Raw genomic sequence first — 288,358 nt, forward strand, 5'->3', positions numbered from 1 at the left:
TATCTCTAAGAATTTTTAAATTTCCTCCTTGATGTCTTCTATAACCCATTGATCATTCAGTAACCTATTGTTCATTCTCCAAGTGATGCATGATTTTTCCTTACTTCTTTTATCATTGATTTTCAATTTCATTCCATTATGATCAGATAAAATGCATGGTATTATCTCTACTCCTTTATATTGTCTAAGAGTTGCCCTGTGACATAATATATGATCTATTTTTGAGAAGGATCCATGTGCTGCTGAGAAAAACGTGTAACTGCTTGATGTTGGGTGGTATATTCTATATATGTCAATTAAGTCCAGGTTACTGATTATGTTATTGAGTTCTATAGTTTCCTTATTCAACTTTTGTTTGGAAGATCTGTCTAGTGGTGAGAGAGGTGTGTTGAAGTCTCCCATGATTATTGTATGGTGGTCTATTAGACTCTTGAACTTGAGAAGAGTTTGTTTGATGAACATAGCTGCACCATTGTTTGGGGCATATATATTTATGATTGTTATGTCTTGTTGGTGTATGGTTCCCTTGAGCAGTATGTAGTGTCCCTCTTTATCCCTTTTGATTAACTTTGGCTTGAAATCTATTTTATTTGATATGAGTATGGACACTCCTGCTTGTTTCTAAAGTCCATATGAGTGATATGATTTTTCCCAAACTTTCACCTTCAGTCTATGTATGTCTTTTCCTATCAAATGCGTCTCCTGAAGGCAGCATATTGTTGGGTCTTGTTTTGTGATCCATTCTACTAGCCTGTGTCTCTTAATTGGTGAGTTTAAGCCATTAACATTTAGGGTTATTATTGAGATATGGGTTGTTCTTCCAGCCATATTTGTTTATTTATGTTACTAAACATCGTTTAATTTCCTCTTTGATTATTCCCCCCCCCCTTTACTGTACTACCTCCCACTGTTGGTTTTCATTGATATTTTCCATTTCCTCTTCCTGTAATATTTTGCCGAGGATGTTTTGAAGAGATGGTTTTCTAGCTGCAAATTCTTTTAACTTTTGTTTATCATGGAAGGTTTTAATTTCATCTTGCATCCTGAAGCTTAATTTCGCTGGATACACAATTCTTGGTTGGAACCCCTTTTCTTTCAGTGTTTGAAATATGTTATTCCAGGATCTTCTAGCTTTCAGAGTCTGTGTTGAAAGATCAGCTGTTATCCTGATTGGTTTACCCCTAATTGTAATCTGCTTCCTTTCTCTTGTAGCTTTTAAAATTCTCTCCTTATTCTGTATGTTGGGCATCTTCATTATAATGTGTCTAGGTGTGGATCTCTTATGATTTTGCACATTCGGCGTCCTGTAGGCTTCTAGGTTTGGGATTCTGTCTCATTCTTCAAGTCTGGGAAGTTTTCTCGTATTATTTCATTGAATAGATTGCTCATTCCTTTGGTTGGGACCTCTATACCTTCCTGTATCCCAGTGACTCTTAAGTTTGGTCTCTTTATGTTATCCCATATTTCTTGAATTTTCTGCTCATGGTTTCTTAACAGTTTTTCTGAGCTGTCTATGTTCTTCTCCAGTTGAAATACTTTGTCTTCACTGTCTGATGTTCTATCTTCTAAGTGTTCTACTCTGCTGGTAGTATTCTCAATTGAGTTTTTAAGTTGATTTATTGCTTCCTACATTTCTAGGATTTCTGTTTGTTTTTTATAACCTCTATCTCCCTGTATAATTGATCTTTTGCTTCTTGGATTTGTTTATGTAATTCATTGTCGAAGTGGTCGAAGTGGTCTTTCATTGTCTGATTTTGCTGTCTAATGTCTTCCTTGAGACTCCAGATCATCTGAAGCATGTATATCCTGAATTCTTTATCTGACATTCCATCTGCTGCAGATATTACCTCTTCTAAAGTTGAGTTGACCTGCATTGCTTGTGGTCCTTTCTTTCCTTGTCTTTTCATACTGATCGCGTTTCTTTCTGCTTGGTGAAACTGTTGTTATTGATTTTTCCCCCTATATATTTATATTGCTCTTGTATAGTTGTAAAGTCTCCCTCGCAGGCTTTGGCGGTGGTTCTGCCCCTCCTCCAATTGGGGCAATGTGCCTACCGCCCCGGCAGGCCGCTGGGCCTGTACTTTAGGTGGGCCTGTTCTTTCAGTGGTTGCAGGTCCGCCTACCTTGCAGGCGCGGGCGGCGGCTCAGACCCTCTGCAGGCCGCTGGGCCTGTTCTTCCGGTGGGTCGCAGGTCTGCCTACCTTGCAGGCGCGAGCAGCAGCTCTGCCCCTCCGCTGGCCACTAGGCCTGTTCTGTCTGTCGGTTGCAGGTATGTCTACCTAGCAGGCGCTGGTGGCGGCTCTGCCCCTCCCCCAACCGGGGCAATGTGTCTGGCGGGCCACTGGGCCTGTTCTGTCGGTGGTCGCGGTTCTGCCTACCTTGCAGGCGCGTGGAGCAGCTGTGCCCCTCCGTGGGTTGCTGGGCCTGACCTGCCGGTGGGTGGCAGGTACACCTAACTTGCAGGCGCGGGGGTGGCTCTGCCGCTCCGCGGGTTGCTGGGCCTGATCTGCTGGTGAGTCACAGGTCTGCCTACCTTGCAGGCGCTTGGCGGCTCTTATGCACTTATTCTTGCCAGAAAAGTAGGCGATGAGCTGTTCAAAGGTTCCCTTTCTAATATCTAGCCATAGCATACAAAGTCTATGCACAGACTTTTTTTTTTTTTTAAATTTCCTGTTTCCACAGGTTAAAACCTATTCTTCTTAGTGAAACATACAATGTCATTTTAGAGAAGCCAAAGTAAACAAGAATCACTGTAACCAGAGTAAATACTTAGCCCTTCTTTCACTAGCTATTTTTACTAGTCTGGCTGTAAGCTCTGTGAAGGTGGGTTCTGTGTCAGTCTTATTCCCTATTTCTGTGTGCTGAGTATAAAATAGGCACACAATGATGAATGATCTTCAGAAAGGATGACATCTCCACATTTACAAACCACGTGGTCAACTTGATGAGGTGTATTGATAAGGGCTGTTGCTGAGAGCCAGATAAGAATATAAACTCTATGATTTTCCTGGTCATACAAACATGGTACAGCTCCTTATTCTCACTTTTACTAAGCCCATATTTCCTATCTTGAATGTAAATAAGGATGCTACGAGAAACAGTCAAATATTTTGCTGAGATCAAGATGCACAATACTAAAACATTTTCCTGATTGACATAATAGCTCTTATGTCAATAAAAATTATGTTAGTAGAATTAAACCAGAAACTATGCAACTTCTTCTAGAAGACAAGGTAGAGTCAACACTCCAACATACAGGCACAGGCAATGAGTTTTCTCAATAGACCCTCTAAAGCTTAGAAAATAATGCTGAGTTTATAAATGGGATGACATCAAAGTAAAAAGCTTGTGCACAGCAAAGGAAACAGGAATGTAAAGACAGAGATGTACAGAATGGGAGAAAATCTTTTTTAGCCACTTTTCGGACAAAGAATTAATATCTTGAGTATATAAAGAACTCAAAAAACATAACACCTAAACAACAAATAACCCGAGGAGATCCAAGATGGAGGGCCAGAGGGAGGCAGTATTCTGTGTCGCTCAATTACATGGGACTCAAGTAGTGAGAATACTGCTTCTCTGCGAGCCACGGCCACTGTGCCCATGCAGGGCTCCAGGCCTCAGCCTCAGAGTAGGTCTCCAACTACTCACCCACACAGGACTACCAGGTACCTCAGTAGGATCATCAGCAGCTGCAGAGAAGTTTCAGCCACCCACCCAAGCAGAAAATAGATGCCACTCCCATACAGGACACCCAGCAGCTTCCCACACATAGGAACTCTGGCCGCCACTCCTTGTGGACCCCCATCTACCAACCTGGGGCTCCCCTGGTCGCCACCATCTTAGGACTCTGCAGCAGCAGAGATAGGCACCTATGCGCAGTAGCCTGCCTGCACCCGGGAACCTCACACAGGTTCTGAAGTCAGCAACAGCCACACAATACATGCCACAGAACTTGTTTCTGAGCTCAATGTCCAACACCATTGCCCGGCTCCCCCCACCCAACCCGACACCCCACCACTGAAAGCAGGTGCCTCCATCTTGGGTCACCTTCATCACCATCTTCAGCGGGGCAACTCCCAGTTTGGAATTCCGGTTGGCCAGGTACCCAGTTTCTAACTCCCCCCTCTCCCCAGCAGCCACTAACCAAGCACAGTGACACCCTGGTTACCTTCACCATCTTGACGGTGGAGATACCAGCTAACAGTAGACGACCTCACCTATTGGATGAGAAGGGAAGCAGAAAAGATACTGATTTCTAACCAAAACAGTCCCTGTTTCTTCCTTCAAGATTTCTTTTTTTTCTCCTCTCCCTCTCTATTCTCCTGCCCTCACATCCCCAACATATGTGAAACCAAGTACTTTGCATAAATTAGGATTTTGAGGACTGGAACATCAGAATAGTATATTACAGTTGTGTTGTATATTCTCCCCCCCCCCACAATTTCTACTATTTTAACATTTTTTTTTCGTTATACATATGTGTTTGTTTTATGTACACTACTGTGTTCCCACTTGCCTACCCAAAATTACTTCCTCTCCTTCTCTGGCTACTAATCTTCCTCTTTAGATTTCTCTTTCACATTCCCTAAGATATAATAACTCTATAACCTCACCTCCTACTTTCTCAGCATATCATCCTACTTTTCACCCCCAGTTCTTTGTCCACCATCAGAAACTGTAAACCCTTTACAAACCTACTGAGTATACTGTAGATAGTAATTGAATTCACCATTTCTGTACATTGTGACCAAATTGTAAATGCGTTATTAGCAAACATTTGTTTTGGGAGTGTATACTGTTTATATTGGGATCTGATAACACTGTCCTTGACTTCAAAGGAGAGGTATTAGAACCTTACAGGGTCACTCTAAGCCTATAGGGTAAAAACGGTAATCCCTAGGATCCACAGTGTTAGAAGGGAAGACACACAAGCAATATAAAAAGATAAGGGAAGAAAGTGACACCAAACAAATACCACATTATTAGAATCATGGCCAGCACAGCAGAAGAAATGACAGAGAAGGAGTTCAGGATGTACATAATTAAAATGTTCTAAGAATTAAAGGATGATATAAGAAAATATAGGCAGCAAAAGATTATTTTGACAAAGAGTTACATAAACAAATACAGGAAGCAAAAGATGCTTCAACAGGGAGATAGAGGTTCAAAAAAAACCTAAACAGAAATCCTTGAAATGAAAAAAACAATAAATCATATTAAAAGTTCAATTGAAAGCATCACCAACAGATTAGACCACTTGGAAGACAGGACCTCAGACAATGAAGACAAAATATATAATCTTGAAAAGAACGTAGATCACACAGTGAAAATGATAAGAAACCATGAGCAGAACATTCAAGAGGATAGCATAAAAAGACCAAATTTAGGAGTTATTGGGATAGAGGAAGGCACAGAGTTTTAAATCAAAGGAATGAGCAATCTATTCAATGAAATAATATCAGAAAATTTTCCAAACGTGAAGAATGAATTGGAAAATCAAGTTCAAGAGGCTAACAGGATGCCAAATGTACAAAATCACAACAGATCCACACCAACGCACATTATAATGAAAATGCCTAACATACAGAATAAGGAGAAAATATTAAAGGCCATGAGAGAAAGGAATCAGATTACATATAGGGGGAGACCAATTAGATTAAGTACAGATTTTTCAATCCAGACCCTGAAAGCTAGAGGATCCTGGAACAACATGTATCAAGCTCTGAAAGAAAATGGTTGCCAACCAAGAATCTTATATCCAGCAAAATTAAACTTTAGATCTGACGATGAAATAAAAACCTTCCATGATAAAAAAAATTAAAAGAATTTACAACTAGAAAACCTGCACTACAGAATATTCTTGGCAAAATATTCCATGAAGAAGAAATGAAAAATGACAATGAAAATCAGCAAAAGGGAGGTATTACACTAAAGGAAAAACTAATAAAAGGAGAAACCAAGTTAAATACCAAAAATAAACAAAAGTGGCTGGGAATACAAGTCATGTCTCAACTTGCCAATCAAAAGACAGACTGGCAGATTGGATTAAAAAAAAAGAAAAGGCCCAACAATATGCGGTCTCCAAGAGACTTATAGGAAAAGACATCCGCAGACTGAAGATGAAGGATTGGGAAAAATCATACCACTCCCATGGACTGCGGAAGTAATTAGGGGTTTCCATCCTCATATCAAATAAAGTATACTTCAATTCAAAGTTAATCAAAAGGGATAAAGAAGGACACTACATACTGTTCAAGGGAAACTTTCATCAATAAGACATAACAATTAAAAATTTATATGCCCCAGACAATGGAGCATCTACGTGCATCAAACAAACTCAAGTCCAAGAGTCAGACTGCAATACAATAATTCTGGGTGACTTTAACACACCTCTTTCACCATGGGATATATCATTCAAACAAAAGCTGAAACTATAGAACTCAATAATATAATCAATAACTTAGACTTAACTGGCATATATAGAATACTTCATCCTTCAAAGAGAGAATGTACTTTCTTCTCAGCAGCACTTGGATCCTTCTCCAAGCATCATATGATCATTTCAATATACACAGGAAAAGCATTTGACAAAGTACAGCATCCCTTCACGTTCAAACACTAGAAAAATGAGGAATAACAAGAACGTATTTCATATTGTAAAAGCTATGCTAAACCCCAAGCCAACATCATTCTAAATGGAGAAAAATTGAAAGCATTCCCTCGAAAAACTGGAACAGGATAGGGATGTCCTCTTTTACCACTTCTATTTAACATAGTTCTTCAAACACTGTCCAGAGCAATTAGACAGAGAAAAGAAATTAAAGGGATACAGATAGGAAAAGAAGAACTCAAATTAGCACTACTTGGCGACAATATAATTCTTTACTTAGATAAAAGATCCAAAAAATTCCACCAGAAAACTTCTAGAACTAGTAAATTAATTCAGCAAAGTAGCAGGATACAAATCCAACACCCATAAATCAAAGGCATTTCTGTATATCAGTGACAAATCCTCTGAAAGGGAAATGAGGAAATCTATCCTATTTACAGTAGCCTAAAAAAAAAAAAGTAAAATATGTGGGAATCAATGTAACAAAACAGGTAAAAGACCTCTACAACAAAAACTACTGAATGCTAAAGAAAGACTTTAAAAGATGGAAAGATCTCCCTTACTCTTGGATAGGCAGAATTAATATTGTCAAAATGACCATACTACCAAAAGTATTATTTAGATTTAATGCAATTCCAATCAAAATCCCAATGACATTCCTCATAGAAATAGAAAAAGTAGTCATAAAATTCATCTGGAAAAATAAGAGACCCAGAGTAGCTAAAGCAATCCTTAGCAAGAAGAGTGAAGTGGTTGGCATCACTATACCAGTCCTTAAACTATACTACAGAGCAATAATAACAAAAACAGCACGGTATTGGCACCAAAATAGACTGGTAGACCAATGATACAGAACAGAGGACACATAGACTAACCTACATAATTACAGTTATGTAATATAAGTAATTATCTTATATTAGACAAAGTATTATGTAATATAAGTAATTATCTTATATTAGACAAAGGCTCCAAAAATGTACATTGGAGAAAAGATAGCCCCTTCAACAAATGGTGCTGGGAAAACTGGAAATCCATATGCAACAAAATGAAATTAAATCCCTATCTCTCACCATGCACAAAACTCAAGTAGATCCAGGACCTAGGAATTAAACCAGAGACCCTTCACCTATTAGAAGAAAAAAATAGGCCCAAATATCATATTAGGCCCCTACTTTCTTAGTAAGACTCCTATAGCACAAGAATTAAAATCAAGAGTCAATAAATGGGAGGATTCAAACTAAAAAGTTTCTTCTCAGCAAAAGAAACAATCTGTGAGGTGAACAGACAGCTTACATCCTGAGAGCAAATCTTTACCCCTCACACATCAGATAGAGCACTAATCTCTAGGGTATATCAAGAACTCAAAGAGATAAACACCAAAACAAAACAAAACAAAACAAAACAAAACAAAAAACCCAATCAATAAATGGGCCAAGGACCTGAACAGACACTTCTCAGAAGATAATATATAATCAATCAACAAATATATGAAAAAATATATTTTTCTAGCAATTAGAGAAATGCAAATCAAAACTACTCTAAAATTTCATCTCTCTCTAGCCAGAATGACAGCTATTAAAAATACAAGCAACAAAAAGTGTTGGTGAGGATGTGGGGAAAAATTCACACTCATACATTGCTGGTGGGACTGCAAAATGGTGCAGCCAATATGGAAAGTAGTATGGAGATTCCTTGGAAAGCTGGGAATGGAAACACCTTTTGACCCAGCTATCCCACTCCGCGATCTATACCCAAAGAACTTAAAAACAGCATACTAGAGGGACACAGCCACATCAATGTTTATAGCAGCACAATTCACAATAGCTAAACTGTGGAACCAACCTAGATGCCCGTTAGTAGATGAATGGATAAAGAAAATGTGATAATACATAACACAATGGAATATTGCTCAGCAACACAAGAGAATAAAATCATGGCATTTGCAGTTAAATGGGTAGAGTTGGAGAACAAAGTTAGTCAATTCCCCAAAACCAACTGCTGAATGTTTTCTCTGATATAATGAGGCTTATTCATAGTGGGGTTGGGACAGGGAGCATGGGAAGATTAGACAAACTCTAGATGGGCAACAGGGAGGGAGAGGAAGGGTGAGGGCAAGGGGTAAAAAGATGGTGGAATGAGATGGACATCATTGCCCTAAGTACATGTATGAAGACACGAATGGTGTGAATATACTTTGTATACAACTAGAGATATGAAAAATTGTGCTCAATCTGTGTAATAAATTGTAATGCATTTTGCTGTCATATATAACAAATTAGAATAAAAATTAAAAAACAAAACAAAATCCCCCAAATAACCCAATTGATAAGTAAGTAAATGAAGAAATAGAAATGGTTAACAAATACATGAAAAAATGATCACCATCGTTAGCAATTTAGAGAAATGCAAGTCAAAACTACAGAGATTTCATCTCATTTCCAGTCAGAATGGTAGCCATCATGAATACAAACAATAACAAATGCAGGAGTGGAGAAAAAGGAAGATTTTTACACTGTTGGTGACTATAAATTAGTACAACCACTATGAAATCAGTATGGAGGTTCCTCAAAAGACTAGGGATGAAACCACCATATGAACAGCTATACCACTCCTAAGCATTAATCCTTAAGAACTGAAGTCATCATATTACAGTGATACATGCACACAATGGCCAAACTATGGAATCAGCCTAAGTGTCCATCAATGGATGAAAGAATAATGAAAATGTGATATATATACATAATGGAGTTTTAGTCATCCATAAAGAATAATAAAATTATATCATTTGTAGGAATATGGATGGAACACTATGTTAAATGAAATAAGCTAAACTCAGAAGGTTAAGGGCTGCATGTTTCTCTTACATTTGGAAACTAGAGAGGAAAAAGGAAAAGAATGGTGGGAGTGGGATCTCATGAAAATTGAAGAGAGATCAGTAGAGCAGAGGAAAGGGACCAGGGAGAGGGAAAGGGAACTAACAAGGGAATAATATAACCCAATTATTTTGTTATTTTTTTGGGCATGTGCAAATATGAAACAACAAATTACATCATAATGTACAACTATAATCCACCAATAAAAAATATGGAAAAAAAAAGAATTAGTTTGGCATGTAGTCTTAGCAAACTCATACTGTTCTGGGGAACTTTTAATTATACCTATTAACCACTCTTTTAATTTAATTAGTAAACTTGCCTGGAACTGCCAACAAGTTCAATGACTCACCAATTCTTTACTGTTTGTTGAGTACCTATCATATACCAGGCATTTTTCAAGTAGTGGACAGTTTGAAAAGGACAGACATTTTATCTCATGGAGATGGGTCTAGAGGAAAAAAAAAAGGCTTCTTATAAAAACAAAACTGATATGAGTAATTATGATAAACCACGCATGCTAAAAAGGAATTACAGGGAGTTACTTTAGTTTGGATGGTCAGAAAAGGCCAACCTGGAGACATTATTTAGATTGAAACTAAGTGGTAATTTCATTCACGTGTGTTAGTACACATTTGATTCTTCTGGGAACTTGGTCCCTTTGATACTTGATTTGAATCTTTAGGCTCCTTTTTCAAAATCTTATAACTACACCTTTCATATGAGTGGAAGAAAAATAAGAACAGACATTTCTTGAAAATAACTGACTGCTAGTGTTTTCTAAAAGAAAGAATCTCTTCAGCTAACCATTGATCCATAATGAAAAATGTTAGAATCCAATTTTCTTGCTGAAGCCATGAAAATCTTCAGGTCTTGGGAGGTAAATGTGATATATCAAATTTGGAGACCATTTTGTTCTCTCTGTTACACTACTAAAACCCTATGTCACTGTAATATAATTATTAACCTCAAGAAATGAAGACAGAAGACTTGAGATGGGAAATTTTCAAAAATTTAAAAAATCAAAAAATGATTTAAAAATGAGAAACCAGTAAATTCTATAAGATGTGTACTAACAGACATAAATAAAATTACAATGGATAAAATATTTTTTCATAAACCTCAATAAATCATGTAATGGAAAATTTTAAGTTGGCTACTCAGTTTAATCACAGCTTTTGGTAAATTAAAAGTAAAATAGGCTTGCTGGTTATCACTAGGTTTAAAATTCTTGGGGACGCTAAAGTACACACAAGTAGCAATCAAAAGCGGCTTCTACCTTCTACTGTGATTTCAGCTGAATTATACTTGTCCCGGGCACCCGTTCACTTACTGGAATGGGTTACTATATCTAACAAAAATATGAAAGGGGGGTTTATCCATTCTTTAGTTATTCAGAAAACTAAAATTTTTAATTTCACCTTGAACTAACACATTTGTGGTAGTAAAAGACATTAAGGTTTACTATTATATAATTTTCACAAAAGTCCTATGATGAATAAAAAACATTTTCATATTGTTTGGGGATAGGAATCTGTTAGAAATTAACTATATTTATAAAATTCATATAAAATTAAATTAGAAAACAATTTACATTATGAAAGTAATCACTATAAGGCTTCTTTTTAAATACATGATGGAAAGGCTTATGAATAGAGAAAACTAATAATTTAAAAAGCTATCAAAAAATAACCAGAAATAAAGTTAAAGCATCTATAAGTCATCGCCAGTGACAAACTACTAGACTGACATTACTCAGCAATATATAAAAATATTTGTAACATTTTTTGCTTCACTGAAAATGCATATCCTAAAAATATTTAAGATCGAAAATGGCAAGAGTTCAAGAAAAGGTTACTTTTCTAGTAAGAAAGTAATTTGTTAAAATTATAAAAAGATGCTATCAACAAATGACACCCTAAAAAACATTACTGATAAAGAATTTAATACCTATACCACAATATGCCAGTTTGTAGACAACATAAATTTTACTGCATTAAAGTCTCTTATCTATTCACGCAGTAATTTACTTGAAGAGAATATAATGAATTAGTCTTTAACAGGATAAAAGGAATTAAATTAGTAATATAGCCCTTTCAACAAAAGTATACTTTGGACAAAATTTTTCAGATTTGTTCTTTGTTGGAGAAGAGCAAATACTTTACATTTCTCACAGTACTGAATTGGAGGAATTATTTAAGGAATAAACTTAATAAATTAGATTTTTTTTTACTATGTATTTTTTTAGTTGTATATGGACACAATACCTTTTATTTTTATGTGGTGCCGAGGATCAAACTCAGTGCCTCACATGTGCATATTGAGTACTCTACCATTGAGGCACAGCCCCAGCCCCTAAATTAGATTTTTGTATTATGTTAAGTTTACATGAACTTTTGTAGTCTTACAGAGAATAGAATTTTTTACGTTGATTTTTCTTAAATATGTAAACAAAGAACATCATAAGAAGGCAATCAAAAGCTTCCCATAACTGGTCCTGAAGGGGCAGTAAGAATGATAAGATGTGGCCCTCTTCAGATTGTAATTACAGTGCTGATTCAATAGACAAAATGCACATCCTCATGTAGTATGAAAAGTTTACAATCTAATTATTTTGTCAATATGGAGAAATTTACCAGATATATTTATTATTTTTGATTATATTTCTTTATTATTTTAAAATGTACTGAAATAGTGACATAAATAGGTAAAGTGCATAGAACTTTCAAACACATGTATTGAGATGAAAGGCTAACTTTATATGCAGTTGGCTTATAAAAGTTAATATCCAACATTAAAGTTGGAACTTTATTACCTGGCCATGCTGGAGAATTTTAGAAATTAGAACTGCTATTCAAAGCTTTTTAAGGATACGTTCTTTACACAAAGGATAGTTAAGAAAGTGGTAACTGGTACAAAATGTTATATAGCAATAGTTAGCTATTCTAATTTAAAGACCAACAAGGTGGTATCTGGGGGAAGTTATGTCCTTAAAGTTCAAATAATGACCCAAACTGGTAGTCTTGAAAAATGGAGTAATGAGAAAACAATTCAGTAATACTGGTTTCACCACCTTGAAATTTATCAGTCTTTTAAGAAAGAGAAATTTGATGACACCATAACTTGAGAATCCCATTAAAAGTATAAAGTAGAGTACGTAGTAGCTATAGTCCAGTGATAATCTATAATGAATATGGCTTGACTTAAACAACAATTTCATTCAGGTTGGAAGTCAATTTGATGTTTAGTAATCTTTCAAGAGGGATACTTGATGGAAATGAATGTCAAGAACTCCTGTGTATGCAGATATATACGGCTACCATTCAAGTATGTACCTGAAAGAATTCAGCTAAATTATTAACTATGGCACTTTCAAATTTCTGAAAAAAAAAACAACAATCTTTGTATTGTTTTAGAAATATAGAAATAATTTTGAATTAGCTTTTTATTACGTCGAATACTTAAACCCTAAATTTCTGTCTAACAATAAATAGTATCAGTGTTTTATTCCCTGCTTTAGAAGAACATACTTAGAATCAATAATTAGCATCTATCTGTAAAAAATCCATATTTTACCAAAACAACAACAACCACCACCCCCCAAACATGTGAAATCTTAATGATATTAAGATATACGAAAGCGAATTAAGGAAGACTCACTTGAGATATATTGGATGGCTTGACTGCTTTTGCTGAATAGCATTTAGGTACATGAATTCATTAATTAATAAAAATTATCACAACAGAAATGCATTACAGCCAGCTCTCTCCATTCACGTATTTCATAACCATGGATTAAAAATATTCTAGAAAGAAAAAACTGCTTGTATTTCAAATATCTCCAGGCTTTCTTTTCTTGTTAATATTTCTTAAACAATACAGTAAAACAATTATTTGCATAGCACTTATATTGTATTAGATACTGTCAGTAATCTAAAGATAATTTAAAGTACATGGGAAAATATTCTTGGGTCATATACAAATAATATACCACTTTATAAAGATTGAAACATCTGTGGACTCTGGTATCTGCAAAGGATTGGAATCAATTTCAATGGATATGGAGGAACAGTATATCTATTTATTTAGTACATAGATGTATTCTATTATAGTTCAAAGCAAGGGAGAATTTAAATATTTTTCTTTTGAGTCATCCCTGAAATATATTAGTAACTTATATAGATTAAATTTCTAAAATATAAGTACATTTTTATGAATATATGCTCTCTTTTTTTTGACTGGACATAGTTTCCAAATGAAAACAAAACATATAGCCCCAAACAAAACAAGTATGCAAAACATTTTATTTATAATAGATCAACATTTTTGACATGAAAGGTAGCCACTTTCAATTTCTCAGGAATGCCTAGAATCCAACAGTTTTCAGAAGAACTAGTTTGTCAACAATTATTTCACTGTAGGTAAAAGAAATAATTTTAGAATGAAATTTTTAAATGGCTTTGCCTATTGCAACTTATTTTGTAAGTTTGAATGTATGGTAAGCTAGCTTTCCCAGGAAGTGAATATAGTCCAACTATGTTCCAAGAATATTAAACCAGTTTATACAACAAATATGAAAATCACCTATGAGTATAGACCGTGCTCAAATGATGATTTTCTTTTATCAAAATATTCATTTTTCAAAAAAGCCTCACATTAACCCCTCAAACTAATCACCCTTTTTCTGTGTCCAGCATCCTTTTCTACTTCAAGTTCTATTACTGTAGAGACAATAGTCAAATCCCAGTGGAACTATATATTAACTTAAATACATCAAACACAAGAATAGTCACTTTAAGAATAGACTTTAACTTGGTAACTAACCAATAATAATTTAGCCAACGTCACTTTTAGTTTAGAGGGAAAAAAGCACTTCCCAAATGTCCTTAACTTTTCAATACTTCTCTGTAACACACAGAATGAAAAGGTGACCTATGGAATTAAAATCATCAGAAAACATCTTCAAGAAAATGTTTTACATAAATAAGATATTAAATTTCAGATCCGAACCATATATTTTTTTGTATTTTGATTTGGGGAAAAAATTCACAAGTATTAGCTCTTCTCAGTTACATTTTTTTCTGAGCATTAAAGTCTACTACACTCTTTGCAAAGTTTACCTTGGTCATTACTCCCCATGCTTATGTGCTGTCTTTTCTCAGGTGAGTCCATTACATGCATGGAAGTACTGGGGAGGTTTAATAGTTACTTAAGGAATATTCATGAGAGCTCTGAAATGTTGAAAGTTTCGTCATTATCTATTTGCTGTAGGATTTGTAATTCAAATTCATCACAGCAGCCTAAAGAAATACTGTGTGAATGGAATGCACATAATTCCTACAGAACACACAAACTGAAGTCCAAAAGGCACAGAGTAATGCTGGTGGCTCTTTCTAGTCAGTTAGGAAACAATAAAAAGTCTTCATTATTCTTTCATAATTTAAATACTTAAGTAATCTCCACTTTTATTACTTTATAACAATGACTTCAAATTTACATTATTTTAAGTACCATTGTAATAGCTTAGAGTATAATACAGATATTTGCTAATATCCCATCCAAAAATAAAAAACAAAAACAAAACAAAAACCTCTTCACTATATATATACATATATATATATATATATATATATATAAAATTATTCTCAAAGATAATAACATAGAAGAGGAACTTGGTACAGACCAACCAATCAATTTTCTATTACCACAGTTGTAATTCCCAAATCAACAGAAGATATACAGCAATAATCAAAAGCAGTGCAAATATTTTTGGAGGTTAGGATAAAAATATAACGCAAGAACACAAAACTGAGGAAATAAAAAAGGCAAGTACTTCAAGTACAAGGAGCCAGTCTGCTTGAGGTCCATCTTAGTGTTTATTGGGGGTTTCCTTCTTCCTTCTACTTCTTTCTCTGAAACACATTGGCCAGCATGGCACCTGATGTTGTCAACTGACCCATTTTGTTTAAAAACTTCGTCTTTGTATCTTCACTCACTAAGCTTGCAGCAATTGACATTGAGCTAAGAAAGAAATTTAAAAATTCATGTAAAGCAATTAAAAAAACAAATTTATTCACTTTTCATTTCTTTAGTAACATATTATCAATACATTCTAAATTGGTGTCACAAAAGGGAAACTACTATTTAAAAAGGGAGTTTTTGTGTATTGTACTAAGTTGGCACTTTCATGTTCATCATTTATGTTAAAGAATAATAGTTAGGAGCAAGTCTGGGATGAGTCCAAATCTTGGCTATTTACTAGCTGTGTGACTTTGAAAATGTTTTATTTAATCTGTAAAAGGGAGACAATCTAGTACCTTCCCCATAGGGCTATTAGCTTTCTATCACTTCCCTGAACCTAAGCCTTTAACTACCACCTATATATTAATAGTTCTTAAATCTCAATGAAATAACTGCCTGTGGTGTTTCCCTAGCTCTACCTCAAATTTTAATATTACTCTTCAGAACTGTTCTTCATATAGTTCTGTTTTGTTGCACTGTGTATTATCCACTTAAATGTTCAAATCAGAGATCTGGGAATTCTTATATCTGTTCTCCTTCAATCTATATCTGTTGCTAAACTGAGTTCACATTTGAGGTACATCTGTAATCCATCTTCTCAAACTCACTGCCCCAGGCAGTGAGTTAAGATTATGGTCTTAAGAACCTCAATGCTTGGGTTTGAATTCTGGCTCCTCCATTTAGAAGCCTGATGACTTTTGAGGAAGTTACCTACCTCTGTGTCATCTATAAAATGAAAATAGGAATAGTATCCACTTTGTAGGGTTATTAAGACAATTGTTATCAAGGATGTTAAAACCGCTTAGTGTGTTATCTAGTTGAAAAGTGTCACTTCCTATTACCTTTGCATCCACACTCAAACTTGATCTCAACATGGATCCCATGATAGCGTTCCAATCTGTTCCACCTGCTTTTCTTAATCAGAATGCAACTTCTAAAAAGCAGTGTTTCTCAAAGTGTGGTTCCTGGACTTGGAGCATCAACATCACCTGGGAACTTGTCAGCCATGCAAATTCTCAGACTCCACACTAGATCTTTTATATATATATATATATATATATATATATAAAATTTTAGTTGTAGTTGGACACAATACCTTTATTTTATTTATTTATATATGTGGTGCTGAGGATGGAACCCAGTGCCTCGAACGTGCTAGGTGAGTGCTTTACTGTTGAGCCACAACCCCAGCCCTATCCACCCTACATCTTCTGAATCAAAATCTCTGTAGATGGCACCCAGCAATCTCTAGTTAATTCTAACAAACCCTAAAGCTTGAGACCCAGAGTTCCTAAGAGCTGGAAATCCAGGCAGCGGGCCAAATCTAGCCTGCTGCCTACTACTGTAAAGTTTCACTGGAACTGGATCATGCCCATTTATATACATTTTGTCAATAGCTGCTTTCTTGTTATAACAATAGTCTAGTGAGTTGTTGTGACAGAGGCAGTATGGTCTTCAAAGCTTAAAATAGTATTTGCTGTCTATAGAAGCTTGCTAACTCCTGATCTATGAAGTCCCAACCTCTTAGTGTAGCAATACAAAGTTCTGTACCTGCCCATCTTCACCCACTTATACTTTACCTACCATTCCCAGCACATGGTCTTCTATAACTTTTATCATTGTAAACAGTGCTGATTTTTGTTTTTTGGTCTTTTAACATTATTTTAATCTACGCTTTTAACTGCTTCTTTTTTCCACTTCATTTGCGAACACTCTGAGGAAAGGCACTATGGCTTGCTCAATAGCTCAGGGTAAGTGTTCAGTGAATTTTACTAAGTATTTAATGAATACAAGAAGAATATTAAAATAATTATGCACTATATTTCCTTCTTGTAAATCAGAGCTTTTAAACTTTCTGAAAAAGATTCCTAGTAAGAGATACCTACTGTATCTATAAAGAAATACTCATCCTTACTAAGTAAAATAGACATACTCTTTATTTTCTATTTGATTCTATTTCTTGGGGAAAAATGTTTATCACAATCAATTAATTTAATGCTATCCTACTGGGTCACAGCAAATATCAGAGCATATATTAATACCTTTATCTGTGGGAGGTAGTCACTCTGAATGATTCGCATTCTCCTTCCCTGAGCGGAGAGGCTTTGATTGTCACTACATCTCATAGTGACCTGGACATTGCCCGGGTCCTGGAAGTTTGAGGACGCGTCTTCAGATGTAGGTGTGTCGCCCCATGGACTGAGCTACGCTCACCAGTTCCTTTGTGAAATTACTCCTTTGCCATATTTGGGATAGAATGTTCCATGGAAACGCCCTTTGTGTGTCCCCTTCTCTTGCTCTGCATTTGGGTGTGGCCTTCCAAGATGTCAGTCAACCTACTGACAGCAGACATCTCGAAGCTAGACTCAATCCCCTGAAACTTGACCCCTTGCCTCATTTGAATGGCTTCTCCTCAATAAAAGGGTTCAGCACGCTCTCTTTCTTTCTGCGGACCCTTAAAGTCAGAGGAGCTGTCACAGGACCCCAAAGAAAAAGGTATCTCTGTCTCTTGTGTGGTTATTTCGTGCAGCCCAGTTCACCTGGAGTGACCTTGAGTGTTTTAATAGTGAGGAACGCGACATTTATCTGCCCCAATTCTCACTTAGAACTTAGAAGCAGTTCTCTTTACCCTTCAAGGTTTTCCTCTTGTATTTTTGATCTATAATAGACTTCAGAGGAGGAGATAGTGAAGGAAGACTTCCTTGAAGAGGTAACATCTAAGCTTTGGCCTGAAGGATCAATAGGAAGTAGCTAAAACAGAGTAAGAATATTCCTAGCAGATGGACTTCTCTGTGTGAAGATCTGAGGGAGCACAGGTATGGTAGAGCTGAGGCTCCCAAAGCCTTCCACTGAACCTCTCTTGGCTGTCCTTGGTAGTTAAGACCATTTTCTTACTTACATAACCAGTATAATTTCATCATGGATTTATTATATTACAATAGGGACCACAATGCCATTTCCAAATCTTGTCTAGGCTTGCTCTAAAATAAGTTACTGAAGGGCAAAGCTATCTACTTATTTGTATTTATTTATCTCCAATCCTGAGTACACTTCCCAAAATGAAGAAATTTTTGCACATGAAAAACTATCAGATTTCCTCTCATTTCTTCAGTGTATACTTCCTGTATTATTTATTTGGTATTTTTAAGTCTCTGTTCTGCTAAAATTATGTAAATGTCTTGATTAACTATAGGACTGTGAGCTTCCTGATAGAAGGAATCATGCCCAAATTCTATTGTTTCTCTCTTGTATATCTACTGACTGATAATATGGTTAATGTTTTCACACATTTGTTTTTGTTACAAAATGAGTTAAGTTAAAGATTAACATATTTTTCCTACTTCATTTGGTGTTTATAGAAAACTCTCTTACCAAGTACAAAATATTTCAAAACACACTTTTAGAGTACAACAACAACAACTCCATGTCATTAAGCTTTTTTTGGGGGGGGGATACCGGGGATTGAACTCAGGGGTACTCAACCACAAAGCCACACCCCTAGTCCTATTTTGTATTTTATTTAGAGACAGGGTTTCACTGAGTTGCTTAGCACCTTGCTTTTGCCGAAAATGGCTTTGAACTCGAGATCCTCCTGCTTCAACCTCCTGAGTGGCTGGGATTATAGGAATGTACTACCATGCCTGGCAGTTTTGCAAATCTTAATGATGAAAAAAATTTTTTTTTAAATTACTTGGAACAATTTATATACAAAGTTGTAACCGTATTACTCTCTGACTCTTACTCTCAAAGTATGTTTATGATATTGTCATACCAGATTGTGAAGAAGGGCCATGTCAACAGGACTAAACATGCCAACTCGAAAGGGCTCAAATTGGCTAAAGATGGGATAATTTGTGATTCAATTAGAATAATTCAATGCAATGAATAACAACTATATTTAAATACATGAGTTCATAATGATATTTAAAAACAACTATGTGGTGTTCACCAGAGAGTGAATCAGTTTTTTTGAAAATTGGTAAAAAAAAAAAAAAACCCAAACATTTATTTTATCTTTACTATGCAAACAATACACACTAGGTCACGGTAGTACATACGGGGTAAAAATTTTCTTTTCTGAAGTATTCTGGCTCATAAAGGATATAGAAATGATAGAATTAGAGAGTATTGTATTTTGTAACCTGTAATGAATTAGTGGAACTAGGTTTTAGTCACTAACAGCTTGTTAACATCACCAAAAAAGGAAAGAAGCAGACATTATCTGCCTTATGAGGAAAAAACACCACCTCTTATGAAGTAGTCTTGCCCAAAGAAACAAAGACACCCCGAATCTGATTAAGTCTCTATATCTAGACCCAACTACCAAATTTACAGGAAATACAGAAGTACATGTTAAACAATACAAGGGAAATGTAGTCAGCAAAATTCAAACTGTGAAAAACTCTCAAGGACAAATGACCCAGTTTCTTTTACAAGCAAATTTTATGAAGAATAAAAGAGGAGTGGAACCTCTTATCTATGGAGTAAGAGACTTAACATATCAGCCAGATATAATGTACAGAACTTATCTGGATCTTGACTCAAAGAACAAACTATAATAAAAACATTAAATAACAAATCAGATAATATTCATGAAAAAAATTCAAAATTTAAATGGGGATAAAAGAATCAACAACATTAAGGAATTATTGTTATTGCTTATGTTTTTAAAAAATACTTGTTACCTCCTGAGAGGCTGGGATTTTTAAAAATATTTATTTTTTTTAGTTGTAGTTGGACACAATATCTTTATTTATTTATTTTTATGTGGTGTTGGGGATCGAGCCCAGGGCCTCGCCTGTGTTAGGCGAGTGCTCTACCGCTGAGCCACAACCCCCTTACCTTTTCTTAAAAAAAGTATTTTTTAGTTGTCGATGGACCTTTTTCATTTTATTTATTTATATGTGGTGTTGAGAATTGAACCCAGTGCCTCATACATGCTACAAGTGCTCTTCCACTGAGCTACAACCCCAGCCTCCAAAATACTTGTTATCTTTTAAAGATAAATAGCACTGTATATATAGGAAAGGGAAGTAAATGGTATAATAGTGGAATAAAACTGAGTTGAAGCTGGGTGATTAAAACATGGGAATTCATTCTTGTGTTTATTTGAAATTCTCTAAAAATCAGTAACAATACAGATGATCTGAATGACATGAAAAAACATGATTACACAAGTAAAGCTTTTTTTAAAAAAAAATTTTTAAAAGAAGGGTCACATATAGAAAAAGCAATCTTTTGCAAAGATATTTTTCTCTATTTTAATTCCTACATGTAGATCCATGAAATTTCATTTAAAATGAATTTTGTTCCAAAATTTTCACATTTTAAAACAATAATCTGAAGACACCAAATAATCTTGATATTTAACATATAATAAATAAATGTAAGTATTTGTTTTAGTGTTTATTTTGGAGATTTTGTTTAGATCAGAAATCTTTGTTTCATTACATTACTATTGTTTTATTATTTTTGGGTACTGGAGATCAAATCCAGGACTGCTTTAGCACTTAGCTACATTCCTAGTCTTTTAAAATTTATTTTGTAATTTTGAAACAGGGTCTTGCTAAGTTGCTGAGGTTGGCCTCAAACTTGCAACACTCCTGCCTTAGCCTCTTGAGTTGCTAGGACTATAGGCATGTGCCACTGTGCCTAGTTAGCTTTTCTTATTGTTTGAATCCTCCACTGCTGAAATAGCAGGTATGTATGAAGAAGACCTCCTTTTATCCTAGTAAGCTTAATTAAAAAAAAAAAGAAAAAAGAAAAAAAAAAAGGTCCTGTTACATCAAAGACTAACAGACTCTGTGTGTATGAAAGAGTAGCTAGGATGAAACATACTCCTAATAGTTATACTTAAAGAAAACACTCTGAGGTTTTTTTTTTTTTTTTTTTTTTTTTTTTTTAATGTTTGAATCCATTTAAAATTAATCACTGAAGATTACTTCAATAAGAATTAAAGTACACAAAGTCTATTTGTAAATTATTCCTTTTCTGAATGCCTAACATTAATTACTCTTCCTCATCTGTGTTCACTATTTTTTGTTCCCCCAGTACTGGGGATTGAACTTAGGGCCTCATGCATGCTAGGCAAGCATTCTACCACTAAGTTATATTTCCAGCCTTTTAATTTTATTTTTACACAGGGTCTCACTAAGTTGCCTGACTTGGTCTCTAACTGCATTAGTCTCCAGAGTAGTTGGTATTATAGGTAATGGCCTTGCCTGGCTTATCACATTTTAATTTCATTGACTCTCTGAATTCTAATTAGCTTGTTTAGAAGCATTAGTTTGGCTATGACATTCCCAAATTTATAATTGTTTATGCAGCAAACAGCTATATCTTCCAACTTCTGACACAATTCTTTTTTTTTTTTTTTTTTTGATACTGGGGATTGAACTCAGGGGCATTTGACCACTGAACCACAGCCCCAGCCCTATTTTGTATTTTATTAGAGACAGGATCTAAGTTGCTTAGGGCTTCACCATTGCTGAGTTTGGTTTTAACCTCATGATTCTCCTTTCTCAGCTTTCCAAGCAGCTGAGATTACAGGCATGTGCCACCTAGCTCACAAATTTCTGACACAAATTTCTAGATATTGTTTTAATCAGTGAGTTCCTGATCCAGCTCCACAGCAAAATCTCTTTGGAGACTGTTAAATGTAAAGATTCCTAGGGCGAATCACAATATTGAGAAGAGGGTACAACGCATGAGGACAAGATCCGAGTTTTAAATTCCCAGGATACTTCTGATGAGATGGTTTATGGACTAGCATTGAAAGAACAGCTGAACTGAATAATTTTCTTGTCTTCTAAATAAATGACTACAAAATAATACAACATGAAACATTATAAACAATATTTAGATAGAAAAATTAAGGTAAATATGAAGCCTTAAAGAAAAAATGTCTTACCCTTGAGGCTCTTGGACAGTCTTGTTTTCTACTTTTTGTTCACATTCTTTTATCATAGAACTTAAAATAACCTGATTAAGAAAAATTACTTTAGTGAAGAGCACAACATGATGGTTTTATCTAAAGTTTTAACTAAATATTGAGTATCTCACATTGATTAAAATTTTAAAAATATGGCAGTTACTTTGTTAAAGGATTCATATTAGGTCCTTAGACTAAATACAGGAACAATTTTAAAAGATCTCAATCTGGATGCTGGGTATAGTGCAAGGCCCTGAGTCAATTCCCCAGCATTCCTTGCCTATCCCACTCCCAAATCTCAATCATTTAGTATTTATTTTTTTTAGGTTACTTTAGTTCAGGGTAGGCACTGAGGTAAAGTTGAGATTTAAGCAAAAACTTGAAGGAGATAAAGGAATGTTTTGAAGACTGGCAAGAAGCTGAATTAAATGTGATAGACATCATTATCCAAAGTACATGTATGAAGACACAAATTGGGTGTCAACCTACTTTATATACAAACAGTGATATGAAAAATTGTGGTATATATGTGTAATAAGAATTTTAATGCAAAAAAAATATTGCATGTATAAAGACATGAAAAAATAATTTAAAAATTAATATTACTGAAGAACAAGTCTTTTGTTGAGTTTGTTTCTAATTTAAAAAAATTCATAGATGTAAATAAACTCAATGCTTCTTAGTTTTTTGAACAACAACAACAAAAAAGAAGATGAATTAAGGAACTGATTTGCAAGTAGGCATATGTACCAATAGACAGTGTGAAAGTTGAAAAGAAAAGAGTGGGTATAGATATTGAGAAGAAAAAGAGATATGGGAAACAATGAAGGGAAGCTTTTGTTTCACTTAGGAGAAAAAAAGTCAAACATAATAGGAAAAGCTGGCAGAAAAATAGCTTGAGGATACAAATGATAGAGGAAGCAGGAGGCAAAGAGCAAGAAATGAAAGAGTTATGAGGAAATGGAGATAGAAAATAGAAACTTGGCTTTTAAGAAAGTTGATAGAGATAATTAACATTTTATAGTTATAAAACATTTCACCCATGTAAATCTTATTAAATTCTTATTAATTAAAATGAAGGTGAGCATGTTATATCTACTTCACAGAATTAAGCAGAGGCTTCAAGATGTTAAAGCAGTTGCTTGAAATATCACAACTAGTAAATAAATCAAATAATAACACTGAGCTAAATTTAAAAAAAATTAAACACAACATATCACAATCAAGCCTTACATAAAGAGTAATGAAAGCTTGCACAAGAGATATTGAAACATATTGGAGATATTGAAACATATCAAATAATAACAGTGTTATCACAGTGAGAACAGTGATAATCACAGTGGCTTACCTCATGTTCTGGAGAGAGATGTTCCATGTCAGTGCGTAAACACCTGAGGCCAGGTAAAAAATGATTTACCATTAAATCCTCTGAAATGACTTGAGAGAAGGTAGTTAAGAAAAATTTAATAAACCAAATGTTCAACTAAACAGTAGAGGTTATATATAAAGAAGCCCTCTGAAAGGAGGACTATGTTATATTGATGCTCAGAATAAGTAAACAGTCCTGTATGATTCTTTATTTGGAGCAGGTTACTGTGTTTATTCTCACAATCTATTCATGCTAGTGGCATTTATTCTGGTATCCCAAAATTCAATAATATGCTATGTAAATGTGTGAAAAAAGGATGACAACTAAATCATGAAACTTAATCAGATTTAAATGAGTATGAAAAGAAAATCAATGTTTCTATGACAATTAAGTTGAAAGTTTTGGGAAAAAAGGGCAAACTGCTTAAAGCACTGTTATTAAGTGTTGTATAATATTTCACACTGAATCCCACTATTTTATATAAATTCAAATTCACCAACAGTAACAAGCAACCATGTATAAACAATTGGGAAAAATGTAAAAATCTAAGAACATTATATACTCAGTATCAGAAATGTTTCTGGATCCTGTTAAGAGAACCTTAATCTTAAAATTATACACAAATGCACCATGGATGTGGTTTATCTAAGAAAGATATTTAACTATAATGATTCACACAAAAGCGATGCCTCAGTTTTATATCAAGATTGATAAAAATACAAGTATATTTTTAGGTTAAAATAAGTTATCTAAGGTTTATATCATTTTCCTGGTTTCTTATTTTAATCATCCTGTTGAACTGTCCTTCTATTGGTTCTGATAGACTTGGATAACAGAGTTTTTGATGTAATAAGAGATTTTGCTATCAGTTTAGTATTACTTATAGTTCCTGCTCATCTTAATTTCTGTTGATTATCTTGACATTCTAAAGAATCAGGAAAGCAGATATATTTGTCAAGAAAATAATTCATCTTGTTCATTCACATCAATTCTGGCACATTCTTACCTTATTCTAGCTGTTATCTATTTAAAATAGTTCTTTAAAAAGATATACTATATTAAAGTAAAAAATGCCACTAAATAAATTTCCTTAGAAAGATGGCTTAATTATTTTTGAAAAAAAATAAATGAAATTTTTATAAATTATAATAAATTTAAAATAATTTTTAATAAAAAAATTATCAAGAAAAATCAGCATAATATATAAATATTTCCTTGAAAATACAGTTTTAAATAAAAATTGTGCACAAAGCTCCTATAATTAGTGGCTTATAAATTCAATAGTCACTAAAAATCTAGACATACAGAGGGCTGCAACCTAATGATTATGTAGTTTTCTTCTCTAGATATGGGGAAAGTACCACCAAGATAAAGCTGTGAGTGACCTTTGGATTAGCAGCCTGTGATGTCAGAAATATGGGCATGGATTGAGAAGCTTAAGATGGCTTTATTTAGAGAAAAGAGGAAAGATACTTTCCTCCTTTCAGTTCACCTTTTCCCCAAAGAATCATAGTCTTTCAAGCTCTGCAAATATACAGATCATTTACTCATGTTTGAAATAGCCTCTACCTCATTGATGAATGATGGTCAAAGGGTTCTAATTGTTCATAATGATAGCATATTTATAATTTCATAAGCGAGATCACTGCAGTTTTAGATAGACCAATTATAAAGTTTTCCCCATAAACAAAACTGGTCTCTCTGGAACCTCAGCTTGTTTAGTGTTAGCTCTGTACCTTTAGCTACACAGTACCTACCCTTCCTTCTAACCTTTAGGTACTTGCAATTGTCAAAATATCTTTCTATCCTTAAGATATCCCTTCTCCAGGTTAAACATTTCTAAATTCCTTCTAGCTTTTCCTAAACATGACTTCTTAAGCACTATTGTTAGGATGGTTCTTTCTTATACCATATTGCTATAAAAACTTTTTATTGTGTTTATTTTTGGAACAATCTGTGTATTGAAATGCATAATAATATTTTTATATATAGATATCTATGCTCTTCAGAAACCAATGTCTTTCCCACTTGGAAAATTTTGTTTTATAAAGATAAAAATTTTGATTTTTGGATTTTATAAAGATAAAAATTTTGATCTTTTTGATCATTTTCTTTTTGGCACATTCCTTTAGAAACTCTCTACTAATATTATGCATAAGTTCTGCTTAAGTCTAATGAATGAAACAATATTTTCCTTCTTTTGTGATAAAACTCTGACGTGTTATTACTACTTTCTTTCAGGGATCCTGTCACTTCTCCATTGTTAAAAAATTCTTCCTTGCTAATTCAGAATATCAGTTCCTCTTTTTGCTTCCTCTATTTTCTCTAAGTTTAAAGAGACAAAAAGATAAATCAGGAATGATAGTAAGTTCTCCTTTTAGTGGAATTAAATTTACAGATGACACACATAATTGAGGTACAATATTACTAAAACAGGGTACTTATGCCCACTTCATAATCTATATTCCAAAGAACATGGTTTATATCATCCATATGATTTGGTAATTTGTAGTAGATTCCAAAAATAAAATACACTCAATAATGAATCCAATTATCTAAAAGTTTTAATAGTTTCAAAAGGACATGCAGCTCCTTAATAGATAGCTCTATTTTTCTACTTTTTCTGTTTTATTCTGAGTAAAAACAATCTCCCACGATACTTTCTGGTCAAAAATCCAGTGCCAATAGTGTTGTGCATTTATCTTATTTAAAAGTACCTGCTTACTTTGTTATTAAATGCTGTACAATATTTCACAATGAATCTCACTATTTTATATATATTCAAATGCACCAATAGTAACAAGCAACCATGTCTAAACAATTGGGAAAAATGTAAAAATCTAAGAACATTATATACTCAGTATCAGAAATCATAAACCTGAAACTCTTCCTTTTTGCTGTTTTTTCCAGGAACCTCTTATCATTTTTCCGATTCCTCTATATCATAATTCTCTGATTCTGTGTCTAGTGTGCAGATTTATTCTATTTGAATATTCAACATTCCACTCTTTTTTCAATCTCTTATTTCCTTTTTTGAACTCTTCTGCCTTTCAATAAGAGCCAGGAAGTTGGTATTCATTTGCCCATCTTTACTTCCTCTTAGTTTTTATGTTACTAGGCATAGGATAGTAAAGAGAATATTTAATGGGAGTTGGGGGAGAATGACTAAAGTTCTTTGTTCTGGTCACAGTTTTGCTTTTAACTATAAAAACAGAATAAGTCATTATCATCTTTAAGCCTTAGCTTATTTATTTACAATATAGAGTTGATGTGGGCTTATATGATCTAAGTTTTCTCCTAGTTGTCCCTGTACTTTTCCAATGAGTGATACTTCTATAAGAGAAATTCACCGGATACCAACAATTAAATATTCACTGAAAAACTTAACTGCCAGGACAAATATAAGGTAGTCTTTTGATAAATGAAAGTCTCTCGACTATAATTCATTCTGGCTTTATTTTTTGCTCTGTTACACAGCTGATTAACATAATAAAATTCGGTCTAAGAAACTAATTATTTTAAAAAGGTAGAAATAACAGAATTTTAAGTTATTTTTAAAATTATAAAACAACCGTAAAGAAGAAGCGGACAAAGGAAAATAAAAATTTCAATTTTCTTCATAGTTATAAGTTGAAGCTAAGGTTCATTGTAAAATTGGTTACAAAAAGGTAGATATACTTTGATAAAGCAAGGATACAACAACATGAAAGTGCACTGTAGGCTTCAAAAAGATGGGTAGCAATGTCCAGTCTTTTAGAATCCACAATTTGTAAGTTGTTCACCAAGGCTAACTTATGCAAATGTGGTATAACGACTGAAAAAGAAAAAAGAAATTGTTACATTTTTATCCCAAACATGCATATGAAACCCTCATACTTTACAAAAGATTTACCATTTTAATTTCTAAAATTCTATTTACTGCTGGATGCTTTCAAAAGATTATCAACATTCTATGCTTTCTTTTTCTTACTAGGAAGAAAGTATGTTTTTCAAAACAAAAAGTGATCTGGGATTTGAGAGAAAATAGATTATTTACTACTGTAATTATTAACTAGTTATGGGGATGCATATGGGTGATTTTGGCTCACTGTAATTCATTTTCCCAATTTTGAAAAAAGAAACACACACACACACACAAATATGAACAACCTAAATCTTGTGTTATTTGCCCTTACAAACAAGCTTTTTAATAAAAATATTATTATTGTTATAATACACTTATTATTTTCTCAATAACTCACAATTTTTTTTCAATAATGTTATTTTACTCCCTAATAATATTATTACCTTTAGTTTCTAAAATGCTTCATAAAAAATAATGTCAAATGGCACTGGTGCCTGAATTTTTAAGTTCTGAGGGTTCAATACCTTATAGAATAATGTAAAGCTTCATAAATACAGATAGCCTACTACTAAAGTAAAAGCAATGATGGAGAGGGCTGGGGTTGTAGCTCAGCGGTGGAGTGCTTGCCTAGTACGTAAGGCCCTGGGTTCAATCCTCAGCACCACATAAAAATAAATAAAATAAACGTATTATGTCCAACTACAACTAAAAATTAAAAAAAAATGAAGTAAAAGCAATGACTGAAGAAATAATAACGTATGCAGTTGCAATGAGCAATCCCTAGTGCCCAAGACTGTGTTTTCTGAACACCATTTCCCACTGAAACTAGGATTCTTAGGAGAGATGGCTTAGGTTCTCCCAAAGGCTATAGTTCACTTCTAACCCAACCTTCTGAAACTTACCTTTCTTGCTATTTGATCTAATCATGCATAGCCCTTTTATTGTTCCTATGTCTTTGACCTTTCCTCAGTTTTTCTAAAAAATACAATGATCATACTGTATAATATTCCTTAAAAATGCTTGACTAAAAGATAAATCTATAGAAGTTAATTTAAACTTTAAAGTAGAGGTAGTTAAAGGCTTTACATAAGGATCCTCTTAATTCTCAGGAACATAAAAATGTACTATAGAATCCAAGATTTCACTGTACTTGTATTATCCTGGGCTACCTCATCTGTTCTAATTACTTAATTTTAATACATCAGATGGATTTAAATGGTTAAAAGCAGTAGGATACTAAAGACTAAGAAAAGGTTTAGTAGCCTAGGTGAGCATAATTCTAAAATTAATCTTCACAGGGAAAAAGAATAGGAAATACATAACATAAAACAACTGTAAAGTTGTCTTCTTCAGGGCAGATTGGACAAAGATTTAAAAATCACAACTAAAATAAAGATAAATCAACAGGAGAATTTATAAAACTATATTTCAGAAAACTTTCAAAAAATATTCTAGGGTAGATCTGGCAGTAAAAGTAAAGGAAATCTTTTCCTCTTTTTAAATAAATGTGCTCAGATGTGAAATAAGGAACCAAGAAAAAAAACTAATTTGTAATGGAAAATTGACCCTCTAGCAAATTTCCAGGATATCACGGAATATTTTTAGAAAACCTTACAAAGTAAAATAACTAAAAACAAACTAACTCTATAGGGTTTCAGATAAAAAACAACTGGTTCTTAAAAATCAGAACCAAAGTTCCCGAGATAATTAAAAGTTAGAAAGACAAAGGCTAACGAAAGAACTAATGTCCTCTATTAGTTAAGAAGTAGAGGGACAAATAATCTACATAGCTAAAATGCTACTCTCCAAGGAAGACATTACCATTCCCAAATTCTCTATTCTTCCTCTAAACTCCAAAAGGGAGTTGCTTGAGTACAGTTAAATAAGCCACTTCACTGGACAATAAATCCAGTGAAGGTGGGGAGAGATTTTTATCTTAAAAACCATTCTGATTATATCAAAACGTGAAAGGTTGTATAAAAATGTATTTGCAGGTATATGATAAGTTAAAGGAGATGTCAGGGACAATGGTTTACTAGATCTACTAAAGCAGTGGGAATTTCTTTTTTTTTAAAAAAAAATATATATATTTTTAGTTGTAGTTGGACACAATACCTTTATTTTATTTATTTTTATGTGGTGCTGAGGATCGAACCCAGCGCCTTGCTAGATGAGCGCTAGATGAGCCCCAGTCCCAGCCCCAGCCCCAAGCAGTGGGAATTTCTATCCTAAATCTTCTCTTAAGCTCATTTTTTTTTCTTAAGCCCATTTTTAACTGTTAATTTAGGGCTACTACGAGAAGAAAGTTCCTTGTTATGCAAATCCTACAAATATAATAGGTATGTATCTACTCTATAAATAATCTGTCATATGAAGTAGTATGATTATTTTTAAAAGTTCCTCAAAATTTTAGACATTAAGATACAGACACTATGTTTGCTTTGAGAAATAATTGTAGACCTAGAATGACTGAGAAAAAAGACTCCAATGATCTAACAAAAGTATAGGAATCCAGACTGATCCTTCATAGATGATCAACAGTTTTTCTTTTGAATGTACATACAAAGGTTAGATCATGCTCGAGAGGTTTTTAACTCAGTGTCACAGTATAACCTAAAGACCCAATACTATTTATACTATCCCCTTAGTCCAGAAGACAAGAGTTTCTCTTTGCCTAAGAGTAATTACAGCCTCAATGAAGTCAAAGTACCTCAGAGCTCCTACTAAAATCATCTGTCAATTTGATGTTACCACATGTGGGTCTAGCCCTATTGCAAAACTAAAATACTAATGTTTTTTCTGTTGGTTGGTTAACTATGAATACATTTGCACAGTGAAAAGACCATTTCTGAAGTGTGGTGTCCTCCCTCAACACATGTTTTGGACCCTGCAGCCTCAATACTGACTTAATACTTTTTGATTACTCTTATCTTAAAAATGGTAAGAAATAATATCAGGCTAGATTTGCAAAAACTAGTTTACTGGAGAATCCAACTCTGTATTAGAAACCAAGTTGATTATTAAGTGGTTGAACCTGTGGCCCTTTCTAAATCATGACAAATTGCTAAAATTAAGGGCTAAAGTATAACAATGATAACTGATGTGTTTCTGGAGAAATAATTTCTAGATGGACTGAAGCTACCAAAAGAAACTGTTGTCATAAAGGTTGAGGACCACAGTAAAAAAAAGAGAAACTGGAGAAAATGTGTTAGCAGATAATCATGCAGATCATTTATCGGATCAACAAACTGCATTAAAACAAAGTGGTGTGTCATGCTGACAACACGCTAAGTTGGAGAAATGCATAGCTTTCATAAGATCATGTCTAGAGGGGCTAGGGTTGTGGCTCAGTGGTAGAGTGCTCATCAAGCATTGTTGAGGTACTGGGTTTGATCCTCAGCACCACATAAAAATAAAATAAAGATGTTGTATCCACCTAAAACTAAAAATAAAAAATTTATCTAGAAATACAAAATTTCCCTATGAATAATTAAAATCCTCAAAACATAAGCAGCACAGTATTTTGCAATTAGCTATTATTAAGAAATGATTCTATAATAATGAAGTTTAGAGTCACTTTTCACATGTATTAGAGCAACTGATATATAGTATACCAAATACATACTATGTCCTGAATATATGATAATATAACAAACAGTAAGGAATAGGGATGTGGGGGGTTTTGTGGAATAAAGCTTTCATGCAGTTAATAGTTAAACTATTAATTAGAACTCGAATGGTATGCATATACACATGTGTGGATATGTGTATGTCTTTCTGTCTAAATATGTACTGAAATTTTCTATATTCCTCAAACATGGATAAATTAGCACCTTATGATGTCAATTTACTACATTGGATTCATAATAAATAACTTGTTTTGAGTTCAGTTTTCAACACAAAAAAGATAAAACACAGTCAAGGCTTTATTTAACATGTGACAAATCCTCAGAGAAGCTTCTGGCTTTGATCTGACAATTCAGGAAAAAAGGTAGAAAAATGCAACTTACACTCATCTCGGAACCTGGGTTCTGCATTAGGCCCAACTCTACCAAATGTTTTTATGATCTCTGTATGCAAAGAATGTTGGTCTTGATACTGAGGATCTTCCAGGAAAGAAGCCAACTGCATTTTCACTCTTTCTAGTAACTTAAAATTGGATATTATATTGTCATTTTATAGAATATTAAAAATGAATACTGTTGTTAAAATGAAAGATATACATACTAAACATAGCTTACAGCAGTAAGTTCAAACAATTTATAACCCCACGAAATTAGACATTTGGATATACTAAAATACTTATGTAGTCTTTTAGCTCACAAAAGCTTTCACATTTTTTATTCTTATTAATTCTTTTTTTAAAAAAATAAAAATATTCCCTGACAAAATGTAAAACCAAAAGGAAAAAACCCTGTAACTAGAGCAAAGATGGTTAAATTTATGATTTTGTATCAAAATGATAACTCTTAAGTCACAGTATGAGTTACCCAATCATCCACCTTCTGAAAGCAATGAGTCATCAATGACTTATATCTTACTCATATTTCCCTAAGACATTTTTATTTTAGGATTTAAGAATATGTTGAAATTCTGCCAAGACTGCAAGTGTTGCAGAATGATGTTTTTTTTTTCTGTTGCTTCACCAAGAAAAATTAAAGATGTTTCTAACTAAATTACTTAATTTTAATCTTTATGACAAAGAAATTATATTAAATTTTTCTTTTTTTGGTAAAATGTCATTAAATGAAAAGCATTATTTACATTTAAGTGACCAGGGACTATATCCACAAGTAATTTATTTTCTAATCCAGAGGGCTTTTCATTTGTGTAAAGACATGTCCAATATGATAACAAATAATAAACCTCTGATACTAATTTTGAGATGTGTCTTACAGTTAATGTTACAGACAGAATCTAAAAAACTTGAAATGGAATCACAGTTTCAAAATACACCTTTAGGGAGGAAAGCTTTGGTATTCTCTTGAATCACTAGTGACAGATGTAGTATTAAGATGATACCAGATTGGTAGCATCAATGACATAGTTATCAGAATACAGGTGCTTTCTGTTGTTCATTTGTAAAATAGATTTGTGTTCCTACTGTTACCTTGTAAAATAATTTTCAAGTCTGTACAAACTTGCAATCAAGAATTTACACAGTTTGGCTAAAAGTTTACTTAGAAAATATAAGGCTTTGGAGTTAGGCTTGATTTGAAAGCTTACTCAAAACTCCAATATCCAGTTAGACTTAAAACAGAACACCTGAGGTTGGCCTATTAATTAATTAATTAGTTGAGAAGACTGGACATATGGAATATGGACTACTTCCTTAGGATATGGGGATATGCCTATTATTAAGTTAGGCTATCTTGCTTTCAAATATGAGATACTCCTCTGCCCACAACTAAGAAATAACATAAAAGGTATAATCCTTCTGCCCCTATCAATGGGGACACGTGTGGTAATGTGTCACCATCACCTCAATGAGATACACATATATAAATACATTTTGGTGATTTCCTACCTCTCTTTGAATAACTGTTTCCATAATAGTGCCAAAAGCTGGAATTGTGGCAATCCTGACAGAGCTGTTAGAAATTAAAAAAGAAAGAAACTGAAACTTTCTTTGAGATACAAAGTAAGTATTAATAAAATGTGAATCATAGTAGGTAAAAATACTGTATTAGTCTCTAGCAATGACAAATTAAAAATTTTAAAAAGCAGACCAAGAAGAATGCTCAAAAAGACAGGCAGGATAACTTAAGGTCGCAGTCTGTGAAACTCACAATTCAGGATCACTGGACAAGGTAACAAGGGCCGGAGCAACCCGCTTGTCAACTAACGCTTCACTCATGCCTCGAAGAGTCAGCTGTAAACCAGTCAACATGCAATAAAAAATGGTTTGGTAAACTGGAATGAGAACTGGGTTAGCTGTGACTGAGGATGGGCAGGCAGACTCACTGGCCTTTCTTGGTTTAGTCACTCACATAAGACATTAAAATGTTAAGCCTTTGGTTCATGCCACTACACTTACTGGTAACAACCTGTTAGTGAGATTAGCAGAGCATCCTTTCTTGGCTTGGAAGAAATAGTCCATCAGCACATTTTACGTTTGAAAATGTTAACTGAATACTAATACTACTGATATTTTTTTTTGCCAATACACGGCCTCCAAATTAGTCTTACTGTGAGGGTTCGCTTTTAAAAAAACGATGTATGAACAGTAACATGATAAAGCTTAAAAATCAAATAAGCATAATCCAGTAATGTCACTACTATTATTATTTTTGTGGTACTGAGAATTAAATCAAGGGGTGTTCTACCACTAATCTACACCCCTAGCCTTTAAAAACAGTTATTTTTTTGAGACACAATTTCACTAAATTTCAAAGACTGGCCTTGAACTTGCAATTCTCCTTCTTCAGCCTACCTCAGCCTCTGAGTTGTTGGGATTATAGGCCTGAGCCACCAAGCCCAGCCAGTATTATTATTTCAAAAAGCTTCTACAATGAATTCTAAAGCTGATGGCTATTTCCTGACAGGCACATTTTTGGAAGGGATGCTGAACGTAAAAGTCAGGGATGACACTTACATTTCAGGGTCACTGGAGAGTGTAATGAGAGCAGGAACAACCCTCTGAGCTACCAGAGTTTCATTCACCCCCTTCACCAACAGCTGATTGGTCAGCACAGGGGGTATTCACAGGTGATGCACGGAAAGAGCAAATACAGTGTCACGGGAAGAAGAAAGGGACAACCAAGAGAAAGAGAGAAAACATAAAGCAAAACCAAAATTAGAAGCTAAGCAAATATTACTACTAGAGTGCTTTACAAAGGCAGAGAATGCTTAGCAAGAAAATAAAAGCTTAAACAGCCTAGCAGCTATGAAAAGAAATTTCATCATTGATTGAATGGCCGTGTACTTTTGGTCAAATAGTCTATCTAACTTCCATGTTCAATTAAAATATAATGTAAGAGGAAAAGAAAATTGAACTTAGAGGACACACACAAGGTGTTATGGTTAAATTCTCAAAGGAAATCTGGTGTGGTTTAATTATGACCAACACGGTACAAATTGAACTGTTTTTAAACCAAACTGAAATGTCTAACAGCCATGACTAAACTGCTTATGATTGTTCTATAGTAAGTAAATTTAAAAAACACATAGGGAAATTCTCAACCTTTTAAATCACAGAGCTTTCTCTTTAGAGGTATAGAGCATAATGCAACATAATACTTCTAGAGTAATATACTTGAGAATCAGCTCTGGGTTCAGACTCCAGTTCTCTATTTGTTAGCTTGTAGTTGTAGATATATTACATTATCTCTTGAAACTCAGTTTTATTATCTGAAAATGGCAATATTTAACTCAAAGGACCGTTGACTATTGATTTTCACATAATATACTTATATGATAAAGAATTTGCATTTAAGAAACAAACGAGAACTTAATTATTATAACTACTTCAATAATATGATTTGTGATGTATTTGGAAAATGAAATTAATTTTTGGTAGCTAACTTTTAAACAGTTCTTTGTTTTATATTTCTCTAAAACCTTGAATAAATTTTCAAATAAACATAATCAGAATATATTAAAATAATTCATTTATTAGATAACACTAATTTGCAAAACAGAACCATATTGAGCAGTATGCATTTATTGTTTTATAAAGATTACTAAATTTGAGGTTAATACAGAAGGGAAACCCTCTTTTCAACTTCAATTTTTAATCCTAAATGCGAATCAGTCTGTTCATCTAATAATGGAACTAGTCCTCACAGAAGATCAAGATGCCATGGAATTTTTAATAACAGATATCATTATGTGCACATGTGAACATCCCTATGCAACACATGAGAGCATACCTCACTTTATGTGAAGATACTTAATTTTGTAATAATCTATTTCCACTTACCAACTGAATTCATTTTAGAATCTACTTCCAAATTCTGAAGTAATTTTTATATAAAACCACAGATGATTAGGAATAAACAACAAAGGAACTTTCGTTATTACCTTAGTTATAGATGTCAGGTATAAAGGAACAGGAGAAGGAAGTTCAAATACTGTTAAAGAAAACCTTCTTCTCTCTGTATCATCTTATAACTAAGATAGCTCAGATTTTGAATCCATAAAATATATCTTGAAATATCTGCTTTTGTGCCCACTAAAAATATTTAAAAAGGATAATCTAGGGGACAAGCTTAACTTTGTGCTGCTCTGAGATTAAGTTCAACTTCTTAAACTAGAAAATCAAAAAGTAAAGAGTTATCATTATTATGCACTTCACAAGCAATATACCATTTGCTTTTTATATAAGCCAAGTACATTATTATCAGCATATTAGCAGCTGAAGAAATTGAGGCTTGGAGAAGTTATTTATCCAGGTATTTAGAGCCAATAAATAGTGAAGCTAGAAAATGGATTCTGTTTTATCTGACTTAATGTCCATGCCTTCTTCTTGATTTCCTTATGATTGATACAATAAACACTTATATGAAAGAGGTTTTTTACTGCATCATTTAGAAAATCTAATGCATCACAGTAAGACTCACACGGTATGTTCCCCCTTTTTTTAATATTTATTTTTTTTAGTTGTAGTTGGAAACAATACCTTTATTCCATTCATTTATTTTTATATGGTGCTGAGGATCGAACCCAGGGCCCCGCGCATGCTAGGCGAGCGCTCTGCCACTAAGCCACAATCCCAGACGCCACGTTCCCCTTTTAAAAAGGCAAGACATGGACTCTTATTTAACAACGAGAACAATATAACTGATTAGATTTCCCCTTGTGCCTTACCATCTAAAAACTAGGCTAATTTCTTGTTTGACTTCAGGACTTTATACTAGGTTCCAGATATATCCATTTTTCACCTTCTCCTCAAGAGTTTTTGCTCTCACGTATTTTTTAGTTATTTTAAGTCTCCTTTTATGTTGTCATCTTGAAATAATTCATTTTGAGGGGAATCAGCCATAACTCTCATTATAAAGCATTAATATCAAAAGAAGTCTCATGAACTGTATTTAATACAATTTTGTTTAAAATAAGGATCACTAAAGAAAAAGGACCTTTAATTTCTCCTACTGATAGGTGTATTACCATGCCCTGTAAAATCTTTATCATGAATTTATTAAATAATTTTTTTAGTTGTGGATGGACACAATACCTTTATTTATTTATTTTTATGTGGTCCTGAGGATTGAACCCAGTGCCTCACACATATAAGGCAAGTGCTGTAAAACTGAGCTATAGCCCCAGCCCTCATAAATAAATTTTGAAAGTCTCTCAAACTAGACTCAGAAGTTCATAATCAATCTGAGAAGACACTGAAAACTGCTTAAGTTTGGATATAGTTTTCAGACCAGTAGTGACACAGATCAGACAATAGCTACATATAAGAAACAAGGCTGAAAAACAAAACAAAAACAAGGGATGTTTCAGTTTATTTATTTAAATTATTTTTATTTATATATTATATATATATAATATTTTATTTATATTTATATATAAATGTTTCAATAGTGCTTACATACATTTTAGAAAGCAAGGGTTTAAGAAAAACAATTAGCTTTTTTGGTCTTAGAATAAAATCCCATGAGGGGAACATATTAAAGAGACAGCTCTTCATTTAAAAGGTTACTTCTTTTTTCTTTAGAGGGGGAAGATGAGAGTGAAGAGAGACTTTTCTACAATGTCTTTCATTTTTCTACAATGATCTTTCAGCATGCTGAAAGATCAAAATTCTTTTTGTAACCAGAACCAACTTGTACTAGACATAAAACCAAATAGTTATTTTAGCATTCACCTGGACAAAGAGCCCTGGATTACAGATTTTTAATCAAATATGTAAAACAACTGACGGAATAATATAAATAGAGAATTTTCAACTTCCTCATACAATGGGATTTTCTTTAGATGTCATGGATCTAATTTATATATTAAAATTCTTATTCATTTTATTTATTTATTTTAAACAGAATACTTTTATTTTATTTATTTATTTTATGTGGTGCTGCTGAGGCAAGTGCTCACACGTGCTAGGCAAGTGCTCTGCCACTAAGCTACAATCCCGCCCTAAAATTTTTAGAAGGCAATAGTATATCTTAAAAAATTTAGAAGGAAAATATTTTAAGTATATCCGTATTCTATACTTTTGACTGCAATTTGTCTTAGATTGTGGTGAAATTATGAAATTAAAAAATATTTAATTCTTATGGAAATAAATGCTTAAAGAATCCCATGAACATTAGAGATAAGTCTGGATAAGCATATATATATTCCCTGCACTATTATATTATTTTGTGAAGTAATAGCATGAATATAAAAACTATAATGATAGTTAACATTTATTATATGCTCTTATTTTCCAGACACTGTATTAGTGGCTTTCAAGCATTAACTCATTTAATATTAACAACGGTCCTTTGAGATGAACACTTTTATTACTGTCTTCATTGTGTAGATCACGAAATTCAGATATGAAGAAGTTCAAATTTGCCAAAGTAATTTATAAGATCATCAGGTGGCAGAGGTGGAAACTGAACCCAGGAAGCCTGACTATGGTAAGACAAAAGCATCAAGAAAGACTAAACCAACTTGAGTGCTTGACTGAAGTTCTAAAAATGTCTCTCTATAAGAATATACTTGGCTATGTTGTAATTTGCTACCTGATGGGTACAACAGATAGATATTTCAATTTTCAAACTTGAGTAGGTGGCAATTTCATAAAATCAAGATAAATTATGTGAACAATCTCCTCTTTTTTTTTTTTTTTAAGTCTATTGGCAGTTAATGTATAGGGATATTATTCCAGATAAAACATGTGAAGAAGGAACAGTCAAGTTGAAGTAATGAATAAATCAAATATTTCCATAATTGTAATAATTGATTTTTTAATGCTACTAATGAATCCATAACTTGAAAGATACCCAGGTTATTTTAGTTTATTTAACTAGTCATTTACTTCAATAAGTAGAAAAGTAGAATCAGAAAGATTTATATAAGATTGAAATTAAAATAAGATTTAAAAGAATTTGAGAACTAGAACTGAGAATAACATTTAAGGAACCAATAAGGCTAGAAAATATGTCAAAGCTAAAGTTCTGCCCCATCACACAGTACACAACTAGACAGTGTTCAATGCCATAAAATACATATCAACATGGTGTACAAAGCACTTAAAAAAATTTCCCCCTCTCCCTCTACTTGGAATCAACAGAGACACATATTAACATACCTCAAACATTCTAGCAGCAGTACACCTTACAAGTGCTGAAGTATGGACAACACCATACCACAAAACAGTTAACAGCAACTCATGGTAAGCTGGATTCGCACTGGAAAAGAATTACCATTGTTAAAATTAAAAGCCACAGTGCCTTACTGATGTACTGAAATACACTATGTATAAAAAATATTAATGATAAAAATATTGGCAGAACATATGGCATTCTGCTGTATAGCTAAGGTTCTTTAAAAAATAAAGTCATCTAATAAAACCATAAACCACATTCAGAAATCATTCTTTCAGCTTCTCTAAGCATCTGCAATTGCAACAGAAACCTTAACATTTAAAAAAATATATATATTTTTTTTGGTTTTCAATGAACCTTTATTTTTTTTTTATTGATACGTGGTGCTGAGAAACGAACTCAGTGCCTCACACATGCTAGGCAAAGCACTCTGCCACTGAGCCACAACCCCAGCCCAGAAACCTTAACATTTTAATAGAATGAAAACTAAAATTATAAATAAAGAAAGATTTCTCTAGGAGAAAACAGGAAAGAGCATTAATAAGAATCAGATGGGTAAGTTACAGCCTCTATGAGTCTTGGTTTCTACATTTATAAAACTTGGGAAGCAATACATGTCCTGTTTATGTTATATGGTTGTAGCTGTAGGATCAAATAAGATCAACTAAAACCACTTGTATGGAGAACTATGTTGGCTATGAAAATATTCAAATATAATATGGTATAATTAATAAAGGCATAAGCTTGTTTTCAGTAAAGACTGAGACAAAGCTACTTTAGCAGCCAGATAATGAGATCATGAGTACAACTAAGCAAATCAAACATAATGGAAAAAGGAGTCTAGGGGGCTGGCTTTTAGTTGAGGTGCTTTTTCAGTTCTGGGAAACTACATTTTTTTCAAATTTGTTGTTTTATTATTCCAATTGCTTCAAAGAAAACCTATCTGCACCCTTTCCATTTAAAACTACAATGAATTGATTTTAAAAAGTATTAAGAATATCTAAATAAACGAAACAAAACAAAAAAATTAGGTCTCAAAACCAAGAGAATTATTGTGTAATGAGACAAAATTTGCACTCCATAAATCTAATTTGAGAATGTTAACTTGTCTTTTTTTCAAAAGCCTGTTATTACTTGTTTTGCAATAGTTGAAACATATAATAGTCCCTCTCCTCCCCTGTTTCTTCAAACTAGTCCTGTTCTAATTTGGGTAGGCGCTCCTTTGGTCTGCTTTAAAACTATTAGAGTGGGACTTCCCTTAGCCATCATCCTGGGGCTTCCCTTCCTTGCTTGGTTCTCAATTACCTGGATCTTTTATCTCTTTCTTTTATGTACCTTTTAAAAAACTGTAAACTACAATTTATTTTTTACCCCAGTTCCACAAAAGAAGCCTTCAGGCTATCAAGAGGAGCATGAGATAATGAAAGTAGGGTCATTACATCTTCTAAGAATCCAACCAACAGTTTTCGGTCTTCTTCCTACAGAGGAAAAATGTTGATGATGAATTTTCAAGCAATCAAGTAGGACTACATACCATAATTACCCATCTTTTTTTTTTTTTTTTTTTTTTTTTTTAAGAAAGAGAGCGAGAGTGAATTTTTTTTCAATATTTATTTTTTAGTTTTTGGTGGACTCAACATCTTTATTTTATTTTTATGTGGTGCTGAGGATCGAACCCAGTGCCCCACGCATGCCAAGTGAGCGCGCTACTGCTTGAGCCACATCCCCAGCCCCTACCCATCTATTTTTAAACAAAATACACATACTTTTTAAGCATATGTATGATCATAAGGACAAAAGCTATCTTATTTGGTTTAGACCTGTGCTGTCAATATGGCATTCACTAGTCACATGTGATTATTTTTATTTAAATTTGAATGAAAGATTAAATAAAACAAAAGATTCAGTAGCTTACAGTTGCGCTAGCTATAATTAATTCAAAGGCTTAATAGCCACATGTAGTCAGTGCCTATCTTACTGAACAACACATATATACATTGTTTCTGTCACTGCAGAAAGTTCTTTTGAATGGTCGTGATTTAGAACATTAAAAAAATTTATTAAAATTTGTCAAATTTAGTTCCAATGAATTTTGGCTCTACATAGTTAAATATAAACTATTAAAATAGTTATCTTCCTAGTAGTAGAAATTTGATTTCCAAGAAATTATCTTTGTAATATTCTAGTGGAGAAAAACTGCATACTGAAATACAGACTAATGTGTTCTGAAGAGAAACAGCTGCTCTCCCTTGATTAAAAATAAATCTATAATTTTCAAAGCTTTCTTCAATGAGCTATTATTATTTTCATAATCAGGAAATTTTTTATTAAGAAATGTTATATACTACTGAAGTGACTATCCACTATATACAGCCAGAGGAATGAGAAGTTATGTTCCATTTGTTTACAGTATATCAAAATTGTAATGTATAACTAATTAGATTTTTTTTTTTTTTAAAGAGAGAGTGGGAGGGAGGGGGGGGAGAGAGAGAGAGAGAGAGAATTTTTTAATATTTATTTTTTAGTTCTTGGCGGACACAACATCTTTCTTTGTATGTGGTGCTGAGGATCGAACCCGGGTCGCACGCACGCCAGGCCAGCGCGCTACCGCTTGAGCCACATCCCCAGCCCCTAGAAAAATTTTTTAAAAAGGAAATATTAGATAAAGCAAACCTACTAAATTAGGGGAGTTAAAAAAAATTAAAAAAAAACAAAAACTTTGTATGTTATATATTAACCTGACCTGGAAAAAAGAGGAATCTGATATTCTATCAAAAAATAAATATATAATGAAGTTAAGTTGTCAGAAGACATAAGAGGTCAACAATTAATAGCTTCTAAATATCTCAAAAGAACCATAAGAAGGACTGGGCTTGTGGCCTAGTGGTGGAGCATTTGCCTAGCATATGTGAGGCATTCAGCTCGATCCTTAGCACCACATAGAAATAAATAAATAAAATAAAAGGTTTTGTGTCCATCTACAACTAACAATATTTTCTAAAAAAGAAACATGAGAAAGACTATATTACTATTTATCTTTTTTTCCCCTATATAGGTTAGTTTTGAATGAGGTTAAGATAAAGGATTGGCAAAAATCAATGATTAAAATGAAAAAGGAAGGATATAACAATTTAAAAACACAGCAGTGCATTTAGTGAAAAGGTAGAGAGTAACAAATCAGTATGAAAGCAAAGCTGCAACAGAGATTCCACCCCTTTTTAGTTGCCTACTAATATGCCTTCAGCTATATCATGTGCTATTTACTTAAAACAATGCTAAGGATAGTTAGGTAGTCTGTTCAGTTGGTGGCAATCAATGAGCCACATCTCTTAATATACATTCTGGCTTAGTTCCTGTCTTCTAAATCTGGGTTAGGCTTGAGACTTTATTTAACCAACATACTGTAGAAGTGATATACTAATTCTAGGCCTGAGCCTTACCCTAACAAATTCTGCTTTTGCACTCTGGGAAGCCTTCAGTCACTAGGTATTAAATCCTGGCTCTGCTGCTCCAGAGGCCATGAAGTAAAGAGAGGCCCTAAAACTACATGGATTGTGGGGATCAGCCAACCTCCCTGAGACCCTACCAACAGACTACTTTAATGCAGCAATATGAGCAACCAAACCAAGGCAACAGAAGAGAAGCCAGCAGAACAAAGCCCAGATAGAAGAGTAATGAACAAATAAAATGGTTTGTAATAATTATAAGGTATTACGTTTTGGGGCAGATATTATGTAGTTACAAAAAATAATAAAGTATTACTAAAAAGTACTGTGATGAAAACAATGACAAAATATAGTATTCTACAACATTTTGTAATCTGTATCACCTAACACATGTGCTGTCATTTATTTATGAAAATCTTATGATTTTCTTATGAAACACAAAGAAACACTACTAAATAAGTACAATCTAACATTAACAAAATATCAAAAAGCACATAATCTCTAAACTTACTGTTCAACTGATATTTTACTCAGTCATATTATTTAAATATGTTCTCCATTATAAATTCTTTAAAATTTTGTTTTTCTTTTGTGTTCAGATTTATAATTTATGTCTTCACATAGAGAAAACATAATACTAGGTATTTTTCTAAACTGAAGATACTTTGTTTTTATTTGTTGGGAGGTGCTGGGGATTGAACCCAGGGCCTTGTGCATGCTAGGTAAGCACTCTATTCGCAACTCCTTGAAGGTACTTTTGTTGGAGAATAAGAATTATTCCCTTACCTGAATATAACACGTAAGGACTCCTGTTGCATAAATGGGGACTGTAGCTTTAGTGAGGACCCCATTTCCTGCTGAGGAATCTAAAATTATTAAAATATTTTTAAAAGTCCAAGCATGTTTTAGATGTAAACAAAAAAAGTCATAATACTTTATTTTTAGCAAGGTTACACATTTGGAAAATACTGTAGTAAAAGCATATTTCCACTGGTTATTATAAAATACAACATAATGCTTCTTGAAGGACCATTAGTGTAAAAATTTCTGATAGATGGTAAAGAAATTTAATAACCAAAATGAGATGTTATATTCCTATTTCCCAAATCAGAAATTAGAACTACTAAAAAAGTATCTCAATTACCCATATAGCTAGGTCTTTCTTCCAAAACATTAATGCTTTCCATTTGCAGTGCTTGTAAAATGTAGAGTCACTCAGCTAAAAGCAGGATCCTAGATCTATATTATTTAATCTGTTTTCAGATATGAGATTCTCCCTAGTTTCCAGTACTACCGTAACTGGAGAGCACTTATTGCACCCTCAGTAGAGTTTTCAGCACCCTGATCATTTTCATGGAGCAAGGAAGAATCAGGTTAAGTAAAACAGGGAAAGAAGAAAATTTATCCAGCCACTGAGGTGTGCCCAGTGACTTTAATAAAAAAAATTTCTTTTACTGTACTTGTGGACAATTTCAAAGAAAAGTTCCAAAGAAGATAATGAGGTGAGCTATTTACAGTGTTAATAGTTCTCATTTAGTGATCATCAGGTACTGTTTTACGTGATTTACATTTGCTTCAATGCTCATATAATTTTCTTCTTATATTTATATTTTTATATGGCTTTAAATTATTTTCAGAGTCATAAAGAAATTGAGTTGAAAAGACGTATTTATCTACTGTCCTGAAGAAACTTTAGCAAAAAACAGAAAGCTTCATTTTCACATTAATTTAGTATTAAGCTTTGTTTATTCTCGATAAAAATAACTTGTTCTTGAGAAGTGTACTGATATAAGATGACAGAGTAAGTTGAGAGATAAATCTGAGGCTAGGAACATAAGTGTAAATTTTATTCATAGATGTGAACTGTATGCACAGAGGCTAATCACCATCTATCTGAACAACCAAACATTCAGTTAATAATTCCAAAAAATGTCAGTTTCCAAAATATTTTAATTTTTTCTTCACTAATTTATCACCAGAGTTCATAATTAAACATGTAATATTAACAAATATGAATTTCAAACACCAATAATTTAAAAAGCTATTAAAAATAACCTTTGGGGAGCATGTGTCAAAAACAACAAGAAAAAACAAAACAAAGAAGCCCCCAAACCTTAAAAAAAACAAGATAAAATGGGTGTGAGGGGGCATGTTATACTTTCCTTCTACCATTTCCCACAAATTAAAAAGTATCCAGTTTGAGAAGCTCGGCCTTAGTTCAATTTGGTTACAATAAAGGTAGATATTTAAAATCAATCTGAATAAAGATTAATTTCATGACACCACACATTGGAAGAATATATTAGATGTAACCAGTTATAAAACTAAGAACTTCCATAATAAAAATCTGCATTTTCAAATTGTATTTGTTGGTTTATATAATTTAAATATACTGAATATAGCATTTTCTCTGAATAAAGAGATTCAATTGTTTTTAGAGGTAGTAATGAACAAACTTACCAATATTTTCTTCAGACAGTCTTAAGATCTCCTGGAATTGAGGTTTGACCTAAGCAGCCCAAAGAGAAGACCCAAAAAGTCTCAAGTTCAATGGATTAGTTAATGACTAATAAAATGTTTACTACTGCTTCTACTACCACTGCTGCTACTACTATTTATTATTAATTTATTTTGCTTATAGACTATTTAAGTAGTCAGAAATATATTAAATATAAGAATCAAATTACTAAAAATAACACCTTTAAGAATAAAAATCAATTTTGGTTAACAAGTATTTTCTGATGGCCTTTGGTTTTATTCCTTAAATTGAAATTATTCCAAAGATAATTTCATTTATTATTTTTTGTGGTATTGGGATCAAAGAGAGAAAAGGCCTTCTCACATATGTGAGGCAAGTAGTCTACCACCAAGTTCCATGTCCAGGCCCCCAAATGATTTTTTTTTTTTTTTTTTTTTGGTACCAGGGATGGAACTCAGGGGCACTTGACCACTGAACCATATCCCCAGCCCTATTTTGTATTTTATTTAGAGACAGGGTCCCCCTGAGATGCTTAGTGCCTGGCTTTTTGCTGAGGCTGGCTTTGAACTTGAAATCTTCCTCCCTTGCCTCCCAAGCTGCTGGGATTACAGGTGTGTGCCACGGTGCCAAGTCCCAAAATCATTTTAAATGCTCAAAATTACTGCCTCCTAAAAAGTGAACGTAGTGATAAAAAGCTTTACTTAGATTGTTATTATCTGATTAGAATTACTAAAAAATAGCATCTGATTATGTTTAAAAGAAATAAATTTATTTGGGGTACTTTCACAGCTAACATATTTATGGTGTGAAATCCATCTTAATCTTTTATTGCACTCCTTAACATTTAAATATCAAGTAAGGAATTTAACTTAAGTATATTAAGTTAGAGCAAATGCTTGTTTCATTTTTTTATTATTAGAATTACCACAAGATTTCAGACTACTGAAGACAATCAATTAGTGTTAAGTGCTAAAATGACTCCCACTTGGTTTTCTAAAAGAAAAAACAGCTTCTTGTTTGGGACATGTTGAACAATTTTTGCCAATACTGATAACATCGAAATCAAATTATATTTGACAATTAGATGTTAATGAGAAATGTAAAATGATTTTCCTACATTAATATCAAGATCTGGTTTTTGCTTTCTGATTAGAGTACAACAGGCCAACATATCAATTTACATATACTTCAAATTAAACTGAGAGAAATACCATTGTTAAAGATTAATCTACTAAATCATACTTATAGAATTCAAAGACAGTGAAACATCTTCCTTTCACATATGAAAAGACTAAACTCAGATTATTTGACCTTTAATAAAAAAAGGTCACAGACCATTAGTCAGCAGATAATAGAACATAACCTAAATGCTCTGAATTTTGTCTAGTTTATTATACCATACTCTTTTGCTTTAAACGTTGCAACTACAGATTTAATAATAAAGAGCTGCACTAAAATAAATGCAATATTTAAATGTTAACTTTTATTATTTTTTATTTTTTTATTTTTTTAGAGAGAGTATGAGAGAGAGAAGGAGAGAGAGAGAGAATTTTAATATTTATTTTTTAGTTTTTGGCGGACACAACATCTTTGTTTGTATGTGGTGCTGAGGATCGAACCTGGGCCGCACGCATGCCAGGCGAGCACGCTACCGCTTGAGCCACATCCCCAGCCCCTAAATGTTAACTTCTAAATGTCTTGTTTAATGTTTGATTAGAACAAATACACTTTTAATGTTTTTATTAGATTTTCAAACAACTAAACAATATCCTATAAAGAAAAATGGGTTAATAGTATTAAAGAAGAAATTGGGATCTTAGGACATTTTGACTTTAATACCTAAACCTACAGAATAACCCATATAGGCCTTTGTAAAAAATTATACTTTGGGTAATGATTAAAATACATCTCAAATGTCCATGCTATTCCTAAGAGGTAGGATCCTTATAGCACGTTCGAAATAGAAAGTTTTGCAGTTCCACAATCACCTCAGATTTTTTATCCAAGTGTGCTGAACAAACAATTGCTTCCAGATCCTGTGGAAGATGGTAGTAAGTACAAAAGGTATATTCATAGAATTGGGTTGAGTTCCTTAATTGATACTTCCTATGCTGAAAACCTTTGAGATATCTGCAGTGAGTAGATCTTACTAGTGTGGATACAAACTAAACTTAGGTAAGCCATTTTCTGAACATTAATAAAGATAAGACTACTATCAACTAGAATTTCTTTTATTATTATAATATTCTAAGTTATCAGGAAGGGCTCATTTTCTTACTCTATATTCGATTACTGTTACAGCATTAACATATTCTATTTCTTTGTTTTTTGCATAGAAGAAAATATGAAATTCAAGTTTTTACCTTAGTGTTCGTAAAAATTTTGCCGAATGTTCGGCAAAGGCGCCAAAAAAATCTGGAGAATTCATGGACACAGGCAGTTGAAGCAACATTAATTTTGCCAACTATTTCTATAAGTTGTGGCAACCTGAATATGAAAGGAAAGATAAACAGGCAGGGGATACATATAAATTACTACTTCCTTGACAATTTCTGGAACAATGCAATCCAAATTCAAAAACTCTATTTCTTTCTTTCTTTTTTTTTTCTTTTTTTTTGGTACTAAGGATTGAACCCAGGAGCACTTAACCACTGAGTTACATCCCCAACCCCTTAAGTTTTTTTTTTTCTTTAAATTTTGAGACAGGATCTCACTAAATTGCTTAGGGCCTTCCTACAGTGCTGAGGTTGGCTTTGAACTTTTGATCCTCCTGTCTCAGCTTCCTGAATTACTGGGATTATAGGCGTGTGCACCATGCCTGGCTGTTGTTTTGTTTTTTGAAAGCAAAGGAATTCCTTGGAATCTTGTGAAGAAGATTATATTCTACTGAAAAAACTTTTTAAGATAAAACAGCTTGGCATAAAATATATAAAATCTTAATGGTAGAGTTCTGAGTATGGAGATAATGAGATTCAAATCCAAGAAGAGATTGGCTAACACAGCATCCATCTTAAACAAAAAAATTAGAAGTCTGGATATGGTTTAAAATCCATCACCACTAATACACAAATAAGGAAGCAGACTGGTTGCTCTGATATAATATAAAAGCAACTTCTTCACAGATAATTAATTACATATTTGAGGGGTGGGTAAATCTCTTCTAACAAAATTTATCATTGATGATGCCAAGTTAATTATTATTTTTTTATGTTTTAAAAATTATTTTGTCCCTCAGTTTCAAGGATAAATATGAGCTATCTTCCATTGAACTGATTAGGTATAGCAAATAAATATGGAGATAGTAACTTACAATTGATTGACGACCCATAGCAAACTCTCCCAGCCTGTTGTACCCTCATGTTCTAGCTGGTAATCATAAAGTTGTAGGAGCACTGCCAATTGCTCACGACTTCCAATAATAGTAGACACATCTTGAAGAGGTGACATAGGCCGAGGAAACCTAGTCACTAAAAATAACAGAAATATAATGATTACACAAAAAACAATAATTTGGGAATTTAGCTATTCAGTCAAAAGAAAAATAAGGTCCTTCCCCTAATACTTAATTTGCTTATTATAAACTTTAAGTGTAAAACTGGAACATATTCATCAAGTCATTGATGGAAAATAAATGAAAAAAATTCTTGTCACTTGAACAAATCTCAAAAATTGAGTCCCATAACTATATGGGACTATATAGTTAATAAATGAATATTGTAATGAAAGTTTAATAAAAGCATATTTTTAATTAAATTAAAATTGAGCCAAAGATAAGGCTCCTACATAAAATGTGAATTTTAAACTAGTTTAAAAATATAAAAATACTTATAATTCCACTATACTGTTTATGTCCATGAAATAATAAATAATAAAATGTTTCCTTCAGGGAGTAAGAAACCAAGAAGAGTAGGAAAATACCATTTATATAGCAAAGAACAATAACATAAAATATACTAAAGCTTGAACTGAGTGCATTTCTTCAGTATTCATTCCCCAACATTGTATCTTTAAAAAAAAAAATTTTTTTTTCAGCATTTGATAAACAGAAAGTTAGTAACAAATGTTGAAGTCAAGGTCTGGTAAGATAAAGCACAGTGTACTATGGACATTAAAACCAAGGTTCCATATCATGTGCTTTTCACAATTTTGAGGGAAAACTAAAAAACTTTAAAAATTGTGTAAATAAAACATGAATGTACACATGTATACATACATGTTTACACATATGCATATTCATATACATACTAATATATTTTATTTTACTTTTAATTTATTCATTTATTTTTTTTGGGTACTGGGGATTGAACACAAAGGTGCTTTACCACTGAGCTCTATCCCCAGCTCTTCTTATTTTTGAGACAGGGTTTGCTAAGTTGCTGAGGCTGGTCTTGAATTGTGACCCTCCTGTCTCAGCTTCTCAAATGGCTGATATAGGCATGTGCCACCCCATGCCTGGCTATACTATTATATTTTAAAAGTTTAAACATCAATAACATCTATAATCCTACAGACAGTAATCAGATACCAGTTTATTAAGGGAATACTTCCTGGATAACTATTAAGTGAATAATTCATGCCCACAGCTCATTAGCTGTAGGTCAGTAACTTGGACTGGAGGCAACGCCTATACAAAGGCATCACCTTAAAAAGACACACGAGGCAACATTTTCTCAAAACATATTTAATAATAATTATTAGACTTAAGAAAATTTGAAACAATTTAAAAAATGCTCCAAGACAACATTAAAATTTTACTGTATTCCTATGTGGCACCAGATATTTAATAATATATTAAGTATAGACAATGGTTATTCTTTCTATCTGAACTCTTCCATTTGTTATCATTAAACAGGAAGAAAGAAAAGGAGGAAGAAATTTAGATGATATGGTATCCCTCACTACCCCAACCCAGAAATCAAACAGATTGGGATAAGGGATTTTTGTATTTAATATTTGTCAAAACATACCTGATATAATTTTAAACACGTTCTATTATATTTGTCAAACCCTGCTATAGTATGATGAAATCAATTAATTAAAAGTAAAATAGATATGTTGGAATTTATGCTAAAAAAGAGTAGGGTCTAAAGTTTTAAAGATAAGTCTAATGATTGAAAATAAGTAATTTTGTGAATAGTTATAGGCAAGAAATTAGAATGGTGCTGTCATGTACAACTAAGTAAAACAAATAAAAATAATAAAAAAATAAAATTACAATTTTCCCTCTTAAAAAAAATTAGAATGATTCAGAAGACTCAAAATATTGTTCTATTTAACTGTGATTAAAAAAAAAATTGAGTATCTAACATAATGATAATAAAGAAAGATTCCCAGAACATTATTTAAATTAGCTGGCAAAACACTAGCATTTTATTTTTAATGATTCTGCCCAACAGCTGTTATGAATCTTTGATGTATCCCCTGCCATAAGAATATAAACTCTATGATGGCAGAGAATGCTACCTATTATTAAGTTGGTTATTTCAAATGTCCAAAACAGTGCCTGATATACTGATTAAATTGTGAAAGAAATAAAATTATCCCTTAAATGAAGATATAATAAATCGTTACTTATAATGAAGACATTATAACCTTATAAGGATATAATAATATTAATATTTATACCTACTGTTAAAAGTCACAAAGTAAGTCAACAAGAACTGAAAACAAAAGTTTATTTTTGGTATAATAACAATCACAAGAAGTCACATAAACATTAGAAAGACTATGTTCAGAACGGTAAAGAAATTGTTTTGAAATTGTTCTATCTAATCTCTAATAAAAACTTCCCAACAGCTGATACTAAAGGACTATTTGTTAAGTATATGAAGAAATAACAAGCATTACAGGTTGAAATGGGTTCTCTCCACCCCTCCATAGTCTTATGTTTGGAATCAGTACCATTGAAGATACATTAGATGAGGTCATATACCGGATGCAGTAGTAGGCCCCTTACCAATATGACTGATGTTCTTATAAAAAGGGGAAATTTGGACACAGAAAGAAGTATACTGACAGTGAGCCATCTGAAGGTAACAGCAGAAAAATGAGATCATACATCCAAAAGCTAACACACCAAAGACTGTCTACCAACTGCTAGAAGCTAGGGGAGAGGCAAATGATACGTTCTCCCTCATAGTTTTCAGAAAGACCTACTCTGCCAACACTTTGATCTCAGAATTCCAGCCTCCAGAGTTATGGGATAATAAATTTAGTCTATGGTACTTTCTTAATACAGCCGTACCAAACTAATACAGGAAAACAGAAAGAAGGGGAGGGGGAATTGGAAAGACAGGAAAATCTCCAGGTAGAATAAGTGCTTTAATGAGTAAAATGGCAGAATCAGAAGTGGCCAGTTATAATAAAGTCTTATCTTCAAAGTCTTTATCTTATGAAGTTTGATTTTTTATTATCCTCAATAATATCATTAAAAAATATCAAACTAAATCTACTCCATCCACTCTTAATTTTCCAAACAAAACTGGCATCCAAATAGCGCACATTACTTTTAGTCTGTGGCTTCATGTACCTTGGAATATAGTGCTTTTTATCTCCAAAGATTACAGGTAGCCCACGCTTACTTTATAGGAAAGGTATAATTATGAAAACATTAACTCTTGATGTTTCAATGTCATAATTATTTGTTAATCAGAAATCAGAAGCCAGTAACATAGGTAACTGCACAAACCTGAAAAAGTTGCAAAGGTATCTCACACATAGCAATAGCTTGTTTATGGGCATTTATCTTGGGGCTTAGGTGCAGTGGAGTTGTCACTTATCAAAGATCACTTACTGGCTACCTGGAAAGTGAGACAGGAACTATCTGACCTCTGCAGTCAATTTCATGTATTTCTGAAAATAAGACATTTCTTCCAAGGAAAAAAGAAAATTCTGCCACATATTCTTATATTCCTTTCTATTAAGAACTCAGAGTGGGAAAAAGTAATTATATTTACCTTCCCCTATTAAAAAGAACGAAAAAGTGGGGAGGAAAAAATGCATAAAGAAAGTGTAAATGACCAGCTTTAAATACTAAACTAGTAAGTATTAAGTACATTTTTTTCATTGATTCAGATTTATTCACAAGCATTTATTCTAGCCTCCCAATGAAGGCTATAAGTCTTAAGAATGAAAAGTATAAATATCATGAGGCTTATCCATAAAAGATGAAGCCATATAGCTTACTTTAGACATATAGTCTTCAAAGACAAAATCCTACCCATACAATACATTTTAGTAATTATGCCCTTATACAGTGACTTTTAGAATTTTCATCAAAAACAAGTCTCTGGGAAGCTAAACTGCTAATATTCTACATCTTCCTTTCAGAATTTAAGTTCAGTACCTTCTATCTGTGGCACTTCACCATGAAGCTTGGCTTTGCTGGAGAAAGGTGCATTTTGTAGCACTAATGCAAAGAGAGATGGGATCAAAGACTGCAAGGCAGAAAGATACATGTGGAGTTTATGTTCATCCAGCCCGTGTTCTCCTTCCTGAAATATAAGGAGGTGGAAGCTAATTTTAGTTTTCTGAAATTACATTGCTAATTTGATTTATGATGTTTTTCCTTTCTGAGGCAAATAAAACACTTAAGAACCTATATGTTGGATTCAAAACATAACACTTAATGGAGATGTCCATTCAAAATAAGGCATTGCAGAAGTAATAGTGTTTCATATGGAAACATTAAGGGTAAACACAACAGTCATTTCCAAAGTTGGACATTTTGTATAGGCTCTCTTTTTATTTAGGGAGGGTCTTATTTTGTGAAAATTTATAAGTTAGGGTAAAGAAATTAAAGTGAGCCAGAGGAATAATTTTAAATACTCAATGGCCAAATTAGCAACAGTGCTTGCTGATTCCTCTCTGGTCCTTTTATACATTTGGTGATACTTGTATCTGCAAGTATTAAAAGCACTTTAAAATAATCCTACGCATAAATAAAATGTAGGAGAAGATATTCCAAAAGGAAACAGAAGATGACAAAAAAGTTTAAAAGGATCAGAAAACAAAATGAAAAAAGAATCACCAGAGATGAAAGCATTTTTGCTGCTCAAATCCACTTGAGATGACATTACCATATTAATAAATAGCAACTCTTGTCAGAACCAGAAATAAGAATTATCTACTATCAAGTTCTAATTTAGTTAATTTATTCATGGAAGAATTACTATCTATGCTGCATATTGCAAATGTTTTTAGTAGTAATGTGGAATTAGTTGTGGTATAAAATGGAACAAGAAAAACCAGTTATGAATTATTCTCAGAAAGAATGCAAAACATTTGAAAAAACATTCCTAAAGTTTCACAGAACAGTATACTTTAGTCTGGTTATCTACTTAAGGTTTTTAAAAAATACATTCTTAAATTTGTAGATAGAACAGTTCAATATTTAAATTAAATAAATACATGTGAACATGTATGATACATCTATTGAAAAGTTGCAATGATTTATGATTAAGAGCATTGTCTTTTAATATTTTGAAGCAGAAATGGTGAAAATTTGGAGTCATAGACTTATATCAGATCCTGGTTCTATCATGTGACAGTTGTGGGATACTGGCAAGTTACTTAAACAACAAGTCACAGTCTCCACATAAAACAAATAGAATTGAAAGGGTTACGAGAATGAAAAAGGATTTTTATATCTAAAGCATCTATCTTAATGGCATGTAATGGATGTTCAGGAAATGTTAAATTTCTCTTCTAGAATCTAAAAAAACAAAAATTAGTCAAGAAGTTGCTATCATTATTTTTTTTCCTTCCCAACTTCAGTTCTCTTAATATGAGCAGAAAAAAGTGAGGAAATGAATAACTGCAATAATGGAATAATAAGCAGAGGCAAAGCAATATTGACATCATATAAACAAAAGCCATATAGACTCAGATTTTAGTTATCTCTGTATTCTGGAACTGGAAGCTGATGCTTTGTAAAATAATTTAGTTGTCAGAAGGTTAAGTAGAGCTAGCTTTCTGATTAATGTTTCTGAGTTACTTCCATAAAGGTGCTCTTTGAGATGAGAAACAGAGACCATGCTGTTTTTTTCTCTTGTAGCTTTGGCAAAGCAAAACCACCTCAAATCTCTTTTGGGTCCAGTCAAAGAATCTTTAACTGGTAATGTATCAAAATATTCAACTAAGTGGCAATTATTAGTGCCCTAACATGGTTTACAACAGATCTTTTAAATTGTTATAAACTATATAAGCAAAGGAAGAACTTACCCTAAGAAGCTTTTCAATCTTGTTCAGTAGTGTAGGTATAAGATGAGACTGTAAATTTCCAAGTTCTGTAGTCCAGGCAGCATAAGCTGGTAAAAATACTTGATGTGTTGCACTAACTACTCTCTCTGAGGGATCGCCTAAGGCTGACAGCAACAATTCAAAACCCTGCCAAAGAAACAAACAAAAAAAAAAAAAAAAAAGGAGATTTTTTTAAAGAATAACTTTCTTGGAGCTGGAGTTGTGGCTCAGCGGTAGAGCTCTTGCCTAGCACGTGTGACGCCCTGGGTTCGATCCTCAGCACCACATAAAATAAAATAAAGTTGTGTCCATCTACAACTAAAAAATAAATAAATAATAAACTTTCCAAAAAGCTTAATAAAAATAAGAAACAAAGATTTTAAGAAACTTGGAAAATGCTTTAAACAAGACAGAAAGCTATTCATAATATTACCCCCTCCCGATTTTTTTTTTAAATGTTACATATCTATTGATGACCAAATCAAAAAGAAGGTATGGAAAACATGGCATACATGTTGCTGACTTCTTGACAAAGTGCTGACAGAGTACAAATGAATCACAGCAGTCTTTCATCTGAGTTGCAAGATTGATAACAGTTATTCCCAATTGATTAAAGTTGACACACCTACCATCCGTACTATAGACTAAGTATCTGAATCAGAGATTTGCAAAATTGTATTATTTGGAATTTTATAATGGGGTAAAAGAGGTTCATTATAAAAAACACATACTTGTTGATATTTGTCTGGATCATCAATGTATCCCATAATGATTCCAAGGCTTTTGATCACTGCTTCTCTTACTAAATCTGCTTTATCTTCCATTAACATCTGTTGCAACATTGAAAGAACCAAGGAGCTACGAATTTCTTTCTGAAAATAAACAAAATGTTTTTACTATTTATTTCCATTAAAACACAAAAGGAAGACACTTATGTGTTTGAAATCTAGATAAAAAGACATTATCATTTTTCTGTATTTGCTTCAAATTTTTATTTTTCAAAGATAAAACATTATAGATATATCCAAAATATTGTTCTCTCCCTGGTCCTTCTCTCTACCCTTTCTCTTTAGAGGTAAAAACCTATCTTGAATTCAGCATTATCTTTCAGCATGTTTTTATACCTTTATTAAGTGTAAAAATCCTTCAAATCCTTACAGGACATTCTATCAGACATGTTTAACAAATCAATAAAGTCAACACTCTGTTGCAAATGGACCATGATTCTCTTACCACTATTTATTCAATTCAGAGAAGAGTGCTGAGAATTATAATAGGAGACAACTACTCTGGAAATTGGAACATCTGCCTGAGAGAGGATGAAGAAATACAAAATCCTGGCATTCTTATTGTTTTGAAGAAGTAAAGAAAAAATTAAAATATAGAATAGCAATGCACTGCTATTTTAATATTTAATATAAGGTCAAACATAATGTCTTGATGTCAACACAGGTTCTTTTTTTTCTTTTGCAGTGCTGCACAGAGAACCCAGGGCCTCATGCATGCTGGGTAAACACTCTGCCACTGAGCTATACCACCAGCCCCCACACAAATTGTTTTTTTCCAGTTATATTAATAAATCTTTTAGGGTAATTAATGGCTGAGATTAAGATACAGAGTTATCAAAATTCAAATGCATGCCCCTCCCACCCTACTTTGGACTATTATTACAATTTGGTTGATTCATAAAATTCTTTAAACCTAAACTATTGTAGATCAGTTCTGCGTGTAACAGAATAAAACAAGATTAAAGATGGAGGAGGTGACAATTTTCATACATTTATAGCTTGATTAGGTATGCAGACCAGTGCTTGACATTTTTTTAAAGGTTTGGGTTTTGTTTTGAATTTTTAGAAACAAGAGTAAATTTTAGTAAATTTTGAACACTTTTAGAAAATGCCTTTTAGCACAATCTTTGAATTTACCTTTTAGGCTAAAAACTGCCCTAAAAACAATGCAAAGGATCTCAAAGGGATTCTTGGTTGGTGTTAGCACAAGGCAAGAAAGGGAGGTAAGCAAACTTTAGTTTTACATTGATCTGGGCTAAAGTCAATAATGATTATAAGTTTTAGTATGCTATAGGGACCCTCGTCTAGGGGACAGATCAGTAGAATTATTCTATGTAAGGCATGATTGCACCAAGGAACTGCTGTAGTTTTTGCTCCAGTACAAGATCCAGTGAGGAAATATTATGTCTATTAAGACCACTAAGTATTCCAGTATCAAGAGTGGAACAGTTTACTTACCCTTTATAAAAAAAGTGATGCTCATGTGATGTAGAACAATACATAATAGGGTAGTCCAACTCATCTAAGCATTTGTATGTTCCTATTGTTATTATCCCAACAATAAGATACCAGTTTTCTCCCATTAAATGAAGGATAAAAAAAAATCCATCATTCCTGTCTCTGGTGAAGGTATGAGAAATGAAGAACTCCAATGTATTATTAATAGGATTATAAATCCATGCTATTTTGGTTAGGATAAATATGAAACTGTCACAAATAAAAAATGCAAATGATGGAAGAAGCAAGAGGCAGAGATAACTAGCAATATAAGTAATTTTTAAAATGCACAGAGAGCTGGCTGTGAAGGCACACACCTATAATCCCAGTTACTCTGGAGGCTTAGTCAGGAGAACTCCAAGTCTGAGGCCAGCCTCAGCCACTCAGTGAGACCCTACCTCAAAATGAAAAATAAAAGGGGCTCAGTGTTAAAGCACTCCTGGGTCAGATCCTCATAACAAAACAACAACAACAACAACAACAACAACAACAACAAAACCCCACCAAAAAAACCCAAAACAAGCAAAAAAGCAAAACAAAAAGCAAAATCCCCAAAAAACAACCCAGAAATTTCGAGTAAATGCAACTAAATAGCCCATGCACTAGTGTACAATTCTTGTAGCCTTTTAAAAGAACAATCTTACAAAAATGTCCCTATAATGCAGGGGTTGTCAAACTTTTTATAAAAGGCCAGATTGTATATACTTTTGGTTTTTGAGAATATAAAAAGATCTCTGTTGTAACTATTCAACTTTGCAATTGTAGTAAGAAATAAACTTGGATATGACAGCTGCTGGCTGCAACATGTCCTCTCACTGATCACTAGGATTGATTTGGCTAATCTGGTTGACTAGGCAGGAGTCTCCTTTCTCCCTTACTACTGATGTGCACCCTTCCCAAAGCGGGGTGCTCCATCAGAGAAGATGACTTTCCCTGATAGAATAGGACAATTTTTCCCCCCTTAATGGCTGCAAAATGTTTGTTAGAAATTGCATTGCGATAGATCAAAGAGAGAGGAGTAGAACTGGACAGGGAAAAACACCCAGATCTCAATGTTCTCAATTATATCATACCCACAGCATGTATACCATAGCTCAGTGTCCTCTTCACATTTCAAAATGGTTATACAAATGTTGGAGGCAGGGGTGATGGCTGAGGTCCCAAAGGCCAGTAGGGCAGAAGAGGTGGCCCATGGCCCAGGAATGATGATAAATAGTCATATATGGAGTAGAGAGAGCATGTAGGCCCACTCTGGGAAAGGAGCTGTGGGGTAAGAGCTGGGGGTTGTGTCTTCTTGTAGCCATACAGAACTGGAATCTGGAGGGGAACTCAATTTGCTTCTGTAGATTCTCCATTTCTTCACTTTTCTGTTGCAGCTCCCTAATTCCTCAATAGTCAACTCCTGTTTCTGTTCTGCCTCCGACAGCTGCCTCTGGGATTCCATCTGCTCATGTTCCTTAATTTTCAGCTTCCTGCTCCTTCTTCCTATCCAGTGAGGCATTTTTCTCCAGGACTAGCCCTTCCTCATAATTCTCTCTCCCTTCAGAGGTAAGATCTTCATCTAGAGACAATGGGGCCCAGGGGGTTTCAGGCCTAAAAAGTGAAAAGGGAGCCCAACTGGCTTCTCCTTTGAATATGGCAGCTCATGAGACCAGCAGTCCAGGGGTCTGAAAATGTGGGTGTGAATATGCTCAGTGACTAAGCCTGGAAAGTTTGTGTTCCTGGGCACTGAAGTGTGTAGGATTGGCTTCCCTGCCACACCAGAAGAGGACCATTATTTGGTACTATGTAAGTAACTATAGTGCTCCTCTGCTTGAACTTCCAATCAAACTCTCAAGAAAGCAACCAAAGATCGATACATAAAGAAATGGATGTGGCTGTGTTCCAAGAAAACTTTACTTATAAAACAAGCAATGGGCTAGATTTGGTATACAGGCTACAGTGTCTCAAGTATTTAAATTAAAATAATTGTGATGCCACCTTGTTCCCTTTTAAAGGAACAAGGACCTATGGGAAGGCATACGAGTCCAGTAAATCCAATAAAAGCATAACAATCCAGTGGTTCTCAATACTTTTGGTGGCAGAAAGCATTTATTTATTTAAAATTAGTAAGAACCTCTGGTAGCTTTTGTTTGGGTGGGTAATATTCATTTATAGTTACCATGATTTGAAATTAAAACTTAAAGATTTTAATATATCAATTAATTTAAAAAGTAAGAACTCATTAAATGAATAAATAGTAAATAATATTTTCATTAAAATGACAGTTTATAAAACAATACAAAACAAAAATCAGTGAGAAGAATGTTTTATATATTATCCCAAGCCTCTCTCATGTCTGATTAAGGACAGTTCTCTTATTTGCTCTGCACTCTGTTTGTTGTGATACATTGTTTTGGTTGAAGTATTTAAAGAAAAGATGACCTCACAGAAGGTGTCATTAAAAAGGAAGAGAAGTATATTACTAGGCTTTTCAGATAAAAATGTCTCCATGATAACAATCACTTTTTTATGCATTAAATTCCATTGTCAATCTGATTTTTATTGTCTCTACACTTTTCATTGTTTATTTGGGAAAAAACTGAACCATAACATTATGCAGACTTTAAAAATACTGACACATTTAATTATATAACCAAAAAAATTCCACAATATCATCAAAGAGTGTATATATATTTAGAAGTTGTCAAGCTCACAGTGGCAGACACAAGTTTTCTAAAATTCTAGAACTCATCTAAAAGCTCCAATTTCATCATTTGTAACAAATGTTGACTGTTTTCCTTGAAGTGACAGGCTCACTTCACAAACATGAAAATATCTGCTACGTACCTAAGTCTGAATAGCTACAACTTAACTGTCAGTGGTTCCACCAAAAAAAAAAAAAAAAAAAAAAAATTGGTGACCTATGGGAAAAAGGGGTTAATTGAATTCACAGCCCAAACAACTTCACAAGTACTTTTCTGGAAACAGCCATTAGATTTCAGTACACAGTAAATGGGTTTTCTACAAATACCCTGTATTTGTCTTATAGAGTATTAAAGAGGAAAGGTTCAAAATTTAGTAAAAATAATTTTACTGATTGAGCAGCTCCCTTTTAAGTGAAATTGGCTTATTGTGCCAAAGTATGGCCGTGTAGAATACAATCATTATTAGTACACATTTGGGGGAGCGGTGTTTTGATAGTGCTGATGCATGAACATTTTTTGCCCAATACTGCTTTGGTACCAACACTATAAACGTCAACATGTGATAAAAATTTTTAAGAAAAGTTTTATTATGATGAAAATAGTTTTATTTCATGATAAGGATCAGGTATCCAGGTTTCCCAGCCCACTCTGGTAATACAGTTTAATATATTTATACTCATGCAAAACCAGCAGTAATATACCTATCTGTCCACCACACAATATTAATATGAGCCTTTCCATTTTTGTTTCCTTCTCTTTTTAAGACATCATGCCTAAAAGAATTTGGACTAAAATGTATAAGACACTTGAAAGTATATTTCTCTATTATTATAAAAGAAAAGACTTTTTAAAAAAACAGTGACAATTCTTACAGGAAGGTAAGGTGCCAATGCTCCACAGGATTCCGCCACAAGTAGTCGTCTTTCTGGGTATTTGTGATTAATCTAGAGCAAAAAATAAATAAATCAAGCATAAATAACATACCCTCTCTTCTTCCAACAGAGAATTACTTTTCACCACAAATCCTGTTAAGAACGCAATCAAGCTTCTTCCTTTTCCACTTCTGGGAATCCCTGTGTGGCTATACCTGGATCAGGAATAAGGGAATCAAGGAGAGCCTAAACATGAGGTCACAGGGGTCATCTGTTAAAGAAAAAAGGGAAAACCAAAGATGAAAATTTGGCAAGGTGTCTAGAAATTATGTGTTTCCCTAAGACTAGACTTTCCTTAAGATGTCAGGAGAAATCCAGAACCTTTCTCTAGCAACAGCGTCACAGTTTTTTAATTTGCAAAATCCAGCTTCTGGATCATATAGATATGGTCATAATATATGCCAGTCTTTTTAGCTAAAGAGTTAGGACATAAGTTAATCAATGATTTAACCAGATGGACCAGAACCATGATTTTCTTTTTAAAGGAAGAAGACTTTATTTTTTGTTTGCATATGCAAACTGATGGGGTTTTGCTATTGTTATGACTACACTGAACCATAACAAAAAATAACAAAAGAAAGGACACATACTGGGTTTTGTTCCCGTATGTCTTCTTCATAGAATATAAATCTTTCTTTGACTGGAAAAGAAGTGTATCTGTTCTCATATTCCCATATGAAAAGGTGACATAATTCAATAATGTATTGGATGCCTAAAATTAAGAAAAGAAATTATATAGTAATCTACTGGGCAACAAACTTGAGGTAGATGGCTAGACAGATCCCTGATATCCATGTTTATTCATGTTACAGAAGAGGTGGTGGTAGAGATGTTTATAACTGACATCTCTAAATTAAATTTAATCCAGATACAGTTACCTCAAAAACAAGAATGCTTTGAATGTCAGAATATGGTACATATAAAGTTTCATTTTGTTTTTCTTTTGTCTCCAAGTTAAATGAACATACAAAAATCAATTTAATTTACATATTAGAAATGAACAAACTGAAAATAGAATTAAGAAAATAATCCTTTTTATAATAGTAACAAAAATAATAAAATTCTTAGGAATAAATTTAAAAAAGAACTACATTTTGAAAACTACAAGCCATGATTGAAAGAAAATTTAAAAGACCCAAATGAATAAAAAAGTTACCTGAATTCATAGGCTAGAAGACTTACTAGAATGGAAATACTTTCCAGATTAATTTATAGATTCAATGAGTTTCTTATAAAAGTTCCAGCTAGGCTCTTTGTAAAAATCTACAAGTTAATCCTAAAATTCATATGGAATTCTAAGGAAACCATAAAATAGTCCTCACTGAGAACCAAATTCAGGGGTCAATGTTTGTTTTAGAGTAATAAAAGTATTTTAAAATTGACTGTGGTGGTGAATATATAACTGTGAATATACAAAAACCACTAATTTGTATACTTTAAATGGGCTAGCTATATGTTATTAGAATTAACTTTAAAAAACTGTGTTGGGATGGGGATGTGGCTCAAGTGGTAGCGCACTCGCTTGGCTTGTGCGGGGCACTGGGTTCAATCCTCAGCACCACATAAAAATAAAATAAAGATGTTATGTCCATCGAAAACTAAAAAATAAATATTGAAAAATTCTCTCTCAAAAAAAAAAACAATAAAAAACGGTTAAAATGTACACATTTATAACTGTATATATAATTATAAATTCAAAGTTGCATATATTATATATCTAAGTTAATTTTGACTTTGATTAGACCTCAGCCTATATTAGTATTCACTATAATATATAGATGTATGACACTGTTAGAGGTAATTATTGCTATATGTTTTGTTCACTTAACATACTGAACTTGGTGGATCCACCATATTTAATGGGGGGAAAAAATGACCAAAGCAATTAGGACTAGAGCTCTAAATGACTACATACATTAGTGATATTCCAGAGATCATTATTTTTCTTAAGAAACTCACTATATTATTGTAAACATGGCCATAAAATCTGTCTCCATAAATGAGAAATCTATCTTTTTTTAAGGTGGAAAAATAAGGTGCTTAATAATCTAAACATCATCTAAAAAGTCAGTAATTCCAGGTTCTAAAGTGGAATGGAAATGCCAAAATTCAATACAAAATTAAAGTACCGCTAATAAAATAATGAATTAAATTATAAATACAAAAACCTCCCATATATAAGGTCTACTCTTTATACAAATGTATCTATATTATATACAAGTACACAGTATATACAAGATACATTTCTATTTACACACACACACACACACACACATTTTCTTTTTGTTTGTCCTTGAATGCATCAAGCATATTCCCATCTCAGGCCCTTTGTACTTCTTTCATGTTACTTCATTCAGATTCTTGCTTAACCATCACTTTCTCAGCGATCCCTTCTCTTACCGTCCATTCTAGGAAAGCATTTTTCATGTTTATCTAACCCTTCTTCTGCTTTATCATTCTTCATGGTATATTCACTACAAGATAGCATATTATTTGTTAACTCTAATCTCCCACTAGGATGTCTCTTCTGTTCACCACTATATTCCTAGTCACTACACAAATACTTAGCAATGAAATTAGTGTTTCATAAGTATTTGTTGAATGAATGCATAAAGGAAAATATTCCAGAGCATCCTTTAGCAATTGTAAATCACTATGTTGAGATATAGAAATAGCTGCATAATTTACATTCCATAAATTTCCTAATGGCATTTAAAAACAATATAAACTTTTATAAGAAATTAGAATATAACAGCTAAGGCAAAATCTAGTATAGTTAATTTACCTGCTCCCAACATTGTGGTAAAAGTTCAGCCTCTACACGTGTTGGTCCAACATGACGTGCAAACGCCACACAACCTGTCAGTATCATTTGCCTGAAAAATAGTACAAAACAAAAACAATAACAAAACCAACAACCTTGTATTTACATTAGAAAACACAAACAGGACCAAGAATTAAAAAGAGTTACTCCTAAGCACTGTTCATTGCTGTTTTTCAATACGCATCAATTTGAATTAAGTACAAAATGATCCACTAAATCTTTGTTGTATACTGAAACAGCTACTCATTTACCACAATGCCTGCAACCCACCCCTCCACCTCCAGTGGTGGAGACTAAACTCAGGGCCTTCAAACACCAGTGAGCTATACTTGCAGCCTAATCCTTGTTACTTTTATCTACATGCTTCTCCTTAATACTTATAATACCTGATGTGTCTACTTCTCTCTCTCTATATATGCTTTTTTAACTTTTTTATTCCCTTCCACTTTAGGAGGGCAAATAAATTGAAGTGAATAGAAAGAAAATGTGACAAGAAAATTTCAAGCCACTTTAGATGCCTACTCCTTCATGAAAATTTCCTAATATATGACCAATATTTCCCCCACTATATATATGTAATGTATGTTCCAGAAATATTTGATAATTTAATCAATTTTCTTTTTCTTTTCTTTCTTTCTTTCTTTTTGGTACAAAGGATTGAAATCAAGGTGCTTAACCACCAAGCCACATCTCCAGCCTTTTAAAAATGTTTTGAGACAGGGTCTCATTAAAGTGGCTGAGGCTGGCTTTGAACTCACTATCTTCTTGCCTCAGACTCCTGGGCTGCTAGGATTATAGGTGTGCCACCCCACGTGGCTGTAATCAATTTTCTTAGGATTTAAGTATGTTGAATACTTATTAGAGACTTCAAATCATCATATCATAAATACACATAAAAACTGTAATCAATTTTCTTAGGATTTAAGTATGTTGAATACTTATTAGAGACTTCAAATCATCATATCATAAATACACATAAATTTCAATAGGAAAAAAACATTAGGTCCTTGAAAACAAACTTCTTAGCAAAGTTAACTTAAATTCAACATTCTAGAAAATATTTTAGTTTTGAAATATAGTTAAAATAGAAGAGGTCAGATGGCCTACAGATCACTAATAGCACTAGAAGAAAATAGCCCCCTATGACAAAGAAAACCAAGATTGCATGATTAGTAAATAACACAGGTAGAAGAAATATGGCATCAGTTATGGTTGTTAAAAAAGAATTGGCAAGGGGCTGGGGTTGTATCTCAGTGGTAGTGTACTTGCCTAGCATGTGTAAGGCACTGGGTTCGATCCTCAGCACCATGTAAAAATAAGTACATAAAATAAAGGCATAAAAAATAAAATACAATAAAGATAAAAAAACAAGAATTGGCAAAAACATATTTAATATTAAATTTTTTCTTAGGATACTATCAAAGAAGCCTAAGAGTCATTAATGAAAAATAACAACAGATCATGTCAAATATACTATGCTATCTTATATTTTTTGCTTTGTTCATTTGTTATTTGTTTTAGAGAGGTTATTGTTAATTTATTATTCTATTTTAGTAAACAGTCATATATTTCTGAAAGGTGAAATCAGATAAAGAATGGAAATCAGTGCTTAATTCCTGATGCAGCTTAACCTGAAATAAAGCTAGTAGTACTTTTGGCCACCAGGTGGCACCTATAAATTTTACATGCAAAGTCTAAAAATGGACTCTAAAGACTTGGGTTTTTGCCTTGAAAATCTAGAAATAAAAACGTAATATATGTATTTCATTACATATATACATAATTACATATATACATCATTATGTCCTTGCATTAAGACAAACTATTTACTGGGGTTGTAGCTCAGTGGTAGAGCTTTGCCTAGCATGTGTGAGGCATTGGGTTTGATTCTCAGCACCACATAAAGATAAATAAAGGTCCACCAACAACTAATAAAATATTAGAAAAAAAAAAAAGACAAACTATTTGCCCTGTTAAAGTTTTTATAGTTGTCCTGCATATGGGATGCTAGGGCATAATGGGCTCAGTTACCAAGCTAGAGAACAATATTTTTCAAGGAAAAAATAAAATTCTAATTTTCCTATACAGTACCACCAAACTGTTCTTAGAAAAATTTCAGATCACAATGACTGACACTAATATGGTGATTTAATTTATCTTATTCTTACTTGACTAGCATGTGAAGGCTGCTGGTATAAATTACACTTGACCCTCTCCACTTGCTCTCACATATTTTAAGAGCAGGAGAGATATCTACTATAAGAGTTTCAAAGTCAACAAGACTGTTTCTGTACTCGCTGTTGAAGAGTTCCTTGTATTTTAAATTTTGAGCTTGATTTGTCTCATGGTTCACTTATTCATGATTCTCTCAAATTCTCAGAAGACATAAAAATTTTAAGTCCAAAAACCTAGTCCTAAAAGTGCATAAACCTACCAAATGATACAATTTGTTTATTATTATAAGCAAAAAAGCATTTTTTTCTCATTAAGAGGGCTGGGGTTATGGCTCAGCAGTACAGTGCTTGCCTAGCGTGTGCAAGGCCCTGGGTTCGATCCTCAGCACCACATAAAAATAAATAAATAAAACAAAGGTGTTGTGTCCAACCATAATTAAAAAAAAATTTGTGCAAGCCCTCATTTCCATAACTTTCCTTAATATTTAAAGGTTTTTACTCTCTGAAGTAGATATCTATTGTTGCTTGATCAAAACTCATGTCTTTTTATTCTGATGAATCATTGTGATCTGTGCTCTTCCCTCTCACTAGCTTAAGGATAACTCATCACTCAGACCTGTCTTTCCATATGGGCAAATGGTCTCAAGAATAATTAAAACAAAACACTATCCTTCTAGACACAATGTAAATGGTTTATGGATAACCCTATGACATAGAAATTCATATGTTATGTCTTATAAAGCATAACTATTATGATCATGTTCTACCAGGTTCATCTGTGAGATACCTGGGAGAAATCGAGCATGAAAAATGAAGGCAAAGAAATATTCAAATTAGAAGTCCATAGGTAATTAATACAAAAGTGTACAAATTCAAAATGAGAATTAGAATAAGAATGAAAACACTGTAGAACCTTGTGAATGGAACAAGTGTTTCCTCTGTTAATTAAAAAAATACAAGAAATGTTTACTGTTAATTTACATGTACCTTCAAACTTCATTCATAATTAAAGAGGAACTAGGATCTCACGGTTGAGGTAGTGACTGCATACATATTTCAGAGGATTAACAAACTTGCTCATTTTAAAACAGAAAGACTTGGATAAAATATATGGTGGTTAAGTTTGTGAAAATGTCATTATAAGGGAAAATTTTAAATGGCTGTACAGAAGTTTATGAAGGAAAATTTAAGCTTTATGCATGCATTTTTATAAACTTCTATCGGATGAAGCAGTAGTTCATGTCAACATGCTTTCAAGGCTATTAATCTATTGATATAATATGAACTCATGCCTTGTAAAGGCAGTTTTTCAAACATTTTACAGAAAAATAAGGCATAATATCTTAGGAACATATACATTACATTTTGTCCATCATCATGAATAAATAGCAAGTGTTGAAGAGTTCCTGGAAATTACTAAAACCATGGACATTTGGGCAAACAATTCTTCAACCCTTCAAGTGGCCAGTGGATATAGTGGTATACCAATAATTTGAAATTTATGATTTACAACATGGATTCAATTTTCAGTAATGTCCAATCTATTAATTTGTCTTCAATGTAAATTTGAAAATATTGTATATGTTTTCTCCTTGTTATCTTCTCTTATTCTTTAAACAGTCTTTTCCATCTAAGTTTACATAACAACCATGAGCTCTTGCCTCTAGAGTTTTAGGATTCCAAATAATGTTTCTTTTTTGTAATCAATTTTCAGAAAATGCTTTTAATCTGAATTTTTAGAAGAACTGCTATTTTCATTATATAGAATTTTATAGGGCTCATGTCAATTCTGTTTACTAATCTTTAAAAGAAATTGATCCAGCTCCAGTTTATTCTGAAAGGGAGGGAGAGAGTATGACTAACAGCTTTACTCCCAAGATAGCTCAGGTACATGAAACAAGATAATTTAATTTGGTTCTGCAGAATCTAGGTTTGCTTTTCTCTTTTCTCAATATCAGTATTTCTTGACTAGGATGGGAATTTATATTGTAAAAGATGAGACAATCTGGAGCTTTTATTCAACCAAATATAATGTATGAATAATTAACACCTGCTATGTACTTCTAGGGCAATTTCTGGTCTTTACCTGGCTTTTAGGGTTTTGCAAAAGACCATATATTCCAGGATGAAAGGCACCCTCTGCCTTTCATCCTTTCATCCTGGAATATATGGTCTTTTGCAATACTTCATGTTTATTGGAAATATTAATCTGATTAGATAAAGAGGTCTGGACAATAAAGGAAGGTAGAAGTAACAGGCTGCCTTACATAAAAGAACAAATGACTGAGGCCCTTCTACCTTTCACTCAAATAAAAAATACTTTCATCAAAATAAAAACTAAGGATCTTAGATTTGTCTCCTTAATCCAGCCTCACTCAGTGATACTAGAGTAACAGAAAAATTTCTCAGATCCTTTAAATGGTTGTCTGTTAAACTTTTTTCTCACAAATGCTTAGTATTTATATCTTAGTTTTTAAAAATACATTTTCATGTCTTCCTAGCAAATTCCAAACCGGAAACAAAATAAAGAAATGTCAACCTTAAACCCAAAACAAAAGAAAACAAAAGCAAAACTTGCTTTCCGTTGAGAGCATTTCCTTATGGGGTAAATCATAAGAAGTAGCTTAGAATCTATAAAGGTTTTATTGCTTGCTTTTATAGGTCTTAGTACTCATTAAAAACAGTGCCAAGAACATATGTAGGCAGATAAAGTCAGGCTTCTTTGAAAATCTCTTTCCTGGAGGAAGGTTAGTTTTCTATCTGTGGAACATTACAATGCCTGAGAGATCATTGGGTATGTCCAATTTTATGCTATGTCACCTAACTATGGCTTGTTGCATTTGGAGGGGAAAAAAGAACAGTAGTTTTCTTGGCAATATGCAACTTATCTGTACCACTTGTAAAGCCCCTATTAAGACCCTCATGCCTGTTTGCTCCCTTTTCCTTATACTGATGGTTTAGAGAATAGTCTAATCATTAACTACTAGGAAACTCTACTAGAAAACAGCAAAGTGTTTTAGTAGAAGACAGAATTTTCAGATAAAAAAAATAAATATCCTGCTGTGTTCAAGGGAAAATATTTATATTTTTAAAATAAACATTTATATTTTTAAAATAAAATAAAATTTCACTAAAATTTAGGACAATTTCAATGTGAATTAGTCCTCAAAAATACAAGATAATTTAGATAATATCCATCAGAACCTGTACTTGTCTAGTGACTTTCAGAAACTTTAACTTTAAAAAGTTATTTTTGCTTTAGGTTTTATTTATTATACGTAGAATAAATTTCTCAGAGAATTCTGCATTATCTTTTTGTTTGTTGTCATAAATTCCAGATTTCCTTAAAAAAGAAAATGGGAAGGGAAGGTAACTTGATATAGGACATTATGCTTTGAAATGCATTTTTTAGAATTTGAAACTATCAATGAGTGATACCAGGATAGTGAAAGCTCCAATGCCACTAGAACAGATAGAGGGAAGGAAAAAAGGCATTTAGATTACAATGCCCATCTTGTTGACAAATTAGAAAAGTGAATAGATCAATACTGTATTTATTTCCCAAAGAAGTAATTACACCCACCTTTGCTCATCATCTGGTCTCTTGATCAAATTGAAAAGTATGTGGAGAAGCTGATCTCTCTCTTTAGGCTCAGGATGTAGACATGCTGTACACAATATGAGGGGGATCAACTCCTGAAGAAATATGAAGGTGGAAAATTTCAAAATGAAAATACACTGCAAAATGTTCTTAAATGGATGTTTAAACATCAACACAAAAAAGAGTAAATTTTAAGTTTCTAAGTTTGATAATTTGAAACACTGAAAACATTAAAACATACTTATGCTGGTTTTGGAAAGCATAAATAATAATGTAATAAAGTTACATAAGAGTCAACTAACCTTGTTATTTTATCCAGTAATTCCCAAGGTTCCACTAGTTCTTTACACTAAATAACTTTCCATCATTTGACAAGCAGATATAGTAATTTTAATTGTGAAACTGTTTTTAAGTGAAACTTGCAGAAATTCACTATATTTCAAAACTTAAAAAGATAACAGAAAATAAAAACAACCTTCCTTGCATCCACAAATATAATGTATCTTCCTTAGGATTAAATAGAATCTAACAATTTTAAATCCTTCGCATCTAATCCAATGGCTAATTATAAACATCATTTCTGAGTTGGAGAGGTAGCTGGCTCAGGGGCAGAGTGTTTGCCTAGCATGCTAGAGGCCTCTGGTTCCATACCTAGCACAGGAAAAAACAAAAATCAAAACAAAACACCTCCACAGGTTGTTAAATCTTCTCAGCATTTAATAGCACAGAATATCAGTAGAAATAAGTTAAACTATAAATTTTTAAACATATTTTGTATATTGTACCATATGTTCAACATGCAGAGGTAAATTCAACATTTTGTAAGAATGTAATAGCCAAAAGTTTACTTCTCACTTTCACACAAATATTTGAAACTAAGGTTATTTCACATTTTAATCAAATTACGATAAAATTCTGAACACTGAATACATTAAAGTGTATTAATACTTTTAATTTTGGAGTGGATTTTCAAATCTAATGGGAATAAAAGTCCAAAAGTGATAAAATATTTTTGGAAACAAATACTCTAAAAATAATACTTTGAAGCTATTTTAAATTAAACACTATAATGTACTAAGGAGAGAATGATATAAACCCAAGGAAAATATGATAAAAGTTTATACTTTAAGAAGTATTTCCTCATTTTGAAGATGCTTGCTTAGATAGATGATATAATTTTTCAAGTTGATTATTAATCCTAAAGGCATGACTACAAGGCCCTTTCCATTATTTCTGAAGCCTTTATATATTATGTTATAACTATATGGTTTAAATCTTAAATTTATGGTACAAAAGAGGAGATACACGAGTAGTAGAAGAAATTGAAAACTATTGTTCTGTCATTTTCAATCTTCCTATTTGTAAGCCTTTGTAGGTTCCAGATTACAAAGTAACTGAAAAGGGAAAAAAAAATAGGGAAAATAATTTTGGACTGAAATGAGGGATTCTGCAATCTGTATACGGGGTAAAAATGGGAGTTCATAACCCACTTGAATCAAAATGTGAAGTATGATATATCAAGAACTATGTAATGTTTTGAACAACCAACATATATATATATATATATATATATATATATATATATATATATATATATAAAGAAAGCACATCAAGTAATTAAAAAAAAACAAACTAATATTTTTGCTGGGTGTGGGGGTGCGCACCTGCAATCCCAGTGGCTTGGAGGCTGAGGCAGGAGGATCACAAGTCCAAAGCCAGCCTCACCAACTAGTAAGGCCCTAAGCAACTCAGCAAGACCCTGTCTGTAAATAAAATATAAAAAGGGCTAGGATGTGGCTCAGTGGTTAAATGCTCTCTGGGTTCAATTCCCAGTACCAACCAACCAACCAACCAACAAACACCCCACAAACAACAACCACTACCACTTAATATTTTCACTAGACACTTAATGTGATGCTTGCTGGATTAGTCCTGATATTGTAGGGTAAAATAAAACTTTTAAAACATATTAAATATTTTGTCTGATTTGTAAGTTTAACAATATTAGGGTTAAGACCATTAATACCAAGGACTATTCTTAGTTGATTCCATTTAGGCTGCTGAGATCCAATGTCACTAATGAGAGAACCAACACAAAGTATTAAAAGGGTGTGGTTAGAGTATTAACCTTAAGGATGAAAAGGAGTTATTCTGGAAGCACCAACTAAAGGAGAAATTATTCTGATGCCTGAAAACCAAAAGGGATGTAAAAGTTTTACTTATATTTACTCTTCATGTCAGATCTTTCTCTCCTGATAATTTTCTTGTTTCCTCCTAATCTCTCTACTTTCTTATTATCCCTACATGTATACTTAAAATATTTTTTTCATTCTCCCCTAGTTCATTATTCTTTAAAGGTAAAATTATAAATAAAAGATATTTACTATAATTGCACATACACAGTTTAAAACATGTAGTAGTAGTGTGTTAGCTTTATCTAAAAAATAAGCATAACAAAATAATTTTGTTGTTGTTTATTCTGTACGTCTTACATTTTATTTTATCATGAGGCTCAGTAATCCTTAATCAAAAGGAAGGTTTAGTGTCCTGTGTTAATACCGACAATCTTGTAACTGGAATATGGCTACACATGTGCAAAATTGAGATCACTGTCCCAGGAACTAGAAGAACTTCTGTCTTGGTAAACTACTTAGAACCTGAGAATGTAAGGAAATGCAAAAACTTCTTATTTTCCTCAAGCGAAACATGTAGGAATTAAGATTAGTGTAGAAATGTGGTGCTGAGGATCGAACCCAGGGCCTCACATGTGCTAGCCACGCAATCTACTGCTGAGCCACGATATTTATTTATTTATTTATATGTGGTACTGATGATCGAACCCAGTGCCTCACACATGTAAGGCAAGTGTTCTACCACTGAGCTACGGTCCCAGCTCCCTCTATCATCTTTTAAAAACTTTTCTTACAATTCTGATGCAACAATTAAAAAACGGTCCCTGAATTTTCTTCAAAGCAAGTGATAAGTGTTTTAAAAATGCCTCTGTGACATTAAATATAAAAGAAACATTGAAACTAGAGCAATGTAAGAAATATCTGATCCTTTTTAATATCTATTTAAGATATATCTAAATCCTTTTTAATGACAAAAATCCTTAAGCCTATTAGATTTAATGCCCCATGTAATATTAAAACAATTAACAATAATACTCTAATGGTAACATTAGATCCATAGGTAATTTTTTCTCTCACATATGAAAAGTTGTATGTCCACATTTAGAGGTAATAAGAATCTTAAATATTTTAAAATGAGTTTTTCCCATCTGGATAGTAATCAATAGTGTGTACAGAAGTGAAATACAAAACTGATTGCCCTCTGATAATTACAGAAGAAATCAGTGTGATAATCCTATTATATATTTCCTAAGACTTTTAAAATTAATTAATGGGATTATTAGGATTTTGCACTTTATTTAAGTAAATAACATTAGTTGCAATTCATTTGGGTTTTGCAATTTTAATAACAAATCTATTTTTCTCTACTTGAAGGATCTCCTGCCTCTCAAGTCCCAAGTTACCCATTGAATTTTACAGAGTCAGTAGGAAAGCCCTCTAGCAGAGTCAGTAGGAAAGCCCTCTAGCATATTAATATTAATCTTATGAGTGAAACAATTTCTTTTTTTTTTTTTTAAAGAGAGAGTGGGAGGGAGAAAGAGAGAGAGAGAATTTTTTAATATTTATTTTTTAGTTCTCGGCGGACACAACATCTTTGAGGGAGGGAGGGAGGGAGGGAGGGAGGGAGAGAGAGAGAGAGAGAGAGAGAGAGAGAGAAAATTTTTTAATATTTATTTTTTAGTTCTCGGAGGACACAACATCTTTGTTTGTACGTGGTGCTGAGGATCGAACCCGGGCCGCACGCACGCCAGGCGAGCGCTCTACTGCTTGAGCCACACCCCCAGCCCGAGTGAAACAATTTCTAATGAAATGTCTTTAGAGATAGCAAATCGCTTTCGAAATATTTACCTAATTGTATAACTATTTTTATTTAACTTCCTTACTCTTGTAACAAACTTCCAAAATATTTCCTATGTACAGTCTATTTTCCCAAGATATTATTGTTTGAGGGTTTTAAAGTTAGGGAAAAAAAAGTCACCTGCGAATATAAGATTGGTGTGTGTTTCTAACACAAAAGCAGGAGGAAAAAAGCATGTAAAACAAAATGAACGATTAAATGTTAAGGGGCAGGGGAGAAATGAAGTAAATAGATCAAATCAATGATCAACTTTCCCAACAAAGTCAGTCTGATCACATGGCTTCAATGGTGACTTTCAAAAAACATTCGAAGAAGTAGTAACACCAATTCTAACTCAAACTGATAAAACTGGAAGAGGACGGAACAATTCCTCCACATCCTATGAAGACAATCTGAACCTTATAACAAAGCTAGACAAAAATCCAACAAGTAAACTATAAATCAGTATCTCTTACATATACATATCTCTTACATATAATTAAAATGGATCAACAAAATACTAACATCAAATCCAAAAGCATATAAAAAAATTTATAAATCTTGACTACATGGATATCCCAACAAAATTTAATCAAAATATTATTAACTTCTCAACAGATCCTAAAAAAACATGTGGCAAAATTCAATGCCTTTTCCATGACAAAAACAATCAATAAACCAGGAAAAGAAAGGAACTTCCTTAATTCCATAAAGGCATTTATAAAAATTCTAGAACTAACATCATACTGAATGGTTTAAAAAAAAAAAAAAAAAAAAAACCCACACACAAACAAACCACTATAAAAACCTCTAAAGTAGATAAAAAATTCAGCAAATCTTCAAAGTGTGTGAATCTTATAATACACAAATATTTACTATATTTCTTATACACCAACAATGAATAACCTGAAAAGGAGATTATGAAACCAACGTCATATACAGTATCACCCAAAAGAATAAATAACCAGGAATAAATTTAATCAAGTGAAAAATCTGCACTTTTTCCCCCCTTTGCTTTGGAAATGTCCAATGATCCATTTTGAAAAATTGCAAAGTTGTGCTTTAAACTTATACAGAACTGAAGAATCCTCACACAAACAATATTGAAAGAAAGAAAAAATTGGAGAAATTCATACTTCCTAATTTTAAAACTAACTAACAACTACAGCAATCAAGAAAGTATAGGAGTAGCACAAGGATAGATATACAGATCAATGGAACAAACTGAAAGTCCAGAAATAAACAATATATAGCAAACTGATTTTTGAAAAAAGTGGCAAGAACTCAACAGGGAAAAATTTATTTCTGTTGAATACAGAAACAACAACTGGATAGCTAATATTAAAAAGAATAAACCTGTATCCTTACTCTCTATATAAAAATTAACACAAAGTGGACAAACAATTCTAATTAATATAACTAAAACTATATAAGAAAGCACAGAAGTATGTATTCTTGGCCCTAGATTTTGCAATGAATTCTTAGATTTGACACCAAGAGAAAAAAACAATAGAAGAGAACATATATAAATCAGACTTCATAAAAATAAACATTTGCCCATCAAAGAATATTATCAAGAATGTAAAAATAGGAGAAAATATTTGCAAATATTTGCAAATCATATATGTGAAAAGGGTTTCATACCCAGAATAAAGAATTCTTACAACTCAAAAATAAGACAAAAGCCCAGCATGATATGCATGCCTGTAATCCCAGCATCTTGGGAGGATGAGGTAGGAGGATTGCAAGTTCAAAGCCAGCCTGAAAAACTTATCTAGACATGTCTCAAAATAAAAAATAAAATGGGCTGAGGTTGTGGCTCACTGGTTAGTGTCCCTGGATTCAATCCCCAGTAACCCCCACCCCTTGAACAAAGAATCCAATTAATAAAACTATCAAAGGACTTGAAAAAATACACCTTCTAGAAGTCAGTAATATTTTGTTTGGAACAGTTGTGAAAGGACAGGGGAAACAGAAAAGCTTTCATTGAGTCTTTTTACATTTAAAAAGTGTTACATGAAGTGAATATATTACCTAATCAAAACCATATACACTGTTTCTAATGCTTTATGTAATCAGCTAGGATATTATTATGCTCTTTAGTTTGCTGATGAACATTAAAAACAACAACAAAAAACAGGAAACATTTTAACCATACTAACATATCAATAAAAAGGCTTATGCTGACAGGGGGTATATGAAACGTAATAAGAAAAAATCTAAAATATTAATCCTTCAATACAAGACGAGCTTTTTTTTTTTTTTTTAAAGAGAGAGAAAAAGAGAAGAGAGAGAGAGAGAGAGAGAGAGAGAGAGAGAGAGAGAGAGAGAGAGAATTTTTTAATATTTATTTTTTAGTTTTCGGCGGACACAACATCTTTGTTTGTATGTGGTGCTGAGGATCGAACCCGGGCTGCACGCATGCCAGGCAAGCGTGCTACCGCTTGAGCCACATCCCCAGCCCCAAAACGAGCTTTTTAAAAAATGTAGATTTAAGAAGTTGGGGTCAAATATTAAAAAATAATTCAAGGAATGTAATGAAACAAAACTTCCACTCTTTTTTTTTTTGTAGTGCTGGGAATTGAACCCCCCAGGGCTTTGTATATGCTAAACACATAAGGTCTTTTTTTTTTTTTTACTTTTTTCTTTTCTTCTTCTTCTTTTTTTTTTTAGTTGTAGTTGGACACAATATATCTTTATTTTATTTATTTTTATATGGCGCTGAGGATCTAACTCGGTGCCTCACACATGCTAGGCAAGTGCTCTACCGCTGAGCCACAACCCCAGCTCCTGGTTTTGTCTTTTTATGCCCAGGGACAGGTTTTAAACCAGACCAAGATAAACTTCATTGTTTAGCAATTGAATTTTGAGAGAAGATAACTTTGTTTTATTACAAATGGCTAATTTTAAGATAAATAGGACAAGAAACAAATAACTATGTAAATAAAAATTATCTGTTCTTCATGAAATTATAATTTTGTACTTTTTAAACATTAAAAATTTAAAAATCAGCCAGAAAAGTAAACATACCTCAAAGTAGATATATGTATGTGTGTGTGAGTATATATAGATCTCTATATATAATATATAAATTATAATGTGTCTGATTACCAATGATGCAAATTTATAAATATTTCATGCAGTTCAATCAGAATTTAGTGCTAGTCTTTTATGATAATATGGAAAACTAAAATAAAAAAGCTAAAAGTTCATCTCATAATTAGGTTTCTGTGACATTTACAGATATATTAAGAAAACATAGTAAAAGGGATGCAAACATTAATGCATGGTTATGTTACAAGCTGAAAAAGAAAAAGAAGCTCAAACATCATTCTGCCAGGCAGAACTGCAAAACAATCTGAAATTGGACACTGATCCTTCAAGACATAGAAAACTTCCATAATTCTTATTATCTTATTGCTTTTAAATGATTAGATAAAAATAAAATGACCAGCACAAATAGTTTTTTAACCTCTTGGAATTAAAAAATAACTATAAGAATAAAAGCTTTTAATACTCTACATTTAAATTTTCTTAAGGATCAGTACAAATTTCTTCTGCTAAATGGATAACGAAGGATGAGCTTTAAATGGGTTTTGCCAATGCATCATGTACCTATCATACTGTAGGTCCCATGAATTATAAGTAAAATTAGAGGTAAATATTAAGACAAAGAAACTTATGTTCTAAAATAGTCAATCCATTTATAATAAAAAATTTGTGAACTGGAAATTTATCTCTTAAACTGAATAATTTCAAGACACAATTTATTAGCAAATAAATAATCTACTATCATTTAAATAAGATTACACATAATTCTCATTAATCCTTTATTGGCTAAATATGATTTATAAATGTAACTATGAAAATAACTTCCTAGAAAGTTTTTAGACTATACGGAATAAAATATATACCTATAATTGTACCTTATTTATTTAAGGAACTATCAACAAGTTATCCACAAGGTAAAATCTAAAGGTATTTAAGTTATTACAGTCAGTATCTATTCTATCTATCCTATCACTATAATTATTCTATCACTATCATGTGTTACTGGCAAAAACACATAATAAAACTAACATTTATAATAAGTAACTACAAGTACATCTGAGGAAAGAATTACATAATTATTAGCCCCTGTTAATTTTCAATACTTAACAAGTACATTATAATAGCAGAAACAAATTAGTCAACTGGTAATATATATATATATATAAAGCGTTCATGACACATAAATGGACCTACAGTAATAGCTAGTGTTGCAGAAGCTAATAATGCTTTAAGCAAAATTGGAAAAACACGAATACCATGCAGTTTTACTGAACTCACCTGACAGAGGTGTAAAACCATTCTCTAGGAGCAGAGATGCATGCACAAAAGTAAGAATATGATTGCAAGTAACAGACTTTAACAAAATAAAAATATAACACTAAACTTCAAAAATGACAAAAAATGGACAACATGATGGCATTATTAAGGTGAAAATACTTGATGTGTTTTACCTCTCTCTTTGCCAACAGTACATTAGGAACAATGTGTGGCAGGCAGCGTCCCAGCATTAACATAACACTTTTTTCACTGTCTGCAATCCGAGACACCTACAAAACCAAATAATTAAAAAATGTTGACAGTGGAAGAATTCTGTGCAAAGGGCTGCGGTTGTGGTTCAATGGTAAAACGCTTGCCTCACATGTATGCGGCACTGGGTTCAATCCTCACCACTACATAAAAATAAATAAATAAACTAAAGTTATGGTGTCCATCTCCAACTAAAAGTAATAATAATAATAGAAAAAAGAGTAGGTTAAAAATGATTTGGATCCTGCCACCTTTGTTCTGAACACACATTCCAACATTATAACTTAGAGTAGTAAAGACCACAACAACACTGACTCCAAATGGCATTAACATTTTTTGGGCCAGAGATGAATTAAAGGGGGCACATTGGATAGAAGGAATAACTTTATTTATTTTACAGTGCTAGAAGGAAGAGCTTTTTTTTCTTCTTTTTGTTCGTGGTGCTGGGGATTGAACCTAGGGCCTTGTGCATGTAAGGCAAGCACTCTATCAACTGAGCTACATCCCTAGCCCAAGGAAGAGCTTTTAATGTTCTATAGCACGATAGGATCAGTATGGTGGACAAAAATTAACTGAATATTTCAAATAGCTATGATTTTGCATGTTCCAATACAAATAAATATAAATGTCTGAAATGAGAGACATATCAACTACACTAATCTTATCACTACCCGGTATTAATGTACTGAAATGTCACAACATACTCCATAAATATGTGTAATTACTATGTGCCAATTAAAAATAAAAAATGTTTAAAAGATAAAATAAAATAGTAGTAAAAAAATAAGGGTGAAGCCAGGGAGGCATATCAGGCTTTAATTCTGGGAACAAGTAGGGATTGCATAGGTTTGGGGTTGTTTATGTTTTTATCCCTGAAATATACGACTGCAATCACTATCCAGGAAGTTTGTACAATAAAGCTGCATATAAAAGGTGGCCCAAGGAAGCTGATATAATCTTTTTAAAAACATTATTTTTTAGTTGTAGTTGGACAATACCTTTATTTTTTTTATTTATTTTTATGTGGTGCTGAGGATTGAACCCATCGCCTCCTACATGTTAGGTAAGCATTCTACCACTGAGCCACAATCCCAGCCCAAGGAAGCGGACATAATCTTATAATGAAGATTTCCAGAGTGCAACCAAACCATCCTCTAGCTGTTTGATATTCCCAGAGATAATCTAAGATACAGCCCATGAAAGGACAAGTGGAATCAACTAAAAAACAGCTAGAAAAGAAGTGAAAACATAGATGGGGAACAGGGGGGAAAGCTCTCAAAATGAGTCTACAACAATTATAAGAGAAAAACAGTTATGATAGTTAACAAACTCAGCTATCAAAAACAATCATCTTGAATGAAAATAACCGCTATCTAAAAATGCCTGAAACATAAAACAGTATACACCTAAGTTAGTTTTCTGAATTGTGCCCAAAAGATGCTATCATTAGAATACCATTTTAAAAACAGAGACAAGAGATTACTTTAATATTAATAAACATAATCATCTGGGCTGGGGCTGGGGATCAGCAGGAGAGCGCTCGTTTAGCACGTGCAAGGCTCTGGGTTTGATCCTCAGCACCACATAAAAATAAATAAATAAAATAAAGATATTGTGTCAACTACTACTAAAAAATACTTAAAAAAAATCATTCAAAAGCAGAAATAATCAACTAATTTCCTTATAAGTTTAAAATTTAAGGTACTATTTATTAATAACAGACTTTCATTTGAACTACAATGTTATCATATATGCTTTTATATGAGACATGAAGAAGAAAATAGTAGAATACTTTAAGGAAGTTAATAAGAATATCTGGTGTCAATTACCTCTGATCCTAAACGACTATCTGCTGACATTCGACAAAAAGAAAGTAGTGCTTGGTGGAAAGCAGGAGACAATTTCCTAGAAGAAAACAATGGATGAAAAGGAGACAATACCAAAGAATTATCACTGACATTTAAGGCAAAAGTAGTGCATATTACTATTTCTGCATTATTTCTAACTTATAAACGTTAACCAAATTTCTGAACCATCAGTTACTTAGAGAACACTTCACTGAAGAAAAATACAGGGGGAAAAACACAAACCAATGATCCTGAAGTAGCTTGATGTTATGTGAATGAACAAATGGCCCTTAAGTTATTGGATCAAATCTGAAATAGTACAGTGGCAATGACTATAGAAAATATTTGCAAATTCTAAAATGAGGACTTTTCTCACCTCCAATTCTCCATGGTTCCAAAAAGATTAAAGAAGGTAAAGTAGATACAAAGTTTGACAGTATATTGCTAAGAGCAACTGAAGTTGTACTAATATGTATAACAATAACAAACTTTCATGTTAGAGACCCACATGTGGAGCTGTGGGATTGAACAAAGTGGCAAAATTTAAAGATAAACCAATGTTTATAATACATTTTAGAGGAAAAAGTCTTTTAGTAATAGAAAATATTAACCTATTTATATTTAATACAGAAGGTTAGACCCATTTACAGTTCTAACACAACACTGATCTCTATTATAGTGCATTCAAAAAATTATGATTAAGTTATACATTCTGTGCTCAACTTTATAAAGAAAAGGCTAACACCAAAACTTATATAATAATGCTTATTTAATATATGTCAAAGTGGTACCCAGTAATCTCTATGATTGCAGAGTTCAAGTGGTGTGCCAATATTTGAGTCTTTTGTTCTTTTATGTTCCTCCTATATTTTATCAAAGAAAGGAGCCATAATCTATCCACTTGCTTAAGCCAGAAAACACATATCAGCTTCCAATTAACTTCCAATTATCTTGCAAATCTACCAAAAATCTCTCAATCCTCATTCTCAAAGCTCTAACAGGTCTTACTCATTTCTTATTTGGATTCTTCCAATATATACACCTTATATTAGTCTCCTCTCTTTCAGTCTTGCTACCTTCTAATTATCTTTACCCTGCAGGATGCTTTCAATTATTCCTTTCATTTATATTTATTGGCCAAACCTATTTTTCAAAAAGCACACTGCTTTCTTTGTACAAAGTAATCTTTCTTAATGGAACACTCATCTCTTTTCCTGTAACTTAAGTCTTTCAGTCCCAGGTTAGATGACACTTTGATGATACATGAAATCTTTCCTGCTTTGATAACAAGGTTAGGGGACTTGATTGTGTGTTTTTCAAAGCAACAATTATATACCACTTTTGATACTTTAATGTAATTGCTGGATTGTCTCTCTCATACTATAAATTTGTAACTGAAGGAATTCCTATATGTCTTGCTTACTACTGCAATCCTTTTAACACTGAGGGGAACACAGTAAAAACTAAAAGAAATTCAGTTGAACGAATTTAATCTATCTCCTTTGGATTGTTTTGGAATAAAAAAATAAATAAATACAGTAGTTCTTCTAAAAACTAAAGAACTTATAATGCTATTACAATTGAGTATTACAAAAGATTTTTAAAATATCTTTTCCATATTGGAACTTTGAAAAAATACATTTTGAGGACTGTACAACATCTATTTCATCTCATTAACCCCATAATTACCTAAAGAAAAAAAATTAATAGGTATAAAAAAAATCCAATATTTCCCACTAATAAAAAGGACTTTTGAACCTAAAGCAAATTTAGTAATGCCTTGCTATTGCATCCTAGTAGTAGGTACAATATTTCTCTATTTAATAGGAGGAAGAGGTTTGTGGATAAAAATACACCACATTATATTTATAAGGATTAAAAGAGTCAGTATACATAAAGCACTATGAACTAAATTATATGCCCAAAACATATAAATACAGCCTAGTGAATATTCCTATCTTAAAATATTTTTTCAAATTATATCCTAAGAGATTTCAAAATTATATTTTGCCTTCTCAAGTAGATCATGAAAAACAGGGACCATGTTTTTTTCTTTGAGTTCAAGCACTGTAACTCCCCAAAATTAAATAAAGAGATTAAGAGAACATTTATAATACAATATCAGCAATAGAAGTAGATATAGGAAAATGACTGGGAGCAAAGATTATTCCCTTTTTAGTACATGAGCAACTGTGCAGCACTAAAACCTTCAGAATTTGATACTGACTGAACAAAGAAAAGGTAAAACGCACTGGCTAAGTGTATACAGCATAGTAACATACATATTATTTATGCACTTCAAAACCTAGCCCCTTTATTTATTATTTATTTCTCCTTGGTGTCATAAACTTTGCTATATGCCATGTTCCTGTAAAATGTAAAGAAATTCACACATTTGATCTGCAAATAAGAAAAATGAGTACAAATAATAACTGAAGTTCTTCCAGTTCAATAAAATAAAAGGTACATTTCAAAATAAAGGATGCATACTAACCTGTTGGGTTTATCAAAATGAACTGTGGTTTTACTTGCTGGAGAAGAAGATGGCATTCCTTCCCTTTCTATCCTGGGGAAAGAATCTGAAGAATTCTCTTTAAGAATAATGGAATCAGTTTTATCTGTTATTGAAGGATGGATATCCTTATTTTTTCCCTTCTCTAAATTATTTACAACTTGACTTTGTCCACTGTCTTCAGAGTCTTTGTGGGGAGATGGATCTAAGGAAGGTTGAATAGATTCAAAAACTGCTGGGATACCAAAGTGTTCATTTTTGAGGCAGTCCATTTCACTGCAGAACAAAAGAGAAATTACCATAGAACAACTTGAAAACTTTGTCAATAGCATAAACTCCATAATGGGTTCAATGCTTTAAAAATGTAAAATTAACAGCAAATGGTTTGGCAAATAATAATCTTTTGCGATACAATATTCACAAATGTTTCATTTACATAAAGGCACAGCTATAAACTCTTGAACATGAGTCATAAAAATGGCCTTATATACTTAGCTTTTGATTGGCACTTACTTTTCCTTTATTCATGTGCAAAGTGGGAGACATTAGATTATTATAAGATTATTATGGTATAAGAACAAAATAAAATAATGGGAAAAATGTACAACACTAATGTGGAAGAGTTGTCTTATCAATCCTGACACAACACGGGAGATCAAAATACCTTATTTCTTAGTTTAAAGACGTAAGCAATTATAATACCACCACAGTGATTTAAGAACTTTTTTGGGGGAGTAAAGGATTTTTAATTTTACATATATAAATCCAATATAATTCTTTGAGAATTACTAAAACATGAAAAATTATGCTTCACAATTGAAAAGTTGTTTCATATATGTATATAATCTACCACTGTCTTTACAAAGTTCAAAGAGAATTTTCACAAATAATGACTAAGTACTAACCTTTCAAGTCTTCTGATTTGTTCCATCAATGACCATTTCTCACTATTTAATAAACTAATTTTATCTTCTAATTTCTGTATTAGCAAAGAGTTCTAAAATCAAAAAAGGAGAAAAAGTAACTCAATATCTCATCATATGTTTTTACACAGTTTAAGTATTTTTTATGAACTTGAGTTCTTACCTCTACAGGTTGAGGCGTTTCAAGGGATGGAGGAAGACTGCCCAAAACTGGTGTAAGAGCCTCTAATTCATCTTCTTCTACTCCACTGGCAACATCCACAAGATCTTTACCAGTCACTTGATGATTTCCAAAATCTCGGTAAAGCTGTAGTAAGTCTGGAGGTTTTGGAATGTTTAATCCTACATCATCCCATAATTCAAAATCCTAAAAAGTAATAACATAAAAAAATCGTAGAGACAATTTTTATCTGGCATTTTATTATTGTTATTATTTTAGTTGTAGGTGGACACAATACCTTTATTTTATTTTTATGTGGTGCTGAGGATTGAATCTAGTGTCCCACAAATGCCAAGGGAACACTCTATCTCTGAGCCACAACCTCAGCTCCTTATCTGGCATTTTTTTAAAATATTTTTTTAGTTGTAGATGGACATAATATTTTTATTTATTTTTATGTAGTGCTGAGCATTGAACCCAGTGCCTCAGATATGTAAGGCAAGAGTGCTCTACCACTGAGCAACAACCCCAGCCCTATCTTGCATTTTTAAAATTACTGTCGATAACATCTGAAAAACAAAATATAACCATAAGTTTGCTGTAATGTCAAAATATGTTCCAAGTGATAAGAATTTTCATATTATTCATAAGTTTTCTGACATTCTAGGTAAGTAGGTTTAATTGTCTTAAATGTAAACTCTAACAGCTTAAAAAACGTGCTCAAATAACAGCATGAAGTCATTCAACATTTTTAGATTAAGAAAGTCATAGTTCATAAATTGTACCTAATGTTGCACATTACAAATAAACTCAATGATAGCACTGTTTTCTTCTTTCATTATCCAATCTATATATGATTAGTATAAACTCAAGTGGATAAATAGCTAATTTAATCTGCTTGTCTTTTTGCTGCAGCTCTTTTAATCTAACGTATGTTATCAAAAAAAATGCTTCTGGCAATTTTCAAAATCCAAATATCTGCTTTTTGATTTGCTGCATTTTGAAACATTCTTTTATTCAATCTAACACAACTTTATTAAAACTAAAAAAGGCATAGCATTTCAACTTCTATGGGCAAATATTTTTAGAAGAGCTTTAGAAGTTCTTGAGTAATCAACAATCAATATACTTTCTTACAAACCCATCTCTCCCTAATACATTAGAAAAGGCTTATTTGAATAATTAGACTGCTATTATTAAGGATTAATTTGACATGAATATGCATAGTCAGAGTGGGAGCTTTGGAGAAAACCAAACCCACATATGAAATTTCTGTTAGTTACCACACATTGTTGTTATAAATTAATTCGAGGCTTACATGAGTAATCTGTAAAATGGATATATTACTTATTAGCTCTTAGGATAAATGCAATAATTTTAAAAGATTTACTATCGTGCTTGGCCTACAACAAGAATTAAACAAATTTTAACTTGTAAAAAATATTAAATGATTATTACATGTATTATTCAAATGTCCTTTTATTTATTAACCCAAAATTTATTATATATCTAAATTGTGCTTAGAACCAGCAACCGTAAGACTTTCTAACTGTTCTACATCTTTGTCAAGACTTGTACAATCTTAGACAGTCTAAGAAATGTATTGTGGTATCTCAATGTAATTTAATTTGCATATCTCTAATGAATAAAGGGGTAGAGTATCTTTTTGCATGCACTTATTTGCCATGACAATATCTTCTTATATCTTCTTTGGTGACGTACCTGCATAAATCTCTTTTAAAAATTGGGTTAACTTCTTATTATTGAGGTTAGAGCACTGTAATAAATTCGTTTGAGATATACTACTTATAAATATTGTTACACTAAAAATATTTTTACCGGGGCTGGGGTTGTGGTTCAGTGGTAGAGTACTCGCCTAACATGCATAAGGCACTACGTTCAATCGATCCTCAGCATCACATAAAAATAAAATAAAGATAACTGTGTCCACCTAAAGCTAAAAAATGAATATAAACAGATTTTTTTTTTACATACACTGATTTGTCTTTTTGTTTACTTGTGAATGATTTCCAAAGAGCAAAAGCTATTAATTTGTATAACAGCATATCTGATGGAGAACAAACATGTAGTCAGATCTAAGGAATGTTTGCCTACCTTTCAAAATTGCAATGATTTTCTCCCTGTTTTCCTCTAGAAGCCTCACAGCTTTTTAGGATCTACACTAAAGTCTACGACTCATTTTGAGCTGATTTTTTTGTATATGTTATGGAATATGGTTTGGTTTTCATTTTGAAGAACATATGGATATCAAATTGTTTTAGGATCATTTGAAAATGCTATTCTTTTTTAAATTTATTTCATTTTTTTATCTTTATTTCAATTTTTTTTTTTTAAATGTGGTGCTGAGGATGGAATCTAATGCCTCACATGTACTAGGCGAGCACTCTACCACTGAGCCACAACCCCAAGGCCAAAATGCTATTCTTTATGTATGGAATTTAGTTTGCATTTTGTGGGGGATCAAAGAACCTTCCATATGTGAGTCTATCTCTGGACTCCATTCTGTTTCATTTATTAACTTGTCTGTTTAAAAATGATACTGTCTTGTTTTGTAGAATTTTTTAAGACTTGACATCAGGTAGCTTTAGTTTCAGTGCTACAACTCTGTTCTTTATTAAAGTTGTTTTGGCTATACAAGTTCCTTACCTTTTCATAGGAATGAAAAATGCGAGGAACATACAGATTAGAATTGCATTAAAAATACAAATCAAAATTAACAGACAACATTGAGCACAATGTTAACTATCAATGAGAACAATATATCTAATCATTTAAGTATTCTTTAATTTCTCTCAACAAATTTGTTTATAGTGTCTGGGCCTTCATCAGAAGTTTAAACCTATAATCTTGCTACTTGTTATATGTGTCCTAAATATTCTTTGTTTTTCTTTTCCCCTTTCTGCATTTGTTTTAGCCTCTTAGTCTTTCCCACAGTCAAAATTTTTCTTGTTCTTTGGTTAGTCATCATTTATAAACACAATTCACTTAAACTATAACCATAGTAAAGTAAGCATTTATGTTAGCAAAATACCAGTTCAATATCTTTTACATAGTATATGTTCAGTAAAGCTACCATTTAAAAAGTAACTAGATATTTACAGCTTTCATGTAAGATGGTGGTCCCATAAGGATATATCACTTAACAATGTTATAACCATTTTAGTTTGTTTAAGTTTATTCTATAACGTCTGTACAATGATGAAACTGCCTAATGATGTGGTTCTCAGAAAACATCTATTTTCTATTAAGCAATGCATTACTGTAGTATATTTAAGTCTAGCCAAATACTTTGCAATAGCATTTCAATAGCTATCTCCCTTAAAGAGATGCACAAAGATCCATGTAAGATTTTATGAACCAATGAAATAAATTTAATTTAAAATGATGATCTCCTGGGGCTGAAGATATTGCTCAGAGGTATGGTCTTTGCCCAGCATGTACAGGTCCGGGGTTCAATCTCCATGCACAACAAAAAAATAAATAAAATATCATAAAAAAAAAAAAAAAACAACAAGAAATGATGGGCTCCTTATTTCTACCTAATGAACTCTCTGGAATTCAGCTTTTTAAGGTATATAATTCAAACAGATCCATTAATACTAAGTAGCCAAGATTTCCAGAGCTAAAAGACAACACTAAATTTAACCATCATTTCTTTACTTAGAAGATTTTATCAGGAAAATAAGAATGAACTTCTAAAATTGGTCCCCATTCAGAAGTACAGCTACTATTTTCACTTTCATTTGAAACACCATCTTAATTATTGTGTTACCTAACATTTAATTGTCATAATGCTACTGAAATTTTTACAGTTAAACTGAATTTCTTTTTTATTACTTTTTAGTCTAATTTGTTATCTATGATGAATTTATTTTCAATAAAAATATTTTTAGTTGTAGATGAACAGGAAACCTTTAATTAATTAATTAATTAATTAATTTTTATGTGGTACTAAGTCTTGAACTCAGTGACTCACACATGCTAGGCAGGCGCTCTACCACTGAGCTACAATCCCAACCCTAAACTGAATTTCTAAGTGTAAATTAATCTATATTACTGAGTAAACATTTTAAATTAAAAACAAACAGCACACTTTATGAGTACATGCAACTATGGATGGATTATAAATTACTCGGAAGTTGTAAAAAGCTATCTGGAAAGAACAAAAAGTATGTAGAAGCCACAGGAAAACAAAATACTCTGTAAACCAATGGAATACAAAACTAAGAAGGTTAGGGATTGTGGTTTTTGCTAACCAGTAGAATGGTACTAGAATTTACTACAGGTATAGTAACTTAAACAAACAAAAAAACAGATAAAAGAGAAAGTAAACTAAGTCAAAAAAGGAAACAAATTACTTTAAAATAAAGTGACTTTACCTGATCATCATTTTCATCTGAAAAAGTTATTGATGTAAGCTTATAGTTATTCTTCAATAAAAATTCATTGACTAAGAAGTTTAGAGCTCTCTTTTCAAGAGGTTTGATTGGCTCCTGGAAACAAAATAAAAGACAGATGTAAACTGCAAGTTTAGCTCCTCAATACTTGTACTACCATTTTATGTGGAAGATATATTTAGATCTGTCATTCACCCACCTGAATTTCAGGACTCGATTTGTAATTTTTTCGTTCCTGTAAAGGAACTTCATGTTCTGGTGGAAAAAAATATAAATAATGTTTTACTATTTAATATTTTAAAATATCCCAGCTACTTCTACATTGTCAAAGTAGAAAAAGTCTCAAAAAAGTTTTATGTACACCACCTGCAGCCTTTGTCAGGTTGGCTCGGAGGGCCTGAATGGTCTCCTTGGCTTTCCGTAGTTCAAACTCCAGGACTGGACAGGGATTTGGAATAAACACACACAGGCATCCAACCAAGAAAAGGGAAACAAAAATAAAAAAATAAAAAGCAAAGATGGGTATGAAAAAAAATACAATTTGTATTGAAAACAGAAAGCATGCAATCTTTATGAAACTTGTGAACGCATGCAGCAGAGTTGATTTGCAAGCAAACTGGTGAATGTTTTCCATAGTTTTTGTAGAATTCAGGGGGCTATTATCAAATCAAATGTTCTAGCTGTCTGACAAGGAATATCTCTATGAAAAATCTATGGCATACTTTCATTTAGTTAAATAAAAATATCAGCAATCTGGGTACTTCTGTTTCACTCAGTCTAGGAGAGAAAATATAATGACATGTTTTTTGGGTGATGCAATTTTAGGAGAAAAGGTAAAAAATAGATTAGTTCAAGCAAATATCCAAGATAAAAAATAGATAAATTCAAGCAAATATCCATTTAAAAAAATTTTTAAAGTTATTTTTAAACACATTGTCTAGAACAATGTTATAAATCAACATACAGAAACATTACTGAATAGAGATCCCTTTATTAAGATGTTGAAAGAATATAGCTTAAATATTTAACAAACGTTGGAATGCCTATGAATTTTTCTACAAACAAGCATGTTTTCTAAAAACAAGCATAGATATGTTACGCACATATCCTTAAAAAAAGTTCTAAAGGTTTTATTTTAGTTTTCATTTAAAGCCAAAAAATAAATGGTTTTTCTTTTAATATCTATTGAAAATAATTCTAAAACAAATTACTAAGTACACTTCAATCATTTTTAAAATGATTGTATATACTATTACTTAGTATCAAGTAAACAGAATCTTTGAAATTTAATAGTAAACAAATCTGTTCATGTTATGAAAGATTATTGAAACTCAAAGATTTCTCCTATAATAAATATGAATACTAGGGAAGCTTTTTAATAAACTCTTTAAAATGCTTCATCATAAAATTAAATTGTCTTAAATGAAAAATTTTCTTAAAATTGATGAATACTGTGTTGAAAAAGCAACTTAGACTTGAAAAAAGGACATTTCTGTTAAGTAAAGCTCTGAGAAATTTAAGCGATCTTTGATACAAATGTGTGTTAAAACCATAGTGGTTAATAGCCCTGCATATAAATTAGGAAATTTAAGGTTTTATCTTAAAGATTCATTTTTTTCCTGATTGACCATAGAAAAAAGATGTCATATCAGAAAATATAAGAGAAAATAAAGGTATAAAAATATATGGAAAAATTAGGATTCACTCAGTTTGCATATGTTCAATAAAAACTTAAAATGTTGTTCAATCACATCTAGTACATAATGGCCAATTATTTTGATGCACAGAATTTAACTGCAGCAACATGGAAGCAAAACTAAAAATCAGATGACACTGTATGTTACTATATGTTTTTCGGTAGTCAGCAATGCTGATCTGCAAAGATTTCTGTGCAACAAAGTGAAAACATTTTCTCTAAATCCAATTTTGCAAACTCTAAGCACATGTGTTACAGTGAGACTATACACATTACAGAATGGGTTTATGTAGAATATTGGTTTACCTTTTTTTAATTTCAAAATTCTAAGTAATCGATTTTGATTTAAAAATATCTAGCTTGTACCTTAGAAGTATAAACATTATGCTTTCAATATCACTTAAAATTTACTAAGACATAATACAGAACAATTGCAGATCAGAAATGCCCTACACCAGAATGATAGAAATGTGGGGGAAAAAAAGGGGAAGGGAGGGTGGTTGGTTAAAACACAAACTACGAAAAACTCAAAATTGGATTGGTGAAAGTTTAGGTGACCAAGAGCAAAACACTGAATGATAAAGGCACAGAAAGCCAGAAAAACCCATGTCAGACGGCAAGAATTTATATTTTTAGCACCTCTTGATATATATATATATATATCATATATGATTGCCAAATGTCATCAGAAATTACCAATACTTTGAAAAGACAGTGACTATCAATATGAATTCACTCTGCTGCATGTTTCTTAGTATACAATATTGATTTTAAAACACAAATGCATATCTTTGAGGCTATAGCACATCTATAAGGGATATAATCAGGAAATTGCAGTTATATGAGAATTTCTCAAGAAAGGCTCTTTATGGCAATGTTATACTTATATGAGTATGTCTCCTCTTTATTAAATCATTGGATTTCAGCTCAAAATAACTGCAAATATTCAGGTATATATTAATAATTCATACTATAATTTGTCAAAATAATCAATGATTTAGTCTGGAAAGCAACTCTAAATTATAGTTGAAATATTTCTCAGCCTGTGCTGGATATTACAAGGATATTAGAGGTACTTGAGTACTTAAAGGTCGCTCTTTCATGACTTAGGAGATATACAACTATGTGAAAACATCAAAGGTGAAGTGCTAAAGATCAAAACGGAAATAATAATCCTTTGAGGCCCCAATCAATTTATCACTAATATTATCTTGAAATACTCACTAAACTTAATTCTTTTTGGCATGAAACTCAAAATATTATCTTGGAAGACCTTTTCTGTAACACTGGTCTAAGTATTTTTTCATTCTCATTCCAGCTCACCACTGAAGAACAATTCAAATTAATAGATTTGCATTAGGACTTTGCCATCTCATAGTAAATATACAACTGTTTTCTTCCAAGTTGGATTATCTGGATTTCTTTTTCTTAATATAAGGTGATTGAAAATAATACTTCTGAATCTTTAACACTTATTTAAGTACACTAACAATAGTCCCATTAAAAGAAAAATTCTCTCCAATTTTCTTAATATGCTAGAATAAAAATCCGATTCTTTGTGTTTTTTTTTGGCAGTGGAGAATAGGTCCTGGGGTTAAATCCAGGGGCACTTAACCACTGAGCTACATCTCCAGCCCTTTTTCATATTTTATTTAGAGAGAGGGTCTCGATGAGTTGCTTAGGCCTTGCTAACTTGCTGAGGCTGGCTTTGAACTCACGATCCTCCTGCCTCAGCTTCCTAAGCCACTGGAATCACAGGCGTGTGCAAATGTGTGCAGCCTCTATTTTAAAAATAATACAAAAATATTAACACAGTACAATCTCTACCCTCTACTGAGTTTAGAAAATTCTCATGCCCACTGTGGATTTAAGAAACATACCATTAGATATGACTTAGTGAATGATAAGTAAATGAATTAAAGCATGGTGTAATCTCCATAATTTGTAAACATCCCCTTTTCTATAGGTATCTTAGTGGGCAAAAGGCATCCTTTATCCTGTAACCTTTAAAGAAAAAACTTCTCCTGTTGTTTACATTTCTGTTCCTCTTCACTCATTTCAAAGTTGGTGTTTCTCAGTGTGTCATCCTTAGCCCCTTTCTCTTCATATTCTACCTAGTCACTGAGATGATAATTCTGTGGTTTTAACTATCACAATTCCTTTGATGACTCAGAAATCCTTAAATTCTCTTCCTATGATATAATCTTACCTACTTATCTTCTGGACATGGCCGCCTGAGAGTCTTCTAAGTTTTGAATTTGATCCTAATTAAATGAATTTTATCATCTTCTTTTCGAATCTGATTTTCCTCCTGCTGTCTAACTCCCTTAATGGCACCACTATCTACCCAGCTGGCCAAACGGGAAGCCTAGAGGTTACTTATACTTATCCCTCACTCTTACTCTTATCCTATCAATTAAATGTCCATACCATATTGATTTTTAACCCTTTAATCACTCTCTAAATATACATTAATCTGTTCCCATAATTGTTATATAGTTAAGATCTTTATGACTTGTCATATAAATTACTATAATAACCTATAATCATTTTAAAAGTGCTGAAAATTTCTGCAAAAAACTATGAATTTCTAAACATATATATGAAATTCTCTGATTTTATTCTTCTGTTTTTGTTCTTCCTCTATGAAACTTACATCATCATAAAATACATTTTAGGAAATGTTAAAAAAAAGAAATCCAAATCCACAAAAATTTATGACTATATAATTTTTAGTTTAAATATAACCACCTACAACAATGATGTATTTTTTGAGTCTATCTTATTAATTTCATGGTAACATATGAAGATAAGTCCATTTTGAAAATGCTACCTATCTTCTTTTCAGCCTTGTTGAAGCACCTATTCTATTTTAAATGATATAAAATAATGAGATTTATATAATATTTTAAAATAAGAAAATCAAATCATATTACTGATAGGAAGGAAATGATATATGTGCAACAGGGGGCTTTTTCCCTCCTAATCCTGAGAAAGCTGGATATGAATGCTGCCAAGCTACTTCCAAAAGAATGAGACCACTACTGATGCCTCCTCTATGAATTTGATCCTAGCAAGAGAAAGGGGCAGAATATTCTATAGGCAAAAATCTGAATGCCATTTTAGAATGCCTGGTAGAACTTGTAAACATAATGAAGGCCACATATGTTTGTGTTGACAGCAGGTCCTAAGACAGTATAATACCTAGAAAATAAACTTATTCCACAAATATTTGTGAGTGGACATTCCAATGTTTGATGCTATTATGTGATAAATCATATAAATTAGAAAACATAGTTTATTTATTTTTTTGGTGGTATTGGGGATTGAACCTGAGTGTGTCCCACCACTGAACTACTTGCCTACTCCTTTATATTATTTTTATTTTGAGAAGATCTTTTCTAAATGGCCCAGGTTGACTTTAAACTTGCAATTCTCATATTTCAGCCAACCGAGTAGCTGGTATTACAGGTGTGCACCATCATACCTGGCTAGAAAGGATAGTTTTTATTTCTCTAGATCCTAGAAGAGTTGAGGTACAACAAACTAGAGAAGTTATCTAGTAACAGGTAGAGATATGAGAACAAAGTCAGGGACTCTGATGCTAAGTGAAATATATATATTTTTAATTTGTTCTTTTTAGTTATACATAACAGTAGGATATATTCTGACATACATACATGGAGTATAACTTCCCATTCTTGTGGTAGTACATGATGTGAAGTTACACTGGTCGTGCATTCATTTTTGAACATTGTAAAGTTATATGTAATTCATTCTACTGTCTTTCCCATTCCCCTGTCCAATCTAGTGAATCTCCACTCCCCACACCCCATTGTGAATCAGCACCCACATAACAGAGAGAGCATTTGGCCTTTGGTTTATTGGGGATTGGCTTATTTCACTTAGCATGATAGTCTCCAGTTCTGTCCATTTACTGGCAAATGCCTTCATTTCATTCTTCTGTATGGCTGAGTAATATTCCATTGTGTATATGTACCACATTTTCTTCATCCATCCATCTATTGAAGGGTACCTAGGTTGTTTTCATAGCTTAGCTATTGGGAATTGAGCTGCTATGCACATTGAAATGGCAACATCACTATAGTATGCTCATTTTAAGTCCTTAGGATATATATACAGAGGAGTGGGATAGCTGAGTCAAATGGTGGTTTCATTCTAGTTTTCTGAGGAATCTCCATACTGCTTTCCAGAGTGATTGCACCAATATGCAGTCCCACCAAATATGTATAAATGTACATTTTCCCCCACATCCTTGCCAACACTAAATGAAATCTTATGAACTCAAACAGGAATACTGGTGGTTCTAAAAGCAATCAGATCCTTGTTGCTGTTTCCAAAACACTGAATACATTTTTATTACAGACACAGACATATTTCAGAACACATTTCTCTAGGGTAGAAACTTAATCTCTTTTGTACTTCCACACTGAGGGTCTAACATTGTGATGAACATAGCAGATGCTCAAATTACAAAAAAACAATTTAAATAATGGCAATCCTGATACTTAGAACGTGGATCTCTCTTGATACTTCTAAGAAAACTTAAGGCTTTTACTTAAAAATCAATTAAATTAAGCTCATTTTGGTTTGATTTCTTCACTACTTAAATCACTTTTATGTGAAAATGTATACTTCCATATTTGTTATGGTTTTGATATTAGGTGTCCCCCAAGAGCTCATGTGTGAGACAATGCAAGAAGATTTAAAGGAGAAATGATTGGGTTATTAGAATATTAACCCAATTAGTGAATTTAGGGGAATGGTAATAAAAATGATGCTAAAAACAAATGTAGTATCTATTTCATAAATATATTTTTTAAATTTTTATTTTTTAGTTGTAGTTGGACACAATACCTTTATTTCACTTATTTATTTTTATGTTGTGCTGAGAATCGAACCCAGGGTCCTGCACGTGCGAGGCGAGCGCTCTACCATTGAGTCACAACCCCAGACCCTATTTCATAAATACTGACAAGTAATTTAAAGATTGGAAAAGAGCTTATATTTGTCTGGGAGGACCATGGGCTCATTATCTGTATTATCTATAACCTCCATTTACACAAGACTGGTACAGAAATGTAATAAAACTTTCTTTATTCTTAGTGAGGTAAGCCTTTGATCCAATGACAGATGACAAGTATCTTTTCTGAATTATTGTCTTTTCATAATTTTTAAATTACTACCAATGGTTAGCAGATTCAAAATCTTTTGGAAAGTGGTAACTGTGATTAATTGAAATTGTTGTGAAGTCTCACCCACATACAAATACATTTTATTCAATAAGAGGCTATAGTAGAAGACCATTAAAAGATTGAAAGCTATTCTCTTGGGATAATATATGTTCTTTCTCCTTTTTCTACTGAAGATGAAAGCATTTATTTTAAAACAAGCACAATGTAATAATTAAAAGTTACTTTATCTCTCCAAACTTAGAGATATATTTTTTAGATAAAAATGTAAGGTCTATAATGATGATTTAGGATAACTATTTAAATAAATGATAACAGTGCACCAAGAAAAAAAATGTAAGGTCTAAACTATCACATATTTAATAAATTTCACTGTTGGTTATGTAAGTCTCTAGGGAATCCAGATCTACTACTTCTTTGTTCACTGTCTAGCATTTGGATGAGTGGGCATGGGGGAAAGGACAAAGAGAGGGTTGGTGGTTACTAGAGAATGAAACTGATCAAACGGGGTTTTCATCTATGTGGGAATATGCCACAATGATGCCCATCATTCTACAAAACTGAGATGCACAAATTTTAAAAAAGGGAAAAAAAACTGAGTAGCTACCAAACAATCCTCATCTCTATCTTTAATAATACATATCCAAACAGTTATATTTGGCAACATTTATAAATCAGAAAGTGTCATGTATCAGTTTATTTCAAGTACACAAAGACCCTCAAAGGTCAAGGGTGCATTCTTAACATTTAATGTAGTTCTTGCAACCTAGTACAAAATTAGTGTCGTATCATATCAAAATATGTGCAGTTTAACATATATTAGGTTATCACAATAATGAAATATATTTGTTAACCATCAGAACTATATTTACTGGGTTTTATACCAAATTACAATTTGATAAGCGATTACAGGTGTGTGCTACCACACTTGGCTGAATGAGGTTTTTAACCTTCTTACTCAGAGTTCTGATAAAAACTTAGGCAAGGAATGAAAATGTACATACACCGTGAAATTTGGTTAGAGAAACTTTAATTTTCTTTTCTACTTACATTGCTGTGAATAGATTATCCCAAGGAATTTGTGATTATAAATTTAATCTAAACATTTTGCTTTTTCATCTATAATGCTTTTTTTCCTTTAATAAGAGGCATTAAATACCTACATAGTGAGAATAATGATGAGCCCCTTTAATTTCTCTCAATCAAAAAGGTAAGTTTTCAAATCTAAGTTGAGGAAAAGAACATAATTATGTGGCCAACTTCTGGGTAGGAGTTTTTTCCTAATAGTTAACAATATATACAGTAAAACAATTGGGATATATTTAGTCTAAATCAACTAAAATTTCACATATTTAATATATAACCTACAGCTAATACCTAATATGTAATTACATGTAACAATGCTACTTTACAAATGATACAATAGGATAAAATAATCCCAAAATTATTTAAGTAATTTCCAGTCGATTTGCTAATTTTTAGATATTACTGACGTATTCAGTTTGCTGTTTGGTTATGACTACCAATAGGTGATATTTATCACTAAACTGTAATTTGATATAGGGAAGTCACATTAAACTCTTCTAAGGATTTCCCCATTAATTAATAATGCTATTGTTTAGACTATTAAATCTTGTATCAGCTTTTGTTGAAAAACAAATATTTTTTCCCTAACTTATATTAAATAAATAAATATTATTCTCACTTATATTCTGAGTTATTCGAATATCTATTCAATATCTATTCTTGGGCAAGGAATGAAAAATTATATATAGAAATGTTATTTTTAATTAAGTCAAACCTAATCTTTTATGAAAGGAGATAGACTGTAGTATAGTCAATTGTGGACTCGTGTTGTTAGGCTATCTGAATTTGAATCCTAGCTCTCATATAATCCTTTGAGTGCCTCAGTTTTCTGGGGAGGAGACGATGAAGATAATTTTATTATTCAATGAGTTAATCAACATTTAGAGTATCCAAAATGGTGCTTGCGCCTTCTTTAGTACTCATTTTCATTCATAGTGACAATTTCAGGTAATATCATCTTTGGTAGGTTTTACCAAACTTATTCCAGTATATCAAATAAAAATTCAAGAGCTGGGCAAGAGAGGAATCCAAATTATGGTTATTTTCTGACCTTATATTTCCTTCACAGGTTCTATCTATCCATATGGCATCCCTCCTATTTCAGGAGTACCTACATTCCAGTGGAGCTCAAAATACCCAAGTGGTACCTGCCTGCTTTTCTCATGTTTTGCAGTGACAAAGTCTTATACAAACTACAATGCCTGCAACACAATCTAGAATGCCTTCAAGGGCAGGGAGCCTCAGCCTAGAGGCACCAGAAAGTACCACATATTTATACTTAAGGAGCTAGGCAAATTCATGGTGGACCCTCAGCAGATTCCACTGGGCTCATCTGGTCCTCTGAAGTACTTGCAAATATGGTGGTGATACTTAGAGGGCAGGGCTCTAGGGAGAGGAGTGAGCTATGGAAGGTAAGTAGACTGAGAAACAGATTAGAAAAATGCTGTCCTTGTTACTGATATAGATGGGGTCCTGGAGGAGCCTGCGAACCAATCATTAACCTCTATTTTCTGAATCACGGGAAAGTCAAAAGTTTCTAGAGATGTGTTATTATGGCTCAGGAGCACCCAGGGAATTCAAGATAAAATTTTACTCACCAATGAGACTGGAATCAGTTTTGAACAATCAATAGAATTACAGTGATACACATACCCAAATATAAACCTTGGTTTGGAGAATCAAAGTAATGAGGCAAAGGTTCAACTAACTTTGTATTACCCAGTGGCTGAGTTAAGTCTGTTAACACCGGTTTTAATAATAGTTGGTTGTAAGTTGCTGGCTACAGGCCAAATTCAGGTATGTATATCCAGAAACTCTTAGCACCCTGGTTGGGGTACTCCAAACTTACAATAAATTAGAATTTAATAACAATAAATTATTAGCACAATTTTATATAATAACTATGCATATTATATTAACATACCATATTGTTGAAGAAAGATAATTCTTCAAGCCATTTCATTATTTCTGCAAAGTCAAGAATTCAGTCTGTCTTCACAATCTTACCTGCCACTCTCTCATCTGTTTCCCTGTTACCATCATCTGAATATCTTGCAAAGTCTAAAGAATCCAGAGTACTGATGCTTCCAGCTCGATCTGTAATAAAGAGAAAAACAAAAGCATTAGATAACCAGTATCTTATTTAATTGTCAAAATAAGGTATTGGAATTCAAATACCAACAAATATTTCCAGTTAATAAAACCATGGAAACAAAAAAAGGTAAAAAGTTCAAACCAACTGAACTACTTCAAAATAACCAAGTTTCCCTGCCCAAATCTCTGGCCAATGCCTGAATAATGTACATACACTGCAAAGCAGCCTAGCTACAGAAAAAAGCAGAACAGAAATTTGAGTTTCCATCAGAGAGAAAGATTTTGCAGAGTTATTCTAAACAAGATAATTGTCTACTAAAAACCAAACAATATTCTGAAAAAATAGAATCTAGACTTCACAACCTACCAGACACATTGTCCATCATACTGTCCAAAATACTCAACATGCAAGAACTGATAAAATGTGATCTAGTGTCAAGAGAAAAACACCATCAACCAGGACTAACCCCAAGATAAACCAGATGCTGAAATCAGTAGACAAAAAAACTTTAAACCTAGCTATACATATAAATCTAAGTAAGGGAACATATTTAAACAATGAGTGGAAGGAGTGGAAATCTTAGAAAATACAGAATATAAAAAAATACCAATAGAAATTCTAGACCTGAAAAATTTCTGAAATTAAATTTTACTACAGAGTTCTAATAACAGAATGAAAAGGAGACAGGAAAGTGTCAATGACCTCAAAGATACATTAATTAAATCTGAAGGGTAGAGGAAAAAAAGATTGGAAAAATTTAACACAGACTCAGGGACCTGTGGGACAACATAAAAATGTCTAATATATGCAGGATTGGAATCAGCAACATGTGAGACAAGAGGTGGGAGAGTTATAGATTCAAGATCAGAGAACATCAAAGAGGATATGTAAAGAGAGCAGAAACTTAGGTATATATAAGCAAACTGCTCAAAACCAAAACTGAAGAAGAAATACTAAAAGCAAACAGAAAAAAAATACATTCATATAGAGGAACAATGATTTGAATAACTACTGATTTCGTATACAAAAACATCCAGATTGGAAAGGAAGAAGTAAACTATTTCTATTCACTGATGACATGATTTTGTATAAAGGAAATTCTAACAATTTTACTAAAAAACAAACCTAATAAATGAGTTTCTCAGGGTTACAGAACATAAGAACCAATAATAAAAATATTCCAGATGTTTATATGCTAAAGGAACAATTCAGAAGTAAAATTTAGAAATTATTTTTATTTCCAATAACACCAAAAAAGAAAAAAATTAAGAATAAATTTAACAAAAAAAGTGTAAAACTGTACAATGAAAGAGGCTGAAGCAGGATTGGAAGTTTGAAGCCAGCCTGGCCAATTTGGAAAAACTGTATCAAAGTGAAAAAATAAAAAAGGGCTGAGATGTAGCTTATTAGTAAATCACACCTGGGTTCCCTCCCCATCTCCTGCCCCCCTACAAAAAGCCAAAACCTTGTTGAAAGAAATTAAAAATGATCTAAATAAATGGAAACACACCCAAGATCATGGACCAGAATATCAGAGTCAGGATGATAATATTCCATAATTAATCTTTAAATTCAAAATGATTCCTACTAAAAACTCCATCTGGCTTTCTTTTTCTTGCAAATTTTGGGAACAATTCTAAAATTCCTATGGGAACAAAAGAGCCTCCTTCCCTCAACCTAGGCAAAAAAGAAAAAAAAAATCCATAAAATATATAAGAATGAAAGACTCATGCTTTTTTATTTTAAACTCAGTACAAAGCCAAAGTACTCAAGACAGCATTATACTAGCATAAGTTTAAATGCAATAAATCTAAGAATCCAAAAATAAACCCTTATATTTATGGTCAACTGATTTTTGACAAAGACACCAAGATAATTCAATGGGGTAAGAAGTTTTTCCAAGAGAAATGGAAATAGGTTCACGCAAAATCTGGTTTGCAAGTGTTTATTAACAGTCTTATTTTCTTTACAATGATCACAAAATACAAATAAACCAAATGTCCATCAATTAAAAAATGGATAAATGTGGTATAATCACAAAATGGAGTATTATACTGCTGTAAAACAGGAATGAAGTACTTTCACATCACACAACACAGGTGAACCTTGAAAACATGTGAAGTAGAAGAAGTCAAACATATAAAACCACATATTATATGCCCATTCAGATGAACCGTTCCCACAGTAAATTCACAGAAACACAAAGTATGTCACTAGCTATCAGGAGCTAGTGGTAGAAGAAAACTGGTAATAACTACTAATTTGATTTAGGATGATGAAAATGCTTTGAGAGAAGAGAGGGGTAACAGTCACACAATTTTGTAAATACACTTAAAAACTACCAAATCATACGTTTTTTAAAAAAATATTTATTTATTTATTTTTAGTTATAGGTGGACACAATATCTTTATTTTACTTTTATGTAGTGCTGAGGATCCAACCCAGAGCCTCATGCATGCTAGGCGAACGTTCTACCTCAGCGCCAAATCATACATCTTATAAAGTGAATTTAGCTGGGTGTGGTGGCACATACCTGTAATCCCAGCTATTCAGGAGGCTGAGGCAGGAGGATCACTTGTGTCAGGTTGGACAACATAGTGAGATCCTGATCTCAAATCAATTTAAAAAGGAGTAGGCATGCAGTTCATTGGTAAAGCGCTTGCCTTGCACTCATGAGGACTTGGCCCTGGATTGTATCCTCAGCACCGCAACTCCCAGACCAAGGAAAGTAAATTTGTGGTATATGAATTATCTCATTTAAAAGGTAAGACAAGGGCTGGGGATGTGACTCCGCAGAGCAATCACTCACCAAGAGTATGCTAGGCCATGGGTTCAATACCCAGTACTACAAAAAGCAGGAACAATAAAAAAGATTAGACAATAGAAGTGTTGGCAAGGAAGTGAAGAATCTAGAACAATTCTATCTAGCTGGTGAGGAAGCAATATGGCATGGCTACTTTGAAAAACAGTTTGGCAGTTCCTAAAAGCTAAACATAAAATGACCACATGACACAGAAATTCTATCTCCATCCAAGAAAAATGAAAATGTATGTTCACACAACATCTTGCACATGACTGTACAGAGGAGCATTATTCATAATGGCAAAAAAAGAGAAACAACTAAATCCAAATGTCTACCTATTCATAAATGGAGAAATAATAAGTGGTAAACATCTGTACAACATAATGTTGTTCACCAATAAACAGAAATAATGATATATGCTATAAAAATGAGTGAAACTTGAAAACATTAGTCTGAGTGAAAAATTCCAGTCACAAAGAAATACATATTGTATAATTTCTATCTATACAAAATGTATACAACAGGCAATTCTAAAGTGATAGGGAATAGATTAATGGTTTTCTTAGCTTGGGGATTGGGGGATGAATGTGGTATCTGCTAATGAGAAGAGATTTGTTTTGGTGATTATGAATATGCTTCCAAAATAATGTAATGATTACATAATTCTGTAAACTTACTAACACACAGTCAACTGTATTCTCTAAATGTGTGAATTATAAGATACACAACAAAAATACTAAGTTAAAAAAATGAAAGAATATCTTCAGAGTAGAGTAAGGAAAAAAATCCTATAAACCAAGAATCTATATCCAGTAAAATGGGCTGAACTACTCAGCAAATTAAAAATAAACAAAAAGCGCTATTGATAAATGCAACAACATAATGAAATCTCAAATGCTGTATGTTGAATAAAAAAACCTTAGAAGTATCTACAATATAATTTCATAAATGTTATGTTTTTTAGAACAGGCAATAGTAATTTATGGCAGAAAAAATGTCATAATAAAGGTTCTTATGGTGAAAGGCTGGAAAGGGTGAGAACTAATCAGGAAGGAGAAGAGGGACTATCAGGGGAGATGGTAATGTTGAGTATTTTGTAGGAGTATGGTGCATTCACTTGTCAAAATGCATAAAATGGTACACTTAAGAGTTACATACTTTACTATTTTAAAATTTTACCTGAAAAGAAAAAGACCAAATTTTTAAATAATGATTTCCAATTAATGACATATACACTAAAATGTTAAGGTGAAAATATACTGCTACATACAACTTAATATGAAAAAAAAACATAAAAAATATGATTGTCAATGAAGAGAAGGTTTAAATGTATAGAGAAGAGATAAAGCAAATAGAGTAAAAATTGTAGAACCTAGATGATAGATATATAAATATCAACTTCATTCAACTTTTCTGTATATTTTTTAACTTATAAATATCAGAAAAAATAACTTACATGAATGAAGGGGAGAAATCAGCTAACAGATCAGGATTCATAAAGTTCTAATGTTAGAGTAGCAACTACTTCTACTGTCTTAAATACAATTTTGTGTGCCACCCCAACTGATATTGAACCAAAGTAAGACTATGTTGTCACTAAAAGAAAAATAAATCTCACAATATAAACCTAGTGAGGAGTTTTACTTATAGACTTATTAAAATAGGTGAAAATGTAAACCATTATAAATACACTTGCCTGGTAAATAATTAATTTGACACATTATAAAACAAAGTTCCTGGGTCAAAATATATATAGGAGTTAAATTTCCAACTTTATGCCAGACATGGTGGCACATGCCTATAATCCTAGAGACTCAGGAGGCCGAAGCAGGAGAATCCAAATTAAAGACCAGTCTCAGCAACTTAGTGAGAACCTGTCTCAAAATAAAAAAGGGCTGGGGACTTAGCCAAGTAGTAAAGCACCACTGGGTTCAATATTTGGTACCAAAAAAAAAAAAAAAAAATTCAACTTAAACACTGTTCTCCAATGTTTTATATCATACCACAATTATATTTTCAATCCAATTAAAAAAACACATATTATAAATAATTATGAATATCAAAGAATATGTATACATGATAAATCATCCCAATCCCACTAGAACTAGGAATGTTAGATTAATTTTTTCCACTGAATTTCTAAATATTCAATTTTGACCCTTTTTTTCCATGTCTAAACATGTATTTTTTTAAACATTTATTTTTTAGTTGTAGGTAGACACATAATACTTTTATTTTATTTTAATGTGATGCTGAGGATCAAACTCGGTGCCTTATGCACACTAGGTGAGCGCTACTCCTTTGAGCCACAACCCCAGCGCTAAATATGTATGTTTTTGTAGGAATAGAATGAAATCACATACACGATTATCTTGTTTTTTTTTTAAATGAAGTTTGTACAGTGTAATTTTCCCATACCATTAAAACTATTGATACATATTACTAAACTGCTTTCCAACATAAGTATACATAGCAATTTGAATCCCCCTGTAGTATATAACTGTATTTGTCAATGCTTGGTATTATTTTTAAGTCTTCCATTAGTTGAACATAATGTAAAATTATATCTTGTTTAATAATGCATCTCTGATTCCTAATGAACTTGAACATTTGTTTTTTTTTTTTAATACACTGGTCATTACCTTTTATGGATATGTGAATGAATTTTCTAGTCACATCCTTGGTTCATGTATCTAACATTTTCCTGATATATGAGTTCATTTGGCTATCACTATCCCTACCATTAAGTCCACTTGAGTATTATACTCTGCTTTTAGTCACAAGTCTTGTTTCCTCACTAGCTATTCTGCTTCCAACCTATATATGAATACATGTATACTCAATAGGATAAACTTTTAAAAACCAACATTCTGGTATGTGTATTATTCCTGATGTCAATGAAATTGTAAGAATGATATGGCTGCTGATTTCAGATAAACTTTTTTAATGTTCTCATCTCTTACTAGCTTATTAAGTCTTTTTCTTCCTCCTTTTATCTTCAAATATTTTTAATTATACATACATGTTTAGATTAGAATCTCTTTGGTCATGATACATTATTCTTCCTTTATACTGTTAATATTTCTCTTTTAAGTTTTAAAGAACTCCACTATGCAATAAGTAGGATCTATGGGGAAGGTAAAGGCAGTTTAATTTTCAACTTGGTATTATTATGACTACTAAAAAATATTTTCTAAATTTTTTTTAGTTTCAAGTCAACAAGTTCATAATCTATAAGAATAAAAAAGCTCTTATATCTTTTAAAATAATAATTATGTTACAAAAAAATCTAATTCATTAAAATCTATTCCACCTTGTCAGAAAAATATTATTTATGGAAAAAAGTGATTTTAACTTTGGTAATGCTTCTTTTAATTCAGTCCCACAACTCTTTTATGGCACAACCAGATGCCTTATGTGTCCCAAAACCACCTGAAGATTGAGGTGGGAGGATAACTTGAGCCCAGGAATTCAAGATCAACCTGGGAAAGCTAGGATTGTAGCTCACTGGTACAGCACTTGCCTAGAAATGTGAAGCAATGGGTTTTATCCTCAGCATCACATAAAAATAAACAAATAAAATAAAGGTATTGTGTCCATCTATAACAAAAAAAATCATAGGGACATTATTCCCTGCCTCACACACAAAACAATAATAATAGAAGAAAAAAAAAAGGAAAAGGCAAGAAACTACCATATGAACTACTTTAACCACAAAACATATTCTTTAATACTAGGATGCTTGTGTAACTTCCTGGTAATTCATTTTATAACTCAGAAATTAATGATTAGAAACTTTCATCATAGTTGGAAAACTGGTAAAACTTGTTTATAAGTTTATCAAGTTTGAGAACTAAATTCATTATACACAGTGTGACTATAAGATATGCAGTATGATTTCAAAAGTCACATACAAAACAGCTTTGTTTATATTTACATTTAATATCTTACTATTGATGAAGGAATGCACTTTTATTATAGTTAAAAAAAATTAGCCCCAAATCCTTGAAAAGGTAACTTGTAGGAATTACACAGTACTTTAAGAACTAAATATATCAAAAATACTCACCTGCTGCTAATAGAGTATTGATTAATTCAATAAACATTTGTTTAACTACTACATACAGGTTAGTGAAGGAAAGATACATCATCAAAATATAATTTTTTAAAGATTATGGATATACAGTCCGTATAGTGTATTGTGTATGCTTGTATATGTTTTTCTTTTAAAATCTTTTTAGTTGTAGATAGACCCAATATTTGTATTTTTAAAAATTTTTATGCAGTATTGAGGATTGAACCCAGGGCTTTACATGTGCTAGACAAGAACTCTACCACTGAGCTACAACCCTAGCCCAAATGTTTTTTTCAACACACTCAGATTATTAATAATAACTGACTACTTGGAGTAAAATTTTAGTTTTTCAGTGCATACTCCTCACTATACTATTTGAACGTTTTTGTTTGTAGTTGGCATTTTCTCCATACATTTACTCTTTACGATAAGCAGTTATAACTGAAAAAGTACTGAAAGTATCCGATCCACAGTTAAATTTTAGAGGGAAAAAATAGAGTGGCTAGCTTTAAATTATGGTTATTTCAGCAAAGGTTATTTATTGAAAACATGACTAAAAAGCATGTCATGATAAATATCACAGACATAAACATATATAATAAGATTCATATATTCAACAAATAAAAAGATACTACAGTGGCTCAGGAGACTAAGGCAGGAGGATATTGAGTTCAAAGTTCAAAGCCAGTCTAAGCAAAAATGCAATGCATTAAGCAAATCAATGAGACCCTGTCTCTAAATACAAAAAAGGGCTAGGGATGTGGTTCAGTGGTTGAGTACCCCTGAGTTCAATCCCCGGTACAAAAAAAAAAACAAAACAAAACAAAAACAAAACAAAAAGAAAAAAAGAGATACTACTAATAAAAATTTACCTGAAAAGTAATTGCATTTATATATGAGGTTATGTATAAGCATTTTTATATATTATACTTAAGGATGAAACTCAAAGATTAATGTTCAAGAGAAAAAAACCTATAAAGCTACAAGGGTATGACTAACTGTAAATTTTCTAGTTTGGAAGTAATATAAAATTGCTTTCAATACTAAGGGAATATTTTCTTTTAGGTGAATAGTGTATTTATGAATGCCAGAGTAAAACCACAATAGTACTCTGCTTCCTACAACTCAAGGTCAGTTTTGAAATTATCTGAAATGCCTGTGTATTAAAAAGTTAATGTCTGGATATGCCAGAATCCAGATATTGTTCCTTGGGGGATGGGGGAAGCAGGACAGAGGGGAGCCTTTTACTTCTATAATCTAAGAGTTGCAAAACTCACATTTATATCTTTGAATCCTCAATTCTTTTCCAGTGCTGGGGTTCATTTTTCATTGGCCATTCAAATATTTTCAAAATATTTGAGAGCTAAAACAAATTTTTAGAGAGTCCAATGCCCTCATTTGGGAAACTAAAGGCTGTTTTTATTCAACTGATATTTACTAATCCATGCTGCTACATATAAAACTCAGTAAGACTTGGTCCTTACTTTAAATAAACTCTGTAAACCACCGGAATTAAGTCATGTACACAAATAATAATACATTGATATCACCTATACAGTGCTCAAGCTAGGAATAGAATTCAAATCTTTCAGCTTGCAGTCCACTATTTTTTACTCTGAAGAAAGAGGATTCTACTATAAGCTAAATTCCAAAGTCAAAATATTTAAACTTAGGAAGAGATTTAAAAGCTGAAACTTTATTGACAAGCTATTCACGTAGGTTAAAATTTCTATAATGACAGATGATTCTGCAATATGAAAGGCTATTAGATTAAGAGGATGATAACTAGCAATAACAACAATAGAAATAATTAACATTTTTTCTGACTATGTACTCTGTGCTTATACAGACAACCTTATTTAACTGCGTTAAGAACTCCATGTAGGAATAGTCATTACCATCAGTATTTTACAGTAAAGGCACAGACTATTGAGAGTCATGCAACTAGATAGTAGAAGAATAGAACTGTGAACCTTAAACTCTACAACACCAAAACCTAAGCTTTAAACATTAGTTTTCTTGAACAATATGTAACAGTATCCAGGTTTTGATCTCTTAGATTCCAGGTAATACTCTGCATGGCCTCAGAAAAGTGCATCATTGACACAGTCTTGCTTTGGTAGGGTTAGGGAAACAGACTACATTACAAACTAACAATATTATAAAATACAACTATTTAAAATTAATTATTTAACCAAACTTCAACATTTATTGAAAGCTTGTATACCAGGCCTAGTGTTAAACACTGGTAAAGCATAGAAAAATAAAACATGATCTCTTCTCTATACTCACATTAAATAATCATTTGTAAATTGCCTACATTAAGCATTTATGCTATATGTAAAAAAAAAAAAAAAGAGACATATAAAAGCTTCACACTCGCTGGACGCAGTGGCACACCCTGTAATCTCAGCAGCTCAGGAGGCTGAGACAGGAGGATCTTGAGTTCAAAGCCAGCCTCAGCAACAGTGAGGCGCTAAACCACTCAGTGAGATCCTGTTTCTAAATAAAATACAAAATAGGGCTGGGGATGTGGCTCAGCGGCCGAGTACCTCTGAATTCAATCCCTGGTATCCCTTGCCCAAAAAAGCTTCACACTAATATCTTTTTTTTTTTTAATTTTTTTTTTAAACAGATTCCTCTTCTTCCTCTTTTGCTTTTTAAAAATCTTTATTTCATGTTTATGTGGTGCTGAGGTTTGAACCCAGTGCCTCACGGGTGCTAGGCGAGCACTCTACCACTGAGCCACAACCACAGCCCCCTTCACACTAATATCTTAAAAAAAAAAAATCAACTAAATATACCTAAAAGTTAATAGTACCATTAGAGTTAATTAGAGACACATATAAATTCACAAGTCTATATATAGTAAATTTCCCTAAGTAGAACAGAGAAAAAAAATACTTTAAAGGATTTCAAGATCATTACAGACTGAAAAAGCTTTAGGGAAAGGAATAAATAAATATAAATAGGATCTTCTTTTCAGGATGCACTTGTTATGAGAAAAAGGAGGAAGGAAGAAAAGCATTTCAAGGTAATATACCAAGAAGTTTCCAAGTACCAATTTAGGAAAATATCATGAATGTTCCAGGGACACTGTGATTAGAATAAAGATTTTATATGTGAAAGACAAGGATGCAAATTTCCTAAACAGGTTTGTAAATCCTCTTTCTGCAATATATATTTTACTAATTAAAAAGTGACTGAAAAGAGTTGTTTGGGACATGAGGAAGCAATTTTCAAAGGTTTTAGCTTTAGTGACATGAAGAATAGCTTTGAAAATCAAGATGGAGGAAGACATTAAAGTCACAGGATAATCCTAAAACTGATGATCCAGATTTGAACTAAAGGCCTTAACTAAGGCAGCACACAGCACAGAACTGAGAGATGGTTAGAAACAATATAAAAATCTGATACTACCTTGAACAATACTGTCTACCCACAACATGACCATCTGATTTCAAAAACAAATGAACATCATTTCTGACTTCTGAGAATTTGTGAGATAATAGGTGAGAAAATCTGGAAGACTACATTTATAATTTCAACTGTGTTCTGCTCCTCCTTGAGACTTAGCCATGCTCCATTACTAGACTGGAAACTTAAATCTTAACATCAAATTTTAGATTAAAAAAAGTATAAGCCAAATTGGCCTTGTTAGACTTTTTCATTCAGAACCTCCAATGAATATACTTGGTTTTCAGTATAAGATTGGTTGATGATCCCAATTCATGGCTGGTATATTCTACAATTACTTACAATGTGAATGTCCTGATTTTAATTAAGTTAAATGTTGTATCTCATGGTTGCCTAGAAGAAAACTGATGCTTCAGACAGATGATTCAGTTCCGCCTTAGTATGATACTACGGTTTGTCACTTTATTTTTTAAAATAATTGGTTTTGTATCACCTGGCTTGCTTTCTGTGTTAAGATTGACCATTATACCCTAGGTACATGTATGACTGCACGAATAGTATGACCCTACTTCGTTCATATACAACCAGAAGTGAAAAATTGTGCTCCATTTGTGTACAATCAATTGAAGAGCATTCTCCTGTCATGTATAACTGATCAGAACAAATAAAAAATAAATTAAATAAAAGATTGAACATGATGAGTAAATAAAACATACTCTGAGTTACTAAGATAACTAAAATTGACTTTGTTTGATATGCTGTAATGACCTAAAATTTGCTGAACTGTGTTTTAAAGCAGACACATAGCAATAGTTGTGATAAAACAGAAAGAGCATAGACTTTGAAATTAGTGATCTGGGTTGGAATCCCAGTCTTGCCACTTAAGACATAGTATGTGGTAAAATATAAAAGGATATTTTACCACATATTTTTCTTTTCCAAAGAAAAGTTCCCATCCCCATCTTCCAACTAGCAATCTTACTCTGCCGGAACAATCTTCCTCCATATCCTTTTAATAGTATGCTAGGCATATGCAAATTTCTCTTTTCATACATAAATGAAATCATCTCATAAATAATGGCTGCACCCTAATTTATTCAATTTAAATGTATCTTAGTGATCATTCTATATTGGCATATATGGATCATTATGCTTTAATTAATCCATCTCCTACTATTGGACATTTTGTTTTCAGACTTTAATACCCTTACTTGTAAAAATTTAAAAATTAAGATTTATTTGTGTTTATGCAAATGTCTATAAAAATTAAAGAAATTAAATTGAAGATTAAAGAATGTATATTTGTGAATGTGGCAGACATTGTCAAATTACCTCAGAAAAGTGTCTTACTATGCCCAATGCAGTGGCGCATGCCTGTAATTCCAATGGCTCAGGAGGTGGAGGCAGGTGGATCACAACTTCAAACCCAGCCTCAGTAACTTCACAAGGCCCTAAGCAACTTTGCAAATACCCTGTCTTTAAATAAATAAAAGATAAAAAAGGACTGGGGATGTGGCTTACTGGTTAAGCACCACTGGGTTCAATCACTGACACCCCCCCCCAAAAAAATAAATAAAAGTTGTGTTTACGTTACTGAAATGAAAACTTGTAAAGACAACTGAAGTAATCAACCCCAACCTAAATCAATCCTCTCCACCTCAAATCAAAGAGGCACTGCATTCAAAGTATAGTCAAATAACAAACATTATATCAATGAGCATGTTTTCAGTGTAATTTCAAAACCCACATTTTATCATCAAGTCTCACAATATTTAAGATCTTTCTCAATTTTTCAGTTCATCAAATTTAGTCCTAACCTAAAAATACTAAAGTATTAATCAAGACTTTTTTAAAAAATTATTTTTAGTTGTAGACAGACACAATACCTTTATTTTATTTATTTATTTTTATGTGGCACTGAGGATCAAACCCAGCACCTCACAAGTGCTTTACCACTGAGCCACAACCCCAGCCCTAATCAATACTTTCAATAAAGGCATCAACAAACATTTTAGAGATCATCCCTAACATTCTTGTTTGGAAAATAGTGCAATTTTAATTTTTGAGAGTAATAAGGTCTGTGTTCCTAGATTAATACCCCTATTTTGCTTCCTTGTATAGTGTCACAATGGCTTGAAATATCTTACTGCATTTTCTAACTACTCAAATGGAACCACCTTACAATGTGTGAACCAAGTAACAGCAGAGAGCTTCATGTTCCCAGATGATTTTTTTTTTTAAGTATTTGTTGCAGTTGGATACAATACCTTTATTTTATTTATATGTCATGCTGAGAATTGAACCCAGGTCCTCAAACATGCTAGGTGAGCACTCTACCACTGAGCCACAACCCTCCCCCATGTTTTATACAAGGAAAAATAGAAAATACTATCTTTCCTTTACACTCACTTCCTTTTCCTTTTCTTAGAATAAGAAGTTTAAAATAAATAATACTTACTATTTATTCAAAATTTCACTCTCTTTGAGGGTCAAACTTAAATTTTACTTTCTCTACGAGGGTCATTTCATTTCCACAATCACCAATTATTTTTCTTTAAGAATGTAAACATTACCATAGAAGTCTACTCTATAATTCTTTCTTGTATGAGTTTTGCCTCTTAGCTCCGATGTGCATTAAACTTTTGCTGAGAGTCATGACTTTTAGATCCCTATAACCTTAAAATGATCACAGTTTAATAAATAAGCCAATGTAAAATTGTGTCACTGTGCTAGACAAGGAAAATATTGAACTAAATTTTCATAGAAAATAATAGTTTTAAAAACACTAGAAAGTCACAGGCAAAAAAAATGACAGTTATGCAATAAACATATTTAGAAATGTCAATGGTATAGGCAATAGTGGAAACTCTCATTCAGCTAATACAAGTGAACCTAATAATTTTAGAAATATTCTGTTGATATTTTCTCTTAGAAGGTAGAAGTGAACCTAATAATTTTAGAAATATTCTGTTGATATTTTCTCTTAGAAGGTAGAAGCAGCAGTAAACTCATCTCAACTTAACACAGAGGAATATCTTTGTAAAATGGAAAAGATGAGAACCCTGGAAAAAAAGCAATCATGACATCTTAGCATTGGGGATATTAAGGAAAGTAATGCTGATTATAGTGAGATATGTACTCTGAAAGAGCTGAAAAAGATAGATAAGCTCATGAGAGAGAAAATATAAATGAGAAAGATGATTTAAGAAAGCTCCAAGCTCACAAGTGAAATTATTACATTCAGTTATGATAGTCATCGAGTTGAATAAGAAAGAGCTAAAGGCCATGATGGAAGTGGTACAATTAAAGAATCAAGCAACTAAGTCTGAGGAGTGTATGAAGCATTTATGAAGGTGACACCTGAGCTGGGTCTTGATGAAGGAGCAAGAGTTTGTCAGGTTAAGAATCATTAGATAACTTAGAAATTTAAAAGAAAAAATAGCTACATAACTATTTTGTTATACTGCTGTTTGTCACATTTTATAGTCTTAAAAGAAAAGTTGGCAATAAGAAAATCTCTTCCTGGTACCTGCCTGTGATCCCAACTACTGAGGCAGGAGGATCACAAGTTTGAGGCTATCCTTGGTATTTGGGTGAAACCCTGTTTCAAAATATAAAAATTTAAAAAGGTCAGGGAATATAGCTCAGGTGTAGAGTGTCCCTGGGTTCAATCTGAAAAGGAAAGAGAAGAAAAGGAAAAGAAAATCTCTCCATGAAAGGGGGTTATTCTTTCAAGTAAGGAAGTTACACCTACTGAGAAAACTACTTATCCAAAAGGGAAATGTGTTTGTTTACCTTGATAGAAAATGCACTCTGCCTTTCCACTAAGTTTAGCAATTAAAGTCTCTGGAATCATTCAAAAGTATACAGATAAAAATCAATCTGCCATCATGTATAAAAAATCAGAATAAAAAAATCAAACAGGCTACAGTTTTAAAATTGAATATTACATTAGAAAATATATGTGTGTATACATACACATACACACACACACACACACACACATACATCTGCATTTGCTAGTAAATTCCAGATGGCTTCATATAACACACTACAATAGCTCATAGTATCAGTGGGGGGTAAAAAATTGAAGATGCCTCTCAAAAGGAGGATATTGGTAATCTTAATGTACATCCTTGACAGTAAAGTTTTCAAGCTATCAAAAATGCTTACAAATAAGTGATGAAGTGGGTATAGGACTAAATGCTACTAAAATGACTCCAAGATAAAAAAGTGAATTCCTATTTAAAGCAGTGAAAAAAAGCCCGAGTGGTGGTAGGATGGTGAGACAGACTGCAGGCGTCCTGCTTCTCAGTTTTCTTGTAATTCTGAACGCTAATCATCACTGAAATGAAGGCACTGAAATTGAATTATATTGACTTTACTTAAACAGAACAAATTTTATGCAGCAGAAAAACCAATCTTGAGAAAGATAACTATCTCAATGATAACAGGTCTTACATTTATCTGACTTCACTGAGACAGCAACAGTATTTCCTATTCTCTTTTGACTTTGAACCAAAGAATTGCTGCAGGCAATTTGAGAAACACTATTTCCTGATAGGCGTGATTCAAGAGACTGGAGAAAAAGGAAAAACACTTAGAACAATTAGACAGTTTACAAGGTAGCCTTCTCTGGAATGTCGTAATAGCCAGTTAACTGGAAACTCTTGATATTTTACAGATTGTGACACCACACCAGACAAAGATTGGAGGCAGTCAAAGGAAACAGTCATTGCTGGATCCCATTGCTTCCAACACAAAAGGAACCCTCTCCGCTCAAGTCGCCCAACATTCTCTCGCTCCCTAAAACGTCCATATCCTCAACCTGGGACCCGCCTAGAAACACCCGTCTCCCTGCAGTAACTCTTCACAATCCCACAACCCTGCGGGCCTGTGACAGGCTAGTCCACTTACTAAGCTGTCCCCCGCCCGACGTCGTACTCGGCTCCCGACCTCCAGCGCCTCCGACGCCGGCTGCTCCCGGGATCCCAGGCGGCCCCATCCCGGGCGGGGTCCCGCTCTGCCTCTCGAAGTTGCCCGGGTTTGAGAAGTAGTCGCGCAGCCGAGGCAGCTCGCGGCCGCTCTCCAACAGCTCGGTGTGCAGCTCCAGAGCAGTCAGCAAGTATTGGTCGCGCAGCAGCTGAGCCGCGATTGCATCGATTGACAAGCGGGCTGGGGTCTCCCCTGTGCCCCCCAGGGCCATTGCAGGCACCGACGCCTCCCCAGGGAGCCCTGGCCGCGTACTGCTCCCTAAGGCCACGGGATCCTGTGGCGACAGCGAGCCCGCAGAGCCAGGATCTAGGTCACCGCCGGCACCCAGCCGAAGTCCTGCCCGCCGTTCTTCGGTCGCAGCTACCTCGTCGTCGTCCTCATCCGAATCGCTAAGGAATGGATTCACGCCGCCGCCGCCACTGCCACTACCTCCAGGCGCCATCGCCGCCATTTTATCCTGTCAGGAGTGTGGGCACCTCCCTGACTGGCTCCGACAGGCCGCAGCCTGAATCCCTCCTAAAGCTCGGCAGGCACTGAGCACCTCCACAGCCCGGGCCTGACTACGTCCGGTCTCCCTACCTAGAGACCAGGCGTAGCCTCGGAGATAGGCAATCCGGATGCAGTAGCACTCACTGCCTCAGCAGCCGCTGCACCAGCAGCCGGCTCTGCAGGCGTCTTCCTGGTCCCCAGTCTCGCGAGAACTGGTCCGTGCCCTGCCCTCTCCCCGCCCCAGAACGCCTCAGCCCCGCCCATTCTCGGCGCCAGAACTCTTAGATCCAAGGACCCGCTCCCGGCTCAAAAGCAAAACCCCTCCCACAACTTCTCCAGGATTGGTTGGACTTATAGGGGGCCTGCCCAGGAGCTATCGCGAGAACAGCTGCGCCCCGGGAAGTGTTGGGCGTTCCGTGCTTCAGGGCCGAACGTGGAGGTGGTAGAGGGGTATCCACTTGGCTATCGTTTGAAGGGGCTGCGGGAAACCCTGCGCGAGGGCTTTAAGGACTCTGGGTCCTGCCTTCGCGCCGAGGAGGCCTCGTTCCTGAGTTCAGGTCTGACCCGGATAAGCCCCAGGTAAAGTCCAGGGTTCAGGGCGCCGAGGTGCGGCGGCGCTGAAACGGGGTCCTCTTGCCCGCGGACCGCTGTTCGCTTAGTGGGTTCACTTCTTCCCGCCGTTTACTGGCAGTCGGTGGCATCTTCTCTGCATGGACAGAAAGAACCCACGTGTAGTCAGATTTTGCCTTCCTTCCTGTTGCTTACGTTCTCCTACGTGTTCACCTGAGCCAGCAGCCGCAGTCTTCTCGTGTAGCCCTGTAAAGGTGTGGGGTGCAGGGACTGAAGGGAAAACGGAACGCAGAGGATTGCACCTGCCTGCATCTGTGAACAGCCTGGGCTTGGACAACGAACTGTTAGTGCTCAGTAAACATTTAGGATTTCCTACATAAAGTGTACAACAGGGACTCCTCAGAATATCCAGTGCTGTCGCTTCAATAGAGCAATGGCCTAGAGGGTCAATGGTCTTCTATTAATATTCAAACTTCATTAATAGATCTTCAAAAGAGCTAAGAGCCTTTGTCTTATGTCCAAAGCTTTTCTCTCACAATGCCCTTTATCCTTTCTGACTCCTTCGTGTAACTTAATGGTTTTAACAGTTGTATGTAGTAGAGAGTTTTGATTTCCTTTGTGAAGCGTTACTACTTCACGTATATTCCTAAGTTTGAAAGACTAGTGTTTTATCTTTTCTGTCATTCCTTGGTTACAGTCTGAGATGGTAAAGGAACGTTTTCCAGTCAACTGTATTAGACTGATATTCCTGGTAGCTTCTATTTCCTTCACACACAAATTGCCATTTTGCAGGTTTTAGATTTCTTGCTGTACAGCTTCCAGCAAAATATTTATTCCACCAAAATAAATAGGCAACAGTAATTATGACTATCAGGTAGGTTACCTGTTACACTGAAACAGTAAAGCATCTCCTTTAGCTCTGTGGAAAAATAAAAATAGAGCATTCTTATATAACCTTAGGTCAGGTTATTGGTTTCCATGTGAAGGTATTGCAACCCTTAAGTGTAGGATTTAATTTCAGCTTACCCAGGCTCAGTAAACTAACCTTTTCATTTGAATGAGACTTTGGGATTTTTTTCTCCTTTGTTTTTGGCTAGAAGCTTTTAAGAATAGTTTTGTATTAAGAATTCCAAGTATTTTTTAAGATATTAGCTCCTGATTTCCTAATACTAAATATTTTCCTGTGCCATATACTGAAAAAAAAAATCCCTTATATCAGGAACATAGTATAAAAATGGCCAGTATTGTATTCTGTTACTTATTTCTTAGGATTGCTGATTCTTATTTCAATTGCATTTGCCAGAGAGATTAAAATATGAACTAATTTCCGGAATATAGGAATGGAGAATTAGTCAATGGCATGGGAAGGGCATGATTAGAAATTGTTTACATACAATATTTCCACTTCTATAATGGGGAATTTTAGAAATTTTCTACACTCGGGGTTCCTGAAGAGAATTGTGTTTATCAAATAGAAGATCCTAAATTTAAATCTCAATTCCACCCATTATTTAACATGAGACCTTCAAAAAAGTTAAACCAAACTTCTCTCAGCCTGACTCGCATATCTATCAAGATAAATATTGAAAATATGTAGGAGAATTGAGAATGCTGGTTTTCAGTAAATGTTGTTACTTTGGTCAGTTATTAATTAATGAAATATTAGTAAATACCAACAATTGTTAAATGTGGGCATTTGAAAGTTTTTAAAAACAAATAATTTTTGGCAACTAAAACTTGGAAAAGCAATTAAATTAGTAAGACTAAAAGAAGGAATAGTTTTAATTTAATTTCAGGTCTGAGTTTTTAAAGCACAAGTTAAAAATAGATTTGAAATGTTTCCTAAGAGAGTTATAAGAAGGTGAATATAGAAATTCTTTCATGACTGATTTCCCACACGAAATCTGGTTTCCCGCTTCTGATTCCTATCCTGTAATCATGGATTTGTTTATGAGACTGGATAAGCCCTTCACAAATCAACTAGCCAATTTTACAGTAGGTACATTTTCCCTCCTACCACATGTAGAGGTTTACTGATAAACTGAAAATGTATAATTAGCACACACTGGAATATTAATTTCTGATTGCTATCATAACTTATTATTAATACTGTTGGGAAATTTTCTCTCTACTTAGATTTGCATTAATCTAGGATTTTACAGCTGATGTTTCACCTGAATAGTAAGAGTAATCATTGAAATTTGTACATTAGCATTGAAAATTTCTAAGTACTTCAGTCATTTAACATTTAAAATGATGTTTTGGCTTTAAATGTCTTACAATAACCACAAATAACATTCTGAATGCAGGTTTTGGTTGATTTAAAGTTTTAGTAATATCAAAAGTTTTATTGTTTGCATTCCACAAGTATAAGCTAGGTAACTTTACTGTTACATGGATATGTCCTTTTATTTTATTTGTTTAATTTTTTGGTACCAGAGATTAAACCCAGGGCCACTTAACCATTGAGCAACATCTCCAGCCCTTTTTTATTTTGAGACAGGATCTCCCTAAGTTTGCTTAGAGCTTCTCTAAATTGCTGAGGCTGGCTTCCAACTTGCAGTTTTCCTGCCTAAGACTCCAAAGCTGCTGGGATTACAGGCATGTGCCATCCTCTCTAGCTGGGTATGTCCTTTTAAATAATAATTATATATTCATTTTGGAGGTTTCCAAACAATTCATGGCAAACAGCTTTATATTTCAAAAAGTCTGAATCAAATGTGATCCTCTCTAAAGAGAAATATTGTGTAATAATATTGCAATAATAAAATAAGTAGTATGTGAATATTTTTCAGCCGCTTCACTTTTATGTATAATAAATTCTTAAGCATAGAATGTTGAGCTTTTTGTTTGTTTTGGAAGAACCTTCACAGGTCCTGTTTGGGAGGCTCAAAAAGAGGAGCAAGGCATCCTCTAGTGGATATACAGCATATTGCACTTAGCTTTGAAATGGTAATCCTAAACAATTTATTCAGCAACCCTCTGAGTCCTTACTAAGTGTTTAGGACTGTGATGGATGCTAATGAAGCCTGGACCTGCTGTCATGGAATTATAGTTAAGTGGCAGAGATAGACATTAATCCAAATAGTCAAAGACACAGTTATATAATTACTAACAAGATTTTGACTTCTGACTTAAGCCTGCACAATCCCTGAGGAAGTAAGCCTTGAAAGAAGATATTAGGAGACAGTGGAGTGAGAGAGGGTGGAGGATAGGTTGGTCATTCTATGAAGAGAAATTTTATCTATGAAGGCCTCACAGCATTGGGGAGCATGGAATGTTTGAAGAAACTAAAGAAGACTAGTGAGGTGAGATAACCCTAGAGCAATGGAAAGTGCTCTGAAGCAAGGTTAGAAAATGAAGTAGAGATCAGTCCCTGTAAAACCTTTATAGTGTTGATTAGTAGGGGGAGAGACACTACAGGGTTTATACAAGGGGTGAGATGTACAGATTTGCATTTAAAAAGTAATACTATGGCTAATGGCAAGAAATAGATAAGAAAAGAGTCAGTCTCTATGGGGAGAACTCTGGGAGCATTTTTAGTGTGGTTCAGGTGAGAGATGGTATACTTGGAGTGATAGCTTTTTCTTTAGGAAGCTGTCAGATAGCAAATGAAGTATATATCCATGAGTTACTTAATTTACCATTAGGAAAATCGATATTCAACTGAAAAAAATTTTCCCATATTTAGTATATCAATAGCCTTAAAGATGCACATAGGTTTTTTTAAAAATATATTTTTAGTTGTTCATGGACATTTATTTATTTATTTATTTATATGTGGTGCTGAGAATCAAACCCAGTGTCTCACACATGCTAAGCAAGTGCTCTACCACTGAGCCTCAACACCAGCCCTGCTCATAGGTTTTTGACTCAGTGACTACATGTATAGGTAGTATCTTAACACTTAATCTGACATATATCAAACATTAGGACATAAAAATTACATATAAATTTAAATTAATCACATTGATAATTTTTAATAGTGAAAAATGGGAAAAACATTTCAGTGCTTATCCATATAGGAGTAATTAGGAAAATGAATAAGCCCCCATTCAATGGAGAATGTTGAGGGTAATTAATATGTTAGAGTTTGATTTTTAGGATATACTTATGTTACTATAGTAATACATGCATACACCCATATTTATAGCAGTTCAGTTCACAGTAGCCAAGTTATGGAACCAGACTCTTTGTCTGTCAGCAGGTGAATTTACAAAATGTGGTGTATGTATATACAATGGAGTTTTATTCAGCCATAAAGAAGAATGAAATTGAGTCATTTGCATTAAAGTGAATGGAACTGGAGAGCATGATGTTGAAAAAATAAGCCAGACTCAGAAAGTCAAGGATCATATGTTTTCTTTTGTGGAAGTTAGAAAAATTTTTTTTTTAAAAAAGGGACCTAATGAAATTACTAAGGAGACCAGTAGAATTGAGGAAGGGGATCAGGAGGAGGGAAAAGGGGAAGGAAAAGGCTAGGGAATTAAATTGATCAAATTATGTGCATGTGTGAATATGTCACAATAAATCCCACTATTATAGATAATCATAATATACCAATAAAAAGATATGCTAAGTGTATACCAGGAAAAATCTACCATTAAAATTATGTACCTCTGTAAAAATGTGGATAGGATAAAAATTATAAGAAAACAGATTTTTTTCAGATGGTAGAATCAGATAATTTTATGTAATTTTCTAAACTTACTGCAATGATTTTATCTTATAAATATTTAGAATAACATTAAAACATGGTGCTTACAATATAGTTGAAGCTCATATATACTAGTAAAGAAGCAAACATTTACTCAAAAGAGTATTGTCATACATGGCAAAATACCATCTACTCACTTTTTATACTTTGCAGATTATCTTTGATGTTTAATTGTTCTCTCAGGAAAAAAAGTAGCTGGTAGTTGGACTCTTTTTTCTTACATTTTATTTTATTTTTTGAGGTATTTGTCTTTAATAAGTCCTTTTCCAGTGTCTCTTTTGTTTTTGCAGGATATTTTTGCCATCCTTTCTTTCCATGATGTGACGATTATTCAGGCCAGGAAGAATAAGATCTTGTCTTTCAGCCCAGGCTCATTATATGTGACTAATGCTGCTTGCTGCAAGTAAGACAAATTTAAGTGATTTTTTTTCTTAATATGCAGAGATTCATCAACAAAAACAAATTATGGATGAGTTTGAAAAATATCCTACAGATGGTTTGATCTTGGCAGTGTAATGGCATATTGTCTTACAGTATTGTTTAAATGTTTCAGTTTGCTGACTTTTCTTTCCTTAGTATTTGTAAATTCATCAGACCTTTGACCTTTTTCCTCTTCTCTGCAGTACCCCAACACACAATTGTGCAGACACTGTGTACACAGAACATTTTTATTGAATGAATCATGTAACTTTTTTTTTAATTAATTTGGGGAACTAAAAGTGTTCCTTAATAAATGCAAAGTTTCTGAGGCATATTTTTTCTTCTTTTTTTTTAATTTGTGTTATATATTTTTTTAAAATTTTATTTATTCTAATTTGTTATATAGACAGCAGAATGTAATTCAATTCATATTATACAAATAGAGCACAATTTTTTGTCTCTAGTTGTACACAAAGTAGAGTCACAGCATTTGTGTTTTCATACATGTACTTAAGATAATGATGTTTGTCTCATTCCACCATTTTTCCTATGCCCATACCCTCTCCCTTCCCCTTGTTCCACTTTGCCCTATCTAAAGTAGTCTGTTCCTCCCATGCTGCCCATCCCTCCTTATATCAGAGAAACATTCGGCATTTGGTTTTTTGGGATGGGCTTACTGCACTTAGCATTATATTCTGTAACTCCATCCACTTACTTGTAAATGCCATGATTTTATTCTCTTTTATTGCTGAGTTATATTCCATTGTGTATTATTTATTCCACAGTTTCTTTGTCCATTCATCTACTGAAAGGTATCTGGGTTGGTTCCACAATTTAGCTGTTGTGAATTGTACTGCCATTGATGTGGCTGCATCACTGTAGTATGCTGTTTTTAAGTTTTTGGGGTATAAACCAAGGAGTGGGATAGCTGGGTCAAATGGTGGTTCCATTCCCAGTTTTCCAAGGAATCTCCATACTGCTTTCCATATTGGATGCACCAATTTGCAGTTCCACCAGCAATGTATGAGTGTGCCTTTTTCACCACATCCTTGCCAACATTTATCATGTCCTGTATTCTTGATTGTTTCCATTCTGACAGGAGTGAAATGAAATCTTAGTTTTGATTTGCATTTCTCTAATTGTTAGAGATGTTGAACACTTTCTCATATATTTGTTGATCAATTGTATTTTTCTGTGAAGTTTCTGTTCCGTTCCTTGGCCCATTTATTGATTGGGTTATTTGTTTTTTTTGGTGTTAAGATTTTTGAGTTCTTTACATATTCTAGAGATTAGTGAAGCACATTTTTTTTTAACTTCCTACAAATGACTCAGATAAATGAATAGAATCCATGTTTTCTGCCCAATTTGTTGATAGTCAAGAGAGCCAGAGGACCCTGAGCTAATTACCAAAGTTTAAAAAAAAAAAATTAAACTCAAAACATTTAAATATTTATCGATTAATTAAAATAAAATTCTCAGAATAGCAACAGTTGTCATATGGACAACCAAAAGGAGCATGAATTGTTTCATATTATGTAGGATTTGATTTGACTGAATCCTAACTTATTTTAGGATTGATTTAATTCTTTGTTCTTTGATCCTATGTTAAATTTTGTGTTTTAGAATGTACTTAAATTTATTATAAATAGTTTATTAGTCTTAATTACTTATTATACTTGAACTTTTTCTTTTTGCTTAGGTGTACTTTATCATATATTTTATTTCAGTATTATCTCTCATTAATGTTTATTGTTACCAGCATAAATGAAAGGAAGTTGTGAGTTATATAAATAATATTGTAAGATATATGTTTGATTTGTTCGTAGTCATTAAAATATGTGAAAATACCTATGATTGCATTAAGATTTATACTAGTTAATTTTGTTCTCTTTCAGTTTTTCTTGAAGATTAATTAGTTACACCAGATATGCTGCTGTTCTTTACTTTGGGATTGCTTGTACATTTTGTGTTCTTTGCCTCCATCTTTGACATTTATTTTACATCTCCTTTGGTTCATGGAATGACTCCTCAGTTTACACCATTGCCACCTCCAGCAAGAAGATTAGTGCTGTTTGTTGCTGATGGACTGCGAGCAGATTCACTTTATGAATTAGATGAAAATGGAAATTCAAGAGCACCATTTATTAGGTAAATTTGTCAACTGGTACAGTGATATCCTTAGAAATATTATCCTGAGTTTTATTAAACAGTAAAATATCTTACTGTTTATCTTACATTGGGTGCAAAGGTAGTGAGATAAACAGTAAGAGAATAGAAAGAGAATAGAGCACTTGTTCACTGTAATGCCAGTTTTATCTATAATGTCTTATAGATTATCACTATAATGCCAGTTCTTTGTAGGTGTTATTTTTACTATTGTAGAAGCTGATGTCATGTGAATTGACACATGTGCCTTAGGCAGGCACCTTAGCCAGGCATGGTGGTTCATACCTGTAGTACTAACTACTTAAAAGACTGAGGTATGAGGATGGCTTAAGCTCAAGAGTTGGAGGCCAGCTTGGGCAATACAGCAAGATACTGTTTTTAAAAAAGAAAAAAAAATGTGGCCTTAGTTGCTTTTGTTAATGTGTCCTTATTTCCCAAACCTGGCTCATAGCTCATGGTATTATCTTTTTCTTCAAAAAATAAGACTGCAGGTTTTTGTTTTCATTTTTAAAATAATGACAGGTATAAATATTAATGAATTATTAATTATTGAGTGGTTTTGAAACATTTTAATTTTTTGACCTATGAGGCTCCTAATAAATATTTTTTCTTTTTCTGATTAGTGGCAAACCCCTCAATAACCCTTCCTAATGCTGTTGTGGACAGATTAAAAATCAAAGTCAAGAGGAAATTTCTCTTAAAATACTCTGCCTTCACCCATTCCTAACTGTCATCATTATTTTCTATCCCGGTTACCCTGTTTTATTTTATTTTTATTATAGTACTTATAATTGTGCAAGTTCTACGAGGGCCAGGAATTACATGCCATTTTATCTCCAGTTTTTAGAATATAAACAGGCAATTATTTGTTGACTCCTGGAAGAAGGAATGATCTTGAATGCTTTGTTGAATTTCCAGAAACAAATGTATAGTGGCTCAGGGAAATGCATAACATAATAAAGAATAAAAACACATAAATGAGCCACTTAGGTCAACAAGGAAATAGTAATAGGAAAATAAGAGCAGAAGAGCAGACTATGGTTACAGTATACAAAAATGTGTAACATTTGGGTAATGTATTTGTGTGAATTTCCTAGTTTCCAAAGAAAAGAGATATATAACTTATTTCATTTTTTCCCTGTGGTCCTGGGGGTTGAATGCGGTACCTCCCACATGCTAAGCATATACTCTATCACTGAGCTATATCCATTTCCTAAGATTCTTAAGATACATATATACTGGTCGATAAGAAAAAAGTTTTTTTTTTTTTTCCTGGTAGCACTTGTTTCTGGTTTGGGTCTTATTAAAGGAAACGCTTAAAGTCAAAGGCTCAAACAGTTTCTGAATTCTGCATTGCATGCCATTGTATATTTATAACTTCAGAAATCTTGTAACTTCTTCTAAAATGGTTTTTGAAAGATTTTATTTTTTGAAAATCTGATATAAACCCTGCATGGTGGTACCTACCAGTAATCCCACTCACTCAGGAGGCTGAGACTGGACGATCACAAGTTGAGGCCAGCCTTGGCAACCTAATGCATCACTGTCTCAAAAAAAGGCAGGGAGGCTGCAGATGTAACTCAATCGTAAAGTGCCCAAGATTCAATCCCTAGTTGGGCAGGGGTGGAGGGGTGGAGAAGGTATAAAATGATCTAATGAAAAATCTAATTAATTTTCTTGAATAGAAATATCCATATTTCTTGATACTAACCCATTTGTTTTATTCTAGTTTTCATTGTATAACTCAAGAAGTGAAAGACTATTTCTCATATTATATTCAATCCAGTAGTTTTAAAACCATTTCCTTATTATGTATGGTTTCTGGTTTTATTGTGAGATTAGTCAATGTTTAAATAACATAAACCAATAATTATAAGTATTGTTCTTCAGAATATAATGATTTTAAAACATTATCAAGTGTGTTATTGGTATGTTTACTATTATATAATTTGTTGCTCTGCCGGCCTTCTACCAGTAATAGCATCTAGGGTGGTTTTGCTTTTTTCTCACATTTTGTCAATCACTGTGATACAACTTAAATAATATTGATACATTTTAGCAAAAGAATTTCTTGTTTTAATCTTAAATAGGAATATAATTTAACTCCTAATTAGGATTATCACATTTCTTCTCCCCTTAATTTTTTTTTTTAACAAATTTTTAACTGCACAGAAGTTAAAGGATTACATATTGGATCAAGTGTGGTGGCACACACCTGTATCCCTACCTATTTGGGAGACTAACGCAGGAGGATGCAAGTTTGAAGCCAGCCTGGCAACTTACCAATACCCTGTCTAAAAATAAAAATAAGAATGAAAATAAAGGTTGTAGCTCAGTGTCAGAGTGCTTGTCTAAAATGTGCAAGGTCCTGGGTTTGAGACTCAAAAAGAAAAAAAAAAAGTTTATATGATGAACAACTGTATATCTTTAACTTAGTTTAATATTGTTTTTAACTTTTTAAATATTGCATTGTCTTCTAACATATTCATACAGAGATATGCATTTGCATATGCCCAATTTTTAAATATTTTTTCCTGAGCAATTTGAAAGTAATATGTTGTGATACTTCATTCCTTAACACTTCAACATACATCTCTTAAGAATAAGAACAGCTGAGTGTAGTGATGTACACCTATAATCCCAGTGACTTGGGAGGCTGAGGCAGGAGGATTCCAAATTCAAGGCCAGGCTCAGAAATTTAGTAATGCACTAAGCAACTTAGCAAGACCCTGTCTCAAAAAAAAAAAAAAAAAAAAAAAATTTAAAAAGGGCTGGGGACATGGTTCAGTAGTTAAGTGCCGTGGATTTAATCCCTGGTACAAAAAAATAAATAAAAGAACAAGGACTTACTCTCAAATAACCACAATACTATCATAACATTGAATAAAATTTAACATTGAAACAATAATACTATTTTTATCAGTTATTTGTATGTAACAAACCGTCATAGTATTTTGTGGCTTAAAACATTAGTGGTATATTTTTTCTTGTGATTCTGTTCTGTAATTGAGTGTTTCTTTGTCTCGCCTGGGGTCACTCATGCTACTGCAATGAGCTGGTGGGAGGGCTAGAACTAGGCTTGGCTGGGTTTTGGAAGATTCCTTTCCTTCTTAAATCTCAACTCTTGGTGTTTTCATGGTAGTGGGGATCAAACCAAGGTCAGCACCCTACCACTACTTTTGGTTTGATTCCTTCTGTATTTGTCTTATTTTTATAAGGACTTATGAGTGTAATTAATGATAGTCTATGTTAACTGTTTGTCTCCCTTATCTTTTAGGAGTATCATAATGCATGAGGGCAGCTGGGGTATATCTCATACACGTGTGCCAACAGAATCTCGGCCGGGTCATGTAGCCATGATAGCTGGGTTTTATGAAGATGTCAGTGCAGTTGCCAAAGGTATTGTCTGTTTAGACAGTTTTATTAAATGAAACAGTTATCATATAAATATTCCTTTTTTTAGTCACTGAATTATGTCATAAAGTGAAAAGTCTATTTTCAGATACTTTTGATAAGTGTTTTTTAGCATGCTTTATTCACATGAACGCACACTGATATTGATTCTGGAATTAAACTTTAGTTTTTCATCATCCTGAGTATTTGGATGAATGTGTGGTTTTTCTAGAGTTAACTTTTAAGGGTTCAAAAGTGCTTTTATGTTTTAGAAAAAAGTTGATTATCTATTGTTAGATTTTTTAAAATAGTGATACAATATGCATAATATAAAATGTATTTTAGTTTTGTATTTTTTCTTCCATTAATGGTATTATTTGAAGACTACATCTTTGGGGGCTTCTTTTACCATGTAATTATTACCCTTATTGCTTGCCTTTTTTCTCCATTACCTAAGGATGGAAGGAAAATCCTGTAGAATTTGATTCTCTTTTTAATGAAAGCAAGTACACATGGAGCTGGGGAAGCCCAGATATTTTACCTATGTTTGCCAAAGGTAAGAGAGCCATTGATTATATTTTCTCAGGTGACAAATAAATAATAAAACAGTATGTTTTAAAATATATTTCTGCATTTATTGGTTTTCAGACATGTTTTCTTATTTTAAATATCTCTGAAATAGGGATTTATATTACATTGGATAGATATGCCAGTTTCATTGACAGTGATCTTTCTTATATTTGAAATATTGGCACATGATACTGTTATACAGTAGTTTGAATTCAGTGAAATGGTATAGATGCCTGTTATTTAACAACTCTCTAATCTTGGGTAAGTTAGATAACCTTTGTAAGCTTATTTTCCTTTATATGTAATCTTTTTTTTTTTTTTGGTACTGGGGATTGAACCTGAGTCACTTAACCACTGAGCCACATCCCCAGCCTGTTTTTCGTTTGTTTGTTTTAGTTTTTTTTTTTTTTTTTTGTATTTTATTTAAAGATCAATCTTGTGAATTTCTTACAGCCTTGCTAAGTTGCTGAGGCTGGTTTTGAACTCAAGGTCCTCCTGCCTCAGTCTCCCAAGCTGCTAGGATTATAAGTGTGCACCACCACTTTTGGCCTGTAATCTCAATAATTTCTACCTCATATGTTTGTTTTTAGGATTAAATTAGATAATTCATGTGAGACATTTAGCCACATATTTGTCACATAGCTTCATTATGAAAATGTTGATATGTGGTTCATTAAATTTCAATAAATTGTTAAAAGAAATTAATAGATATTCAAATAAAGATTTAAGGGTTAAAATTTATTATTCCTATTTTAATATATTAATTATGCCATATGTGTTGACATTTGATATATATATGGCATTAATGGCTTTTAGCCTATTGGAATGCCATATATTCGATTTGCTAACTTGAAATATGACATTTGGATTTGTTGCATTTGTTCTTGTGCACAAATCTGCAAGTACTACGATATCTCTTGATCAGAAAATTTATTATATTATTTTCTAAAATCAGTTGGATGAACTTCATGTCATTACTTTCTTTTTGGTACCGGGGATTGAACTCAAGGGCACTCGACCATTGAGCCACATCCCCAGCCCTATTTTGTATTTAATTTAGAGACAGGATCTCACAGAATTGCATAGCGCCTCACCATTCCTGAGGCTGGCTTTGAACTCGTGATTCTCCTTTCTCAGCCTCCTGAGCCACTGGGATTACAGGCGAGCGCCACCACACCTGTCTACATCATTATCTTTTATGGAAAGCAGAATGATTAATTATTTCACTTAATGGAAAGATTTATAACATGGTACTTAGCCATAGATATAATTATAATATTTGGAACTACTGAAGATTATTTTGTGTTCAGAAAGCAAAAATCTATATTCAGAATTTAATATATGATATTCATAGAATATTATACTGAGCAGGCCAAAATAGTTCAGCCATTAATATATTTCCCTTATTGGGAAGCAGTTTAGGTTTTAGAGGAGCTAGCAGTGGTGAGAGCAGATTAAGTTGATATGCTTTACAAAGTTAAGCCACTACCCTGGCTACAGTTGATAGGGAGGACCAGTGCCTATATCAAATATAGTCTATGAGAAATGTTCCATTTCTCTTATGATAACTAGCTAACCCATTCAAGTCTCTTTATTTGGGATGTGTGAAGTAGAATGACTAAGCAGAGGAAGAGAGTCATTATAGCTGAACTGATATTGTAGATATTGTCATTACTTTGTTACTTCTCTCACTTATGATCTGCAAGAGCCTGTCTATCCCAGAAATTAGTTTTAGATTCTTAATAAAATCTTGCAAGTCTATATGATTAATAATTTGTTGATCTCTTCAAACTGGCAATAAGCAGGTATTTATTCCCTTTTATTGAGAAAATACAGTCTATTAATAAGAAAATTGAAATATTTGAATTTTTTTCTTGTGTTAGAAAGGTTCTTCATCTATTTTAGATTTTAGCATCCTAAGAGGCACATATTTTTTGAATAGTTTAACCCTTAAAGAGAGTGAAACTGTTGCTTTTTGTTGTTGTTTTATTGCATATTAAAATGTTGACTTTGACAAGTTGACTACTTACAAGTAATGTATCTGTAAAATTAGAATAAATTAGTAGGAGGACAAAAAATGGAAAAGTATATAGTGTATTCCAGGGCACATAACATAACTACATGCTAATTATTCCTCCCTTCTGTATTTGCCATAAACAAAGTGCTTTATAAAATATTTCTGGTTACTCATAAAAATCTTTAAATGGAACTGGATATCGATGTGCATACCTTTAATCCCAGCCCTTGGAATGCCCAGGCAGGAGGATCATTTGGGTCCAGGAGTTTTAGGTCAGCCTGGGTAACGTAATGAGGTCTAGTCTCCAAAAATTAAAAAAAAATAAAAAAATAAAAATTTAAAAATTCTTTAAATGATTATCGATTTTTTATGAGATTTATTAAAAATTTATTTTTTCCCAATTTATTTTTTAGGTGCTAGTGGAGACCATGTTTATACTTACAGCTATGATGCTGAAAGAGAGGATTTTGGTGCTGATGATGCAACAAAACTGGATACATGGGTTTTTGATAAAGTTAAGGTAATGTTATTAAGTGATTAATTTACTAAATACATATTAATCAAAGATACTAGAAACTTGTTAGAATATATCTTTGGGTTTTTTGTTTGTTTGTTTTTTGCTAGTGTGAAGTTGAAAGTTCTATATTACAGCACACTACTTTAAAAAGACTGAATTTTAGGAAATTACACATTCTATAATAACCAAGAAGTTTTTAAAAACTAATTTAAAAATATACCCCTTTAAAATTCTGTGTTTCTTTCTGAAGGTAATATGAGTGCTAGATTATGATTCAGAAAAATGTGCCTTCTCTTTCTAGTTTGGGGAATCATCCTAGCTGAATCTTCTTGATCTTCTGTCAACCTTAGAAACTTATCTCTTAAGGTAGTGGATCATGTGAGATTTGCAAAAGCATTTTGAAAACTGCTGTTCAAATGTAAAGCATTGATAATAACAAAGCAGGTGGTATGTTTTTAAAAATTTGTATTTTAAAGGAAGGTAAGCAAAGACAGAAATATAGCAAAGATAGCAATTTATGAATTATTAAATACCTCTGAGTTTCTTTAAGTAATGAAGTTTTAAAAACTATTTGATAGTGATAATTGTTAGTTTTGCCAATAATACTATAGACTTTATATTCTCAAAAATTATGTGAAAAAATTTCAGTTGTATTGTTAGTTCTCTCCTTCCTATTAGTCCATTGTTCTTTATATCCAAATAACAACTTCAGATGAATTAGAAGCTCTATTTGATTGGCTTTATTGGCACTTTCCTATGCTGCTAGTGTTGGTGATATGATAGTAAACAGAAAAAAAGAATTTGCCCATGACTTCTTCATAAAATATGGTAGATATATATTAACCAGATAATGTGCAATAATCAACTGTGGTAAATGGTAAGAAGGAAAAATAAAGAATATATTTTTATAACATTTTGATTGAGACTGGACAGTTTTGGGAATGCCTTTCTGGAGAGTTTTGAGATATCCTTTGAAGAGATATAGGAAGCAAAGAAATGGATGGGAAGGAAGGAAAGATTAGTGTGGAACAGAGGACTTAAGGCTAACAATTTATATAAATCTTGGGCCCTAAAGTAAGAGCCAGCGGAAAGGGTTTAAGGACCTGAAAGAAAGAAGGTTAGTGCATCAGAAGGACTGATTGGGAGTGAGGTCTCAGGTGAGGCTAGAGCGAGAAGCAGGGTCTTATGAAGTCAAACTGTTTTCAAATCCATTCTATTTTCTACTCACTTTGTTTTTTTTTTTTGGACTGAGGATTGAACTCAGGACCACTCAACCACGTCCCCAGCCCTATTTTGTGTTTAATTTAAACATAGGGTCTCACTGAGTTACTTAGCGCCTTGCTATTGCTGAGGCTGGCTTTGAACTCGTGATCCTCCTGTCTCAACCTCCCAAGCCTCTGGGATTACAGGTATGCACCATTGCACCCAGCTCTCACTTTGTTTTTAAATTGTGGCAAAAATACATGTAATATAAAACATACCATCCTAACCATTTTTTTTTTATCCTAACCATTTTAAATGTACAATTTAGTAGTGTTAAGTACATTCATGTTGTGCAGGCAACCTTCAGAACATTTTCATCTTGCAAAACTGAGACTCTATAGCCATTAAATGACCTTTTTCATTCTTCTCTCAATTCTTGGCAAACACCATTTTGTTATTATACATTATGATATGACCACTCTAGATATTTCATTTCATAAAAAGAGGAATCATATTGCATTTGTCTTTTTATAAGTTGCTTAATTCACTTAGAATAATGTCCTTCATTAGTTCATCCATGTTGAATCTACTTACTTTAAAACTCAGTTTATACATCATCTCCTGTTAGATCTTCTGTAACTTCTCTTGCTTGATCCTACTCCTATATTGACTTAGGTAACAATCCTCTATATCCTCTATTCTCTATTTTATCATGCTATACTGAGATTGTTGATATGTTACATATTCCCCTTCAATTCTCTCTTGGTATTATATGTGCTATATAATATATAGTAATATATAAAATATACATTGCATTTTATATATATTATTATTATCTATCAGGAAATTGTTTGGTACATAGTGACATGCATTAACTTAGGTTATATTCAGTCAGATGTAATAGGAAAAAAATAATTTAAAAGTTTACTTCTGTCTCTATAAGACAGAAGTCAGCAGTGAGGGATTGGAGCCCTCTAGGATGCTACACAGTATCAATAAGATCCAGTCTCTGAAAGTTCTCCATTCTTAGAGCGCAAGTTATCTTCAAGGTCATCTCATGATCTAAGGTAATGTTGGAGTTCCAACTATTATTTCAGTGTTTAGGCCATCAGTCTAAGGAATCAAAAAGAACCTTCTCTCCTACTGAATTATATTTATTTCAAAGAACCTAAGGTTCACATAGCTATTTGACTGAAATGTTTGATTCATATCTCATGGGTCACAACCACAAGGAACATCTAACTGTAAAAAAGGAGAAAATGTGTAGGTTTTAAGTTTTCAGAATTGCCGTGTCCCATGAAAATCAAAGGTTTTGACTCAAGTAAATAGGGAGACTATATGTTGGACGAGTCTTATTAAAGAGTCTCCCTCAATGCATAATAAGTACTAGTTGGGTACAGAAATGAATGAATGCTTTAGATACAAAATGAACCAGTTGATCCTGCAATTTGTACATGTGGTAAAAATAAGAATTCATACCCCATTTGAATCAAATGTATGATATATGATATGTCAAGATCATTGTAATGTTTTGAGCAACCAATAAAAAAATAAAAGTGTGGGGAGAGTTCTCAAGAAAAATCAAAGGGACCTCAATAAAAGCAAAGGACGAGGAGGAGGGGGGAGGGGAAGGTAAAGGAAAATATTGGGGAATGATATTATTCAAATTATATTGTTATATCATGAATATATATGACTATGTAACAACAAATCCCATCATTATATACAATAATAATACAGCAATAAAAATGTAAATAAATAAAATAGTTTTACTTATGAGTATTAAAAAAAAAAGCCAAAGTAGAGGCTGATGGGCTTAAGAGATTATATTGAGGGGAAAGAAGGTAGGAGCATATTTTACTACTTACATCCAGCAAATCAACTTTTTAAAATACAATGGGAATCTAGCACTGAGAAACAGGTTGAGCTCTACCAGATTCATATCTCATAGCTTCCCAAATCTTCTGTCTATGTATGAATGAACAGCACTTTTTACATAGCTGATTACTTTTTACTAGTCATGAAATTAGAAATTTAATTCAAGTTAGTTGCTCAGTTTTTGCTTGTTAGCTTTCAATTATAAGTTTAGAATTTAACTCCTTTTTTTAAAAAAAACCTTGTTATTCCCATCTAGATTTAAAAGTTCTTAGGATTTAGGTAGAATGTATAGGAAAGATGGGAAATAGCTGTATACTTTTGAGGAGTATGGTAGAAATTTACATATTTTAAAAATTTATTTTTTAAGACAGCCTTTCCTATTTATTTTTTTTAATTGTGATATAAACCAGGGGCACTTAACCAATAGTTACATCCTAGTTCTTTATTTTATTTTAAAAATTTTGATAAGAGTGTCTGACTAAATTACTGAAGGTTTGTATTCAACTTGCAGTCTTCCTACCTCCTCCTCTCACGTTGCTAGGATTATATAGGTGTAAGCCTGGTTAAAAAAAAATTATTCCTACTTTTAATCAATTTCTCTAATAGCACGATATATATATATATGTGTGTGTGTGTGTGTGTGTGTGTGTGTGTGTGTATGTGTGTGTGTATATATATATATTTAATACTTGTTTAGTTGTAGACAGACATAAAATCTTTATTTTATTCATTTGTTTTTATATGGTGCTGAGGATCGAACCCACTGCCTCACACGTGCAAGGCAAATGCTCTTACCAATTGAGCTACAACCCCAACCCCCATTTATATTTTTAACATTTATAATAATGAAGAATTATTTGAGAAAATAAAACTTCAGTGCTTCAAAGCTTTGTTGAAAAATTAAACATTGTTTGTTGAAAGTTAACATATTCTAACCAGGTGTGGTACACATTCCTGTAATCCCAGAGACTTAAGAGGCTAAGGTAGGAGGATTGGAAGTTTGAGGCCAGCCTCAGCAACTTAGTAAAGGGCTGGGGATGTCGCTCAGTGGTTAAATGCCCTGGGTTAAATCCTTGATACAAAAAAAAATAATAATAATAACATTTTCTACAGTTGGAGGCATTTATATAAACAACAATGATATATTTTGTTATAACCAGCTGGCTTATTTAAAATTACTTAAAAGTACTTTCCATGGGTATTTGCACATATGTTCATGTGTATATGAGTATAAGATGAATCATTTGTCTTGGAAGGGGTCAGGAATCCAATTTTTCATTATGCAGTAAATAACTTTTGAATTTTATTTCATTAAGTAGATATTTTTCTATTATAGTGTGAAGAACAGATTCTTGCTGAGGTAAAAAAAAGTATTTAGGAATCTACTCACAATGTTCTTAATGAGAGATTATGGTTGGACTAGAATGGTAGCGGACAGGAGAAAGAGAACTGGTTCAGCTCTGAATATATTTAAAAATAATAAATCAGTTCTATTTTCGGTTCTCGTGGAAATTTTTCTTCAACCTGTTATATTTTATTAAGTTAGGTGTGTCATAACAGTGATATTAAGTTTTCATAAAATTAAGATCTCCTTTCCTGTTACCTTTTAAATAAAATAAATGAACTAATTTTTAAACTGATTTGTTACATATAGGACTTCTTTCATGCTGCCAGAAACAATCAATCTTTGTTTTCTAAAGTAAATGAAGAAAAGGTAGTTTTTTTCTTACATTTATTAGGACTCGATACAAATGGACATGCCCACCGACCATCATCAAGGTAATTTTAATGTGTTCAATTTGATTTTTTTTGTTTGAGGGAAATCGGTATGCCCCTTGAACTTCTAAATTATTATGCCATTTTCTTTGTATTTATAACAACAGAGCTAATATTTTAAAGAACTAGTATAATATACAGCAAATTCTTAATTATATGAGATATAAGATGGGTGGTAATCCCAGAAGTTTGGGAGACTAAGGCAGGAATATCACAAATTCAAGGCCAGCCTAGGCAGCTTAGCAAGACCCTGTCTCAAAAAATAAAAAGCATAAGAGATGTTACTTAATGGTAAGGCACCCCTGGGTTCAATCCCCAATACCAAAAAATTAAAAAATTGTAGAGTAGCTAAAATTACATGTGCTATAGTTGTGTTACTTATTAAAATAAGATCTCCTGTACATATATATATTCCATATTCTTTTCATTATCAAGGAAAAGAAAAATATTTCATTTAAAATATCTATATTTTAGAAATTTATCAATTAATCTTGAAATAAAAAATATTTTTATGATGTTAATTTTGACATCACAAAAAATATGTAATTCCTTGTGTGTTCCATTGCATTGTATCTAGCAAATAATGATATAAAATTTTCTATATATTTTCATGGCACTCTTTATATATAGTAGCAAAATTTTTTCTCACTTTGGCAGAGCATAAGAGAAAGAAATCTCTTTTATTCCTTATTTTGAATTTGTATTGATACATCTAATACGAATATAAAGTTTATTGAAATAACTGCCAGTATTGTTTAACTGATTGATATATTCATATGAGAACATCTTTGTTCAACTGCGTGGAAAGGTTAAATATAATTTGCTCAAGACATATCAGACTCTCTTTAGGATGAAGACATTCGATCCTTGAAACAGTGACACATATCTATTCAGATAGTCAGAACAGCAGAGTTTATATTATCAGAGAATATGAAGTCATCGTTATCTCATTTGTGACCTAAAGAGTTCATTAAAATATATGTGCTAATCAGTACCTCCTTTTAAACCATCTTTTAAAACTGTTTCAGATTCTTTTGTTCTTTAAAGGAGAAAAAATTATTTTTCATAATCTAAAGAGCTCTGATTTTTATTAAAGACTAAAAGGATTTTATGAATTCCTACCATTGAATTAAAGAGTCCATTTTTGAATAAATGTTTTCTCTTCAAGTTAATTTAATTTGCTCTTCTGCTTCTTTATAAACAGGGAGTATAAAGACAACATTAAAATAGTTGATGATAGAGTAAAAGAAATTGTCTCCATGTTTCAACATTTTTATGGAAATGATGGAAAAACAGCATTTATTTTTACCTCTGACCATGGAATGACAGACTGGGGTTAGTATCTCTTTAAGTGATATGTACCTTACAAGTAAAATAGTGAAAAATGTAGTTTGTAGGTATCTTATAATGTTGAGAAGATTAGGTGTCTTATTTCATGTAAAGTGGCTAGCACAGAGTAGTCATACCTGTAAAATGCTAGTGGAAAAAGAATGATCTTATATAAAAAATCTTTTTTTTCTAATTGTAAGAAGAAGTATTTACAAATGAAAAACTAGGAAAAAAAGTATGGAGAAGAAATATCTGTCTGCCTAGATTTACCATATGTGATGATAAAGGGGTGATATTAGGACAGTATTACTGAGGGGCCTAGAACTGCTAAAATTCTATCTGAAAATAAGCCTGTGTTGCCTGTTAGACTCCCAAGGCAAAAGTACTGTGTACTCAAGAGAATGAAATAATGAATGTGGACCTCCAGATCACATGAAAGAATCCTAGTGGCTGGGTCTACTTTATGAAGGATTTCTTTTAGCTATATCAGCTTTAAGAGGCCTGAAAGAAAACGATCTGTATACCTTGCTGTTCTCTGCAGAAGCCTGTACTGCTTGCTCCAAGTCTGAGTGGTTACTCCCTCAAGGAGCCCTCCCATGTTCTTTCTTCTCCATACTACTCTGGTAATAGGAACAGCTTCTCCATCATTTCCTCCATCATTTTTTCTTCTTTCAATAAGTTACTCAGCAGACATTCTTGTTTTATTATTGTTTTTGTTTTTACTTGTTTGTTTTGATGCTCTGACTTATGGGAATATTTCAAACTAATTGTTTTGAAAATCTACAAGCATTTAGAATGTGGTGGCTAGAATTAGTGATATATGGATTAACTCTTTAAAACAAGGTATTTTTAAAATAGTGATAAGTTCTTATATGTGTCTTATTACTCTTGATGCCTTATTTATAGGTTCCCATGGGGCTGGTCATCCTTCAGAGACTTTGACTCCTTTAGTCACTTGGGGAGCTGGAATCAAGTATCCCCAAAAAGTATCAGCTCAACAATTTGACGATGAGTTTTTGAAAGGTATAAGTATTTGTTTTTATCATTTTATAAACATTATATTTGAAAGTAAAACTAAAATTAACATTTTAAAATAATTTTTAAATAATCACTTTTCAAATTATAGTTTTTTTTCTATATCCAAATGATTTTAAGAAAACTTTATTATAAATATGTTTTTTATTAAAGAGAGAGAGAGAGAATTTTTTTAATATTTATTTTTCAGTTTTTGGTGGACACAACATCTTTATTTTTTTTTAATTTTATTTTATGTGGTGCTGAGGATCAAACCCAATGCCCTGCGCATGCCAGGCGAGCGCGTTACTGCTTGAGCCACATCCCCAGCCCTGTTTTTTTTTAATTAGTTACACATGACAGGACAATAATCTTGACATATCATACATTTGAATCAAATGAGGTATAATTTCTCATTTTTCTGAGTGTACAGGTTGCAGAATCACATTGGTCATACAGTCACGTATATACATTCAGCAATACTAGTGTCTATTTTATTCTGCTGTCCTTCCCTTCCTCCCTTCCCCTTCCCTCCCCTCCCATATCTTTTTTCTACCCAATCTAATGTAACACACTTCTTTTTTTTCCCCCTCACATCATCATACATGTATTCTGTATAATGATGAGGGTCTCCTTCCATCTTCCGTGCAATTCCCCTTCTCCCTCCCTTTCTCTCCCACCTCTCTTCCCTATTTAGTGGTAATCTTCTTCTCATGCTCTTCTCCCTATCCCATTTTCAGTCACCCCCCTTGTATCAGAGAAGACATTCGGCATTTGTTTTTTAGGTATTGGCTAACTTCACTTAGCATAATCTGCTCTAATGCTGTCCATTTCCCTGCAAATGCCATGATCTTGTTATTTTTAGTGCTGAGTAATATTCCATTGTGTATAAATGCCACATTTTTTTTTTTTTATCCATTCATCTATTGAAGGGCTTCTAGATTGGTTCCACAGTCTAGCTATTGTGAATTGAACTTCTATAAACATTGATGTGACTGTGTCCCTGTAGTATGCTCTCTTTAGGTCTTTTGGGTATAGTCTGAGAAGGAATAGCTGGGTCAAATGGTGGTTCCATTCCCAGCTTTCCAAGGAATCTCCATACTGCTTTCCAAATTGGCTGCCCCAATTTGCAGTCCCACCAGCAATGTACAAGTGTACCCTTTTCCCCATATCCTCGCCAGCACTTATTATTGTTTGACTTCATAATGGCTGCCATTCTTACTGGAGTGAGATGGTATCTTAGAGTAGTTTTAATTTGCATTTCTCTGATTGCTAGAGATGGTGAGCATTTTTTTGTGTATTTGTTGATTGATTGTATATCCTCTTCTGAGAAGTGTCTGTTCAGGTCCTTGGCCCATTTGTTAATTGGGTTATTTATTTTTTTGGTGTTTAACTTTTTGAGTTCTTTCTATCTGATGTGTGAGGGGTAAAAATTTGTTCCCAGGATGTAGGCTCCCTGTTTACCTCACATATTATTTCTCTTGCTAAGAAAAAACTTTTTAGTTTGAATTCATCCCATTTGTTGATTCTTGGTTTTAACTCTTGTGCTATAGGTGTCTTATTAAGGAATTTGAGGCCTGACCCCACGTGATGGAGATTAGGGCCAACTTTTTCTTCTATTAGACACAGAGTCTCTGGTTTGATTCCTAGCTTCTTGATCCATTTTGAGTTAACTTTTGTACATGGTGAGAGAAAGGGATTGAATTTCATTTTGTTGCATATGGATTTCCAGTTCTCCCAGCACCATTTGTTGAAGATGCTATCCTTTCTCTATTGCATGCTTTTAGCACCTTTGTCTAATATAAAGTAGTTGTAATTTTGTGGGTTGGTCTCTATGTCCTCTATTCTGTACCATTGTTCTACCAGCCTGTTTTGGTGCAAGTACCATGCTGTTTTTGTTACTGTTGCTCTGTAGTATAGTTTAAAATCTGGTATCGCTATACCGCCTGTTTCACTCTTCCTGCTTAGAATTGCTTTAGCTAATCTGGGTCTCTTATTTTTCCAGATGAATTTCATGATTGCTTTTTGTATTTCTGCAAGGAATGCCATTGGGATTTTGATTGGAATCATATTGAATCTGTAAAGTGCTTTTGGTAATATGGCCATTTTATTAATATTAATTCTGTCTATCCATGAGCAAGGTATATCTTTCCATTTTCTAAGGTCTTCTATTTCTTTCTCTAGGGTTCTGTAGTTTTCATTGTATAGATCTTTCACCTCTTTTGTTAGGTTGATTCCCAAGTTTTTTTTTTTTTTTTTTTGAGGATATTGTGAATGGGGAAGTTTTCCTCATTTCCATTTCAGAGGATTTGTCGCTGATGTACAGAAATGCCTTTGATTTATGGGTGTTGATTTTATATCTTATATCCTGCCACTTTGCTGAATTCATTTACTAGTTCTAGAAGTTTCTTGGTAGAACCTTTTGGGTCATCCATGAAGAATTTTAATAGTAAGTCAGTATACTATCTTAAACATTTGGGGTTAGTAATCATAGGAATTTCACAGCTACAATGTAAAAATATTTTGTAAGCCACTGCCATCACAGAAAGAAAACAATCAAAAACAAACTTGTATTGACTACTGTGCCTTAATCAATTGCCTTAATAACTCTCTGAAACAAGATTGTAATGAGTTGTGGTCATACAGATAGTCATCATTGTACTTTTTAAATTCTGTCTTTCCTTCATTAGACAGTGTTTTATAACAATTTTCTCAAAATTAGCATCTAAAAAGCTTAATAAATCACAGAAAACATCAAATTTTTGCTTTTTGGTTATTCCTTTTTTTTTGTTTTGTTTTGTTTTTATTTGGTATCGGGGATTGAACTCAGAGGAACTCAATCACTGAGCCATATCCCTAGTCCTATTTTGTATTTTATTTAGAGACAGGGTCTCCTGAGTTGCTTACCACCTTGCTTTTATTGAGACTGGCTTTGAACTTGCAATCCTTCTGCCTCAGCCTCCCACGCCTCTGGGATTACAGGCATGCGCCACCATGCCTGGTTTCTTTTAAAATTCTTTTTAAGAAACATGTACCTCTGCCTTTTAAGCAACCTTTTTTATTCATACTTGTCTTAAAAGAGAGTTATTTCCAGTATCTGTGTTTTTCCATGAAGTATTGAACACTCCTAAAAATCAAGTGGTTTTGGGCTGGGGATGTGGCTCAAGCGGTAGCACGCTCGCCTGGCATGCGTGCGGCCCTGGTTCGATCCTCAGCACCACATACAAACAAAGATGTTGTATCTGCCAATAACTAAAAAATAAATATTAAAAAAAAAATTCTCTCTCTCTCCCCCCCCCTCACTCTCTCTTAAAAAAAAAAAAAAATCAAGTGGTTTATTCTTTTTTGAATCTTGTCTTATGTCTGATTGTGTCTTTCAGAATGGAGACTAGAGTCCTGGAAGAGGCAAGATGTCAATCAGGTAGGTATCTATTTCAATTTAATCATGTTCAAATTTAATTTTATCTCCTATAAGAAATTTGGATTAAAAATATGAAAAATAGAACTTTGCAGTAGCCTCATCTTGGGAACACAACGATGTGATCTGTGCAGACAAAACTCCAACTGACAGTAATTACCACTTTGTCCTATCTTTCACTGGTGAGAAGGGAAGCTAAGAGCTATTTCAACCATTCCAACTGGCAGCTCAGTGAAAAACACAAAAATAGGAATTGACTTTACAGCAAACTCAGTTAAGATTCCTCAGGCCTTAAAAATATATTATAAATTAAATGTACAACAGACATCTATAGAACATTTAATCCAACAACAGTCAAATATGCTTTCTTCTCAGCAACTCATGGAACCTTCTTTAAAACAGACTGTATTTTAGGTCACAAAGCACTTAGAAAGAATAAAAAAATTGATATAATTTCTTCTATAGATAATAATGGAATGAAATTAGAAATCAACACAACAAAACCCTACAGAAACAATATAAACACATGGATATTGAAAATACATGTTTAAATGATGAGTGGCTGATAGAAGAGATCAGAGGAGAGATTTAAAAATTTTTAGAATCAAATCAGAGTAGTGGTATAATATACTAGAATCTCTGAGACACTGTGAAAGCAATTCTAAGAGGAAAGTTTATAGCTATGAATGCCTACTTCAGAAAAATCAGATCCCAAATAAAAATGACTGAGTGATGCATCTCATTGGCCTTGAAAAATAATTAACCAGTTCCCAAATCAGTAGAAGGAAGGAAATAATTCAGATCATAACCAAAATCAGTGAAATAGAGAATAAAAAAAATACAAAGGATCAAGGAAATGAACTGATTCTTTGAAAAGATAAACAAGGTTGATAAGCCAAAAATGAAGACAGGAGACTTTCAAATTAATAAGATTAGACATGAAAAAGGAGAAATCACCATAGACATCACAGAAATCCAGAATATCATTAAGGACTATTTTGAAAACTTACACTAATAAATTGGAAAATCAAGAAATGGATACATTCCTAGACACATACAGCCTGCCCAAATTGAATCCAGACATCATAGAAAACCTTAACAGAACAATAGCTAGCAATAAGATAGAAGCAGCAGCCTGCCAGCAGGGGCTGTGGCTGTGGCTTAGGGTAGCGCACTTGCCTGGCATGTGTGAGGCACTGGGTTTGAGTCTCAGCATTGCAGATAAATGAATAAAATAGAGGTCTACCAACAACTCATATTCTCTCTCTCTCTCTCTCTCTCTCTCTCTATCTATATATGTGTGTGTGTGTGTATATATATATATATATATATATATATATATATATATATATACACTCATACCAAAACCAGAGAAGGACATATCAAGGAGACTAAAGACCAATATTCCTATTGAACTTAGATAATTAAGTTCAATATTCCTATTGAACTTAATAAAACATTATCAAATTATATTCAACAACATATTAAGAGGAAAGTATATCCTGACCAAAGTTTTTGTCAGTGATGCAAGAATGGTTTAACATATGCAAAGCTAGGTGTAATCCATCACATAAATAGAATTAAGGACAAAAATCACTTGGTCTTCTTAATAGATGCAGAAAAAACGTACAAATTTCAGCACCCATTCATGACAAAAACACTGAAGAAACTAGGGATAGAAGGAATCTACTTCCACATCATAAAGGCTCTATGTAAAAAACTGAAAGCCAACATTGTAGTGAATGTGGAAAAACTGAAGGCATTTCTTTTAAAATTTGGAACAAGACTACTGTCACCATTTCTATTTAATACAGTACCAGAAATTCTAGCCAGACCAGTTAGGCAATGGAAGGAAATAAAAGGGATAAAAATAGAAAAGGAAAAAGTCAAATTGTCATTGTTTGCAGATGATATGATCCTATACTTATAATACTGAAAAAAACTTCCCCAAAAGACTGCTCAAGCTAATAAAGAAATTCAGCAAAGTAGCAGGTTACAAAACCAACATACAAAAACCAGTTGCTTTCCTATATACTAATAATTAAAATGCTGAGAAAGAAATAGGAAAATAATTCCATTTACAGTAGTCTCAAAAACAAAAACTAGGAATAAATCTAGCCAAGAAGGAGAAAGGCCTTTATAATGAAAACCTAGAGCACTGAGGAAAGAAATTAAAGAAAACACAAGAAAGTGAATAGACCTTCCATGGTCATGAATAGGCAGAATTAATATTGTTAAAATGTCCATCCTACCAAAAGCAATATACAGATTCAATGCAGTCCCCATCAGATACCACTGATGTTCTTCGCAGAACCAGAAAAAAGTCTAGAAATAGAAACTAGAACTAGAATAAAGTAGTATAGTCCCAGCTATACCACTCGGTGGTATTTATCCTAATGAATTAAAGCCATCATACTATAGTGATACCTGCATACCCATGTTTATAGCAGCACAATTCATATTAGCCAAACTGTAGAACTACTGTAGGTCAGCGGATGAATGGATAAAGAAATTGGGATATATATACACAGTGAATTTTATTCAGCCATGAAGAAGAATGAAATTGTCATTTGCAGGAAAACAATGGAACTTGAAATTAGGTTAAGTAAACCAAGCCAAACTCAGAAGGTCAAGGGTTGTATATTTTCTCTCATATGTGGAAGCTGGAGAGGAGAAAGGATAATAAAAGGGGTGGGGGTGGGGAGGAATCAAAGAAAGATACATAGACCAGGGGAACGAGCAGGTAAGGGAAAGGGGAAAAATATGAAAGGTAGGCCTATTAATAAGAATGACAAAAGATTTTCCAAAAACATTTCCAAACTAAAGAGAATACTCTCAATGCAAATATTTTAGCCCAACTAATCTCTCCTTGGCAAAATATTTAAAAATCCCAAGTGACAATAAAAGAAAGCTCACTCCAAATAACACTGGATAATTCATGTTATATCAGTTAGAATTTTCGTGATTGTTATATTTCTGTGATGATTTATTATAGTTTCATTGTTTTCTCTGAATACAGATCTATTAGGGATTTCTTTTCTGTATTGTGTTTGTTACCGTTTCTTTTTTAACATATATTTTCCCTTTAACTATATTTTGATTTTTTACTTAACCACCATCCTTACAAATGTAATGAGGAAAAATAATGAGAGTATAAATTACTCAACTATAAATTTTCTGTTATAGGAAAGTGTGTGGACAACCTAATAAAGTTAGACTTGTGGCATCTGTAAATATGAAACACATAGTTGTCATTGTTTAGGATATGCTACTTAGAGAGCCATTTTTACTATTTGTAGAAGACATGGGATATAATTATGTGGCTTCCAAAGTGGCAGGAGTATCTTGCCTTCCATGTCATGCATAAGTTTACATTCCTTACTGTGGTAGATAAACCAAGGTCTGGGCTCCCACTTTCAGACCTCTTGTCAGCATAACAAGAAGGTTTCTTATTTTATGATCTCAAGATAGATGCATATTAACTAAGTAAATGACAATTATGAAATCAGAATATCTATTCATTAATTTACAATTAAAAACCCATTGTTGGGCTGGGGTTGTACTTCAGTGGTAGAGCGCCTGCCTAGCAAGTGTGAGGCACTGGGTTTGATTCTCAGCACCACATATAAATAAATAAAGGTCCATTGATAAATAAATACACAAATATGCATGTGCATGTACACACACTTGAAAACCATTGTCAAAGTTGGAAAAACACAAAACTAGAACATATTTTTCTTATAGCCAGACTGGATCATAACTGAAATTGAACATATATTCAGCTACTACTATCTAAATACTCAGTCTGCTGTCAAACTCTTGCTTCATTCATATCTACTTAGATAAGAATCTGTTCATTCCTTTAATCAACACTGTCACATGCCTGCAGTGTTTTACATTTTATGCTAATTGGAAGGATATAATGATAAGTAAAAGTGAACACAATCTCTCCCTGGGAAGATTATATGTCAGAGATGAGAACTGATACTAATCAAACTAGTATACAAATAAATGTGAATTATAGCTGTATTAAATACTATAGAAGAAACCTGTAAAGCCATAATAACAAATAGTGGATGGATGTGATCAACTGTGTTGGTCGTCAAAAGTTTCAAATTGAGGATTGAGTTGAGGTTAAAGAATAAGTAGGAATTATGAGTTCAGGGCATAGCAGGAAGACTTTCTAGGCAAAGGGGAAACATTTGCACAGAGCTCTGTAAGAAGATACTTGGTGTGTAAGAAATTGTTAAGGCTAGTGTGCAGAGCCATAGATGGCAGTGTGGTATGGAGCAGAGGAAGATAGGCACAGATCCTATGGTACCTTATGGGTACTGTGGATTGTAGAAAGTTGGGGAAGAAATGTTTGAAGCCCTTGAGAATGAAATGATTCAAATTTATGTGAAAGAATTCCTCTAGGTGCTGTATGAACAGATTAGAGGAGGCCAATAGTAGATTCTGGGAGAGGACAAAAGGGAAATTAGGAGGACTTTAGAGATTTCCAGTTTGGGGAAGATGGTATTTATTAAAGACAGTTGAATAGTAAGTAAGATACTTACTTTCTTTAGTTCTGTACACTTTTCTGTAGTTATTGTCTTTGCTGTATATTTTCTTACTAGTTAAGGCATTCTTTTGCATAATACTGAAAAACCGATGTAAAATGATCAGGTTATCTTAGCTAATAGAATAAGTGATTGTTGTTTTCATGTGTTTGCACTGAGGACTTAATGTTTACTTTTCAAATTTATTGTTTCAGAAGTTCATTTTTAGCAAATGACATTTTAAGGGATTAACATCTTTTGTGTATTAACTGAATGTTTAAAGGTAATTGGTTATGACAATCATGATTATTTTTAAAAATATAGTTGGATTAAATTATTTCTATGTTTACATCCATAGACTTCTTAGAACTGATTTTTTTTTTTCTATTTGTAGGCTGATATTGCACCATTGATGGCTTCTCTTATTGGAGTTCCCTTTCCCCTTAATTCAGTGGTAGGAAATAAAATTTTATTATCAATACTCAGCATTTTAAAAATTGCACAGTAAAATTTACTCTTCTGTCTTTTTATAATCTTTATTTTTCCCATATTTGTAATAATTGTACATAATATTAGGATTTGTTACTCATTTGTAGACACACAATATAACCATATAATATGACCAATATCATTCCCCATTTGTGTAATCTTTAATTAGATTTAAAAACTGTGCATTTTTATATATTTATTTCTGAACATGTAATACTTTACAATTGTGTGTTTATAGTATTTTATAACATGGAGGACACACTCAATAGCTCTAATATTTTTCATATTCTAAAATACATATGATTTATATCTGTGTACTCTAGTTACAAGTGATAAAAATATATGAATAACTTTTTGGTAATAAGCAGCAGAGACTGAGTCCATTTAAAAGGAAATTTTTAAAAAGGTATTTATGGCTTGCTGAATCGCAGGGATGCACAAACACCAGGCTTTAAAATTACTGAGAACCAAGGGAGCTCTGGAGACTTACAAGAAGGAACCACAACCACAGTCCCATGGCAGGACTGTTCTGCTTATGGTACCAATACTAGAGGAAGGTAGAGAATGGGTAGCATTATACCTGTTATTGTTTCTGTTGCTTGATGCTCAAGAGTCGAATTACACATGATCCGGCCCAAGTTGTTTGTCTAATTCATGAGTTTCCCCACTGATTATAGAACCACCATGTTATATCCCTTGAGGAAAATTACTTAGTAATAGTTAAGTATTTTAATTTAATTACTTAATAATGCTGTTATTAATGTGCATGTATGTTGAAAAGCCAAAACGAAACCAAGAATACTTATTCCATTTACTTTTATTAGCTCTAAAAAATCAAATTTACTTTAAAAATAGTGTCATGTAACTCAAAACTCTTGAGTAATATGACCCTGACAGTCATGAGTGTGTGGAGGTATATAAATGAAATAAGATTAACAGTCTTTACTTCTAAAATGTACGGTATACTCTGGTATGTCTTATTATTATTATTTTTAAGTATGAAAGCTGTGGCCCACCATATTGATTTGTTTTTGTGTATAAGACATTTAATTCACTGCCTAGCGTATAGTAATTGTATTAGTCTTCTTTTTTTCATTCTAACAAATACCTGAGGTAGTCAGCCTATAAAGAGAAAACATTTATTTTGTCTCAAATTTATATTAATTAATTAATTAATTTTCTTATCTTGTTTTATGTATTTTTTTGACTTCCAGTTTTAGAGGTTTCAGTCCATGGTGGTATAATAGTAGAAATACATGGCAGAGCAAAATGTTTCCACGTGGCCAGGAAACAAAAAGAGGAAGGAGGGGCTGGGGTTGTGGCTCAGAGCTAGAGTGCTTGCCTAGCACATGCCAGGTGCTGGGTTTGACCCTCAGCACCACATAAAAATAAAATAAAAGTATTGTGTCCAACTACAACTAAAACAAAATATTTGAAAAAGAGAGAGAGAGAGGAAGGGAAAGACTGAGGTATCACAATCCTCTTTTGAGATTATACCCCCAGTAAATCCAAAGACCCTCCACTAGACCCCACCTTTAAACGTTTTTATCACTTCCCAGTAGCATCAGGGACCAAGCATTTAAAACATGGGCCTTTAGGAGACATTTAGGATCTAAACCATAGCAGTAATAACTTAGTGTTAGGTTATATTGACTTTAATTCAATAATTTGTGAGAAAAATAACATGTAATTTGTGAGAAAAATAACAACATATTTCGATTATGGTTTTATAAAAGATTCTTCATTAGTGATTTATTTGACTGTATATCTTGTCTATATTTGCTTCCCTCTTAAGTCTGTTTTGTTTTATAAGAATAGCCTGAGTTTTACTAATACTAATATTAAGCCTATATTTATTATTTGCAGGGAATCCTTCCTGTGGAATATCTTAATAATACTGATCTCTTCAAAGCAGAAAGCATGTTTACAAATGCAGTACAGATTCTTGAACAGTTCAAGGTAAAAAAAAAAAAAAAAAAGAAAGACACAAAAATGCATAATACTGTTATTTAAAAATTGAACATATTAAGTGAGGTATTTCATGTTGTTTTAAATATTTCCTACAACTCATTATCTTTAAATTTTCTGTATTTACCTAGTGTCATTTCTGAGGTGCCGGTTCCATGAGTCAAAGGGTGTAGAATTGCCTTTGAGGAGTGTCCCTAATTATAAATTACCGGCTACTCTTGTAACAACTACAAGTTGATCTTTATGACTAGAATTTGCCCCACAGAAGTAGTATTAAAGATGTAACATTTCTTGTCATTTCACATACATTGTTAGATACTTTACAACCTAATGAGGTGATTCAGATTAAAACTTTGGCAGGTTTTGTTTTCAAAAAGTTAATAAATACAATTTTAATTACATTACAGCAAATTATGTTTTCAGGATTAATATGATTCTCAGCATATTGAGATAGTAAGATAGTGTCAAATTTTTTAAAATATGCATGAAATAGTATAGTAACACAAAATTCCATTTATTTCAAAGTAGTTAACCATCTCTGAAGAACCATTTTAATGGATATTTGTATTTCAAATGAAATTAGTTAATTTTTTAATATTTATAATGTAATAAAATATCTTTGTGCTTGGTTTCCAGGTGAAGATGACTCAGAAAAAAGAAGCTACTTTACCATTTTTGTTTACACCATTTAAGTAAGTCCCTTTTTTAAAATTACTGAGTTTGATGTTGATAGGATAGATTAGTTTACTTATGAACTTTGTCTTTTTGTGTATATTAGTGCAAACTCCTTTAAAGTTAAATTCCTTTCTTTTACTTTTGTTAAATAATAATCCAGATGCTTAGATACCTTTGAATGTCTAGAAGAGGGGATGGGGAAATAGAGCGATAGATGAGGAATTTTAAGGAGATGACGTCAATTGGGCTTGCCTAGTTGATTGGGAAGGTGTTGGATCAGTAAGAAAGAGGAGAGGGAGTCACTTCCTGGTTCTTGTCCTGCTTGATTGAGAAGATGCTGATACTATTATGGTTTATAGAAGGAAGAGCTGATTTGAGAAGTAAGGATTAATGTTATTAGTTTGAGTACATCAGTTAATTCGTTAGAAATGAGGGTTTGGATCTCAGGAGATGTGGATTGGTTTTGAAGACTTTGTAGCTGTCGGAATGAAGATGGTGGTGAAAATTGTTAAACATGTAGGAAGCTCTAGGGAGAATATAGAAAATGACAATAAAAGGTGAAGGTTTGCATTCTGAGAAATTTCTGCCATGTGGACAAAGAAGATAACCCACTTTGGTGGCACCAGATTTCATTTTCTTAGATCCCAGGAAAACATGTTTTCCTTGAATCAGCAATGGGCAGTTTCCGAGTCACAGATCTTGTTTGGTACTACTGACTATAGGTGTACGCTTGGCAGGTTTACTGAACCTTCTGAGGTTCACATTCAGTTATCAATGATTTTGCTAATGGCTAAATAACATTGAAATTTTTCCACTTGAGGATGTAATTGAATGACTTTTTTTGGAATTGTTTTGGACAACTTATATACACTAGTGTTTTCTTCATAATCTAGAAAGAAATGTTGTATTGCCTTCACAATAATGTGCTTGTATACTTGTATGTGTGTGTGTGTATGTATGTATGTATAAACATATGGAAGAGTAAACATAAAGTAAACATGGAAGAGTAAACATAAAGCAAAATTAGGACTTTGCAATATCATTAGTATATTATAGCATATACATCTATTATGCTGATTTGAATTTTCTTTTTATTATAGTAGAGTTGAGATTTGTTAATGGAATTGATTCTGAGGAATATGTGTTTATCCCTTTCTCTTAGAAAACATTTATTCATTTACTACTATGTGTATTGTAGACGTAGAAGTGAACAGGATAGACAAAGGCTTTACCTTCGTAGAGTTTTCTACACTGTAGCAGTACATACAGATCATAACAAAATAAACAACAGAACAAGAAATACATTATCAGTTCCTGCATGAAGAAAACACATTGAATGCTGAGAGTGAGAATACTTGAGGGTTACTTTAGTTCAGCCATCTTAGAAAGACTAGTCGGGGAAGCATTCTTTATACACACTATCTACCTTTTTCTGCTTGGCTGCCAGGATGATCCTAAACTTCGCCTACATTGATGTTCAACCTCTGCCTGAACATTGCTGTACATAGTTAGAATCACTGCTAACTTTTTGTCATCTACTGCATGGCCCAACTACTGGCTCACCTATCCTTGAGCAAAGTGACTAGCCCTGCCTACAGATTTTTTTCTGGCAAAAAATTCGCCACTTGTTAATGGCCTGCAATATTAGCAGAAAACCCTAAGAAATAATGAAAAACTAACTCTTCAAGATATATAATTCAATGAAGAGAACCTAAAGGTATTAAAATACTCAAATAGTTAAGAAACTATTATGTCCATTAAAAACAAGCATGAACTTTACAAGATGAAAAAGAATATAGAATGCATTAAAAAAAATGATAGGAAATGCAACTAAAAACTTTTAGAAAATTTATCTTTCTTTGATGGTGCAGATGGAAGGCAGATCCTCTAAATTAGAATAGGAACTGAGTAGGCCTGAAGCTAAATGAAATGTATTTTAACTAATAGATGGATTGAGCAAAAAGGAGGAGGAGATTAGCAACAGGTTGGTTGCATGGGAAGAATACACTTCTTAATTCCCCGCTCTTTTCAAAAACAGCAGTGACAGAAATTTTAGGGGAAAATGAAATATTTCAAACTAGAAAAAAAGTAAGCATGTTTCAAATATGAAGCACTCTAGGTTGTGCCTTGATTTTGAGCAATTGCTGGTAGTAGGACAAAGGGAATTCCACCTTGCTTATGGGTGAAGCCTTTTAAGAAATAAATGAGAAAAATCTAATCACAGCATAAAACTTTGCTATTCACTGAACTGTATTTAAATACTAGTCATACTAATGTATATATTGGTTTTCAGCTTTCAGAGTGGATCTTTAGTTAAAGCATGGAAGAAATAATTATGATTACAGAATAGAATGCAAATGTTAGCAACCTTGACAATATACAAAAGCAGTTAAAAGTTTGGGAGGCAGAGGGGAAAAGAAATGTACACAAAGTGACAGTGGTGCTACCATCCTCATAAATCAGCAAGTGGAGAATTCTTCCTGTGATTAAGAGAATAAAATACAGGTTTTAATATTATTAAAGTAACCAAGATAACCAACAAGTAGGTTAAAATGGTGAGATGGCTTTGTTGAGAGAGGAGAAAGGCTGGAAATAGTCAGGAGTCAACAGAAAGTGCCTCAGGTCAACAAGCAAAGAAATACTAAGGAAAACTTATGAGAAAAGTGTTGTTAACTACCAGAATAACTAAATATAAACACATGTGGAAAGTTTTGTGTCCAGTTTGGCAAACTGAGAAATGAGAAGAATGAAGCAGGAATTTATTTATTGATTGTCATGGTGCCCTTTTGAACTGTTTGATTTTTAAAATTATATGCATATATTGCTTTGATAATGCTTTTTCTAACTTTTTTTTAAATTAGAGATTTATAGTCGTATGTAATAATTGGGTTCATCCCAACAAACTCATACACACCTGGAAATTAATATCAGTTCATGATCTCCCTCCTTTTCCTTCCCAACCTCCTTTCCCTCTCCCATTGTCCTTCCTATACTCTACTTGACTTCCTTTCGCTCCTCTATTAATTTATATTTGATTAGTTCTTTGTATTATCCTGTCCCTCCCTCCCCCTTTCCTTTATTTTAATCTAGCTTTCACATTTAAGAGAAAATATTCAATCTTTGACTTTCTGAGTTTGGCTTATTTTACTTAGTATGATATTCTCCATTTCCATTCGTTTACTGGCAAATGCTATAATTTTATTCTTTTCTGAATGAAGTAGCTGAGCAGAACTCCATTTTGTGTGTGCATGTGTGTGTGTATCATAGTTTCATAATTCATTTATCTATTGACAGGTATCCAGGTTGATTCCATAATTTAGCTATTGTGGATTGTGCTGTTATAAACATTGAGGTGACTATCACTGTAGTGTGCCAATTTTAGCTCTTCTGGGAATGTACCAAACAGTGGGATAGCTGGGTCATTTGGTGGTTTTAATCCCTGTTCATTTGAGGAATCTCCATACTGCTCTCCAGATGGTTATACTAGTCTGCAGTCTTACCAACAGTGTACAAGTGTACTTTTTCTCACACAACCTCATCAGCATTTATTGTTGTTCATATTCTTGATCATTGCCATGCTGATTGGAGTGAGACGAAATCTTAGTGTGGTTTTCATTTGCATTTCCCTAATTCCTAAAAATGGTGAACATTTTTCCATATTTTTGTTGGCTGTTTATGTTTCTTTTGAGAATGTTTTATTTAATTCTTTTGCCATTTATTGTTTGGGTTATTTATGTTTTTAGTGTTAAGTTTTTTGAGTTCTTTGAATATTCTAGATATTAATTTCCTATTGGAAGAGTAGCTAACCAAGATTTTCTCCCATTTTATAGGCTTTCTCTTCACACTCTTAATCATATCCTTTGCTGTACAGAAACTTTTTAGTTTGATGGCATCCCATCTATTGATTCTTGGTTTTACTTCTTGTGCTTTGGGGAAGTCAGTTAAGAAAGTCAGTACTAGCACCTGTATGATGGAGTGTTGACCCTCTGTTGTCTTCTAGCATTTGCCATTTCTAATCTAATTACTAAGTCTTTGATAGATTTTGATTTGAGTTTTGTGCATTGTGAGGGAGAGAGATCTAATTTCATTTTTCTACATATAGTTTCCCAGTTTTCCTAGCATGATTTGTTTAAAAAGCTGTATTTTCTCCAAGATATATTTTTGGCACTTTTGTCAAATATCAGATGGCTGTAGTAGGTATGTGGATTTGTCTCTGTGTCTTCTATTCTGTTCAACTGGTTGTCTTGCCTATTTTTAAAAATTTATTTATTTGTCCTTTTTAGTTATACATGATAGTAGAATGTATTTTGACATAACATATGTACATGGAGTATAACTTCCCATTTTTGTAGTTGTATATGATGTGGAGTAACAGTGGTCCTGTATTCATGTATGAACAAAAGAAAGTTAAATCCAATTCATTATACTGTTTTTCCCATTCCCAATCCCTTTCCCTTACTCTGACTTTGTCAAGTAAATGTGGGCCCAGAAACAAACAAGATGAAGTGATACTGTTGTGACACATTCTTTCAGAAAAACAACACTTGTTCTTGTCACAAACCATTGTGTGAGGAAATCTTTTCTTCTTGAATGAATACTGTACTTCTTTTTATTTGTTTTTGCAGTCCTGGGGATAGAATTCAGGACTCTATGAATGCTAAGCAAGCACTCTTCTATTGGATATCTACATCCCCAATCCCACCCATACTTCTTTTTGTTCTTAGAAAATTGCTGTTCTTTCATCTGTTCTTTTTTTTTAATATTTATTTTTTAGTTGTAATTGGACACATTACCTTTATTTTATTTATTTTTATGTGGTGCTGAGGATCTAACCCAGGGCCTCACACATGCTAGGCGAGCGCTGTAACGCACAACCCCAGGCTTCATCTGTTCTTAAATTTAAGAAAATTTGTCTTAGAATATTAACATCCGAAATTGGTTTTACTTACATGATTAATTTTATCAGCATTACTAGATTTTAGTGTAATAGTATTTCTGCTATTACCTTGTTTGGTCCTTTCTAGCATAGTTATGAACATTTGATGAATATTGAAATAATTTCTTTTTTTAAATTTTATTTTTAGTTATAGATAAACACACTATCTTAATTTATCTTTATGTGGTGCTGAGGATCCAAACCGATGCGTCACACACGTGCAAGGCAAGTGCTCTACCACTGATCTACAGCTCCAGTCCAAATATTGAAATAATTTCTAAGGAATGAAATAGCAAATGTTTTGAGATGCAGGAAAAATAAATAAGATCACTAAGATTATCTATCTTAGATTTATAGAAGGATCCAGTAGATACATATGGTAATTTCATATGCTACTGTATCCTATTTTTAAAAATAAGTAAAATTTCTTTATTATATCTTACATATTATATCACTAAAAAGAATAAAAGTCATGAAATATTTGTTCTAACAAATAGAAAAGAACCTCAAATTGGGTCATGTGGACTCTAATGGTATGCTAAGGCATGACCAGCAGGTGGAGCTAAATGACTAGGAAAAGCATAAAAGCTTTGTGTAAATGTGAAAGTACCTTAAAAAAGGAAAGAAAAACATTTTTATATTCCAAAAATACACACTGTAGATCCCAAAATAAGATAAGGAAAATAATTAAAAGAAAAAAATCATGAAATGATAAAAATATCAAAAGGTCTCTTAGAGACAATTTTTAGGGGGGAAATGGAATTAAGAAAGAGATGTATCTAACTAATAGAAGCAAGAACGTCTGATATCTTTTATTTGAAAATTACTGTATAAATTCAGTAAACTTGCTGGGGATGGTGACACATGCTGTAAGCTACCTCAAGAGGCTTAGGCAGAAGGATTTAACTAGAAATAATGGGGTTTATAGAATTTAGTGCATATTTAAAATTTTTACTAAGCTATTTTAATGACTCAAGACCCTAAAACCAAGGGGAATTCTTTCCCCTGTTGGCCTGAATAAGCTCTTCTCCCTGTCTTTTTTATCTCAAAGGCCACGTGTGAGCCTTCAGCTGTACCCTGAGCCACACAGTGTTTTCTAAGGATTATCTATGCAGTGATTCTTGAATTGTCACTTTTTTCTCTGGGTGATCTCTTATGGATCCCATCTGTTCCAAAATTCCTTTTTTAAATGTAAAACCTTGTGTGGCCCAGTGATTTTAATTGTTTCTAGCTCTGTAGTTTAATCACTTAGGAGTTCTTTGGGCATTCCACCTGGCTGGCTTTCAGGAGATGATTTCTCTCCCTCATTTTGCCACAAGATTAACAAATATATTATAGAATGAGAGCGGAAGAAAATAATCAAATCTACCACCCACCTCCCATCTCCACAAATTTTGAAATAAGGAAATTTTAAAAGTTTTATTGTGATGTTGTGAACAGTATAACGATTTGTTGTTGTTGCTGTTGTCGTTGGGATCAAACCCAGGGCCTCATGTGTGCTAGTCAAGTGTTCTGTCACTGAGCTGTACTCCCACACCTTCTCATACTATTTTTTTTTTTTTTGGTCAGAGGGAGGTACTGGGGATTGAACTCAGGGGAACTCAACCAATGAGCCACATCCCAAGCCCTATTTTGTATTTTAATTAGAGACAAGGTCTCAGTTATTTAGCACCTTGCTGTTGCTAAAGGTTCTCATACTATTTTAATTGCAAACTTTAAAAATATATAGTTCTTGCTGGATGTTGTGGCGTGCACTTGTAGCCCCATCTACTTAGGAATTTGAGGCAGGAGGATTGCTTAAGCCCAGGAGTTGAGGACCAACCTGGGCAACATAGCAAGACACTGTCTCAAAAACAAACAACAACTACAAATAAATAAATATATCTACACATGTGTGTATACTTGTATGTGTGTTAGTAATCACCAACTAGTAAGTTCTACAAATTTTGTAACATCTTTATGTTTAAGAATTGTTATTAAAAGCCAGGCTTGGTGGCCCAAGTCTATAATTTCAGTGACTAGGGAGGCTAAAGCAGAAGGATGTCAAGTTCAAGGCCAGCCTTGGCAACCTATTAAGACCCTGTCTCAAAATTTAAGATAATAGTAATAAAGGACTAGCTCAGTGGTAGACTACCCCTGGGTTCAATCCCTAATACTGCCAAAAAAAAAAAAAAAAAAAAGGGAAAGAAAATAAAAAGAAAAATATATATATATAAAATTTAGATTTTCTAAACCGTTCTTTCTTAGTTTTTTATCATGGGAATAAAACACTGATTTTTTAAATACTCAAGAATATTAGTATCTTTTGGGGATAGGGGTATAATTCAGTGCCAAGGCCCTGGGTTTAATCCTTAGCACCACAAAATAAATGAACAAAAAGAATCTTACTGGCTGAGGATGTGGCTCAAGCAGTAGTGCACTCGCCTGGCATGCGTGTAGCCTGGGTTCGATCCTCAGCACCACATACAAACAAAGATGTTGTGTCCGCCAAAAACTAAAAAATAAATATTAAAAAATTCTCTCTCTCAAAAAAAAAAAAAAAATCTTACTAGGGAACATTCGTAAGTACAATTAGTCCATCATTCTATTGTATAATTATATAAAGATGGACTTTATTAATCATCTTTAATTTGAGATTAGATTAAGCATTTATTATAAAGAATGATTTTACCATTATATGATTTATACCATGATTAGATCAAATGAATCCAGGTTATGACATGATTATCAGAAAGGTGGGTTTATCCTATTTTAAAATAGTTAAAACAATTTTAATTCTACAGCTTTATTAAACATCCATTTTAAGGCCTTTGCTCAAAAATTTATAATAGAAAAAGTTATAAAACTTAATCTCACTAATCGTCAAAAAATAAATTCAAATTGAAAATATTATTTTTCACTTTTATTTTATTTTATTTTTGGTACTAGGGGTTGAATCCAGGAGTGCTTTACCATCATAACCAAATACAAGTTATGAAGTTAATATTTGGTGTGATTACAACTACATTCCCAGCCCTTTTTGAAAATTTGTATTTTGAGACAAGGTCTTTCTAAGTTACTAAGAGTCTTTTTTTTTTTTTTTTAAATAACATTTTTTTTTTTTTTTAAAGAGAGAGTGGGAGAGAGAGAGAGTGGGGGAGGGAGAAAGAGAGAGAGAGAGAATTTTTTAATATTTATTTTTTAGTTCTCGGCGGACACAACATCTTTGTTTGTATGTGGTGCTGAGAGTCGAACCCGGGCCGCGCGCATGCTAGTCGAGCGCGCTACCGCTTGAGCCACATCCCCAGCCCCACTAAAAGTCTTGCTAAGTTGCTGAGGCTAGCCTTGGACTTGTGATCCTTCTGCCTCTGCCTCCCAGGTTGCTGGGATTACAGGCATGTATCACTGCGTGGGGCTTCTGTTTTCTACTTTTTAAATTACCAAATTTTTTGAAGATAGTGTAGCTAACTGAACATTTCCACAAATTGCTATTGGCATTCTAAATGTGTATAGACACTCTTTTAGAGACTAAACTTCACAGTTGAAGAACCTTAAAATGTTTATCATCTTTAACCAAGTGATTCCATTGTGTGATCAGTATTTTTAGGTCTTTTCCCCAATGTTGTTGAGAGCCACAGCCGAAGGGGCCCCAGCAAACTTCTAACTGCCAACTGATTGGCTCCTCTGTGGTGATGCTCATTGGGCTGTTTCCCCGCCCTTTCAGACCACAGAGCTGCTCATTGGGGACTTTTTTTGGCTCCGCCCATGCGACCCAGCCAATCAGCCTCAAGAGCAGGAGGAGTGGGGTAGGTTGAGAGGCTTGTGGGAAACCGGTGGTGGCAGTTGGGCTCTGAGGGTTTTCCTGAAGAGCTGTGTGGTGCGGTGTGTGTGTTCTAAAAATAAAGTTCATTTCTTTTTTTGACAAGTGGCTCCTGAATTGTGCCCAGCCAGACTGTGGCATTTGGTGGCCCACAAGGGGAACGACAGGGTAAGTGATAAGGTAAACTGCTCACCCCTGAGAGCAGAGCGAGAGGATGGGTAGCCATTTTAAGATTCTTCTTTTGTTTTGCTTCACTTTTGTTTTAAGTTCCCTATCCCTGGAGATGTGTAAGATGGAAGAAAAACCACTCACATCTGAGAAACAGATAGGGAGAAAGGACCGATGGACATTTCAGGAGGCTATTATAATGATTTTTTGTTGTTCCAATTTTGTTTCACTCTGTTTCAGTTTTTTTAGGCGTTATCTTGTTGGGTTGTATTATAGCTATAGTAGAAAAATTCAAGTAAAAGAGAAGGTCTCTCGAGCTAGTCAGACAGAGAAAAAAATTCAAGTAAAAAAAAAGGTCTCTTGAGCTAGTCAGAGGAAAAAAAGAAACAAACTTTATTTTTAGAACACACACACCACACCACACAGCTCTTCAGGAAAATCCTTAGAGCCCAACTGCCACCACCGGCTTCCCACAAGCCTCTCAGCCTCTCCCACCCCTCCTGCTCTTGAGGCCGATTGGCTAGGTCGCATGGGCAGAGCCAAAAAAAGTCTCCCAATGAGCAGCTCCGTGGTCTGAAAGGGCAGGGAAACAGCCCAATGAGCATCACCGCAGAGGAGCCAATCAGTTGGCAGCTAGAAGTTTGCTGGGGCCCCTTCAGCTGTGGCTCTCAACATCTCCCCCTCTCTGTTTAAACAACAAGCATGTGGCTTAGGGACCGTGCCTGCCTTAGGTTGTCCAATAGTACATATGGTCCTTTCCCATCATCGGATGAGCTGACCTCAAGGCGTCAGCCTCCTGTCTTAGGTTGGTACCATTGCAATTGGATCTTACCCGTCATTGACTACCGGTCCAGCATACAGCCACACCTGTGGATAGGTCTTTGTACCATCGGAGGGGTGAGGTTCTTTGCCTCACCTCTGATGGCCCCCAAATTTTAGCTGAACGACCATCACAAGCAGAAGGGAGGAAGATACACCAAGCCAATTGACGGCTACTTTTGGAAAAATTGTACCACCAATGACACCATCAGCAAAAATACCCCAACACTACCACAAGTTGCTGCACCAACAGATAGTTCACAATGCATACAAGTGATACATAGTTCAGGCAAGTTCTGCAAGGAGTTCAGTGATAGCTATTGCAGAAGCTGTAGATTGGTTTTATCTTTGTCTTCACCGGCACTGGGATGAAGATAGGAATTCTGGCGATAATGGCTAAAGAAAAAATTATGTAACATTTCAGAAGGCACTAAAAGAAAACAATTTTCTGAATAATTTACATTATCTTGAACAGAATTATTAAATATAATGAAAAGGAAAGGTGAAAGTAAACAAACAGATCTGTTAACCTTCTTTTTTGTTCACATATTAAAACAATCCTCAACAGCTGTTTACCCAATTTAAATTAAACCATTTAAATCACATGAATAAAAAAAAAAAAATTGGATCCATTTTTTCATGAGCGCTCATCATATATGATATATGGACATACGTACATACAAACATACAACATAAAACACAAGTGTGTACACAACACATAACATAATAGTAAAGGCCTTATAACTTTTTACAGGTGAAATCTCCATTGCAATGTTTAAAAACTCTATAGTCAAAAAATAGAACTGATCAGCAAAACATTAACCTAGGTCTGTATGAGCTCAAAAAACAAAATAGAACTTCATGATGTGGGAAAGGGTAATAATAAAATAGATATTGAAAAAAGCATCCTGATTCTGTCGCAGATGTAAGGGTAGCCAAACTGGAGTTCTGGATATCAGCTGTTATGGATTTGAGCCAAATCATCTTCTTTTTGGTCTGTAGAAATCGATTTAATTAATCTCTCTGGAATCCAAATCGGCTGCTGTTCTCCCTGTGGAAACATTAACCTAGGTCTGTATGAGCTCAAAAAACAAAATAGAACTTCATGATGTGGGAAAGGGTAATAATAAAATAGATATTGAAAAAAGCATCCTGATTCTGTCGCAGATGTAAGGGTAGCCAAACTGGAGTTCTGGATATCAGCTGTTATGGATTTGAGCCAAATCATCTTCTTTTTGGTCTGTAGAAATCGATTTAATTAATCTCTCTGGAATCCAAATCGGCTGCTGTTCTCCCTGTGGAAACACACAAACAGACCCCCGACTCCAGACAATTACTGGTTCAGGACCTTTCCATTGCCCTGTTAGAATATCCTTCCAAAGTAAGTTTAGAGTAAAAAGGGTTATTTTAAGTTTATCTTTGGGGGATATATACCCCTTCCCAATTCCCTCTTTTTGCTTTAATAAGTACATTTTAATAGTTTGATGAACTCTTTCAACTATGCCTTGTCCCTGTGGATTGTATGGGATTCCTGTTATATGAGTAATGCCAAATGATGAGCAAAATTGTTTAAAAGAGGTAGAAGTATAACCAGGGGCATTATCTGTTTTTAACTGTTTTGGAACGCCCACAGTTGCAAAATTTTGTAAGCAATGAGCTATAATATCTTTAGTTTTTTCTCTGGCATGAAGGGAGCTCATCAAAAATCCGGAAGAAGTATCAACTGTAACATGCAAATATTTTAATTTTCCAAATTCTGGCAAGTGTGTGACGTCCATCTGCCAAATATGGTTAGGTATCAGTCCTTTAGGATTGACTCCAAGATTAACTTGTGGTAAAAAGGTCACACAATTTTGACATTGTTTTATTATTTGTCTAGCTTGTTCCTTAGTTATTTTAAAACACTTGTGTAAAGTATTAGCATTGACATGGAACTTTTTATGAAAATTTGTAGCTTCTTCTAGTGTAGAGAAAATATGTATGTCATGTGTAGTTTCATCTGCTAAATCATTGCCCAAACTAAGGGCTCCAGGCAATCTTGTATGTGCCCTGATATGTCCTATAAAGAATGGATCTTTTCTGTCTCAGATTAGACTTTGTATAGTGGAAAGCAAAGAGAAAACAGTAGAGGAAGGGGAAATCCTACCAGCATCTTCAAGGGATACTAGAGCATTAACTATATACTGACTATCGGAAAATAAATTAAATATAGAATCTTTAAACATCACAAAAGCTTGTAATACTGCATTAAGCTCTACCTTTTGAGCTGATTGTTTGGGTACTAAAAATGTAAAAGTTTGATCAGGTGTAACTATTGCTGCTGTACCATTATTTGACCCATCAGTGAATATATTTGGAGCATTCATGATAGGTGTTTTTCTTGTCATTTTTGGAAAAATTACAGGATGCAATGACCAAAAAGATAATAAAGGATTAGATGGTAAGTGGTTATCAAATGAAACATTAGATTTGCACATGATTATTGCCCAAGTATTTAACTCACTAGCTAACTCATCAATTTGATTCAATAATACTTTTATTGGGAGAAATTGCCACACAATGTATTCATCAAAGGATTATAGTAAAAAAAAAAAAAAGGAAAACCATATAATTGAATAACAGTAATGTATGTACTATATAGGCTGTAAAATAACCACTAAACATTCTGTTTTTAGGTATAATATGTCTTAGTATGTTTTTAACAAAATCATAAAATACAAGTTATGAAGTTAACATTTGGTGTGATAACAACTACATTAAAAATTAGTGAGAGAAATAGGAAAGTGAACCAAAAATGCAACATGAGTAAGATTTGTGGTCTGTAATTTTAGTTTTTTACTAATTTTAATTTATCAATTATTAGAAATTATATGTATTTTGATAGAAAAAAACTTTTTTATAAGGGAAACATTTCCCAGTTCCTAGTTTTTTGGAACATATCCTATGTGAAGATGCATAAAGAGAAGTCAAGTCAAGTTTTTGTGTGGATTTTTTTGGAGGTCGAGTACTGGGAATTTTTAAAGTGGGTACTTTACCACTGAGCTGCATCCCCAGCCCTTTTTATTTTTTCTTTTGAGACAGGTCTCTCTAAGTTGCTTAAGGCCTGGCTAAATTGCCAGGGCTGACCCCAAACTTGAGATCATCCTGCCTTAACTTCCTGAGTTGCTGGGATCACAGGTATGCACCACTGCACCTGGCAAAAGTAAAGAAAGGGAATATACTTTTGCCTATTTGGAACATAGACTTGTTTGTGGGACACAAGACTATGGGAAAACACAACAAAATGTTCAAAGATTGGAGAAGAATTCACTAAACTTATGTTTGGTATTTGAAGGAATGTAGGAAGAGCAAAAGAGAACATTAAGTGGGAGCCAGACTTGTCCTGATGGGCAGATGAAGGGTTGTACTTTGTTCTTAAAATAATGTATTTTAAGGCATGGTGAGATTTGCATTTTACGGAAACCATTCAGAGAAACCAGCTAATTGAATGAAACGAGATTTTCTTTACCACATGGGTGATAAAACTGAGTCCTCCCAGTCGTTGGTCACTGCTAGTAAGATGTAGAACTGGAACTTGAACCCAGATATTCTAACTCCTAACTGTGCTATTTTTCATTATTTCTTCCATCTCAAATGCTATACTAAACAGTAAATCATTTTTGAAGGCAGTGCTATCAGGTTTTTTTTTAGTAAATTAATCAAATTTAATAAATTTTTTAAAAGCATACTTAGGTCTCATATACATTAGTAGTTCAGTAAATAAATTAGTGTCAGTACAGTTTTGTGGAATGTTTGGTCTTTAGAATGTCAATTTACCGTGGCTGATTTTGCTGTCTTATACTTAATAATTTTCCTTAGCCAGGCACACCTATAGTTCTAGAGACTCAGGAGGCTGAAACATAAGCTCAATGAAATCTTATATTCAAAGCCAGCCTCAGCAACTTAGCAAGGCCCTAAGAAACTTAGTGAGACCCTGTAACAAAACAAACAAACAATAAATAAACCACCATAAAAAGACCTGGAATGTGGCTCAGGAGTCAAGAACCCCTGGGTTCAATCCCAGGTACCAAAATAAATATAAACACATTTTATTAAAATCTGATCTTAGTGACAGTAAATAATATAATATTTACATCATAATGTGGACAGTAATATTCATGGGAAGAACTTATTTTGTCTCTGAATAAATAATTGTTAGTGAGATAAGCCAGCAAATTTTATATCATAACTTTGTAGAAAATTTTTTGTTTGCAATTGTGGGATCAAACAGAGGATCTCATGCATGCTCAGCAAGTGCTGTTCTACTGAGCTATACATTTCTATTGAACCTGTACCCTGAGCCTTATGGAAATAATGTTTTTTTGAATGCTTAAATCTCTATATAACATTCCATGTGTTAGAGTTCCTACTTAGTTTACAAGATAATTTGAAAAATCTTTTTCTAGAGTTTTGGCTTACTCATTCTACCCCCATTTTTATAGTCACAAAAGATGTGATGAATTTTTTAAAAATATTTATTTTTTGGTTTTAGTTGGACACAATACCTTTATTTTATTTATTTATTTTTATGTGGTGCTGAGTATCGAACCCAGTGCCTTCCATGTGCTAGGCGAGCCCTCTACCACTGAGCCATAGCCCAAGCCCAAATGTGATGAATTTCAGTGTGCAACAAAACATTAAGTCTGTGTCCTTCCAAGTTTCCTGCTGTCTCCATTCAAGTGTCCTTTCTTATCTCAAATCTCACCACCCAACTCATGCTAACGTAGGACACTCAGTTAAAATTTTTTTAGTTATCCCTTACAATCTGCACTCTCCCTTCTTAATATCTAAAACTAAAAAACTGAATAGATTTGAATAATGTCATATTATCATATTTCTTGTTAAATTTGCTTGCTTTCAAATATCCCTCAGTTTCCTAACTCTTATTTTCATCCTGATTTTGGAAACTCCATTTGGCTTATGGAATAAATGGAAATTTTCTTAAAACGTCTTTATCAAATTAATATTATGATAGGCTTTTCTGCTGTTTAGTTTGTAATGTGCTTTTTCTTTCAGCCAAGACAGTTTGTTTGTTTACCACAGTGTCCTCCATCTGACAGTATATTTTTGTCACTCAGCAATTATTAAGGTTTTTTTGTTATTCTCTGCATAAAAAATGTGTATTCCATCACTGTCTTATTTTTTATAAGGGCATGAGAGACAATTATGCTGCAAATATTCCAGAGGCTTTATTTAAAGTGTAGATGAATAAGTTATCATTATATGACATCATATCTAAAACTTGTATTATTTCAGGAAAAGTGGAAACACAGATATAGAGCGAAATTAATTTAGTATATCATTGCCTAAACTCTTAAATGTCAATGTTTAAACTGCTTTTTAAAAATGAAAACAGTCTCTGAACAACAGTTCTTAGACCAAGAATGTCAGTTCACTTTCCAAAAGGTAGAACAGGTGATCAATTTCTTCCTTATTAGCATCTGAGAATATATTTTTATTCCTGAAACCTTCTCTTTCCTGTATTAGGTTAGGTGGTGTCTTCAACCTTCCCTTAAAGAAAGTTAATTTTCAGCCCTTTAATTGATCTTGCTACTATTCTGAATTCTCTCCAAATGTCCGTGTCACTGTTTTGTGCCATCAATCTAGAAGCAAGGAAGTGCTAAGCAGATGTATTCATTAAGAGGAAAATGATAAAAAGTCTGTTATTGAATTCTAAGAGTATTACATAAGAAGTATTAGTTGAAATAAGAATAATACATAGTTTTTAAGTAATTTAACTTTTATGTGCCATCTAGGAATTTTAGATTGAAAAATTTCTGACTATCCATTCAAATAAATAGAATTACCCCTGAAAGTTGTGACTTTGAGAAGTAGATACTTTATCTATACCATGGAACAAATAATCTATGTGTTATGTTCAATATATATAATAAAATACTATGCATCAGGCATAACTTTTAATAATAAAATGGTAAAGTGCTTGGATTTGGTAAAGTGTCTGTTAATAGATTTAGAGTGGACATTTTGACCTTTATGGATTGATGGTTGAATTCTGAGGAGGTCTAGGCACAAGGAACTGTGTCCTCTCTGTGAAACTTACTGAAAGAACTTCCTCGAGCTGAGATGGCACTGTTGGCTGTCATTGTAGCCATTTTTTCCTCAAAAATACCTCTGACTTTCAATTGTACTTTAAATCATTCTCAGTATTACCTTAGTCTCTTCATTATAGTATGTGAAAGAAAATGGCTTATCTTCCTTCTATCTAGCCTATTTCAAAACTGATCAAATTTTAATGTAAATTTTATTAAAGCATGTGAACAAAGTACATAAATGTTAAGTTTATAGTGTGGATTTGTACAAAATATACACTCTTGTAACCAGCATCTATATCAAATAATACATCAATATTCTACCTCCAAGTTTCTTTTATGCCTCCTCCAGATCTAAACCTTGATTTATAAATACCATCAAGTAGTTATCCCTATTTCTGAGCTTTATATTCACACAGTATATTCTCATTTTCACCTGATTTCTTTTGCTGGGGATGTAGCTCAATGGAAGGGCACTGGCTTAGAATTGTGAGGCCACTGGTTCCAAGCGCACCATTACCAAACAAACAAACAACAAATCCCCACGTCACCTCAGAATCTATTAAAATTGTTTAAGTAATTCTTCTAGAAAATAATTCTAGGAGATCTATTTTTTTGAAATCCAGAATTGTTTTCTTATTTTTCTTGCCTTTTAGGTCCCAATTCCTGCCTGCATTGGCAGCTACAACTTTAATTTTTATCACTCCAGTCGTGCAAAATTGCCAAAGCCTCTATTGTATTATTTACCTCTGGGCTGCATCTATATGCCCAAATTCTCAGCCTTTTGCATTAAGCCAAGATACAAATGGCAGATGTCTTGATTAGAAAGTTGGGTTCCTTCTTTATGGTTTCTTTCCCTTTAGGATGTTAGCCCTTCAATTCTTAATTGTCTTGGTACTTTCAGATTGATATTTAATTTATTTTATTAGACTTTCTAGTTGTCCTAGTGAGCATGTTGATATGCCCAAGCTTCTCTGTTATAGCCAGAAGCTAAGACTAAATTTTAGTGTTTTAAATATTTTATTTTAAAAAACTGGTTGGTAAAATATTCATGAAAAATAATATGTGCACACAATAAAAATTGCATAACAATAAAAATTTACCTTTCCTCTCATATCCCAATCTTACATAGTTGTTTTTTTCTCTGAAGGTAAATTCCAGTTTATTTTGCATTGCCAATATATCTCATGTGTACATGTTTATGTGTATGAACATATCCCTTATTAACATATTTTAAGATTTAATTAAGAAATATTTCAAACTTGTTGAAAAGAATATAGATTATAACAAAAATTCTTCTACCCATAACAGAGGTTAATACTTTGCCATGTTTCTTTAGATTCTTTTTAAAAATAGGATATTAAATGATGTGACATAGTTAAATCCCTATTTTTAAAATACAGGTTTTTTTGCATTTTTTTTTTCTATTCATGTGGCTTTCAAGATTTATTCATAATTATGTTTCAGAGCTCCCTTATTTATTTTCATTTGTACGTGATATTCTTTTCACTACTCCCCTCCCAGTTCCCTTTACTTATTATTATTTTGTTTGTTTTCTTTATTACAAAAATATGTATGTTTTACTTTATATTCTGGACTTTGTTTTTCAAAAAGTTCTTTATGTTTAAAATATGTTATAAATAAAAATATTTCATATCCCTTCTCAACTTGATATGAAACTTTTAAAAATTTATATTGGGGACAATTTTATGAGTCTTAAGTGTCATGGGGCCATAGTGAGGTTTATACAGAATATTTTGATGATTTTCAGATATATTGCAGGCTTTTGGTGTGTGTATTTTGATATGTCTCAAGATTTATGAATAGTCCATTTATGAAAAATTATAAATTAGCCTGACTTGTTTCTTTATGTGAGTACTCTTAATATAATGTAGCATAAATGTTTCTTCTTTCATTCTTAATACTTGAGAAGCCCTCTTAAGTTAGCATAAGTAATTGGTTTCAGAAAATCTTCAAAATCCTTAGATACTTTAAGAATGGCAATGTATTCCATTCTTTTATTTTTTTCCTTTCTTAGGTCTACAGAATTTTGATAGCATTTTTTTTTTTATTTTTTTTAAATTAATTTTTATTGTAGGTTGTTCAAAACATTACATAGTTCTTGATATATCATATTTCACACTTTGATTCAAGTGGAATATGAACTCCCATTTTTACCCCATATACAGATTGCAGAATCACATCAGTTGCACAACCATTGATTTACATATTGCCATTCTGGTGTCTTTTGATAGCATTTTAACCAATTAAGATTTATTGATTTTTTGTATGTGCTTAGCACTTGGGTAAGTATTACTGGGCAAATTATTGAATATTATTATCTTGATCCATGTAGAGGTTATAATTTAGTTGAAAGAAAATAAACTGATCATTAGACCACACAAAAGTGTTAGTGGTATGAGGTGAGATTTGTAGTGGACCATAATGAATGATGAAGATTTGATTTTGGAAAGCAGAGATCTTTTTGAGTAAGAACTCAGATGTAAATACATGATAGATGAAGAACAAAGAGTTTAACCATTATTTAGCAGATGGTATACATTTTGGATAATGGGAAATTAAGTTGAATAGAAGGAGAGTGTCATCAATAGTCTAGCAAGATCAGAATTGATGAAATAGACAATAAGCCTGTATCAGTTACAAGGAAGTTGACGGTGTATTCGGTAATTTAAGAATCTGAGTGGATCAAAGAAAAAGGAAAAAGATCAACTAGAAGTCTTTTTTAGAAATTTGGGAAATTCAACTTAGCATCTTCAAAAAATGTCTGTTCACTTTGGCTCAGTAATTTAATTTCTAAAACTTCCAGGAAAGTATTCCCAAACGATATTTGGTGTCTGAAGGGATAGAGAATGGATCAAGGCAACATTTTGAAGTCACTTGTTCTTCTTTTATGTATTCCTGCTTCCTGGTACTTTTTCCTTCCAATTTCCAATAATATAAGTGGGGAGGAGAATTTTCCTGGAGTCTAAAAAATGAGAACCTGCTGATTGGATTGGACTATCTGATACCTCTTAGAAATAGGCACAGATTCTTTATCAGAGTCTCCCATAAAACTCTAAGGGAAGTAATAGATAGGCACCTAAGATTAATAAATTTTCTGAAAAAACATAAAATTTTAAATGGTGTGCGTTTTCTAGACAAGAATCTCAGATTCTGAAATAAGTGTCTGACCCTCCCACCTGAAACTAGTAATGATTGCTTAAAATATTTACTTCCTATAATTTTTAAACATTAATATATTAAGTTTAGGAGTGTAGGTTTAGTTAAGCTCTGTATTGCAATTTTGTGTTTAAATGTACATACTTGTTTCATTATTATGTTTCCTCAGTTTCTATAGTTTCAGGCAATGCTGTATATTTTAGTATTTCCCCATATATTGCATAGTATAATAGGTTCGGGTTATTCACTGACTTGCATTGTTGGTTAGGTTCTGTCTGGGTTGGGAGCGAAAAATGCATTGATGGTCCTGCCTTGTGTTTCATGTCTGCCATAAACACATGAGGGCTTAGTGATAGAACTTATGCCATTTACTCTGTATTCCATTAATTACTTTGATTTAACCAGAATATATTTGTCAGGATCTTAACATTTCTTCATAAGATGGCTTATGTGATTTTCTTTTTTTTTTTTATTGGTTATTCAAAACATTACAAATATTGCAGAATTACATCGGTTACACATCCACATTTTTACATAATACCATAATAGTAACTGTTGTATTCTGCTACCTTTCCTATCCTCTACTATCCCCCCTCCCCTCCCATCTTCTCTCTCTACCCCATCTACTGTAATTCATTTCTCTCCTTATTTTTTTTCCCCATTCCCCTCACAACCTCTTATATGTAATTTTGTATAACAATGAGGGTCTCCTTCCATTTCCATGCAATTTCCCTTTTCTCTCCCTTTCCCTCCCACCTCATGACTCTGTTAAATGTTAATCTTTTCCTCTTGCTCTTCCTCCCTGCTCTGTTCTTAGTTGCTCTCATTATATCAAAGAAGACATTTGGCATTTGTTTTTTAGGGATTGGCTAGCTTCACTTAGCATAATCTGCTCTAATGCCATCCATTTCCCTGCAAATTCCATGATTTTGTCATTTCTTAGTGCTGCGTAGTACTCCATTGTGTATAAATGCCACATTTTTTTTATCCATTCATCTATTGAAGGGCATCGGGGTTGGTTCCACAGTCTAGCTATTGTGAATTGTGCTGCTATGAACATCGATGTGGCAGTATCCCTGTAGTACGCTCTTTTGAGGTCTTCAGGGAATAGTCCGAGAAGGGCAATAGCTGGGTCAAATGGTGGTTCCATTCCCAGCTTTCCCAGGAATCTCCATACTGCTTTCCATATTGGCCGCACCAATTTGCAGTCCCACCAGCAATGTACAAGAGTACCCTTTTCCCCACATCCTCGCCAGCACTTGTTGTTGTTTGACTTCATAATGGCTGCCAATCTTACTGGAGTGAGATGGGTGGTTTTGATTTGCATTTCTCTGACTGCTAGAGATGGTGAGCATTTTTTCATGTACTTGTTGATTGATTGTATGTCCTCCTCAGAGAAGTGTCTGTTCAGGTCTTTGGCCCATTTGTTGATTGGGTTATTTGTTTTCTTATTGTTTAATTTTTTGAGTTCTTTGTATACTCTGGATATTAGGGCTCTATCTGAAGTGTGAGGAGTAAAAATTTGTTCCCATGATGTAGGCTCCCTGTTTACCTCTCTTATTGTTTCTCTTGCTGAGAAAAAACTTTTTAGTCTAAGTAAGTCCCATTTGTTGATTCTTGTTATTAACTCTTGTGCTATGGGTGTCCTATTAAGGAATTTGGAGCCCGACCCCACAATATGTAGATCGGAGCCAACCTTTTCTTCTATCAGACGCATAGTCTCTGATTTGATATCAAGGTCCTTGATCCATTTTGAGTTAACTTTTGTGCATGGCGAGAGGAGGGGATTCAGTTTCATTTTGTTGCATATGGATTTCTAGTTTTCCCAGCACCATTTGTTGAAGATGCTATCCTTCCTCCATTGCATGCTTTTAGCCCCTTTATCGAATATAAGATAGTTGTAATTTTGTGGATTGGTTTCTGTGTCCTCTATTCTATACCATTGGTCCACCCGCCTGTTTTGGTACCAGTACCATACTGTTTTTGTTACTATTGCTTTGTAGTACAGTTTGAAATCTGGTATTGCTACACCTCCTGATTCACATTTCCTGCTTAGAATTGCTTTTGCTATTCTGGGTCTTTTATTTTTCCATATGAATTTCATGATTGCTTTCTCTATTTCTACAAGAAATGCCGTTGGGATTTTGATTGGCATTGCATTAAACCTATAGAGAACTTTTGGTAATATCGCCATTTTGATGATGTTAGCTCTGCCTATCCATGAACAGGGTATATTTTTCCATCTTCTAAGATCTTCTTCTGTTTCTCTCTTTAGGGTTCTGTAGTTTTCATTGTATAAATCTTTCACCTCTTTTGTTAGGTTGATTCCCAAGTATTTTATTTTTTTTGAGGATATTGTGAATGGGGTGGTTTTCTTCATTTCCAGTTCAGAAGATTTGTCGCTGATATACAGGAATGCCTTTGATTTATGCGTGTTGATTTTATATCCTGCCACTTTGCTGAATTCATTTATTAGCTCTAGTAGTTTCTTTGTAGACCCGTTTGTGTCTTCTAGGTGTGGGATCATATCATCCGCAAATAGTGATAATTTAAGTTCTTCTTTTCCTATCTTAATGCCTTTAATTTCTTTTGTCTGTCTAATTGCTCTGGCCAGTATTTCGAGAACTATATTGAATAGAAGTGGTGAGAGAGGGCATCCCTGTCTTGTTCCAGATTTTAGAGGGAATGCCTTCAGTTTTTTTCCATTTAGAATGATGCTAGCCTGAGGCTTAGCATATATAGCTTTTACAATTTTGAGGTAAGTTCCTGTTATCCCTAGTTTTTCTAATGTTTTGAACATAAGGGATGCTGTACTTTGTCGAATGCTTTTTCTGCGTCCATCGAGATGATCATATGGTTCTTATCTTTAAGTCTATTGATGTGGTGAATAACGCTTATTGATTTACGTATATTGAACCAGCCTTGCATCCCAGGGATGAATCCTACTTGATCATGGTGCACGATCTTTTTGATATGTTTTTGTATACGATTTGCCAGAATTTTATTGAGGATTTTTGCATCTAAATTCATTAGGGATATTGGTCTGTAGTTTTCTTTCTTTGAGGTGTCCTTCTCTGGTTTGGGAATCAGGGTGATATTGGCCTCATAGAATGAATTTGGAAGTTCTCCCTCTTTTTCTATCTCCTGAAATAGATTATGGAGTATTGGTATTAGTTCTTCTTTAAAGTTCTTGTAAAACTCCGCTGTATATCCATCCGGTCCTGGGCTTTTCTTGGTTGGTAGTCTTTTGATGGCTTCTTCTATTTCCTCACTTGATATTGGTCTGTTTAGGTTGTTTATATCTTCCTGACTCAATCTGGGTAGTTCATATGTCTCAAGGAATTTATCGATACCTTCACTATCTTCTATTTTATTAGAGTATAGGGTTTCAAAATAATTTCTAATTATCTTCTGTATTTCTGAATTGTCTGTTGTGATGTTGCCTTTTTCATCCCGTAAGCTAGTAATTTGGGTTCTCTCTCTTCTTCTCTTTGTTAGCGTGGCTAGTGGTCTATCAATCTTATTTATTTTTTCAAAGAACCAACTTTTAGTTTTGTCAATTTTTTCGATTGTTTCTTTTGTTTCAATTTCATTGATTTCAGCACTAATTTTAATTATTTCTTGCCTTCTACTGTATTTGCTGCTGATTTGTTCTTCTTTTTCTAAGGCTTCGAGGTGTAGTATGAGGTCATTTATTTGTTGGCTCCCCCTTCTTTTAAGGAATGAACTCCATGAAATGAATTTTCCTCTTAGTACTGCTTTCATAGTGTCCCAAAGATTTCGATATGTTGTGTCTGAGTTTTTGTTTACCTCTAAGAATTTTTTAATTTCCTCTTTTATGTCTTCTGTAACCCTTTGTTCATTCAGTAGCATATTGTTTAATCTCCATGTGATGTAGGGTTTTTCCTTTCTCATTTTATTATTGATTTCCAATTTCATTCCATTATGATCAGATAAAATGCTTGGTAGTATCTCAACTCCTTTGTAATTGCTAAGATTTGCCCTGTGACATAATATATGGTCTATTTTTGAGAAGGATCCATGTGCTGCTGAGAAGAAAGTGTATCCGCTTGATGTTGGGTAGTATATTCTGTATATATCAATTAAGTCTAAGTTATTAATTGTATTATTGAGCTCTATGGTTTCTTTATTCAACTTTTGTTTGGAAGATTTGTCCATTGGTGAAAGAGGTGTGTTAAAATCTCCCATGATTATTGTGTTGTGATCTATTAGACTCTTGAACTTGAGAAGAGTTTGTTTGATGAACGTAGCTGCACCATTGTTTGGGGCATATACATTAATGATCATCAAGTCTTGTTGGTGTATGGTTCCCTTGAGCAGTATGTAATGTCCTTGTTTATCCCTTTTGATTAACTTTGGCTTGAAGTCTATTTTATTTGATACAAGTATGGACACTACTGCTTGCTTCTGGGGTCCGTATGAGTGATATGATTTTTCCCAACCTTTCACCTTCAGTCTGTATATGTCTTTTCCTATCAGATGAGTCTCCTGTAGGCAGCATATTGTTGGATCTTTTTTTTTTAATTCATTCTACTAGCCTATGTCTTTTGATTGGTGCATTTAAGCCATTAACATTTAGGGTTACTATTAAGATATGGTTTTATTTCCAGCCATGTTTGGTTATGTACGATACTTAACATGATTTGTTTTTCCTCTATGCTTAGTTTTTCCTTTATTGTACTACCTCCCGCTGTTGGTATTCATTGTTATTTTTCATTTCCTCTTCCTGTAATGTTTTGCCAAGGATGTTTTGAAGAGTTGGTTTTCTAGCTGCAAATTCTTTTAACTTTTGTTTATCGTGGAAGATTTTTATTTCATCTTCAATCCTGAAGCTTAATTTCGCTGGATATATGATTCTTGGTTGGAACCCTTTTTCTTTCAGCGTTTGAAATATGTTGTTCCAGGATCTTCTAGCTTTCAGAGTCTGTGTTGAAAGATCAGCAGTTATCCTGATTGGTTTACCCCTAAATGTAATCTGCTTCCTCTCTCTCGTGGCTTTTATGATTCTCTCCTTATTCTGTATGTTGGGCATCTTCATTATTATGTGTCTTGGTGTGGATCTCTTATGATTTTGTATATTCGGTGTCCTGTAGGCTTCTAGTATTTGGATTTCTTTTTCGTTCTTTAAGTCTGGGAAGTTTTCTAGTATTATTTCATTGAATAGATTGCTCTTTCCCTTGGTTTGGACCTCTGTACCCTCTCGTATCCCAATAACTCTTAGGTTTGGTTTCTTGATGTTATCCCATAATTCTTGGATGTTCTGCTCATGATTTCTTAACATTCTCGCTGAGCTGTCTATGTTCTTTTCACGTTGAAAAACTTTGTCTTCGTTGTCTGAAGTTCTATCTTCCAAGTGTTCTACTCTGCTGGTAATACTCTCATTTGAGTTTTTAATTTGGTTTATTGTTTCCTGCATTTCCAGGATTTCTGTTTGTTTGTTTTTTATATCCTCTATCTCCCTATAGAGTTGATCTTTTGCTTCTTGGATTTGTTTATGTAATTCATTGTCAAAGTGATTTTTCATTGTCTGAATTTGATGAATAATGTCTTCCTTGAAACTCCAGATCATCTGAAGCATGTATATCCTGAACTCTTTGTCTGACATTCCATCAGCTGCAGATATTATCTCATCTAATGTTGAATTGACCTGTATTGTTTGTGGTCCTTTCTTTCCTTGTCTTTTCATACTGCTCATGATTCTTTCTAGCTTTGTGAAACTGTTGTGCAAATGTTTTTCCCCTTATATATTTGTATTGTTCTTGTATAGCTCCAAAATCCCTCTTTTGCGGAGAAAGACAATGTTAACAGATCCCAATATCAACAGTACATTATCTAAGCACAAGTTTTCATTATTAATACATTTATAGTTAGATTCTAAGACTATAGATATTGGTTTTAATTATTACTTAAGAATATATTCCTTAGTTTCATAAAAGGCGTACCATATCTGGTGGCATATAGAAAACTTAATTTCAGACAAAGGATGTTATACTTAGAGGGAAAGGAGTGAGGGTATGAGGTTAAACTAACTTAGCACCTTTGGAGAACTCTAACCACTAGACTGGTAATTTATGGAAGAATGTATAGACTCAACCTCCTATTTAGATAGTTACCCTATGTATAGATAGCAAAAGTTAGGAGATTGAAAGTGGGATAGAGAGAATACGAATTAAAAAGAAAGAAAAAAATAACAAGGAAGAAAAGAGAAATAATAGAAGGGAAAGGGAAGTAAGATAGAAATAAAGAAAAAAAAATGGGGGGGAGGTGGGTTATATGCAATTCCTCTGTATTATATTACTTTGGTAATTCAGTTGTTCATGCACAGTTCTTGGTTTCACATATGCTGAAGTTGTGGAAGAGAGAGAAGAAAAGAGAAAGAGAGAGGAAAAAAAAAAGACTCTCAGAACACTGTTCCTTGCTTCCAGTAGGTGGCGTTGTCTATTCCTAGCTTGAGCCTCTGTTTTCAGGGTGGTGGGTATAGCCAGTGTGAAAGGAAATGAGCTTCCACCTGTATCTTCCCTACTCTAGTCTCTGAGGTAGAAACCAGGTGCCTGTACAGTTGTTGTTTTGCGTTGATAGCTACAACCCCCAAAAGCTTGTGGGAAATATTTTGAGTTATCACGGCTAAGGGTGGGGGAGTTGGAAATCGGGTACCTGGATCAGCCGCAGAACCGTGCTGGTAGCCACACCCCCATTGATGGATTTTAAGGGTTGATGGGCTTCCTCCAGACTAGCACTCTGGGCGGGGCTGGACTTCCACGCCTGGCGTCTTCCTCCTCCGGTGTGGCTGGGCGCCTCGTGCGTCTTCCTGCTCCGGTGTGGCTGGGCACCTGGCGCGTCTTCCTGCTCCGGTGTCGCTTATATGATTTTCATAGTGTAGTTTTATAGTTAAAACTTTGGGTCAAGAAAACTAGATCTAGCTATAAGCTATTTCTTAGAAGAGTTCAAACAGCCCCAAGTAATACAGTTTAGTTTAAGATTTCTTTCTTGCATTTTTGTTTTTTGTTTTCTCAATTTTCACTATCTTTTTTTTTCAAGTGAAAATAAAAGTCAAGAGCAAATGTAACTGAAATGAGAAAACATTTTAAACGTATTCTTTTTCTTTTGTAGGTTGCTCTCTGATTCTAAACAGGTAGACGTTTTAAGAAAAGCAAGATTGTACATAAAACAGGGAAAGTTTGATGAAGCGGTAAGTAAAGTATCCAGGTATTGTGGACATAAATAGCTGATTAGCATTTCAGAGTTGGGGAAGGGCAAGGTATGGTGATGAAGAGCAGCAGCACATTGGGCAGACCAGGGAACTTTCCTGAGGATCTGCTTTGGCCATGGTCATACTTCTCTTTATTTCAGATAATATTAGGGCACACTTTTCTGGCTTAGCATTAGAAATGAACCTTATTCCCATTTTTTAAAATGAGAAAATAAATTTCAAGTAACTGTCACTTTCTTATGTAAAATATTTTAGAATGCCATGCATGTGTCATTGCACTATCAGAAGTCTAATAATGCTGGGTGCATGGCTCAAATCCCAGCTACTCAGGAACCTGAGACAGAGATGGCAAGTTTGAGATCAGCCTGGACAAATAAAGTGAAAAAGGACTTGACTGTAACTTAGTGATAGAGTACTTACCCTGAATGTTTGAGTTCCTGGGTTCAATCCCCAGTGCCAGGAAAAAAAAAAAAAATGAAGATCTAATGATTCATACTGAAGTTTTGATTCTTTCCAACTCCTTCCCCATGTTTTTCTTTAGTTTTTTTCTTAATTAAATGTTCATATACTTTTAAAGTAAGAAAGAATTCTGTTTTCATTTTATAAAAGTGCCCAAGTAATTGGAAACCATGCATTTCCAATATTTGTTTTTATTGTGATTTTAAATGATAAACTTTTCTTTTCCTCTGCAATAGTAAGCTATTTTAGTGATGTTTTATAATGGTCTTGAGTCATTTGATATGAAAATATATAAAAGGATGTGTGGGGGTATACATGCACACATATATACATTCACACATTGGGAATCTCCATTATTTGGCACCCTTAGTAGAGAACCTTCATTTCTTCTATGTGTCATCTGAAGATCATTTCTGCAAAAAGAATTATTTTAGAATACTACATATATCTTAAATGGTTTACATTAAAATGCCCCTTTTCGTCAAGATTTAAAAGTTAATTGTATTCTGGAATTTTTTTTGTACTTGCAAGAAGATTCTTAGACAAAATCTATTCTTAAATTTGTCATCTATAAGCTCACTCTGATTTACTATAGTGGTTTAGCTGTTAGAAACTTTTTTTCTTTCTTTGAAATTTAGATTTTCTTATTCTTTCCAGGTGCAAGTTATATGTTTTTTTTCCTCTATAGGTTTCCCTTTGCACAGAACTGATTCATCTTGCATTAAAAGGATTGTCCTATTATCACACTTATGACAGATTCTTCTTGGGCATCAGTGTTGCTATTGGTTTTGTGGGTTGGACTTCTTATGTTTCTTTGCTGATCATCAAGTCTCATTCCAACCTAACAAGAAGTATTAGTAAAGAAGTTAAGGTAGGTTCAGAAAATATAATTAAGATTTACATGATGGTATAACAATCACCAACGAAAGAAATTTAACCAGATTATGTGTAGTGAGTTCATATAATGTGTAAGTCTTTGTGCTAAGTCAACTCTTTATTTTTCTTTGTTTGTATTGGTGTATTGGATCTCTTTTGTTATCTCTAGTTCTTTATTTGTTAAGAAGATGTATTAATATTGCTCCTGTAACATATGAAGGCTATAATCTACATAAATAATTTAAATTCTGTAGTTAATGATGTTGATTTCTGCTCTTTTTTGTAACTATTTAATGTAAGTATTTTATATCTTTCTAGTATAGGTAATCAGAAAACTACTTCAAAGCAATGTAATTAACCTTATCTGCTATTAACAGTTTAGGAGCTGAAAATTTATGATCAGTTGCTCCAAATATTTCTGAGTAATGTATATTTTTCTGTAATTTATTTCTCCTTCAACTTTCTGAAATTACTCAAAATACCAAATTCTAATAGAACTTTCTGTTTATTTTAAGAATGTACCCTAGTTTACTGTAATTTCAATGAAAAACATTTAAGAAACCTCTTTAAACACAGAAAATATAATAGTACACGTATAGTTTTACTGCATTGAAACACTTCTCTTATTTAAAATAAATTGCTAACCAGGATTTACCAGTGAAAATATGCCACTTATATTTCCTTTTCTTCATTCTATTAATAATTACAGTGCCCAGATCCTCTAAAGAGTAATATATTTTCATGTTATATTTTTGATAATAGTAGTCTGCAACATTTCCAATGATAACTTTTCTAATTTTACATTTTATTTTTCTGTAATGGAGGGCAGAACATTAGTGTTTATTTCAATTTGTCAAAATGCTTGCGTATCTTATATAATTTCCCGCAAGTAATTTTAATTATTTGAATATATGTGATGTTGAGTAAAATAGGAATAATTTCCTGTGCATTGTAGGAAAAAACACAGAAATTACTGTGTTTTAGTAATGGGTATATCTAGGTAGTCTACTGGGTACTTTAAATATATTCTACTAACCAAGACTCATAACAGTGCTGAGGTAAACATTATAATTTCTGTTTACAAAAGAAGAACCTGAAGCTGAGGGTAATTAAGTGACTAGCATTGCTAAAGACCACTCAGCTATAATGTTTAAGAACTAAGATTTTAATCCCACAAGGTTTTGTGCCAAATATTGCTTTTTATCTTTATCCTGATATTCAGGTCCTTGGGAAAGGAAATGATGTTTTTACATTGATATGTCAGCAAGATTTATACCTGATAGTTCTTTATTCATCTGGAGAATGTATCCAATATTCATTGAGTGTATAGTACAATGCTAGATAATATGTGGACTATGCAAAGAGATACATAGTTCAGATTTTGACATTAAGGATCTTAGAATTAAGTAGGTAAGATATGTGCACACATAACCAACTTACCAGATATTGGTACACTATACTCCATTATAAAAAACAACCTGAATATAAGTTAAATGAGATGATATAAAGACTGTCATTTCTTAATTTGTTCTTTTTAGATATCCATGACAGAGGAGTATATTTTGACATATTATACATACATGGAGTATAACTTATTCTAATTAGGATCCCCTTCTTGTGGTTGTACATGATATAGAGTTTTACTGGTCATATATTTATATGTGAACATAAGAAAGTTATGTCCAATTCATTCTACAGTCTTTCCTGTTAAGACTATCATTTTAAATAAAGGCGAACTCACTTTAACTAAGGTGATGATAGCAAGGATGGAGTAAGTCATAGTAAAAGTTTAATAGACTGTAGGGAGAGGATGAGAATTAAAGCAAATTGAATGATGAAAATAGGCAAAGCTGGGAAAATGGACTATTATGCTGGGGATGGTAAGTTTTTATTGAGCCCTACTACCCAAGACTGTCCTGAATGTTCTAAATGACAAAACTCATATTTTCTAACACTTAAATTCTCATTGTTTCAACGCTATAGTAACTTCAAAATAAATTTGGGTGGAATGTAGTAGGTTTGTTCAAGTGACTGATAAGAGATATACTGACAGTACAGGCCAAGGAAGTCAAAGGCTTTAAATGCTGAACTATAACATTTTCATTTAAGTGGAAAATTGGGATATCAGTAGGAGATATATATTAAGCATTTAGTGTAGGAGGTGGCTTTTCAGTTGTGGGGATTGGTTAACCAAGTCCTAAATCCATAGGTCAGGCTATCAGGAAGGCAGGCTGGACAAGCAGACAGCAACTAAAGCTGCAACCAGTAGATGAAATTTGTATTTTAGGGAAGCTTCAATTCTACCATTAAAGTCTTTCAACTGATTGAATCAGACCCACCCATTTATGTAGACTAAATCTGGAATACTTAAAGTCAATTGGTTATGGATTTTAACTATGGCTTCAAGATACTTTTTACAGTAACAGCTAGGATAGTGTTCGAATAATTGGAGATGATAGCCAGTCAAGTGGACACATAAAACTGACCATTATAGTTGAGATCATTTCATGTATTTTGAATCCTTTGGTTCTGTTTGCAAAAATATTTTTATTTCCCTTTAGTGTAGAGTTTACAGTGTTGATACAACCTCAACAGTTTCATAGGAGGAATAATATATCATAGTGTATAGCATGAAGGAAGTGTGGAAAGCAGTTAGAATGTCAGATAGTTGCAGCTGTGTTCTGATTAGAATGGGGTGTAGGGAAGCTTTGCAGAAGAGGTGATTGCCAAAGAAGAATCTTAAAGAGTGGGTAGAATAACCCAACAAGAGAAAGGATGTTCTCAGCCTGTGCCCGGAGAGAGGTAAGCTAGAATGGTCTGTTGGAAGAACTTTAAGTGTATAGAGCACCTGTAGCAAAATGAGAGATGACTTTGCAACAGATATTATCATCCATTGTTTGATGAGGGAACAGTTTCAGACAAGCTAAATGGTTTAGTCAAATTGACAAGCAAATAGAATGGTAGCATCAGAATTAAATTTAGGTGTGACTCTAAAGCTTATGTCACTTATACAAGACAGTGTTCCCCAGATCCTAGAGTCATTTCTGATTTATTTACTATTATAGGCAAATGCTGTGAGTAATCTTTTTTCCTTGAAATGTAATTTTCTACGTCTCCTTAATTAAGTTCTGTATTTAATTTTGATATATGCTTACCTTCTCCTTATCCCTTGCTAGTTCAGATGTCTTTTGCTTTATAACCAAATATTCTTATTTCATCCCATGACTACTCTTGCTTTCCCTTGGACCATTACTGTCTCTCACTTCTCTCTTTCCAGTGCTATCACTAACAGGTTTTTATAATGACCTGGGACTAATGCAAAAGCGAAGAAGGAGAGGAAAGAGAATAAAAATAAAAGTAATAACAGTAGCCATCATTTACTAAGCAGTAGTAATATTCTAGGCATTTTGTTAAGCTCTTTATATAATCTCATGTACGCATTATAAGCATTGCTAAGTAGGTATGAAATTATTCCCATTTTGTAGATGGGATAAAACTAAGTCTCAGAAAGCTTTAATACTTATGATTCCCACAGTGAGAAAGTATGGGAGCTAGGGTATGACATCTGATCTACCCAGCTCCAAACTCTTAAAATATTGTGTGTTAGCCCCCCCCTTTACAACTATGTCCTAGTTTATGCTTAATTCTTACTTGTTTTTGATAACATTTTATGCAGCAGGGAAGAACTATAAAAAGGAAAAGAATCTCTTCCTTTTCCTCCTTGAAATTCCCTACTTTCAGAAAGTAGTTGTTTATTGTTGCCTCATTTAGCTTTGGCTAAAAAAGCAAAACAGAAAAACCATGAAATGGAAGCAGAAGAGTAACATGTTTCCTTCCCACCCCTTCTTCTCTCCAGCTGTGTTTAACTCTTCTGAAAGTCTTTATTATACTTATTGATGTAACTGGCCCAGAGCATCCATTGGCCTGCCTGACCCATGGAGATTATCAATGGTGACATACTTTGAAGGAACTCCCTTGTTTGGCAGGTTGTTGGGAAGAGTAGATATGACTGAAAGGACCTGTGGTAGTTGGGCAGTGGAGTAGCCTGGGTAGCATGTCAAATTGTAGTTTGAATAAATAGAAACATTGTTCTAATTGAACATTAAGTCTTATAATGTATTATGAATTAAATAGGCTTTTGTGAGTTATCCAGAAAATTCTGTAAACATTTATAAAATTGAGAGAATACATTAAGTTTTGAACAAGTTATTATAAACAGACTTTAGGACCATGATCACTTGTGACTTCAGAATTGTCTAACTGTAACAATCCCACAATATCCAGTTTTTTCTTCTATAATATGTTCCTCAAATGACAGATTGTTTTCTTTTTGTTTTTTAATGTAGCTCTTTTTATTTATTATCTAATTGTAGAACTATTGAAAGACAGTAAAATGTTTTCTTCACTTTATAAAATCTCTTAAAAGCCTATCAATTAGCATAGGTTGTTGGAAGTATTTCAATATTATGTTTGATTTTCAGAAAGCAAGCCATCTCCTGCCATGTAGTTTCGTAGCTATTGGCATTTTAGTAACATTCTTCCTGCTGATTCAAGCCTGTCCCTGGACTTACTATGTATATTGTTTGTTGCCCGTGCCAATATGGTATGCAGTTCTAAAAGAGTAAGTAACTATCTTGCTGCCTTGTTTTTCACTTCATTGACAGCTAAATCTACATTTAAAATGCATTAGATTTCTGAGGCATACATCATCAAAGATATTTATAATATTCTCAAATCTCTAAACTCTCACTTTATTTATAACTATGTAAATGTTGCATATAAACATTCTTTTTATTTTACCTTTCCCTTTTGGCTTCATCTTTATTACACTGAGATAGCAGTTACCCTGTTTCCTTTTTTGTATATCTTTTATAAGAAAAAATGTGGAATAAAAGTAACATAATTAACATTGATTGTACTGGGCATAAAAATAACATATTTGAACATGTTTCACCATCTCAGAGTCCAGAATATCTTCATGTTTTACAAAGAAATTTACATTTTTTTCCCTATAAATTTCTCCCCCTCCTTTCCTGCTCATCCTTTCAGCCTAGATAAGTGAAACTTTGTAGTTAAGTCTAATACAGTAAGGTATACTGACAGATTAGTCCTTATCATTCACATGTGCTGTCAGTACTTTAAGTACTTTATAGTACTTCCTTACAAGTTGGACTTAAAATGGATTGTCACCATTCTAGAAAGCTTCAAAAGAAAGGATGTAAGGTGAGTTTTAAGCACTTTTAAGTAAAACCACTAAAACGAAGCTGATTCATGTTCAAAGACAGCCAGAATCATGTTGCAGATTTTGTGGATTTCTATATTTACATAAGCAAAGTGGAACTTAAACTTAGTCTTGCTTATCAAAATATCCTCTCAGAAAACTACACCCTTAAAGCTGACCAGGGGGTGAGAACCTAAACTAAGGATATCCTCAAGATTGCCTTACCTGTACATCATAACACTATGCATATTTTTATTCTAGTTTTTTTTCTTTTGTAGTACTAAGAATTGAACCAAGTGTTGTTTTATCACTGAGCTACATCCCAACACTTTTTATTGCTTTTATTTTGAAACAGAACCTCCCTTAGTTGCTCCTGCTTCAGCCTCCTAAGTAGCTGGAATTATAGTGTATATCACAAGGCCTGACTATTCTAATTTTTGATGACTAGCTTTGATATCTCTTCCATCATTTAAAAACATGAAGTATTAAAAATGTTTTAGTTTTTAAATATAAAAATAAAAATAGTATTAAAATGTTTATGTTAGTAACTATTTTTAAACATTGGCATAAAGATATTGACCAAAGAACATACTGTTACTTCTCCATTTGAAAGGACAGGGTTGTTGGATATGCTTATTTAGTTCAGATTTTTTTCTAATGTCATTTTCCCTGATTTTATAATTTTTGAAAGTTTTTTTTATCCTTGTGGAAAATTTTATTCTAGCCAGGCACAGTGGCGCACCTATAGGGGAATTGCGTGTTCAAAGCCAGCCTTAGTAACCTACCAAGGCCCTAAGCAACTCAGCAAGACCCTGTATAATTCATTATAATCTCTTTTTACTCTGTACTTATTCACTATTGAAAACAATACAAAAAAGGGTTAGGGATGTGGCTCGGTGGTTAAGCACCCGTAGGTTCAATCCCTGGTACCAAAAAAAAAAACAGAAGAAAATTCTATTCTGCTATAGAATGCCTCTGAATTATTAAATGAAGATAACACATTTTGAAAACATGTTTTACAAGAGTTTTTCATTTTTTTCCTATAAATTTCCTAATGATGAAGATAACATGTATGTTAAATTTTAAGGGAAGCTATGATTTTGAAAGTATTTTATATTCCATCTTTATATTTTTGATAGATTATATGGAAAATGAAACATAAAAATTCATCTTCCTCCTAGAAAATAATCTTCAAATTGATTATATAGAATAATCTCTTTTTATTCTGTACGTATTCACTATTGGAAATAAAAAATAATCTTTTGACTGGTATTAGCTTTCCTTTCCTACATGGACTGGTATTTCCTTTCCTTTCCTATTAATAGTTTGATAACATTCTGCAGCCATTGTTTTCAATCAGAAAAAGGTCATAAAGTAAATGATACTGACCTTTTATAATTACCCACTTAATGTACTACAAATGTTAAAAGTTTTTCTTGCCAGCAATAAAATATAAAAGTTATTGAGTATGTAATACATTTTTTATGGTTATAAATCCCCAAATACAATTATTGTACAATTAATGACATCTTAAATTGAGTTTGGAAAAGGTTATGTAGCTCAACCATAAAGTACAATTGGGATTTTCCCTTATCTAGGTGAGGAAAAACCTACCTTTATTTCATGAAGATGATTGAGATTTTAATATAAGATTGCCTAGGTGTGGGTTCATTATATTTTACTTCTGGTATTATATCTGTAATTGTATGTACCTGTGTTTAAACTTAAATAAGATAAGGCTCATTTATTGTCATTAATGTTTATAGAAACCAGGCAAACGGAGCTGGGATTGTGGCTTAGTGGTAGAGTACTTGCCTTGCATGTTTGAGGCACTGGGTTTGATTCTCAGCCCCCCCATATAAATAAATTAATAAATAAAGTAAAGGTTCAACAACAATTTTTAAAAATGTTAAAAAAAAAAAGAGAATTAAAAAAAACAGGCAAACTTTTGTGATCATTTCAAATTAATTCAAAAATTACATTTTTTCTAAAATACTTGTGGATTGCTCTCCACCCAAATTGTATGAGCCAAAGCCATTGAAATATATCTGTTGGAATTTATCTTACTTTTAAAATAATCTATGAGTGGAAAATTTCCTGATTTTTAGATTTGTGCAAAGTTTTTCTTATTTTTTGCTATTTGACTTTTTTAGTTCAATGCAGAGTATAAATATTCTTCATAAATAATCTCTTAAAACAGATTTCAAGTTATTCAAGACCTTGTTGCATCACTATTGACCTTTCCTCTGAGCCATTTTGTTGGGCACCTGTTAATCTGTACCTTGGGAATTGAAGTATTAGTAAGTAATTTACCAGATTGCATTTTCAGATTTCTTTCATATGTATGTAACTGGTATTCAATGACCTCATTTTCCATTCTTTTTGGAATGCATTACCAGGTTCTCAGTTTTTTCTACCGCTATATGCTTACAGCTGGACTTGTTATATTTGCGGCCTGGCCATTTCTCACTCAGCTGTGGACGCGAGCAAAGGTATAAGTACTCATTTTGACATAGAACAGATTATATGTAGTTAACTCAAGGAATTGTTTGTTTTTAAACCAAAAGGTAGCATGTGTCCTTAAAGAGTCTGGTCCTTTTGACAGGAGGCCTCATGTTGGCTTTAGGTTTTGGTGATTCACTTAGACTTGCATATCAGAATGAGCCAATTATGTGGTAATTGAAATGCTGAAGAAGCAGAACTGGTTTGCCCTTCTGTGAAGCATTTCCTGGATTCCTTCATCTTTAAATATCTAAATGATGGAGAAAGCTACACAGAACAGGGCAGTGGCTTAGGGGACTGTACTCTGAAAGTGAGTCTTGAGAAATCACCTCCCTCTCGGGCCTGAACCACTCAATTTTTCACCAGAGAAATATATATTTATTATATACTCTTCCTTTAGCTAGGTAGAGAATTATAGTGTATTTCTACAAAGAACACTCTTATGTTTCCACTTTGATACTTTTGACAGAGGATAAACATATCTTCTACCTTGGAGAATTTACAAAAATCTCTAATTAATGGAATTATTGATCAGTTTTGTCTTAATTAATTATAATAGTATTTATACTTATTTCTCTTCTAGACTCAATTAAAATTTAGTAATATTAGTAGCAGCAGCAGCAGCAGCAGTAGTAGTAGTAGTTTTCTTATAGATGCCATTATCAATATATGGTATAACATTAAGAAAACACTTGTTTTAAAATATCAGACCCAAGCTTAAATCCTATTTCATTTACTTGTTGTGTGAGATACTGCTCATATTGTACTGAATTCAGCACCCACTATGGATCAGGTCCGTCACCAACCGTTACTCTATTACTTTTTAAAGTAATGGCTGGGGGCTGGGGTTGTAGCTCAGTGGTAGAGCACTTGCTTGGTACGCATGAGGTACTGGATTTGACCCTCAGCACTACATAAAAATAAGTAAATAAATAAAATAAAGGTATTATGACCACCTACAACTAAAAAAGATATTTAAAATAAAAAATAAAGCAAATGGCTCTAAAGCTTTGCATTTTCTTTTTAGTTTCACAGTTGGGTAGCCTGAAACACTGAAAGCAGGTTTCACTATATTTGTCTGAAGACAAACAATATTTGTCTAAAGATGACTTTTTTTTCCTTGATTTTAGGTCACCTCCTTGAGTTGGACTTTCTTCTCTTTGCTCCTGGCAGTGTTCCCACTGATGCCTGTTGTAGGTCGAAAGCCAGATCTCTCTTTGGTGTATGAACAGTATCTTCTTTTCAGTAGTTTTTTCCCCTCAGTCAATACTGTGAAATTTGAACCCAATCTTGATTATGAGTTTAAAATCATATGAACAAACTAGGCATAGGTCTGGGGTTGTGGCTCAGTAGCAAAGCGCTTGCCTCATACATGTGAGGCACTGGGTTTGATCCTTAGTACCACGTAAAAATAATAAATAAGCAAACTAGTCATTAAAATATTAATATCAAATTATTAGTCATGATTTTGGCCTAAGCTAAAATCATCAAGTCTCCTTGGAGATGCTTCTATTCCAGCACAAACAATAAAATTATGCCAAACAATGGAAACTTAACAATATCACAAACACACAGAAAATGAAATTCTATTAAAAGATGTAATTTAAGATAATGTCCCATGTTTTTTATCTTTTTGGTTCTCTGTAACCAAAATATCTGAAAAGAACAACTTAGATGAGGAAAAGTTTATTTTGGACTTACAGTTTCAGGGGCTCAGTCCATGGTCAGCCTACTCCATTGCCCTGGCCTGAGGTAAAAGCAAAATGTCATGGCCAAAGAGATTGTCAGAGGAAAGCTGATCAGCTCATGATAGCCAGGTATCAGAGAGAGGGAGAGAAAGGAGCCAGGGACAACATAGTCCCCAGGAGCCCACCCTCAGTGACTCACCATCCATGCCCATGTAGTCCATCACATTATTAATTCATCAAATGGATTAATTCACTGGTTAGATTTTAGCTCCATAATTTAATAATTTTAATTCTGAACATTGCTACATTGGATACCATGTTTCTAATGTGAGCTTTTTCGGGGGAAACTTCATATCCAAACCATAATAATCCCCCAAAAGTCTAGATTTTCTTTCTTTCGTGTATTGGGGAACTGGAAAAAAAAAAATTAGCTTCATGTGATAAAATGTTTTGTTGTTAAGGAAAAAGGTCCAAAAACCATTGTGTTATCCTTCTTTGCCTTTGAGCATGTTCACACTAAAATGTCTTAGAAAAAAGAATTTTTCTCCTGATCTGAATATAAAGATCTTTATGGCACCAAACTATTTACTTGGTCAACTTTTCTATGTATCTTACCTAAGTTATTCATTCTGTTGATGTGTTTATTTCCCCTCAATATAACCAAAATAAATCTAAATCTTTTAACCATATTTTAAAATTATTAAATAACCTACCAGTTGTGTGTGAATGTGTATCTCTGTGTACTTGGCAAGCTAAATGATCATTATTTCATTTAACATTTCCTTTCTTCTTTTCTAATGATGTCATCATCCTTGTTACTGTCTTCTGAATTCTATAAGCATTTAAAATACATTTTAATGTAATCTTTAATAGATGAGGATATATCTATTTTAGCAAAAAATATTAATTTTTTAAAGTATGTGCTCTAATTTAGGAGTTTCTGCACATTTTTTCTCATTGGTGCAAGAAAACAATATGCAATACATCAGGAATTATCTCAAGAAGTCAGTTTATTAGTAGAACACAAAATAATTATATTGAATTTTAAGACTATACTGTCTAAGCCATACTTCATTAAATAGTGTTATCAAACATTTTGCAACTATCATAAACTATAAATAGTATGTGAGAAAATGAATTTAAATATTTTCATTTATTTCTTACTGAAGATTGCTCTTTGAGCTCTTCTATTGCTTTTGTGAAGCCCTTTTATTTTATCAGCCTTTGCCTATCAGTCCTGCTCAAGCAGTATTGACAGTTAAGCAGAATTTATCTTATACTAAAAGAAAAAGAAAGTATATAATAGTCCATAAAAATTTGCCTCTTGCATATTCTATTAAAGATGACTGCAAGAAGAAATAAACCTATTCAAATATAAAAAATCTAATTTGTATTTTTAAAATAATGTTTCTGTAAATTTAAATTGCTCAGTGATTTTAACTATATGTTGGCTTCTTGCTATAGTTACATTTGTAACTTCTTTATTTTAATTCCTGATTTGTGGAGAAATTTTTATTCTGTACTTGATCTATCACAGCAACTTCATTCTTTAAAAAATTACAAAGATGCATGTGAAACATAGATTAAAATTGGAGGAAAAAGCAAAACTGTATAGTATATTTGTAGTGTCCCTATTATTTTAGTGCACTAAAGTAAAAACATATTTACCAGCAAGTCAAGAGTCCATATTATTTTTATAAAGGAAAAGAAAGAGAAAAATAACAAAGGACTTCATTCACACATTGCTGTTTTTCTTAAGTTTTAATATAATTATGTATATTAATACTTTTCTTTATGATTCTCAGAATATAGTTGACAAACAAAAAGCAAGCATTTTCCTGGGGATACCTGCTTTGTATTGTTTAGGTGTCTTCCTTATTTCTCCTAACCTAATTTCTTTTCTCTTCGTTATATTTGGGTTCCAGATCCTGACTTGAATATAATTTCAGTTGTATTGTGTTATTCACATTTTTAGGGGGTGAGAAATAAAGCTCAATAGTGCACAGTTTCCTTGATATATCAGTCACCTTTGACTTCAGAAGCCATTCTATACCTCGTATTCTTGAAAAGTATAATCTGTTATTTCATTACTGGGGTTGTAGCTCAGTGGTAGAACATTTGCCTTGCATGTGTGAAGCCCTATGTTCAATTCTCAGCACCACATAAAATAAATAAATAAAGATATTGTGTCCATCTACAACTAAAATATTTTTTTAAAAAGAATGTAGAATAATGTACTCACCTGCATGCCACCTTTGTGACCACTGTCCTATTCTTCCTTTAGTCAGGGCAACTGAGGAAAGCACCAGGGTCAATGCTAGAAAGGAACTGTTTGTCCCTGCTAGAAATAATTTAGATTTTAAATGTTATACTTTTTATGTGAATAAGTAAGTGCTCATAGTCGAAAAATGTATGTTATAGATGCTAATAATATATTTATTTAGCTATCTTTTATATTGTTTACTTTAAATTTGTTCAATTCAGGCTAAGAATTATAGTAGTTGGTATATGTAAAGTAATTTTTAAGTTGAATTAAAAAAATCAGGTAAAGCTATTAAAAGTTGTGGAATAATAAATATATCCTTAAAATGTTTTATACTAACATTTTTAATATTTCCTGCTATACTTCTGTGTCCATTTTGCTGCTGCTTCTTGAATAAATCAGATGATTGAGAAATTCTATATTGGAATAAAATGCATCATGTGATGTGTTCAGGAAATGTCTTAAGAAAATTTAAATTGTGAATTGTATTTTGAAACAGAATGAGTGCAGGCTTGCTGGTTCTTCTACTATCCCTGTTTGTTATAACATCTCTCATCAAAAGAAAAAATAGTTTTAACAAGGAAGAGTTATTGGTCCATCTATTACAGGTGAGTTGCAGATTTTCAATACTATGTTTTATACCAATGATATAGCAAAATATGTCTTATAGTCATATTTAATTATGTTCTTAATGTGCCATTATGTTTATGTCATTTAATATCCTCCAGCTAAGAAGAAAGATTTCTAAGATAGAAATAGGTTCTCCCAAAGGTATGAAATAGCAAAAAGGTCAACAAGAGGCAACTGAAAGATACAAAGAGAGCAGAGAATTTGTAGTGATTTACAAAGTATCTGTACTGACCAAAACGTGAGCTGAGAAGAGCTTCCTCTGGACTGAATTTCTCTTTTGTCCTCATTTGAGACAAGATTCTTTGAAGTGAAAGCAACCTGTAGTATATTTATATGAAGAAAAGCCTTAGGTTAAGACCTCAGATGATACCCTAGTAGAATATAAACTTCATCTTGGTTGGTGGCCTTAGTGTAGTGAAAAGAACTTTGAACTCCATGTTTCAAAATTGAGTCAATTCCCAGTTGCACTGTATTCTACATGAATAATTTTCAGAACTTTGACTTCAGTTTGTTTTTAACCTGTAAGTAGACATAATATCTAATAGGGCTGTGAGAATTTTAGAGATTATATAATGAAATATTTTATAAAGTTTTATCTTTTTTGGTTGTTGGAAATCAAGATTGAAACTACTTTTTTTCTTTTTAAGTAAATAAATAACCACATCTAGAACAGTGACAAGAAACAAAACTCATATGAGTCTTCTCAAATTTCCTCAGAACAGAGTTGGAATAATAGAAAATATTTCCCAAAACAGTCAAAAATAAAAATATGCCACATAAAAGATGATAAGTTAAATGCATTCTTAGAGAACTTATATAAAGAGAAGAAATGCTTTGTCAAAGATCCTGTCAAGGGCTGGGGACATAGCTCAGTTGGTAGATTGTTTGCCTTGCATGCACAAGGCCCTGGGTTCAATCCCCAGCACCAAAAAAAAAAAAAAAAAGATCCTGTCAAGCCATTGAAACATGTTTCATTTGAAATAGTGCACTTGCTGGCTTTACACCAAAGCCAGAGTAGCTTTGACAGCATTCACCTATCATTTCACCAGAACTTTGACAGAAATGAATGTTTCTGACTGTTATTCTAAAGGAGCAAAGAATGAATGTCTTGCTAAAATTGTTATATGCTTTGTTAGAAAGACCCAAATGTTAGGTAACTCCATTACAGTGTTCCTTTTTGCATTCATTTTATTAGCTTGCATTAATTCCTGTACTGCCTGCCATACTTTATTGACTCCAAGACACATTTTTATCCCATTTTAACATCTCTGAAATTAGAATGTGTCTTAGAAGCCAAGTGCAGTGATGTATGCCTGTAATACTAATTGTTCAAGAGGCTAAGGCAGGAGGAAGATTCCAAGTGTGAGCCCAGCCTGGGCAACTTTAAAAGACCCTGTCTCAAAAATTTAAAAAAAAAAAAAAGAAAAGAAAAGAAAACTGGACTGTAGGTCAGAGACAGAGCACTTACCTGGCTTACATGATGAGGCCCTGGGTTTAATCTCCAGCACTGTCCCAATACTCCAAAATGTATCTTCCAGTTAAAAGGATTGTAGGACTATGTTATAGCTTTAACAACAGCATTGTTTTCTGTTTTGCTTCTTAACACTGAAAATATGAGAGTAAATTAAATGTTTCTCTAGGAAACATTGGTAGTGAGACCGCTAATCCAAACTCTAATAAGAAAATTTAGTTTGTTCATAGTCAAAATTTAGCTCATTTCTTAGATGCAATTAAGCTACTAGTTCAGGTTCAGCAAACACTGTTCTAAAGAACCAGATAGTAAATATTTTTAGATTGATGGGTAATATGGAATCTTAACAGATGTTCAACTCTTCTATTTTAATACAAAGAAAAACAACAGGTGAATGAATGGGAGTAATTATGTTCCACCAAAACAGTATTTATAAAAATAGGACACCAGCCTATGAGTTATAGTTTGTCAACTTCTATACTAATTTATAAATATTCTCTGAAGAGTATTTATACTTTGTTTATTCCCTCTGTTATCAATATTCAGACCACAGTTGACTGAATAAATCAGTAGTACTATAGGAGAGGTCCAGAAGGAAAAGGCACTAAGTTATGTACATATCACCATCTTTGTTTCCATACTTTTAAGAAGTATTTATAACAAATACTTCCAAATAGAAATTGTAATGATATATGTCAAAAATGCTCTTGAAAATGTAAAGTGTTTCATGTCATACTTACAAAGGAGGACCTTTGTTTAATATAGGAATGCTAATGCTTAGCCTTGGCCACAAGAAGGTGCCCTCATCCAATTTCAATACCTTGTCCAACATTAGTAGTATTTTGGCCAGTTCCAGTTGTTCTCAGCACTTTCCTAAGCATTTTTTTTTTTTTTTCCCTGATAGACTTTCACCACCTTCTCTTTTATTGACTGGTTGTTTGTGTTTTCAGATGCTGAGCACAGTGCTTTCCATGTATGTTGTGTATAGTACCCACAATAGTCTACTCAAGAAACAAGGACTGCCTCTTATGAATCAGGTTGTGAGCTGGGCAATATTGGGTAAGCAGCCACTCAAACCAAATGAGATAACTTTACATCAAGTCCCTTATCTCAAAATGATCCATTTATGTCCATATTATTGTTATTTAAAGAAACAATTTTGTTGCAGGAAAATAATAATAAATAACCAGCTATTATTTTTGTTTCTTTCTGGAATTTGACAAAGAAAGATGGAACTCTTATGAACCCATGTGTTAGTAAGAATTACTTGATAGAATATTTAAGACCTAATAGTAAGATTGTTTATTATTAACATTTGATAAAATCTACTGAGTCATTCCAGAAGAGAAGAGAGTTTCCTGAAGGGGATTTTGTGTTTAATTTTCATGTCAATTCATAAATTCTGAGTTCTTATATAGAAACCAGGAAACAGTTAAATTTTATGTGTTTCCTTCGTGAAAATAACACACATTGATAACCTTCCAACATATTATACATTTTACAAAGCCAGTTAAATGTTTTAAAGCATATTTCTCTAGCGCTTTTATGTAAGAACATTGGAATGTATGTATGAAGCAAACCTGTAATTTAAAGGATGTACACTTTCCCTTCCAACTATAAGACAAGAACAAGCTCTTAAGTCCAGGTTTTTCACTGAAAAAAGACATTTTGTGGGCTGGGGATGTGGCTCAAGCCATAACACGCTCGCCTGGCATGTGTGGGGTGCTGGGTTCGATCCTCAGCACCACATAAAAATAAAATAAAGATGTTGTGATGTTGTGTCCACCGAAAACTGAAAAATAAATATTAAAAAAAAATTCTCTCTCTCCTCTTTCCCCTCTCTCTCTCTCTCAAGCGTTACGGCTTGAGCCACATCCCCAGCCCACAAAATGTCTTTTTAAAGAGAGCGAGAGGAGATTTTAAAAAAAAAAAAGACATTTTGTTATGTCTGTGAATGATTTGGCATACAATTTAACTTTTAAAAAAATGATTTCTATTGTCTATCCTTTAAAAAGGAAAAGATCTTTGGGACTTTACATTGAAAAGAAGATTAAGAGATACCAACGTTTTTCCTTGGATTGTTTTTATTGTTGCTTTGTTTTGTTTTGTTGTACTAGGGATTTAACCAACAGACACCTTATCACTGAGCTGCATCCAATTCCCTTTTATTTTTTATTTTGAACCAGGATCTCACTGAGTTACTTAGGGCCTCACTAAGTTGCTAAGCCGCCTTGAACTTGTGATCCTCTTGTCTCAGTCTCCCAGGTCACTGGGATTATAGGCAGGTGGCACTCCTCACATCTCCTTGGATTGCTTTTAAAGTCCAACAGAGGCTTAAAAAATGTAACAATAGGAATCAGACATGATTCCTCCTAAATTTTTGTTTTGCTCATTTTCTAGATGCCTTGGTTAGTATTCAAATGAAAGTTATTATTGTACAATAATAGCTATCTACCTATTTATCTATATTTAAGTATACATAATACTTATGTAAAATTTCATTAAGAGCATTCTACAGGTTACGTTTACTTTTTTTTAAGAAAGAGAGAGAGAATTTTTAAGAGAATTTTAATATTTTTTAGTTTTCGGTGGACACAACATCTTTATTTGTATGTGGTGCTGAGGATCGAACCCGGGCCACACACATGCCAGGCGAGTGCGCTACTGCTTGAGCCACATCCCCAGCCCCGGTTACCTTTACTTTTAAATAATCTTGATTAATATTTGCATTTATTCTACATAAGCAATATAAAGGACTGCTCTTTCATATTAAAAACATTGTGCTCAGTATGTATTGTATTCTGGCACTGTTCTGGTCCCTAAGATGTATAAAGATTGACCAAATTTCTGCTTTGTTGGAGCTTATATTTGTAGGAACAGAGGAGCTAATATTCTAGTGAGGAGAATATTTATATAATGATCTCTCATGTGACATGTTTTGAAATACACAGAAAACCCCAAAATTGTCAATAGGAATTATAATATTAAAGAGAAGTCTTTCTCTTATATCATGTAACTTCACAAATATTCAGTCCTATAGGACACATATCAGCAGACAAATAGCACATGTCGAATAATAATTGGAGATCAGGTGTTCTTAAGCAGCTGCCCAACTCCTGCTTGCTGCATAACCTCATGTCCTTACAGTGTAGCCTTACTCAGTTCCTTAGTTTTCTTATCTAACTAGGAATAAATCACAAGGAAAAAGACAAAACAAAATTAAAATCCTAGACTTTATCCATATATCATTATATCTCATTTTAAATCTATAAAAAGACCAAGAAAACAGAACATTACAAGAATTATAGAAAGCTATCACTCATTTCTTGTTCTTTTCCTTTATCTGTGTATATAAAAATTTTAAGTGTTTTATTGATTCAATTTTTTTTTCTATCCTGTCATCCTTATTTTTTCAGCTGCCTAGTAATGACCTTTATGGCATTTTCCTTCCTTTAATGACATTTACATTTTTAATATATATGGCATCTCACTCCATAGATTGTCACTCAATTTATTCTCATTTCATTATGATGTGATAGAATGCAGGATATCTCTCTCTCTCTCTCTCTCTCTCTCTCTCTCTCTCTCTTTTTTTTTTTTTTTTTTTTTGGTGTTTGCTAAGAGTTGCTTTGTGGAATAATATATGGTATATTTTAGAGAAGGATCCATGTGCTGCTGAAAAGAAAGTACATTCGCTCATTGATCGATGCAATATTCTATATGTCTGTTAAGTCTAAATTATTTATTGAGTTCTATAATTTCTTTGTTTAGTTTTTGTTTGGAAGATCTATCCAGTGGTGAAACATGTATGTTAATGTCACCCAGTATAATTGTGTTGTAGTCTATTTGACTCTATTTCAAGAAGAGATTGTTTGATGAACATAGATGCTCCATATTTGGGGGCATATATGTTTATAATTGTTATGTCCTATTGATGTATGGTTCCCTTAAGCAGTATGAAATGTCCTTCTTTATCCCTTTTGACTAACTGGCTTAAAGTCTATTTTATCTGATATGAGGATAGAAACCCCTTCTTGTTTATGCAATCCATGTTAAGTGGTGTGCTTTTTCCCAACCTTCCACCTTCAGTCTGTGGATTCTTTTCCTATGAGATGAGTCTCTTGAAAGCAACATATTATTGGGTATCCTTTTTTATAATCCAATCTGCCAGTCTGTGTCTTTTGATTGATGAGTTCAGGCCATTAGCATTCAGAGTTATTATTGAGGCATGGTTTGTATTCTCAGTCATTTTGTTTGTGGCCCACTACAGCTGTCAAAGCATACTTTATAGTGGGAAACTTGGTAGGAGGAGGGATTAGGGAAAGTCAGTTTCTGGACAGTAAGTTGTCTTGAACTGAGATATAAGTGCCTAATTAAGAGATGAGTTGCTGAATCTTGAGTGATATTTCTTACTTCATTAGAAAATAACAAATTAGGCATTGAGGAGTTAATATCATTGTAGTACATTTATTCTGAATATAAATTGAGAAAATCTCAGTTATTTAAAATATAGCTAAAACAATAAAATGTAATTCTAATTAAAAATGTGAAGCTTCTGGTTTCTTAGAGAAATCTATAAGGTAAATATTTCCACATGATAAAGGTCACACAAATATTAAGCACCGTAAATGACAATAGATGATTTAGAACTTCTAAATTTGCAATGTGTGTGTCTTCCGTGCTGACAGATGGCCTGCTTTGTTTTATTGCAGCCTCTTCCTTGGTGGTGCCACTGCTGAGTTCTCCAGTTCTCTTTCAGCGATTGATTAGCATACTTCTTTCCTTGATGTCAACCTACTTGCTGCTAAGCACAGGGTATAAACATAGACACATTTTTTAATTTCATAATAGAAATTTTAAGTGACATATTGACATTTTCTCTATTAGTATTTAAGCTGTGGAGATAAAGAGTATTTTGTAAATCTTGAAGTATTAATTATAAATATTTTCTACTCTGTATGTAATCTGATCCATAATCTCCTATTTTCTTTATCATTTTCATACCTTGTCTGTTGTCTTTTTCTATTTTTTGTACTGAAGTTGCTAAATTTTCATTCAACTACAGTGTTAGAAAATTCATTCCATCTCTAAATGTTTAATCTAAACAATATCTCAAAGACTTAGAAGGATTTTCATTTTGAGAGGGCTGGGGTTATAGCTCAGCGGTAGAGCGCTTGTCTCGCATTTGTGAGGTACTGGGTTCCATCCTCAGCACCACATAAAAATGAATAAATAAAATAAAGATATTGTTTTTTTAAAAAAAGGATTTCATTTTTGTTGCATTCTTTTCATGCATTTTATTATTTTGGTTTATTTTGGGTACTAGAGAATTTACCCAGAGGCACTTTACCACTGAGCCACATCCCCATTCCTTTTTTATTTTTTATTTTGAGATAGGGTCTTGCTTAGTTGTCCAGGCTGGCTTCAACTTGCAATCTTCCTGCCTCAGCCTCCCAAGTCACTGACATTACAAGTGTGGGCTACTATACTGGCTCATGCTTTTTAAATGATGCTTTAGAGCTGGGGTGTAGCTCAGTGCCCTTATCCAGCATGTGTGGTCTCTGAGTTCAAGTCACAGTATTGCAAAAAAAAGAAAATATATATATGGTCTAATTTATTTGTTGTTATTTGAGTATAATATTTTGGTTTTATTCTTATTCTTACATGTTTTACAGTCAAATATTCTTTCAAGGAAATTTCAAAATATTTTCCCAAAATTAAATAATTCATTTTATTTATTATTGAAATTTTTTTTACAAAATAAAATAAAGTCTTCAGTAGCTTGATTTAACATGAATTCTGAAGCATTCTTTAGAACTTAATTATATACACTCCCTAATTTGAAGGAAAGAATTCTTCACTTGCTTTCAAATTTCATCCTTATGAGAGTGAGAAATATTTACATTTAACACACAATAGAACAAATTGATCAGTAGTACAGACAAATTGAATAAATACTACTCAAAGTTCAAATTTTGGCCCAAATAGAGTATTTTGATTCAAACTAGACTAAACCAAGGGATTTACCCGTGTAGATAAGTTTTAAAAGCCATTTGGGTCCAAATCTGGGTTAAATCTTTGGGAAACTTGCTTGTTCTAATTCAGGATTTAGAGACAAGTTCTCAAAATCTTTTCATAGTTGCCCTTAACATCCTAAGTGACCTTGAGAGTTCTTGTAAACTCAGATAGGAAATGAAGTAGGATTCTAAATCTTCTTTTCTCCTCAAAGCTTTCCACACCTTCTATCTTCTCTCTTTTCCCTGCCTAACCAGATGTGGGCCACAGCTATGAAGATATAATATGAGCATGACAGAAATTTCTACCAGTACCTAACAAGATCTTAAGATGGACTTGCTTTGAGATTTAGAACTTTGAACTTTCAAATAAAATTTGAAGTATGTGACCATATATTCAAGAGTGTTAACCATCATAGGACCTTAAACCCCTTCACGTTTTCCTCCTTTTTAATGAAATTTTATAATAAATAATTTTGTTATGTTAGCACCCTTCAAGGTAGAAATGAATTAGAATATGCACATATTTTTAATCTAAACAAGAAAGCCAAAAAATAAAATTATTTCTAACCCACCATTTTGGTATGACATACAAATTTTATTAAGAGATCTTTCTTTTTAATTTTTTTTTAGTTGTCAATGGACATGTATTTATAACGTGGTGCTGAGAATCAAACCCAATGCCTTTACATTCTAGGCAGGCATTCTACCATTGAGCTACAACCCCAGCCCTAGATTTTTACCCAGAAGTTGACTTAAGGAAATAAATATTTGAGTGGTCCAGAAATAATGTGCTAGCTTCTATATAGTCACTTAATTATGAATAAATTCATTTCCTTTTTGGACCTTTAAATTCTAAAGCAGTATATGTTCAAATAAATATGTAGTAAATTAAAAAATAGGAACAAACCCAGAAATAGATCTGGTTTGTTGGGTTAGAAATGAAGGAGGGAAGGAAAAAAGGGAGGATACTTAAGTTTAATTTTGAGTGGAAAAACTTTTATAATGTAGCATTAATTAAGCATATAACTTACCTTGGGGGTGCATATTAAAGGTTTTAAATCATCAATTTAGTGGTCATGAGAGATAATAAAACAGATCATCAGAAGGATGTTATTTTAAGAAGAAAAAATGTTAGAGTCCATGTCTAAAATCAAAATATTAAGGCCAAATATGACCTTATTAATGAATGCATTAAGAGATATAGTATTCAAGATCAGAACCTATATTTAGCTTTGCAAAAAAATAAAAAATATCTTGAAATAGTGCAGTCCAATCATTAGGTTACTACATTTTTTTCAGTGTCAGATCAATTTTACATAATTTATTCTACCTGTTAGGGTTCAGCATCACTATTTTAGATAACCTAGAGGTTTCTCTATGTAAATTAAGGAATTTTCAGAAATATAGGATACTTGAAAGAAATGCAGCTTTAATAAGGTTGTAATAATCCTAACAATGCAATCCTTTATTTACTGAAGATTTATTTTATGCAAATAAAAGATATGGTAATGCTTGAAAATAGTTTGTCTTGTAAGTTGATTAAACATTTTCCTCTGAAATATTATTTACCATTGTATAGCAAACTATAATATAAACCTAAATACCTAATCAGCCCTATTTAGTTTGCACAGAGACCAAATCAGCAGATCCTAGTTTAGTAAGGTTTTATTATGTTCTCTTCAAACCCATGATGACATTTTATTGATATTTCAGTTTTTAATTCATATTTGCAGACTTTACACAAAATTATCATTGTCTTATGAGATAATATGCCATAGGAAGATTGTCTTGATCTGATTTTACTCATCTACATTTTACCCCCACCCCAAAAAAAAAGTGGTTATAGTATATACTTTTTTGAAAGGAAATAAATCTGTAGCACCATTTGTAGAACTAAGGGATTTGTTTTTATACATTAGGAAGGAATAACTTCATATATAACTGCAAGTATTTTAAAAATTACAGTCCCCTTTTGCTTAGATATGTACCTTCTTGATTAATTAACCAACAATTGTTTTTTTCTTTCATATCTCCAACGTCCTGCGTACTAGGAAGTCATACAGAGAGAATTATTACTGTAGTGTAGGCAATCAGCAGAGTTATAAAGTGCTATTTAATGAGGACTGTATTTTACACTGTTAGGTAAATTATAAAATGGAACAAATTATTTTGAGTTAAGTTGTGATTGTATGATGTGAAGAGTGACTAGGAAGGAATTTGAGTAGGGGGACTGAGTTAGGGCCATCAAGCTCTCATGTGGAAGCTGAACTTGAAGCATTCTAAATTTTGTCTTCCTTCCTTTTTTTCTGTCATTATAAAAGTAGTATTGCCATATTTTAGAAAAGAATGATAAGGGGAAAAGTTATTATTACATGTTCCTTTTGATATTCTGCTATATTTCTTTCTAGCCCTAACTCTGTATTTATCTTTTTTTTAACGTAGAATTTATCATAGTACATGTACTACTTTGTATCATTTTTTTTCTATTTAACATTATTTTACAAGCATTTTTTTCCCCGAATGGCTCATAGTTCACTAGCCTTCATTTTGATAGATATTTAATATTTCATGATATGAATGCACCCAAGTTCCTCTGTTTTTAATCATTTTATTTATTTATACTTTTTGTTATTATAAATAATATTTTGAGCTATAGTATTATGCATAAGCTTTTTACATAGTTTAATTATTTTCTTTCTCAATATAGCATAGATGGCCTTTGAATATATACTTTTCTAGAAACTTGCATTTGTCTTAACAACAGTGCCATTTCATGAGGTTGCCAACAAACTATAAGGGATATTATTTCATCATATCCTTAATCATTTGGCATTTAATTTTTAAGTAATATTAAATACTATTTTAGTAGGCCATAAATGGTACTGCTTTGTACAGTTTTCTATACTTGCTTTACTAATGATATTTTCTCATGTATGTAATATCTGTTCACATCCATGGATGTTCTAAATCTTACATACCAAGAGATTTGTGCTTGCTTTTTCAAAGGCGTTCCTGCCCAAGCTTCAGTGTTTTCATTTTATGATTGTGGTAGAATTTAAAGTATTTTGTTTCTTATGGTGTCTCATGCTTAGGAAATGGTGCCATAAGTGAGGGAAAAGGGAAAAAAAATAAAAAAAACAAGGGAGAGTAATGAATTACAGTAGATGGGGTAGAGAGAGAAGATGGGAGGGGAGGGGAGGGGGGATAGTAGAGGATAGGAAAGGTAGCAGAATACAACAGTCACTAGTATGGCAGTATGTAAAAACATGGATGTGTAACTGATGTGATTCTGCAATCTGTATATGGGGTAAAAATGGGAGTTCATAACCCACTTGAATCAAATGTATGAAATATGATATGTCAAGAGCTTTGTAATGTTTTGAACAACCAATAAAAAAAAATTTTTGACAAAAAAAAAAAAAAAGAAAAGAAAAGAAAATGGTGCCATATGGCCTAGAACTCAGTAGTTGAAAAGTTAAAAGAAAAATAAGCTTTGTTTACCTTATTTTATCTTGTAACTTCCAATTAGGTTAATAGCTCATTCAAAACCACTTCTGGTGAGCTGGACCTGCCATAGTGACAAAACAGAGTTTGTTTTTCAAAGACTTTATAAACTAATAGGTGCTGTCTTCATATAGACATGTGATTAAAATTGTGTAAGTACTATAATAAAGCATTTTGTAATTGCAAAGGTGGAACACTTATCCCAAACTACAGCAGAAGCTGCTTAAAAAAAGTTTCTGTCACCACGTTACCTCGTGGGCACTTTTCTTTTTTGTGGCCACGTTACACTCCAGCCTACAAATATATCATATTTAATCATTCTCTCGGGCATGCAGTTTTCTCTGAACTCTCTGTTCTGTAAACAATATTACATCCAAAATCTTTATAATTGGAATTTTCTCAGAGTACATTTCTAGAAATGGTATTATACATTATGAATATTTTTGAGATTTATGTCTAATACCATATGGCCTTCCAGAAGTGTATATTTCTATAAAGAGAACACAAGAGTTCATTTTCATTGCACTCTTGTTAAGAATATTTTTTAATGCTGATAAATAAGTGTATAGTATCTCATTATTGTTTTGATTTCCATATTAGTTATTGATGAGGCCAAACATTTTTATGTGTTTATTGGATCTTTTATTTTTTTTCAAGAAGTTTGTGTTCCTGTATTGCAGTCTTTTTTTTAGGAAATTTGGAAAGTTTTATATATATATATATATATATATATATATATATATATATTATTTATATATAAAAATAATTTTGCATTAGAAATTATCTTTTTACTTTTGTCTTAATGCTTTCTTTCTCTTTTATGAATAGCTTATTTTATTAATTATTTTTAAATATCTTTACTATTTTAAAACATGTAATTATCTCAAGATTTAATAAATTTAAAAGATGATAATGTTAGAGTTAAATTTTAAATATTATTTTCTTCTAGAAAACCTAGAAAATTTAAATTTGTGACAGTGTGGCTGTGGAGTATTATCAAAATTATTTAAAGAGAGACCTCCAGTATAAATTTGAGTTTTTATTTGTTCATGTATTTTTCTTCTCGTTTCTATCTTTTCTCCCCCTACTTCTCACTACTTAGGTATGAAGCTCTCTTTCCATTAGTGTTATCATGTTTGATGTTCATCTGGATACATATGGAACAAGAAACCCTACAACAATCTGGTGTTTGCTGTAAACAAAAGGTGACTTGTCAATTGCATTTATCTGAGAACATTGAAATATTTTGTGTACTATAAGGAAGTCATGATAGTCATGATATTTCATCGAAAATTCTATCTACTTGAAATTTTAGTATTTAAAGAACTTTAGTAAATTTTATTTAACATAAGCAATTAAGTTAAATAATTTGCAATAAAAAGTTTCACTTATCACAGAAAAACACAATTTAATAGTTTTAAAAGCAATGGATAGGTTGAGTTGTTGTTGTTGTTGTAGTTATAGATGGACAGCATGCCTTTATTTTATTTGTTCATTTTATGTGGTACTGAGGATCAAACCCAGTGCCTGCCTCACACATGCAAGGCAAGCACTCTGCCACTTAGCTATAGCCTCAGCCCTCCACTGAGTTTTTCTTAATCATTGATATTTAGAGAAAAATGCCCTTCATTTTATTTTTCCTTGTTTTCACATCCAACATTTCCTTTTGTCAATTTATTTTAGTCAAAAGAATTTTCATGCTGTCATAAGTTAATTTATAAATTTGATCATAAGTTGCCATTTAAGTTCCCACTGTTGTTTTTCCTCCACATTCTAATCCAAGATGCTTATTCTGTCATCTTAGTGGTTGTGGCCTTAGCACACATCTTAGACTGCTTATGCAACACAGTATACTTGGAATTGGCTAAAAGCCAACCACATTTTAAGGACACCTTGATCATGCTGAGTTAGAGAACTAAATTGATGTTTGTTGCCTTTTTTAGAACTGAAGGTCTTGAGAAATTGGTGATAGAATATTTACAGTTTTACTGAGGTCAGATAAATGAATATTGCAGAAAAATACTTTGACAGTTGATCCATCCTTAAATGGCTGCAATTGAGTTTATAGAGAAGCATTGATAATTCAGAATAACTAATTTAAGTACCAAAGACTCCTTATTGAAGTATATTAAGTAATTTCTTGTGTTTAACTCTCAGCCTTGGAATATTAATACATAAAAAGCTGTTTTGATCAGATTAATGTAAATGGTAAGAATTAAATATTTTGACAGACTAACTGAGGGTCATTATCACTTTTTATATTCTATTTTTAACTGAAAGCAAATCTGTCTTTTTCTAGAAAATAGTATTAAAGCACTCCAGGAACTTAATGAGGAAGTAGTGGTGAGGGTGGTCTTTCTGTAAAGTCAACCTGGGGCAGAGGAATTAAGCAAAAGTACACCCAGCTTGTTGTAATTGAGTGACTCTCCATTTTACCAAGACCAGGGATGTTTTGCTTTCTTAGAGAAAAAAATAACATTTTGAGTGCAATAGAATTAACAGAACAAAGAAACAGAGAAACATTTAATTTTACCATGCCATTTAATATCATACCATACTTGGGTTTAAGAAGATCAGGACTCAGCCTGGGGTTGTAGCTCAGTAGTAGAGCGCATGCCTAGCACTCATGATGCACTGGGTTTGATTCTCAGCACCGCATATAAATAACTAAAATAATGGTCCATTGACAATTAAAAACTATTTTAAAAAAAAAGAAGAAGATCAGGACTCTCTCTGAAGAACCCCTTCTTACCTTTGAGAAAAAAAGGGAATTCCCACTTTTATTACATATAAAAGTAATAAGTGAATAAAGACAGGGTCTCGCTAAGTTGCTTAGCACCTCACCATTGCTGAGACTGGCTTTGAACTCACGATCCTCCTATCTCAGCCTCCAAAGCTGCCAGTATTACAGGTGAGCACCACCATACCCAGCCTTTGCAGATTTTTTTTAAGGTATAATTTTGCTGTAGAAAAAAATTTTTGTCCATCATTTTGCTAGCACATGGTATATTTCTGCCATGGTGACTTGGCCATTTTAAGTTTAACTTTTGAAGGTAGAAGTAAGCCAATTTTTAATGTGCATTAATGTGTTTCTTATTATCTCACAGCTCACAAGTATCCAGTTCTCCTATAATACTGATATAATTCAGTTTCGACATCTCTGTCTGGATGACATCCGTAGAGCTTTTTTCCTTGTATCCTTTGTTGGAAGTTTTAAGACCTGCTACCTCCCATTTAATGGTGTGAGAATACTTGGAAGGTATTAATGTAATAGCTCTTAGTGTATTAACTCATCTCAACCATAGCTTTCTCATATATATAGTTCACATTTTTAAATTTTTTTAATACAGAAAAGCATAAAGAATAATGTAATAAATAAATGTGTATATTTTCCATCATTCATGATATCAACAATTAAGATTTTATCACACAGGCATATTTTTTTTTACAAAAATTAAAATGTTACAGTAAAGCTGGAGTCTCCTTTCACCTCCTAACTCCAGTCTAATTTCTCTCACCCTGGAAGCCATCACTGTTATGGGTTTGTATCTTTTTATATGTGTTTCACATGAGATTTATATTATATAACATCTGTCTCATAAGGGTTTTGGGGTCATATCAGAGGCAATGTTGCTGAAGTACATACAGTAAAAAGAAAAGTCAGTATGATAAAGCGTCACTTTGGGAAGGCTGGCTGACCAGCTCCAAGAAATTCATAGGGAGTTATGCCTTTTTTTAAAATTTAATGTTTTTCATCTTCATTGAAGTATAATTGACAAAAATTTTACATGTGTGTGTATATATATATATATATATATATATATTTACAATGTTTAACTTGACTCGATGCTTGGATATACATATACATTCTAAAATGATCATCACAAACTAAATACCTCTTGTTTCACATAGTTATCATTTTCTTTCCTTCCTTCTTATCTTCCTTCCCTCCTTCCTTTTTGGTGAGAACGTTTAAGATCAACTCTTCTGGCAGATTTCAAGTATATAATATCTAATATATAATATAATAGCTAATACATTGTTAACTGTCATCACTATGCCATACGTTAGATCTCTAGACATTATTTATTTTAGGTAACTAAAACTTCATACACTTTGACCAACACCTTCTTTTTTCCCCCTCCTCCAGCCCCTACTGACCTTGATTCTACTCATTGTTTCTAAAGCTATTTTAGTTTACACATCTAAGTAAAATCTTATAGTATTTATCTTTCTATGTCTTCTCTGAGCATCATGTCCTCCAGGATCATGCAAGTTGTCACAAGTGGCAGGGTTGCCTTCTTTTTTAAGGATAAGTAATATTCCATTGCATGCATGTATATATATATTTTTTTCTTTCTCCATTCATCCACCAATATACATTTAAGTTTTTTACATGTTTTAGCTATTATGAATAATCATGTAATGAACATGGGAATATAGATATCTCTTGATACTTTCATTTTCTTTAGATATATACCAGAAGTGGAATTGCTGGGTCATGTGGTAGGTGTATTTTAATTTTTTGAGGAATCTTCATTATGTTTTCCATAATGGCTATACCAGTTTATGTTTCTGCCAGCAGTTTATAAGGATTTTCTTTCCTCTACATCTTTGCCAACAGTTCTTTTTTAGTGTAGCCATTCTAACAGGTATAAGGTGATATCTTATTATGGTTTTGATTTTCATTTCCCTGATAATTAGTGATGTTGAATATTTTTTAATATATTTGTTGGGCATTTTGTGTGTGTGTGTGTGTGTGTGTGTGTGTGTGTTGTCTGTTTTAAGAAATATCTTCAGATCTTTTGCCCATTTTTCCATTGAATTATTTGTGGGGGTTGTTGCTGTTGTTGATTTTGAGCTGTGCAAGTTCTTTCTATATTTTGGATATCTACCCTTATCATATATATGGCTTGTAAGTATTAGAGGTATTTCCTTTGAACTTACTATAAAATAAACAAATATTTCCTTTGAACTTACTTCCAAAAAAATAAATACTTGGGGGCTGGGGATGTGGCTCAGGTGGTGGTGCACTCGCCTGGCATGCACGCGGCCCGGGTTCGATTCTCAGCACCACGTACAAACAGAGATGTTGTGTCTGCCGATAACTGAAAAATAAATATCGGAAAATTCTCTCTCTCTCTCTCTCCTCTCTCACTCTCTCTAAATAAATAAATAAATACTCTCATTTTCCCCTCTCTACCCCTGGTTTTCATTCTTAATTTCACTTTTCTCTGTCTTCACAGATTCTTTCCACTCGGTCAATGCTAACGAAAAAAACTTTTCCCCCAGAATACTACATCCCCCTAAATTACAATTGTATTTTGTCCTGTTTGCTACCAAACTTCTTGAAAGAAAAATCCGTAGTAATTGCCATTATTTCCTTATAATCTATTCACTATATCCACAAGCCTTAGAACAGTGCCTGGCACATAGTAGTGCTCTATCAATATTCATCAAATGTCTCTGCTGAAACTGTACTCTGAATGGTATGCAGGGGTTTCCTGACTTCACAGTTTCATCTATTTACTTGACAATGCTGTAACATTTAATTCTATTGTTTTTCTTTTTTCTTTTCCCTTGACCATTAGGACTCTACACAAGTTCTCCTTTTAACTTTTTATATCATGATTCCTCTCTAAAACCCCTTCCTTTCCCTGACCTTGAACCATATGTTTTCTCCAAGATACACCATTAACCTTTTTCTGTGAGGCTGGTTATTGCCGTCCTCTCCTATAGTGGTGACAGACACCTCTGTGCTAACAGCTTCACCTCTGCTACTCTAGCTTTGACTTCTCTCCTGACGTCAGGTGTCACATGTCCAACATTCTCCTGGGCATCACCAAATATAGATTCTAACCTATCTGCTCTACTCCTCTCCAGAATTATTCTGTGATAGGCCTCCTCTCATTTAATGCCATCACCATGTTCACAACCACACAAAATTTTCAAACTGCTCCTTGCCTATTTCTAAAGTCCCATTGCCTCCCCACAGTCTCTCTATGTCCACTGTGACTTCCTTATCTCTGACATGGACCACTGAAATAACTCCCTTAGTAGATTTCTTGCCTCCAATTGTTTGTTTTTCTGATCAGAATTTTATACAATCACTGATATTTCTTGATTATGTGACTCACATAAATACTTGCTACTTTTCATTCTTTCTACAGTAAAGTTCAGGGTTTTTAATAATATGTCTCCAATCTGTATTTCATATTTCATCTTTTACTGTATCCTTCAATAAACTCTTTTTTTAAGTTTCTATTGCATCATTCTATTTCTTGACTGTGTCATGTTTTTCCACTGTTTCTTTACTGATTTTAGTTACCATATCAGTCTGTTTATATAGTCGTAGTGCCTTGCTTTGTCTCTGACATATACTAGACAATAAGTGTTAGTTGGTTAGATAATTGGTTAAATGAATGGATGCATGAATCTATTTAAAGCTCAACTCACCAACTCATATGCCACTATTTCACTGAAAGTTTTTGTGATTCATATTTCTTATTTAGGGTTTCTGTGCCAATTTTTACATATATAATAATAAGATAACTAGCATTTATTGAGCTCTTTCATAGGTGAGGCATTATTTTGAGAATGTTACTAGCAGTAAACTCTGGGCACCTATAAGATTAATACCTACTTTTGATTACTGTACTAACATACATCTAACTTTAAGAAATGCCAAGATGATGCTCAAAATTTTCTGTAGTCTCATTCTCTAATTGAATTATTCTGAAACATGCTTGTTTCTTTCTGAGCCTTTCAAAGAGTCTAGCATGTGTTTCACATGTTGTGGGCACATAGCAGGCGGTTAAGAACTAAAATTGTCTTGCATCTGAAGGTGTCTGTTGTATGTACTAGGTCTGCATTTTTCTTTTGAAAAAGTCATTAACAGCTAACTACAGATAAGGTCCAACTTGTTCATGTTCAAGAAGAGGAAACTAATCTTCCCAAAGTGACTAGTGACCAAAATGACTTACCAGGCCTCAGTTCTCAGTATGTTGCTTCTTCAGCTGGTTTTTTCAAAATATATATATGAGGAATATGATTAAACATTCATTTAAAACAATTATGATCAGTGTACAAGTCAAAAAGTAAATTCCCCTCATGTTGAATGGGCATGTCTTTTCTAAATGAAATTGGTATGAATTCCAACTTGCTTTGGCATTTCCTTACCTCTTTTTTAGGTTTTCTTTTTAGTGACAGCATTTTTTGGAACTGGAAATATAGCCTCTATTAACAGGTAATTTTAAATGAAAGTATGTGTTTGTGTGTGTGTGTGCATGCATATCCAAAAGAATTACACAAATTAGAACTTCCCTAATTTTTGTTCTGTACCTTGTTTTTCATACTCAATGATATCTTTTAGGGATTAGTGTGTATCATCACACACAGACCTATCTTGTTTATTTTCAGTGGCTTTACAATATTCCTCTGTATAATGTATGCTTGTAGAGTTTTTTTTTTTTTTTCAGTTGTATAGGGACACAATGCCTTTATTTATTTTTATGTGGTGCTGCGGATCAAACCCAGTGCCTCACACAGGGTAGGCAAGCACTCTACCACTGAGCCACAACTCCAGCCCCTGCTTGTGCTTTAATAAGAGTAGGTTATAGAGAATTAATTTAAACATCATTTAAGCAGAATATTATTTTAAAAGTTACAGTATGAATTCTAAATTCCTTTTTTTTTTTTTTTATGATTCCCTAGCTTTGATCTTGCCTCTGTCTATTGCTTTCTGACTGTATTTAGTCCTTTCATGATGGGATCCCTGATGATGTGGAAGGTTAGTTTTCTTTTTCATTGTTTGTATTAAGCTGTTGGTTGACTAACATTATGAATTCATTGTGATGTTAAGATTATATAAAATTTGACATTAAAATTGTAAAGTCATTGTAATAGAGTTAAGTAGCCATAGAAAGAAGATACCTTTAAGACTTGGCATTGACATCAATACTAAACTGGAGGTAGTACATTCTTCCCTTTACTTCTAAATACAGTTAATCTTCTTGCTCTACTCTGAAAGAGTATTTGATTCCAAAAGAGGATTCCATGCTAGTTTCATAAAGGCCTATCAAAGGTTATTAAAGCCTGTGGAGAAGCTGTGATCAAAACTGCAGTGCTGTTCAGGATTCTAAAGTCCCCTGAAGCTCTGGTCCCCACCTTGAGACAGACAGCACGTTACAATCTTTCCTCATAATCCAAGTACCTAGAATTGACTCACTCCCTCAACAAATATGTCATTGAGTGCTTCATTCATGGATGTGGCAGACACAACCTGAGTTCTGGCAGTAGAAAAATGACGTATTCTCAGATTTCCATCGGTATAGACTCTCCAGTGGAGTATAATTTATGTTCATCCTTTTCTTCTCCAAGGTCATTTTACTTTTCTTGTTCCCACTAACAAATTTCCTCTACCATAGTCTCTGGCACATTTTATGTAGTTAGTACATATTTACTTAAATGAAGTAATTAATGCCTACCTAAAATTATTACCTTCTCTTCAGATCATATAAGTAGCAATTGTTAAAGGTATATATTCTCTTAAAGAGTTTCATTAATGTACTAATACAAAAGTTAAGTTTAGGAAGTGTTGAAAAGATATTCTGGATTTTCTTTTGTCTATTCTCTATTGAATTATTTGAGAAAATGTTATTGCTTTCTTAATTTTCATTCACATTCTTTAAATGGTGGTTGTTCTTTTCTCTATTAAAAGACCATAAGCCTAATTAAAAATAAGACAGAAACAAAGACAGACAGGGAAGCTGGCAAACTGATTCACATTAGAATACTGATCTGTAATCTCCAGCATAATTCAGTGAGTTTTAACAGCATATACATAAGATGACTTTTGTTGACTTATCTGTCATCAGTGAGGGCCCCCCCCTTGTTTTATTCATATGTCCTTCACTTGGAAAATAAACTTATGCAGTCTTTTTTTTTTTTAAACTAGAGACTGAACCCAGAGGGGCACTTAACCCCTGAGCCACAAACTGAGTCACATCTCCTGCTCCCCAGTCTTTTAAAAAAAATTGTTTTGAGACAGGGTCTCATTAAATTGCTTAGGGCCTTGCTTAGTTTCTAAGGCTGGCTTTGAACTTGCGATCCTCTTGCCTCAGCCTCCTGAGCCACTGGGATTATAGTCATCCTCACCATGGTGTGGCGTGTGTGTTGTGTGTGTGTGTGTGTGTGTGTGTGTGTGTATGCATATATATACATATACATATTTTTTTAATTGGTTATTGAAAAGTAATACCTCAAAATATTAAAAGTCTTGGCTCTGTATTATGAATTTTCAAGTAGTATAAATTTTCTTATACCTTTCTCTATATATTTTCAAATGTATTACAATTAATAAGAATTTTATAACCAGAAATAAATATGTATCTTTTAAAAAACAAAAGGCACTGATAAAGCATGAATCATATTTATAGTGTTACAGTATCAAATAGCCAGATGAGTTTAGAGATCTGTAAATCAAGTTACCAGTTGCTTAATCTATTTTATTTGGGCATTCTATGCTTTTCACAGCTGCTTGGAATGGTTTGAAAATTGGTACTAATTATTAAAATGAGTTAAACACAGCAAATTTTATAATAGGTTTTTATTTGGAGTATGTATTGATGTTTGTTATCTTCTATGCTGTGTATATTAATCTAGATTTTTAAATCAATTTTATCACTGTTCTGTGTCCTTGGAATCATGTTTTTACTTCAGTGTTTGCTCCATACTAGTATATGTGAAAGTTATTTGAGAAAGTATTTGTTTAAAAGAGTGTTTCAAATGCTTCACTTACCAGTGGCATCATTTGTTCTTTTAAACAGATTCTAATTCCTTTTGTTCTTGTCATGTGTGCTTTTGAAGCAGTTCAGTTAACTACACAGTTATCATCAAAAAGGTAAGGTTAATGGTTGAGAAGTATTGGATTTTCCCATTTTTAATAAGTGAGAGTAAACATTTGAAGATATTTCATGTATTGCTATTAAGACCCTGCTACATAGATTGTTACTTACAAAAATGAAAAATATTTCACCCTTCTAGTCAGAGTTCAATTGTTGCCAGAGAAAATTAATTGATTAGATCCTCTAGCAGATGCTGCAGTCCGGCTGCAGCAAAATATCCGGGGGGTGACGAATAACTTGTGTACGTTTATGCAGCAGGAATGGAAGCCGTTTATTGTAGGATAACAGAGGTATTTATACATTTTGCACAGCTTATCTTAATTAGCATAAACTAGATACAGCAGTCAACCAATAAGGAATCTCCACACTTAATGGCTTGCTTTTGTTACTTTACAAACCACTCCCTCTGGCATTTGGCCAGGTGCCATCCAGACTTGTTTACAGACTTTAACATTTCTCTGGCAAAATAACAGGTGCCAATCTGACTTGTTTACAGACCTTAACAAGCAGACAGATATGCTTTCTAAGCAATAAAATGTTATTAGAATATTATTTAACTAGTGAGGAACTTCCCTAGCAAAGGGTGAAATATTAATGTTAAATATTATAATTAATTACTTGTTTCTTTTACATATAACTGTGCCTACTAAAACAAGGGATATCATTCTAACTTCTTTTGGCTTTTTTTCTTAAATATGTATTAGACAAATTTTTTAACATTTCATTTTCCATGGCTTGAAACTAACTTTTCTAAATATCAGTAATTGAGTTTCTAGTCTTGATTTTTACACATTTGAGAAATGGGGTAGAAAGTATTCTTTCTGAGTTTTGATGCATTTCTAGAGCAATCAGTCTTAATCAAGATTCTGGGAGAGAAGCTGTCAAGTCATCTGTTTATTTTTTTTAAACTAGTACAATTGCATTATCAGCATAGGCATTCTCCAAAAAACACTTGATATAAATATAAAGGTTCTTAGTAATTTGTTATTCTTGAATTACAATGGCATACTAAATGTTGAAAGAAACAACTAGCATTAACATAAATATAAATGTTGCTCTTGATGAGCTTAATCTAAAACTAGTTTAGCACACTATTGTGCCATAATTTTTTAAAAATTTTTTTTTTAAATTTCTTTTTCTTTCTTTTTTCTAATATGTAAGAATTGTAAAAATTTTGTTTGTAGTTTGAAATGTTAGTATACTTTTGCAGGATGTCTATATGAATATCATTGAAAGCATTTACACTTTTGTCAATATCACATGGAAGTGTTATTCAGATGCAATAAAAAAAATGAATGACAAGTACTGCCCTCCATTTCTGTGAATAAACTTTTTACAGAGGGTTTTAATTAAGACTTGATTGAAAACTGGGACACGTGGAATGAAAAGTCAAAGGCTTGTCAGGATGTGTGTGTGTGTATATACTTGTGTGTATGCATGCCTGTGTGTATAGTAATTATATCTTGATATTGATGCAATGAAAAACCGAACACCAAGGGAGAGAGAGAACTGGCGCAAAAGGTAGCCAAACTAAGGTTTTATAAAAATACTCTCTTTTACCCATTAAATTCTTACAAGACATTGACATTTCTCCCAGGATTTCACACAGACTTCTAAGATTGAATATCACACATTAAACCTAGCAGTTTCCTATCTTGTTTCCTTTTTCACACAAGCCTAAGTCCATCTATCCTTTACTGCCATATTCACTTTTTAAACATCAGTGATACCATCACTCCTTCATTTGCACATTTTCCTAGGGTTTTTGTTGCTAAACATTTTCTTATAGCTCTTGAAAGGATAGAGATTAATGTAAGAGTGTAGCTTATACTAATAATAACCTGGTTATTCGTTCCATAATTCCAAGGCTGAGTTCATCAAACCACTGAGATGATTCTAATTATATTCTTCTGATTCCTTAAAATATGTATTGAACAAAGGTAAAGTAGAAAAGCTCTGTTAGGGGGCTGGGGATATAGCTCAGTTGGCAGAGTGCTTGCTGCACAAACACAAGGCCCTGGGTTGAATCCCCAGCATCATCAAAAAAAAAAAGAAAAGAAAAGAAAAAAAGAAAAGAAAAGCTTTATTAGCATTATTTTATTTTTCATGACTTAAAATTAACTTTTCTAAATATCAGTTTCTCTTAGTAACTGGATTCATCAACAAAGCTTTGTATATTTTGGGTAGAGGCCCAAAAAAGGAGTGTGGGGCATGAAAAGTACCGCATGGATGATCAATTGGGAATGTTTTTGGCTGTAACAAAAATCTAACTGGTGGTAGATGTGTCTCCTGTAAAAGGGAGTCCAGAGGTCAGTCACGCAGAGCTAGGGTGGCGCCATGAGTAACCCTGCCTTTCACTCTCCCATTTTTAGGGCATTGCTTTTCCTAAAGGGTTATTTAATTATTTTCATTTGGATCTTAATGTACCTGACTGTGCCTGTTGTATTAACTATAAATTGTCTCTCTCTCTCTCTCTCTCTTTTTTTTTTTTTTTTTTTTTTAATTTCCAGCCTTTTTCTCATTGTCCTGGTGATATCAGACATTATGGCTTTGGTAAGGCATTTTTGGATATTTGGTATAAATAAAATTGAGAATTTAAGTGCTGAGATAATTTCATCAAGAGACATGTGAATGCATTTCTGCACATGAAATCTTTAGATACTGAGTTCCAAGTGCTGACATAACTGACACAGATAAATTATTTTTTCTAGACTGTGTAGTAAAAACACTCTTTTTAAGGTGTCAAAAGTCTCATTACTTGATTTATTCAAGCCTGTCATTTTATAGCTATTCTTCCATATTGCTTTGTTTCCGAAATGAACCTTCCACAGGAAGTTAACAGAAGAAGTTAGTGTTTGATTTAGGTAACACATCATTCTCCAATTTAAAATGTAGACTTTTTTCCCCCTTCTTTCAGATTAAAAGAAGACAGGGAAAAAAGGGAAGAATTGTAGGAAGGAAAAAGGAAATAGAGCTTTTCCATTAGGAAGAGTTATCAAGATAATAATTATAATAAATGAGTTCTGAGTGAGGAGCTTCTGTATAGTGTATTAACACAAAGAGGAATCTATTTTATAGCTATAAGTTTGAGGATTCCCCCAAAACCCTTGTAGGTCTGATAATTCACTAGAAACATCCCTGACCAGGATTATATTCAGTTATGGTTGACAGCAGTGAAATCATAGATTAAAATCATCCAAGGGAAAGGATGCATAGAGCAGAGTCCAGGAAGACAGCAGATGCAAAGCTTTTGTTGTTTTTTTTCCTGTGGAATCAGGATAACATTATTCTTTCAGCATTCAGGCATGACAGTACACGTCACCATTGCCAGACAGGCTTACCTTAGCTTTGATGTCCAGGTCTTTTATGGGAGCTTGATCACATACTACCCACAAGACTGATCTTTAATTTCTGTCTTTCCAGGGTAAAACTGGTACTATGTGGCCCAAAACTCCCATCATAAATCCTATTGTTAGACTATCTGGTGACCAATGCCCCAAGCAAAATATTTCTGTCAGAATTGACATCCTAAGGCCTAGAAATGACCTTCCAGTAATTTGAGAACAAAGACCATACCTCTTTTGGAGTAAGATTAATGTTTTTCTGTATAACATCCCATGTCAGAAGTGTCTAGAGACACAGATTTGAGTACCTTCCAAATCAGGTTTCTTAGTCAATAGATTTAGTTGAGAGTATTTTGTGTTCTGTGGAGCTATGTGACCAATGTTTCTGAAATTGATCATACATAGTTTTAGAACAAAAAGCATCTTTCAGAGCTGGTAGTGTAGCTCAGGGGTCGAGTACTTGCCTAGTATACACGAAGCTCTGGGGCCAATACCCAGCATCTCAAAAAAAAACGAAAAACAGCTTTCAGTTTTGCTCACCAAGTAAGAAATGGGCAAGACATGGTAATAAAAGAGAGCTGAAATTCCCTGATTAGTTCTACATGAAGAGTCAGATTGTGTAATTTAACTTGCAAAGCCATTTGTGATCTGCTTCTCACCCCTCCATGTTTGTTTTCTCTTTACACCAGGTTTTCACTTTGAACCTATAAAACTATCTGAATGTTTGACGCCTATGTAGGCTTTTCCCTCTTCTGGAAACATGCTTCTCCATCTGTCTCCCCTTCATCCTCTATTTCATTTGACTCCTACTTTTCACTCAGATTTCACCTTTCAGTGAGAAGCCTTGCCTTATACCCCTCCTTCTGTGATTCTGTAATTGCTTGTATTTTCTAGTAATTAACTAACTCACTCCCCCCTCCCCGCTCCCTTCCCTCTCCTCCTTTCCCTCTCCCTCTCTCCCTCCCTTCCTTCCTCCCTCCCTCACATGCTGGTACACCTGATAATTTGAATCATTCACTAGATTATGTGTCTCATGAGGGGAAGTTATCTCTAGGAACTAACACAGTGATTTTTAATACACAGTAAGCAGTTTAAGTAAATGGAGTTGATAAATAGATGATATGGCTTCTTTTCATATATATTTTTGATATTTAGTTTGTCTTATATAAGTTGGCTGGTTTTTTATTTCTAGTTATTCAAAAATGTCACTTTTATGTTTATTTGATTGGATGATAATTCTGTTTCTGGCTTTAGACTATTGATCATTTTAGTCCAAGCAAAAGTTTCAGTAAAAGGCGTATTCTTGTTGATTCTAGACAGATAGTTATTCTGAAAGATCAAAAGAAATATGATACATATGATTCTAAAAATTTTATTTTTAGATTTTTTTTTTAATGGAGTCACGTTTTGTTTTATTTTACAGCATTTTTTTTTCCTGGTTAAGGACTATGGCAGCTGGCTTGATATTGGAACAAGGTATAGTATATATTCCCATAGTTCTTACCAGTGTAGTAAAAAAGTAAAACTTATATGATACGTTAGTGCAGAAGGCACCAATGTGATTTTGCATTAAACATAGAAAATAGCAATTATTTTAAGCCTCTGGAAGCAAGGTACATCTCTCTAACTCTTGGCATTAACATATTAGCGAGTGTTTTCTTCAGATGCTGTGGGCAGGGGGAATGTTATATCTAAAGAGGACTAAAGGGCAATGGAAAGATATAAAAGAAACTGCTTGAATTGGAGGGTTAATAGTGGATCACTACAGTGTCCTGGTGTGTTCTCTTAATCTACCTTAGGAAAAAAATATTTTGTGACTTTTAGAATCTTTAATGTGGGGATATTTTAACATGTATACCTGTAAAATTGTTTCTGAAAGTGTAATCTGAACAAAATATCTTTTTCTCTTTATTATGATATGTCAGTCACCAGAATCTGTTAAGTTTTTCTCTTTGAAAAGAACACAAAGTTGACCTTTTTTTCTTTCTTTCCCCCAAAACATTCTGAGACAGAGTATGAGGTTTTCTTCTTTTTATTATTATTATTTTAGAGTATGTTTTAATAGACTGATTTTATTTGATTTAGTTTTTATTTAGTCTCATTTTGTGTTGCTAGGAATTGTGTGTGTTTGCATGAAACACTTCATTAGACATTTTGCCTTTCTGGCCAGCTCACGGCTTATATAGCCTTGACTTGTTTTATACACACACACACACACACACACACACACACACACACGTATGTATATTCACCTTTCTCAATACACTGTGGATTCCCTCAGATCTGCATCTGATATGAATCTCTGATATGCCATATGTACTTGACACATAGAAGATACTTATTAGATCACTAACTTTATCTTCTTTTGTCTCATCAACGAAAGCAGAGGGAACATTTTGATATCTTCTTCTTTTTTTTTTTTTTTTTCAATATTTTATTTTTTAGTCTTTGGCGGACACAACATCTTTGTTCGTATGTGGTGTTGAGGATCGAACCCGGGCCGCACGCATGCCAGGCGAGCGCGCTACCACTTGAGCCACATCCCCAGCCCCTGATATCTTCTTCTTATCCGAAGGTGCCCAGGCAGATAGTAGGCCAGAGCATGGGCTTAGACTGGAGTGCCTGGGTTTGAGTCCCTCTTTGACCCCTTTTTATCTGTGAGGCCACTGTTAAGTGACTTAATCTTTCAAAGCTCGCATTTCTGGCATAGTCATTTTGAAGGAATGAATTCATGTTAAAGCATTTTCCTGGCATCTAATAAATTTCAATAGATGTCCACTATTATTACTGTTATTCTGTGTTTGTTTTTAATACTGCACAGTATTTTTGGTATTTAATGTACCTCTCTTTACTCCCTCCACAATTTAATTAATTTATTTTCATTTTCGACATAGGTCAGAATTTTATTTGTTTGACAAATATTATGATAAAATATAGCATTTTTGTGTGAAACTCTTTATCTTCTTTTTAACTTTTTATCTTTAATGGTGATAAATGTACACCATTTACCATCATAATCATATTTTAAACCATCTCCTGATCTCTTTCCATCTTACGAAACTGAACTTTTGAACCCCCTAAGCAGCAGCTCCCCATTCTTCCTCTCCCTAGCCCTTAGCAGCCACTATCCTACTTTCTATTTCTAGGAATTTGACTACTCAGGAGCCTCTATTGTCTATTTGTCTTTTTGTGACTGGATTATTTTACTTAGTGTAATATCCTTAAGGTTCTTCCATGTTGTAATATGTATCAGAATTTCATTCCTTTAAAGCTGAATAATATTTCATTATATGTATATATAGCATTTTGATTATCCATTTATCTGTCAGTGGACATACAAACCATCTTGGTTATTGTAAAGAATGGTGCTATGGATATAGAAGTAAGACTTTTATATGGGAGAAATCTGTATTGGTTTGATGTTAAAGAGGTACCAAGGAATGAAGTGGATTTGATTTTCACATTAAAATGTGCATCGCTAATTTATATTACACTAATTAAGAATTTTAGACTTTTCTCTGATTGGCTTGAGGCTTGTCTTTACCTGGCATATTTTTTCTTCACAGTACAAAACTTAATTTTTACCATCAATAATAACATGTATAAAATACAAAGCACCTTTTGATATCCATGATTTCAATTCAATTCTGCAAATATTTATTGAGTACCAACTGTGTGTTAAGTATCAACTGTATGTCAGAGGAATTGGGGGATAAAAACACAGTCCTGGGCCTCAGGGAGCTGATAACTAGAGAAAGAAACATCCCTAACCAGGCAATCTGGGACCATAGGAGAAGTTCTAGACCAGTCTGTTATGTCCTTTGGGGGCATACAGAGTGCCTTTCTCAGTCTTGCAGGGTAACAAAAGGCTTCTTAGGTGAGGGGCTGTCTGAACATGGCAAGTACAAGGTTTCGAAGAGTATATTGAGTCACAGAACTGAGGGAAAACGTGTAAAGTGAGAGAAGATGAAGAGCAGAGAACAGAAGTGTGGAATTGAAACTGAAAGAAGCCACACAGGGGCTGGGGATGTGGCTCAAGCAGTAGCGCGCTCGCCTGGCATGCCTGCGGCCCGGGTTCGATCCTCAGCACCACATACAAACAAAAGATGTTGTATCCGCCAATAACTAAAAAATAAATATTAAAAAAAGTTCTCTCTCTCTCTCTCTCTCTCTCTCTCTCTCTCTCTCTCTCTCTCTCTCCTCTCTCACTCTCTCTTTAAAAAAAAAAAAAGAAGCCACACAGCAGGAGAAACCCAGAAGGGAGTAGTATTGTGGAGATCAAAAAGTATTTTAGAGGCTGGGATTGTGGTTCAGTGGTAGAGCACTCGCCTAGCATGTGCAAGGCCCTGGGTTCGATCCTCAGCACTACATAAAAAGAACTAAGTAAAATAAAGATTTTTTTTTAAGTATTTCAGGAAGGAGGGAAGTCATACAGTGTCAAGTGTTACAGAGAGATTAAGGAAAGACATGAAAGTGAGCATTAGAGTAAGCATCAGTGGTCATTGATGAGCTTGGCTAGAACAGGTTTACTGGTATGATCTGGTATTAGATTGCTACACTGAGTTAGACCACTAATTTCTGGATGAGTGCTGCAGACCAAAGATTATTGTTTTTTCTTCTCTGCCAAGACCCCAGTTTAAAAAAAAAAAAAAAAAAACTAGAATAACTAGGAAAAGTGAAGAGGACAAGAGAAGGAATATCCACAAATGTGAGTTAAACAAATTCCAGAAGAAGGATAATCAGAGAAGGAACACCCCAAAATCTACAGGCAGGAAATGTCAAAGGAAAGCAAGACACTTAGAAGGCTCCAGACTCTATAATGTAGAAGTAAGGATGATAAAAGGGAACCAGAGGGGATTAATTGAATGCTTGTCTACCAAATATCAAATAACGGTATTAACAAGCTCTCCATAGTCTCTCCTTTACCTCCATTCCTGGGCAAAAAGTGTTATAGGCGTTTTACCATCAGGAGAAAATCAGAGGATGCCTCTAAAGAGACTGAAAAAAGTCTGGGGAGAATTTCACTGCTTTGTTATATGTGCTGCCTACTCAAAATAAATCTCTTCCCCATTCTGGCATTCATATCTTCCTCCCCTCTATAACCCAAAGAGCAAAGCACCCCTACTGTTTAGCCTAAAACATGACATAGCAATTTCTATCACATACATAGAACTTACTGGTAGCCATTCTATTTCTGGATGACACCTAGAGGGAAGACACTTTCTTAAAAAGTTAAATACACACCATGTTGTGACCTAGTCATTTCATGCCTATGTATTTATCCAAAAGAAAGAAAAACATGTACACAGAAAAACTTGTACAGGAATTTTTATTGTGTCTTTATTCATAACAGCCCAAATCCAGAAACAACCCAAATGTTCATCACCACATAACCATAGCTAAACAAATTGTGTTACATCCATGTACTGGAATACTACTTATTGATAAAAACAAATTGATGGCTGATGTACTCAACTACATGGATTAATCTCAGAAACTATATTGAGTGAAAGAAGCCAGGTATATGAGAGTATATAATGTATTACTACATTTGTATAAAATTATAGCTGGGCATGGTGGCGTGCACCTATTAAATCCCAGTGGCTCAGGAGGCTAAGGCAGGAGGATCATGAGTTCATGAAAAGCCAATCTCAGCAACTTAGCAAGGCACTTAGCAACTCAATGAAACCCTGTCTATTATAAAATATAAAAAAAGGGGTAGGGGTGGGTTTACTAGATAGCCCTAACAGGAAGAACAGAGGACTAGCGGGCCATTGATCAAGCTTCCAAAATGATGCCCACACCAATTATCCTGTTGAAAGAGGGAACTGATAGCTCCCAAGGTATCCCTTAGCTTGTAAGCAATAACAGTGCCTGCCAGATGATGGCCAAGGTTGTAAGAACCACCCTGGGTCCTCATAGCATGGACAAACTTATTGTAAACAGCTGAGGCAAAGCAACAGTTTCTAATGATGGGGCCACTATTCTGAAACTGTTTGATGTTGTCCTTCCTGCAGCAAAGCCTTTAGTAGACATTGCCAAGTCCCAAGATGCTGAGGTTGTTGATGGTACCACTTCAGTGACCCTGCTGGCTTCAGAGTTTCTGAAGCAAGTGAAATCATACATAGAAGAGGGTTTTCACCCCCAGATCATCATCTAAGCCTTTTACATGGCCACCCAGTTGGTACAGGGGTTCACCTGGCTTTGCCTGGGCATCTTCACATTCCTCTTAGGATAATAATTTAACTGGAGCAAGGAGTGAATACAAGAACAGGATTATTTGGGCATTTCCTTACTTCTTTCTGGGAACTTAACTTCTATTTAGTAGCTTTTTGATGAAATAAATTTAACCTCAGATTGAAGTCAGCCTGGTAGATTATGATACAGATACAGGTTCTTAGTAAGTGACAGCTTTTTTTTTTTTTTTTTTTTTTTTGTCTTACCATGATAGGTGAGCACTCTATTCCACTGAGCTACATTCCCAACCTTATTTCTACAAGTACTTCTAGCTCATCTTGAAACCTAGCTGTCTTTCACCTCTAACCTTGATTTTGTGACTAAGGACAAATCACTTAATCTTGCTAGACTTTACTTTTCTTCCTTTACTGATGACAGCAAAAGGAAAAAATTTGGTGATAACATTAAAATGAGATTATATATGAGGAGTGCTTTAGGAAAGATAAAGTACATATACACACACACATATATTTGTATACACATTGTATTTGGGGGGTTATAAGGGATTTAATTCAGGGATGCTTAACCACTGAGCCACATCCCTAGCCCTTCTTTTATTTTTTATTATGAGACAGGATTTCACTAAGTTGCTTAAGGCTATACATTGTAAAAATTTTTATATATTTATTTTTCTGTTGAGGTTGGACATAATACCTTTATTTTATTTATTTATTTTTATGTAGTGCTAAGGATTGAACCCAGGGTCTTGCACGTGCAAGGCGAGTGCTCTACCGCTGAGCCACATCCCCAGCCCTACACATTGCAATTTTTATATAACTAATAAAGTGCTAGAAGTTGGAGTGTATTTAGTAAGACAAAAAAAGGGGTGATGTGGCTCAGTGGTTAAGCACCCTGGGTTCAATCCCCAGTACCTCTCCAAAAAAAAAAAAAATTCTAGAATAGTCCAGGTGTGGTGGCACATACCTATAATCCCAGTGGCTCAAGAGGCTGAGGCAGGAGGACCCTGAGTTCAAATTTAGCCTTAACAACCTAGACCCTAAAAGCAACTCAGCAAATAGAAAAAAGAGGTGGGGGTGGGGGTGTGGCTCAGTTGTTAAACACTCTGGGTTTAATCCCCCCCCCAACCAAAAAAGTCTAGAATAAACAAAACTAATCTGTAGTCACCGAAAATTGAATGGTAGTTTCTGGGGCTGGGGCAAGGGTAGGCTTGACTACAAAAGGGCATATGGAGGCTGGGGTTGTGGCTTGGTGGTAGAGCACTAGCCTTGCATGTGTGAGGCACTGAGTTCAATCCTCAGCACCACCTAAAAAATAAATAAAACAAAGGTATTGTGTCCATCTACAACTAAATTTTTTTTTAAAGGGGAGGCTCATTGGGAGATTTTATGGAACTAAAAATGTTCTATATCTTGACAGGGATGATGGTTACATGGGTATGCCATTTGTTAGTGCTCAGCTAACTGGATGCTTCAAATAATTCCATTTTCTCTTATGTAAATTATACCTCAAAATTGATGTATAAAGAAAAATAGAAGAACTAAGATAAGTATCTAAAATTGAAATGAGTAGGAGGGCATGAATCCTCCTCTTTCCTAGTAAATAATGCTTTAAATTGATGCTCAATAAACAGCAACATAAAGATACTAATTCATGTTAGGGAGAAAACTAGCAGACATTCCAAAAAAGAAATAGAGTGGATGCTCTGAGAAGTGGGTGAGAAGGAAGGAGAGATTGTTACTTTTCGTTATAAATCTTTCTCCATTATATTGCTTTTTTGGTACTGCATGTACAACTCCCCTAAAAATTAAAGGGAAAAGTCACAAATGGAATTGGAAGTCAGGAAGTAGAATTTTAAGTTTAGATCATTCTTTTCAAGCTTAATTAGAAAGAGAAAGAAATATAGGACAGTGTTCACATGAGTGTACCTTCCCACCTTTCTATGAGGGAGATGTTATTTTCATTTCTTATTACTAATGAGCATGAAGAAAATTATAGGTGGAAGGAGTGAATGTCACTAGTTTCATTGAACTTAATTGGAGGTAATATGTGGGACCCAAGTGGAGGAAGATTGTTCACAGATTAGACAGAGAACTGCCCTCAATATAAGAGTAAAGTTGTACTTGCAGAATCCATATACCCAACAGTTGGGTGTTCGAGATATTAGTCCTGAAAAGGCATGACAATGGAAGTTCAGAGACAAGAGAATCGATTTATATTAGGCAAAAGGCAAAGACAGAAGCTCAACTTGAGTAGGGGTCCAGAATGTCAGTCAAAGGATGGCCATCAGTCACACCTCTGCCAAAAATGTTTTGTGCTATACCATTTATAATATGTTCCAACACATTATTTCATGTCATCCTCATCACAAGACAATGGGATAGATATTATCTTTCACATTAGATATATTTACTCTCTCCACTTGACAGGTGAGGACATTGGCCCTATGGAGATTTTGACTTGCTCATCACAGGTCTTGAAAAAATTCAGCTGGATTTTTCTTTTTTCTTCTTCTTTCTTTATTTTTATTTTTTATTTTTTTATTTTGAGACAGGTTCTCACCAAGTTTCAAGGCTGGCCTTGAACTTGAGATCCTTCTGCCTCAGCCTTCCAAGTGGCTGGGATTATAGGTGTATGCCACTATACCCGGTTGTTCAACTGATGTTATAGGTAGAACTTCTGTAACTGAGGTTCTAGTGTTACAACTGCCCTTCATTGCTTCTACATACAGAGAATTTCCCAAAGACTATATATTGTAATCTAATTAATTCTTTTTTAAAAAGTGGCTTTGTATCTAATCTTATATTTGTTATTGTTGCAAAGGAATTATTCACTGGAAAGTTTTGAATAATGTAAATTTGGAAGTAAAGGAGAAAGAAATATTGTTTAGGAAGAAGTGAGCCAAGAATGAGGTTATCTTAGGTGAGAAAAATTGGCCAGAGACCTTTGTTAAAAGTACAGAGTATAAGTCCTGTCTTCAAAGAGAAAATATTGAAAGGCAGGGGGTAAGATAGAAAACAGGTTTCCGATAGGGCATGGCTTTCACAGGTCACACAGCTGTAACAGACAGGCGCTGCCCATTCTGGCGCACACTGCCAAACTGCACAATAAACAGAGTGGTTTCTTATATACATCAGGAGATGCAAACAAGTAGTGAATCTCACATTCGTGCTTGAGAGGAAAGCCTTGTGACATAAAAAAGACTGATAGCAGAGTTAAAAGTTAAAGGAAGCTGGCAGGAGTGGTATGCTGCTAAAACCTTAAAACTTTGTGTATGACCCAGCAGAACTTCTGCTAGGGCTGTTCAAGAAAGTGGTGCTAGAATAAGATACCCATTCTCCCAGCTTCAGCCTTCCCATTGCTTATCTTGATTACTTTTATGCCCAGAATTCAAGTACAGAAGATTGCTTTCCATGAACTCATGACCTTTCCCCTCTTGCTTATTTAGGTTTTCTTGATTTTGTTCAACAACTATTTCTAATTCTGTTTACTTGATCCTCATTTGTTCATCCCGGGTTCCATATGTTTTCTTGTTTCCTTTCTGTCCCACTAGGCTTTCACCCGAAAATTAATTGGGAGTGTATTTTCCACAACAACAGAACAACTTATCTTCTATTTTTCTCCCTCACTAATAATATACACCTTCATTTAAAAGAAAAAGAGATGGAAATAGATGAAAAGAGAGGGGAGGGGGAGAGAGGGGAAAAAAGAAAACCTCTTTTAGCCTTTTATTTTCCCTTCTTGCATCAGTATCAGGCCCCTATCCATTCTGAAAGTTCTATATACCTCTTTGACCAGAATCCCCCTCACAGTTTTTCATGTTGCTTATTCAAAGACAGTCACCATTTTTCTCTTGAAACTTATGGGTTATTTTTCTTTAGAAATGTCATGTTAAGCTGTTTTAAGTAATTTAGTGCAGTCATGTTTATGTTTTCTTCCCTGGGATCCCCAGAAGTTTCCAGAAACTATTTGGGGGTTGAATTGTTTAGCCACAGAAAAACTTCTACTCAAACCTGGAGGAAGCCAAGTTGAGTTAATCAGTGATTATGAAAATTAATTATTGGGAAAAGATATTAAATTGATGATAAGAATAATTATGATTAGCCAGGTGTGGTGGTGCATTTCTGTAATCCCAGCTACACAGGAAGATCATAGGTTGAGGTCAGCCACGGCAACTTAACAAGATCCTGTGTCAAAACAAACAAAAAGTAGAAAAGGCAGGGTATGTAGTTAAGTGATAGAGTGTCACTGGGCTCAATCACCAGTACAGGGGGAAAAATTTCATTTATTGGGACTTGGAGATGTGGCTCAATGGTAGAGCACTTGCCTAGCATGTGGGAAAATATAATTATTTTTATGTTCTACAGATGAGAAACTGGTTCTGAAAGACTGATTGAAGTAGCATACCTAGGTGTTCTTTCTTTTTTGCATCATATATGCATTTAATATGTAAATTATTTCTTCAGAAAAACACATATTAAACACTTGCCATGCATAAAATATTCTCAGGCATTATTATGTTCCCAAAGATGAATGGAATTGCCTGCCTTGAGACTTTATATCTAGCATTAGAGATATATAACTGCTTCATTGGGATATTGCATAGGGGATTCAAGCACTGAATGAAAACTTTTGATGAATAACATATAAGGGACATTCTAACCCTAGAAGTATAGGATTCTAACACATCGCCCTGTTTTCTGGGAGATTATGGCCAAATACAGGCCATATGAAAGACATATAATACCTATAAGAAAGTGTGGGTAGGGGCCACTCCAGTTCAGCCTCCAGTGACTGAGGGAACACTGTGTGGGGTCTGGCACTTGAACAAAAGGTAGAATTTCAATGAAGAGAATTAGAGATTTGGAAAGAGTTCTTCAGGCCCACAGAAGGATATGAGCAAAGCTATAGAGATTAAAAAAACTAATACATATGTATATGATATGTGAAAAATAATTTGGATTTCAAAGAACATAGGTTTAAATAAAGAAATTTCTAGAAAATAGCTTTTGGGAGGCTTAACATGGTGAAAGTTTTATACAAAATTATACATTCATTGGCATATGAGTTGGGAGCCATATTTAGATTTATTTGAGCTCTGCCATTTTAGTTGTTAACTTTCATAAATGAATGATTGCCTATGAGTAAGGAGTCTTGATTACCTTATTATACAAGGGAGTGAGGAATGTATGCCTTGAAATGGAGGTAATAACTGGGCTAGCAGCACTGTCAGGGTCATTACCATGCATCCTTATGTATTTCTAGTGTCATACTTTGGCCACCAGTCTTCAGTTTTTTAGTTTGGGTTTTGATTTTGGTTTCCCTGAAGTCCTTATGTGGCTCATGCACAGTTTTTCCCAAAGTCAGAATACTCAAACTGCAGTCATTTCAGAAGGCCCTTCACCATGTCATAGTATTTTGCCCTCTTAAAAAAGAAAAACAATAGCTGTGTTAAATTTCAAGTTTATGTGAGCAAGAAAAAGGTTCTAGAACTGAGCTGCATTCTGGACTGCAGTTAGTTCAGAATGCTGAGCCCCATTGCCTGTGCAGATCATATTTATAGCTGGAGAAAATGAAGTGACATACAGGAACAACCTGATTGGCTACAGTCAGTATTTGCCTTATATGGGCATGGTGTGATGAAGCTTTTTATTTGCTTTATAGGACATAGTTTGGTCAGTTGGCAGCCTATTCCTGGCTGAAGCTCAACTGCTGTGATTGTCTGACACTCAGCTGTAATACTCTGAGATTAGTTTGTAATTTGTTTACATATCAAGTAAGGTTGCAGTTCACTACATGTGGAGGCAGTTTGGGGACAAATTTATCATCCTGCTACAGAAACAGACTTAGGTGAAACTTGTTAAATTTAACAGCACCAAACTCAAATTGCCAATTTTTATCCTCTTTTTCCCTTGAAGTTCTTTTTTTTCCTTAAAAAAAAAAAATGTGGCAGAATATATATAACATAAAATTTACTTTCTTAATCATTTTTGAATTGGAGTTCAGTAATATATTCATATTGTTGTTTTAGTCAGCTTTTTTGCTGCTGTGACTAAAGGATCTGACCAGAACAACTCTAAGGAGGAAAAGTTTATTTTAGGGCTCACAGTTTCAGAGGCCTTAGTCCAGAGAAGGCTGGCTCCATTTCTTGGGGCTCAAGATGAGACTGAACATCATGGCAGAGGGTGTGGCAGAGGGAAGCAGCTCACATCATGATGATCAAGAAGCAGAGAGACTGACTCTACTTTCCAGGTACAAATATGTACACCAAAGCCACGCCCCAATTCCTACCTCCACCAGCCACACCCTACCACTTTAGTTAATCCTGTCAGGGATCAACTCACTGATTAGGCTAGGGCTGTAATCCAATCATTTCTCCTCCAAACCTTGTTGCGTTATCTCGCATGTGAGTTTCTCAGGGACACCACATCTAAACCATAACAGTTGTACAACAGATTTCCATTTCCGTTTTATCTTGCACAACTGAAACTATATGCTCATTAAACAACTCCTCATTTTTCTCTTCCCAGCACCTGGCAACCACCATTCTGCTTTCTGCTTCTGTGAATTTGACTACTGTAACTCCTCCTATTGAGCATCCTTTCATATGCCTGTTGGACATCTGTATATCTTCTTTAGGGAAATGTCTACACAAGTCACTTTCCCATTTTCAATTTGGGTTAGTTGTTTTTTGTTGTTAAGTTGTAGGAATTTTTTATATATTCTGGATATTAACTCCTTATCAGATATATTATTTGCAAATGTTTCCTTCCATTCTATAGTTGACTTTTTACTCATTTATTGTATTCTTTGATTCACAAGTTTTTCATTTTGATGTACAATTTATTAATTTTGCTTTTGTTACGTGTGTTTGCTTGATACATTTTTAAAAGAGCTGTTGCAAAACTTGCATTTAACATCTAGCATGACATTCTTCCTGGCATGTGTGTGACACTTCCACCCTATTCCTTGCATTCTTTTATGTAGTCATCATGGAAATAAAACATTCATCAGAGCATAAAATATAGCAAAAAGAGAAAATACAAGGCATAAAATAGTGAGCACCATCCAAACCAAGTGAAACAGAATGGCATATTAGCACATGTAGACTGAAAATGTTTTGATGACTCTCCTCTCTGCAGTACTAGTCATAAACATGGATGTTAACTCCATGTTTTAGTATTCTAAGTAAATTATGTATACACATGAAAATATTCCATAGTTAACTAATGCCATACAGAGCACAATATGCTATCAAAGTATCTTATATGTGTATGTTCTTTTTTTTTAAATAATGGTAACTGCACTATACATATGGTGATCATATTCCCTGGTTTACCTAGGATGGCCTTGTCTATACAATATTAAAGGCCCAAAGTGGATGGGAAGAGGATAAAGGGCAAGCCTGTTAATGGTATAGCCTAGTTTATCTCATTCTCAGTGCTTCATCCTTAGTGCTTTATCCTCACGGATCTAACTCCCAGATTAAAAAGTAAAACACCATATAATAGGGTTCACATGTCAAAATCTCATTATCGTATCATATCATAGGTGCTTGTTCTCAAAAACTTCTTGAAGGCAGATTTAGTAAAGAACCACAGATCACAGTTCTGTTCATCAGGGTAAGGGCTTTGGACTAAACTATATAAATTATTCTATTGAAATATCTCCCAGTTCTATTTTTCTTCTTATTGTATCATCCAAAAAATGCCCAATTTAAGAGAATGTGGTTAAAGGGACAAAATTAAATCCGAGTTAGGGAAATTAGGCTTTCTAAGTGGCATTGTCCCTGAAAAATGCTACAGTGTGAGGGTTTTGTTTGGTTTTGGTTTTGTTTCCCCCTACTCTTGTTGTTGGTGGATCTTTATTTTTATTTGGTGCTAAGAATCAAACCCATTGCCTCAAACATGCTAAGCAAGTGCTGTACCACTGAGCCACAAACCCAGCCCTCCTCCCTGCTCTTGTTGGCAAGTTAGAATCCTAAAATCTTTCCTTTTTACCCTGTACACCATTAATAGCATATACTGCCTCAGTGAACCATGTGGTGTTGGTCTAATGGCAGGAGCGGTTCATGCATTTTCATAAACATCTAATTTATTGCCAGGAAAAGGCTTGGGTAGTGGGGGAAGATATACTTCCAGATTAAAAAGTAAAACACCAGTTAATAGGGTTTACATGTCAGAATCTCATTATCATACTTTTTCTGCTTTTTATTTGTGAGACTGTTGCTTTTAAGATTTGGGGTTTCTAATTATTCCTAATTGAAAGTATATTTGAAAAGCAGAGATTTTTCTTGTCTTGCTCCTGTTATTATTAAACTTACTGGTGGTGTTCCCTTAGTGGGAACCAAGGTTATTTGAGATGTGTTCCTGCAGTGGTTTCCCTTCGTGACATTTTATTTTCAAGCTCTTTTTTGTTAGTAATATAGTTAATAACTGCAGCCATTTCATGCCTGTTATTCATAGGAATAGAATGTTGTCCTTTTATCCTCAGTATTGTATTGTGTTATGAATACTAAAGTGGTGAGAATCTATCCCAGAATTTTAGAGAGGAGTTGGAGCCCTGTGAATGCAGCCTGGCATGTGTCTGGAATGTTTATAGAGTTGTTGAAATGACTGCAGTAGATTTCCAATGCTTTTGAGAGATTCTTCAGCTTTTAATTTTTGGTTAATCAATAAGTAGTACTTTCTTTAACAATAAAGACACCTTACCAGGACATGAGACAATGTATCCATTTATAGGTATAGTACTCTCTGTTTACAGTGCATCTTCAGAGCAGATTTTTTCCAAAATTTAATTGGGACTCTGAAGAGAATACACTGCAGTCCATATATTCAGCTGAAGCCCCAGGTTAAGTGCAGCCTTCCTCTGGAGAACCTGTGGCATCCAGGTATTCATTTAACAACCATATGAAAAATATCCTGCCCAGGCCATAAAGTTGTGTTCAGCTGACAGAGCTAATTTAGTATTTTCTTCTTTTGAGCTTTACACTTTATCTTCATTTATTGCAGGTCATAAACTTTACAGAGTATTGCCTTTTATATGGCATAGTGAAAGTGCATTTTTAAAACTAGAGAAAAAATTCCTGTGAGGTAATATTCACAACTATAAAAATCTACATTTAAATTTACGCTCTAAATGTGTTTGTAGTGAGGTGAATAGAGTCAGGATCATCAGTTTGATTGAACTGCAGTTTGATTTGATAGCAGTGTTCATTTGGTCTTTAATTGTTTCCTACATACTCTATTGTTATATCTTATTAAAATACAAATGACAGCTAAAGTATTTATCATTTATCTTTAGATATAATGAAAATTCATGATTCTGTTCGATTATTCTTGAATGTCCTAAATATAATTAATAAGTGAACAATGAAGTGTCTTTGTTCTTTGAATAAATATCAAGCTATATTCAAATCAGTGGTTCTCAACCTTTTTTTGCTGCAGTACATCTGACAGATATGACCTGCTTCTATAACCCATCACTCTGACTGAGAAGAATATAGTCAAGCTTATATCACTTATTGTGTGGGCTGAAAAGACCTGCCTGGCAGTTCTATGTGCCCCTCCACTGGTACACTGTCCTTCTCTTCCATCACATATTACACCTTGAGAACTGCTGACTTAAATGATGTTTGTGTAGTTGGGGGAGAGTGGAAACAGCTGAATTCATTTCAAGTTGAGACTTCATGTTCCTTTAACTCTGCTAATGCTTAGATGACACTAACACTTGACTGATGCAAAATATCACGAGCTGGATGCCTTACGGCTCAATGACATGATGCTGATGAGCTTTACAGCTGTCTTCTGCCAATGATGTTAGTTTAAATGAGCCAAGAGTCAGTAATTTCAGGCCATTGTAAGAAGATAAGTGATCTGTGGTATGAATGCCTTACGTAGATAGACTTTCATTAAATTTGAGAATGGGTCACTTAACTGGTTTTAAAAAACATTTTTGTTAAAAGAGATAAAGTCAGTCATAACATTTTGACCTTAAAATAGTAACAAAATATAACAGAACAAAAATCTGCTGGCATGTAGCTTTTTCTTTCTATCTCTTGGAAATTTTATTGTGATATAATTTATATACCATCAATTCATACAGTTTAAAGTTTTGACTTACTCAAATGATTTTAAAATCATTTCAGTAATCTTTAGCAGTTTATTAGAGTTATACAACCATCACTGTAATCTAGTCTTTGAACATTTTCATCACCCAAAACATTCCCTTGAACCTGTTTACAATCTATCCCCTTTCCTATACCCAGCCCTAGACAACCACTAATCAGCCTTGTATCTTCCCCTCCCTCCCTCTCTCCTTCTCTCTTTTTCCTTCATAGTGCTGGGAATTAAACCCAGGGCCTCCTGTATGTGAGGCCCATGCTTTACCACTGAAACATATATATACTCATCCACAGTGATCTATTTTCTGTCCTCAGGGATTTGACAATTCATATAAGCACCTGATTTTTTTCACTTTGTGTAATGATTGTGGGTGGGGGACATTCATCTATATTGTAGCTTATGTCAATACTTTGTTCCTTTCCTTTGCTAAATAGTGATCCATTGTGCTGATATTTTGTTTATCCATTCCATAATGTAGTATTTTACATTATATTCCTTGTACTTTTCTTCATTTACCTAGCTCCCAGCCTTCTTGCCTGGTTTCCAAAATCAAATGGAGCTTTCCTAGATTTGATCTTTTAGGCTCTCTAATGAGCACTTTGTACTCCCTTAACTTAGTCATCTCACCACTTGAATATAGACTTAGGTCCCCGGCCTGGGAAATAAACATTTTTATAGCACAAAATTGTGACTTTTTAGGCAGTTTATTGAGTTGAAGATTTTGACCTCAGTAACTGGTCAACAAATTTTAAATGTCCTGTTAGGTCTGAGAGATACAATAGAGTTGAAGATTTCTGTGGTAATTATGAAGTCAGCCTTAGAGTTCTCTGCCACTGATGAGAAAAAAAAAAAAAAAAAATCCTAGTCTTGCTTACAAATTTAAAGTGAGTCCAGTCAGAGCAGTTTTGAGTTTTCACAGTTATTCCTTTATCTTATTGTCTTATAGTGTGACAAGGCTTTCTGGTCTCATCTATTGTTCTAAGTAATGATTCTAATATCAGCAATACACTTCACTTCATGTTTTTTTTAAATATTTATTTTTCAATTGTAGTTGGACACAATACCTTTATTTTATTTATTTTTATGTGGTGCTGAGGATTAAAACCCAGGTACTTGCACATGCTAGGCAAGCACTCTACCGCTGATCCATAACCCCAGCCCTCATTTCATGTTTTAATATCTCATAAGACTCATTTTACTAGAGATTCTTTTGTTTCTTTAAATTTTTTTAAACATTTATTTTTGATTATGACTACTATTTTAGGGGAGTCTGATTTATTAAATCTGCTGAGGTAATAGAAAACAAAAGAATATTTTATTATTTATTTTAATTACAAATTATCCTCTTCATATAATAGACATCAATTGAATGTCCAAAGGGCCTTAGAGATGCGATGGGGGAAAAAGATAAAAGTTGATGGCTCCTAGTTCCATAGGGCTTATACTTTCTTTCTTTTTTTAATCTTTATTTTTTTATTTTTTTATGTGGTGCTGAGGATTGAACTCAGTGCCTCATGGGTGCGAGGCAGGCACTCCACCACTGAGCCACAGCCCCAACCCCAAGGGCTTATACTTTCTGCAAGCTGATACATATGAGACAAAAAGAAAACCCACAGTGGTGGATTCCATGGGTTCTAGGAGCCCTAGCCAGTCTGCCACCTTCTTTCTGCCATTTGGAGTCTTCTTGTGTTAGTTTTATATAATGTCCAGAATATTTAGTTGTACTTAGCAGGAGGAGTAGATAGCACACCTACTTCATCTCATTTTCCCAGCATCCATGTACCTTGATGAACTTAAGTTACTTTTAAAGTAAGATCCATTTACCAATATACCAAATTCTGTGTAATGAAATGTCAGTATGGCTCACTTAATTTTAACGATCTTGTTTATTTTGGCATGAGTTTTTCCAAAGTATTATGTTAAAATAAATTTCTGTATAATTTTATTCCCAGCACATCTAGATAATAATAGTCTTATAGTTGTTTTTATTTTTGAATAATTATCAGTAATTTAATTAAATAGAAGCTAAGATCCGAATCATATTCATTCTAGGTAAAAAAAATATATATATATACACATACACTAAGATAAACTTAAGTAGAAAAATTCATGTCTAAATACCTATTATATTACTTTTACAGTGAAAACAACAGTTTTTAAAAACTGCCTTTAGTGTTGATATTTGTTCACCAATTAAGGATCTAATTTTATTGTTTTCTTCTTGGGTAAGGAGTCTATCCTAGACCAGAGCCAGATTTCTAACGTAACTGGTTATAATCCTTGCTGTTTCATTTTCCAGCTCTTCCTTTTTTGTTTCATATTTACTTTACAGGGTAAGCCTAGAGAAATTCTAAATAAGGATCTTCAGCCTTTCCAAAGACAGTTTTGTCAGACTAAAACTTTACCATTGGAGGCTCTTAAAAACTGTAACATTAAAAAAAAAAAAAAATTGCACTAAGTAGAAAGCCCTTCTTTCTTGGTCTTGAGAGTCTTACCAATGAGCAAAGACATGACAACATGGTAAAGCTGACCTAAATCCATCAATTTGGCACATAGGGGGCTGCTTAGCTATGAAATTGAAGTGGTTGGGAAAGTAGCAAGGAAACTATTCTCCCATTTGCTGGGGGTAGATGAGAGAAGGAAAAGAAAATATGACCTCCCTTCCTCACTAGCTGTGTTGTAGGCCTGCTAAAATATTGTTCCCCTCTCTTTATTGAACAGTGTTATATATATATATATATTTTATTTATGCAAATCCATTGTAAAGGTAAATAGTTAAATGTAACTGATAGGCATTGAAAAGAAATAACTTTACAATATACACCTTAGCTTATATGGGCAGTACTGTACTAGTGTCACTTCATGAAGCCTCTCCCCCTACTGTACCTTTGTCAGATCTGTAACCTACATTTCTTTCCATTCTTTGAAAATTTTTTAATATGTTCTATGCGGTGTGTAAGTATTGTGTTTAAAAAGGAAAACAGAATGTGCTATTGTTGATAGATAAGAATGAAGAAATTCTAATAGTATCACTCTTCTTTTTCTGATAGTCTGGAAGATAATAGCTTTTGATTATGAGATTAATGAAGAGATGTGTCTGTTTCCCCTTTGCTAAAATTTCTTGACTAAAACTTGAGCTGGGGTAATGTTTTTCTTTCTTAGTGACTGGTAGTTTAAAGGGTTTTTTCCCCACATTTTTTTTTTATTGGTGCATTATAATTGTACATAATAATGAGATTTTTTTTGTTATAAATTTTACTTACAGTGACTGTTAGTTTTGACAAAGTACTTCCAAACTTACTTCAGAGCATAAGATGGCATGCTCTAAAACGCCAGAATACTTAACCTAGGGACATCTTTGGGGATTCTGTGGATAGAATTGAAAACTTGGGGTTTAATGGGTTAATTTCTACTGGTGACAAAGTCACAGGAACTGCTAAATTTTATATGTTATATGTTATAAATAATTTTTCTGTTATATAAATAATTTTTATCTGTTATATGTTATATAATATATTTTATATTATATGTTATATAATATAAAATTTTTATTTTTTATAATAAATTTAAATAATAAAATATTTTTATTTTATATGTTATATAATATAATTTTTATAACATATAACAGACATTTTTATAACATTACAATTGTTACAGATATATCAAAATATCTTCACTATTTTAGCATAATGGTAGTTTGTGTCATTGGAATTAAAATTAATATGTAATCAGTGTGCATTTTTAATGTCCAGTATACATTACCAAGTCCCTGTGACTTTGTCACCAGTAGAAATTAACCCATTAAGTCCCAAGTTTGCAATTCTGAGACTGTGTCAGTGAAATAGGTACTTAATATAGATTGGAAATCATAATCTGATCTTATTATATAGTTTATTATTGTTAATAATAAGTACATACAGTACTCATATTACTATATAACAAGTTTGGATTTAAAAAAAAATATTTTGGTCTCTATTTTGAAATCATTGTTACCTTTGTAATTCCATGTATTGATATATCCATTTTAAAACGTTTTTAGGAATCTTGTGCTCTTCCTCATGTGCTCTTTTCTCTGATGATTGCATATTTTTCTCCTTTTACAGCATTAGCCACTATGTGATTGTCATGTCCATGACCATCTTTCTGGTGTTTCTCAATGGCCTGGCACAGCTGCTCACAACAAAGAAACTCAGACTGTATGGCAAACCCAAAAGCCATCTCATATGATGTTATGGAAACCTTCATTTAGCATCTGGATTCTCTCTCCTGCTCATCTAAAATCCCATTAAGGATTCAATAGGAAAATGCATTTTGATGTATTGTATATTTCTGTAGAAAAAATAATATTTTGAATTCTGAACTTATAGGATATCTGGGATAAAGGAGCTTCCTTTTCTTTCTTTTTCTTTTAAAATTGTTCAATCATTGTGAAACAGTAATGATGTCTATAGAAAAGCATTCTCCATTCTCATTTTGTTTTCTTTTAGCTGGCTGCTCGTCTCAGTGATGTTTCAGAGCACTTGTCACAATCTGATCATCAAGGTACCACTCCCCATATGCCCAAAGAAGATCATGCTTCTGTGAGGGTGGTAGTGGTGGCATCCAAAATTACTGGTGTGGCTGAACTTGAAGGACTCACCACATGGCACTGTAAATATATATCAGCTCTCAGCACTGGTTTTGTAGCAGTTCTAACTGCTCAATAATATCACTTATAAGACAATTAGGGTATCTTATTTCAAATTGACTAAAGCTCTACTAGAAAAATACTTGCAAGTTCTTGTCATTTTTCTTCAGTATGCAGTATAGTGTCTTACGCGTAGTGCTATTGCCAGGGGTGTCATAGTCAATAGTTAGATGCAAATTTAACCTTGACATTTTTTCCCCCATTTATGGTTTATCATGGAATTTCTAGGGGTGGAAAAGTAGAATGCTTGGTATTTGTGTCTTTTTAAAAGGAATAGTTTTTAATTGTAGATGCAACATCTGTTACCTCTGTAGTGTTTTTTTTTTCCATATATTGTTTCAACAGAATTTTTCAAATCAATGGTTAAAACAATATCATAAGAATTCTTGTTAAAACTGTTCTTCTGGTTGTGAGATTCTAATCCAAGAGCCTAAATTCATCTCATTAAATTTAGATTTCCATTTGTAAACTAATTCTTTTTTTTTTCATTTGTAAACTAATTCTAATGGATTAGATGTTTTTGAGAGTAATTTTTTATTCAGATTTTTCTTAAAGTGACCTTTACATATCACTGAAGAGTTGGCCTTTTGCCCATGATATGCCAGAAGCATTTGGCTGATGCTAACCTTTATTGGTATATGTCCCATTTTTTTAAAAATAATTGCTTTTGAAATAAGTTATAGCATTATTAATTCATATTAGTGACAAGAAAACCCTTTACAAATTACTAGATTTTTCACATTTGAAGGTAAGTGATTGGATACGATTTTTAAAAGCTCAAAACTCAATTTGATAAAATATATTTTCTGTATTTTTATTTATGATGAAATATAATTTACTGTGATGACATGACACTGAATACAGCAGTATCAGTATATTAATAGAGAGTTATTGATGTTAATATAAGACCGCATGCATCAGTCTATAATATAAAATTAAGGTGAACATCTAAGAAGCTACCATAGCAAACAATGCTATAGGCAGAAAGAGAATCCATGAGCTTTCATATAACCTCAGAGAGTTTTATATCTTTTTTTTTCTTTCTTTCTTTTTTTTGTGGAACTGCAGATTGATTGAACCCAGGGGCGCTTACCACTGAGCTACATCCCCAGTCCTTTTTTTTTGAGACAAGGTCTCACTAAATTACCTAGGCTGGCCTAGAACTTGCATTCCTCCTGCCTCAGCCTCTAGTCTCTGGGAGGCTGTGCCCAGCTTTTTATCAGTTTTTTTCACTAATCAGATAAGATTGATTACATAAAGACTTATCACTTAACTCTTTTTATATTTAGTTTTGCCTTTCGTTTTTTCCCAGATTTTCATACAGAAAAATTAATGGATATTTTATTACAACATTGTAAAAGGTGCTCAGTGCCTTATCTTTAATTATTATGTTCTTTGAAGCCTGCTTTTTTCTTCACATTGCCTTTTGGGGTCAGTGTGAGTTGGCAGAAGAGGAAAGTGCACCCACAGCCCCAGGCTTATGTTGCTGCACTATAATTGGATCCCTCAGACTCAATGAGAAATGAACCTCTCTATAGTACATTTTCTCAGATATCTTAAAGTGTTTGAAATATATATTTTTGTATTGAATAACCAAAAAAGAAATGATATTTAGGCAAAATGTATGTATGTTTAAGACATATATTTTTTTCATTTTATCTATAATATACTAGATTTCTGAATCAGGACTTAAAAGATATTTGCTAATCACATGGTTTAAATTAGAAAATGCTATATAAAGTAAAGTGGACATATCAAGTAGAAAAATCTTGAACAACAAAAAAAAACCATGCTGTATCTCATGGATGAAGATTAAATTTGGGAGGGAACACTAAGGCTTTAAGGAAATAAACTGCAGCCTGTGAATAATTTACCAATAGACTAATTTTCTATATTATTACATTTAGTGTGCAACATTGAGAACACAAAGTTATTTAAAGTTCTTCTTATTTTATGGTACTTGGGATTCTTTTATGGTACTGGGGATTGAACCCAGATGTTCTTAGCCACTTAGCTATATCCCTACCCCTTTTTGGTTTTTGGTTTTGTTTTGTTTTTCTTTTGAGAAAGGGTCTCACTAAATTGCTGAGGTTAGCCTTGAATTTGTAATCCTCTTGCCTCAGTCTCCTGATACCTGAGATTACAGACATGTGCTACCACACCCAGCCTCTTTTTCATTTTTTTAGGAAAATAATGTAAATGACAGTATATTTAGAGATAACTCAGTAATTTCCTTCCTTTTCACAGTCATTCTTGTTGACAGTCCTCCTGTTCTCTGTAAGATGCTTTAAAGCATTTATTATTGTTATGCCGTATGCTTTCAGTACTAGAGTAATATCTTTATAGCATTTTTCCATTTTTTTCATCAACATGTTTTGGGATTTTTTATATACTTTTTTTTTTTTTGGTACCAGGGATTGAACCCAGGGCCTCACCCATGCCAAGCAGGTGCTCTACCACTGAGCTACATCCCCAACACACATCAGCATGGTTTTTAAAGAGAGTAAAAGTGGGTAGGATTTCTGTATTTGATATTAATTCTATGAAGAAATAAAAAATCATTTGAGATATATCACATATTAAAATGTATTACAGTTGTTGATTACTCACCAATAGAATTATAGTATTTGTGAGTCACCAACTAGCATTTCTGAAAACATGTCCCATAGAACATCAGTTCCTTTGTATACAAATGTAAGTCATAATAAGAAGGGTTCCTTGATGAAATATACTTGAGAAACACATAGTCAATCAAAGTTAAATAGGTACATTTCTTTATTAAGGAAGCTTAATTTATGTGCATTGTGAAGAGTGGAAAATAGCCATATGCCAAACTTTCTGCTTACCTGATCACAGACCCCATGTGAGAGTCTCCCTCCCATTTGATGACATACTATAGAAATGTCCTCATAAACTCTCATACTCAATTTGTCACACTGTTTTGAAAAATAGGGTGTTGTATGTTTAATATAATAGTTTTTCCTGAAGACAGCAAAATCATACTTACTGTAGCCTTTAATGTGGGAAAACTTCAAAATGTACTGCCTGCCTCTGTTTAAATTGTTTAGTATCATTTAGTTTTTCATGTGGGAACATTTACTACTACTGGATTGCATCCTGAGTTTCTTATATTTTACATTCTTTATCTGAAAAATAAATTCACAACAAATATCAGCTTGTTTTCTTGGGGTTAGACACTGTTGAAGATGATACAAGTTAAAATATGTAATGATGCTTTGTCACAAAAAAATATTTTAAAAACATCAGCTGTCACGATTTTTCTTTAATGGACCTCAAAGGACTAACATTAACATATAAAACTATTACTCTTGTTTAAACTAATGAACAGATAAATTCTTTTCACAGAATTTAGTTAGCTTGACTTGCTTCAGATACCACTTGTAGCAAATATCAGCAATTTATGGATTTTTAGAAGTATTTCTTTAATGTATTCAATGGACTTGAATAATATGACTGACAAGGATAATTGTCAATTCTGCAGACATTAGCTTTTACCTGTGACATTCAATATTTCTAGAATAGCTAGTAATTGATAGTCAATATTTTAAAAGTTCATCCTCTCACAGATAAGAAGTAATGTCCTTAAAGTTTGAAGCCACAAAAATAAAATTACAGTTTGACTAATGCATCTTTGCTTTCCTTGTCCTATCTCTGAAGTTATTGTAATTGGTTTTATCTTATTAAAAATTCATCATACCATTTCAGCCATGTGATCAAGTTCAACACCAACAGTGATAAGTTATGTTGATAACAAGTATCCTGGACGTGATATGATGAGAACCCACATTACCTAGATAGTCTTCCTCCCTAGGATTCATAACTCTGATCTAATCATGAGAAAAGAAATAATTCTCAAGATAGGGATAGTCTTCAAAGCTGTCAAGAATATCAAAAACAAGGAAAGACTAAGAAACTGTCATAGCCAAGAGGAGCCTAAGGAGATATGACTACTAAATGTAATGAGGCATCCTGGATGGGATCCTAAAACAGAAAAGAACATTAGGTAAAAAACTAAAGAACTTTGAAAACATTCTAGACTTGAGTTAATATCACTATTGGTGCATTAATTATGAAAATTTTCCTTACTAATGCGAGATGTTAAATATAGGAGAAACTGGGTAAGGAAATGTATGGTAACTACCATTTTTGTCAATTTCTATGGAACTCTTCTAAAATAAAAAGATTAATTGGTTTTAAATTTTTACTCTATGCACAAATAATTTTACATAAATGCATGTGTGGTATCATGACAGGTAAGCAGGTGGGGGAAGGGGTGGTTTGTATATTCCTTGGTTTTTCCATGTTACTTCTCTCTTCCCTTACTTTTAGTTTCTCTGGTCATATCACTCCCATCTTTAGCCATTTGATTATTAGCCCATCCTGTGTACTAATGTGTTTTTTTGTACTAACTAATGGAAACTGACAGTTTCCAGGAAGTACACTTCCTGTAAATGCAGTGTGAGTGTGTAGCAGGCATCTGTGTATTTGCTTAGCACTCCCCCTTTGAGACAGTTGTGCCTCCATTGCCAGCCTTGAGTCTCTGCAAAAGTTAAATGGTTTTTTGTGACTAGTTTAGGGGTTCACATCTGACCCAAGCCAGGCTAGTCTGAGCTTTTTGCAAGATTTTCAACTTGAATTGAGAGAATATTTCTAATGATGTAAAGTTTAAGAGCTAGTGGTGGCCATGTTTAATTAATTGAGGTACTCCAGTAGCCTTCCAATACATACTCTTTTTCCCTCAGATACCTTACTCCCACCCCCTCAAAAAAGGGGTTTCTTTCACTGATATTTCTAAAAACAAAGGATTGTGACAAGTCCAAAGCTCCATTTAAAATGTTTATTTTTAGATGATATGCTCAATTCCAACTTTAAGTTAAAATTGATGGGGCAGAATAATTCTATGAAAACTAGTTGTCTTCATCACCCTGATTTTATAGTTTTGTGCCTAATAGTACAAGGTATGTAGGCATCCCATTTTTTTTATATTTTATTCTGATTTGTTATATATGATAGCAGAATGCATTACAATTCATATTATACATATAGAGCACAATTTTTCATAACTCTGGTTGTACACAAAGTATAGTTACACCATTCTTGTCTTCATACATGTACTTAGGGTAATGTTGTCCATATCATTCCACCAGTTTTTCTACCCTCATGCCTCCCCTTCCCCTCCCACCACTTTGCCCTAATCCTCCTATGCTCCCACCCCACCCCAATCTGAATCAGAATCCTTATATCAAGGAAAACATTCAGCATTTGTTTTGGGGGGATTGGCTAACTTCACTTAGCATTATATTCTCCAACTCCATCCACTTACCTGCAAATGCTATGATTTTATTCTCTTTTTTAAAAATATTTTTTAGTTGTTGAAGGACCTTTATTTTATTGTATGTGGTGCTCAGATCGAACCCAGTATCTCACACATGCTAGGCAAGCGTGCTACCACTGAGCCACAAACCCAGCCCTTGATTTTATTCTCTTAATGCTGAATAATATTCCATTGTGTATATATAGCACATTTTCTTTATCCATACTACTCTAAGACTTCATCTCACTCCAGCCAGAATGGCAGCTATTAAGAATACAAACAACAGTAAGTGTTGGCGAGAATGTTGGGGGGAAAGGCACACTCATGCATTGCTGGTAGGACTGCAAATTGGTGCAGCTGTATGTATTGAAAATAGTAATTTAAAATCTTAAAGTTTGAAGCCACAAAAATAAAATTACAATTTGACTAATGCATCTTTGCTTAGTTGTAGATACCCTCCACCTCCAGGAAATGTGAAGAGATCTTTCACATTTATTCCTTCAAAACAAAAGAAAAAATTCTCTCAGTCCTATTGAGCAAACACAGGCATAAATAATCAGCAGAGAACTTACCACATGCCAAATGTTTTGACACCTGCTTTACATTCATTTCTTCACTTAATCGAACCATTGTGACTCCTTCAGGGAACTTGGTCTGTATTCCATACTCTCAAGAATGTCTGGGATTTGGCTCACTTCTCTTTTTACTTCAGTAAAATGTAACAGGGTTCCCTAGAGGAACGGAATCAACAAGAAGTATAATTATAAAAAGGGGGACTTATTAGGTTGGCTTATGCAACCAGAAGCTGGATAGCCACAATGGCCATCTTCAGGCTGGTGAGTGGAAGAACCAGTAGTAGCTGCACAGTCCAAGAGGCTGAAGCCCCAGAACAAGAGGGATCACAGTGCTACCCTAGTCTAAGACCTAAGCCTTCTGGAGAATCACTGTCAGAGTATGCTTCAGGAAAGTGAAGAAGCGAGACTGATATCCTCAAGGAATAGGCATCTGCTGCTGCTGCTTCATTCTTGCAGTTTTTGGTCCTTCCAAGTGGTCATCCCATTGGTCAGTGCTGCCCATGCTTAGGAGGATCTCCATTTCAGTTGGCTATCCCACATGCCAGTCATTCCTAGACACGCCCTCACTAACACGCCCATAATCCTCTTAAACCTTGGCATCTCATCCCAATCGAGTTGACAATCCAAATTAATCTACAGCAACACCCGGAAAAATACTAAAGGTGGGACGGGAATAGGTGGTTTTGACCTCCACAGGTCTCTCAGGCTTGCCTAGCTTCCCCCTAAAAAGGGGATTCTTGGGAACCCAAGTAGAGGAGCAGAGTGTGGTCTCACCCATGCTCCCAGCTATGGCAGCATTCCCATAGGTCACCAAAAGAGGTAGTCACCCTGCTCAGGAGAGCTAGCCCAACCAGACCTCAACATCCTGCTGCAGCTGCACTATGGAATTCAAGACTATCCCACCCATGTATACCTAGGGGCTTTCTGGGGCAGTCCTGGCTGTGGCCTATCCAGTGCTGAGCACAGTAGGTATTAGCCTCATATTTCATAAAAGAAATGTGTTCAAAGAGGTTATGTGAATTTCCTGGAACTCCCCAACTAGCTAGTCACCCCAGACCTAATTCATTCTAACTCTAAAGCTTAGACTTTTAACCACCACACCTGTGGACTCCTTTAAGGATATACAACTGCATCCTGGGTTGCCAGAAAAATGGTCCACACAGGATGGCAATTTTAAAGCCTGAATACATTTAGCCTTCATTCAGTTTGCATAAGTGGAATTACACCACAATGACAGTAGTTGCCTTCATCTGCAAGTCAGTGACATGAATTAAAATAACCCATTGCATTAATCAGCGAATACTTCAGTATCCTCTCCTTACCAGGCACAGTGGGGCTATAAAATATAAGACATCAGCCCTGTCCTTAAAGAGCTTGCAGTGATTGAGGAGATAATAATTATGCTTGTGTATACCATTTACTGAGTGCTCCCTCTGTGCCAGACCCTTGTGCTCAAGTTCCTCCTATGTCCTACCTCAAAGACCCACAGTATAATACTAAGCAAATGCTAAACAAATGGTCAGACATGGGCAAAAAGCACTCCTAGTGAAGGGTTAACATTATAACTAAAGTAAGGATTTTTTAAGGTCATCTGGTAGTAATGTGCTCTGCCTGAATTGCCAAGGTTCTAACTAGCAGTTGATAGAGGCGAAAGGAACAGTATAGTCATTGAGAAACCAGCTGCAGAATGAAACTAAACCTGTGGACAGCTTCGTGGGTCCAAGTTTAGAATCTCTCCAGAGTTTCCTTCCTCCATAACCATATCTCATGTAAGAAGATCAAATACTGAGATGTCCAGAGGATGGAAAAAGAATACACCAGTTCTTGAGACTCACACTTTTACTTTATTTGTGGCAAGCATTGCTGGTTTTCTACCCAACATCCATTCTCGCCTTCTTATATAATCAGAACACGGACTTTGTTTATAGCAGAAATATGCACAATTTAAAAAAAACAAAAAAACCCATACTTCATTACGACGAGGATTGCCAATGCAACTCAATGTAACTTTGGCCAGTGAGATGTAAACAGATACAGAAGTCTTTGGGTGGAGCTTCTAGAAAGCTCTAACTCAGCTGGTGTGCCCCCTTTTGCCTGTTGCCTTTTGACCTTTCCACTTTGGCAGGGGAGGATTGTACCAGAGGGCACTTTACCAATGAGTTACATCCCCAGTCCTTTTTATTTTTTGAGATACTAAGTTGCTGAGGCTGGCCTTGAACTTGCCATCCTCCTGCCTCAACCTCTCAAATCACTAGGATTATTACAACATTGCAACACGAAAAATTAAAATACCTGAAAAGAAAGGCTAAGCTAGTAGATGGAAGATGACTGGCTTCCATGATAGAACCCTCAGCCACTTGACATCCTAGCCCAGGACAGCCCCTCTCCAGCTTCCTGATACATGAGAAACACAAAACCTCTTTAAGCACCCTAAATTCTGTGATCCTTATGTTCCTAAAACATGTTTTGAAATTAGAAATATAAGCACATAACTTATTAAGAATCAATTTTTTCTTAATTTAGCCTTCTATGAATAAATGTGATTGAACTCTCTGGTCCCAAGAGAAATGCATCAATGTGGGAATTTAACATTATGACAATGGGTCCCGTTTCTTGTAGTTGGAATGAAAACATTGGTTCAAGGTCTTAGTTGAACTTCAGAAAACTACACAAAAATCAGTTGATTTTCTAATTACTTATCATTGGGGTGCATTTTCTTTTCAGATTATATATTTACGCATGATATATAACACAATATACAGTCCTATTAAATATGTTACCTAACTATCAAACTCAGATTGATTTTTCTTCTACAATTTATGGATTATATGTTAACTGAATTGACTGGTTAGTTAAGACACAATAGAACAGACTAGTATAAAACTTTAAAATAACACTTTGCTCATGCAGACAAAATTTATTAAATTCAGAAAATAAAGCAACAAAAACAAAGCAAGACCACCTAGGCTTCTAGCTGTTCACCAGAGGTTGTATGGGTTTAAAATGTTTGTTATCTGCATTTCATTTTAGTTCCCAAACCTAGACCCCTACCTCATCCAAGATTTTCCATATGATAAGGATACATACAGACATATTCCACCTGATTCGTGCTCTGAAGAAACTCATCTGAACTGGGAGACAGAACTCTGTGTCCCTTGGTTATAAGCGTTATGTACACTCTTGGATCACACAAAGGGCTCTGTCTCTTAGTAGCATGTGACCTCAGGCAAGCTTCTCTGAGTCTGAACTGACTTATCTGTAAAACAGTAGTGACATTGCCAGCCCCGTGGCACTTTTTTTGGTCTCATTTTGCTTATTACAAATTAGATTAAAACATTAAATGCATTGAGTTATTTGTGTGCAAGCTTTATAACCCAGTAAGAATATTAGTTGCTTGGTGGCCTTGCAGACTCAAAGTTTGTGCATAAAGTTATTAAGCCAAGGCAACATATGGTATCTGCCCTGTCAGCGATGCATGAAATAAATGTTTAGAGACAGAGAAAGCTCAGGAAAACCAGTGTGCTAAGAAGAATGGCCACTAAAGCCTTGAGGATAGACTTCAAAAAAGCGTAGTCCCACAAAGAAATATTTGCAAACAACTGAGAAAAGTCAGGAATCAATCTGACGAATTTTTAGAACACAATTTATATTCAGAAGTAAAGGATTTAATTTCATTGATCAAACATTTACAGGAGTTCATACTTAATGAGCCCTTACCGCATGCCAGGTACTTTGCTAACTACTTTAGAAGAATTAGTTAATCTAACCTTTATTTACTCACAGTTAGTAGAAGAAAAAACAGACTCAGGGTAACCCATCCATGTCAAAGAGCTGAGAAGTGGATCAGCTGCTGATTTCAAGCACGTTAGTATGAGACAGCTTTGCATTTTTAAATTTATTTTTAGTATCATTTTTAATGCATATTAATTATATAAATTAATGGGTTTCGCTGTGACATTTCCACACATACACATACCATGCTTTAATCATATCGAAACTCCCTTTTACCTTCTCTTGCCAGCCCTGGGCCATACTCCCTTCCCCTTCCCTAAACGTTCTTCTACTTTTATGTCTCCCCTCCACCCCCAGTTTCCACGTTTGAGAAAAAAATGTGCAATAGCTGTCTTTCTGTGCCTTGCTCATTTCACTTAATATAATCCCCAGTTCAATTCATTTTTCATCATTCTTTATGGCTAAATGATCTTTTATTGTGTGTATATGCTATATTTTCTTTATCTGTTCCTCAGTTGATAGGCATCTAGGCTGATCCTGTATCTTGCTATTATGAATAGTGCTTCAATAAACTTGGGTACGCAGGTACCTCTTTTAGGCTGACTTCATTTCCCTCAGTTAAATATCCAGGAGTGTATATCTGGATCATATGACAGTTCTATTTTTAGTTTTTTGAGGAATCTCCATACCACATAGTGACTGTATTAACTTACATTCCCACAAACTGCATATATGTATAAGGGTTCCTTTTTCTCCACATCCTCACCAGCATATATTATTATTGTATTTTCTCTAACCATTCTAACCGGGGTAAAATGTGAATATAGTCTTGATTTGCAATTTTCTGATGACTAAAGATATTGAACATTTTTTCATATGTTATTGGCCATTTTTACTTCTCTTTTTGAGAAGTGTCTATTCAGAAATTTTGCCCATATTAGTTGGGTTGTTTGTTCTTTTGATACTTTTTGAGTTTTTATATATTCTGGATGTTAATCCTCTGCTGCATGAATAACTGGAAAAGATTCTTCTCCCAGTCTGTAGATTATCCCTTCACTTTGTCTATTGTTTTCTTTGCTGTGCAGAACTTTTAATTTCATATAATCCCATTTACCAATTTTTGTTTTTGTTTTTGTTTCTGGGGCTATTGGAGTCCTATTCAAAATATTGTTGCCTGGCCAATATCTTGAAGAATTTTCCATTTTATTCTAGTAGTTTCATAGTATCAGGTCTTACGTTAAGTTATTTGATCCATTTTGAGTTCATTTTTGCACAAGGTCAGAAACATGGGTCTAGTTTAAATCTTTTACATGTGAATATCCAGCAGAGTTTGTTGAAGAGGCTGTCTTTTTTCTGTCATATGGTTTGGGCCCCTTTGTTGAGAACCAGTTAGCTATAGATATATGGGTTAATTTCTGGCTTCTATTCTATTCCATTAGTCTGGGGATTATGTTGACTCTATAGATTGCTTTTGGTAGTAAGGCCATTTTAACAATATCAATTCTCCCAATCCATAAATATGGGAGGTCCTTCCATCATTTAGTGTGTTCTTCAATTTCTTTCTTTGGTATTTTGTAATTTTCATGATAGAGGTCTTTCACCTCTTTGATTAGGTTTATTCCTGATTGTTGTTGTTGTTGTTTGTTTGTTTCATTTCTTCTTTTTTTTTTCCTTAGGCTATTGTGAATGAGATTGCTTTCCTGGTTTCTTTCTCAGTGAGTTCATTATTGGTGTATAGAAAAGCTACTGATTTGTATATACTAATTTTGTATCAGGCTACTTTGCTGATTGTGTTTATTAGTTCCAAGAATCTTTTGGTGGAGGGGTTGAGATCTTCTAAATATAGAATCATATCATCTGTGAATAGGGATAGTTGAACTTCCTCATTTTCTATTTTATCTCTTTTTAAAAAAAATTATTTTAGTTGAAGCCAGGCATGGTGGCACACACCTGTAATCCCAGCTCTGGAGGCTGAGACAGGAGGATCTCGAGTTCAAAGCCAGCCTCGGCAATGGAGGGCACTAAGCAATTCAGTGAGACACTGTCTCTAAATACAAAATAGGATGTAGCTCAGTGGTCAAGTGCCCAATTTCAATCCCTAGTACCAAAAAAAAAATAATAATATTTTGGTTGAGATAAACACAATGCCTTTATGTTATTTATTTATTTTCTTATGCAGTACTTATCGAACCCAGTGCCTCACACATGCTAGGCAAGCGATCTACCGCTGAGCCACAACCCCATTCCCTTATATCTGTTTTATTTCTTTCTCTTGTCTAATTGCTCTTGCTAAAATTTTAAGTACTACATTAAATAAGAGTGGTGAGAATGGACACCCTTGCCTTTGTCTTGATTTTAGAAGAAATGCTTTTAGTTTTTCCCCATTTAGTATAATGTTGGCTATGGATTTGCCATATATAGCCTTGTATCAAGTTGCAGTATGAGCCTTCTATACTTAACTATTCAGGCCTTTTGTCATGTTGAATTTTATCAAAGACTTTTTATGTACCCATTGAGGTGATTACACAATTTTTTTGGTACTGAGAATTGAACTCAACCACTTAGCCATATTTCCAGCTCTATTTTGTATTTTATTTGGAGACAGGGTCTTACTGTGTTGCTTAATGTCTTGCTGTTGCTGAAACTGGCTTTGAACTCGTGATCCTCCTGTCTCAACCTCCTGAGCCGCTGAGATTACAGGCATGCGCCACTGCGCCCAGCATGATTACACAAGTTTTTTCTTTTTTAATATTTTTTTTAGTTATACATGAACACAATGTCTTTATTTTGTTTATTTATTTTCATGTGGTGCTGAGGCTTAAACCCAGTGCGTCACATGTGCGAAGCAAGTGCTCTGCCACTGAGCCACAACCACAGCCCATGATTACATGATTTTTATCCTTGATTTTATTTGTGTGCTGTATTATATTTATTGATTCGCATATATGTTGAATCATCCTTGCATCCCTGGAATGAACCAAGTTGATCTGGTGTATAATCTTTTCTAATGTGCTATTTAATTTGATTTGAAAGTACTTTATTGAGAATTTTCGTATCTATGCTCATCAGGGGTATTGATCTGTTGTTTTCTGCTTTGACTGTGTCCTTACCACATTTAAGTATCAGTAATACTGGCTTCATAGAATGAGTTGGGGAGCTTTCCTCCCTTTCTATGGAATAGTTTGAGGAACATTGGCATTAACTTTTTAAAAGCCTGATAAAACTAGTACTAAATCCATCAGTCCTGGGCTTTTTTGGGGGGAGGGGGATTTTTTATTATCATTTTAATCTCATTACATATATATACACATATATGTATGTATATATATATATATATGTGTGTGTGTGTATGTATGTATGGGTGTGTATTTTATATATATATATGTGTGTGTGTGTGTGTGTGTGTGTATGTGTGTGTGTGTGTGTGTGTATATATATATATATATATATATATATATATATATATATCCTCTTGGTTCAATTTTTTTTTTTAAGAGAGAGGGAGAGAGAGAGAATTTTTTTAATATTTATTTTTTTTACTTTTCGGCGGACACAACATCTTTGTTTGTATGTGGTGTTGAGGATCGAACCCGGGCCGCACGCATGCCAGGCGAGCGCGCTACCGCTTGAGCCACATCCCCAGCCCTTGGTTCAATTTTGATAGGTCATATGTGCCCAGAAATTTTTTCATTTCTTCTAGGTTTTCCAATTTATTCGTATATAGTTTTTCAAAATATTTCCTAATGATCCTATAAACTTTACTGGTATTGTTACCAACTCAAAGTCCAAACACTGATCCCATGGAAAAACTAATTTCCAAGAGATAAGTGTGGGGAGAAAGAAAGACTTTATTCAGTGGTCAAAGAATGGAGAAGAAGCAGCTTTGTTCATAAATCAGCTTCTCAACCCCAGGGGGTTAGTGGTTATAGATACAGGGTAGGAATAATGAGGGAGTAAGAGAGACTAATGAAGAGAAGGGATGTTCATTTCTTTTCTGGAAATAGGCAAAGATCTTCCAAGAACTCAGGCGGCACCACTTTTCACTCCTTCTATGGTTTGGTGTTTCCAGTCATGGTCACCTGTAGGGTCTTAGAGACTAGACAGTGTTTGGGTCAAGTTAACCCTATATTATAGTATTGAACAAAACATTTGTCAAATGACCAACATATGCACATGCAGAGCTGAGTAGGATCTGAGGTAACAAAGGAGACAGACATGATATGAAGGCAGGGAGGTTGAGCCTTCTCATTCCGTTTCAGTCACCCATAGACATGGTATGTATGTGTATATGTGTGTATGTATGTAAAGGGTCAGTGTTTCCAGCAAAATCTGCCTTCAACCCTGAAAAGTAACTTAGGCTACTGTTCTCATTATAACCCACATCAGAGGTCTTCTCTTCAGCAAAGCCATGGGAGACTAACAATGCCTTGCCCAGCTATAAGACCTCCCAAACCAGTGATTTTCAAGTGAACTAAGAGTAAGTGAGGCTAGAGGGTTCATGTAGGTTTTCCCAAGTGACAGTATCTGCTGTAAGATTCCCCTTTTTCATCTCTAGTGTTTATTTATTTGGATCCTCTGTTTCCTTTGGTTTAGCTAAGGCTTTGTCAGTTTTATCTGTCTTTTCAAAGAACCAACTCTTTGTTTCATTCATCTATTGTATTGTTCTTTTAGTCTCTATTTTATTTATACCCTGATCTTTATTGTTTCCTTCCTTCTACTGATTTGGGGTTTGATATGTTCTTGTTTTTCTAAGACCTTGAGATGCATCATTAGGCTCTGTCTTTCTAATGTAGGCATTCATAGCTATAAATTTCATGAAACAGCCTTTTAAATTTGCTCTTCTTTCCTTTCCGTCTAACTCCTCACAAATCAAGGAATTCTGTGCACACAAGCCATACTGTAGAGATCTTATTTTCGTTGCTCTGCATTCAGACCTTTTCCTGTTTTGGGTGGCTCTCCATTATGAGACACTTTGGGGATGCAGAGTTCTTCTCCCTGTACTTAGAAGAAGAAGATGGGCTCGATGCTCCTATTCCAGGCAGCTTAGCATTGGATACTACCAATGGCATCCAAGGCTATAGCAGTGGCCAGGGTTCCAGTGAGGTTCTTTGTGGGTCCGCTTGGCTGTGTCCCCTGTTGCCCCACTTCCCTTGATCCCCAACCAATTTTAAGCTTTCCCAATTATTCTCAAGTCATTTTTATTCTAAATATTTTGAAAAACAATATTATAAATATATTTAGCTTTGAAAAAATTGACTGCATCTGTTACTTGAAACCAAGAACTTTGACATGCCATACTTTGTGTTTGTAAACATATGTTGTCAGTGTTTAGGGGGATTTCTAATATAGCTCTAAAAATATTTAGTAAACACTTATATAGTCCTTACAATGTGCCAGATATGGTTATAATTGCTTTACAAATACTAACTTATTTAATCTTCAGAATCCTGTGAGATACATATTATTAAGCCATTTTACAAATTGGAAAACTGAAACACAGAAAAATTATAAATAGCTTTCCCAAGAACTCACAGCTAAGCAAACAATGAGATTTTAATTTTTTAAATTCTAAATCGATAGTTTTCCCAAACATTCTATCCTATAATGTGCAAAAGAGCATTTGTCGATATTTTACTTCTAGAGATGTGGTCGCGGTACATGGGCAGACAGTGTGAGAACTAGACTCTCCCCTGGGTACAGATAACCCAGTAGAACCAGCACACTTAGGAAAAGGCACTTTGAAAGTTTCCCTCTGTGTGAAGTCGATGTGGTGCATGCTGCCATCAGATTCTTAACATTTACCTTTCAGGTATGGTCTAGCTATTTTCCAAATGGTATACACAGCAAGCAATAATTTTTTTCACTTTTCTTTTTATCAGCATTAAACCATGGGAGTAAATATTTGTTGTCTCTTTTTAAGCAGTTAAAGTTTTATAAAGACCTGGAAATCCACAATATACATACTTCAAGTCATAGCACTTTCGTGGCTAACTCAAGCAACTTACTGCTTTGAGTACGGTAGTTCACCATGAAATAGGGATACAAAAAGATCTGCACATAAACCTGAGGGTAGAGTTAATTACTCTTTAATGTCAAGATGGCTGATGGTTTGACTTTTCTGGAACATTCCAGGCATATTTTTCTGGGAATGGTAAGATATCCTGAAACTTTCCTTTTCCCTTTGATAATTTTGGTGTGTACCTGGATCCACCTGAAACCAGAAAGTCAAAAACTAATGATAAAATGGTTTTCCTTTAAAACCTTGCCCTCAGGGACTAACTTAGAAAAGGGTTTTCTAGGTAGTTCTGTGGTATCCATGACCAAATCTAGGATACAGGAGGGAATTTTCCCCCAGGAGCCCTACACACAACTCTCCTTAGTTTTCATCCGGATTTGGCATACGTTAGACATTCTACCACACAATCCCTTAGCAGCGCCTGGCACCATAATAAGAACATTCTCTGAATTTCAGGGCGAAGACTTCGAGTGCCATTTCATTTGTAAAGCCCCAAGTCTTGTGTAATGCTAACTGACATTCTGGTTTATAAGATCTTATCTCATGTCAGTCTGATGGCTGGAGCTGCTATTCCAGGGCCTCCAAGGCTGACTGAACTCAGTGGAGTCTGAGACAAGAGAATAATGAGGTGAGGACCTGTTATCCATGCCCTGGGCCTGTGTATTTGAGAGCCTGTGTGGCCAGGGGTTCACTCATAGCCACCTTCTTTTATCTGGTAGACTTGCTCCTCCAGGATGCTACTGACATCGAGAGCCAAGTGTATGTGTCTGTATTTGGCGTTATGAGTTCGGCCCATTGCAATGAATGCATCAAAATGAACTATGTGTGTTTGTGACTGCTGTTGCCAGGTTCCTTAGTGAAAGACCAATATCTTGTCCTGCTAGAAGCTCTGTTCTGCTCTCTTCCCCTATTCCTGGTCGTTCCTCCTGCCCCAACCTGGCAGCTTTTATTATTGCTTTTCTGACTGGCAGTTTGATATTCTGGGCTGGCTCCTGAATATACCTTAGGGTGTAAGAATCATTAATAGTAACCCCCATTCCCTGCACATTCAATTTAGCTTTTTTAGATTGAACCAGTTCCACTGACTGTCAAGCAATCCTGCACGAAGGAATGTCACATCCTTTCTTACATCCATCTACCCATGGACCTTCTGTCCTCTTTCCAAGTCTCCCTTCAGAAATCCTGGCTGGGCCCTTGTGCGTCAGCTGTGAGGTTGGATCAGGGAAGCTGAAATGATTAAACACTCTCATTGACCTTCCAGTCACCTTCTACTCAGACTTTGAAGGTGGAGGTCAGAGGAAGTAAAGGGGAATGGAGAGATCCAGATGGTTCTCTGGATCAGTTTGTCCAAAAGGGGCAGGAAAAAAAGCGGTATAAAGTCCTGAGGGGAATGAGGCCATTCTTCTCTCTGTGCTCAGTCAAACCTGTAAGACTACACAGGACTCCACCTGAGCCACATGGAAGGGTCTCAGTCACCAGTAGTCTATATCCCCAATCCCATGGCTTGTTCCTTCTGTGTGATACTGGAGCCCTCTGTGGCCTTTGACTCTGGTGACCATTTTATAGCTCTACAATGTCTGTGCTGTTCTTCATATAGGGAGGTGGTGATCCTGATCTCCTGACCCAAAAAGTAATCATGTTGAATTGATTTTGGGGAATTGGGGTGGTGTTTTATGGGTACATGTTGCCCTTCCTACCTTTGCTGGTAACTTCCTTAGTTAGGAAGTAACTCCTTCACCTTGTCCTTATTAGCTCTGCTATCAAAGGAAGAGCAACCCCTCTTTTTCAGGGACTTTTATCTACAAGAAAATGTGGGTTTTTTTCAAAATGGCACCTTGTTCAGCATTGTTATCCTTTAGAGCACATTGCTTTTCAATTTTACTAGTTAGAATCATAACATGAGGCCTGGCACTGAGGTGCACACTTGCAATCCCAGGTTCTCTGAAGGCTGAAGCAGGTGGGTCACAAGTTCAAAGCCAGCTGCAGCAACTTAGCAAGACCCTGTCTCAAAAAATAGAACAGGGTGGGCAATGTAGCTTAATGATTGCCCCTAGGTTCAAGCCCTTTGTTTAAAAAAAAAAAAGAATCATAACATAGACAAGATATTTCAAACAGAAACTTGCTTCTAAACATTTTAAGCAGAAAATTCTTGAGGTTTTATCAAAATGATGATGATGATGATGATGATGATTTGCCTGCTATTACCACTTAAAAAACAGCCTTCCCTTCAACTAAAATATTTTTAAAGCCTTCCTGTTTTAATTTCTTCTATTTCTTTTTAGAGCAGATGGTCTAAAGGGCCTAAGCCTATCCAAGATGACTCAATTGATTCTTGCAGAGGAACCTTGGAAGGATGAACAACTGAATGGTCCAGGAGAATAAAGCCAGCAGAATTCCTCTGCTGTATTGATGCTATTGCAAATTTTGTTGTCACAATTGGCAAGGAGAGACTTCCCCAGGAGGAGTGACTAGACAAAAGCATGAAGCACCTGAAAACTATCAGCCGTCCTCATCATCGGGATCATCAGCATTATTAGGAGCAGGCGGGGAGCTGGAAGTGACTTTGCCAGCCTGAGGTAGGAGACGGCTGTGGAGTGTGGGACAGAGTGCCAGCAGCCACCATGCTGCCGGGGAGTGCGAGTGATGGTGCTGGAATGTACTATGCACGGATGGGAGAAAGGTACATTTTTACAGAAGTAAGTATTTATCACCTTCCTGTCCCTTGGGGGAATATTCCTTCACCAGCCCCTCGTATTTGCACATTTGCAATATTTATGGCTCCGCATTGCTCTGTGATGACAAAAGTGTCACCTCTTTCCTCCTTCCCTGGCAGTTTCCAGTGTGTCTATCAAGTCCCCAAAGCAAATTTGCTCTGGAATATCTTCTGACAGCCATGGCAGTAGTAGACCCAGAGCTGTGAGGCTACTAGGATTCCCCATGTGAAGAAAGCTTATTGAGCACATTTTGAAGCAATAACAGGCATCAAACTTTACAGAACAGTTACCCAAGACATTTTTAAAGTTGATTACTCTCCAATGAAAAAGTTTGGCTTTTAAAGAGGGGCCTGTGGGCCACTTTTTATCTCTGTTCTTGTGCCAGTATCAATATAGTTTGCCATTGGTTAGTTCTTGGGTGGTTGAGTCTGTCAGAATTGTATACATACTGAAACTTTTCACCTGTTTTTGATGTTCAAGGAGGGCTAAGATGGCTTAAATCTGCACCACTCTTTAGAATTTGTTCTTGTTCAAACTGGCTTCTCAGGTCTTTTTTAGTTTTTTGGTTTTTTCTTCCTACCAATTTTTAAATTATCTGTTGAAAAGGGATGATAGCATTAATCTGATTCTGTCATTTAAATCTCAGCATTCACATTTCTGGAACCTAGAAAACGTTCTTATGAGGGAAGGATTCTGTGAGATTGTTTTGTTCATTCCTTTACTAAGCTTTTACTATGTGCTACTCACATTCCAGTGAATGAAAGAACTACATAAACAGGCAACTGGGCTATCATGTTATAAGTGACCTAACAAATGTATGTCCCAAACTATGTGGTATCCCAGAGGACAATTCAACAACTTCTGAAAAGGTAGAGGGACTGGGGAGATTTCACATACGAAAAGTTCTTGTTGAGAGGTTTATCATCATCTTGGAGGAGTTTAGGACAAGACACATGGATAGCAATACATTAGGTAAAGGACAAATGGAACTTGAACTTCAGATGGAGGCATTTGGTGGGAGGTATCTTCGAAATTTCTTGCAGGCTTGTCGAATGGAGTGACTAAGGGGATGGAGGAGTCACAAATTGTGGCTCTTTTCTCTTAGAGTACTAAGAGATACTGAATATGGGTGCCTGGACTTAGGTAAGAAACCCAGGAAGAAGAGGTATTTAAGGGTAAGATTTAAAAAGAGTTTTGTTTTAGACATGCTGCAGGTGAGTTGGCCATAGGTAACCCTGGGGGAATCCCCAATGGAGGTTTGCATAATCGAGACCTGTATTTAAATTATGGGCAAAATATGTACATCTGGGAATTGCCACAGTGTGCCATAGAAAGGCCTTAGTGAACTAGTTAGTGCCTACCTGTTTCCAGCTTTATCTTGTGCAGTTCACCTCTCTCATTATATTTTCCAGGCAGCTTCTTTCTTCTCTTGCCTCTGGTGTCTCTCTCTCTCTCTCTCTCATTCCTCCTTCATTGTTCCTGAAACACCTTTCTCTGTAATTGGGAAAAATATCAAAAACAAAAAGAAAACCACTCTCTCTCAGTAAGGACATAGCATGTATACTGGTTTATTCGTATAATGGAATATTATGCAATAATTATAGTAGATGGATTAGACCTACATTTATCAATGTGAATATTCACAAAGCCTAATGTTGACCGAAAATGTCCAAGTTAAGCTGGATAGGCACACCATGATGCCCTTCTTATGGCCTCACCTTCCACAGTATGTAGCAAATATGTATATAAGCAAAAAAAACCCAACAATTTGAACAGGGCAACTTGATGAACGTGATGTGTGTTTCCATTTATCTGGGCCTATTTTTATATCTTTCGATAGAGAGATGACACTGTGGCATAGTTATTGTGTGCAATTTTGTTACTGTCCATTCTCAGTCGCTGTCCTGCTCATCCATCATAGACCTGGATCAATGTTTCTTCCTCTGGAAAAACCTCTCCCAGCAGGTACTCAGAAGAGTGGTCAAGGTTTCCCTTTTCAGCACTTCCATGGCATTGTTAAGAGTTGGGACAATGTCTGATTCATTGTGGCATTTCCAACACTTAGCCAAGGTCTGGTAAAGAGATCACTACCAATATTTAATGACAAATTAAAGGGTGAGAGTTGAACCATGAAAATTAGTATACTCTTCCTTTAGATACATATAAAGATAGTAAGCAATGGGGAGAAGCCCCCGTTCATCTAAAAATTTAAGGAGCTAAGGTTAGAGTTGTAGAGGAAAAAAAAGAAACTGATAAAAGGGACCAAGGAGGACTATAAAGATGAAGAAGAAGAGACTCAGGAAAGTGAGCAAAAATTTTCTAGAAGATTATAGTAAATGGTATTAGATGCTCTAGAGAGGCCAAGATTAGGAGTTCCCTCTTCTTAAATAAATTCATGGAGAGTGAGATGGGTGAAGGAACTGGGAGAGGTACTGACTGGGCACAGAAAGATGGTGCCATGTCTTTCCCCATGTCACTTAACAGCTACAGAAACCTAGAGGTTTTCTCCCTTGTAAGGGAACTTATGGCTTTGGGGCTGTTGTTGTTATCATTGAACCTCACTCTCTTCCTGCCACCTTCATGCATAACACCTATCATGAACTTAAGTGTAGGTCTGATTTACTTGTTTGCAGGGTTTTAAAAATTCAACATCTGTCCAAAAGGAAGGAATTAATTAACGTACCCCTTATTCCAGTACTTTCTAATTATCAACTTTTAGTATTCTAATTTCTTAGGGGGAAAAAAAACTACTTTAGCTGCCCTCTAGAAGAATACAGGCAATCCTCACATTGCTTAGTTTTAGCATGCACAGATTTTAGTTCCTACACTTTAAATAACACCAGCCCCACAACAGCATGGTTAGAATTTCAGCTACTGTGGCATACTGGCTTTAAGTATGCATAAGGTACAAATTTTATTACCAAATCCTCAGTCCATACTTCACTGTGTAAATAGCAGGTGCACATCAGATCAGTAACCTGTCATGTTACTTCTTTCAAAGTCTCTCAGTGATTGGAAACCATGTAGCTGTTACTCATTTCATGAAGAACTTAAGTTCTTGTGTTGCCATCTAGTCTCTCAGTGGCAAAACCACATTACACTTTACAATAATGAATAATTGAAAGAGGGAATTGATCAACAAGGTGAAATTTCAGAAAAGAAAGAAAGAAAGAAAACCAAAGTGATAATGCTGTAAGTGAAACTTGATTCAAACATGAAAGAAACTAGAGGAGAAAGAGCTCCCAGTGGGACTGTTCAGACTTCCATATGTGGGTGAGAGACCTTCCATATGTGGGTGGCAAAACTCAGCTAAGGTGAATCTGTGCACATAAATGAGGAAAGTGACTATGATCCAAATATCTGTTGATAAAAAATGGTAAAGCAAGATGTGCTATATCCATGCAATGGAATTTTTATCCCGCAATGAAAAGCACTGAAATACTGATACATGCTACAACATGAATGAACCTTGAAAACATTATGCTAAGTGGAAGAAGCCAGTCACAAAAAGACCAGGGATTGTGTGGATTCACCAGGCAAACCCATAGAGACACAAAGTAGATGAGTGGTCACTAGGGGATGGATGGAGTGGAGAATGAGAAATGATTGCCAATTGGTATGGGACTCTGGGACAGGGGTGAAATATTTTGAAATTAGGTTGTGGTGATGGTTACAATGTGACTCTGCTAAAAATTAGAGTTGTGCATTTGTTATGATATATGAATTATATCGTAATGCTGTTGTTAATGAGTTATAAAGTACCAAATAAATTAGTTTAACTATTTTTTTTGTATTTCCCTGTACATTTATAACCAAAAGTTAGAGAGTTCTTAATGCTCTGACAAAAATTCTAAAGGTCACACAGATTGATCATTTTTCCCATTGATTATTAAGATTGCTTAACAAAGTTTCTGCTTGCTCAGTCAGTTTTATTACCCTGCACTACTACCTAGACTTTCCAGATCAGCTTAGCAAAATATTCTGTCGCAATTCAGGGTCGTTGCTGATTGGCCAATTCCTTTAAATATCAATTGTGACTTAACAAAGATGGCTTCTGCTAGAAGTGTCTGTGAGAATACAGAAAGAATTAGTATTTTCAATTTGAATCCTCCTATTTATTCACTTTGATTAAAAATTCTAATCAGTGAAGCAAATATTCAAGCTTAATCATGACTTTTAAATAGCTCTCTATTAGGCTTTAAGATGGCCACCAACATTTTTGCCCCATGGTGCAAATACTCTGGGGAATCCCCTGCCCTTGATGATCTGGACTTGCCATTATGACAGAATGCTTGTTCCCTTAGGTTATCTCAGACTCAGTCATAGCTGATTGCAAGGGGAATCTTCTGCTGCCCTTCAAGAAGTAAACTATCAAGTTGTGAAAGGGGCTCATGACTAGGGCCCAGGGCAGTCTCTAGACTGAGAGCAAACTCTAGATGATAATTGGCAAGATAACAGGACTCTTGCCCTGTTGCCATAGAAGCTGAATCTGCCAAAACCCCGAACAAACTTGAAAGAGGACCCCAGGCTCTAGATGAGAATGCGGCTCAGCAGATGTCTTGATTTCAGCTCTGAGAGGACCTGTAGAGAATGTAGCCCAGATTTCTGACCTATAGAAGCTGTGAGATAATAAATGAGTATTGTTTAAGCTTCTAAATTTGTGATCATTTATTATGCAGGTCACTTACACATTTGATGACAGTTGCTAGTACAAAGTTGACCTGGTTTTCTCCATAGAAATCCTGGAGGGTATACCTCTCTTCTGAAGGAAGCATGGCTGGTTTTTCCAGTAGCCCCTACATAAAATCAGAGTTTCTGTATGTTAATGTTTCTTCTCCTATAATTTACTCATTGTATGTATAGGCAACATGTGGCTCTCTTTATGTCACCTAGTGGGATTGCAGCTCAGAGAAATGATACAATGACGTCATTCTGACTGTCACTATTGCTGTGAGTGATGAACTCTCTTTTGTCTCTGAGCCAAAAGCCTGTGTCTTCTGCCTGTGTCTAGGAAACTATAACAAGATACTTGTCAGCTTGCAAGCAGGTGAAATCTCAAAGCCCTTTATAGTGCCTGACTTACCATGAAATCATAAATTGTTTATCTGTAAATTAATGGACTTTTGGGTTGTTTCCAATTTGGAGGTTGTCATAAGTAAAGCTGCTATAAACAGTCATGCATAATTCTTTGCATGAACATCTATTTCCCTTTCTCTTGGATAAATACCTAGTATTGGTATTTATCAATGGCTGGAATATATATTAGGTATATGCTTATTTTTTAAAAAGAAATTTCCAGGGGTTGGGGTTGTGGTTCAGTGGTAGAGCACTTGCCTAGCATGTGTGAGACACTGGGTTTGATGCAGAGCACCACATATAAATAAATAAATAAATAAAGGTCTATCAACAACTAAAAAATATATTTTAAAAAGAAAAAAGAAATTTCCAAACTACATTTCAAAGTGCTTGGATTATATTTTTATTTCCACCAAAAGAATATGATAGTCCCAGGTACTCCACATCCTGTCAACACTTGGTATGTTCTGTTTATTTATTTATTTAAATTTTAGCCCTTCTACTAGGTGTATGGTGGTATCTCATTGTGATTCTAGTTTGCATTTCCCTAATGACTAATGTGCTAATGTCCACACATCTTCTTTGGTGAAGATGCATTCAAGGATTGTTAGCAGAGTTCTGGAGGAGACTCTGGGTTTTCTATTGAGTGCCAGGGGTCAACACCATCTCCCCACTCTGGCTGGGTACTACTTGACCTCTCTAGTCATATTTAGGCTCTGGTAGTTCCACTGTCAGCTCACCAGTGTTCTCTGATCAGCCACAGGAGTCTTGTCCTAAGAACCAGTGACTTGGTAATCAGCCAAAGCCTCAAGGACACTCCTATGCAGATATCTGGAACCTTCCCCCATACAGCTCCTTCCCCTGCGGAACCCCCTGCACATTCCAAGTGTCTCAGTGGCCCAGAATTCCAGTTTGTCTCCTCAGCTCAGCAGTAACACAGTGCTGTTTAGCTTCCTCCCTGGGCCACAATCTGGAAAGTGCTGGAAGTCAGAAAGGGTATCATAGGACTTAACTCACAGGGCTCTCAGTTTTGAGCTGCTTTTTGCCCAGGGTCTGAAAACTCAGAGGTCACATATTTTGCCCAGTGTTGTTCACTGCAGGAGGGCTTGTCCAGTCCCAGGTAATCTTTCCTGGCCAGAAGCAGAATTCTAAGTGTGCTGTATTGGAAGTATCCTTGAGAGAAATAGATCAAGGAAGGCTACTGTGAAGAACAGATGAAAGTTGGGATGAAAGGCTACCTGTCACCTCCTAATGAATTCCTCTGACGTTATTAGAAAAAGAGGTTATGAGGATAGATTTGGAGACATTTTCAACTAACTAGAAAAATTAAAATATGTCTAGATCTAGTTTCTGGTAGTTTCCCTTCACTCTTCAAAAATTTAATCATAGACTCAGGATGTGATTTTTATTTAAAAATCATTTAAAAAGTTAAAGAGTGTGATTTTTATTTAAAAAGTTAGTCTAAGAAGATGTTAAAGTGATGAAATATCTTGAAAGAACATCTAAGTTTGAAAATAATGTTATTTCTGTCAAAAAGTGGAATTGAGACCCTCCAAATAACTAAGGGCATCAGTTAAGTAGGCTCTAAGTTCAGGTCAGAGAAGGATGATGAATGGGCCCTAGAGACTGGACTCAAATTCTATGCTTTTTGTAACTGTCAACCTTAGGCATGTCCTTTGACACCTCTAGGCCTTGGGTGTGTTTTCTTCTGTAAATGAGGAAGAAAGATTGGCTCCTTTCTGCCTTCGGGGCAACAAGCAAAGAGCGTTTGTTCCACATGTGGTTTCAGAATCAGACTTTAGATGAGAACCTTGAGTCTGCCAGCCCCAATCTGGGAGGCCTTGAGAAAAATAATGCTCCCTCTGCAACCCCAGGTTCCTCATCTTTAAAACTGGAATCGTGAGAAGGTTATTATGAGGATAAATGATATAAAAAGCAATGTGCTCAGCTCAGAGCAGGCACAAGGTGAAAATATGTGATAGGCCACAAAAAAAATGAAACTCCTAGACCAGCAGGTGGCAAGTCAGCACCACTTGCCACCTGCAGTCACACAAGTGCACACCAGTGTGCCCCGTGGTGCCCCAGGGAATGGAAATCTTAAATAGAAAAAAGAATAATCCAAGCACTGGAAAAGTGAAGGGGACTCGATGTTTACATGTGGAACAAGAGGGGTTGTTCCACCAAGTGTGCGTATGTGACCCCCCAGGCCTGGCAAAGGCAGCCACGGCTGCTTCAGTTCAGGTCTTTAGCTTGACCTCTCCCACTCCCAGCCCCCTGCTCTACCAGACCCCTGGAGGAGCTCCTGGATTCTCTCACTCAGCTTCACCTTCAAGGAGAAGAAGCCAGCTCTGCTTTCCTGGTAACTTCTCCATCATTCCTCCAGTTTGACTTTATCCCCTGTGCCTGTTAGTCCCTAGGACGCCCAGAACCAGCCCTATGAGGCCTTGCCAAGCCCTCTGACTGCTCTTCTCCCAAGGTTTGGGAAGATGGGGTAGGCTCTCATGGGATGCACGTTGCAAGTCTCAAATCCACCTTTCCAAGGACAGAGTTCAGGTGTATTTATTGGATGAAGAAATGGGGTGGTCTGAGGCATGGGACAGGGGGTTGGAGGTAAAGAAGTGAAGCAATTTGTGATCTGTGCACATGTGATCAAAGGTCCTGGCTCTTTACAGGGCCCGTGTTCTGAAAATATAGAAGCATGATGTGGGGGGTGATGTTTTCAGTCCTATGATGGCAAAGGGACGTCCTGCATGGGCTCAAACAAAGGGTAGGTGGTTTGAGCTAAACAGAAATGGCCTCCAGGTTTCTGAAAAACAACTTAGGCAGCTGGTTCCATCGTGACCCCATGTCACAGGTGTTATCTACAGCACAGCTGAAGTGAGCAGTGCTTCGCTATGTAACCTCTAAAATAAAAGCAAGAAAGTAAAAACAGGTGATGCCAGAGGGCTTATTCAGATCTTCCCCGGACCTCAGATGTTGTTGGTTGCCGACCCAAATTATTACCTTTGTTCTTTTTTTCTCAAGGGTACTAGAGATTGAACTCAGGAGCACTTAACCACTGAGCCACATCCCCAGCCCTATTTTGTATTTTATTTAGAGACAGGGTCTCACTGAGTTGCTTAGTGCCTCACTGTTGCTGAGGCTGGCTTTGAACTTGTGATCTGCCTGCCTCAGCCTCCTGAGCTGCTGGGATTACAGGCATGTGCCACCACACCTGGCTCCCTTTCTTTTTTTGATAGTAGAATCTGAATTTTTTTCTAGAGGGGCAAAAAGCCTGATAAAACATTGATTTAAACTCTTGTGGCTAGATGTGGCCAAGGATTTATAGTCTGGCTAATGAGGTGGAAGAGGAAGTTCCTGGGGGGGACTGTTGGGAAAGCTCTTCCTACAGGGGTGACTCCTTTATCATGCCTGGATTAGGAAGTATAGCCTGGAGGTGTAGATACCTCACAAACATGAGCAGAGAGCTACTAATAGGGCAAGTTACCTGTGGCCCCAGGGAGCTGCCACTTCAACCCTAAGTGACTGACTTCTCGTGTAACATGAAAAGTATGAAACTCTGGTTTAGTTGAATTTGTGGTACTTCAATATAATGCAAATCTCATTCATACTCCTCTCTGTGTGAAATGAAGATGAATATTTGTTTCTGTCCATGACGAAAGTAATAAATTCACCAGCAATAAGAGGGATTCAAGCAAAGTTTAGATAGTTATTATTCAGGGATGTTTAAGGGGATTCCTGCATTAGAAGGGAAGTTGAACTTTTGTCAGAAAAACCAAATGTTAATTTATTAAGAAAATCATTTGAGATTAAAGTTGTGTATGGCATCTTAAAAAGCAATTTCAATTACTGTGGTATAAAATTTCTTTATTTTAGCCTTTATGGAAGCTACAATTTTAAACATATTTCTGTTTTCCATATTTTTTCAAATCTGTTTTCAAGATCTGCCAGTTTAGGAAGCAGGATTTTTTTTTTCCTTATGTATCAAATTTACCTTAGTTAAAAATGAATGATTGCAGAAAATCCTGTCATTTGTAACAATTTTGATGAACCGACAGGACAGTATGCTAAGTTAAATAAGCCAGGCTCAAAACCCCAAATACCGTACAATAACACTTACATGTGGAATCTAAAAATTCAAATTTATGGAAGCAGAAAGTAGAGTGGTAGTTACTAGGAGATAGGGATGAAGAGGAGGATTTGGGGAAGATGTTCTTCAAAGGATACAAAATTTCACTTAGGAGGGAATAAGCTCAGGAGATCTATTATTCAGTATGGTGAGTATAGTTAATAATTGTGTATACTTGAAAACCGCCAAGAAAGATTTTAAATGTTGTCTCCACACATTCAAAAATAAGCATGTGAGGTCAGGGATGTGTTAATTACCTTCTCTGACTTCCTTTTCAAAATAACAAACCTCCAACCCCCCTGCCCCCCACCTTTCCTAGTTCTTCCCGTTTCACTTCCTCTATGGTACATACTGAATTCTGATCTCATATATTCTTTCCAGTGGTTTAATTGTCTTCTTCCATTAGGATGTAAATTCCATGAGGCAGGGAGAGCTGTATTTTCATTTCCGTTTCCTATGCCTAGAAAGGGCTATGGTACATAATGAATACTGGATAATATTTGCTAAATGAATAAATTATCTAAGAATGCCAAGTCAGTTTTATATGACAAACATTTCACTCCATTAAAAAAGGTCATGCATTGAGTTGTCATAAGCAGCAGAAAATATCACCCAGCTCATTCCTGGGTTTCATTAATAGTCTTTGGAGACAGGATGCTTCCACTTTTCAAAAGGTCACTCTGGTCAGCTGCAGAACCACACGTTGGGTTCAGTTGTTGTATAAATAATGGGGTATCATGCATTCCAGAAATGAACACCTGGTCTTCATTTCTGTTTTAACATGGAAGGACGTGGTCAAATGGCAGTCTGATGTCTTCTAAAGAACTTTTTCAATGTGATAGACTCTGATCCTTTCTGTAGGTTTACTAAGCAACACACCATGTCTGTCACCCGCCCCCCCAGCTCTGTGGTCCCTCTTTTCCAATTCTTCCTCTCCCCAGTCACTTCCTGTCACAGTAACAGTTTCAAAATTAAACTCCAATTCTAAAACAAATGAAGCAGAGGCAGGAAGGGGGAAATGAATCATAAGCATATGGGAACAGTTTTGTTTGAAAGCATGATCAGCATTCTTTGCAAACAAGCTGTGGCCATATGTGGCAGAGTGGGTGTAAAAGTTTTAAAAATACATGTGATAAACTGTGATCAATGTCTGAGATATAAAGAGAAAGCTCGTTAATGGCTTATTTGATAGTAAGAACAAAGCCTCTAAGGAGACAGGTATTTCTGCATCTTTTTACATTTTTATTTACAAATTTTTGGTGCTGGGGACTGAACTTGGGCCTTCTGCATGCTAAGAACGTGCTCTATTACTGAGCTACACTCCAGCTCCCATATATATATATTTTTTTTAATCAAAAGATCTCTAAGGAGTAAGCTGTGGAAAGTGAAAATTCTTGCCATGCATAGGCAAAGAAACTGTAGACAATTGGTTGGGACTTTTTCCTTGGTTAATACATTGGTCACTTGAATTGAAATGTATTGATACATCAGCCAGGCATGGCGGCACATGCCTGTAATCCCAGTGACTCAGGAGACTGAGGCAGAAGGATCTCAAGTTCAAAGCCAACCTCAGCAGTTTAGCAAGGCCCTAAGCAACTTAGTGAGACACTGTCTCAAAATAAAAAGGGTTGGGGATGTGGCTCAGTGGTTAAGTGCTCCTGGGTTCCATCCCTGGTACCAAACAAACAAACAAGCAAAAGTATTACTGTATTAACAAAGAGTTAGTTGTAGAACCATATCTATTGCTTTTGGATACTCATCCCCATGGGGCAGAGAGGAAGAGATGTAAGAGATATGTGTATATGTATTTCATTTATTGATTGGTTCATTCAATAAATATTGAGTTCTAACCAAATACCAGGAACAATGCTAAACTCTGGATATAGTAGTATTAATAGCTGTGGTATAATAGCAAAAATTATGGATGTGAGATGGTAAGCAAAACTGTCATATTTCCTGCCTTGCTGAGCATGTGTTTCCCGGCACTTGCTCCTGCACCCCTCTATTCTGGGATTAGGGAAGGTACTGTAGGGAGGCCGATGGTAAACACTGATTACACTGCATCAATCTTTCACCTGACAAATGTGGCAGGCACTGTTCTGGGTTCAAGAATGCACGCACTAGATCAGAGCACATGGATCTCCTCTCAGAGGGCTGCCAGTCTGGGTGGGATACAACATGCATCCCAGGATAGTCACTTGAACTAAGAATAAATTGGAATTGACACCATGCTGCAAAAGAACAGTATAGGATGCTCTGTGGCCACATAACAGGGGTCCTAACCTTGGATGGGAGAAGTGAGGCCTCAAGGAAGTTCTCCATGGAAGGTGAAGTTGATTAAGAGTTATTGGTATAATTAGTGGAAGTTACTAGAAACCTCAATTAGCTCTTCTGTTTCTAACCACCACCCATCCTCATTTTATGAGGTGGCCTGGACTTTCAGGCTTTCTTCCTCTGTACCTAAGTGGCAGTGAGTGGGTAGCAAGGCACCAGTGTTTCTGGTAAGAATGCAGGAGCTTATTCTGCGTGCCCTGTCTGTGAGACAGACATAGTGGCAGGGGAAACAATAAACCATCAGATGGTTGGAGAGCTCCGATTCTGTTCTCTTTCTATATTAATCCACCAGGAGGGTAGTAGTATTGATATTTCTAAATTAACACCCTTTTCCTTACTAAACCAATTACATCCAGCATGTTACAGTTCATCACCTCAAACTAGTCTTTTTACAATCAGACGAAGACAGAAAATCCATAAGCAGTTTTTCAGTGTGCGATGCTGTTTGCATTTCAGCGCTGCCACCAATTTGGATTTTCATCATTCTTTGTACTCTCAGCCCAATCACTTCACAAATTAATGTATTTATCTGAAAACAAGCAGTGACTTATGTTTATCTATATAGCCTAGCAATCAGCCAGAGCTAATGTCCCCAACACTTGAGGGGTGGCTGGTTTTTCCTAAAATCAAACAACAGTTGTTCCAAAGTCCCCTAGCTCTTTCCTGAAGATGTGCACGTGCTGTGCTTATGGTGGACCTGTGCACCGTAATTCAGAGGGAACTGTTGGAATGTGGGTTTGAATATCCATCACCCATCTCACGTGCTTATCAGTATACATCTTGGACCAGTTTCTTAAATTCTCTAGGTTTCCCTTTTTTTTTTCTTTAGTAAAATAGGAATAATTTATCTGCTCTGCCTTTCTCATCTAGTTGTGTACATCAAATGAGAAAATACTTATGAATATACTTTGTCAACTGTGAGTCAAGATTTTTTTAAATTTTTTAATGTTTTGTTACCAGGAATTGAACCCAGGGGTGCTTAACCAGTGAGTCACATCCCCAGCCCCTTTTTATTTCTTTTTTGTTGTTTGTTTTTTAAGACAGGCTTCCACCAAGTTGATTAGGGCCTCACTAAATTGTTGAGGCTGGCTTTGAACTTGAGATCCTCCTGCCTCAGCCTCCTGAGCTGCTAGGATTACAAGTGTGCACCACCATGCCCAGCTCTAAGTCAAGATTCATGTGCAGGAGGCCATTATTACCATACATGTTAGTATTGTGACACTGACCTCATTTCTTCACCCCTACCTGCAATAATGCTCTTCGCTTGGCAAGTCCTCTCCTAAAGAAGCAGAGTTTGTTTCCTGGTAGATTTCCCTGTCTCTTGACTCTACTTTGACCATATTGTTTGCTTTAGTCAACAGGATGAGGCAAAAGTGGCAGCTTACAGTTCTGAGGCTAACCTTGGCCTTAAGCAGCCTGGCGTGTTTCTGCTTGTTCTTGTATGCTCTGCCAATTGCTATGAGCATGTTGAGGCTAGGTCTTTGGTCCCAGGAAGAGGATGAGAAACTTGTGGAGCTGAGAAGCTCCAATGAGCCCAGCCCAATCCAGCCCAGCCCAGACAAGCCAGCCGGCATATACATGAAGAGGTCTAACCAAGGTCGATAGATCACCAGCCAAACCATGCAACTAAATAAAGGTGAATTGTTGTGTGGCACAGAGCTTTTGTTATTTGTTATCCAGCATTATTATACTAGCAGTTGAATAAGTCAACTCTCTCCCCACCCCATCAAACATCCCTTGGTCCACTAAGACTGTATATCTTCCAAGGACAAAGTCAAGAGATTTTGGTTTTGAATGGGCCTTTGCTTCTCTCCCTCTGCTCTTCTACGCTCTTCACTGCTTCGCCAACTTTTCAAAAGCAAATTGTTCAAGGGTTATAGATTGAAAATTCTCTGGATAGCACTCTACATTGCCTGAATAAAAAGGTGCAAGAGAAATCTAACAAATAATTTTGTTAATGTTTACTTGTGATAGTAGAAGAAGAGTCTGTTGGAATGACATACTTTCTCACACTTTCTTCTTCTTTGTCTAATTTATAGATGGGATGTATTTATAAGTATATGAAGAAGATGGAAACAGATTGGGGCTTTAATATCAGCCAGTTTGGGGAATCTTTGCAATAGTTTTAAGCCAAAAATGCACTATTGAATCTATACCACATATAAGGCATAGTATAGAGTTCTGAGGAAATAAAGACACAATGGCTCCATATTAAAGATACCGTAAGGGAAATGAAATGTGACCTACTCACAATATTTTATTTCGTCAATTGTATAATTACATTTTTTGTAAGTTTTCACATTTTGAAATCAAGATGGGAGCTGGGAGTGTTGCTTAGTGGTAGAGCACAGGGTGCAATCCTCAGTACCACACAAAAAAAGAAAGAAAGAAGAAAAAATGGCAAGCCACAATTTAGTGGGTAGAGTTTTTTTCTCTTTACTATTTATAATGGTGCAGATTATCATTATTATTATATAATTATATTATTGTTTCTATCATTATATCATTATTTTATTATTATTATTATTAATAAACATCTTAGAGCCAACAAAATAAAGAAGTATATTGCTATGAAACAGCATATGTGTTATGCTATAGAATCAGAAGACAAGGAGGGATTACTTCTCTCTGATAATACAGGGGGAGACTTCGATGCCAAAACAGGAAGAATTTCAATAAGGCTAGAAAAAAGACCACTGTAGGTCAGCTGGTTCCTAAACTTTGTATTACCAAGGAGTGATTTTGTCACTCCATCCCATACTATTTTTTAAAAGTTGATCACTACAATAAATTTGCATTGCTCAAGAGGTATTCTGCTTCTCAATTTGATAGCAAAAGCCAAGCATCCCTGTTAATCAGAGTTTCTCATAAGATGAGATAATCATATTTCGTATTGACTTAGCATTTTTGGCCAAAAGCCAAGAAGCTTCCTTGGTTAGCCTATGATGTTGTTATGCCAGGTAACTGTTGAATTTCTAGCAGGATTTTTGAACTAATCCTAGATGCAAACCATCATTCTACATGGGAACCGCATCACAAGAAAATACGCAGACATGGGACCCACAGCTCGTGATTCTTAATACACTTTCCCAGTGCTTTGAGCAAATAAAGAAAAACGAAAAGTGAGAGAAGTCTGAGGCTTGCGAAGAGTCCTTCTGTCAGACTTAAAGGTTTTAACTTTCACTGAAGAAATCATTTTGGGGGCTAGAGTTGTGGCTCAGCAGTAGAGCGCTCGGCTTGACTAGCGCATGCAAAGCCCTGGGTTCAATCCTCAGCACCACATAAAAATAAATAAATAGAATAAAGGTATTATGTCCAACTACAACTAAAAAAATAAATATAAAAAATCATTATTGAATATAGTAGGACTAATAGCATGAATTTGGTTATTAAAAACAAAAAAAAAGTAAAAAAGAAGCAGCAGCCATATATATCAGAGCCAAAAAAGAAAACAGGATGACTAAATTTCCACGGAAGACCATGGACGTGCCACTGCTTGCATGCCCGTCTGCGGTGAGAGAGGAACGTGGCTGTTTCCCCGTTCAGCCTCCACTTCTAATATGAGGGCTCCAAGTATTCTGAAGCAACAGGAGCTTGAATTCTGGAGACACCACCTGGCTTCATGAGCTGGCTCTGTGCATGTAACAGGTAGCTTTAGGTAAGTAACTAAAGATCTCTCTATTTTTTTTAATTTAAGGATATCTTTTTTTTTTTTTTTTGGCCTTTCATATTAATACACCTTTTTATTTTTTTTGTCATGCTGGAGATTGAACCCAGGGTCTTGTGCATGGGAGGCAAGCACTCTACCAACTGAGATGTATCCCCAGCCCTCATATTAATACAATTTTTAATAGTCAACAAAACAATCACTCTTTACATTGCTGGTGAAAGAGTATATTATACGGTTCTTTTAGGAAACTCTTTGACAATATTATGTAAGATCTTTGAAAAGCTTTCTACCATTTGATCAAATATTTCACTTCTAGGAATTGATTGTAAGGATATAATCTTTTTATATATATATATATATACCTTTATTTTATTTGTTTTTTAAATTTTTATGTGGTGCCGGAGATTGAACCCAGTGCCTCACACATGCTATGTAAGCGCTCTACCACTGAGCCACAACCCCGGCCCCCAGTAAGGATATAATCTTAAATGTGGAAAACTCTTAATATGGAAGATGTTCATTGCTGCACTTTACAAAATCACTCATTTCTGTGTTCTTCACCACTCTTCACTGTGTTCATCTCCGCTTCTCTCCATTTATTACTTGCTTCAGAAACCCAAAACTCTGGAACCATACAAATGGAGTCTGTATAGGATGGTCATGTGGACTTGAGGTAACTGAAAATCTTTTACCTTTAATTTTCATATTCATTAATGGAGAAAATAGTAGTATCAATATTAGAAGATATATATAAGGATGACATTAAATTTTTAAGTTGTTCTGTATGTGGTTAGTAGGACTTATTTTCAGTTTGCTTGGAAACTTAGGTATCAAGAGACTTCAGAGTGGCATAGAACAATAAATTGTCTTCTCTCTTTCCATCATTTCCTACGATGCCAAACTGGCTGGCAATCAAGACCCTAAGGAGAAAACATATGGTCTAGGAACCAGCTTTGCCTTGGCAATGGTCTGAGTTTGACTTGACAATAAATAGGAGGTGACAGCTGAATCGGGTATGGAGATTCGAGGAGGATGGACTTCAATAGAAGTCACCTATTGCAAATAATTATCATCATTGTTAATACACAAGGGTGGGAGATAGAGAAAACATCTTGCATAAGAAAGTCCTGGAATTCTTGGACAGGCCTGAAAATGGAAAGTCAGAATTACTAAAGCTCAACACCCTATTAATGAGATGGTATTTGCCTCAGCACTACTTTTCCAAAAGTTTCTCTAGCAATTTAGCCACATTTGAAGTTGGCACTACAGGAAATATATTTCCAGTAAAAATGCCTAAATATATGCTGAATAATGATGATAATGACCTTGTATGTGTCATATACTTGTGTGTGTAGCAGGAGTGGTACTGTGGATTGAAACCATGGGCACTCTACCACTGAGCTACATCATCAGCCTTTTTTTATTTTATATTGTAAGATGAGACTTTGCAAAGTTGCCCAGACTGGTCTTGAACTTGAGATTCTCCTGCTTCAACCTTTAAGTAGCTAGTGTCATGTACTTTTCAACTATCCAAAGAACTTTCACATTTATAATTTTATTTGCTTCACAGTGACTTTTCAAGGAAAGTTGGGCACTATTATCCTCCTTTTCCAAATGAGGAATCTAAAACCCCAAATGGCATATGGAACTTACTTAGGGTCAGGGAGGGAAATGGACCTCTATGTTTGACCTAAACTTAAATGTACTAGGTCCTTATATTTCTAGTAGGCTATGCTAGTCACAACAATTCATCATCTTCTTTTTTTTTTCCCCAAGATTTTTTTTCTCATTTTATATTTTCTCACATAACCATTTTATATCAGGCCACACTCTTTCTGGGTCACAAAAAACTAATATTTACCATTTCTAATCCTGCATATTTCTTGGAGGTCGTTATGGAAAATTGGCAACAAACCACATTCTTCTTCCAGTTTGATCCAAGGCTTCTAGAAGATGGAGACATGAACTCATTTGCCTAAAATGTGATGAGGGTTGAATTATTGGACACCCAGTCAGGACCAAATCAGGTCAGATCTCTCTTTCTTGTTTGTTTGCTTCACGTCTCAGTCAATTCACCTTCTCATCTTTGCAGACTAAGATGTCACAGAACCTGACCCGCCCGCTGCCCTTTTCTTTTCCAGGGGTGATCATATATAATGCAATCTGCTATCCTTCTCAAAAGACAAAGCTTTCTTGTCTGGTTCAGAGCACTTCACATTCCTTCCATGTTGCTCAGTATTGCCATTTTGAAGGCTAATCTCTCCTCCTTTATTTTCTTTCTCATTTTAAACAGGAAATTGGCCCTCAGAAACCCAGCGTAAAGAAATACAATTTAATGAAATGATGTGTGGGATTCTTCAGGAAAGGTTTTTTTGTTTGCTTTTTGCAAAAATCTCAGTGTTCTCATTCTTTACTAGGTTCTCATCAATTGATTCAAATTGATGATTAATCAAATCACCTCTCCAGTGTTTCAAAGGACTATTTTGGTTATCTCTACTGTGTAACAAACCAGCTCAAAATTTACTGGCTCCAAATTACAACCATTTATTTGATCATGATTTTGCAATGTGTGTAGTTGCTCTACTTATTGCTCTTATAGTCTCAGATAGTTGTAGAGTCTGGCGGTTTGACAGGGGCAGGAATGTTCCAGATGGCTCTGTTCTAGGTGGAAGAGGAGCTCCCAACAGTGTGTGTTTACCTGGAAACTCGGAATGTAGTGTTATTTGGGAAAAGAGTCTTTGCAGACATAGTTAGCTGAGTTCATGCTGGATTAGGTTAAACCCTAATCTAATATGACAGGTGTCCTTGTAAGAAGAGGAGATTAAGACGAGACACACAGGGATAACATCATGTGACAGTGGAGAAAGGCTCGAGTGATGTAGCTGCAAGCCAAGGACTGCCAAGGACTGCTGGCAACCACCAGAAGCTGGAAGAAGCAAGGGACAGATTCTCCCCAAGGACCTCAGAAGGAGCCCAAGCTTGCTAATACACCTTGATTCCAGACTTGTAGCCTCCAGAACTGGGAGAGAATAAACTTATTGTTTTAAACACCCAGTTTGTGGTGCTTTGTTAATGACAGCCCTACGAACCAAGTGCAGATTTACTCACAAGTCTAGCTCCCTGGTTGGAATGGCAGGAAGAGCTGGATCCCAACTGACCCTGCCCACCTCTTTTTCCTTCCATACCAGCTCTCCACCAGAAGGCCCTGGGCCTTTTTTATATGGAAGCTCATGATTCTAAGACTACAAGTTGAAGCTGCCAGGTCTCTGATGAGTTAAGCCCAAGGCAATCATTGATTTACTTCCACCAGATTATATTGGTTAAGGCAAATTACAGGGCCAGGTCAGATTCAGGAGAGGAAACGGGCTCCACCTGTTGATGGAGGAGTAGTCAGTGCCCAGAGGGTTGGGAGCAGTATTGGTATCCTGTCTTTGCCATCAGCCTATAGCGATCATGGCTACTGAGTGTGAATGAATGTTTTATTCATATGATAGAACCTCTAACTGTGAGTCACTTTATGGGCTTAACAAGAATGTTTTCTCTGACAATCTTGAACTGTCAGGTCATGTCTTTGAATGTCAGCCAGTGCAATCCTTCCACATTGCCGCCTCCTCGCTGGACAAGTGGTAGCCAGGAAGCAGCCAGTGCTGAGGCTCCTGGGTCTAGGATGCAGCGTGGAAGTACATGCAGTGGCATTCCTTATGGAGGGCTTTGTTTCTGTGACACCGGTCTGACTGTATTCCATGCCCGTCTTCAAACTGGAGTTCACAGGATGATGGTGACTTTCTGTGAAAGGTGGCAACTGTCGATCCAGTTGGGGCAATGCATGTGAGCAAGTGCAATGGGAAAGAAGTGACCGAGATGACACAGGTTAAAGCTAGAACTTGCTTTGCATGTCTGCAGGCCATAGGCATTGAACTTGAGTTGGTTTCACCCTAAATCTTTTCTCTTTCTGCTGTAACCTGCACAGTATATTTTGAAGCACTGAAATACTTGTGGAAGAACTTGGAAGATGGATTTTAAAAATAAAGGAAGCTATAATTTAATGTTATTGAGGTAATGGAATGACATTTCAGGGTAATGAACAGTTTCAACTGCTCAAGAAATTTGATATTTTCTCCTTAAAATATTTCTATTGATATCTGATAAATACAAAAGAATAGATTGTATATAAAGGCATTGTGACTCTATATTACTGGTAATATACCTTCCTGCGAACCCACCAGAAAACTTAAGAACTAGATGGTTGACAAGATCATTGCACAACCTTATTCTCCCACTCCATCTCTTATCTTTTCTAACCACAGTGCTGAAGTTTGTATTTATCATTCTACTGTTTATTCAACAGAACTTCAGCTTTGAATCAAAAGGGAAATCTAGCTTGACTACTAGTTAATTCTGAAGCAGTTTCCTGGTTAAGTGTTAACATATCAACTCATCTGCTTTTTGTGAACTCTATAAAGTATGGGCCTCTCTGATGACAGTCTCTGGAGTGACTTCCTGAGGGTGGCAGGTTTGGGAAATAAGCCTCAGAGTTGATCAAATGTAGTGGCTTCTTTGTTAGGATCCTATATGGGCACTGGGAGCCCAGGGGACTGACTCTCAAAACACTTTTTTCTTCTCCTGCTCTTAATTTGCAGCTCTTTATCTTTTTCTTCTAGGATGTCTGAGACAGCTGCACTAGGACTCGAATCTGTGGTTTCTGGAGCTCTGCAGAGCATAATTCTTTCAGGGCAGAAAAGCAATTGTGAAGTTGTAGCTGTTCAAGTGTGTGAACTTCTCTGCATAATCTGTTTCCCAAGAACACAGTAAAAGTATGGAAAAACTTTTTCAGGGAAATGTAAAATCTCAAAGATTGGAGAGTCCACTTGGGGCCTATTTACTGTTGAATTACTTCAGGGGTATATAAATCATGCAAATTATGTCATGTTCACTATTGTTGCAGAAAATATATTTTTCCACCTGGAGAAGTTTTAATTTAATTTCCCTTTGCTGTAGTAAAATTAGCTGCACATGGATTTTTTTTGTGTGTGCTATTGGTATGTAGATGATTTTCTAAAAAAAGGCAACAGTACTTCCACTCCCTTCCCAATCCCATGCCCTAGAGTATACCACTTTCAATGGTACCCATTTTTAATTCTTCTTGTGACTAGTGAAAGTCCTTAAATAATATGCTACTTCTCAATTTATCAATAATGTTGTTCATTCACTCATTCCTCTCCAATTTTTTTAATATTTATTTTTTAGTTGTAGATGGACATAATACCTTCATTTACTTATTTTTATGTGGTGTTGAGGATGGAATCCAGTGCCTCACACGTGCTAGACAAGTGCTCTACGACTGGGCTACAGCCCCAGCCCCGCTCCTCTCCAATTTTAATATCACTTTTGTTTCTCTATGGCTGTAAGTGTCCCTTAAGAGATGAATACAGGTTTCCTCACTGGTTGCATCTCAGCTTCGACCTCTGAACGTGGACATGATCATGACTCCTGTATCTGAAAGCAAGGCCTCTGTCTTCTTTTACATCCAGCATCTGACCTCTTATCATCACTGACCTCTGAGTCCCCACCACCAACCGCTTTCCCTGGGATCATTGCTTGTCCTAACTCACATCCTGCTTGTTCCCTTCAGTCACCTTTTGATTACCTATAATCCCTTCTCAACACTGACACAGAGTGACCAGTGAACACCTAAGTTATCTCAAGTCCTTCCTCAATCTAAATCCCTCTAGGAGCTTATCATCTGTCTCAGAATAAGAGCTCAAATCTTTGCTGTGCCCTGCATGGCCCTACATGACCTGATTTCCTCTCTCTGAGAGTTTAGCCAACTGTGCAGTTAAAGGGAATACTGTCCATATGAAATCATTCTCATGACACTAATTGCAAGGTCAGGAAGTTTCCCCCAATCACCCTCAATTTTTTTTAGTATTTATTTTTTAGGTGCAGATGTACACAACACGATGCCTTTATTTTTATGTGGTGCTGAGGATCGAACCTGGGTCCCGCCCGTGCTAGGCGAGCACTCTACCGCTGAGCCACAATCCTAGCCCCTCACCCTCAGTTTTGATAATTCATTAGAAGGACCCAGAACTCCCCCAAAACTCACATTCATGGTTAGGGTTTGTTACAGGGAAAATGTACAGATTAGAATTAGCCAAACAAAGACACAAATGGGGAAGAACCAGGAGGCTACCTCACAGAGCTTCCAGCTGTCCCCTTCTGATGGAGTCAGGAGAGCGTTACTTTCCAGGTGTATGACCATATGCACGCGGTACTGCCAGCCACAATGCTCACCTGAAGTGTATCCGGAGTCTTTCTTCATGGGGCTCTACCACACGGGCACAGTTGGCTGCCCATGCAGCTCATCTGTCTCCACCACAGTGTTACTGTCTGCTTGACCCAAGACCTGAGGCAAATATACACACTATCCCACCTGGCCTTCCAAGGGCTTAGAGATCTGGGGCCAAAGATAAAGTCCAGGCCTCTTTGGGGGGCAAGGTGAGATTTTTTTGCTGCACACTCTTCGATCTCACGTCTTACCCTTTCTCCCCCTGAGGAACGGTCCTGCTCCTGAACACGCCAGGCTTCCCCCTGCTCAAGTCCCTCGCACTTCCTGTTCCCACTGCCAGGAATGCATTTCTTCCCAATATGCACAGAACCCTTCCCTCCAGTGTTAGAGGTCACCTCAGGGGAGACAGAGCTGAGCCCCCACTATTAATAAATGTACCATCAACTTCAAGTTAATTTGATAAAAATCGCATTTTGTTCTATAACTACATTGAAATCTCCCATGAGTGGATTCTTAAAGTTTGGATACCAGGCATCTGTTTTTACAGTGTGTGTTAGGATTACAGCTCCTTTCTGCAGGGTTGATGTCATGACATGCGGGCCAATCAGAGACGACTTCCTGACCAACTCCTCCCTTGGTGTGGCCTCTGGCAGTGGCCGCTCTCCCTTTCCTGCTCCTGCAGCCCATTGGGGCTAGAGTGAGTCAGAGCTGATCTTTCCTCTGTTCTAGCATCAGTGATGGTCCCTTGCCATCCTGTTTGTGGCTGGGATTTCCTACCTTTTGACTGGGCTCTCGAGTGTCCTATGGAGGAAAGCTGCAGCGTGAGGGAGGATGAGCAAATCCCAGTCCCTGGTCCCCCATCTTGAACTGCAAGCTCCAACAAATATAGTTTTAGAACATTAATTTTTAAAATGAGAATCTAGGGGAAAAGGGGGGGAAAAGGAAAGGAATTCACATTTAGTAAGAGGCTTACCATGTGCCAGACACTTTAATAAGTACTTTTTACACATCATCTGATTGACTCCTCATAGTCCTCCATTGTATGTAGATGTATTATGTGCAAAGACACTAGTTTCTATTTGATAGATGATGAAACTGAGGCTTACTTAGGGTAAGAAACGTCTAGGGAGTGACATTGGTCAAATTATATTGTTATTTTGTGGCATGTATGAATATGCATTAACAAATCCCACCATTATGCACAACTATAATGCTATACGCACCAATACAAAAATATGGGGAAAAAAAACTCTTGCCCCAGGCTAAGGTCTAAAAGGCTGAAAAGTCCAGCAATGGAAAGAGAGGGGGATCTTAGGGGCTTGGAACTTTTTCACTTCCCACTCATCACATACTCTGTGGGACCCAGTGCTCTCTCACAAGAGTGACTCAGGACAGAAGACAGGGTAGATGCGGCTCATGGACAGTGTAGGCACTTGAACTGCTTGACAGAGGCCTTGGATCTTGCTTTCAGCCTCTGGAACATCATCAACACACAAGCAAGCAGTGGCTTGGTTGCTCCTTCTGTTGCAACCCCAATCAAAAGATGAACATCTATGCATTCACAATCTTGAAGAGGTATTTATCTTTTGTTTTTGCAGAGTAGAAAAAAGTAAATGATGTTAGAATCTATTTGATTTATTTTTTATTGGTCAGTTAGATGTGACAGCAGAATGCATTTTGACTCACTGTATACAAATGGAAAACAGCTTCTCATTTCTCTGGCTGCACACAACACAGAGTCACACTGTTTGTACAATCATACATGTACATAGGGTAATAATGTCCATCTCATTCTACCATCTTTCTCACCCCATACTTCATCCCCTCCCCTCAGTCCCCTCTGCCCAATCCAAAGTTCCTCTATCTTCCCTACCCACAGCATCACCATTATGGATCAGCATCCACATATCAGAGAAAACATTTGGCCTTTGTTTTTTTTTTTTTTTTTTTTTGGGGGGGGGGTGATTAGCTTATTCACTTAGCATGATATTCTCCAACTCCATCCATTTACCCTTAGATGCCGTAATTCCATTCTTCTTTTAGGCTGAGCAATATTCTATTGTGTATATATAGCACAGTTTCTTTATCCATTCATCTGTTGAAGGACATCTAGGTTGGTTCTACAGTTTAGCAATTATGAATTGAGCTGCTATAAACATTGATATGGCTGTGTTACTGTAGTATGCTGTTTTTAAGTTCTTTGGGTGTAAGCGGAGGAGTGGGATAGCTGCGTCAAATGGTGGCTCCATTCCAAATTTTCTGAGGAATCTCCATACTGCTTTCCAGAGTGGTTGCACCAATTTGCAGTCCCACCAGCAATGTGGGACTTTTCCCCCCACATCTTAGCCAACACCTATTGTTGTTTGTGTTCTTGATAACTGCCATTCTGACTGGAGTGAGATAAAATCTTAGAGTAGTTTTGATTTGCATTTCTCTAATTGCTAGAGATGATGAATATTTTTTCATGTATTTGTTGAGCGATTGTATATCTTCTTCTGTGAAGTGTTTGTTCAGTTCCTTAGCCCATTTATTGATTGGGTTAATTGTTATTTGATGTTAAGTTTTTTGAGTTCTTTATATATCCTAGAGATTAGTGATCTATTTTATGTGCATGCGGTAAATATTTTCTCCCATTTTGTAGGCACTCTTTTCATGTTACTGATTGTTTCTTTTGATGAGAAGAAGCTTTTTAGTTTGAATCCATCCCATTTATTGATTTTTTATTTTATTTCTTGAGCCTTAGGAGTTGTATTAAGGAAGTTAGGTCCTGAGATGACATGATGAAGATTTGGGCCTAGGGTGTGTGGTCTAATTTCTAGCTCTTTTATCCACTGTGAGTTAATTTTTTCTGCAGGGTGAGAGATAGAGGTTTCATTTTATTTTGCCACATATGGATTTCCAGTTTTCCCAGCAGCATTTGTTGAAGAAGCTATCTTTTCTCCAATGTATGTTTTTGGTGACTTTGTCTAGTATGAGATAACTATATTTATGTGGGTTTATCTCTGTGTCTTCTATTCTTTTTTTTTCCCCCTTGTGTTCTCTATTCTGTACCATTGGTCTACATGTCTATTTTAGTGCCAATACCATGCTGTTTTTGTTACTATAGCTCATTAGTATAGTTTAAAGTCTAGTATTGTAATGCCTCCTGCTTCATTCTTCTTGCTAAGAATTTCTTTGGCTATTTTGGATCTCTTATTTTCCCAAATGAATTTTATGATTACCTTTTCTATTTCTATGAAGAAAGACGTTGGGATTTTAATAGAAATTGTATTAAATCTATATAACACATTTGGTAGTATGGCCATTTTGACAATATTAATTCTACCTATCCAAGAACATGGGAGACCTTTCCATCTTCTAAGATCTTCCATTATTTTCTTAATTGTTCTGTAGTTTTCATTGTATAGGTCTTTTGTACTCTTTTGTTAGATTAATTCCCAAGTATTTAATTTTTTTTTGAGGCTATTGTGAATGGGGTAGTTTTCCTAATTTCTCTTTCATAGGATTCATCACTGATGTATAGAAATATGTTTGATTTATGAGTGTTGATTTTATATCCTGCTACTTTGCTGAAATTATTTATTAGCTCTAGAAGTTTTCTGGTGGAATTTTTTTGATCTTTTAAATATAGAATCATGTGATTAGCAAATAGGGATAGTTTGAGCTCTTCTTTTCCTATTCATATCCCTTTAATTTCTTTCGTCTGCCTAATTGCTCTGGCTAGTTTCCAGGACTATGTTGAATAGAAGTGGTGAAAGAGGGCATCCCTTTCTTGTTCCAGTTTCTAGAGGGAATATTTCAATTTTTCTCCATTTAGAATGATGTTAGCTTTGGGCTTAGCATAGATAGTTTTTACAATGTTGAGGTATATCCCTACTATCCCTAATTTTTCTACTGTTTTGAATATGAAGGGTGCTGTATTCCTCAAATGCTTTTTCTGCATCTTTTGAGAAAATCATATGATTCTTGTCTTTAAGTCTATTGGTGTGATAAATTACAGTTATTGATTTTTGTATGTTGAACCAACCTTGCATCACTGGGATGAACCCCATTTGCTCATGGTGCACAATCTTTTTAATATGTTTTTGTATGTGATTTGCCAGAATTTTATTGAGGATTTTTGCATGTATGTTTGTCAGGGATATTGGTCTGAAGTTTTCTTTCCTTGATGTTTTTTTGTCTGGTCTTGGTATTAGAATGATACTAGCCTCATAGAATGGGTTTGGAAGGGGTCCCCCCTTTTCTCTTTCACAGAACTATTTGAAGAGTATTGGTGTTAGTTCTTCTTTGAAGGTCTTGTAGAACTTGGCCAAGGATCTGTCTGGTTCTGGGCTTTTACTTGGTTGGTAGGCTTTTAATAGTGTCTTCTATTTCATTGCTTGAAATTGATCTGTTTAAATTGTGTATGTCCTCCTGATCCAGTTTGGGTAGATCATATGCCTCTAGAAATTTTTCAATGTCTTTGAGATTTTCTATTTTATTGAAATATAAATTTTCAGAATAATTTCTGATTATCTTCTGTATTTCAGTAGTCTCCGTTGTGATATTTCCTTTTTCATCACAAATTTTAGTCATTTGAGTTTTCTCTCTCTTTCTCTTCATTAGTGTGGCTAAGGGTTTATCAATTTTATTTATTTTTTCAAAGAACCAACTTTTTATTTTGTCAACTTTTTGAATTGTTTCTTGTTTTAATTTCATCTCTACTTTTTAATTATTTCCTGTCTTCTACTTCTTTTGATGTTGATTTGTTCTTCTTTTTCTAGAGCTTTGAGATGTCATAGTAGGTCATTTATCTGTTGACTTTTTATTCTTTTAATGATTGAGCTCTTAGCACTGTCTTCATAGTGTCCCAGAGATTTTGATACATTGTATCAGTGTTCTTACTTACCTCTAAGAATTTTTTTATTTCCTCCCTGGTTTCTTCTGCTATCCATTCGTCATTCAATAGCATATTATTTAGTCTCCAAGTGTTGGAGTAGCTTCTATTTTTTACTTTATCGTTGATTTCTAGTTTCATTCCATTATGATCTGAAAGAAGGCAGGGTAGTATCTCTATTTTTTGTATTTGCTAAGAGTTGCTTTGAGGCATATCATGTGGTCTAATTTTATAGGAGGATCCATGTGCTGTGGAAAAGAAAGTGTATTTGCTCTTTGATGGGTGAAATATTCTATATATGTCTGTTAAGTCTAAATTATTGATTGTATTATTTATTCTATAGTTTCTTTGCTTAGTATTTGTTTGGGAGATCTATTCAGTGGTGAGAGAGGTATAGAATCTATTTTAAAGATGATGAAAATTGGTAGACTACACCTATAATACTTCCAAACCCTGATGTGAAATAATTCCATAAAATGATTAATTTATGTCTAAGAGAAGCCTGAGGATAACTCCTGACACACACATGACTTAGCATTTCCTGAGTTAGACTGTTGCTCAGGCTGTCATAGAGTAAATTAAATAAGTCTGAAAATCCCTAAAAATAAGGCCAGGCTCTGTGGTTCCTAATGATATCCTGAAAAGTTCCTGAACGTAGCTGTGCTGCAGACTGGGCCTACGGAGAAACAGTTACTCTGACAGACTCCTGTTTTCCAACAGGACCAGCAGGGCTGGGAACAGTCTTACCTACTACACAGCAGCAGCCGCAGGAACAAAAACAGGTGGGTTTGAGGGAACCCTTTCAGGCAACTACAAAATTATATTTCAGAGTAATTGTGGAGTAGCCAGCACCCCGCCAGGGTAGGTTCCTGCTCAGGAGGTGTGAGCTGCCTGGGAAAATAACAAGTCTGAAATAATTAGTAAGAAATAAGAGACAGAGCAAGAAATTAGATAAAAAGGCATGGTGGCCCATGCCTGTAATCCCAGTGACTCCAAGGCTGAGGCAGGAGGATCACAAGTTCAAAGCCAGCCTCAGGGAAGATGAGGTGCTAGGCAACTCAGTGAGAGTCTGTCTCTAAATAAAATACAGAATAGGACTGGGGATATGGCTCAGTGGTCGAGTGCCCCTGAGTTCAATCCCTGGTCCCCCCCCCCAAAAAAAAAGTGGAGCATCTTGTAGGTCTTTGAGTCCTGATAGGAGCTAGAACTGAACAACTAAAAAATGGCTCTAATTATTTATTTAAGGGGGAGTACATCAAAGGCAAGGATAAGTTTTCAACAGAAGGAGTGTCGCTTCTTGGTGTGGCCGGGGTCTCGCAGTAAACAGGTTGATGAGCATTTTGGCAAGCCATAACCATCTCCAAGAAGCCTTGTGGCTCAGTGGGTCTCCCCATCTCTGATGCTGTGCTGAACTTATTGATGGAGCTGGTTAGGAAACCACATGAACCAGGCACTCTCAAACCAGTAGGGTTGCTGCTAAGAGTTCCCCATACCAGGCTTTCCCGCCCAATGACTTCAATATCATTCCAGTTCATGCATAGTTCCCAGATAGCTCCCTGCATCATAGCACATACATTTAAGTGGCTGCCAATCCAAGTGTTATGGGGAAAATAATTTTCCCCTGTGCTGTCTTCAGAAATTCAAATTAAATCGTTTTACAAAGGGAAAAGATGTTGCATAAATGCTAAGGTTGGCTACTTCCTGATGAAGTGCATTTCCAAGCAGATAAGTATATTGGAATTACTTTAGGGAGGCTGGTAGACAGTTTTTCTGTGTTTTGGTCTAAATGAACTTCTAATCTAAAAATGTTCCTGACTTAGACCTTGGCAGTCCCCAGTTTACAGATGGATTGAGTTCCCTTAATTGGATTCTAATCCAGTTGTTTGGAAATAGGAATGCATTTCCCCAGTGAAACAATGTTATAAATGATGGTTAGAGCCCGGGGCCAGTGCACAGAACTCTAACTAGTGATGTTCTAAAAAGAACATCATAGACCAGTGTTTTTCAGATTGAAGGCCATAACCAATAACTGGGCCATTGTAATAGACTGAACGTTTATATTCTCTAAAATTCATATGTTGAAGCCTAATAACCAATGTGATGGTATTTGAAAGTGGGGCCTTTGGAAGATGACTAGATCATGAATGGAATTAGTGTCCTTATGAAAGAGACACCAGAGAGCTCCCTTGTGCCTCCTTCCATGTGACGACAGGGCCAGAAAACTATTGACTATGAACCAGGAACTGGGCCCTGACCAGTCACTGCCTGCCAGCACCTTGAGCGGGGACTGCCAGCTTCCAGAACCATAAGAAATAAATCTTTGCTGTTTCTAAGGCACCCAATCTATGTTTTTTTTTTTTTTATATAAGCCTGAATAAACTAATACAATCATAGAAGCAATTTAGCGCGAAGACAGGTTTTTAAAAATAAGGAGATAGCTGGGTGTGGTGGTGCACACCTGTAATCCCAGTGGTTCGGGAGGCTGAGGCAGGAGGATCATGAGTTCAAAGCCAACCTCAGCAATTTAGTGAGGCCCTAAGCAACTCAATGAGACCCTGTCTCTAAATAAAATACAAAAAATGGTGAAGATGTGGCTCAGTGGTTAAGTGCTCCTGGGTTCAATCCCTGATACAAAAATAAGTAAATAAATAAATAGAGTAGAATGGAAGGAGTGCATTGCACAAAGTAAGTGTAGGAACTGTTTTGAGGAATTTGACATTAGATACGTGTGTATATAGGAAACCTTGCAATAGGCCAAGATTATCTCCACTGAGAAAAATGTCTCCCTGCAGGGCTCTTCCAGAACCTCATGTAGGTGTCAGGGGTCTATCTCTTCAGATACCCTGGGTTTCAAGTGATTTGAACTGGAGATGATGTGGTGTGTAGAACTGCAGAGATGCTTCGTGTACATGCCTGTGAATGCATGTGTGTGTGTATGTGTGCACGTGTGTGTGTAGTATGTGTGCATGTGTGTATGTCTGTCTTGAGTGAAAAGATAGGTTGAGATGGAGACTAGGAATAATGTGTGCCCATGAGTGAAGTGACACCTAGAATTCTAGGGTGAAAGTCAGCAAACTTTTCTACAACTTGTGAGCTAAAAATTTTTTTTCCACTTTTAAAAAAATTATATATAAAAAAAAAACACTCAGAAAGAAGAATATGTGATAAAGGCTGTGTATGGCATATAAAGTCTAAAATATTTGCTCTTCAACCCTTTATAGGAAAAGTGTGCAGAATTTCTTTTCTAGGGGAACAAGGAAGTAACCACTAGGATGCTGATTTAAAATGGAGATAATTCAAAGTTCACTCTAAACACCAAGCCAGAAGGATAATCATAAATCCTCACCCAGTGAGATCTTGAAGGGTCAAGAGTAAGGGCAAATCTTAAATGTTCTCAATGAGAGAATATGGAAAGCTAAGAGGACATGAACCAAGCTGACCCCCAACTTCTCATTAGTCACAGGAATCCCCAGAGCAAAGTGTTGGGGAAAAATCCTCGAGACTGGGAATTTTATGCTAGATAAATTATCAACTAAGAGTAAGGGGTCAAGTAAAGACATTTTCTGACATAAAAAGTTTATAAATTCTCTATTCATAATGCCTCAACAAAATAACTATTAAAATAAGGATTCAGCAAGAAGAAATGAGAATACTAGGAGAAGTTGGAATAAAAGAAATAACGAGAAATCCAAAAAATTGTTTAAATTAGTCATAAAATTGAGCTATTTAAAGTGAGCTATTTAAAAACCCTTTAGCTGAGTATAGTGGTACATGCCTGTAATTCCTGTGAGTTGGGAGGCTAAGGGAGGAGGGCCGCAGACTCAAGGCTAGCCTCAGCAACTTAGCAAGACCCCATCTCAAAAGAAAAAAAGTAAAAAAGGTCTGGGAATATAGCTCAGGGGTAAAGCATCCCTGGATTCAAAACCTAGTACCAGTAAAATAAATACATTAAAAATAGTTTCAAACAGGTACAACTATAAGGCCAGGAAACAATTATATGAAAACAAGTGTTCAGTGCTAAAGTTCTTGTGGACAAAAATATTGGATAATTTTGGATTATGTTAGGAAATTATATGTTTAAGTATGTACGTTTTTAAAACTAAAAAAAAAAAAAAACAAATTGAAACAGTCTCCCACTCGCAAGTTGTTGGTGGAAAAGAAAGGAAGGAAGGAAGGAAGGAAGGACGGGAGGGAAGATGGGAGGGAGGAAGGAAGGAAGGAAGGAAAATAAAAGAAAGAAAGATAGATGCCTTAAGCCCAGGTCTAGGAATAGTGGCACTGGGTTCAAAGGTGAAAGTCAAGAACACTGATGGGGCTGGGGCTGTAGCTCAGTGGTAGAGTGCCTGCCTTGAATGTGTGGAGCGCTGGGTTCGATCCTTAGCACTACATAAAAATAAATAAAGATGTTATGGCCATCTACAACTAAAAAAAAAAAAATTTTTTTAAAAAGAACACTGCCCAGTTCTGTAGGAGGTGCCTCCAGGAGGGAGTGGTTGCAGGACATGTCTGAGGGAATGGGGCTTTTCATTAGCCACAGGAAACCCCAGGACCAAAGTATTGGAGAAAAATAATTAAGACTGGGAATTTTGTGCCCAGTTTATCAATTATCTTCTGAGAGTTAGAGTCTAGTGAGGACATTTTCTAACATAAAAGGTTTATAATTTTTTATTATAAACACACACACACACACACACACACACACACTCCACTGGAGATTTTGCAACCTACTGTCTCCACCCCTAGGAGGCAGGATCTAGGTCATTTTCATGCCTACAGTGTAGGGGCTTTCTGCTGGCAGGCCTGGGCCTGGCCCTCCATGTGGAAAAACAAAACACCAACAAGGGGTGGGAAAGAACTGAAAAAGAAGTAGAGAAAAATATTCATCAGCAGAAAACCTCAGACAGTAGAAGATTCCTAAAAGCAACTGGAGGTGGCAGGGATGGGGGGAAATCTACAAATTAGCTTCAAAGATGCAGATAAAACAAGAGACTTCCCAGCAGAAATAACAAGCCAGAAGATAACAATACTCTACATATTGAAAGAAAATAATCTCCAATCTTGTTTTCTATACTTAGCAAAAATATCCTTTGAAAATGGTGATGCTAGTGATTAAGACACTGTCATAGTTTTATGCTGCTGTCACAGAATACCACTGATTGGGAGTCCAAGATCAAGGAGCTGCTTTAATGAGAGCCTAGTTGCCGTGTTGTAATGCCATAGAAGGCATCATGTGGTCAAGAGAGAAGGGACTGAGCTCTTTCTTTTATAAGGGACCCTTATATCAGTTCTCTGATAATAGCCTAATCTACTCTGCCTCATGACCTCATCACCTCTTCAAGGTCCCACCTACCTCTCAATACTGTTGCTTTGGAGATTAAGTTTTCAACACAAAATCTCAGGGGCACATTAAAACCATAGCAGATATCTATCTATCTATCTATCTATCTATCTATCTATCTATCTATATTTTAAAGGTATATCTACTTAATACATTTTATTGTTTCTTTTTTTAAAAAAACATCAAATTTTATACTTCATTTATTTTTCTGTGGTACTGAGAATTGAACACAGTGCCTCACAGGTGCCAGGCAAGCACTGTACCATTGAGCCACATCCCAACCCCATAGCAGATATTTTTATGTTTATTTTTTTTTTATTTTTAAACAGAATTACTGCATAATTCAGTAATACCACTTCTAGGTATTTTATTTTATTTTATTAGTTGTAGTTGGACACAATACCTTTATTTATTTATTTATTTATTATGTGGTGCTGAGGATCGAACCCAGGGCCCCTGCATGTGCTAGGCGAGCTCTCTACCACTGAGCCACAACCCCAGCCCCCATAGGAGACATTTTTAGTGCAAACACAAACTGAATGAAATCACCCTGATGGAAGTACTAAAAAGTATTCTTTGAATATAGAAATATGATCCCAGATCACAACTTAGAGATGCCAAACAAAATAAAGAGCCATAAAAAGGCAAATATATAGGTAAAGCTAAATAGATTTTGATTATATAAAATAATAATTGTAACATTTGTGAAGTTTAAAGTATCTATAGAGGGGCTGGGGATGTGGCTCAAGCGGTAGCGCGCTCGCCTGGCATGCGTGCTGCCCGGGTTCGATTCTCAGCACCACATACAAACAAAGATGCTGTGTCCGCCGATGACTAAAAAATAAAAATATTAAAATTCTCTCTCTCTCTCTCTCCCTCTCTCACTCTCTCTTTAAAAAAAAAGTATCTATAGAATTAAAATGTACAACAATAATAGCATAAGAGACAAACGTAGGTAAGAGGAGTTAAAATACTTCAAGGTGTTTGTATTGTCCAGGAACAGGATATGAGTATCAATTAACATCAGATTTTGATAGATCAAGGCACATGTTGCAGAGTTTAAGATAATTATAATTATTAGAGTAATAAGAGTATGTAGCTTTCAAACTAACAGAAAGAAGATGGAATAAAAAAATCATCAGTAGGTACAGAGTTTCTGTTTGAGATAATATGAAAATTCTGGAAACGGATAGTGGTGGTGGTTGAACAACATTGTGCAAGTACTTAATACCACTGTGGCACATTTTATGTTATGTGGATTTTACTACAATAAGTAAATAAATGTAAAAAAGCAAGGAGAGGCAGGATCAATCAAAAGCACGTAATAAAGGAAGATTTAAATCTATCAGTAATCAATACAAACAGAATGAAATTAATGTTTTAATTAAAAAATTATCAAAGAGGGCTATAAAAGAAAATTCGACTACAAACTATTTTCAAGAGATCCTAGAGAATATAGATGGAAAATGTACCATACAAATACTAAACAAAAAAACCTGGGCCAGGAGTGGTGGTGCACACTTGTAATCCCAGCTACTCAGTGGTAGCAGCACTTGCATAGCATGTTTGAAACCCTAGGTTCAATCCCTAACACTGGAAAAAGCAAAGCAAAACAAGTAAGCTAGCAAATTAAAACACAGTTATTCCAGGAATAGCTACGTGAATATTATACAAAGTAAACTTTAAAACAAAAGAAAAAAAATACTAGAGAGATAAAGAGGAATACTTTATAATGATAAAGATTTAATTCACTTCAAGGATATGCTCACTCTAAATTTGTATATACCTATTAATGTGGCATAATATACAAAGTAAAATTTGAAAAAGAATTTAAGACTAATCCACAATTTCAGTGTTCACTTTAAGTTTTCTGATTTTTGTAACTGATAAAACAAGTAAACCAAAAATGAAAACCCAATCAATAACCATATAGAATATTTTAAATATACTATTAATAAGTTTAACCTAATGAGCAGACATATAGTAAATTGCTCTCAACAACTACAGGATATACATTCTTTTCAAGTGCATAGAACATTTATAAAAACAAATATACATTTTTAATCATTTTTTTTAGTTGTAGTTGGACACATACCTTTATTTTATTTATTTATTTTTATGTGATACAGAGGATCAAACCCAATGCCTTGCATGTGCTAGGCAAGTGCTCTACTGCTGAACCACAACCCTAGCCCCTAATTTTATAAATTATATATATATTTTTATGTGTGTGTATATGTATGTGTGTGTGTGTGTGTGGTGGTGGGGGTTGAACCCAGGGCCTTGTGAATGCGAGGCAAGCACTCTATCAACTGAGCTATATCCCCAAACCCAAATATACATTTGATCACAAAGCAAGGCTAAAGAAAATGTCAGAAGACTGAATCACTTAGAGTATGTTCTTTAACTACATTAGAATTAAGCTGGAAATAAAAGATCACTAGGAAATCCCCACATTTAATTACAATGGACTTATAAGTAATCTATTGGTCAAAGAAAAAATATTTTGATTATGATGATAATAAAAATTATGACACATCAAAACTTGCAGGTACAGATCTAAACTTTCGGGTGAAGTTCATAACATTGAAAGCATGTGTGGGAAAAGAAAGCTGAAACTGAGGAGTTAATCATCCATCTCAAGAAGTTTAAAAGTATAAAGCAGAAAATAATAAAAATAAAAGCAATAAAAGCAGAAATCAATGTTAAAAACAGATATATAATAAAGGAGATCAACAAAGTCAAGAGTTGATTCTCTGAAAAGACTCATAAAATTTAAATCCCCTGCTAAAACAAATCTATTAAAAGAAAGAAGGCCCACAGAGGCAACCTTCGAAATAAAAAAAGGTCCAACATTACTGATCTAATAGTTGTTCAAATGGTGAGAATATTGTGAACAATGGCCTATATATAATAAGCTTGAACATTTGGATGAAGTGGAAACATTCCTAGAAATATACAACTTATAAAAACCGACAGGATAATATAGAAAACCTAAATGTTTCTGAACATTAAAGAAATTGAGCCAGTTATTAAAAATCTCACCACAAAGAAAATGCCAGGCTCAGGTGGATTTACTTATGAATTCTATCAACTACTAAGAAAGAAATAAAAACAATTTCTATTTTCTATTTTCTAGAAAATAGAAAAAGTGGGAACACACCCCAATATTTTATGAGGCAAGTGTAACGGTAATATCAAAACTTTACAGACTCGGTGAGAAAGGAAAATTACAGACCCATTTTTCTGTGAGCATACACATAAATATCCCAGATAAAATCCTGCTAACCAAGTCTAGCAACATAGAAACAATGTCTAGCAACACAGCAACAAATCATGGCCCAGTAGGGTCCATTCCATGTAACAATGTATATTGTTCATTAACAGAATAAAGGCGAAAGAAATATGTGATCATCCAGATACAGGCAGAAATGGTGTTGGATAAAAGATCCATTCAGAAACTGGGAGCGGTGGAGCTCACCCGCAATCCCAGCAGCTCAGGAGTCTGAGGCAGGAGGATGGAGAGTTCAAAGCCAGTGCAAAAGTGAGGCGCTAAGCAGCTCAGTGTATTTATTTGTAAATAAAATACAAAATAGGGCTGGGAATGTGGCTCAGTGGTTGAGTGAGTTTAATCCCTAGCACTCACCCCCCAAAAAAATCCATTCACAATAAAAACTCATCTCTGTGCATTGTCCAGTTGGAGAAATGATATTTTTGAAATTTCATGTTGCATTCTGTTTCCTTTCTGTCACCTTCAGGTTGATCACCTTAGATCACCTTAGATCACCTTCAGGTTGATCTAAGCTGAGTCCACATCTTGCACCACTTTTAAGCCTCATCCAGTCTGTCTGTTCTCTACGGATAAGCCCCAGGCTTCATGGTTCCCTATAGGACACACCACAGCTTTGAACACAAGTCCTCTCTGCATTTACCCTGCCCACCTGTAAGAACACATTTCTTGATTCTTGTATTTTTTTTTTTTTCTTTTGTGTTGTCTGGCTGGAGGGGCTACGTATGCTGCCTCTCTTGCTTTAGGCAAAGAGCAATTAATAGCTGATAGCCAAGATGCTGCCAGAAGAGTTTCCCACTGGGAGCCACAGCCCCTTTCTCTGACCCAGGATCTTTCTCTCCGAACTCTGCTTCTTCTGCAGTTGCTGGACCAGGGACAAAATGACCATATTTAATATGCAGATGCTGCAGGTTACCCCTCTAATGGCAGCTATCCCAGCAGAAAAGCCCTTTTTGGCCACATTAAATGGCTTGGCTGCTTTCCTTCTCACTGTGTGTGGATTACTTCTGTGCTTCCAAAAATCCTTAATGAAAACACTCAGCCTTGGTAACAAAGTCAACACAATTGATCATTTTGGCAGATTTTATAGGCTGACTTAAAGTTTAAATAGTTCTGATGGGAGAAGTATCCTTCAGTTGAAAAAATTCACAAATCATTAAGAATTCAGGTATTACAATGAGCAATCTACTCAATTTTTGTTCAGTGACTCCCAAACTTTAGTGAGCATCCCAATGGCCTGGAAGGCTTGCTAATACACAGTTTCAACTGGGCCCCTCCCTCCCTCCGTGTTTCTGATTTCATAGGTGCTATGGACTGGGTTGTGTTCCCCGCTCCCATTCTTATGTTGAAACCCTAACCCCCAACATGACAGTGGGAGAGGGAAAGGGGCTGGGGATATACCTCACTTGGTACAGGGCTTGCCTCACATGCAGAAGAGTTACCAATGACAAGAGCAAAAACTGATACTGTATCTTTTTTTCTGAGCTGCCTTAGAGAATTTTGGTTTATCTGGACATGGGCTAGAAGTAATTTTTATATTATATAAAATCTCACCAGAAGTGTTTCCCACTGGGAGCCACATATCCTGGCAATAAAAAAGAAAATTGCTACTCAGGGGTAGAGCAGGGCATTAGATTATAATCCATGCCTGATTGTTATGTCTGACTTGTATTTTGGATTTTGTTCTGTCAAATGAATGCACCTGTTTAAATCCTACCATCTCTAATGCCCATCTCTACTCAGTGACCACTGATCATTTTACCCATAGCTTGCTGCTTTGTCTCTCATGATCTTAAAAGGAAGAGCAAAGGAAGGAAATTTGACTAGAGAAGAGAAATGACAGGTGTCAGGAGACATTGTGCTCAGAGCTTTTCGGGACAGGTTGCAGATAGCTTAAATATGTCAGGACCTCCTGAATTTCTATCCCAAAGAAGTACTTTCACAGGTGTTTTAAACAATTTTGAGATGCAAGACTAGGTTTGATAATACACATGTTAGTAGGAAGAAAGCAAGCCCCCCTCTTTGTGTGTTTTCTCCCACCTCATCTCTTCTAATATTAATTAATAAGAAAATATGCAGGTCACATTCACAAAGGTCACACACTTGTGGATGAGCTGACGCTGTGGGTTAGCTTTTTAAAGGTCTTCCCACCCCTCTTTAAAAAGATGAATTACAGCCATCCTTTCAGTGCCAGGAATACATGGTCATTAATCTAATTTAAGCTGAATAATTTTTTTAGCAGGGAAATCTCAAAGGAAATAATGAATAATATTTTCTTCAAGTAGTTATTGAAAACTTTTCCAATATTCAGTTTTCTTTCTAAAAAAAAACTTTCTCAGCAAATACTGCATTATTTCACTTATATGTATAATCTAAACAAGTGGAATTCATAAAAGTCAAGAATAGAATAGTGGCTCCCAGGGGCTGGAGGTGGGTAGAGAAATGGTGAGGTTCATCAGAGGACACAAAGTTTCAGTTAGACAAATGAGTTAGGAAAAACTTTATGCATCTATTGCACAGAATGGCAACTACGGTTAATGATGACATATGTTTTTAAATTGCTAAAACAATAAATTTTAAAGGTTCTCACCACAAAAAGAGGATAAGGAAGTAAAGTGATAGGTATGCTAATTAGCCTGACTCAATTATTCCACATTGTGTACATGTACCATAACATCACAGCGTATCCTATCAATATGCACAATCATTTGTCAATTAAAAATAATAAAAATTTTAAATATTAAATAAAATTCTTAATATTCAGTGGACTTAAGTTGATATACTTCTGTGAAAATACTAATGCTACTTAGAGAAATCTAAGGAGAAAAAAAAAATTCCCAGTGTTGCTTTGAAGATACCAGTCTTGGGGCTGGGGATGTGGCTCAAGCGGTAGCGCGCTCGCCTGGCATGCGTGCGGCCTGGGTTCGATCCTCAGCACCACATACAGACAAAGATGTTGTGTCCGCCAAGAACTGAAAAATAAATATTAAAATTCTCTATCTCTCTCTTTCTCCCTCCCCCCCTCCATCTCTCACTCTCTCTTTAAAAAAAAAAAAAAGATACCAGATACCAGTCTTGGGCTGAGGACATTCAGTGGTAGAGCTCATGCCCAGCATCCACCAAGCCCTGGGATTGATCTCCAGCACCATAAAACAAAACAAAAAACCAGTCTTTTGGATAATGTTCTCTGAAGGGTAGCTGAAGAAAAAGCGTAACTGAAACTTCAATCAGATTCTAAATCTTTTCGAGGAAACTTCTGTAGAACCCTCCGCAGAGCCAATAGGAAGATACAGAAGGGCTTAGGCAGCAGGGCAAGATGGAGAGTGAGGAGGTCGGGAACAGGACTAGAACAAAGGAGCAAGGAGAGGGTCTTCTGATGATGTCAATATCCTGGTTGATGAAAGGGCTCATGGACACAAGTGGGGGATCCAGTCAGCAGACACTTCTGTATTTGTGTTCCCAAGTGGGGGATCCAATAGAGAAACTAAAACAGATGTTTGGACAGAGGGGGCGCCAATCAATAATAGTGAGGAGCATGTGGGCAGGGGAGAGAACAAGGAAAGGAGGAGATTCCAGAGACCATAAAAAGAACAGGCCCAAACTCCCCCACCAGATTCCCAGGTCTGGGGCCCCTTCTCTCTGGAGAAGTCTATCTTTGTTGCTTTTGCAATAAATCTATTTCTTGCTTGCTATCTTAGTGTCCTGCTCTTCAATTCTTTGCTGAACAGAGACAACAAACCCAGCACCCCTAAATGGTAACACAAGTGTGTAAGAAAGGCAACTTACCAAAACTCCCTCTTCTCAACGTTTCTTTGCTTCCTGTGCCATCTGAATGTACCTGCTAATTGCTCTTTTATGACAACTCTTTTATCTTGGTTTTTGTTCCTAAACTACTCCCCTTTCTCATCTCTGATCCACAACCATCTCTTCTGTCCTCAGCCCTCCAGAAACCCCCAGAGACAAACCAACAACAATGTGCATCTTCCAAAAGGAAGAATATACATTAAAGAGAGGGAAGTTTGGAGTGTGTGTGGGGGGGAGGGGGGGAATAAAAATGGAGCATAATAGTCCTGAGGTGGGGGAAAAAACATATTTCTATCAACAGTTGAGTGGAAACGAAATGCAGGGCATACCACAAAGAATACCCTCAGCATAAAAGGGACCGAGAGCTGCTACATGTCATCATATAGATGAACCTCAAAACATCATGCTAAGGGAGAGAAGCCAGACATCAAAGATCACATATTTTGTGATTCCATTTAAAATAAATATCTGGAACAGTTAGATCCATAGAGAGAGAATGAAGATTGATTGAGGTTGCCAGGGCCTGAGGATTGGGGGAAGGAGGAATCACTACTTGGT

At 34.4% G+C, this 288,358-nt stretch overlaps 2 protein-coding genes across 6 annotated transcripts; one reads left to right on the top strand and one right to left on the bottom strand.

The window, feature by feature from the left end:
• Nucleotides 1-13,773: 13,773 nt before the first annotated feature.
• Relch (RAB11 binding and LisH domain, coiled-coil and HEAT repeat containing) lies at nt 13,774-113,027 on the bottom strand. Of its 5 annotated transcripts, none has more exons than XM_076837034.1 (29): nt 112,330-113,027; nt 96,990-97,079; nt 87,354-87,425; nt 87,187-87,242; nt 86,970-87,083; nt 82,573-82,776; nt 82,392-82,483; nt 81,469-81,762; nt 78,957-79,032; nt 77,052-77,147; nt 68,563-68,675; nt 62,767-62,857; nt 59,922-59,993; nt 54,809-54,949; nt 54,060-54,224; nt 52,183-52,330; nt 48,148-48,304; nt 47,201-47,324; nt 44,819-44,867; nt 43,145-43,224; nt 40,284-40,390; nt 38,897-38,996; nt 34,247-34,329; nt 33,179-33,242; nt 31,662-31,800; nt 27,505-27,621; nt 23,787-23,875; nt 22,418-22,488; nt 13,774-15,507 (listed from the first exon to the last, which is right to left on the bottom strand). In XM_076837034.1, exons 1-29 carry the CDS (start codon nt 112,817-112,819, stop codon nt 15,387-15,389), a joined length of 3,615 nt encoding a protein of 1,204 aa, XP_076693149.1. In that variant the 5' UTR covers nt 112,820-113,027; the 3' UTR covers nt 13,774-15,386. The 5 variants fall into 5 exon arrangements, with proteins under 5 accessions (XP_076693149.1, XP_076693152.1, XP_076693148.1 ...); XM_076837037.1 differs by lacking the exon at nt 34,247-34,329 and adding an exon at nt 33,441-33,523 and having other exon boundaries at nt 112,291-113,027; XM_076837033.1 differs by having other exon boundaries at nt 112,291-113,027.
• Nucleotides 113,028-113,283: 256 nt separating this feature from the next.
• Pign (phosphatidylinositol glycan anchor biosynthesis class N) lies at nt 113,284-234,842 on the top strand. The gene is made up of 30 exons (XM_076836960.1): nt 113,284-113,436; nt 118,435-118,547; nt 120,460-120,712; nt 124,008-124,129; nt 124,581-124,679; nt 127,124-127,230; nt 131,963-132,087; nt 133,289-133,419; nt 134,320-134,436; nt 137,808-137,848; nt 142,778-142,837; nt 144,739-144,831; nt 145,477-145,532; nt 171,638-171,716; nt 172,885-173,067; nt 177,554-177,693; nt 180,494-180,593; nt 180,693-180,785; nt 181,926-182,017; nt 185,246-185,354; nt 187,798-187,906; nt 191,560-191,662; nt 197,471-197,573; nt 199,476-199,562; nt 203,559-203,614; nt 204,082-204,157; nt 206,196-206,269; nt 208,784-208,826; nt 211,041-211,093; nt 230,040-234,842. The coding sequence occupies exons 3-30, from the start codon at nt 120,492-120,494 to the stop codon at nt 230,161-230,163; spliced, it is 2,796 nt and encodes a 931-aa protein (XP_076693075.1). The 5' UTR covers nt 113,284-113,436; nt 118,435-118,547; nt 120,460-120,491; the 3' UTR covers nt 230,164-234,842.
• The last annotated feature ends 53,516 nt before the right edge of the window (nt 234,843-288,358 follow it).

Source organism: Callospermophilus lateralis, chromosome 17 (genome assembly GCF_048772815.1).
Source record: "Callospermophilus lateralis isolate mCalLat2 chromosome 17, mCalLat2.hap1, whole genome shotgun sequence".
Classification (NCBI taxonomy): Eukaryota; Metazoa; Chordata; class Mammalia; order Rodentia; family Sciuridae; genus Callospermophilus; species Callospermophilus lateralis.

Coding starts and splice junctions, on each gene's coding strand:
- Pign (XM_076836960.1), top strand. CDS start 120,492: ATGCTGCTGTTCTTTACTTTGGGATTGCTTGTACATTTTGTGTTCTTT. Junction 204,158..206,195: donor GATCCCTGATGATGTGGAAG/GTTAGTTTTCTT, acceptor TCTTTTAAACAG/ATTCTAATTCCTTTTGTTCT. Junction 206,270..208,783: donor ACACAGTTATCATCAAAAAG/GTAAGGTTAATG, acceptor TTTAATTTCCAG/CCTTTTTCTCATTGTCCTGG.
- Relch (XM_076837037.1), bottom strand. CDS start 112,819: ATGGCGGCGATGGCGCCTGGAGGTAGTGGCAGTGGCGGCGGCGGCGTG. Junction 54,950..59,921: donor CATTGGCACCTTACCTTCCT/GTAAGAATTGTC, acceptor GTTTATTTTCAG/AAAGAAATTCGTAGCTCCTT. Junction 54,225..54,808: donor ATCCAGACAAATATCAACAA/GTATGTGTTTTT, acceptor TTTCTTTGGCAG/GGTTTTGAATTGTTGCTGTC.